Here is a 285,239-nt window from a genome sequence, read left to right on the forward strand (position 1 = left end):
TCACATCACCTGTCATTTTTCTTTCCTACTCCTTCCAGCTAATCTTTCTTTCTCCTGTGAGTAGGAGAGCCTTCTTGCTCTGGCTTTCTGCCAGACTTTTTCTGCCCTATCGAAGCTTCACAAGGATTTAAATCACATCCCAAAAAAGTAGTTCTTTAAATATTCCTTTTCCTTCTCCAGCTTTTTTTCCCCAATTTAACATTGTGACCAGGGTATTTATTTTCCAAGCCTGCAGGCAGCCAATGAGGGGAAAAAAAAAAGAAGCCCTAAAGCTAGAAAACTAAGAAACAAAATGAAGCTGTAATGAAGCTGGCTGACCTATAGGCCCAGCATAAAGTGCAGGAGGGAAAAGCCAGCCACTGGGTATTGTGTCTGACAGCTAGTCAGGAATGAGAAATCTGTGTGTGAGAGGATGACTGGCAATTGGAAGACCAAAACACTCACATACGTGCTGTTTGGATTTCGAGAGACAACAGGGAAAAGAAGGTTATTTTTAGAGGGTTTGGAAGGATAGGACTAAGTTTTATCCTGTAGCTGGCCTCTTGCCTTAGCTCCTTCTCAAATGCAGCATTGAAAGCTGACGTTCATCCTTTGTCTTAATCATTCCCACCTCTTGTCACGAACTGTCTCTGAAATCTAGCACAGGTTGTAGCTACCAGCGTAACTCTATAAATGACACAGCAAACTACAAAGGGCTTAGCTAACACGCACGTGCTCTGCAGTACAGACTATTTCACCTTTCTAGCCTAGCTCACTGGGGTCTATAGGTGACACTGTACCTTCTCAACTAGCATAATCAAAACCATACAACCTTTAAAAAGTTCATCTGCAAGGCAAAATAACTATGCTGCAGAGTTACATGGGTCTCTACTTTTCACCCAGGTCCCTTGGTGTCAGTGTTCCCTAATGAAGCTATCAGCTGGGAATAGCTCACACAACATTTTAGCACTCTAATTTCCCCTTCTTACAGTATCGGAATAAATAATTTTGCCAATGCAAATTACTTAAGATTTTATATAAGAAATACAAAAGTATTTCTTATGTAGGTGTTCAATCTGAAAAGATAAAGTTTGGGAGGGGCTTTAACCAGTTTTCACTGACATCAGGGTCAATGTTGAGCACTTCTCAAACCCAACATAAATGGTGTATATAAGTTATTCCTGCCTGTACTGTGCAAGGAATGAACACAGCATAATCTTCCTTCAGATGCTGAAGGAGACAGTTCCAGTTGTGCCACTCACAAGGCAACAATGACAACAAAGTATCACTGTAAGAGGTAAGAAATAAAAAATACTATTATTAAACATAAATCAAGAAAATCAAACCAGTCTAAACCTTTCCATCTATGAATATACTGTGAGGGGAAAGAGGTCAGAGGCAGGCAACCGGTGTTTTGATTCTGCCATAACATCTTCTTTCTATTCAGTGCATGCAAGCAGCCTGCTACTCCTATAGTCAGCGATTTGCAGACTTGGTAGTAGGAGCTAAGCTATGGATGCATTTGCTCTCTAGGATAGCTTCCTCCTCTTATAGTGTATGAGCAGTAAATGCCACCACAGCATGGCTAATTAAAGTCTAAAGTGTGCTTGATTAATACAGATGCACACATATTACAGCATTAGGGTAACACTGAGTTCAGTGGATATCTTTCATAAGGTCAACCAATGTAGTTTGAGATAACAGAGCAGCTTTGAGCACATAAACCTTTTCTGATGTTTCAAAGGTAATATACAAAATGCTACCATTCCTTAGAAACATTGCCTCACTTACGTCTACTATACCTACAGCAGATTCTTAATCACTTTTGTCTTTATTAAGCCACTTACCATCCTCACTAGTATGAAATGCCAGTTACAGAAACAGAAGTTAAGTTAGATTCTACTGCTTTTACTACACTAAACCTCTGTATGGTTTATCTATGATGGTGAACAAAAGGTTCCACATTATCCTTATTGATTATATTTCCTCAGGCTCACAAACTAGCTCCTGTTGCCAGTCAATGCAATTCTTTAAGTTCTTCTCTTATTAATATGAGACTGGGAATGAAAATGCTGTTCAGATGCTGAGTCTCCTGGGGCTCACCCTGTACCTTTACGGTTTGTCTCAGACCTGCCTGGCTGGATAACAAGGGAGGGATGAGGGAGATAGATGACTGCGTGCAAGGGGAAACCATCACAAGCCAACGCACAGTCATTTTTTAATCAGACTCAGATCTTTCAGAACACTCTTTTCCAACCAAAGTAACGCCTTGTTTGAAGATAAATAACACATTTAATGTACTGTAAATGGAATTACCAATTAAAATGTTGTTTCAGTAAATGAAACATCCTCATTGCCATTTTAATGAGATGTCTTAGACTTTCCTAAATGCTTCTTTTAACTTCCTGTTTCATAGAAGTTATTTAAAGATGAACAGGTATAGAAAGAATAAAGCAGCAATCTTTTTCCTGTCTTAAGAGAAAATGAGCAAGAAAGGTCCATAGAAGCAAGAAACACTCTGAAACTATGTCTAAACTGAGACACCTAGGAGCCGCTCCAGACTCCCGGCCTGGCTGTGTGCTGAGGTTACATTGTACGTCCATTCCAGGGATCGGAGTCTTTCAACACATCCCCTTCCGGCACACCATGCAGTCAGTGGAAAGACCAGAAAGGAATCACAACATATTCCAAACTCATCCTTGATACGAAGAAGCTGAAGCTGTAACTCCAGGGCATGCTGACACTCATGCAAACTGTGTGATTTAGACATGGCCTTAGCTTGTCCTAATGGTGGCTTCTTAATTTATCCCCTGGCAATCTAGATGCCAAAAGCCCATTGAGAAGGAGCCCTCTCTCCATGTCTAGGCAGGCACGCTCATGAGGATAGCTCTCTATGGCAGTGCACAGGGCCTGTCTCTGGTCAGGTCCTCTAAGCCCGTTAAGCAGCAGCTGTATAAGGCAGGAAGAAGGCAGTTGCACCATCTCAGAGCTACAGGAGATACAAATCAATTTAGCTACTGCAGATACATTGCATCCCTCCTGCCTTCCAGGACATCCTCCCCTCCACCCTGGAAGCGACAGAAGCCCACAGAAGGCCCATGACAGAGCAAAGGAAATGAGCAAGATGGAAGGAAAAGCACAGAGAAACCACGACATCCTGACCATAACCCCCTCCCCACTCCACGCTGCTCCACTGGCTTTCTTATTGAAGGGTCTGAGTGTAACCAGTGGTGGTAACAAGTAGAAGAATCTAGAGTGAAGGAGTGAAGCTGATCGTGGGAAAGGCGGGGAGAAAGGTCTTTTCCCTATGTGTCTTAATGTTTGTCTTTTCTCTTCCTAAATTAGTAATTTTATACATATATACACATATATAAATCAGCAATAAATTAAATTCCTTTTCCCCCAGTCAAGTCTGTTTTGCCTCCAGTGGAAATCAGTGATATCCCTGTCTTCAGGTCAACCCACGAGCTTTCTCTTTCCTATTCCTCCCTGCATCCCACTGAGTGAGTTAGCAGCTAAGTGGGAGATTGGCTGCTGGCTGGGGCCAACCCACCACATACAGCAGAGAATCTGGGACAATGCCTGCAAGCAACATTTGGTTTTACAGGAGCAAAGACACTGGGAGGTGGGTGATGAGAGTGAAAATGATGGTATATCTGTCCTACACCGCGTTCTCAGTTACATTCCAGTTTTACACTGGAGTAAATTAAATTACATCATATTAACATGGACTTGGAGAGAAGTAATCTGAGAGAAGCATCTGGCCTCTGGTTCTCATCATAAAGCAGATAAAGAGCGATTACCTAAGCTATGCTATGGGGCCTATGCACTCTGTCCCACTCAGTTTGAGCAACAATAGTCCCAGTAAGCATATATACTTGTTTGGATCACATTCAAATACAGAATTGTGCCACAGAAGGTATAATGATTTCTACATAAACACTAATTATTTCTAAATGACAGATGTAGGCATGATAATAATCTTTGAAATCCCCTCCTCCTTTATTCTGAGTTTCTAATCTAACAGCTCTTTCTCCTGCAATTAAGACAGATGACTTCTTATAATATTCATTCTCTTTGTCATATATATGGTCTACCTTTGAGTCTGACAATGTTGGTGTGTCGGGGCAAAGAAGCGCAGATATGGTGGTGCCCATGTGTCTAACCTAAGCCTATTCTTGGTGGCATTTGATAAGAAAACAAGTACAGGAGTCCTGCAAGACTTGGCCCATATAAAACTCAGCTTGTGCAGTTGACCATTCAGGTTCCAGAGGTTCTGAGAAGGGGAGATCTCTTAGGACCTCACTGGCAAGAGCCGGTCGTTCAGCTTCTAGGGTCCCATTATTATTTGTGGGATAATATGAGTCCAGGTATGTTGGTAGGTCCCTGGCTGACCTGAGGAAAAGTACCTTCATAATGCCGTAAGCTTTTTTCCACTTTCTGTGGCATTTGTCTGATATGTGTCCAGGCTCCCTTCCCAGGGACTCCCATTTATAGTAGGCAGCTTTAACTTGCCAGTCATTGTAGATTTCTTCCTTTACTGCCCAATGTAGCTGGACTAAGTGTTTTAAATTACTTTTGTAACTCAGCAGCAAAGTCCTGGTTGTTGTCTGTGGTTCCCTAGCCTTACAGGTAGGCTTTTATTTCCCAGTGTGTTCTCAACTCACCTTGGACTGCAAAGGACCTGTCTGAAGGTGGCAGAGCTAGGTTAGCACAAATTAGGCTTCTCACGTGTCCCTACAAATCATGGTGTTCAGTTTTGCTCCCAGACTGTAAGAATGTCAGATGTAAGCCTGCATGTTAGCTGCTATCTTGCTGGCATCCTCAATAATATTACACAGCACAGTTTTTTACTATTGAAATAAGGGCCCAGTGATAACTCTCCTCAAGGGCTATGAGGTACACACTTCAAGTGTGGTGACAGCCACTGGTACATCCTGGGCTAAATGCAGCTCCTTTGTGGTGAAAATGTGTCACTTTAACCATAAGCAAACAGAAGAAGAAAACTATTAGAAAAAGAAATAAATGTGGTGTCCAGATCTATCTTAATCCATGAATTGATGCACAAAGACAAGACATTGCTCAAAAGTATGCCTCTTTTAGGCATTGACTCTTTTAGGGACATCAGCTTCTCTTAATTTCAGAATTCACCCAGACATGGGAGCTGAAGCTATGTGCGTGTACAGAAGGCAGGAAGCACAGAGGAAGGTTACTGGAGCTGAGTGTGTAGCAAGAGGAAGGAGATAGCGCCCAGAGATGTGCATCTCTGTGCATTTTTTTTTATGCTTTTCGTTTCTCAAATGTTGGTCAGCTTTTCTAGACAGTCTTTATCCTCTGTTTCCTCTTTACACCCTTACCACAGGACAAACAGGGACAACTCCTGAAGCTGAGATACTTCACAGAAACACATGCACAACCAAATCTAGGATAGCTGCAACCCAGTCAGAGGGCTATAAAAGAAAGAACTGGAGAGAAGGCCTTGGCAGTAAAAGCATGGGAGAAACAGGAGCCCACCCAAATGCATTCAAGGGTCATTTGAGACACCCTTGGAGATTGTCTAGGGGATACCATTCCAGAAGGTCACATGCATCTCATGAATCCTGTGTCATATCCGACAGCCCTGTGTGCAAATGTGTGGACAGCTGAATTCAACTCCAAAGCTTCCTGAAGCAAGAAGACAAGGACTGAGGAAAAGAAAAAGAAAGAGTGAAAAAGCAATTAATGAAATAGGAAGGAAGAAGCAGTCACATCAGGTTTGCAATACTTAGTTGGTTTGTTACCTGAAGCGCAGGAAGGTACCCCCACGTGGTTTCAGTACAGTGGTCTCGGATTTCTACCTACCCTTCATGTGTGTACGCAAATAGATATACCCTTATCTGCCAAATAACTCAAAAACATTTACATTCCTGTTTGAGCAGTCTAACTTTTATGCGTACATGCTAGTGTGCATGAAGGTGCTGGGATTTACTTCTCCAGATTTCATGGGTGGAATGGCTTTCTCCAGTCCCAAATTCCACAAGAGACTTTCATGCACCTCAGCAATGTCATTGGGTTCTGCCCTGCTACTGGCATGACAGTTTTGGGGACTGGCTCCTAATTTCTGGAAAATAATAAAACATATCTATCTAGCTCGATGCTTCTGTATTTTAATCAAACTCTAATTCCCAGCTAAGCCTTGGAGGCTGAGTAGAGCTTCTATTAAGCAATATCACCATCTCAGAAGTACTTCAGACTACATATATAGGGCCTGTAAATGCTTCAAGTTCTCCGAGAGAGATACTAAGTACATTTAGTACCATTAGCTTTTATTTAGAAGTTTGTCTTATTTCCCACCCTACACAAAGCATGAAGGTATGCTACATGCTTTTGAAGTCTTTCTTCTAAAATATGTAATTAGCATGTAAAGAGCAACTAAATTATAAATAGTATATATCCATAACATCAGCTAATTTAAAATGTAATCAGCATACTCCATGCAAGAAATACATCCTAAAGGAGCACATTTAAGAAAGGAGATTCAGTCTGGTAATGTTATGTGAGCCTTTTAGATTAAAAATAGTTCTACTCAAAATGAGGAACAAAATGCATACACTGCATACCAGGAATCAAACCTGGCCATGAACTGGGAGTATCTGACATTTCCATCTTCATCAAGGGGGATTCTGTCAAGTAGCAGCTCAAACTCTTCATCAGTAATCTCCACGCCAAACCTGAAACAAACAGGAGTTAGCAGCACTCGCTTGTGGAGTTCACATTTGGGTCAACAGTACCCACAATACCCTGAGCATATGGCTGCCATTAACTCTTTGTTACTGCTCCAGTCCTGAAGATCAAGAGCACCACGTGAATATCAGAGGTTAATCAGGGTTTTGATCGCTTCAGCTTTCTCAAAGAAAGAAATTCTACCCTAGAATCCCGGCATTGGTGGGGCACAGAAATAGAAATACTAGCATATTGAACTGCATGCAATTGTCCTCTATAAAAAGTTATTCATTACACTAAAACACTGGTATTGCTTAAACTAGTTAACTCTGAAAGGCTTTTCATTTGGACTGTTTAGCATGAAAGAAAATGTAGAGAAAAACTGTCTTTTCGGGAAACAGCTTCTTAGTGCTTTTGGAAAGCATTTCATAATGGCTTTAAAGACATTTTGCATACAAATATTTAAAAGTGGCAGTGTTTATTCATCAGCAAGAAAGTGTTTTCACCTCTTCAGAACAATCAAAACATAATCCTTGAAATACTGGCATAAATAGGAATGACTTAAGCAATAGTAAAGAACAAGGCTTTCATTCACCATTTCGAAAAGCTGACAAACTCAGCTGACTTTTGGGAGGATATATCTTATTTTTGGCAAGGCAGTGAAGGAGTGTACAAAACAAGGTATTTATTTGTTGCTTTGGTTTCATCATCATGCTTTCCCATTTTATGTTACTCAAGAAACCCTTCTGTTAGACTGCCATTTGTCTTTAACTTATTTTAGGGATTTCTGACTCAGAGGTTTGGAGCATGGAGAATTGCTCATTCTGTAGAATCCTTTACCCTGCTTTATGTCTGAGGAAGTCTCCTGAGGAGGGCAAATACAGCTGCTTTTGTACTTGCCCTCAGCTGACAGTATCTTACTTTACTGGCTTTCAGCTTCACTTATCTACATTCACCTTTCATTAAGACACGTGCATTTAGGGAAGCTTGAGTTCCATCAATACACATAAAATCACACAGAGACATGTAAACCTGCAGCATTTTTTGCCTATGAAGAATATAAAACCTAACAAGGCTGGGGACTGTCAGTAAGAACAACATTTCAAGAATCCATCACTGTTCTGGGATTAAACACCATTACACAGGTCATTTGAAGACTACTACCTATCTGCATACATGATCAACAGACAAAATCTATTTGCTTACGTGATCAGTTAAACAAACTCTCTTGTTTGTTACTGTCTCCTAATCCGTCTCTCCATCACTTGCATCAAGAGATGCCATCCCAGAAAGGAGTTTAGGCTGTATATAAGGCACAAGTAGTGGGGAGGCTATGCTGAGAACCAAAAAGTTAGATAACTTGGCCAACTTCTTGTTCTAAAACTAAAATAGACAGAGTGTTTAGTCATTTTATTATTTCTCTGTGTGTAACCATAGTTACAAAGAAAGTTGAACAGGTTCCACATAAATTAACACAGGAGATCCAAGGAAGAAAAAGAACAGCACTTAGTGGAACATTTATAGTTTTGTATGGCAAGCATATATATCTGGGGTAAAGAAAATGGCTTTTCATATTCATCATCACTATCTTCAAATAGGCAGGAGAGCAACAAAGCCACAAACTGTTCAAAAAGCAAAAAGAAGCTTTTTAAACATTGTTCTGGAGTTAAAGACAAAGAATTGCTGTGATCTAAAAACAGGAATAAGGAGAGGAAAATAGGCTCATGGGATTGGAAATAACATCTTAATCTTTACTATGCATTTTGTCCTCTTCTAGAGTAAGACTAAATAATTACTGAAGAGAGGCCCTACTTCTCTGGCAACTTTATTTGCCTCAGGATAAGAATTTTTGTAAAGCCTAGAAGGAGACAGAAATTAACACACAGATCACTCCAGCACCCTTAAAATAAATAATCTTTCAATCACTAATTAGGTAGATTTCTCTGGGAGCTCTGGTTTATATTATTTTTCCCTCTGCATAGCAAAAGATGGGTGCTCTCATTGTGCCAATATAAGTTTTTGTATGAAAAAAACCCCATGAACTATGATTTTTTGTTGTTGACCAAGAAGATTTTTGATGCAAAATGAGGAAGAGAAATCGTCACTTCTTCTGGTGACCAAATGAAGGAAAAAAAAAAAAAAAAAAAGCTAAAACCTCTCAATAGGCAAAGGAGTAAGGATTTTCTTGGTACGGAACCCAATCTGATTGTGACTTGGTTACTGAGAATATTTCTCATTGTATAGGTTCAGTATACCTCTGAATAACTGCCCATTTAATTTCACTTAGGGAGGCTGATAACTCGTTATTGGCTGGTAGCCTGAGCTGGATAGGCAGTTCTCTAACATGGAGTGAACCCCACCACTGTTGCCATCACAATGAGGGCTTCTGATCATACTTCTTTTGTAAAAGAATGTCTCAGACTGCTCTCCATATAAAGATACATGAAGAGACTACAGAAAAAAAAAAAAAAGAGTTGTCTAAGTTTAATGCTCAAGAAACTTACTGAACTGTCAACTGCCAAGATGGATTTATTTATACCCACCTGGAAGAATTAACTATCTCTTTCCTCTGTATAATTTCCCATTCCCAGCATTAGCCTGTAACTGTGATCTGTGATATCTGATCTGGCAGCTGATCTCTGAAACCCCAGATATACACTTGACAGTGTAAAAAAATATTTTGTGAGAAAAATACCACGATAATTTAATGAGCTAAATAAATAATGTCATTTCTACAAGGAGGGTAGGTCAGAATCATGCTCTCTTCAACACTTCTCTGTTCACCTCTGGTAGTACAAAACAACCTTCAGACTATTCTGACTGAAGCATTGCCAGTGGCCCACAACTTGCCCCTGAATGTGGCTGGGGAAAAGCAGTGGTCTGGAAAGCACTCAGTGATCTCTGGGTGCCACAGACCCTCTTAGAAGATGTCGAAAGTCATTTCAGCGTTGAAGGCCCCCAAGCTTCCCACATGCATCCAGGGAGACGGGAGCTGATCCTGAAGGTCTGGTTTAAAAGTACACCTGTATCTATTTACTTTGTAGGGTGGTGAATCCTATTGGAACAGGAGGGGAATCAATGCAAGGTTCTACAGGGTTCCTTGTCCCTGCCTTATATCGTATCTGCAAGGTCAGAAAATACATAGACTGGTCTACAGGAGTAAAACTGGGGGAAGGGAGGAAGAAGGCTGCACCAACTTTGCATACTGACATTTTCTCCATTATTAAAATTCCAAAGACCTATTTTACATTACTGGTCTCAGGATTTCTGGAAACATGCTGTGACTACATTACATCCATCGTGCTCACTGGTGTGGAAACAGAAAAAGCATTGAATAAAGAGAGTGTATGGCCTATACCGTTTGTTATCCCAAACACTGATATTATACCGCTCATTCTGAACCTCCCCTCAAGCTTTACAAACACTTCCATGATATACAAAAGCGGTAAACAGGAGGATCAAGTGCTCCAGCACGCAAATGCAGCCACCTGAAACTAAGCAATGTTTTAATCAAACAGCAACAGCACACAACAGATGAATCACTGGGTTCTCCAGGGCACATTTTCAAAGGCAGGTGCAATGGGCAGGGCTTGAGAAAAAGATATCTATTAACTGGAGGGCTAAGCCTATTTAGAGAGAAGCTGATGTAAAACGCAAGGGACTGGTTAACAGCGAGGCTGACAGAAAATGCTTTGGCAAGAAGCCCAGAACCCTGGCAAAGGAAGCACCTGCAAAAAGTCGCATGTGTTTCATCGTACCAACACCTACATTTGCACACGCAAACTGAGAAATCATTATTTCCACTTGAGCATATGTTTAATATCTGCAATATCCCCAAATAAAGGCAGTTCTCACCTCCCAGATCTTAAATCAAAGAGACAGAGAGGAAGATAAGGTACCTTAGGAAATTCAGCCACTGTTTCAGTCAGTTACTGAAGTGTCTTTTAATCACCTATAAAGATACTACTCCCGGGTACCAAGGTAACAGTGGGTTTTTAAGAGGTCATTAGTGGAAGAGAGAAGATGCAAAAAAAAAAAATCCTTTGCAAGAAAGCAATTGGGAAGAAGCACAGAAGGCAGAGAGGAAGAACTTAATATGGTGTCAAGACTAGCACGCTACAGGAGCAGAGACGGCAAGGCAAATAAAACAGCAGACCAGGTCAGAGGGATAAGCGAGCCTAAAACTCTGATGGACATTTGAAGGAAGAATGAGACGTTTATAGTGATCTGATTGTAAGAAGAAGTAAGTGGGAGGAATTTTCAAACAGGGCACGATATAGCCAGAAAGATAAGCTAAGGGGATTATTCCAGCAGTGTGACCTCAGATCTGTCTAGGGAACAAGGGCAAGGCAGAGGTACTTGCCATTGTTGAGAAATAGCAGGCAGTTGTGAGGTGCACAGCTATATAGCTCCTGTGTGCAAATGTGTGTGGAATCATGGTTTCTGCTAGCAGACAGGGCACAAATTCACTACGTGCTGCATTTGCTTACAAAAACATGGCTTTTCCTCAGCACCTCCTGTGCATTTTATAAGATCACCAGTATCTCACTTGTGAAAGCAACATTAATCAATCAAAGAGTTATAAAGCAATCAGAAGCAATCTCTGTCTTTTGGCATTTTTTTAAGGAATCAGCAACAAGAAGCCGGGCAAGTACTTAAATATTTATGAAAACAGAATTTAACAACGGACTTCAAGGAATCTAAAACGATGTTTTACTGGCATAAATCACAGGTTGCACCTCCCTCCAGAAGTCCTTCCTTTTTCCACCTCTCACAGTACAAACACTAAAAGTATCTGTGTGTTCTCATCTGTGGTGTTGGTGCCTATTTGGCCCTTCAATCCTCTCATCACTCTCAAGGATGACACCAGATGTGTCTCACCAGTCTTTGCCTGGTAGGCAGCTTTCCTGAAAGAGTGACCAAACCTGTAAAACTGGGCTTAGAAAGCAGAACAACTGCAATCTCTGTGTGAAAAACTGCCTGGGAAAACTCACCTGCAAGACTTAAAGGCAGGGAAACGAAAAAAAAAAAAAAAAAGAAAAAAAACAGATAATCTCCTACTCATTCTTTCCTTATATGCTGTTGTCCCTCTAGTTTGTAATGCTTCAAATAACCCAGGTATTGCAATTCAACTCTAAGCCATCATTAGTTCATGCTATCACCATAATATCTTTCTTGCAGGATGTTTTTCCAATTAATCCATTTTTCCCCTTTCACAGTTATTCCCCAACACGTCACATCAACCAGGTCCCTCCATCCTTGGCATTTAGATTTACATACTAGAACGCTGTTTCAGAGCATGCTTAATTCAAACGCCAGATGCTCCAGCCACTTAGACAAACAGCAGTGTAACACAACTGTTTTCCCATTTCATCACAATTTCTCCAGCAAAGCATCAGCCAAAATGATGCACACCTCAGCAGCAAAGCAGGGCTTAACCCAGAGCTCTGGGTGACATGGTGCTCCTATTCTTCCAGCTCTTATTTTTAACCTGCCATTCAGACTCTGCTGGTAGGCAACAAACTGTCAGGGATGTTGGATGACACCACAGGCTCTTCAGAGCCTGATCTCCTCCCAGTGGGCGCAAGACAACTAAATGACTTCTAAAATTTGCCCCAGAAGTCTCTTGCAATTTTTACTATTTAAATACAACAAACCAAGAAATAATCATTCCATGGGAGCAGTTTGAAAATGAAAAGTAGCACCAGGAGTGACTAGCTCCCTTTTGTTTCCCTATCAAAAAAGAGGTCTAACATTTAGGTAAGCACACAACAGCACCAAGGTGGTGAGGGGAGGGGACAGAGTTTGATTCCACTATGTTTTAGACTCTGGATCACTTGCAAGCTGAGAATCCTACAGTCTCACAATCACCACAACTCTCCTACCCAGCCTCTCAGTAAGACCTCAAGGAAAACGCTCTGACATTGCTAATGTAAAATACTAAGAAGCAAAGAGCAAATACTTCCCTATTATTATTCCCCGTATACATTGTGAGAAAGTGCAAGCAAGTCTGTACTGTGTCAAAAATATGTTTGCTATTAAGAGCTAGCAATGCAGCATGTGGTATGTGTACAATATTTTGTTGAACTGACCAGTTTGCTGTGTGTCCTTCCCTTCTGTATCTTGGATTATTCCACTCCTTAGATGCATAAAACAGATTGTTCAGCGCATCTAGATAGTTATATGACTTTTTGTTGTCCCCTAGTACCTGTACCCTTCAAAAACTGATGGACTTTATAGTCATTGACCCTGCCTACCATAGAAGGGAGAAGGGATGCATTGTCCACAGTCACACAATGCTAGGAAATAAAACCAGGTCTCATTAACTCTCATGTCATGCCTCTTAAACCACCTCTTTATTCCAATACCTTTCTACCCTTACCAAAAGAATCTCTGAGGCCCCAGTTCTGTGCATCTTTCCCTGAGGCAAAGGTACTTCAATGCTACCGTATGGTTTTTGTAGTACTGTAAAACTCGTGCTCAGAGGAGGTCTAAGCAAAGTAGTGGTTAAAATGCTGCAAGCTGTCACCATTTGTCTGTACTGAACATGCCACAGCAGCAGTCTGCCTTGCTAACAAATAAGTAGTAGAAACAACAGGAACCGGGAGAAAATAAAAATGGAAAAAAAGTAATTGTACTTGACTATTAAATGCCTTTCCATGGTAAAGCAGACACCTACAGCAGGTAAGGATCTGCTGCTGCGAGCATTTCTCAGCTGCTGGGGTTCTGCCTTGTAGCACTTTCCCCAAGAGGCCAGTCAGTTTACCAAATGACAACAGTTAGACTTACATTGCCAACTGTAGTCACAGGAAGTACAAGGCCTTAGTTCCATCTTCTTACTACTGCTTCAACAGCAGGTAAGAAGTCAAAAACCATCTGAAGAGGCCTCATGGGCATTCTGCCAGAATACAGGAATTCCCTCAAATGATCCAAGAATTATCAGAATTATCTTTCTTTGGGTGCTATGCTCAGATACAGGGACACTGTGCAGGACCATTGCTGTGCCCCCCACTTTTGAGTGCTGTATCGTACACCCTCAGTGATGCTTTACACTGTGCTCTAGCTTTCATACCACTGGGGCTTGAGAACATCTATTATCCAAGAGTTGCCCAGCAGCCTCCCACCACTTGTGTGAGATCTATGAAGGAGGATGATGTAAATCCCAGCTCTTCATCTGGACTGTCGACATTACATGCAATGGAGGGTGTGGACCACTTTGTCTGATTCTAGGAGCATTGCCACACCTATAAACCATGGGCGAAAAATCCAGGCTGGGTAACAAGCTATCAAACAGAATACAGTATTATTTCTTGCTGAAAAGTACTTCTTTCAGAAGCAGCTTCCTGATTCAAGCACTGTAGTGTTTGGTACTCGGTGGGTAAAAGAGGTTCTGTTTCCCAACCCTGAGGAACAGCAGATGTTACAGCAGATTTCTGAAGTTAAATGCAGATACAACAAAAGGAAGCCATTCAGATAGTGCAGGTACCAAAAGAGAGTATTTCTTACAAAACAACAACAACAAAAAAGTTATATAAAAAAGAAGAGCTTTCCATCCACACAGGATGTTTTCTCCAGAAAATAACTTTTAAAATGTCACAACTAACTTGGAGGTATTTTTGTTACAGCAAACCAGAAGTCTTACATTATAAGGACTAAAGCATTTGCTACTCCATTCATTTTCACTGAGGCTGTCTCGGCAATTCCACCAAGTACATCTCAGCAAGAAGCAGTATACCAGCTGCAGCTTTGCCAGCACAACCCAGGGCTGCCTGCCCTTCTCACATCTGGGATCTGCACACTGCAGCTGCTCCCTCATGCCCACAAGGATGCTAAAAATACAGCAGCTCCTGCTGGAGCACAAGAGAGACCTCATGTCTGATACCCTGGAAAAATACATGTTCAACTCCAGTCCAGATGTGACTGGAAATCCACCAGTTAGATCACCCTGCTCTAAAATCTACACTTGAACGCAGATGAGTAATAGATAAGAAGGCAAAAGGCAAAGTGCAAACCAAGTAGCGTATGTGCAATGCAGGCAGCCTCAAGAGAGCAATATCCTTGTGTAACAAACTAGGAAAGCTGGTATCTTTTTCCTCTGAAAGTAGATGTAGATCTTTCCCAAACTGAGTGTGGGCAAAACTTGGCAAAAATTTCATGTACTTCATTAAAGCCAAAGGATTCAAGTCATGATCCAACAGGCTTAAGCCGTATCATTTGTAACAAAGCTTAGCCAGTGGCAAATACTACAAGCAGATAGCTTCTGAAAATGTTATTAAAGAATTGCACAACATGTCACATCATACATCATCTGAAAATATCTTTTGCTCATGTTAACGTGTTGAACAACGCCCTCTCTGAAACAGCTTTTTGCAAAGTATTTGTTCCACTGAACTTACACTTCGCATTTTCCCAACTACATTCCTTTTATAAACAAACTAATTTAAAATATTTTAAAGTTAATTTTAAATTTTTTGAATAAAGTATAAAAAACTATTCCAGAAAAAGAAAAATTAATCCATTTCAAACACCACAACACATAAACTTGAAAATGCTGACATTTCTGTGAAAGTTTATTTTGTTTTGAGCAATTATGTTGAGTATCATATGCCCTGATAAACTCAATGTTAATTTGTCATTATACATTTTAAATGAGTCAACGGATGTAAAGATTACTTTTCTATAGACTAAAAAGATAAAAGTTCAAAATCTTGAGAATTTCCCTACAAGTTTTCTAGATGTGTTAATAGAGAAGTGTAATGCTATAAAAAGCATGACAAAGCACCCAGTTTGGTACACATTTTACCTTTGACTCCCATTAGCTCATAGGCTCAGTGATGTGGACCTGATCTTAGTGTGGTCATTTCCACTTGCCGATGTGTTATGCTCCACGTGAAAACGGAGGGGTGTTACACCCGTTTTGCCCAGATGCCCCTATGTATGTGCACAAATTCCTCATCTTAATATTGTGAAGACTATAACAACTCCAGCCTAACCATAAGCATCCTGTTTCTTAGCGCTATTTCACAAGTTTAATTCAGTTGAATTTATCAGGGTTACACTAAGATCAAATTGGAGTAAGAGTCAAAATTAGAACTCTTAACTCTTCTAAATGCTAACCGGATCTTCCGCCTGCAGCAAACTGCCAGTCCAAACTATTTAAAACCAGATTCCAAGGTCACGATTTGGGCCTGTCTCCTCTTTGCAATCCACTTCAAGGACTGATCGAGTAATTCAGAACTTGGCACAGCAAACGCAGCACGTGTACAAGAGGCAGAAATTTCTTCAACAAATTCACCAACTGACTTGTGGTTTAATTGCGGTTAAAACACAGCTTTTTAAAACTATCTTATTATGTCAAGCTCTGTGGAATTCAATTAAGATAGTTAATGTACTGGAGAAAATTTAGAACTCACGCAGTACTGTCAAAGGGTCATAACATAATTACAGTTCTCTCCAGCACTCCACTCGGTCCTCACTCCAGCCAAACCCTCATTAAGCTCAATGAGAGATTTGCCAAGCTGAGACCAAATTAGTGCTGAACGGAGCTTATTTAGTGCTTCTTTTACCTAAAGGGCGCCCTGCCATCTAGTGGCAAGGACATTCCAAAAATACCACTTCGGTTTTTCAGAAGAGGAAACTTCATATGGAAACCTTCCCACATTGGTGTACATGTTTCAGATTTAACTAAAAAAAAACCCTGCAAAATACTGTGCACCACATTCTAAAGACCTGTATATCATATTCTAAAGATAGCTACTAAAAAAACCACACAAAGTAAAAAATTAATCTCCTTTATCCATATTACATTGAAATACATACAAGCAATTTTTATATCTAGTTCTGTAGCATAAGTTCCTTTTTCTAGCTAACTGTTAATGAGAGATTCATGCATCATACCTCCAGAGAACCAAACCATTGGATACTTTTTCTCTAGCTAATTGCTCTAAAGCTGAAGTAGGAGTTACACACCATGTGGTGACAACAGGCATTCCGAAGGAAATAAGTGGAGGTAGGGGAGATTAATTAAGGGTATATACAACCACAATATAACAACCACTCAGCTCTGTCACAGACTGACACATGTCCATTCCAGAAAGGTCACTTCTGTAATTTTCCCCAGCCCTAGCCAGACATTCCCAGCCCCACACCTACGTAACAGCTTCAACTCACTATTGAGGATGTGCTGAAAACTCAGTTTTTGCAAGGCTGTATGGTTGCTAGTGCTGACACGAGAGGAGATGGGGAACATGTGATGAGAAACAGGAGCTGAGAGCTGTCATTGAGTCATCAGGATCCTTACACCAGCTATGAAACTGTACCCTCAACTTCTGATCTACTATGCATTAGTGTTAAGCAGCTCTGTTGTACTAGGTCCAGCTGGAATTGAGTTAACTTCATAGCAGCCCATATGCTGCTGTGTTTTGGATTTGTGACTAAAACACTGTTGATAACACACCAGTCTCCTGGCTACTGCTGAACAGTGTTTGCTCAGCATCAAGGCTTTCTCTTTTTCCCATGCTGCCCCCCTTCAGTGAGTAGGCTGGGGAGGGTGGGTGCAAGAAGATGGGAGGGGACAGAGCTAGGACAGCTGACCTGAACTGGCCAAAGGGTTATTCCAATAGTATCATGGTCCACAACAAAAATTGGGAGTGGGATTGTCTTCCTAGGTAGCCACTGTAGCTGTTGCTCACAGACGGGCTGGTCATCAGTCTGCTTGTGAGAGGTGGCAAGTGATTGCCTCTGCATCAATTTGTATTTTTCCCCTTCACTTATTAAACATCTTTACCTCAACCCAAGAGTTTTCTCACTTTTGCACTTCCTATTCTCTCCCCTGTCCCACCTGGGGGAGAGTGAGTGACTGGCTGTGTGGGTACCTAGCTGCTGGCCAGGGCCAACCCATCACATCCATCCAATTAGCTTTTCATAGCAGATACCACAGATAGACATTTCACAGCTGACAGTCCAACTCTAGTCTTTTGCTCCATTGATAATGCAACAATATACTGAAATGACACCTCCAAGGCAAGGAGGTCTTAAATATACCCAAAGGAAGAGTGAGATAGAAAGAAGCAGTGAAGAATTATAGCTACTGGTGACAGCCAAGACAGCTATTATTCCTGTGTGGAAAGGAGACTGTAGGAGGCGCAGCAGAGCCTGCTATTCCTAGCAATGCAAAAAAAGGAATCTATTCCCAGAGGTGAACACAGAAGCAAGCTCTCTGTGAACACCAGTTTCTAAGCTATTTGACAGGATAGCTTCACATTCTCCACAATCTTGGAGAGATTGGGTTATACCTGTGGGAGCAGAAGTAGAAGCTCTTCCAGCCATCATCTGTTACTGTCCAGCTCAGAGTGACTCCCCTCTATTCAGGGCAACATCCAGAAATGCCCACTAGTGAAATGGGTGAAATGGCTAAAGAATCCCATACACTCAGTGCAAGCCATCCACAGCTATACCACGGCCAGGAAAATCAAAAGCTGGGTGCAGCTGGGCTTCCATCTGAAAGGATTAGGAGGGCCCTTGTGTAAAGGTATCTGTTGCTGTGAAAACACTGACAGCAGTAAAAACTCTGTATCTTAAATAAATCTGACTTACAGGAAAGTGCTGAAGAGGAAGAAAATTTGTGCTGAAGCAATTTAAGTTGGTGACTAATAACCACCACAAAGCCAATACCTCCACGTAGACAAACTGCAATCAAAGCATTATCAGGAGCTGCCAAATTCATTCCTGAACAGTGTTGAGATCTCCCTGTTACAGATGGATGGCAGGAAATGTGTACCCAGGGAGACCCTATTGAAGCTTGAGAGGTGTCTCTGCCTTGCTTACTTGGTAGCAGGGGTAAAGTGCTCTCTGTAACTATTCAGAATGAAGTGCGAATAAAACCAAGTAATCATGCAATATTCCTCCTAAAGATATAAGATATTTAGTGACCTGTACAATCATTTGAAGCTACAGATAGCACATTGCCCTGGACAAAGGACAAGAATCTCTAACGTGACTGACTGGGACATGCAAGAATAATCATTCCAAGGATAATAAAAAGCTTGTCAGATTTTTAGTCTTCAGAATATCAGTATGTTGGGCACACTGAGGATGGGGAGGTGGCAGAGGATTGTCCAGCTGTGGCTTGAAAATGAAAAATCAACTAGAAAATCCATTATTTCCCTGCCCCTTGAATAATCTGGTTACTCCACATAGTTTCCCTTATACAGAAACACAATGTGTGCCCTGAATGCACTTAGCTGCAGGCACTGTGAAAAACAGTGCTTAAGGAAACACTCCCAGGAAGTTCAAATTCTATCTCCCTACAGCTAGATCGTTCTAGATAAAGAAAATCATTCTTACCTGCACTCAATCACTGCCTGAAACTCCTGCTGACTAATCAGTTTTCTCTTAAATTTGTCAGTTTCTCTGAGAAAAATGTAAAAAAGACAAAATAATACTAAGAAAACACAATTTCACATGCATTGAAAACAAATGAGCCTCAGGTTAGTGAAAGGATTGACTTACTTTAAGTACAGATTCCATCACTTGGAGAAAGGGTCCAATCTGATTTAAAATATTGTCGTAGTTCAGCCCCGATCAGGACCAGACTACGCAGTCTCTCTCTCACTCCCCCCACCTTCCGAGAGAACAGGGAGAGAAAATATAAGGAAAAACGGCTCGAGGTTTGAGATAAGGACAGGGAGAAATCCTTAAAGTTACCGTCACGGGCAAAACAGACTCGACTTGGGGAAAACTATTCATTTATTACTACAAATAGCAGGATAATGAGACAGAGAACAAGATAACCTCCCTCCACCCCTCCCTCTTCCCAAGCTTAACATTATCTCTACTACCTTCCCCTCCCTGAGCGGCACAGGGGGGAAGAGGGAATGGGGGTTGCAGTCAGTTCATCATATGTTGTTTTACGCTGCTGCTTCATGGTCGGGGGAAGAACTCCTCACATTCCTCCCCTGCTCCATTGTGGGGTCCCTCCCACGGGCCACAGTCCTTTGTGGAACTGCTCCGGCGTGGGTCATCTCTTCCACCGGTGCAGTCTCTCCAGAACAGCTGTCCCAGCAGGCCCTCCACGGGCCACAGCTGCCTTCAGGCATCCACCTCCCCCGGTATGGGGTCCTTCACGGGCTCCAAGTGGATCTCTGCTCCTCCGTGGACCTCCATGGGCTGCAGGGGGACAACCTGCTCCACCATGGTCGTCACCACAGGCTGCAGGGGAATCTTGGCCAGGAGTCGCATTACTCCTCCCCCTCCTTCTGAACTGACCTTGGCGTCTGCAGCCGTTCCTCACAACAGGCTGGTAGGTGTCTCTCAGGATCTTTTTTACATCTTATTCACTTCTCATCTCCTCTCCACTTCTTGCAGCCGGGCTGGACCGAGTCGGGCCCAGTCGGCTGCCTGGCGAGAGGCCAGAGGGTGAGGCCTGCAAGGCCCATGAGGCCTGTGCCTCCCCCACTGCGCCTCTGCCCCCGCTCAGCTTCTTCACATCTTCTCTCCTCTCTCTTTTTTTTTCTGTTTTCCCCTTCTTAAATACGTTATCGCAGAGGCGTTATCACGGGACATTCTGCTACCAATCGGCTCGGCCTTGGCCAGCAGCAGGTCCGCCCTAGGACCGTCCGAGTCCACTGAACAAAGGGGAGCGACTTCTAGCAGTTTCCTACAGAAGCTACCACCTTAGGCCCCCCCTCACTAACAAAACCACGACAAATATGTTGCCTACCCTATATGGTAAGTGGAAAATTGTCTGCCCTCCTCCTCCAGCCCACACTGTGGAGGAGTTGCTTAAGACTTAACAGAGTTTACAAAAATACTGCCTTATATAAACAACATATCAGAGACTTAAAACAACTAACTAAGCACAGTAGTGAATCATTTAGAATGCTTTACTGTCCTGTTTCAAAACCAAACATTTACTTCTGAAATGGTTCACTGTGACCAGAACTCCTCCAGAATAAAGGCTACTGCACTGAGAAAGTCCCCAGTCTGCAGTTAAGAAGTGTTAGCAATAAACATAGAGCATGAGATCCACACTTAATTTTGCTAACACTGCCAAACCTCAACTGCAGAGCAGTCACAGCATTCTGCAAAGAAGAGAGCAGGTACCATTCTGGGGTCCACCGATTAGCACTTCTGGTGACCCAGGGGCAGAAATAGGCAGTCAATGGAGCATGTGAGACACCCACCACCTGACACTTAGCCAGATGCCAAGGTTTCCAAGCTACCAGGGATTCTGTTCGACAAGGGATACTTCCACCCAGCTCCTTAAGCTGGTTATCTGTCACCTTCATATTGCAGAAAGGCAAAGGTGATCGACAGGGACTGAGGATTTCTCCATTGTTGTTTGTCTGCACCTGTAAGGGACTGAGAGCACACTGATGGATGAGGCTCTGCAGAGCAACTCACAGTAACAAAACAAAACAAAAAAAAAAACAAAAAAAAAAAAAAGAAAAAAGGAAAACCAGGAAGATCCACCCTAGTATCCAAACACCCATCTATAAAAGCCATCTAATGAAAGTAGACTAATCGTCTTTGCAACTGTGTGCAAATCTCCCTTCTTGAAATGAACCTGGTGACGCTGCCACTTCCTCTACAATGGAGCCCATGAATTCTCAACAACTCTCTTCTCACACCGCAGGATCAGTGCAGGCAAGAAAGTGGTGTGCAATTCACCTGTCCCAATGCAGATATCCACAGAGACCTTCTCTACATGTCAGCTAGCTAACTCTAATGGAAAGAAGCAGACATTTCTAATGCATGATTTTTGTGACACATTTCAGAAAGCACCATGTGGTAGCATCAAATTGTGGGATCCTGTCCAAAGACTATTATCTTTGGAAAAGGATTTCTCTCTTCTATCACAGGTGATTTTCCCATGTTTTGAATTTCAGAGACTCCAGCAGTTTACACTCACAAATGGCTCACATATTAAACAAACGTGATTGGATAGATGCTTACTAGAACGTGGCCAAGAGTGAAATGAAATTGGACTGAAACAAGTTTGCCAACTTGGCTTCAACTGCAGTCACACCAGATGCTGGACTGATTCTCCCATCTCCTATTTCTCTGAAATCTATGAAAGAAAAGACACAACCAGATTTTACCTGTTCCTACTTTTTCAACCAATACCCTCAAGTTCTGAGACTACCAGTAAAACTGATCTGTTTTTTTATCTTCCATTAGAATTGTTTTCTGCTGCAAAGGCTGATGTGGTATAATCAAATACTAGCCAATCAAAAAGCTGGGCTATGTAAAGAGCAATGTGATCACTTCTAGTCAACCACATCCTCCTGCCACCCTGGCTGAGGTGCAAATACTGCTTGTTCAAATCAGCATCCCAGCCAGACAATGGTATAGTCTCTGTCCTCTCTCTTCTGCTATCAGGAGCCTGGAAAACGAAGCCAATGACCCCAAAACTGAAGAGCAAACCAAGTGGAAAGGAAGGTTAAACAGATACTTTCGCTGGTTGTCTGTCTTCCCCTAAATGGGCCCAGAGTTATGGCCTGATTATTGTTTACAACACAAGCACAAAAGTTGTCACCTTTAAAGCCCACCTTGAGGTTGCAGGCCTGAACGTTAGAAAAGGGTTTCTCTAACAGAAATAAAAAATACTCGCTCCAGAAGGCGGGGGGGGGGGGGGTGGGGGGAGGGCAATGAGAAGCCTCACAGCTCCACTGTTACAGCTACTTCCCAAAGTGAAACCACACTTCTCAAAATCATTAACTCACACATTTTGATAGAAAGCTTGTTTTATTTTATCATTCATGAACTGCCTGCATAAATGAGTCACCACAAACCTCTGCACACCATACAGAAATTTGTTGAGTTGCTGACAGGATTAATGACTATAGTTGCTTTTATTTATCACTGTACAACATTATTGGAGTCACAGGGCTATTGATCAGTTCTACCTTTATTTAGATTTTTTTTTTTTTGGTACTAGTCAGAAAGTGAGAAGTTTCTTTTATTTGAAAGAGATCCATCACTTCTGTTCTGTAAGGTGTGTTGAGAATAAACTTACTTAGCTAAATCAAAACACCATACAGTTGGGGCTGTTATCTGGGGCAAAGAAAGTGAAAACAAGGATTTTAAAATCAGTATCAAAGAGTGAAATATGAGTATCACATTTAAGGATATGAACATTAAGATGAGAATCAAGGCTTAACATGTTAAGCCTGATCTAGTCGAAGATGCCCCTGCTCGTTGCAGGGTGGGGTTGGACTAGATGACCTTTGAAGGTCCCTTCCAATCCAAGCCACTCTATGTTTTGGGAAGTGAAGCAGTGGTTTTCCTGAATCATATACCACAAGCCCGTTTACTTCAGCAGGGCCATGAAAGCAGCCCAGATGCGGCTGTTACGTTCCAGAAAAGAGACCTAAACACAGCTCTGACAGCTGCCAGGGATATCTGCAGATGCGCAAGGGTTCAGGGATAGCCCTGCTTCAAGTCTAGCAGGGGTGTACTGCATTAGGGCCAGGAAATGCCCCTTCTTTCCAGTTCTGATGGAAATAACAGATTAGTTCGGTTTTGCTTCCACACTGGCTCACAGATTAGCTATGGAAAAAAAAAGTCCTAGACAACTTCTATTCATCCTATACATAAACAAGAGTAATTTTGGATGGCTGTAGCTTTCTATACAACTTTATCTCAAGTGCTTGCAAGTACGGAATTTAATAATTGTATGTAAGAATAAAAATCTGATTTACTGATGGAAATTCCTTCCTCTGCATCTCTGCTGCACAGCGAAACACAAGCATGGCAGAAAGTATGATTTCTGGGTCACAAGATGCTTTACACTTTGCACAGCCAGGACGACACCACCAGGGCTAAAAACCAATAGAACTATCAGCTATATTCTGTTGCTAAGAACTGAACTGCTCATGAACACATGAGGGAACATTTCAGCTGGCTGAAGCACTATATGAAATGAGAGGATTAAATAATTCATGTATTCATACACTGGTGCTTTCCTAGTTATATTTTGTTAACGTTTTGCTGGATTTTATCACTGTTTTTCACATTTCTCCAGCATCTCAACAGCAGAGGGCACTGGTTCAGCCTGACACGAGCCTCTGTAAAAAGACCCCACACGGATTTTTCTGCTGTTTACCAGCAAGGTTATTCCAGGATACTTCTCTTGCACTGGGCATAGGCCCAGCAGTTAGAGGCCCTGTCTACTTAGTAGGTATCTCCGGCTTCCCAAGTCACCCCAGCTATGGAAGGCCATGGATCCTGGCTCTGTCCCAGGGCTGACCTATTCAGGGGAAAATTAATCCTGCTTCAGAAGGCCAATGCTAAAATAAACCCGTGCTTGCTGGAGAGTGGAGTGGTGGCAGGGAAAAGGAGCCTATGTAAATGTGTGCTCTTCATCCCCTGCTATAACCAATCTCCTCCCACCCCCATTACTACCGCTCCCTGCTGAGCAGTGCCCAGTAGGAGAAAGTGCACAGCTTTAGGGTAGTTTTCCCAAAAGCCAGGTCAATAGGATCTCTACTTCTCTGGAAGTGAGGGTGTTTTAGAAGTGGAGGAAAAAGAGGAAGAGAAGAGAAGGGGAGTGCTCTACTGAAGGGATGTTTTTAATCTTGTCTTGCAGAGGTGAAGGGCAGAACAGGAGACAAAAGTGTGTAATAGTAAGCCGCTGGCTACCAGGGATGCTGCTGTCCCACAGTTTTTCATTCTTTTAGCTCTTCCCGCCTGTGGATTATTACCAGCTAACGAGAAAGCCTGCAGCTTCAAAAACACCTCACAAAAATGAAGCATAGCACTGATGGAAATGCATGGAAGCCACAGAGACTATTTTCAATTACATAAAGATGTATCTGTCATATTTGAACTGTTACTTCTGACCTGAGTACGTACAGAAAATGGTTGCCAGCTTACAACACTGTAACATCTAACATTTTTCCCATTGTAGCTGTATGGAAGATAGAGAATAGCTCAGTTTCTTCCATTATTGCATCCTACTATAAATGAGAGCAAATTAAATGAAGCAAAAAGACAATTCTTTCTACAGTGTTAACCTGTAATACCTATAATACAGCTGTACATTCTATTTATATTAATTTCAAGCAATATAGCAACATTTAAGGATGTATATTAATACAGTATCTTCCTTTCTTTCTTATGACTTATAAGGAAGTATTAAAAGGTCTCTTTTCTCATCGAATCAGGGTCATTCTTTCAGGTATGAATGAAATACAGATTGGGTTTGACAAGCTGAGGTAACATACCACATAATCTCATTATTTCCTGACTTCTGCTTCTGTCCCCACCATTTCTTCTCTCTCATATCCTACAGATCAGCTCAGCTGGGCAAATTCAAGTCCAAAGGAATTTCTGGAACTGGAACTCAAACTGGATCTTTTCCAGAGTTCTGAAGCAGTAAAATAGCCCATCAAGGGACACAACATATTTGACACCACTTGCTATTTTAAATCAATCTCTGATGTCTTCTTCAAAGATACCTCCTGCCTATAATATGAAGCTTTGAGTTGGTTTCACAAGCCTTCGGCAGATGCTATATTCTATACAGAACAGGTTAGATTGCACAGAGTAGCACTTTCTAACTGTCAGACCCATGGAGAGAAGCAGAAGGTTACTTACACCTTTGCTGTTTCTTTCAGCTGTCCATCAACTGTCTATGCAGTCATCATGTCTGTCCACAGGTCTGCAGATAACTGGATCAAGTCATACAAGAAGTAGCAGGGTCACAAAGTACAGCATGTAATTCTTCAACTTGACAATGGTTTTGTCTTGCAGTTTCATCCTGTTATCGTGCAGAACTGGAAACATCTTTTCTTACCTGCATTCTCCCCAGTGATGTGGACACTAAGGGCATGAAAATTACTTACCTACTGTCATCTATACAGAATTAATGTTCTAAAATAACAGACATCCTAGTTTATTACACCACATTTTTAATGAAGCTATCAAAAGTTGGAGAAAAAGATCAGGTAACTGCAAACAAAAAGGCTCAGCAACATCACCCACAGACAGAATGAAGACCATGCCTGCTAAATATTAGACAAATTAAGCTGAACATGAGACTAACTATGAGGCTAAATATCACAGACTAACAAATAAGAACTGATCCATCAGAAACTATGCCCAATCAACAAACAAAACAGACAGAGGATGTTCCAGTTATTAACTTTTAAAATCCTTAGCCTAACACAATTTAAGATAGAGGGCAGAACGAGAGAAAGGAACAAATCTCTGTCACACTGGTGTCAAGACAAACAATGCCAAGAATAATAAAATAAAGGTGCCCATCAGGACATACGCATCCTTGTCTTCTTTAGCTCTGTCCCAGGCATCTCTGGGTGTTCCTTTGCCATCCCCACCCTCAAGTAATTTCTTCCCAGCCTCCATCCCTTTAGCCCTCTCTCTGTTTTGTCTAGCTTCTGTTTCTACTGGGGTTTTTTGCCATTTTTCTCCTCTCTGGATTCTGTTCACAAGGCAGAAGGAATAAACCCTTGACATCTACAGACTGCCTCAACCGCTCTTCTCTCCCCTCAGAGGTATGGTTATCATCTTCAGTACTGGCCTCCTAGCTGCTGAGGTTCTGGCTGTTCTGCAGACCTTTCTTCCCTTCAAGCATATATGCTAGACTTGAGGATTATTTTCTGAAATAAATACATTTCCTTGCTTATACTTTAATGATTTGAATAACTTCTGACCAAAAAAAAAAAAAAAAAAAAAGAAATGCTGTTCTTGGCAAAGTCCTGATTAGCTCTGCTCCAGGAAGTTGTAGAGGAAAACAGTTCATGAGGAAAACTCACTAGCAGACCAAAGGATCCCAGCTGGGGAAAAAAAAAAAAAAAAAAGTTGCTACTAGTATGCCTGTAATCTAAGAGGAATATTCGTGTCCTTTATTTCATTTTCCCATTTCACTAACCTCAGCTGATCAGTTAAATCAGAATACCATATTTTCTGGAGCCATGGCCTCAGTCCTTCCTCTCCAACATGACCTGAAATCAGGCTGCAGACACTGTAGACATCTATTCTTAACAACTACCTATTTATTGCTTCAATGTGGGAGTACTTGTATACAGCAATAGGGCAAGTATATGAACAAATATGGAAAACTGCTACATGCTCAGGCATATCCGATAGGGCCAATCTCTCTATTAACAAAGTCCCTCAGCAGAGAGGCAGCTTATCTGGGGAAAAATAAGGGTTTTGCTAGCACAATCAAAGCATCTCAAATTAAATAAGCTCTATAATAAAAAATAACTCCTTTGACAATACAAACTGCATCTCCATAATGGAGAGGTACATGTGTAGCTCTGTAAGCCAAGGGTGTGATTTTTTTCCTACAGCCTTGATCAATATAGCTACACTTTTAATAATGTGTGGTGTGCAGCTGGCCTTAATCTGCCATTTTGTTGCAAAGTATAGAGTAATACTTCAATTTATTATAAAAACATATCTGGCATTATAATCAATGTTATTTAAATTATAATAAAAATTTATTTGCGACCTATTTAACCAGCACTTCGGGTGAGAAGAAATTGATGATTCAGCCACTGAGCAATAAAATTTGTTCATTTCTCACTTACTTGAAAATAAGCTTGAATTTCTATTAAAATTATTGTGGTAATAGCTGCTTCAAGTACATGTTACAGTGACATCTACACTTAATATTTGCAATTGTTTCTGTAATATAAAAATATTATTACCTTGTTTTGCTAATGCAATGTACATTGTCTGAGCACAAAGCTGTGATTCAGTTAAACATATACTGCTGTCAGAAATCGTTTCAGTTTGTCCTACAATATATGAAAATAAAATTACTGTCAGCAAGAAAATGATGAACTAGTCCACAGAAGAAAGACTAAAGTACAATCACAGAATGAGAAACTCTACAAAAATATCTGAAGAGAGGAAGAGATAACAACTTGAGCAGGAGCTCAATATTGACACTGTTATTAAAAAGAAAATTATTATATTATAAATATTATAATTGTATGTATTGTCAGAAATAGCAGATGGAAACCAAATAAACAACTTAAATTATTTCACTTAATTAAAATCTGTCAGCCTGAAACAATGGATTTTTAAAAGATAAAATATCCAGGACAGTAAAATTATACACAGAAGCAACTTAGGAAATAAAACCCAGAAGCAAAGATTACAAACATAAAAAGACAGCGTATATGAGGGAATCTCACAGCTTTTCTTAAGGTTGTTTTTTTTACTGCTTTGCTCAAGCTTACTCTTCAAAACATTATTTTTATATCAGTCTTAATGGGATAATTAAAGTACTCAGTCTTTGCTCTGTTCAGCTATTTTTTTTGTCATCCTGAGGGTTGCAGTAATTTTGGAGTGTCAGACATTCTAGAGTACTGTAAACATTCACGACAGCCTGTAGCATCCATTGGTTATTTACTGTAATGCACACCTGTGACATAAAACACTATTTTTTTCTCAAAGTATGTTGACATCTACAAAGAAAAATTACTCAAGTTCTAAATCTTAGCAATATTGTTACTCTCAAATAACAAGTGTATCAAGTATTTACTATCTGGTCCTATAAAGAAGTGAAATTAATTTCAGAGTAAAGATTGTGATTTCAACTTTTCAGGCAACCAGTGTAGCAGGAATTAGTGCTGACTATTTAACTCAAAGCAGTTCTGTCATACATAATATTGCAACAGAATTAAAAAAGAAAGTAAGGTTCTGAAAACTGAAATAAACCTCTGATGAGGAACCAAATCCTGCAGGGTTAGTGCTTGATTTGTTTCCTTTCTCCCTGGGTTCGCCTGCCATGCTCTTCCCATGGAGCTTTGTCTTCTCTTCCACTACCTCAAAGCAGCCACTAGTGAAGTCAATGAAGCACTGAAAATTGAAAAAAAAATTATTAACCTTGAGTTAGTTGCTTTCACCAGGGTAATCCTTAACACAGCAGAAGTCATTTAGTCAACACATATACTTTCATTACTAGTTCGGTCAAAAGGGAATGTCAAAAGTCAAACACGCCTGGCCACACACCTGCATGAAGAAGAAATGAGCCAACAGAGACTAGAGAGACCTTGTCTAACCTGGTTAACCCTGCCTGTAGGCTATTCCTCCACTTCTCTCACCTTGCCCTCTTGCTGCAGCTTATTTCTATAGTCCTCTAATTTTCTCTCCTCACCTAGCCTGGTTTTCTCTCTCCTTTTTTATTCCACTTCTCAAATGCTCTCTTTCTGAACATCTACTGTGCAAACCCTTCCTAAAGGAAATACTAATACGATACTGCCCACTTCCTGCAAATCTCTGTTCCTTGGGTCACTTTTAAATCTCATGCTTGTCCTGTAAAAACTTAACTTTTTATCTCTTTTGTATCCACTTTCATCCACTTGGTTTTCTTCTGAAATGTTGACCCTCCTCCAACTCTTTGTCCTCACATTACAGACATGCTCCAATAAACATATCCCATGTGGACTCCTACTCCTACTTCCAAAACTAACATTTCCATCCTCAATGTGCTGCTTACTCTTACTGTCCAGTTTTCCTCCTCTCCAGCTCAATGTGGGCTTCTCTCTAAGCCAAATAACAATAATATTCAGCTAAAATTACCCTCACTATTATCTGCCCAAGACAAAACTCAGAATCCACACTCCTTCATTCTTCTTGACCACCTGTCACTACCAATCCTGTTATTTCTCCTCAACTCATCCTCATTTAGCCTCTTTGGGCTCTCTTACTCTCCTCCTACTTGTAAAATTGCTATTTTAAGATAAATAACTGCATCTGCTGCTTCCTCTGTGTCTAGGACATCTGCTATTGTTTCATGCCTCTTTTCCCTGTACATTTTTCACTCTTACGTCCTCTACAGGCACAAACATATAGCTATTATTATAGAAACAATAGTGTTAATCCAGATTCAACTTCTCTGTTTCAAGGCTACCTTCTCTAAACTCTAACTAAAAACCTGAGTAGTCCATGAAGCATCTCCCCAGTACGGATAAAACCAAGAGATCAGGGTCTTTCTCCAGTTCTCCATCCTTCCTGCTGCTTTCTTGTTTCATCACTATAGATCACTCCCTAAGCCTATCATTGGGTGTCCATCTCTGACTTGGATCTCTTCCGAGAGTCTCACGTATCAGTTGCAAATCCTACTGATCCATTCCTGCATAATAAGGCTGAAATGTGTTTCTTTCTATCCATTCACACAGATAATGCTTTGATCCAAGCTCGCACAACTTTAATTACAACACTTCTTTTTTTTCTGGTCTGAAAAAAATGCTGTCTTACAATCCTATTACACTTCTAGACCATGGCGCATAGACCTTACCCACCATCTTTACCATATTATCACTATCTTTTGTGTCTTTCCACTGGCTAATGGTCCACCATCACATCAAGTAGGAGCAACCCTTGTTTATTCTTACAGCCTTGTACAGCCTAGTGTGAAAATGCTGGCTTACCCCTACAGCCAGATCAATCAGACCATGAAATTAGTCTTCATTATTTATTGCTTACATTTTCAAATTGTCACTTTTTTGCCTTCTTCCACGCTTTTGCTCTTACTTAGGAGGAACTGACCACAAACATAAACCAAACCTATACAAGGAGAATTTATTACAACTCTACAAATCTTTCCTGAAAAAAACCAAACAAACCCCAAACATACTCCTTCTTGGCATCTTGCCAATACACTGTCTACACTGGGGGTCAGGATAGTCTGGCTGACTCCTTGTGCCCCTCCCTTGCGTCTGCTGTCAGAGTGCTAAGTGTTGAGAAAAAGTTTGCTTTTTTTTTTTTGTTTTGTGTCTGGCCTAGCCTCAACACCAGGGTTCCCAGTGTCTTGCAAATGCAAATAAACAAGGGTACACAATACTTTGTAAAAGTTGATCTCCTGTAGTGTTTCAAGCTGGCTATTCACACATCAAAGCACAACGCAGTCAGTCACTAATCTCTTCTGAAAATGTAGATCTAGGTTATTATTTTTAGCTCAGAATTTTTAGGAACAAATTCCAGTGTCTTTATGCTATGTCAGCAGTACAGAGCACCCACAAACTCAGCCTAGACAGCCAGCTAATCCTTCCCAAGCTGCAAATATTTAAGGAAGCCAAGGCTTAACAGCTGCCTTTCAATAATTCAGAAAGAAAAGCTTGCATTTTTAAAACTGTTTTAACCATTTCTCCATGAAAGTAACAATAACTATTCTGAATATAGAACAACAAACACCAACTAACTGTATGAAAAGTCAAAGTTCCTTTCTTTTTTTTTTTAATGGCATTTCCAGCTAGTGGAAATGCTTGTTGTCAAATTTCGTGGTTCTGGTAGAGTTAGCAATAAGTTCCTTACAGGATATATTTGAACTCCTACAGTAAGTAGCATAAAAAGCCTCATTGTCATATATAGGAAAGACCCAAACCAGGCATTTGGAGCAAAAATCAAACAAATGAAGAATAACCCTCAGAGTAGCAGACACATGCCTGCTTTTGTTAAAACTGTTCGGAAGCCAAATATCTCCTGGAAATAGACATTGGACTCAGGGAACGGAGTGCAGAAGCTGAAAAAGTGGCTATTCACTTCCTATGCACTGCTTTCTTTAAATACTGGCAGTCATAGGTAAATAGCATTAGTGCTACAGAAATATCTATTAAACCAAAGAGCCTCTGAGGAGTGGGATGATGACGCACAACAATAACTTCAAAAGCTAACTGTGGAATCCTTATAATAAAGACTTTATTAAAACGTCATTTAAAAAAAAAAGTGTAAATGAGCTAAAAAAAGGTCATTTTAAAAAAAGCAATTTAAATGAGTTAAACCAAACATGGGCGGGGGGGTAGGTAAAAGACCGTTTCAGGCTAGACCTCCCCCACCACAGCCTTACTGCAGGCCCCCACTCTCCTCTCCCCCCAGTAGCATCCCACTGCCACTCTCCTACCTCTCACTCAGCGGGGCACTGGCTGACACCTGAGTGCACACACTGAGAAGATCTTATCAGTCTGGACAGTCAGGCAGCAACTGTGAGCACTACCATCCCATGGGTCTTGATGAAACCAGCAGTAGAAGCCCTGAGACATTAAAGGGATATTTACTTTCCTGTAAAAAGAGGAGTCATCAGATTTGGTGAGTGAAGTATGAGGAAGAAAAAGGAAAGGTCAAGGGTCCCAGGCAGCTACATCTGTTAAACAACACTCCCCTCAACTCACAGTCTAACTCTAGGGATCCCCTATGCTTCCTGCTTGCACCTGCTTTCAGTCTTTGCTCAGCGAAAAGCTCTCTTCAGGTGAGCTTTCTTCCCTTTTCTTAGAAGCTGGGGAAAGGCTCCATCTGCTCAGGACAGCAAAGGTGCAAAGGGTGCTCCTGGAAGTTAAAGCTGTCATCCACTTCCCAGACCTGATATTCATAAGAAAAGACCTCTACCTCAACAGACATAAGAACAGCAGAGGGCAAGAGAGACAGGGGATCATATTTACACTCTCAATGACTCGTGCTAACAAATACGTCAGTGAGAAGAGATTTGCTGTCCTGAAGAGAATGTTTCTTCCTGGAACGGCCAATCTTTTAGCACCTACAGTAAGATGAATCCTATTTCCATTATTGATACCGTATTACCAAACCAAAGCAGACCCCATTACTCTATGCATTCCTCAGTATAACATTGTCCTAGGGGCACATGTTTTTAAGACAAACTCCTAGGTATGCATCTACAACTTGCTGCATTGGCTTTCATGTAACTATTCCACACAACAAAGTCACCCAACAGTGAATCATAAGCTCTTGCTTCCTTATGGGGGTCAGCCAGAAAAAATAGATGAGAAACAGAAACTACTGAGGGAACGATGTAATCATTTGAGATTCAGACGTTTCCCTAAGAACCAGACACTGAATGAAGGTAGGGTTTCACTACAGCCTTTACTCCTCTTTTACATCTGGTGTGAGTCAAGCAACCTAAGCCCGCCTGCCCATGTGCTTCCTGGAGTCCCTTCCCCACCCGCCCTCCTTCAGAGGGTCTGACCTTGCAGGGGTGAAATGAGGGCACAATGCAGCAAGGCACGTTGCCTCCTCTTCGGGAAAGCCAGATTCTGGAGCATGCCAGGGTATTTAAAGACCTCAATGCCTGCAAGTTCACACACTGTGTCAAACGTGAAGAAACTCACTTTGTACTTGACTCTGAGCAGTCTAACCCATTTCTGGTTACCAATGCTTACGTTCATTGCGCCGCCTTCCAAGCTGGCTTCACCTCCCCTGTGACCTTTGCTGTACGGCAGTGACATCCACACCAGGGTGCCAGCCCAGGGTCCATGTCCCCTTCACCTTTCCCTGGTGTGAATCCATGAGCACAAAGTCAAGGCTCAGAGCACTCTGGCTTCGACAAGTTGACTGGTCGCTGCACCCAGACCTCTCTGGGCAAGCTGTCAGCCCCCGGCCTGCACGAAACAGTTAACATCGCCTGAGGTACTCCTGCCAGCTTCCTTAGTCCCCTCCTGTGCCTCCTGGGAGCTATTAATACAGCAGGCACATGCTCTGACATAGCGTTCCCCGGCAGCGACCAGATAACTTTAATTTGCCCTTTAAACGTCCCGAGCTCACCGGCCCCCACTGCCCCTCCACAGGAGAACATGGCGGCGCTGCCCCGCGCCCCCCGGCGGGGGCGGGCCTGGGGGGGTCCCAACCAATGTCCGTGCCCCGGGGGGACACCTCCTCCTATCGCGAGAGGCCGCGGGGTATAAGAGGGGCAGGCGCGGGGTAGCGGGCCATTTGGCCGGGGGTGCGGGGGCGGCCGGGTGGGGAGGCGAGCGGCTCGTTGGCTCTCTCCGGGCAGGGGGTGTCGGACCGGCTCCCAACATGGGTGACCAAGCGCTCAGCTTCCTCAAGGACTTTTTGGCCGGTGGGGTCGCTGCCGCCATCTCCAAGACGGCGGTCGCCCCCATCGAGAGAGTGAAGTTGCTGCTGCAGGTGAGGAGGCGGCGGGGGCCGGGGGGCGGTGGGGGCTCCGCTGGTGGTGGTGGTGGCGGGAGCCCCCGGGGCTGCGCCACGGCTGGGTGCGGGAGCGGCGGGCGCCGACCGGCCTGACTAAATATGGGAAGGAGCTCGGCCGGCTCCGGTTACGCGGGAGCTGCCCGGGACTTTCAGGAGCCGGGCCAGGCGGTGGGGCAGGCCCCGTCCCTGCCCTTCAGCGGGTCACCGTGCGGGGTCACCCCTGCAGTGTCCCCCTCTCTATTCTCCCATCCCTCCTCCTTCTCCTCTGTACAGGTCCAGCATGCCAGCAAACAGATCACGGCGGAGAAGCAGTACAAGGGCATCATCGACTGCATAGTCCGCATCCCCAAGGAGCAAGGCATCATCTCCTTCTGGAGAGGCAACCTGGCCAATGTCATCCGGTACTTCCCCACCCAGGCCCTCAACTTCGCCTTCAAGGACAAGTACAAGCAGATCTTCTTGGGGGGAGTGGACAGGCACAAGCAGTTCTGGCGCTACTTTGCGGGGAACCTGGCGTCTGGAGGCGCTGCTGGAGCCACCTCCCTCTGCTTCGTCTACCCGCTGGATTTCGCCAGAACCCGGCTGGCAGCTGATGTGGGCAAAGGAGCCAGTGAGAGGGAGTTCACTGGGCTGGGCAACTGCATTGTCAAGATCTTCAAGTCTGATGGCTTGAAGGGCCTGTACCAAGGCTTCAGTGTGTCTGTCCAGGGCATCATCATCTACAGAGCAGCCTATTTTGGGGTTTATGACACGGCCAAGGGTAAGAAGTGCATGGAGAAGTGACTGTAAGGGAAGGTACATCCAGTAAAGACACTCTAGGGCACTTGACAGTACAAGGACAAGCAGGGCTTTGCTCAGCATCAGTTCAGAGTGCTACTGCTAGAATACACAATGTGTTTCTGAAATGCATTCCTGCCTCCCTCAACTTGCTGCTCTGAGCAGAAGCCTTGGGTTTGCAGTATGTTTTCAGACACTTTCCTGTTTCTTTCTCTGTCTTAAGGCTTGTACAGATGGGTTCATATGGTAGCTTGTTACTTGTTGCAGCTCATGACACAAGCCGGGGGGGGGGGTTTGCAGGAGACACTTTTAGGTCAGGGAACATAAAGATCTCAAAATCCAACAGTCCTATAAACTTGTTTCACTCATAGCACTTGTTAGTAGTCAAATATGGATGAAGAGAGAAGTTGCAGACTTGTTTGAGTTGACTTGATTGAGTGACTCCTGGGGTTGGTGGATGATTGTTCCTTCCAAAGCCATCTTTCCCACAACCCTTTCCTTCTGTACTGACTTTGCTCATTTGTTCTTGATGACAGGTATGTTGCCTGATCCAAAGAATGTGCATATCGTAGTGAGCTGGATGATTGCCCAGACTGTCACTGCAGTAGCAGGGCTGGTTTCTTACCCCTTTGATACTGTGCGACGTAGGATGATGATGCAGTCTGGCCGAAAGGGAGGTAAGAATAACTGCTCCTATGGTGTTCTGGCAGCAGAAAGTATCTCGTCATTGAGATATGATGGGAAATGCTGGGTATTTTTTGTCTTATGGAAAACTACCTTCTTGAAGTCTTTAAAAAAGAAAAACAGCAATTGGAAACACATTTCTGTTATGTCCACTTAAGAGGCTGAGAACTGATTTGTTTTAATTTCCATGTAGAGAATTAAAATTACTCTTAATTGATTGATTACTTAATTTTAAATTCTTGTTTATACTTTATTTCTTGTTGTTTTAAGTATATGAAAGTTGAAACAGACTTGTTGTATAACTTTAAGCCTTCTGACCTTTAATTCTGTTTCCACAGCTGATATTATGTACAAGGGCACAATTGACTGCTGGAAGAAGATAGCTAAAGATGAAGGATCCAAAGCGTTCTTCAAAGGTGCCTGGTCAAATGTGTTGAGAGGCATGGGCGGAGCTTTTGTATTAGTACTTTATGATGAAATCAAGAAATTTGTCTAAAACTTAACATCATAATGTAGTTCAATTGTTCTCAATCAACTTTTTTAAAAAATATGCTATTGTGATATAATGGACAACAAAATATTTCCTAGGGAAACAGAATAAAATTTGAGTAACATATCTGGTTGAGATGAAGATGTATTAATTAAAAGTTGTCCACTACATCACAGTTATATTTTGTATGAAAATTTCTCCAACATTTGTATTGGAACCAGTGTATATATTATACTTCAAATTTCAGGTAATACATTTTTGTCTAGAGACAAGACTTGGGTGGTTTATACCTACTTTAATATTGTGAACTCTTAATAGAATGAGACCTTCAGAAATGTGTTGTACTCAGTGATGTCTCTAGCTACCCAACAGTGTGATGACATTTATAACATGAATTAAAGTCATGTTTTCTTATAAAGCTGTATTTTTTTAATATGATACTAAGTGAAAAGCATGTCTGAAAATATAAGCTATACTAAAGCACCAGGCTGAGTTCCTAACTGCAGCCTCTTCACTGACAAATTATATGATCATATGGTTGAAACCATAATCTGATTTTTTTTCAAACATACCTTGTAGAACATGGAAATATAGTGTTTGAAAAATTCCCTGTATTGTCACAAAGCAAAAAGTTGTCTGCTCTGTTCAATTGAACTAAAATTGAAATAATGAAATAAATTAATATATTAATGAACTTTTTCCTGTTGTTTTCAGTGCACTGCAAATAGAACACACTATTAGTGATTGTCTGGTACTATCTGAGCCTCTTGAAAGTTTTTCAACAGAGCTTTAGATCTGTGGAATGTTTATTGATAGTTCTACAATAGCAAACCCAAATGGATTCAGCTTGGGAGTGCTGGAGCCAGTTGTCTTACAGATAAATGACAATATAGTCTTAGCTGCTGCTGATAATTCATTTTTATTACCCTTAACTAGGGGTTAAGTGAGTCTTCATTTGATAGTGAAGTCATTGCTGTTTATTGAAAGAGTATTCTAGAATGGGATACTTCTGAGTTTAGTTATTAAAATAAGTATACTTCCAACTATATTATTAACAATTATTTGAGCTATTAATTAGCACTGAGATCAGAACATGCTCAATACAGAGTTTTTAAACTTTACCTGCTGCATGGTTGTGAACTCACTGAAGAACCAGCTCTCTAATTAGACAAAAGAGGGAAGGTGAGTTGTGCTCATTTCAGTGGTTCAGTTAACTACATAGAAAATGTTTTGTATCCACATAGGAAAAAGGGTAAGACTAAGCAAGTAATATTCAAGCTTTTATTTCAGCTGCATCTTTTACTTCATATTGTAGAAGTGAGGTGCCCTCATGTGGTTTTTTGATAAAAATTCTGGAATACCTGTTATTTCTAGTGCCCTAGGGTGGAAAAAAAAAAAACCTGTGGAAACATAAATGTTGGAATTGCAGTAGCTGTACTTCAAGGTAAAAGGCTGACCAGTTACTTATGCAGCTGGCAATTCCCACATTGAATATAAGCTGCAGCATAGGTGATGCCTATGCTGTAGCAGAATTGATGAGTGAATGAGTATTGCTCCAGTGAAGGGGTTATCACTCCCTGAGATGGGATATTCTTGCAGCTACCATCACTGCTGTAAGCAGCTTTTCCATGACACCTGGTCTCACAACATTGCTTGTAGGAAAGCTGGAGCCATTCAATATGCAAGCAAAAAAAAAAAAAAAGGCAAAAAGCAAGCTGATGCAAAGAGTATTATCCCTTGCTTTGTGAAAATATAATTCTCTGGACTATAAATGGAACAAGTCTCCCAAAAATAATGTATTTGTGGACACTGTCTTGGTTGACATTGCATGTGACTATCACAGAACTATTCAGTTACTCTCAGGAATGGGAGCACACTTACTCTATGATTTTCATAATTGAGTATGCAGATTAAAACTGGATTAACCAGTTTTGTAAGCAGCAGTAAAAGGAGAGCTAAGAGATTCAGCTTTCAATCAGTTCCAAGTTCTGTGCTTTGGTTTCCAGTTATCCCTTTACTGTATTTGAAATCAATTTATTGTCAGGTGCAGGTAGTCCTAGATCTTTGTCACTGAGTATGATGGGCAGTGTGTGTCTGCCACAGATTTGAACCAGCAGCTCTTGTTTCCCTGAAGGCAGGTACAAGCTACTAGAACAGTATTTGGAAGCAACATTTTGTCTACCTGAACAACTGAAGCATTTGCAGGAGAAAAAGGATGGCCTGTTTTTAAATTTAATTAGTTTTGGTCTCATGAAGTTGATAGTGTCTCTTTCAGCCTGGCCTGATTGTTTTCATCTCTCCTTTCATGGTCACTATTTTAAGTGTTGTGGTTTAATCGCAGCCAGCAACTAAACACCACACAGCTGCTTGTTCACTCCCTCCCAGTGGGATGGGAGAGAGACTCAGAAGAATAAAAGTGAGAAAACTTACTTGTGGGTTGAGATAAAGACAGTTTAATAGGTTGTGATGGTTTAGCATGAATTACCACACAGTTTCTCGCTTGCCCTCCCCCTCTCCAGTGGGATGGGGGAGAGAATTGGGAAGGAAGGAGAACTCGTGGGTTGAGATGAAGACAATTAACTAAAAGAACAAGGGAAAACTACAATAATAACAGAATATAAGGATATTAAAATATACAAAGTGAACAATATATGTTTTCTCACCACCCGATGTCCCAATGACTGATACAGTCCATCTCGGGCAGCAACCATGGAAACAAAACCAAGCGGCGAGCAAAAGGGAGCCAGCAAGGCAGAGGGAACGATGCCAGCAAAAGGAGGGAGAAAGATGGATGCCAGGAAGGCAGATACCCGCCCTGGCCAGCCCCCACTTATATACTGAGCATGACGTTTATGGCATGGAATACTCTCTTTGGCCAGTTTGGGTCAATTATGCTGTCTGTCTTTCTCCCAGCTTCCTGCATCTGCAAATTAGTGAGACTTGGAAAGCAGGACAGTGTCCTTGGTCTCATTCACAACAACTCCTATCATCAGAGTGTTTATGAACATTCTTCACACGCAAAATTCAAAACACACCAGCTACTGAGAGGAAAATTAACTCCATCCCTGCCAAAACCAGGACAGAGGTAAAGCAAAACAAGGATTCATTCACTGCTTCCCATTGGCAAGCGTTCAGCCATCTCCAGGAAAGCAGGACTCCATCATGTGTAACAGTAACTTGGGAAGACAAAAACACCATCACTCCAAACTTCTTCCCCTTCCTTCTTCCCTCAGCTTTATACGCTGAGCATGATGTCATAGGGTATGGGATATCCCTTTGGTCAGCTGTCCCAGTTGTGTCCCCTCCCACCTTCTTGTGCCCCCCAGCCTCCTCACTGGTGGGGTGGTGTGAGAGGCAGAAAAGGCCTTGATTCTGTGTGAGCACTGCTCAGCAGTAACTAAAACATCCTTGTGTTACCAACACTCTTTCCAGCACAAATCCAAAACAGCCCCATACTAGCTACTCTGAAGAAAACAAACTCTATCCCAGCCAAGACCAGCACATTTAAACAGTTGCTTTTCTAGATACTGTCTATTTTCTTCCCAGTAGTAAATAACCAAGGTTGCCACCTGTTGAACCGTAAGTTTGTAAAGAAAATCTTTCTACTCTTTTTCAAAATGCTTATTGCAGTAGTCTTAGTTAAAACCTTTACTTGCCTGCTTCTGCCCTTTCTCTTCCTTTTCTTCTTCTTTCACACATTCCTAACGGTTCCTTATGAGAAGCCTGCTAACACACTGCAACTGTCCATTTCACATTTACTTCACTGACAAGGTTGCATATGGCATTTGGATGTTTTAGAGAAAATCTCAGTTGGCTACAAAGATACCAGAGACAATGACAGACTGTAATACGCAGAGGTACCAAACCTTGGGGGGAAGTGTATGTTGTGAATGAGCAATAAGAGAATTAAGAGGAAGCAAAAGAAACTTCAGATGAGTGTAAATTAAAGAAGTTACTATATTCGGGGGTGGGGGGGGCGGGGAGAAAAAGGCAACAAAACAAAGAGGGAGTAAAGGCTATTAACAAGGAGAGTGAGGAGGATGAATGCAGGAAAATTCCACTGGGGGAAGAGACAATACATGAAAGAATACATACAGAAAACACTTACAGGTGAACACCTCCTTATTTCTGCTTGAATGCTGATGCACATGCACACCCCGTGGCAGATCCCCGGCAGTACTCTCCATAAAGATACTTGAGGTAAGAGTTTGAAACTCTCAATGAAATAACCATTCACCTGAAAGCCGCTCTGCTCTGAGTTCATGGCACTCAGCATAGCACTTGCTGAAAGTGTAACCTAAAATCCAGCTACCAGCTCTGCAAAGCTGGAAAACAGAAGACTTTGCAGATGGTATCTAATTGCTACTTGAACTCCAGTCAAATGAACTCTGGTTGTCACAGACAATTGATAGCGCTGCCCCAGTCCTTTTGTACCTTTGCAATACTTGGTTACAGACAATAACTCAGCAAAAGCCTGCATCAAAACCATTATGCCATTGTATCTCACACTTGAACACTGGGAAGCCTGCCCTGAGTAGCCTGGTAATATATCCTGTTAATACAGGAAGGCAAAGCCCACCTACCATCCAGCGTACTACCTAGGGAGAGAACTGAGACACACTGATCTTTTGGATGAGATGAAGCTGGGAACTTTTAGGTGTGTCTGAAGAATAAACCTGTCTCTAAAGAGCATAGCATACTGCAGAGAGTGGGAGGGGGAGAATCTATGACAGCAGATTGAATCCTCCCTACCTTTCTGAAAAGTGAAAACCTCCACTCTCTGCCTTACGCTTGTCATGAAAGCAGCAGCCATCAATTCTTTAAAAACCATAGGGAAGACCTTAAGACACGGGGAGGGGGAGAGCAGAAGGAAAAAGCCTTGCTAAATTGTTCAAAAACCAGAACACTCCATCTGCGGGGATGCCACAGTTCTGGTTATCGGATAATCTCACTTGGAGATGTGAGATTAGTCCAACTAGCTAACCTAGGATGCCAGGGAAAGAAGCCTCAAAGCAGACTCCTCCCCTACTCATGCCCTCGGTGGCTAACCTCAGCCACCTGTGTTCCCCCTGTGAACACATTCTCACTTGAAACGAGCAAAATCTCTCAACAGCATGTTCTAGTCCTAAAAGTTACTGCATGGAGAGCACTGAGGCCTGTCATTTTTGTTCCAAGCTCTGACCACATAACACAGTGGAGAGAATCACAATTTTTATATGCAATCAGAGCTTGGAATAAAAATCACAGAGAATGGCATTTTAGGACTCTGCAGTGAGTAACACAGGTGCTCATGGAACTAGAAGTGACAGCTACAAGCATCACTGTTGCCAAACCCTGTCTCATTTTGGCCAGGAGGAGAGTTACCAGGAGACATATAGCAGCTTTCTTGACCAAGGTATTAGAACCACGCATCCTGAAGACAAAGATCTGTAACAAGCATCAGCAATCCCTGCTGATACCTGAAACAATACGACCTCAACATAATTTCAGTCCTGGAAGATGGCTCCAGATGCAGCTCTTACTTCTATGTTTCTCATTCATCAGGTGGCAATGGCATGGTTCATCCATGACTTTGCTCAAGACTTTGAGCAGATAAACACCACAAAGATCACACCTGATGCTGCTCAGTGTACCTGGATCGTAAGATATACCACTTCAATGCAGGAGGAGCCTTTCTCCCCAACATGCCATTTTCTTTTTGATAGATCACAGTGGAAATATTCATTGCCTGCATATGACAGTCATGACTACACAGCTAGAGGGTTTGATGTAAGTGACCTTACTGCCCTCATCTCCATCACACTGACGTGCAGACTGTGCTCCAGGGAAAAGTGCAAGCTCTCACCTAGCAGATGACCCAATGAGCTGCCCAGGTTGGAAAGGCAGGAAGTTACTTTTGTCTACTGACCAAAGAAGGAAAAGGACCGGGATAAAGATGCTACTGGTGACCTGTTAGAGAGAAGTGTCTCAGGCTTTTTACATGTGTTTATCCTGAAACTCATTAGATGGCAATCAGGAAAATACAGTCTAATGTGAAGTCAACATACATCACAGAAGACACCCCAATCCAGCCAGCCATTTGATTTAGGACAATCAGACAAACCCTCATCTGAGTGGCAGGACAACAGCAGAGAAGAGATGCCTCAGGATCTTCAGCAAAGACTGCAAGCAATCCGATAGAAGGCAGGCTCTGGCACAGGGGAAGGCCTATACATTCCTCATGAGGAATGGTCTTGTGTGATTCTTCCAAGTTAGCCTGAATGTCTTAGGTTCGCTGGGATTAAAACTGAGTTCTAAAGGATCCAGACGTCTGCTTGGGAAAATGCCCTTCACACATCACTCCCTGTTCATCTCAGAGTCAATGATCTGAACTAGGGCCTTCTTTAAGACCTTCAGTATTGTAAAAAGACTACGCAGCAGAACCCTATCCTGGAAGGAACAGAGCCTGCAATGAGGCAGGGACATTTCCAGAGCAAAAACATGACAGAGGCAACCCAGTTCCTTTCTTATAGTAGTGCAATCAACATACCAGTGTTGTCACCCAAACTGGCAATCCTGTCACTTCAGCAGGGAGATTGGCTCCCACCTGAAACCATGTGTCAAACCAGTGTGGTAGTTTGCTTTAAGGACAAAGCAGAGCAGCTTGCACTTTTTTTTTTTCCAAGAGATCTTCAGAAGGAGGGGAGGGAAGTAGAAGAGAACATGAAGTGGAAGCTTACAAAAAAGACAGAAACCAAGTTTATTAGAAACATTTTTTTTTTTCCTTCTTGATGAGATTATCTAACTTAATGAAGACTTTCCAGTACGGCTTAAACAACCCACACCAAAGCCACTGACAGGTAAAGTGTATCAATTAATAAACTGATTCTTTGCATTTTACTCCACTACAGGTTGTACAAAACACTTCTCCCATGACCTCATTTGTATTTTAATATACCATTATGAAATTCTGAAAGAAGCCAGTGCAATGACAAACAATTCATGTTAAATATTTTATTTCTTATGATTTACAAAAATGACATACAAAATTGACAGTCTTTCATAACGAAGTTAAATAAAATAAGATGAAGCTATTAAAAGCAATCCATTTTGTGAATTCCTTCACAGAAAAAAATTATCACATGAACATTCAAAATTATTTAAACTGTGACCCTGATATTCACATTCAAGGACAAAAATCTTTAAATAGTGAATAATTTTAATTAGCACAATAGTACAAATAAATATAGCAGCACTGTGCAAAAAATTTCTTACAGTCCCTATCAATGAATAATAATTCCAATAAAAATCTGTTTGCCACAATGCTGCTTAAAGTTCAAATATTGTCAAACAGCTAAATTTAATCTGCAGGTCACCAGGTGCAGAAGCTCTGCCAAACTATCTCACAGGACCAAGTAAAAAATCTGTTACAATGCAGAATACCTGAAAGCCTAAGCCCTCATGCAAGCACAAATAAAGAATAACAAGCTTTCCTCTTCATAGGGCTAAGATCCAGCATTACTGAATACAGCTTTTTTTTTTTTTTTTTCTTTCTGCATAATACAAAGATTATCTCTCCTGGGAAGAAGCTGGGGAAGCAAGCAAGGTTCCTGCAATATCCATGGATAGCAGCATCACAATTTATGCTCTTTATAAGACTACAGTCCCACAAAATAAGCTCACTGGAAGTTTGCCTTTATGTATAGAAATAAAGCATACCACCTACTATTTGCGATTACCAATTCCATTAAAATTTGCTCCCCTTGTAAATGGATGTTGCTCCTGAAGCGTATCTGACAACACTACAAATATTTGGTATGAACATGACATTAAAAAAACAGGTTAAGAAGCGTAACAAGATTTTCTGTTTTCTATTGTGTTTGTTTGGTTTTTTGTTAAATCCTAGTTAGTAGCCAGTCTCAAAATCAGATGTTCAAGTTTTCTGCAGCTCAAGTTTCTATCTCCCCACTGAGAAGGGCAAGGTTCTGCAAAAGCAGGGCCATGAAATATTTCCCTTGCTTAGTAATCTCTAGCTTGAGAAGTAACTAAAACTTACTCTTGTTTAGAGTGAATCTGAAGCTGTTGTTCACTTCAGTCTTCACTCTTGTTCAAATAGCATCAGATCCTTCTTTCTTACACAAAGGTCCTAATACAACTTCCAAAATTATATTAAATCTGGAAGAAACACAGCCTTGAGTACAAACCAAACATGCAACACCTGAAGTGCAAGAGTGGCAGAACAACGTCTTCTGTAGCCTCAGTATTCTAGCTAACCACGCAGGAATACACAATCTCCTTTTCAGCCCTTAATGCTGCTGTAAAAAGAAGATTCTTTCAGTCATAAGAACATGACCCACAAAGTTCAGAAGGCTTACCTAAAGCCAGGACAAAAGGCAAGGACAATCTAGGAATTAAGCATATGCTTATGAGTTTAATGCAGTATTTTAAAATATCATTATTTTAAAGATTTTCTTTACATCTTGCGCATATAGTGCAGCAATTGTCCTTCCATATTATAGATACAAATTCCACTTATGATTTAAGAATAAAATAATAAGTAGCAATTTCTATTTAACTTGTCCATTTAAATACCTCCTTCTCTTTCGTAAGTTCTTCCTGTCAGAGAAAACACTGACTGAAGTGAAAGTGTTCACTGAAAACCATTTTATAAGCAATTATATCATATGCAATGCATTTTAATCACTGAACAATACAGAAAATATTTTTGCACATAGAATTTATGAAAGCACTAAAAACAGAAGTCTGAGGATCACCTCAGAATGTGAGGCAAAGAATGCGCTTACAACCAAGCAGCACGAACATTAGTGGGTTTAGGTCTCTGTAATGCCCCACTGGCTGAATCAGACACAGGTTTTTCATTCCTCTGGCTCATTGTACTTGGTACAGCAGATGCTCTTGAAGTGCCTCCTGTTAACACACACACACACACACAAAAAAAACCAGAGTGAGAATGCTTGTGCTTGGTACAACAGAAAACTTCCTACTATATCAGTACTGCAACACTCATTACCATAGTTTCCAGAAGGAAAAAAAAAAAAAAAAGAAAATCACAGTAAGTTGAATACACACCTGAAGTGTTATGAATTGTTTGTAAACAGTCAGGACAAAGAATTCAAGCCTATGCCATAGTGCTGTGGTTCTTTAAACCAGCGTGTATGGATATATGAAGACACATGATCTACTTCCAAGTATTACACACACAATTTCTGAAACAAGGCTTCTACCAGTAGATTTACATTTTCTGAATGAGAATTTGAAATTTCTTTCGGGGTTCCGTGTGTGGTGTTTTTTTTTTTCCTTCTCTTCTTTCAATGAAGGGTACTGGCAAAATGAGAAATATTTCTTTACAACTGTGACTTTTTTACCTTCTTGTAAAAGATGATTAACAAGATAATTTATTACAGTTCTGGCATGGTAAATAAAAAAATTCATATGGTCATCATACTTTTAGTATGATTAAAAAAAAATCACTTTAATGATTTCTGTGTGATAAATGATCAGTCTAAGGACAATAAAGGAACATATTTGCTATTCTTAGTGTAAGTGCTTCACAATTCTGAATTATAAAAAGACAAACATATGCAAAGAAATGCAAGAATCTGCAACTTACTGTTGAAGAATCTGTACTTACTGCAAGGACTAAGCTGGCTGAAGGCAGATTTTCCTCTTCTTACCGATGGTGAAGAATTTAGATAACTCATCTGGCGCTGATAGTCCATCAATTGCTCAGAACACCTCATACCAGGTGTTGGTTTCACTGCTTCTAGTCTTTTCAGGAAAGCCTTAATATCAAAGAAAAATATCATCAAGAAAGGGAAAGGATGAACAAGAAGCTACAAAACAAGCATTCACAAACTGTTTTTTTTTATTTCAACTGCAAAAAGCCCAAAATTTTTAGCATTGTACAACACTAACTCCTCCACTGGTGACCAGCATAGGCTATTATGCTCACATTCAATTCTTTTCTCAGTTACTTTGGTTACTCCTCTCTTCTAAGTTTCTGGAAGGATGATAAGTTGGGTTTTTTTAATCTTTGCTTTGCAAACACACTTGGACCATTTTATACTGCCCTACAGGATCCCCAGATAAAATTACTGACCTCAATTCTGCGAAAGTAATGTCAAAAGAAAAGTACAAACATCCACTGGACACTGTTTTATCCATATCTAATTTTAAGAGATTCTAGTTGAAATTATTGTTGTAGACATAATTTCCTCCTGTTGAAATAACCCTAGCAGTCATGCAGCAAGTATTAAATTAGAACAGCTACTTACATACTATTTGTAAGATACAGACAGTTTTCCCATTCTGCATAACTACTGTTACTTGAAACAGAATTAAGAAATTTCCATAATCTAAAAAAAGAACCTGATGGTAGAACAATTTTGGCAGCTACATACAACTTCCAATTAACAACTTCATATTTTTAACATATTTCACCTCTAGTGCTTGCCTTGCATAGTTCTACACATTCCTTATGCTAACTAATTTAAATTCATTTGATGGCCTACAAACATTTGGCAACGACAAAACCATTGCTGGTTGGGTTTACGACATGCATCCTATCACTGAGAGACAAAGCAAACTATGATTACACAGATCTCCAAAGTAGTAAAAATACCTCTGTTAATAAGGATGTATTGTCTAGATGCATACTTACATGGTAAAAGTCAAGAATCTGTCTGTATATAGCCATCAAACTACACTTCATATGAAACAATCGTTCTCCCCCAGTCCCAATCAGGTACTGATTTTTAAATTTATTTATTTTTAAAGAAGAATAAAATAATTTACTGGGGGAGAACGTGGAAAGTGACTGAGGAAAGAGTATAGTATTCACAGGATGTCAGCTGGCATTGTCTAGCTGTAACAGGAATCTACAAAGTCTTGGTAGTTCGTGCACGGGCACTGGAAATCTGCACAGAGTGCATAAGGGAGAAAGGACAAGTGATTTTTGGCTCAGACATAATATGTCACAAGTGCTTGCATCAAGTGCCAGTCAGTTCATCAAGTGGAAATACCTAAGTAAGCAAAAGTCAAAGGAAGGACTTCAGCTAGAAATAGCTCTTTGCTAAAGCCAGTTGCAGAACATGAAATGGTAGACTGGTCTCTAAATGTTACATCCAACATTTTACTGACAACTTCATCCACATCCTCTAACACAGTTAACGCACATCTAGACTTGCAAAGATCACTTATTTACCTTCAATATCAAAAACGGAAGCTCTCAATTTGTGTTCAATCACAAATGGATTGGGTAAACTGTAGAAAAAAGACTTCCTTATGAGTCGAGCGTATTTCAAGTCTGCACTCAACTGTAATGGCCTCATAGAATTTGCATACCTTAACATTGCAGTAATTTCAGGTTTGATCGTAAACATACAATACTTACATATGCCTGCATTATTCTAGTTTAAATATAATTCTCTCCTTTTGCTTTTATGCCTGTATTTTGACAAGTATCACGTCCCCATTACTAAAGCAAAAGAAAAAACCAACTCTTTCGGAACTAAAACATTACTTTTTGAACAGGTTAACAAAGGGCTTGACACAGCCCTGAGCTACGGACAGAGCAGATTCTGTGGTGCAGAAGTGTTCTAAGAAGAGCTCTTTAGAGAATGAGATAATTGCTCCTGTGGTTCCCTTGCCCTCTGCTGCGAATTGTACCAAGGGCATGTTAACTTGCATGCTACCTGTGGTCGTGAATTTTGCAGTCTGGAGAACAGCCCGCTGCATACAGAAACGAACTCATCAACGCATTGAAATCATAGCCCTGACCTACTACACCTGTAACTCGAAAGTAATCAGATTCTGATGTTTTTACTACCAAGCCTACAATTTTGATGTCCTTAAACAAGGAAATACCTTCTGCACAACAGCACAAGTACCTTGAACAAATGTTCTTTTTTCATTATACATAGACATCATCACTCTTTCATCATGCTCTCCTTTTAAGAAATGGACTGAAGAACACTGCCACTTTCCTTGTTCTTTTGAAGTGCTAAATCTCTGGAGTCTCAATCCTGCACCACTTAAGTAAATAAATTTTTTGTCATTGATCTTAATGACAAAAGAACCAGATCATATAACATAATCCAGGTGTTCAGAACCAAATATATCTTCCTGACCAAATATATCTTCCTAACCAGATTTTAAATTAAAAAAAAACCTGAGTAACAGACACTAATAGCAGGAATGTCATTAGTTGCTCTAAATTCCATTGTAGCTCCTCAGAGCTCTTGATTAAAGCTCAATACATACATAATATCACATCACCGAGGACCTCTCAGCTTGGCAAAAGCCTCCCAATGCTTCTGTTTCCTCCATCTTTTTTTTGCTTTATTACAATATTGAGTTTACAATAGAAGTAGAATAATAATATAAAAAACAAAAGAAAAAAATCACATAAGGTCTTCCTGCATGATTACCTTCTAGGAATAGGATAACCCTTCATAAACCTAGGCATCTGAGCATAGATTAGTATCTATAAAGACACTAAAATACATATTGTCAATGATAGAAGGAAATGTCAGATTATCAACAGTTGGAGAACAAAGAAACCCAACACTGTCTCAAAAGATTGCTGCTATACAACGGGCCCAAATAAATGTCACTAATTCAAGTTTGGGCATATCAGGAAAACATTAAAGCTAATTCCCACACTCTCTGTCAGAAAACAAAAAAAAAAAAAAAAAAAAAAAAAATCAGTACACACTTTCCTGCCGCTACATTGAAAAAGAAAGGAAAAACCCACTGAAAAGGCAGCATTCCTAAATGAGTTCAGAGAGAATGGAGAAGATGGTACTTTTTCTTGTTTTACTTTGCTTTTCAAACGCACAAAGGCTTCAGTTTCACCTCCTTTGAGTCCTAACCAGCTGACTAGTGTGACTTGACAGCTGTTCAAATTTATTTATATTATGCCTCCTCTTATGTCACTGATGCTAGTGACCACACCGTCCCTTGGCAGAGTCCAGGTGGGGGAGGGGGAAGTAGGTAACAATGCATTCAAAGACACGTTTCTGTTCTTTCCATACAAGTATTTGTAATTTTCTTCAATTGCCAGTTGCATTAGTTAGCTGTAACTAATTAGCTCTAATTAACTCTAAATGTCAAAAAACTCTTAAAGTTTTTCAGTCTACAGAAAAGCCTTTTTAACTGAACAGCTATCAAGTTTACACGTGGCTGGCATCACCACAAAGTAGGCTACGAGTATTAAAAAAATATTCCCACAAAATTGAGCAGGGCACAAAACAACCAAAGCTTTCCTTGAACCTGCCAATCAGTCAGTCTTTGTTATAATTACCACAGCAGCGTTCAGGAAGGTCGAGTTTGGGTCAGGAATCAGCAGACTACAAAAAATGCAACCACAAAGAGCCCGTAGCCACAGTGACTAGAGCAAGTGCTGCAGAGAAGCATTCATGACATCTGCAGCACACAACTTGGGGAACCAAGCAGGTGAAAAGAGAAAGACAGCCCTTGCAGAGAAACATAGTAAGTTTTGTTTTGTTTTGTTTTTTAATTTGTGTGGGAGGGTGCCTATACTGGAACTGGGATCAGAGTTGGACTTGTTGGGGCTTAGGGTGTGTTTTGGGAGAGTATGAGGTGGGGGGAATTAACAACATGGAGTGTTATGAGTAGTGAGTCATAATGGCATGGGGTAGGAAGAACACATAGGGACATGTGGGAAGACCACATATCCACAGAAAAGGAGAACACCCTCATCCCTCTTGATCTAAGGTTTGAGAACTGCTGTCCCAGACCTGCTGAGAACTTCCAGTGTGAACTCAAAAGGACATTCGTTTCCTAGGAACTTGGCTGAACACAGCAGCTGAGCTCACTAATGTCATCTAACACCTAAGTCCTACTCAGAATTAATTAAAATTATGAGAAAAAAAAACCCCAAAGCCAACACAGATATATGAGTTACTTCTAAGTTTAGATGAAGTGACTGAAGAATGGTGTGGTGCCTGCAAATCTGTATTTCAAGGTCCCCAAATACTCACCCGTACACATTTTTGAGTCACACAATAAACCACTGAAACTTTAAATGATGTGTAGTGCTGAGTCTATGAAGTTGAGTATCTTAGTTATACTGGCAGAAATAATGATTAATATGTCAATACAGAGAGACACATATATGCAGACATGGGAAAAAAGTAACACATCAGTCACACTTATGTCCCTTTTCACTGGAGAGGTGATAGGGTTGAGAGTATCTTGAAACAGAAGAGTAGAGTGTTTTCTGAATAAGCAGCATCCTCTATCGGCAAGCGACACCAGCTCAGATAAGCAAACAAAAGCAGGTTCTACTTACAAAAGCACAGAGTCAAAAGCAGCAAGTACAAAATTCTGACATTAACAGCAATCTATTTTGCTAATTGTGCTTTCTTCCATAAATTGCTAATCACTACTGTACAACTACTGTTGTTCAGAGCAATGCACCTTTTTATTCCATCGTAGCTCTTTCTAGCAGAGTCTGTGGGAGCAACATATATTCCCTGCACCTCCTTGCACCCTTTCACAAAGCTAGAGAGCACCAAACCACTCAGATTCCTCTCTAATTTCCTAATATTTTAATTACTTTCCCTGCATCACCTCTGATGCCAAATGCCTGCACCAGAAATCAAGCTGTCTTTCTGATAACAGTAAATATAGGCATTGCTCCAAGAATGCTCTAGCAGAGTAAGTGAAAGTTTTCCCTAGACAAGGTGTAACCTCAGGGCAAGAAATTACAAAAGCTGAAATTCAACGGGGGTGGAGGGGGGTGGAGGGAGTGGGATTTGCATCAAAACTCTTTGACCCCCTGTACAGACTGCTGTTGCAGATTTCTATTCTTGAATTGTTTACAAAACCCTGCATCCTTCTGCAACAAACATTGCAAATGTGTATCAAGCAGCATATCCTGTATGCAGTATCTCAGGGCCGGTAAATAATAGAAGAAAGACTGATAAGGAAGCTCCACGGAATTCCAGCTCTTCAATCTACAAAGGTGAAGAAAGCTGCTGACCAGAAGAAAACAAGTTCATAAAGCACATACTTCTAGCTTTATAAACAAAAAAAACCTCATCAGTGGGCAGAGTGGCAGCTCCTTTACACACAGTCTCTGAGAAAAGCATGTCATACTTGTAATCCCAAAAGGCAGTACTAGAAAAATCACTATGTTACAACTGTGATGATCTAGGTGAACATACACTTCAAACAGAATAAAAAAGTAAACAGAATTGCTCAAAAATGATAGCAATGTTAAACAAAACATAAAGCTGTACTGATGAATCACTCTTCCGAACAGAACAGAATATATCATCCTGAGTTCGGGGACAAGAATAAACCAAACGCTTTTAGAGTCCAACATAGCATGATGTCCTAGCATAAATTCTAAGGAATTATTCTGATGTCAAACATGTCCACTCATGTTGCTGACAACAACAACTAAAGCATAAATGAATAAATAAATGAAGGATATTATTTCTTGGACTACAAGCAACCACCATTAATCTCTAACATGTACTAAAACAGCAACATATGAAATGACTGTATGTGTTCAGGTTTTCAGACATCTAGATGTCTCAAAGCTAAAACCTAAAACATTCTCCTGAATAGGTGTGCTGGTTTTTGGCTGGGATAAAGTTTATTTTCTTCAGAGTAGCTAGTATGGGCCTATGTTTTGGATTTGTGCTGGAAACAGTGTTGATAACGCAGGGATGTTTTAGTTACTGCTGAGCAGTGCTCACACTGAGTCAAGGCCTTTTCTGCTCCTCACACCACCACACCAGCGAGCAGGCTAGGGGTGCACAAAAAGTTGGGAAGGGACACAGCTGGGACAGCTGACCCCAGCTGAACAAAGGGATATCCCATACCCTATGACATCATGCTCAGCAATAAAACCAGGGGGAAGGTTGGCAGGAGGCCCACTGCTCGGGGACTGGCTGAGCTCAGGCAGTTGGTGGTGAGCAATTGTTTTGATTTGCATCACTTGTCTTTCTTGGATTTTATTTTTCTCTTTGTTATTTTCCTTTTCCTTACAATATTTTTATTATTATTACTTTGTGTCAATTACTAAACTGTTCTTATCTCAACTCATGAGTTTTCTCACTTTTACCCTTCCAATTCTCTTCCCATCATTCTGGGAGGGGGGAGTGAGTGAGCAGCTGTGTAGTGTTCAGTTGCTGGCCGGATGCTTTCTCAATGTTGAACTTCTCTCTCTCTATATATATAAAATGAAATTGCCACCTATACTTACACAGATGAAAAAAGTGAAATTAGTTCCACTATAAATTTTCCAAATATTTCCTTTTCCAAATATTATAAATTTTCCAAATATTTCCTTTTCAAACATACTAATGAACAACTACGAGATATGGAAATAGCATTATATGTATTAAAATTCAACCACTAAAAAAATCTTATTCAAATAAGTATTATTTTTATCTGTCAACTCTGCCAGCATCCCTATAAATTAGTCTGAATTTCTGTTTTCCAGTAAAGTAAGTTATTGCGATTGCCATTACATTCAAATACTGTGACAAGCATAGCACTATGGATATTGAAAGAGACTAACAGCTATAAAATTACTCAAAAACCAAAACTGACATTCACATTGTTATCTTTTGCATTTCAAATATAATGGGTTTGATGCTATCATACCAATTGCTTTATTTTCTGCAACTATGTTCTTGAGAGACTAGTAATCATGACGCATAAAGCAGGACGAATAGAGTTAGACTGCTGTCCAAACTTAGGAGTGTGTTAACAATAACAATTGATCCTCTTAAATTGAATGATACTACAGTAGAGTAAACTCATATAAAGTAAAAACTGTTTTCATCTGAAAAAGCATCTTTCTTCTCCCCCCAAAAAACAATTATGCAAACAGTAAAGGAAATTCATTGCAGACTTACTGCAGTAAAGCTCCAAGTGCTGCCTTATCAGTTTTGTAAGTATTTAGCAGTAGTTCATCTGACAACAAACAGTCCTACTCAATTTACTGATCCAAATCAGTTCTCAAAACTTACCAGATTCTCTCTTTCAATTCTTTGCTGCTCCTTTTGCCTGTTGATGGCAGTGTGGTACAATTTAGGAGGCGGTACAGCCGACTTCTTCAATGGGATACTTCTTCTTGGCTTTGCAGACTGTCTGGACAGTTCTTTTAGCAACCTTTGGTTTTCCCGATCAATCTGTCTTACTTCTTCATTTGTGAAAGAATAATTTTTCCTTATTCTTCCTTTAGCTGGCTGATCGATGGTTAGTTTTTGTTCTTTTTTCTCCAGCTGCAGGAAAGCTTTAAAATGGCAGAAAGTAAAACACTCAGATTAAAAAAATGAACTAATCCAAATACAGATCTTGCATTCCATTATTAGGATTTATTTACAGACCTGAAAACCCAAGGTACATTTTACCTCCCCCCATCTGAATTCCAGATTTATGCATTTCAGAATTTTTCTGGAATGCTCAGCTGTCCTCAGTACATCAATTTTACGTAAGTCTCACCATAAAAATCAAGTCTAATTTTGGCCTTAGTTAAAACCCATCTGCTTCCTTCTCACCAGGAAACTCTCCTCCTCTTTTATCCTGGGGATCCTTTGCTCCTGAAGTAATCCTACATCATGTTGGTGCAGAGATTGCAAAGGGGAAAATGAAAATTAAATTTAAAGGATGGTGAGAAATGAGTGAGCATATATAACAGAACAAAAATCAATGGGGCCTGACAATTTAAAACAGTAAAAAAAAAAAAATCCAACAAATTAAACCGAGATACAAGGCTCCAAGACAAAAGAACAAAGAACGCACACTTAAAAATACACAGCAAGATAGACTTGCATAATTGCAAGATAAGGTAATAACAAGAAAATATCACTCTCAGCCAGAGTCAGCTATGTTTATTATAGTTCCACTGGACCGTCGCTATTGACCTATGTCTAAGCCTTTGCTTTCTAAAGCTCTGCAGTAGATCTTCTGGCAACTGTTTTAAGAGGTCTGCTGTCATGGTATTACCCCATCAAACCATTGGATTATCTATGGCACAGGAATGGTGGTATCCAGTTAAATCAAATAGATTTTGGAGCTGACACACAGACGAGGACACCTTACTCAAGCCATTCCCCACACTCCTCCAGTACCACAGTGCCTCCAGAAGATAGCCCTCACTCTTACCCCTAAAAGCTCCACACAAGCAAAACAAGCAAACAAAGCAGCAGCTTTGCAAAAAGCAGGAAAAAAAAACAAAACAAACCCAACCAAACAAAAAAAAAGCCAAAACAAAGCCAAAACAAAAACCCCACAACTCAGTCACATGGTAATATTTCCTGAGCAAACACTTCCACGTCAGCAATTTTTTGACAAGGAAGCCTTTAATAACTTAAAAACCTCAAAGAATGATAAGTGTGTTCTTCAAAATGAGATTAAATCTTTCTTGCAGTATCTCAACTGAGTTTATTCCAGAATTGATGCAAGTCAATATTGTTACTGTCTTTGAGAAATCTAGAAACAGTATCTAGAACTCAAAATACAAACAGTTCATGAATTTCAAAATCCCTCTGGAAATTAGTAAGCTTGCCAACACACTAGGCAAGAACTGTCCCTAGGCAGCTATAACTGTGAGGTTGTCCACATCAGCAAACACTGTTTTAATTTGTCAAGAGAAGACACAAACCACCTCAAAACCAAGACACAATGCAAAACAGTGCACATCAAGTGTGTCAACCAACAAGTTAATAAAGAATAAGTGTCTTGAAAAGCATTTTTAAAGTTTAGTAAGTTATTCTCAAGGGAAAACTAGTACAGCCATCAACACTATTTGAGGAGACAAACCTGGGATGAGACTCATCTGGATACACTAAAAGGGACAAAAAGAAATGCAAAGAAAATAACTAGACCCACACAATTCACACAGTAACATCAACCTACTCTGTAATTCTCAGTAAAAGGTAATTAAATATATCCTTTAGGAACACACAAAACCAGCACTGCAGAACACAGCTGGAAGAAAAAAATTTTGACGAAGATATTTATCATATATCCTGTTATATAATTGACAATTGTATTATTACAAAGCTATGGACGATAATTTCATCTTTCACTTTACATCCATAGCATCTCACAGGTTAAACAAGACTGCGCAACACATGCAAGAGTGGAAATCAGGTTGCAGCAAAGAACAGTTGTTCAACTTGACCTAGCTTTGGGGCACCAATGCTACTGGTGAGGCAGTCTCTTATAAGAGACATTTAAGCTGCTGAATCACTGTCAGTGCAAATTCCAAACAGCTCTTTTATTTCTATAAAAGGTGTGAACTAGTAAAGTTCCATTTAAAGCAATGGCATTTGGAATGAGGACATTTTTAATTAGAAATACAGGTTCCATGTCTTCACTGGTACATGATTGTTTTAATTCTCTATAAGGTAGCTGGCTATATTTTGGTGGAGAGCATATACTCTTACAATGCAGCTATGAACTATGCCCAGTAAACACAGATTAAAAATGCTTTGAGATAAATAAGCATTAAGGTGATTACTTATCTTTTGACTTGCTTCTTTTTCTAGAATACCCCTATCAGCTGTGACAAAAAAAAAAAACAAAAAACAAAGCAATGACATAGAACAAATACTGCTCCCTTTCCTCTCAATGCTGGTCAGTAAACGCTTTTAGAAATAATGATTCAAGGAGCCCTGCAGCGGCTGCTACGGATGGGGCTCAGCAAGCACTACGTTACTTGGTCACTCAGATCTCCTAGGTGGCAGTGGTATGCAACTTCTGGAGCATTAAACATCATCAGTATTTTACCAGAAGCTCTCAGACAGTTAATGCGAATACATATCTATTTACATTGCCATGCACTGCTCTATTGGATAGCTCTTCTTATATATGCGAGTAAAGCATTAAAAAAATTTACTGACTAACTTTACTCTTACCTTCCAGCTTCTTCAGTCACAACCCCCCCAATACACAGACTTCTCTTTTTTTCATTTATCTCTTCTTCCTCCTTTCCTCAGCCTCTCATGAGTCTTTTTCCTTTCAATATATTTTCCTTCTACAGTGTCCCACCCACACCTTTTACCACCTCACGACAAAGACAGCCTTTCCCACTTGTGGCAAGCAGAAAAGAGACTCCAGCCCACTTTCTTCAGTATGCTGCCCATTCTAAGCCTCATTATTATTATCTCATAGAATCATAGAATGGTTAGGGTTGGAAGGGACCTTCAAAAGGTCATCTATAGTCCAACCCCCCTGCAAGGAGCAGGGACTTCTCCAACCAGATCAGGTTGCTCAGAGCCTCATCCAGCCTGGCTTTGAGTGTTTCCAGAGACTGGGCATCCACCACCTCTCTGGGCAACCTGTGCCAGTGCTCTACAACCCTCAGTGTAAAAAACTTTTTTCCTAATATCTAATCTAAATCTACCTCCCTCTATTTTAAAACCGTTACCCCTCGTCCTATCACAACAGGCCCTGCTGAACAGCCTCTCCCCATCTTTCTTGTGGGGCCCCTTGAGGTACTGGAAGACCACTATAAGGTCTCCCTGAAGCCTCCTCTTCTCCAGGCTGAACAGTATTTATACTTATAGTGTAGAAACTGACCTTACTTCTGCCAACAGCTGCTTTCTGACAACTCTTGAGGTTAAGGGCTTGCTAATAGTCATAATATCAAATTTATCATGACTAAAACCAAATATTAATAAAGTGAAAGAACTGTTAAGATCACCATGAAGGTTCTGCTCTGAAGTTTTTCAGTGAAACCTGAGCAGAAGACCGCCAAAACCCAGTAACTAAGCTCTTGATGCATTGTTGAATTACCAAAGAAAAGATGTCTAAATCTCCTTAGTTCCTTCTAGTTTTTTTCAGTTCCTCAACTGATCATTTTATACTTAGCCTTCTGTATGACCCAAGAAAGAACCACATGTGAAATTTCACAAGCAGCTCTTTGAAGCAACAGTGCTACAATACACCAAGGCACTGCATCAGATAACACATTAAAAGTAGTTGGTTTGTTGTTCTTCTAGTTGAGAAATTAATAAATCCGAGTTGTATTTTACTTAGTTAAGATCTATGTTAAAGAATAATTTAAGCAGCAGCACCACTTCAAAACAAACGGTAACTGACTAAAGCCTATCTGTGGATACCCTTTTCTAAATCACAGCAAATACACCATTGATCGCCCTAGGAACTATGCAACAGGAGAGTTTAAAGTTCAGCAGAAAAAAGACAAGCAACAGAATGCATACTGTGCCACTTACTGAAAGAGGATCACTAACACTACAGGGTAAGTGCTTCTTCCTAACAAAGCAAGCCGAAGGTAGGGGACATCCATGAAATCACTGGTCCTTAAACGATGCTCAAATAAACTGCAGTAGCAATCTAACGAAGCAGTGAGTCAAAGGTTCTGCAGGTCTTCCTGAAGCAGGGGTTACACTATTCCCACAGTCCAGAACGACGCTTCTGACCCCAGAACTTCAAATCAGCAGTAATAGTTGACACGACATTCAAAGTTAACTGGCTGAAAAAACATCCAACCTGCACTCTGCAGAACACCACTTATACAGCACCATACTCCTATTCTCCGCACACTTACTATGACAGAAAATTACATAATCCACAGCACTGAACGCACTTAAGCGTTTACCGGTAATAATACTGCTGTCATGGCAAAGGCAGTAGGTGTTTAAGCGAGGTCAGCACAAGCCTACAAAACCAGGGACAATTCACCACCAATAAACAAAAAAAGAATCAAGATCCTATTTAAGAGGCAAATGCATTTATTCTAAATGCTATTAAATATTTCAGGTACAGTTAATGTTATATAACTCAAATATTTAAGTTCCAAAGTTAATTCAATATTTTACTCATCAATGCACTCACATTACTCCTTAATCACAAAGTGTAAGTTTTTGAATGGCTTATCTGAATTTTTGCAGTGGTCAATGACAACATGAGGCAACATTACAGTTTAAGGTTATGATTTAAGGTTCTAAAGAGTTTTTAAGTCTTGGAACCATTAAATATGATTTACCTGTAGCTTCATACTCTATCCGGGCACAATAAGTAATTTACCTAAATCTCCACTTACCACTTCATTGTCAGTCAAACCATAAATAAGTAAATTGGGGGAGGGGGATAAACGAGCAGCAGTATTTGCATAAAGACTTGCACAGTGTGCAGCTCCACTTCTCATTTACTGGTAAGCAGTAAAAGAAAATTCTCTGGTATTCACAGGATTTCTATGAAAGCTGGTTTCCATGGAGAGACACCTGACTTTCTTCTAAGCAATAAACAAGCTGTTTATTACTTTCAATTTGTAAGCATCGAAATGACCTTGCAGAGCGGAGAAAGGCTAAACTTTATATAAAATACAAATTATAATTAGCAAGTCAAAAGCATTAAGACAGGATGATACAGCTGTCCTAATGGCATTAAGGCTAAAATTAAAATCATGCATGTTCCAGTGTATCTGTTGCAATCCAAATAGAGGAAAAGGCATTAAATAGCTTCAGTGCTTACACTTTTTTTTTTACTTTGCCTGGTGTTTTGCTTTATACTGCTCCGCTACCACAGCTGTAACACAACTGAAAAATATGAAGAACTGATTTAATCTTTCTCTAAATGTCTAATAGTTTCAATCTAAAACTTGAATCTTAAACTTCCCTGTAGTATCTCTATACAAACATTTCCTAGAATATCCACTATTTCATGTCACAGAACTCTAAAAAATATTTTGGACAATTTATGATTTGACAGTTTTTGAAGAAAAGAAGAAAGTGCTTTTCAAGTTTAAGTTTCCCTCTTGAAAAATTTATCTTAAATAGGGCTGCCAGTTATTTCTTGATGTCATGAGAAAGACAAGAGATACCTTACATGTGTGCAATATTTTTTTTTCCCCAAAACTATGAATTTTCCTATGAATGTTGGGAAAGTCTGGATCTCTTTGAAAATTTTTAAGATTGTAATCTGTTTTCAAACTCTAAATATAAGAGTAAGCTGATAACTGCTCTTTTACCTCAGCATGAGTTACTAGACCTGCAAAAATGATGCATATGTGTACACATATACATACAATTAGTTCAAACTATGAACATACAAACTGAAAGTGAAAAAGCTATACATGTTTAGTTCAACTGTAGAGTTTGGGTGTTTATGAATATATTTAAGAGTCTACTTTGAATTTAGACATGGTTTAACAGTTATTCCACAAATACACCAGTTCAGCATACAGATAACATATCCCTAGAAGAGAAAAATTCAGTTATAAAAAGCTTACTTTATTTCTGGACTGACAAATAATAGCCAAAAAAACGTTAAAGCAATTGCTACATGTTCAGCTGAAGCTGCTTCTTAGTTTTCTAGAATAGCTTTTACTCAGAAATACAGAGCTTTTACTTTCATAATAATGATATTCAGATCACAGCACTTTTCACCAAGCGAGCTCTATTTTACAATTGAAAATCTAAGGCACAGAAGAGGCAAAAAGATTTATCAGAGAGCATATAGGTCAGTGAGAGCTTCAAGGATAGAATTCAGGTCTTCAGCTTGCAGCCCATTGTCCTACTTACCCCATCACACCACCTCCTCAAGTTAATAATAGCTAATACCATGGATTTACAGACTAATTCTCACAGATACTGCTGTAAAATAAGCAGGTATCAACCCCATTTTACAGAGAAGAAAACACAAAGTGCTAAATAAATAAATTCTTCAGCACTCTACATACCTTGTGCAATCTCATTACTACTGTATTGATACCCACATAAATTCAGATAAAGAGATACACAGCACTTTTAGTATGCAACTCTATTCTGAACTACAGAAATCAAAAGATTTGTCTAAAGACAGAGAGCACGTGTGGCATAACGGGATGGAAATGGATGAGTGCTTAGTTCACACTTGTATGCTTAACCTTTCTCTCTATCTGCATAACCTCAACTCCTTAAAACTACACGGGCCATTGGATCAAAGCATAAGGTCAAAAAAAACAGCATCAGAAAATTTTCCAATCTTTTGTTCCCAGCTTTCTAACATGGAACCTTATGAAATCACTTCCAAAACCATTTTTTGACAATCTCTTTCTTTGCATTGGCATATTTAATTCTCTTTCTGTGTTCAGATTACTCAAGAGTACAGCAGAGGATATAACTCTGACATTTATTATTATGGGGTTTAAATATTGCTCTGAGTTAGTTATTATTCTGATTTTCTAAAAGACCTTCAAGGTTTATAGCAAAGCGGAAAGAGCATTGATTCACAAAAGGATTAGATACAGAAATCTATATAACATCACAGAACAACTGAAGAACTGTAGTTTCACCTGGAAAATCATAATCACACCTATATTTTTTCCATGCAGGTGCCAGAAGAAAGATAAGTAAAGAGTGAGGAGAGGTCTGTAAAATTTAAACCCTAAGTAACTGAACCTATGTTCTTGTCCACACTGATAAGATATTTGAATTCCTAAGTAGTGTGGCTAACTCCACAGTGCTACAATAGTTCTTACAGCCATACACCATAAAGACAACAACCAGCTACATGACATCAGCCTTAGCATTGTAAAAAAATGATGTAAGCCTCCTAAACATTAACTTCTATGTCTGTAAAAATAATTTATATACATTTTAAATAAGCATATCACCCAAACAACAAGTGATTTTCGTGAACAGAAGTAAAAAACACGAACAAGAAGAATTAAACAATTCAGCAGTTCACAGCTACCAAAACAGTATCACAGATAAACCCCCAAATTTTTATGCATAATACAGGCATAATTAGTAAGTAATGAGTAAGACCAGTAACTTGAACAATGTGGCCCAGGTGGCCCTAGATTGTAAGAGGACCCAAGCTGCTTTCAGTAGGCCAGGCTCTGCAGCCACAGGGCCTTAGTAGGATTGAGCACAGGCCTTAGTAGGATTGAGGGGCTCTGCCCCTCAGGCAGGGTGCTGCAGAGGTCCTCCCTCCGCCTGAACTCCAAGCCACTATCTGAACTGAGCATCAGACACTGCCATGGGACATTCATCAACGGAGATGACTCCTATAAATTCTGAGTTTATCAGTCCACCCTGCACCACCTCTGCTTTCACTACGGCCTGCAGTTTCTAGCAATACCGCTCCCACTGCAAACCCAGGCACCTTACAAGTGAAACAGTCCGAGTGTGCACCCCATGCCCTCACACGGTGGCTCACAGATACCTGGGCTCCACAATTTCTTCACTGCCCATGTTTACCTGTCCTACTTCCTGCTGCATCTGCTCTTAAGAGTGCTCTAGCATTCAGGTGCCCCTCCTTCATCAGCGTGCACGCAAGCCATGCCAACACAGCCATACAAACTGTGGGTTCTGAAAATTGCACATTTTCTTGTACTTCTTCCTTCCCTTTGAAACAGGGCTCTAATCCTGTCTAATAAATGCCAATATAAGGACTACATTCATATGCTTTATTTGTCTTTGGCAACACGCAGAATCTGCTTCTCTCCAGTTTTCAAGCATAATCTTCACTATGCCCCCACCTACTGTTACCAAGTAGATTTCTGCCATTTTGACAAAAACTAGTTCACTTATTTTCCACAGAGTAAACGGAGGCTGCACAGCAAGTTGCAGTAGCTAGTAAAGCTCACTTCAGTAACAGTATACATAAAATTACAGCTTTCAGATGTAGCAACCGAGTGTTATCACGTACCAATCCTGTTCAGAGTTCCAGTCACCAAAGAATACTTCTAAAAATCAGTGATAACACTGCACAGCAATACTCACCTAAAAAGCATTCAAAGCACAATATACAGCATGGAAATTATGAGATTTTCAGTGAAAATGACGTTACTTGTGAGTTTTTAAATTATTCAGAATAGCCTAAATTAAAATTTGGTGTATACGAAGAACAAGCATAGCTTCAGGAGATGTAAGGGCATGATATTTTTTTTTAACCTAAATGTGATCTTTTTTTTTAAATGCTTACAAAAATGAATAGTTTGTGATATGAGCACAAACATGTATCAATGCCATATAATATAGAGAAAAAACTATTACTATTTCAGCTCCTTCTTAATTTAATTGCAACATTTTTTTCTAAATGCTTTAAATTAATTCTATTTTAAGATACAAAAACTATCTCGCTGCTTAATAACCAGACTCTTGTTTTAATGCAAAACTTCTCTGAACATCATGGGCTTTTAACAGATTTCTTCCCTTTCTTCATTCTTCTGATTCTTTTTTAATACAAGAGTTTCTAGTCTTGCCAAATGTTCACATTACCAACACGTAGAATTGTACAAAATTACTTACTGCATACCCCCTAAAAACAACACAGTAACAGGCCACACTGAAATTCTGCAAGTTTCTGGTACCTTTAGGAAATTAAACTCACATAACTGCTGTAAATGCTTAGGCCCAGCTATATTACAAACATATTTGACAAAAACTTTAAACTAAATGCTTCATCAGTATAGATTACTTGAAGAATATTGTACTTCAAATCTGGGACATACTGATGATCACATAAGTACTCTTCCATGCACTTAGGTCTGGTCTTAGGCTGTTCTCACTTTGAAACAATGTTCATGCCTATGCAGTTCTGATGAACACTCATGCAGACTGGGGAGGCAAGAACAATTAGCTTTTTTTTTTTTTTTTTTTTTTTTTAAAATGAGTACAGGAAAAACCTGGAATCAATAACTCAGAATAAGATTAGCTCCTGTTTTCCCAGGCTACTTACTTTCCACCATTAATAAGCCCGCTCCATTTAAATTTCAAAATACCCAAAGTAATTAAGATATGTTGTGCTTGCCAATTAACAGAGGCACTTGAGAGTAATATGGATGTTAATCAGGAACATTAGCTGCCAGACTATATGAATTCTACTTCTCATCATTCAATTTTTATTTTTGTTACTGAGAACTGTTCTCCTGCTTTGGGTAAAAACTCCCCGCATGCCTCCAAACAGAGATACATCTCTGAGAATACGTATTCTGAGCTGTAATACTCGTGTGTTTTAGGAAGATGAATCCTTCCATAATCACCACTTATTAAATAGCTTCTTGCTATCAGGGAAGAAATAAAGATGTAGGACATAATAATTTCAATTGCCTAGCAACAACTCTTCTAACATCATGTTTTGACAAGTGGTTGGAGCCTCTTCTAGCACAAAAGAGTTGCTGGAGCACAAGGACTATCAGAGACAAGAATCAGCTCTACCTTTCTTGATGACTAGCTCTGCTTTTCTTACCATCAGAAGAATTTCCATACAAGCAAAATCCTCATTTCTACGCATAGGAAAGTTAAAATGATCCATACAATGTATTTTGAATCCTTAACTCACTATAGGCTCAATCGGGGAAGGTGCAAAGCGAAGGAAGACAACATACTCAGTTTTAGTCATGACATACCTACCACAATACAGAAAACTTAGGTTTAAATGTACCAGACTTAGACTGTAAGAGGCTTTCCTCACCCGAGATCAGATTTCTTGAGCCAAGTCTCTTTTATTCTACAGATTTTACTACTGAAAACTCTGGTCCATGAAAATAAGCCCAAAAGCACTGTGTAGCCCTTAAAATATGCACACGAGATCATTCAATACATTCTCACCCCATACAATGAAGATCTGCAACGAATAAAGTGAAAGAGATAAAGTTCTCTCTCTCAGACTTCATTATTAAGATTATTAAATCTATTGGCAAGAAGCAAGCACTCAAGTTTTAGTAGAGATTATCAGTTATTTTTCTCTTTAAAATATCTGTACTCAACTTCATAGTACTTTAGAAGGCAGACACTTAGTTCGGAAAAAGAATTTCTAATAATTTTGTTTCATTATAAAAAAGGTACCAGAAGTTTAAATATATGAATACATGCATATATCATACCATACAATGTAGTTTTAGACTGCCTTTCCATTTTGAAGGTTGATAACCCAGAATTTTACAAGAAAGGTTGGTGGTTTAATTTAGATAATAAACCTTGATTTCTCAAAATGCATGTGCAGTTTTATTATTCAATTTGTCATTATATCAAATCTTACGCAGAGATTCACCTCATCTGTATATCTTACTTCTAGTTTATGCATACCAACACATGCTTATACATATGCCTCTTCTTTCCACTGTAGAATCAGCACTGTTTACATACATAAGGATTCAAAGAATTAGATCAACACAGCTTAACCACAAACCAGTTTTAAAAATACATACGGCATATTAAAACCTCATTCTCTTCTATTATAACTCAACTGTTCTCAATAAGGTACAGATGTCATACTTTGTTAAAAGAAAATTTAAAAGTCACCTTTCAAAAGCTGATTCAGGTCCATGGCATCATGCAAGACTTTTTGACTATATCTGCGATCAAACTCGGAATCTAATGAAAAAGAAAAAAGATATAAGATTGGATTTCCCAGCTCCATAGGTTTTACAAATTTTGTGTTGCACTTTGAAATTACCATATAATTCTTGGTTCACATTTTCCTGTCTTTTTATTTTTAGTTTCTTATCATTTGATGCTGCAAGTTCAAAAGACTGGATAGGACTTATGTCTGGAGTTGACAGAGGTGTTACGTCAGTCACTGTGTCTTCAGATTCCTCCAGGTAGTCACCGAACTTTGGTTTTCCTTCTGCTAATTTTGTTGCTGACTTGAATTTTTGTTTTGGAGATAAAAGAGCATTCCTACAAGCATTCCTCTTTGAGGAAGAATGAGATGAATCTGATAAACAGCTATCAGAATCTGTATCAGAACAATCTGTATCTGAGCTTGAGGATGAGGACGAGGAGGAAGAGGAGGAGGAAGAGGAGGAGGAGCTGATATTAGTGTATTTTTTGCTAGCCTTTTTTATGCTGTTTGACTGCTTAGCTGACTTTGGTCTAACCTTCTGTTTCTTGCCATCGTCACTACTATCTTCTTCATCTGTATAATAATCTTCTTCACCCTCTTTAACTATTTTGGGGATTCCAGCAGGAACATTCTCCTGTGTTCCCCTACTTGCTGCAGACATTGCTCCAGATGTACCTGCATTTTCCACAACTGTAGAAACTGACAAAGATGAAGCATTTCCAGGATGATCTCTGCTATTTTCTAGGGGCTGATCCTTCTGCAAATCTTTCTGCTTTTCTTTACTTTCCTCCTCACAATGCTTTGCATCCTTTGAATTAGAAACCAAATCAGGGTCTGCAAGAGCTGCCTTTGTACTTCCTTGCTCTATACATTCACTGTTTTCTTCAGCTTTCTTTTTATCTTCCTCAAAATCACTGTCAAAGAAAGCATGATCCACTTCACCATCTGATACATCTTCAAAACGATCCATACTGAAATATCAAGTGTCGCCTGCAACCATCAGAAAAGGTTTCCAAAGGTTAGCATAAAACCAGTACATTTTTAGCATAATAGTTTCATTCTTTACTCTTTTAGCTCTAGTAACTTATAATTATGCAATTAATTATGTTACGTTGCTAAGGACAACTTCGTAATGAGTTCTATAAAAAAATTTAGTGCCACCTTATTGTACGCAACTTACACGTTAGACTGAAAAGCTTTACTTTAAGCCAACAAAAACCAAATAATCACAATTTCAAAACTTTCACTACTAAGGAAATTAGTCAAACTTTGCTAGTGGCTGAAGAGTCTTAACTATGACAAACAAGCAATTGAAGTGTCTTATTTTGTCCCTTTAAGCTAGAGCCACTAATGAGCTATCATTAGTTTGGATTTTATATTAAAAACCTTGTTTGCATGTGGTGGTCTTCATTTTCGCTGACACAGCCATTCAAGCTGCAGACTTTCAGCACTTAGAGTAGGAGCAATTTAAATTTAGATCAAAAGATCCATGGCTCTATAGGTTAAATTGTAATAGATGTAGGGTGAGACAGTGTTAATGTTTCAGCTTGGATCAAGAACCTGCTTTTCTTGACAGTCCTCTAATTCACACTGCATAGTACAGTGAGCAAACTTGATTCTTTCAGATGAAACTAACCTTTAAAGATTGCTCCAGGCACAAAACCAGTGCACTTAAACCAGCAGTCATCACTCAGTTCATGTGACCAAATTACGGTCAAACCCAAAAGAAAATCCTCAAATACATACAGTGTAAATATCAGGTCCTCAACGCTAACCATTAATGCTCTACAAATCTGCTCCCATTGCATCATACTTCTTGCAGAAATATATGGTGTTACATCCTATGCACGTGGCAGGGGCGATATGAAAGTTTCCACTCATTAGTAGGATATACACAGAGTTAAAATAAGAAAACCCTAACACCCTACAACCAGTATCAAAGACTGCTCTTCCCATCTAGCCAGTACTTTTCTCATACAACAGATTTTATATAAATTTTGTAAGCTGTAATCAATAAATACATGATGTTCTTCAGAGCCAAGCAAACCAAAACCAAAGACAGTGGAAGCAACTACACAAGGCGGGAGAACAAGAACATTTTACAAGATGGATGGTCTCCCTTAAACCACATATAGTTTGTTGCCATGGCAAACAAAGGTGAAAAAGGAATTCCTAAGCTTGCTTTGAAACTGCAAGACTATTCCCAAGAAAGCTTCCAGCTAAAATTACTTCAAAAGACAGAATGTTTTTAAAGCCTGTATCACTCTGATATCTTACCACTTCTCAAATAATACTCATTTTTAGGAGAATTTGAAATATGCACCCCAAAACCAAAAAGCACTACATAAACCTTAAAAACAGAAGCTGTGGAATCTCCTGTGGCTTTAAGACTCACAAAGCCAAAGAACTGAAAAGAGTCTTAATAAGGTTAGATCTCGTATAAAGCTGAAAATGCTATTAAGCCATAGGAGCAGAGGTACCACAAAAAAAGAAACTCTTTAGAGCACCTAGCTCCTCCAAGAACAGTAGAACAAAGGAGTAAAACATCTGTGAACTCTTATTTTGAAATGCTACATGAAATTTTGAAAGTTTTCATTTTAATGTCACTTCTAGTGATCCCTGGCATGTGGTGTGTTTCACTCATCTCAAACACATAGATTTGACATACACGTTGTACATGTAAGAGCATAAGTGGATAAGGCAAAAATTGGGTTTGCAGGTGGATGCAGACGCACTAGTACAGCTTGAAACACAAAATTTTGTTGAGTGTAATACACACATCCATGTATTTTTAGTTTACGTAATGCTACTCCTGCAAAGGACACTAAACTAACAGTATCTCATTGGCTATAATGTAATACGTAGTCACACCATGACTTCTCAGATGTCTCTTCTGAACACAATCTCTTAAGTGGGGATGGGATATAATTCAAGAGAGTGGCAAAAGGGTTGAGTAGAGGTAGTAAAATGTGACAAAAGACAGCAAGGAGCCTGTACACTCCCCTCCACCATCAGCACCAGCCAAGAAGCACACATCTTGCCACTTTGCATGACTTTGGAATAGTTTACCTGCCAGTGGGCTGGTTTTTATTAAGACTGAGCCATAACTCATTAATGGACAGCAATCACTGGTACAGGGAGAAATGCAGTTTAGCAGTCTGACTCTGCCCAAGAAGCAGTAGTTGTAACATAGAATCACAGAATCATCAATCCAGTTTGGGTTGGAAGGGACCTTCAAAGGTCATCTATAGTCCAACCCCCCTGCAAGGAGCAGGGACATCTCCAACCAGATCAGGTTGCTCAGAGCCCCGTCCAACCTGGCCTTGAACATTTCCAGGGATGGGGCTTCCACCACCTCTCTGGGCAACCTGTTCCAGTGTTCCACCACCCTCATTGTAAAAAAATTCTTCCTAATGTCTACTCTGAATCTACCTCCATTTTAAAACCATTACCCCTCGTCCTGTCGCAACGAGGACGAGCATCAGTCATTTCATTGCCAAATGCTCCTTCCACTTTCCTGGTACAATCCGCTAACAACTTCAGCCTTCATCTTAATGGAAAACAGACATGTAGCATGGGGCAATTTCTCTCACTGACGCTCTTAACTGTTCACAAACTAAACATTAATTAATTTTGTAGCTTCCATTAAAAACAAACAGGAGGAAATAAACAGAGATGGCCATTAATTATTTGTTAAATATTTTTTAACTGTAATATTTCTTCTCCCCATGTAATCCTCTATGTCTCTCTCCCTATTTCTTGTAACTGTAACACCCACTCATTACCCCAGCCAAGCACACTCATTTGTCTTTGTCTCTTCCTCACTGGAGTTCATCCTAGTTTATACCACTTTATAATCCCTTCACCTGTAAACACCATTGACCCATTTAAGAACAGGACACAGTGGCCAAGCAGACAAGGAAAACATGTAGTCTGGCTGCCAGGGCAGTAGGGACTCACTTTCTCGTCAAGATGTGGATGCACTGAGATCTAAGTACCTACTGAGACCGCATCTATGTGTTCTCACCAGCCAGCCAGCACAAGAGCAAAGACCACTCAGCTCCTGTTCAGGCCAACCACTGTCTGCTGCTGCACTGCCCAAAGGACAAGTAGCATTTTGACATCCTCCTCCACGTTAAACAAAGATCAAGACCTTATTCACACTAAACGTATTGGGTGTTTTTCCCCTGCCAACTGCAAACCTGACAACTACAGCACCACCTGAAATATTCCTGTAGATAATGTCTAATAGGAGGCATGGCTGCAATATGAAGTATCTTATACAAAGGTAGAGTAGTACATAAAAAGTGATATAGTGAGGACACACTTAGATATGGTCTGGTGTCTGAACATATACTGCCTTTCAAAAACATTTTTGAGTGTTAGAAACTAACATACTTGCAAAGTACATTAAGTACCTAGTGAAAGAGCCAAAGTGTTTTAACCTTGGTTACACCTTAAAGTTATCCAATCAATCTTCCACTTTTTAAAATGCAGACCATCTGAAATTCATGCAGAGTACTGAAATAAATCACAAAAAAGAAGAAAGAATTCAACATTAAAGTACAAGCAATGATCAACTTCTGTTGCTTTTAAGCACTCTACTTTAATAATAGAGGAAGATGACGGTTTATATAGAGGAAAGCTGCTTTTTTTTTTTCTATGTAGTAACATACAAATTTCTAGCACGCAGAACACCACACTCTGAATTTGTACACTATACATCCTCTGAAGGCCCTAAGTGCTTTCTGGATGTCTTAAGATTCTGATACTTAATAGAAGTGGAAAATAAGCCCCCTATGCATGCTGTGGGCTGAATGAGAAATTTCTGACATTACTGTGTGCATACTGTGCATCACCACAAAAGACATAATACAGCACAGCTGTAGTATACTCAAGATGAGTCAACAATACGATTCCCGCAACAAAAAGGAACAGACATCATCTTAGAATGTATTAACAAACACATATGTAAAGTATCAGAAGCAATAACAACAGTGATTTCAGCTCCAATAAGGCACCTTCTGGTTTAGAGTTATTAATTTTGCTTTGTAAGTATAATTGACACCGAAAGAAGTAACCAAGCAGGCAACCCTCATCCAGCCTGTACAATTAGTTATCCCACAGACGGCACCTCTCCTTTCAGCTGGAAATTTCTACCTCTTCAGAACAGGGACCCACGCTCCCAATCTCAGAAAGCAGAAACAAGTGTTTGAGAGCTAAAGGGTTGGAAGGTTGAAGTGTTTTAATTGCAAGATTTATTCTATCCATGGCAGATGTTCTTTAGGACACTCCAAAAATCCTCTGACTCCATTTACTCATTACGGCCCCTCTGTCAGGGATCCTGCCCCCTTAAACCTGCTGACTGCCAAATCACCTCCTGGGAGAGGGTGAAAATGCTAAACAGATCATCTGACTAACATTTTAAAAAATAACAATAATTAAACAAGTCTCCATGTAAAAACATACTAGTTCAAACCCCACCCTCTCCTTCTTCCTTCCTTCCTCATTTTTGGCTGAGGCTTAAAAAAGAAGAAAAAAAGGCAGATTTGAAAAAGTCTAGAAGAGAGAGCAATACAAATTTAAAGACAATTAGAAAAGTCCATCTTCTGAGGGTTTGTTTAGTTTAAAAGAGAGGAAACACAGGGAAACATAAATCTTAAAAACCTGTAAAACAGACTAAACCAAAACTTAGTTTGCTCTGGGACACAATCAACAGCAGTCAAGATCAACTAGTGCAGCTGCTTCCAGCCATGTGACAAACCACACATACTCAGCCGTACCTACCTCCTCTTCAATTAAACCTTTCATTTTTGCTACTAAGAAACAACAAAGTATGCAAAGGAGATACCAAAATACCTCTCAGGAAACTATTTCCCTTGACGGAAACCTCCCATGAAAGAAACAACCAGCCTGTTTAGTAGATACTCTAATTTTCCAAGCTCAGAACACAATACCTACTACAGCTGTTCTACACACCATATGTTGTCCAAACTTAGGTACCAATTTCCCCAGTCCAAACCATGATTGGCTCATAACCAATCTACAAAGCACAAGGCCTCAACCCCAGCTCAGAACAAACTCCAACACGACAAACCTATCCAAGCTCTACTCCTTCACACAGTTATACATCCTGCACTGGACCTGTTCCTACACCCTGAGATGGAAGGGCTGGCTGAGGCACAGCCAAGTTACTGTGCAAAACACCAGAAAGCAGGCAGGAGCTGGAATTAGAATCATACAAAAATTTAGGTTGAAAGAGATCCTCTGGACATTATCCAGTCCAGTCCACTGCTCAAAGCAGGGTCAGCCTCAAAGTTGGATCTGGTTTTGCTCAGGGCCTTGTCCAACCAAGTTCTCAAAAACAAGGATGAACACTTTATGTCCTATGTGGGCATCTGCTCCAGTGCTTAACAACCCTCAATGTGATTTTTTTTTTTCTTTAATCAGAATTTCCTGTGTCACATCTTACAACTATTAGCTTCTGTCCTTTCATGGTGCACCTCCAGGAAAAATCTAGCTCCATCCAGTTACAGGTGAATCTAGAGGGTCAATATACCCAGCACTGCTGCCGTTTTTCCTCTGTGTTTTGTTGGTTGGTTGTTTTTTTTTTTCTTGTTTTAGTTTGTCTTTTGCCAGGTTCTCTCTACTGGACGCAAACAAAAATATTTTTCCCTGCATGCTGTAACATATAGTTTAGTAACTCCCAAACTTATGATAGGTTAGCCCTTAGAACAGCAGTTCTGTCTCCAGAGGCAGGACCACTGGAGATGCTCCAAAGTACGTTGGAGTCCTTTTAAAAGGATTCCCACAGAAAGCCTTGAGTCTCCTGGCTACTTTAAGCAAGGATTCAGTTCAGCAAACGGGCACTAGAAAGTGCTAGAACAGAGTCAATTGCCATCATCTCTTAGAACAAACGTAAGCACATGACCACCAGAGAGCCTGTACGACTGCAGGGCGAAGGCTTTCATGTGAAGGTATAATGAAAAAGAGGAAAGAAAAAAAAAAAAAAAAAAAAAAAGTAAGCCACTGCCCTACTCTGAAAAGTTGCAACACATTATGCTGAGAGGTGTGGATCTGTAGCTCCAGGACTTCACTCATACACACACATTAAATGTTTGTTCTTCAGTGAAGGTCACCTCATGACCTCCTGAGCAGAAAGGCTGGGTCAGAGATTACTGTGGTTAGATGATGGGAATGATGATGCCCATGAGGCCTGTCTAAACAGGCCACAACTACTCAATCACTGCTGAGAATCCCAAGAAAGTGACCAGTAAACCCTCCAAACCTAGAAGGAACAGAAGCAGTTTACAATCAAAATAATAAATAAAGACAACAAACCACACGTTGTTCAATGAAAGTATCAGCAGCTTCTGGAAGGATTTCCTTCCTAAGGCTCTCCATCTCTACAAGCCTAAGTGATGCCACACACATCAGTGTCTCATGGGCCTACTGTCGTACAGTTTCTCACAACCTGGAAGAGTCCCACCTCCATCTATCTCAGGGACCAAAAGGTAGGAAGATGCTAGGGGGAAACTGGTCACTAGGACTGATCCCTCCCAAAAGTGATCCATAGCCACAGTCTTTCAATAACATAGGCAGACATCGAACAGTTCCTGGCAGCAGTTATTTGGATACAGATAGGAAAAGCCCAGAAAAGGACAAACTCTACTGCCAGGTATTGAAGATCAAGAACAAGGTTAAAAGGAAGCTGAGCCTTCTTGCTCCTGCTGTACTGGTGCATATCTATATTTCCACCAGACACCAGGATTTAAATATTGCATCCAACCAGACTACCCAAAATTGAAGGTCATGAACCTGGCACCAGGAAGTAGTCCATGACAGCATGCATGAAAAAGGAAACCAATTCCCCTTATTAAAGCAAAACTTTAGCCTATCTGCCCCATAAACACTGGAGTTATGCATGCAATCATCCCAGTGCACCAGCCAGGGGACTACCTGTGTGTGCCTGCCTTAAGCACCAAGTACAGCACTCAAACATCAGATCCCCTGAGATCTGCTAAGACTAATCCAAGCAGCTGCTGCACTGTTGGGAGTCAGGTATTACCGTCTTCCAAATGACAACCGATGCACCACTTCCCTCACTTCACGTAAGCAATGCTTCCATCTTGATCAACTATCTCAAGAAATACAGCACAAAGGTGGCCCAAATTTCAGCAAAGGTCTCTGTGTACATCTTCAAGCTCTCAAACCACCATTGATCATTCCCCATTTGAAACTACATGAAGGCATAAAACCTCTCTTTCATCACAGTTCAAGAGTAAATGAGACACAACAATTCTTCCACCAATATTTGTACAGTAACTTTCCCCCTGCTCTCACCTTGTAACAGACCAGTTGGGTTCAGCCTGTGCTCCTGTCTCATCCTTTGTGTGGAGTAGAGGTATGGCCCAGAAATGCTTAGACTCTACAGATGCCCATCTGCTACTGTTGGGAAGCGAGATCTCAAAAATAAAGCTGTAATAGAGTTCAAGAGCATTGACGTTTTCATCCAAGAGCTGACCATCTATACTGTGCCACTTACTTTGGCATTTTCTGGATTTGCCTCTGCGCCAGTCCTGAAATAGATGGCAGGACCACAAAGGAAGCAACTACACCATTTCACAAACTACTGACGGAGCTCAGCAGCAAGTAACTCCCAGCATACTCCAGAATACCAGGCCATCTCTGCCAAGTGGCACAACACACAAATTGTCTCAAACAACAGAAATGCTCATGGAACTAGAAGTCCGTTCACGCTTCTAACGTTACAGATTTAGTATGCTTAGTGATCTGACTGCACAAGTAGGCATGTCATCAACATTTCCCTCAGTGCTTTGCATAGATGTGCTTCCACACAGACCAAATAGATGCGAGTTTTGTGAGTGCAAGACGACACCTATTATCACAGTTTGGAAAATACACATACAGTTTTACAGAGATAGCCATCACACTCTCCACAGCCACTGAAAAGAAGATGCAACTCTCAATTATCAGTGAATATATTTCTAGATAAGAGGAACTGTCTGGTATAGGTGAGCAGAGTGAAGTACAGAAATTCAGTCGCTAAATCAGTATACAAAGAACAGCTTAAACAAACATCACTTAGGAATAGCCCAAGTATTTTTATGTTTCCTCAGAATGTGTGCAGGGGGCAAATGAGGTGAAGGTCTTTTGACATCCTCCCGTGTCATATTTTTATGACTCGTTCATTTCTTCAGATGAGAAAACTCAGTATGGAAAAGCAGATAAAATGCTGAAATATAGGGCTATCTGAAATTCATCGTAACATGGGTTTCCTGGAGTTACAGTGTTTATTATGTTATTAAAATGAAACACTTAAAGAACAGCAAATATCTATCATTGAATTGTGACTTAAACATCAGTTGAGATTGTTGGATGGGAAAAACCTTAGCAAAGGAATGTAGGTTATATTTCAGACCATTTCATCACCACTCTTGGTTGAGCATGAGACCAGGAAGCAAAGAACGAAAAAAATTCTGAAAAGCAGGTCTGACAGAAGCACTAACGTACATCCATCATAATAACAGTCCGCCTATCTCCCATTAATTTAAGGAGATACCTAGGCTCACCTAGGAGCCAGCTCACTTTGAGGCTCTTTCCTCTAAACTGCAGGGATATTATTGTATCACTCGACTCCTGACTGGGCAGACTTTAAAAAAGCTCCTGTCACCTATGCCACAGAAGACCATATGCCACCTATCCCACCGATTTTGAAATACTCCTTAGAGAAACACCCGCATGTGCTGTAGGGTCAAGTCTCTAAACGGATTGGCCAATTGGACTTTCAACGCCTCAACAGGCTCTGTGGTCCTGATGGCCCTCTGAGCCCATGTGTCTTATGCAGAAACACAGGACCCTCCGAAAGCCCTTTTAAACATGGGCAAGCACAGAACCAAAACAAAAATCCCAGTAGGTCACAAAAGCTTTTAAGTCCCAAAAAAAGGGAGAAAATATCCCCAAATTCCTTGTTCTTTCTTTTTCTCTGGTCTCTATTCCACACCATTACAAGGATTATCTAGGCTGAGAAAATACAAGGGAACAACATCATGCGCTACAAAAAACCCCAAGAAAAAGTGACAGGAGAGCCTGAAGCATTCCAAAAGCCGAGTTGGAATTTTTGGAAACTGTATTTTAAAATGCCAATTATCTTACAAACCCACTCTTAAGCTAACATCCGGTGACTAATTTTCTAGTAATGATTACTTCATTTTAGTCTTCAAATAGTTCCTCTGAAGAATTTAACTTTTTATGGAACTTTGTTCTCTCTCCATTGACAACCCCAGAAATCGCTTTCTACCCAAGAAAAAGAGATTAACTACTTTTTCACAGAAGCAAAAATGTGCACAAGACACTTCATGCTCTATACTGAGCACCTCATAAAAGACAAAAGCAGGGATTTGAAAGAAATTTCGCACTGTTATTTATGTTATAGTCATTCCATCCCAGAGTTTTCCTGCTGTTTCTATGAATGTTGCACAGGAACTGTTACTACACAGTTCTTAAATACATACATGTCCAAATGCAAACACTAGATGCTTTTTGTATGTCTTAAAGTAAGAATGAACAAATGTAAATATTTGCATACTTATAATAAAAGCTGTTTCTGAAAAATTGTATTTAACAGAACTGTAAAGTAAAAACTTCAGTAAGGCATAAAAGTTATATGACCTTCAATTATGTTCTGCCACAAACCATGCTGAACTATAATCTAAAATGCCAATTTCTCTAACATGCTGTGAAAACTCCAGAAAAAAAACACAGCTTCACAAGCATAACATACGTTGTATCATCTTGCTGAGACGCTTTGAAATGAATTCAGTACTCTGTTGCAGGGGCTGCACAAATGAAAGGAAAGGCCCAGGATTTCAATTACCTCTTTTGTGATTTCCACACAAATCCACAGGGGCCAAAAGATTCAGCAGTTGGTTATTTTTCCAAACCACAGCTCCATCTTGGGAACCGTTAGTGCAGAACACAGCCCTCTGCAAGGCAGGGGGAGTTACAATACAGTTGTCCTGAGGAAACTGCAGAAACATGACCATTGTTATGATTTTAACACGCTCAAGCTAAGCTGCTTACAACGATCATTTCAGTGGACTTAATTCCCACTAATTACACCCAACCAAAACAGTTCACCAAACTCTATTCAAGCATCATTTCAATGCGTCTCTTCTAGTCCGCTAACTTTAAGGACAGCGCACACGACGCAGTAACTTGTTCCCAAAGCCAATGACTCTGGCGCAAACGAGGGCCGGTGCCTGGGAATAAAATCTCCCACCTCTTTTCCAGTCCCCCCAAGAAGCAGAGAGGGCTGGCACGGCACGGAAGCGGGGTGTAAATTGCATCTCGGGGCGGCGTGACTAAACGCTGGGGGCTTGACGCCAGGCGAAGCCCTCCAAATACAGCGTGTGCCACACACTCGGGAGACACCTACGTACCTGTCGCTCAGGCAGGGACCCAAGTAGAAAGACAACAAATTAAAAAATAATTTAAAAATAAATTATATAATGATTTTAAAATGATATATTTATTTAAAAAAAAAACAAAAACAAAACACCACGAAAAGCGTCTCTCACCTTGCTTCATCTGGCAAAAATTACCTCCGGCGGGGGAGGAAAATGCCCACCGCCCACTCCCGCCGCCCCCAACCGCCACACACCCGCTCTCCAGACACCCTCCGATCGGGGGAAGCACCGGCGACCTCCGAAACGAAGCACCGGAGGCCCCGCCGCCAGGCCAGGCCGGGCCGGGCCGGCAGCACCCGGGAAGCAGCAGCAGCAGCCGCCGCCATCTCCCCCCTCCCCTCCTCGGCTTTGTTGTAGTAACGGCGCATTCAAGTCGGGGCGGATACTCACACACACACACGGGAGGAAAAAGAATGACAGAGGAAAGGAAGGGGGAACCGCGCAGCACCGCAGCCGTCCTGCAGATGCCAGGCTTCAACGTAGCCCGGGCCGGCCCCTTCGCGTCGCCGGGCGGGGAAAGGCGGTGCCTGAGGGGGGCGGGAAGGGAGCCGCAGGCCGGGACCTCCCTTCCCGGCCCCCTCAGGCGCCGATTCTCCGTTTCCCTCCCCTGCGGGAAGCGGGGAGAAAACGGGGACCCACGCTGAGGCTATGGGGTCCCATGCTGAGGTGGTAGTGCCGCCATTTGAGGTGACATTCACCAAACTGAGCAAACAGGACTCAGGTTGAGCTGATGGGGCGCCATGTTGAGGTGACAGAGCCACATGCTGAGGTGATGGTGCCCCCCAGTTGAGGTGACAGTCCCCAAACTGAGCAAACAGGACTCAGGTTGAGGTGATGGGGTGCCGTGTTGAGGTGACAGGGCCCCATGATGAGGTGATGGTGCCTCAGGTTGAGATAACAGTGCCCCAGGCTGAGGTGCTGGTACTCCATTTTGAGGTGACAGCATCCCAGGTTGAGATAACGGTGCCCCACCTTGAGGCAATGGTGGCCTTGATGGTTTTCCATGTAGGCATGATGGCACTCCTGGCTGATGTCCTGGCAGCCCACATGGAGAGGACAGCGACCCAGGTTTTGAGGGCATGGTGCCACAGGCTCAGGTGACAGTGCCCCACCTTGAGGTGACAGTGCCCCATGTAAAGGCAACAGGACCCCTGGTCGAAGCGATGGCCCCCTGTAGGGGCGGGGCTGCAGCACCGAGCAACATACCCTGAGGAAACGGAGGAAGGAAACTCATCTGGAGGCTACCTAGGGATATCTGGCCCAAATCTTTGGGGCTGGAACAGGACCTTTCCCTGAGTGAACTCGATCACAACATCCTTGAATCTCGATATAATTATTGCAGAAATATGGATGAAGCCTTCAGGCAGAGTTCCCTTACTTCTAGTACTGACTAGGTAAGTGGTAATTAATTACCACTGCCACCGGGAAGTGATAGCGTCCTGTGGAAGTATGGGAATGGTTCCAGCTCTTTTGATGGGGTCAGTTGGCATTTCTTTAATAATAACAATGTTACTTTTTAACAAAGTAGGAAAGAATTATGTGGAAAGAAAGACTTCCAGATTACTGCTCCATGCATTCAAAACTAAAAATTCAGCTTTACTTTGGCCTCATTGTTCATAATGGAAAAGATTTAATGACACGCTCACATGTTTTTTGGTGAGCATACTGAATTTTGAGTTGAATTGGGGCTGTGAAGCCAAAACAACTGTTGTGTATATGGCCCTATTTCATTTGGCACATGAACACACACGCACTCAGAAGCATGCATTTTTAAATACATATAGTGAATGTGTCAGAACACTACAAGAAAAGAAAGAAAATCTCTCAATTAAGACAACTGAATGTCCCTATGTTAACTAGAGTTTAGTCCTACTTGTGCTACACTGTGTTTAACAGAGGTTCTGCAAATTATGTAGACTAACTTTTCATACTTCATCATGTTTCATTCTTATTTTTCTGGAACCTTACTCAGTTCACTGTTGAAATGTTGAATAATCACAACTGCAGCTAAAATCAATGGAAGATGTATTTGGAAAATATCAAGTGCTCCAAAATGCTGAGCACTCAAAAATTTTTGTCTTAGGTACCTCACACTGGACACTAAATGGGTGCTTTTGTCCTTTTTTTCCTGTGTGTCATGTTCCTATCTGCAAACAGGCAAAATACAATACCATTGTCTAAAAAAGATGTAGCAAAAAATAAAATCAGTTAATATTAGTGTAACTTACATATTTTGTAGCAATGTGGGCAACAAAATTAAGTCATCTTCTGAGGGCAGTTCAACTACTTTTTAGTAAAAGAAGAATGGGGCCTAATGGAAAGATAGCGTATGGTCGTGTAACGCCTATATCGGAGTATCTTTATGAACAACATTCTTGTAAGGAATAAAAAACTGTGTAAGTGAAAGTTTTGCAGTTGTAATATAGAATGTGAGGTAAAGTTTTATCAAACAAACTATGGCTGTTTTTACTGAGACAGAATGTTTATATGGTTTCCACCAAAATGTGCCTGGCATGTTACATTTTCAATCAAGCCCAAAGCATCTACGATTGCAAGAAAAGTTTTGAAAGGCAAAAAAAAGGTTTTTTTAAGCTCCTTCATTCTACAAGCCTTTGAGAAATAATCACAATAATTTCCTTAAGTTTCTTGAAAGGTGGCAAATAAGATTTAAGATACCGAGAAGTACAACAGATAATCTCCTTTTCTCTTGCTGTCTTAGCTACGGTTCATGAAATCAGCAGCATCCACTACTCAGTCAATTTGTTCTCTGTCCTTCCTATGATTGTTTGTAATAGTTATCACTTTTCCATACCACCAGGTTTAAAAGTTCACAAGCACTTCCGGGTTTTGTGCCTGAGAGGCTTTTAGGAATTTCTTTAAACTCTTAACATAGAATCACAGAATGATAGAATGGTTAGGGTTGAAAAGGACCTTCAAAGGTCACCTAGTCCAACCCTCCTGCAAGGAGCAGGGACATCTCCAACCAGATCAGGTTGCTCAGAGCGCCGTCCAACCTGGCCTTGAATGTTTCCAGGGATGGGGCATCCACCACCTCTCTGGGGAACCTGTTCCAGTGTTCCACAACCCTCAGTGTAAAAAATTATTTTCTAATATCTAATCTAAATCTATCTCCCTCTATTTTAAAACCACTACCCCTAGTCCTGTCACAACAGGCCCTACTGAAGAGTCTCTCCCTGTCTTTCCTGTAGGCCCCCTTTACGTACTGGAAAGCCGCTATAAGGTCTCCCTGGAGCCTCCTCTTCTCAGCCCCAAGTTGGGGCTGAACAGCCCCAACTCACTCAGCCTGTCCTCATAGGAGAGATGCTCCAGCCCTCTGATCATCAACATTACTGTAACAACTACAATGCAGCACGACAGAGGTTATAAAAAAGCATATAATTCATTCAAAGTAAGTATGCTAAAAATATGAACTACGCATGTACTTTACACACTTTTTTTTTGCCCTATTTTAATTGAGAAGTGGTAAATTGCTAACCTTTACGGCAATGTGATATGAGCCAGAAGGGCTCACAAAACAGAAAGTAAATGTGAAAAAACCTTTAGGAAATTATTCATTTTAAGCTTGTCTAAACATTCTAAAGGTGCAAATTTATTGAAGTTTAAAGTTGTCAGTAATGTGAAGGTAAAAGTTGCAAGATTATCACTAAAGACAGATGTAAAAGTGTGTTCAGACCAGTGGAGCTTTGTCTAGGGTATGTTACAAACAAGCAAATTATGCTCCTAACTCAAAAGAAAAAAAGTGAAGATGCTGACTCTTCCCCCAAATCGGACATCATTTCTATTTTAGAACAAGATTGAAAGTCTTAATTTTGTAGGAAAGATATTTGCTGTAATGCTTGAATAATGTAGAGTTTGAATCCTTTATACTAGTTCCTTGACTGAGTAAATAGTTACAGAAAGAGAATAAAATAACCCCCAGTTCGGAAAACTGACCTCTGAAGTCCTTTTGTCTTGTATAGAAAAGTAATTTTTAAAGTACAAAAGGGGAAGTTCAAATAACACTGAAGTAAACTTGAAAATTGCCATTGACTTCAGCAGAGCTAGAATGTCATCTAAAATACGAGGAATTGTACCTCAGGTTGAAAAGTCATAAAATCTTATTAAAAACTTCAAGAAAAACAATAAAATCTCTCTCTAGTTCTATGGATACACACTTGAGATGATTTAGACATATCTAATTCAGGGTATGATGTGTAAATCTGAGCTAAAATTGGTGGGATTACTCATTCAGACAAGAACTGCTTTTGTGCGTAAGCACTGCACGACTAAACCGTTATTGTAGGTAGTTTTTTTTTTTTATCTTCCTCTCCACTTCTGAGAATTAATACTCTAATAAGAAAATAATCTCTGTTTACACAGGACTAACAACATTACGTGCTCTGCTTCAGGTTAATTTAAAAATCCAGTTCCCTTAAGTAGTTTTGACAGAGGCCCAGGCGGTTTCCTGAATGCATTTGCAGTAGAAAGCCTCTACACACTCTGTCTGGTTTCTTGTGTGGATCTTTATTAAGATCCCAGAACAGATCTTGAACTCAGTCCAAAGGCCTGTATTTTCTGAAATCTTTGAAAAATAAAGTGTGTGCTGGGAGATGGATCTTTGCTTTATGTTTTCTACCACATGATAATAAAATAACTTTATAGGAAACCTTCTGGCATGTTGGGCCTTACCCAAAAGCTTTCAGACTGCAAGAATCTCTCCATTGGTCTAAATGATCAGATGGATTGCAAGAACCTTGGTTCCTAAGCCCTTCAACAGAGCACAGGATGCTTTGGCACATGGTAGTTCGCATGGGAATGGACCATCATTGCAATAGTATTTTCACTGTTATGATATGATGATTTTACCTTTAACCACAATAGCGACATTACTTAAAAAATCAATTTTGGACACTCTGAGAATGGTGTGAGCTAGCATTTAAAAGGTCTTTGTGCAATTTAATAGCCACAAAATAGAACAAACTGAGTAATAAAATTATATTTAAGTTTCTGTGAGGACTTTGGATCAGATTAAGGAGCAGTGTCTCTTTTGGTCAGTGATTAATATGGGCGCTAAAATCGCTCCAAGATTGCTTTGGGATTTTGAGAGGAAATACATTGCTAGTCAAGCCTCTAATAGATAAAGGCAAGGCATATATATCCACAGAGACAATTTTGTATATGAGTACCATCAGACACTGTGGGATAGGTTAGAACTAGTTTAGAAAATACTGTAGTGCAGTAAAACATTTGTTGTAACTTAGAATCCTGACTAGCTCCATGCCTGTATTGTGCATGTTCTATTACAGTCCTGCACCATGAGCTATCAGCCGACCCACCGCTACAGCGTAGCCTCAGGGCTGCACCTGAACCTTTTGGACACCTGTGCTATTCATGCCCAGTGCCTTGGCTCACTTAGTGTAGCAGAAGCACGGGGAAGTTTGGGGTCTGGTTTTAAAATGGTGCTCTTGAAGTTATACGGAAATGTAAACACTCACAAGATCAGGGCCTTGGTATTCATACCTTTTCCTGATCAGGCTAGTATCATTCATTGTACAGAAGTAACTTTTTTTTACACAAGTTTTACAGAATATGAATAAATCCAGCCTTTAGAGTCCAACCTCAGCACCAATAGCTGTTGTTTAAAAGATAACATTCAGGCCTAATTTGCACATTACGACCGAAGCAATCTGAAAAGCGCTTCCCAGAAGTCTCAATACCTGTAAACACTTCTACAGTGCTTAACTTCCTTAATGGGATCTCTGCTCTTAAAATGAAGCCCGTGAGTAAATGCTTGTAAATCCACTGTTGCAGAGTCTGGCTTCCTTAAGGAAACCAGTGCCCTGTATTCCTACTGTGAGATCAAGGTCTCCCACTTTGGCTGTGGTTGGTAGCTGCTATGGACCTGCAAATTCAGAGGAGCTGGAATTGCACACCTATGGCAAGGGGAACGTGCACTCCGAGCACGGCTGAAAGCCGGCAAGGCTTTAGCATAGAGGAATCTGTTCTCAGAATCTACCACGAGCAGTTACAAAACATGAGACTTGCAGAGGGTCTAGCGATAGGAGTGGGGGCAGGCTTCCTTTGGGGTAGTGGGGCAGGATTTTGCAAAACCATTGTTGTATCAGTTAAATCGCTGTTCCATCAACTTTTTATTTCTGAAATCCATTTTTTTTTATGGTTTGCTTCGGCTGAGCAGAGGGGCGTAGGCAGCAGGGTGGACCTCTGACATGCCCCGGGTCAAGGCTTTGTCCTGAGCTCAGGCCAGGGCCTCGGTGCTGGGACCAGACCATCCCGGGTCCCGCTGGGCCGAGCCGCGGCCTGCGGCCCCCCAGCTCTGCCAGGCTGTCCGTGGCGGAGGGGCACGCGCTGGCTTTTCGCGGGACCCGGCTCCACACGGCGGCCGGCGGGGATCCATGAGGGGAGGCACCGGCACCTCCTCGTTTCGCCCAGGGGCAGCCTTTCCTAGCCTCTATAGGGGACCCCGGCGCAGGGCTGCCAGGCCCCGCGATGGAGCGGCCCGCCGCGGCGGGGGCACATGTCCCCGGCCCGCCCGCCCGGCAAGCACCGCCCCCGCCTCCTCCCCCTCCCCCGGCCGGACACCGAGCGGCGCGGCGGGGCCTCCCCCGGCTGCCGCCACGGCGCTCGGTTCCCGCCGCCCACCGGCGGGCAGCGCTGCCGCCAGGAAGCGGCCGGGCCGCCGCGCACTCGCCTGCCGCCGGGCATGAGCTCCGGCTCCCCCGGCGGCCGCAGCGGTGCCAGTGGCAGCGGCGGGCGGTGGAGGAGGAGGAGGCGGCGGCGGAGGAGGAGAAGAAGAGAGGGGGGCCCGGGAGCGGCGACCTTCGCAGGGGGCTGCCGCGGCGGCGGGAGATGCTCTTGCTCCCAGCGGCGCCAGGAGCAGCATGTTCCCCGGTGCCGACAGCGCTAGCAGTATGGCCGGGCAGCCCGAGGCGGCGGGCGCCGCCGCCCCCGGCCCACCGAGCTCGCGCGGCCCCGGCGGCGAGGCCGGCCGCAGCAGCGCCCCGGCGGCCGCCGCTGTGGCCGGCGGCGGCGGCGAGGAGGAGGCGGCGGCAGAAGACGAGGAGGACGAGGATCCCAGCTCGTCCCGCTTCGTGCTGGCGGTGGGGCTGGGGCTGCTGGCCGTGTCCGTCGTCCACCTGGGGCAGGAGCGGGCCGAGGCGGGGGGCGGCGGGCCGCCGTGCCTAGCCCTGCTCCTGCTCCGCCTCGCCCTCTACGCCGGCTGCGCCGCCGCCGCCGCTGCGCTGGGCGCCCTCATCGTCCTGATGTGCGGCGGCCGCCGCCGCCTGCCGCCGCCGGACTTCGCCGCTGCAGCTCCGGTCCTGCGGGTCGTGGGGGTGAGTGGCAGGGACCAGAGAGGAGCCGAGCGGGGCGGGCCGGCGCGCCCTCCCCTTCCCGCCGCCGGGAGAGCGGGAAGGAGGGGGACGGAGGCGGCGGGGCCCTGGCTCCGCCGCGGGGTGCCGGGCCGGCAAACCCGCTGTTGTCCGGGACCTTGCCCGCTCTTTGCCGCTCGTCGGGGCTGTGAGTGGGAAAAGTTGTGCCGGAGGGTGGCAGGCGGGCAGGGAAAATCGAGAGTTTGCTCTGAGGGAGACCTTCGGCGTGTGGGAACGCTCGTACGGCAGTTCGTTGTCGGCTGTCTGTCAGATCCTTTACTGTGCCTTCAGTTGAAACGTCATTCGTGAAAGAAGGAGACGTGCTGAAAGAGCCGGCGTGGTGTTGCTTAAATGCAGGCTCCGAAGTTGGGCAGCCGTAGATAGTGTTATCGTAATGCCTTGAGGAAGTCCCGGCGTGTTCTCAAACTGCTGCGGACCTCAGGGCCATAGATAAACAGATGAATTTTCTGTCCACAGTACTAATTCATGTTCATGTGCTCTTTGCAGCTCACTACTTAAGAGTATTTTTTGGTTTCTTCAGAATGGGACTGGTAGTGCAAGGTTTTTGGAGACTGACTGCAGGCGCTGGTCAAAATACCTTTTCTTCCGTCCGTTGTTCTGACCCCATCCAGTACACCAGAGCTGATCCTGGACAGGCCTGGAAAACTCCCGCTCTGCCTGCGCGCCTGCGAAACACTGCTGTTTCACTTTGGTAGCGTCATGCAGGATACCCGAGGCACTCTACAAAGAAAAAGGAGTGTAACTTGTGTCTCCTTGGTGTATAGCCTAGCTTTTTTGGTGACCCAGTTCATTATGTTTAGTGCACGTACTCTTCTTGTTAGCAGCAAGTAAATAATGCTGTCGCTTCTGTCTTTGTGGAGCTGCAGTTGATGCAGCTGAATTTGCAGAAAGCAGTGCCAACAGGGCAGAGAACCTGTTAGAAATCACTTGCTGGTATAGTTGTCTGTCTTTCCATCTTGCCAATCGAATCAGCTAACGACCTGCAATAGTGGTTAATTCCTTAATTCTTTGACCCAAGGAGGGAAAGAGCCTGTGTGTGTGAGCAATACATTTTTCTGGGCCTGCGTTTAATGCAAACTGGCAGAACATTAATGTCAGTAGAAGGGATCGTTTGGCTGGGGGCTGGTGACCTCAGTGAATAATACAAGTTGCAAAGGTGCATTCAGGATCTATTTGTGGCAGTGGGGGTGTGTGATACTCATTTTGTCCTCTGGGTAGACTTTTTTTTTTTTTTTTTCTAATTCTCTTTACTTTGAAGACTCAACATCATACTCAGCTTTTTTAAGGGAGTGAAGAATGGTAGTGTGTATGAGCATTAGAAGAGAGAAATGGGGAAGTGAGACGATGTAACACACAAAGTCAAAAAGTGATAAGCAGAAGGTACCTGTCCTGTATGCGGTGTATTAAGTAGGAACAGCTGGGGGTTGTTCAGCTGGTTTTTGTCATAGGAATGCTGGGGAACAAATTTGTACTGAGTGCATAAGCACTAGAGTAGTAAAGGACTATATACTTTTTTATTTCACTATTCAACTACCTTACACTAAAGGGGGGGGGGGGGGAAGAAAAATGCATCAGTAATAAATTCCTGTTTCTTTCAGATTTGCAAGATTAAATATTTCAGTGATAATGTCATAGCTCCAGTGACATTTATGTGCTAGTATACTCATCTGAACATCTGGATGTGTGTTAATTTACTTTCAGGAGAACATGTTGTATACATAGTACAAAAAGAATCTTTATATAAACTTAATAACTGAAATCTCCCTGCTGCCACAATGAGGAGCAACTTTCAGATTTGTGAAACAGCCAAACAATGAAAATCAATTTTAATTTGGGAAGCCAAGAATTGAAGAAAAAAAATTAAATTTATTTCTCTCTTCCAATTTGTGAAAAACATAATACATAAGCCCACTGAACAGGAGTGAAGGTAGAGCTGTCAACGGAGACAAATACAGTCACTTCGGTTACTGTACCGTAGGCACTTTCTTTCTGTGGTGTGTTACTGTCTCTTTCTCTTCAAGATGCTCTCCTATTACGTCCGTCTGTTGGATTCATACATGTAGGTAGTGCACCCCTGCTCTTGCATTGTGTGGTCTTGTGTGTGGTGTTTGGATTTATTGTAGCTCTATGGTATGTGTGTGTTGTTTCAGAAGGGAATCGAAATCTGGTATTTAAAAGTCGCTACTAAAGCAGCAGCATCTGCTGCAGCCCTTTTTCGGGGGTTATTTCTTTACTCTCTCGTTGATTCAGTGAAAATTTTTATTTCCTTCCTCTTTGCGCTGCAGTTCTGAAAATTTAAGCTGGCTGTATGACAGGGACTGCCCAAAGAGGAGTGAAGTATTTTACCCTTTCTATTTAGAAGCTGTAATTCCAGGCATCTTATTTGGGTTTCTCATGCCCTCAATTTACAGTTTTTTTGATTTCTTTCTGATACAAAATGGCTTCAGGGCCACAAAGCTCTTTGACGTGCTTTTCCTAAACACAATTTTGTGTATGTTTAGCAGATTTCCAAATTGGTGCTTCGGCAACATGTAGGTGAAGAAAATAATAGTGTCTGTATAGGCAGCATATGGAAATGTAGGCCGTTCACTGAAATGTTTATTGCAAAGTTTCATCCATGCATTTATATTTGAAAAATTAGTAGGTTAATCTTTTTATTATACATCCTTTTGTATTTGCAGTGCTTTATTATCATTCAGTTGTTGTTACTCTTCCGTTTCTCGTAAAGCTTTATGATCCTGCTGTCTTGTCTTTCCTCGGAGCCGGTAGTAGGATGACTGTAAAGCTAGTATTTCTTCAGCCTTGTTGTATCTTTTCCTCAAGAGTAGGAAAGAACACTCTAGTTGGCCTAATAATTAAAAAAATTTTTTTTTTTTTTGCTCTGCATGTATTGTGTATATATGAACTCAAGGCAGATAGGTTAATTTTTCATTCTTAGAGTGATTTTCACATTGGGGTTAACAAATGAGGAAACACCAAGTATTCAGTAATAAATGTTTACTCTAGTGGGAGTCAGGCTCAGCTCTTGGAAAGTGAATGGGAGTACTCTTAAATCAACTTCAGAGGGACTTGGATTGAGTTCTTTATGTTGTGCTGAAGAAAGGGAGTTTTTTGCAAGTTCTCAATTCTGTAAGCACTTACAATGTGCATTCAGTGCTGCTGATTTTCCTGGAAACGTTCATGCAAGTGAAGTAACTTGAGTGAGGAAGTGGTGTCTTGTGGGTTCAGACTTCAGAAGAGCAAAGTATTTTCATTTTGCTTGAACTTGCTGCTGGAGAAGCCATCTTTCCAAATGTGAAGCTGTGCTTTGTCCTAAATATTGTTTATGTGAGCCCTTTGAGACTTGAAAGGTGAAGACTTTCTGCTGAAGTCGAGTATATCAACAAGAGTGTTTGAAATCTGCTGAGAACTGCAAAGCAAGGTGGGCAATTTATATCCTCATGATGAGGTATACTCTCAGCGTAATCTTCCTGTATGTGAGAGCTCTGATCACAAGATGTATCTGGGCAGTCTTCTGGCTTCCACGTGAAGTTTTGTGTTTCTTCCAGTGTTCTTTTATATTTTCATTGGAAAGGGAAGTGAAGAGAGGCAGCTCATAATACTGTTTTACTTATCAATGTAAGTACTTGCAGGCATTTATAATATTGGTAAATAGTTTCTACTGATATTGAAATAGTGGGAATTGAACAACACCTTGAGATTGTACATTATGTTATTGTCAGGTATTTTTCAGCACTTCTCAGGAGCTGTTTTAGGACAAGATTGATTGTGGTGGAGGAGGACAGCAAAATCCAAGACAGCAGTAAGGCATGGTGACCCAATTGTACTTCTGTAAAAATGTCTATCTTAAAGAGGATTTTAACTTTTAAAGTGTCGGTAAACTTGCTCATACCAGAGATAGCCCCGGGTAGAACATGTGTCACCTCTTTAAATTCAGGCTTGCTCCATACACTGCTGTTAACTTGTGTGGTGGTAGTGGAGATGGCTTTGACTCATATGAAGAACCACATTAACCAAGTTGGTGGGAAGGGGAAGAAAAACGCCTTTTCCCACATTTCCAGTGTGAGTTGTTTCTCTGCCAAAAAAAAACTGGCAGGGCAGAGTTTTCTGTTCAGCATAGTGTTTTGACTTTGATTCAAACGAAAAGTTCTGAATAATAGAGAGTTGGGTTATCAACTTCATTTAAATAATGCAAGAACCAAGGATTCATTTACTCGATTTAAGGGCTGCATTTTAAATTCAGATTAAATTAATGATACTCTGTGTAGAGAATGTTCTACCTAGTCGGTCTTGCAGCACTAACTGAAAGGTAATACATGTGTTTTTTTTCCCAGCGAAAAGGGTACACTGATTCCAATATCCTGGTTTTAGTCTCCTATGATTAACAGTTACCAGTGATTTTGAGTATTTCTTTAAAACTCAGCTCCTGATGTATTTGGTCACTCTTGTTCACTTCTGTTTAGTGGCTCTCCATTTTCAGAGATAATTTACTCTTACTTTCTGACCCTGAGAGAGACATATGTAACCATGTTTTATGTTCCTGAAGGCTGCTTCTATCCTTGAGCGTGGACCTCTTGTGACTCTGGCATTAATGGGAGGGCATGAATAAATCTTTTCTCATTGTGTTAGGTAATCATTGAAATCTCTGGATCCTGGAAGATAGTAGTGTTTTTTGTTGAAGTAACAGGAGGATGAGTAGTGAGATTGTTGGAAACTGTCTGAGTGATTCAGATGAGATGGCAACTTAACCTAGGCTGAGTATCTGCCATGGTATCCAAGCTGAGTGCTCTGCTCTTTTTGAGGAACATCAGAGAAGCGGAGAGAAAGGACAGGCAGTTTTATTTTCCTTCACTGTTGGGCTTCTACAGTTGGAGGAAGCTTAGGAAGGTAAGCTCACAGGAGCCTCAGCAGCTGTAGGAAGTGAAAAGTTTGCCATCTGTGGGCATCGATTTAAAGCTCAATGCAAAGCATTTTTTGAGGTTTGAAGCAGCTGTGAGGGAGACAGGAAACTGCCTAACTCCTTTCAGTCTTGATCTTTACATTTTATTAAGTCTTCAAAAGTATTTATGGAGTTTTTATCAACCTAAAGCCAAGCATGTTCTGCAGTCTGTCTCATTCTCTGGTCCATTAGGGAATACTGAGAGGATATTGCAGGGGTTTTGCTGTTACTTCTGCCAGTTGTTACCGTCTCTGCTTGCTGCTCTTGTCGTGCTTGTTTCAGATCCTCTTGGGCTCGCAAACAAATATTCCGATCTACTGACGTTCTTTTAATTTATCAGTTGTTTCTGGGTTGAAAGGAGAGGATGTGTTTTAAGTTTGATTTAACAGAACTGAGTCTTGATACTTTTATTCTTAGGGCTATCTCTTATATAGGCAGGTTAACAGCCAGCTATTGATGAGGCGGGTGAATTTATTACTAGGCAAGTCCTGAAATTAAAATAGTGAGAAGATACAGTAGCATTACCTACCAATTTCAGGAATATTTTAGAATTTTAAGAGAGTGTTGCATGAATCTCAAACATTCAGTTACAGTTCAGTGGGGGCCTGTTATGCTTTGAGGCCTGCAGTTTAGACACTTCTGCTACAGTTTATTTTAAGAGATCTGTAGAATATCTGTTATCCTTAGGGATTTATAAGCTTTTTCAGAATTTTACTTTTATCAGGACTGCATGTGTTGATTACCTGCAGGTGTAACTTTGGCGTGACAACTTCATTCTCACAGGAGACTGATCTCGGGAAATGAAATGTTTTTTAGGCTTTGCATCTCACTTATTTGTCCCATAACTCCTTAGTGGTGAGCAGACTTAGTTTTCCACACAGCCTTTTATCCCTCATGTATATTTAGAGATGTCTTGTCTTGTCATGCAACCTTTTCTGTTTCCTTCCATTGTATCTTGTGTTGGCTTCAGATCTCTATTGTACTGTGCTTGACATTTAATTTTCTCAACATTGTGTTAGATTGACATGTCATATTTTGCTGTGAATCAGGCTGCTTTTACATTTGCAGGGACTGCTTCTCACTTGAAAAGTGTTTTATGACTGACAGCATAACTAGGGAGCTAGTTCATTTCTCCTGATAACCGAGCCACGCTGAGTCAGTAAGACAGATGAGTGGTGGGCTCAGTGGGACCTTGCTATCCAAGTCTCTTGCATGGGAGTCCTAAAGATGGAACCAAAACCTCTGTAATAAGGTCGAGAGTGAAAGCATCTTGCCTTCAAGATGTGCATGTACAGAATTTTCCATCCCAAACCATATCAGAAACGTTGTGAAAAGAAAATCTGATCAAGTTCCTTCTTACTGCAAGGTCTTGGTTCCCTCTGCTCTGCAAAGGAGAACAGCAAAATTTACCCAACAAAAAGGCAATTATGTAGAATACTATATCCTTTCCCAAGCTGCCACCTTGTTAAGTGATATTAAAAAGTAATATTGTATAGTCATGAGGGAAACAAATTTGTGTTGTGCCCATGGGAGGTTTATATGATAAGTCATTCTGTACCATTTTTTTCCCTATTAAGCAAGCAGTGAAAGAGCTCAAGTTAATAAAATTAATGATGATTTGTTCTGCATGTTCTGTGATGCCTTGTTAAAAAGACAGAACACCCTACCTTTATAGGGTGAAAAGTCATCTGAGAGGGAGGGTATAGGAAGAGACAATGCAGGAGTTTCTGGTTGTCAGGCTGAGACTCTGCAGCTAAGGCATGGGTCTATGCAGGTTTTTCTGGCTTGCCAGCAATTCAGTTTTCATAGCACATGTCTCTTTTGGCCTTGAAGTATAGACCATAGATTCTTGTTGTCTGTTCTTGACAGAGAAGGAGAGTATGGAGATGTTCAGTAGACGAGGGCTGTCTGTGTATGCAGCCTGAGAATTCATGTAAGCATTTATTTTGATGGTAATATTAAAGATCCCAGCAGAGAATAATGCTGTATTTCTCGCTGAGCAGAAATTTAAATGCTTGCTTACAAATTATTTCTTAGCCGTACTGATGGGAATGACAGTATTACCTGAGAAAAGTTTCATTTTCATATTCTTATCTGTCTAGTATTGTATGAAATCTCAAGTGAAGGAAGTTCTACCCTGATTATAACATTTTTATACCGGTATGGTTTTATCCATTTTGAACATGGTACATCTAAGATAGGTGATCCCCATAAAATAAACACAGTTTACATGTTCCAGAAGCTACTGTGTTAGTGGAAATAAGCTATGCTGATATTATAAAATCGTTATTGAGATAATGATGATTAGCATAATAGGATTAACATGCTTTAAGTATGTTGATTTTTAAATTGGTAGTTATGTTATCACTTAATATATGTAGATGAATGCTTAATGTGACACATACATACTTGCTTTGTAATCTAAAATAGAACTGTAGGTATTAATTAAGAATATTAACTCTTTTGTGAATAGAAAATTTATTTTTGCATCATAAGTTGAAGTAATATTTACTACTATAAGAAAACATTTATCCAGATCAGTTAAAGCTGAATTTATGGAGAGTTCAGTGAAGTATTATTTGAAGCTGTGACGATCGTCGAAGTCCAGTCTGATGTTAGTGTATGTCTTACAAAGAAAAGAAGAAAGTTGCTAGGGCAGCAGTGGGTGGAGTGAGCAGCTATGAGTAGCTGGATGGTTCTTGTATGCAGAATTGGATGCAGTCTTTGCATTTTAGATCACTGATTAAACTGAGCGTCTCATGCACAGTGCCCATTTATATTGTGGGTTCTGTCCCGAGCTCTGTTCTAGTTTTGTTGTAATTGAGTTAATGTAATAGAAATAATTGTTAATTTTTCTCTGCTTCTGGCTTTAATTGCATGTCGGAGTAAGTCTGCATGTGGCGTGCCTGTAGCATGTGCCTGGCTTTCTGCTGCTGTGTTTTAAGAATTGCATCTGATGTCTGAGTGTTGCGGATTGATTTATTTATAGTGGAAGGTACTCCTGTGTTCTCTGTGCTTTGCCATTTATTCAGTGTAGTTGTTGAAACACCTTTTTAATTCTTATTTATTAAACTTTCTTTCCCTTCAAAACTAATTTTAAATTATGTAAATTGTTTAAACCAATAAATGATATTAACGTATTTTTTGCATCTGTAGGAGATTAAGCCTAAGACAAAAATTCAGGCTGAATGCCAGCCGCCTTTTTTTTTTTTTTTTTCTTCTTGAGCCTTTCAGGCTGTTGTTGTGTGTGTCTTAAATAATTTTCAAAAGTATCAAACAATGAGTATTATTCAGAAGCCTCCAGGAAATACACACATCCTTTTTTTTTTTTTTTTTTTTCTTTTTTTTTTTCCCCCCAGCCTGTAAACAAAGTCAACATTGGCGAAAACTTGAACTGTTCCAGGAAACAGGCCTCCCTGTTTGTTAGCAACCTTATTCTTTGCATGTGCTTTCCAAATGTGCTCCACCCCTACCCCTTCAAGTCATTTTGTCAAGCCTTATTTAAGTTTCAATCTGGTTTCTGCCATTCTTAAACAATAAACTCTACAGAGTTGAGCCCAGTTATTTTTTTTGGGCCGTGGTAGTGCAAGTCAGGACTAATGGGAACATACCAGGTTTTAGTCAGTATAAAAGAGCATCTAAGCTAGAGCTTTGACTGTGTTACATCCATTTAGGAACATCTTTGGCTCAGTCAGGATTATACCAACTGTTTCATTAAATGTAGCACTGTTTTCCTTTACATAAGCGACATGATGAAAAATGTGAAAACATTCAAATCTAGGCTTTCTAGCTGAACCTGTTCTCTGCATACGCCCTCCATCTGACTTGAGACAGAGGTGGGAAGAAAATCTTACCGTGAAATCTGCTAGATTTTTCACTTTCTGAGCTGTTAGAGCTGAGTTTGGACTGTGAATCTCCTGAAATCTTTCTGTTACCACAGATGCTGGTAAAGTTGTGTTACTGGGTTGTTACTGTTGGTTTTAAGGTGTTTGTTGCCCTATGTCATTGAACTCAGGGGTGCCTGCTTATTTAGTTAATTCATCATTATTGCTGTCACAGAAACAGTTTTTTTTTAGGAGTGAATATGAGCTAACAAGGCTTAAGATGTGATTCTGCTAAATGTAAGTTTGTAAGACTGGAAGGAAAAATGAGTTTAATCATCTGTTTTAGAGAAAGCAACTTAAGATCTGATCCACTGTCAGTCACTAAATTAAATTCACAGTTCTCTGTAGGATCATCAAGAATCGCAGAACAGTTCAGGTTGGACGAAATGTCTGGAGGGCATCTAGTCCATGCCCCTGCTCAGAGTGGGTCCAACTAGGTAAGGTCAGGGCTTTCTCCTGTTGAGTTTTGAATGTCTCCAAGGATGGAGGCTCCACGGTCTCTCAGCCCTCCCCTGCCATTCTGGTATTTTACCATCCTCATAATTAAAATAGTTTTGCCTTGTAAGTGATGGGAATTTCCTGTGTTGCAACCTTGCCTCTTGTCCTGTGCATCTACAAGAAGAGTCTGTCTCCCTCTTCTCTGTACCCTCTTGTTGGTAGTTGACGACAGCAATAAGGTCTCCTCTGAACTGTTTTTTCTTAAGTCTGAACTAACACAAGTTAGATTCTCATCTGTTCTTGAAAATTTGTTTTTACACAAAGTTGAAACCTCATTTTTAAACAAGACTTATTTCTTGCTCTGTGCTTTTCTTTCAGACTGTTCATGGTGGTGTGTGCAATACCCACAATGTGTATAGAAAATTTCTCAGAAAATGCAATATACCATGCATCTTCCTTTGCCCTTCAGTATTTACATTCGTGCAGCTGTATTCACTTCTTACCTTTTAAATTCTTTTTGATCACTTGTCTTATGTGAAGTTTCCCATGCTAAAAATTGATGTTACTAATTTTTTTTTTTTTTTTAATGGTGGCTGATGCCATTTAGAAGTCAAGCGTACCAACTGTAGAGGATGCTGTCAATGAAATACTTTCTTGCAACCTGAAATGTGAGTTTGTATCTTGGTATTTAAGAGGCAGGGTTTCACTGAGACAATAGTCTGTCTTGCTCTTGAAATGAGTGTTCAAAATGGGAACATAAAAGGATTGGTTCCTGCTTTGTGGAATTGTGTAGGTTGGATTGTAGTGTGGTGATGTGGAGCAAGCTACTTGCAACCATGAAGGTATTTTGTTTTGTGTTCCCACAGATGTAAAGAAGTCCTGGGACAGATAGGCAAAACTAAGTGTTCAGCACTCATAACTTTCTTATCTCAGCTTGTGTTTAAACTAGTTTTGAAAGGAGTGATTTGGCTAGCACTTCATGAGATCACTTACTGATGCTTTAGGCCGTAAAAACACTTCCTGCAAACTATGTACAAATGAGAACTGTTTATGCTGAATTTAGGGCTTGAGGTTACTGAACTCTCTGCAGGTGTGACTTGGTTTAGAAGAAAGATTGGTCTTGTAGGATACCCAAGCTAGCGTGAGTGTTAAGGAGGATGGAGTATGTTGAGCATAGAGCTTCAGTCAGGATTGTGGCCTCGTGTTCAGGAGCTCTTTCTTCACAGAAGGACCTGAGGGACTTTGCTTAATAGGGCTTTCTAAATCCCTTCCCCCTCCCCAAATGTATTTGGGATGTTTAATGTCTCTGTGAGTCTGTCTCTTCTCTTTTTAAATTGGAGTGGTTATGAATCATCCGATTTCCTGCTGCAAATAAAGCATAAAAATCCTGAAGTAATTGTGTGACTAGCATTAACACGGTTTTGCGTGGAGGAAGCACAAAAACATTATCAGTCAGAGGTGATATATTGGAGCCTTACAAATACTGTTGTTAGGTGTTCTTCCAAACAGCAAAAATACTTTCTGCAGCTGTTTAGATGGGTATGGCTTACCACGTTCAGGTAAAAGGGCACCATGAAAATCTGTAGTGGTTCATGAATTGGATAATACTCTGTTCTTACTCCTCCTTAACTATAGTCTTGCTAGTAAGAGGGTCTGCAAATGGAGGCAAACATGCTGAAATCTTGCAGCTCTTGCCATTGATAATGTTGTCAAGGAAGGGAAGAGAATGGCTGGAAGAGCACAGCCACGGTCTCAGAGTAGCGACTGGAAGAAGTCTAGGGAATGCTGCTGCACTCACCCCAGAGCTGGAACAGATCAACTGTGGGTGGAAGAAGGGCACTCAAGGCCTGGAAAATACCTGTGGCAGTGCTGTCTGTTAGGTATGAGAGAGTCTGAACAGCTTTATTTGCTGTTGGGGTAGTGCATAGGTTCCTTCATCTGTGTGCCATTAGACATGCTTTATACTAGACCCTGTGTGCATGAATCTGCAGTAGAAGGAAAATAGGTTACACCAAAATACACTGGGTATTAGCCTGCAAATTGGCTGAAATAATGGCATATTACCTTTAAAAGCATTAGAGTGATTTTAGTTAAACCTCCCTTGCAGTTTATACTGCTTTCTTATTCTCTATTTGGTGTATGTTGGAGAGATTGGGACGTTTCTGAAGTGCTCTCTCCTTACTGGGTAGAATCTGAGCTCCCATTAAGGGGAGTGAAGTAAGCTGAGTGGCAGTGGGGACCATTTCTATTTCTGATTCAAATTACGCTCCTTTCTGTATAAGGACAGCATGAATCACTGCTTTTTGTCTGCACCCTGAAAAATGTTTCTCTGTACACCCACCTGTTGGGACACTAAAAGAGCTAATATTTCGAAACAGACAAATGTTTGTACTGTACAGCAACTTAACATGCAGTGGCCAGAAGTGTCTTGGAAGGAAGAAGCCCAAAAGAATATGAACCAAAATTACTGTAGGAGAGCTAAGGGCTTTGCTTTTATTTTAGAAGTGATTTATGATTCTGAATGAAGTCCATTGTGACAACAGGCTGTAAAGATGTTAATTTGCTGTTGACCTATCTATTGAAGATCTTACAAAGCTGTGAAAATACTGAATAGAAGAGTTCCGGTTGTTTTATTAAATGCATATGTCCTATTCTCAGTGCACCGAATTGCAAATGGATGCAGCTTCCTTCTACAAAAAAACCCCAACCTTAAGATAATTTGGCAAGTTGTACAGTGTATGATACTCAACAATGGATATTAATATGTGCTTAATTAATAATACATAATATCATTGTAGATAATTGACACTCATCTGTTTTAATCATATGGGGTGACAATATTTCTATGAAAACCAAATAATATAGTGCTATCACCCTGAATTCCAGTTTTATTTCTTCTGTCACTTTTGGTTTGTTCCTTCTTCTTATGCTGAATGTTCTCTTTGAATTTCAGAGTAATTGGGCTGATTCAGTCCAGTCAAGGAGAGTGGTCATTTCTCACAACATGGATAAAGCACTGAAAGAAGGTGAGTCTTAACTTGGACAAAGGAGCATTAGACTCTGAATATCTCCTGTTCTCTTAGCAAACCATGACTGCACAATATTCCAGGATTTTAGAATATGACCCTGGTTTATTCCTTGATATAAAATAAAAATGCAAGGTCTTGGTCTTCCCAAAAGGTCCAGTATAGTAAGTTATGTTATGTTATTTTTGCATTTTAACTGATACCTTGTAGTTTTAGTGACTGTCTGTTACAGCAATACTTTAAAATAGAGTGCACAATACTTTAAAATAGTGTGCACAAAACAAAAAGCTAGCATTTCAAATATTCTTGATTGGGTTTTCCTGAACTGATAAATCCTGTAGGCTCTTGCAAACAGTGTACTCATTTATTGCAATTCTTGCCATGAAAACTGCATCTAAGATGAGCATTGGTATTTTTGGCTGATACAGTCTGTGAAATCTGTGGATCACCAGTACAGTCACTGGGATTTAGATTATAAAACGTCAATTATGATCATATGGATTTAAAATATCTTGTTTACGATTCTTTAAAATAAAGAGTAACTGCTATTACTGCACACATTTTTTCAACTGGTAATACAAAATATTGTGGAATTTGGGATAGTGTCAGTGTTTGAAGCAAAAAATTTTTGATTTGTAACTTCAAAAATTATGCTAAGTTCGAACTTAAAGACAATTTGGGGGGAAAAACCTAGCTTGTATATCGAAAGAAGAAAACAAAGAGTTGTGTATTGTAGCTTTTAAAATATATTTATAAGCCATTTCAGTTCTTTTGTAAATATTTTATTGACTTTTGAGTATTTTTTTCCTTTAAGATTTCTTTGGAGCACTATTTTTTTTCCACATCTGGAGAGTGTATTTTAAAATAAACATTGCTTTAAGCAGGATGGTTGTCTTATGAAAACTTATTGGGATGTGTGATATTTTTCAAGTTATTTTTATGAATAGCTGTGTGTTGCTTTTATTTACTGAGGGGGGCCTAAGATGGTAGCTTCTGTAGGAAACTGCTAAAAGTTTTCCGCTTTGTTCAGTGGACTCACCTGGGCCTAGGGCGGACCTGCTGCTGGCCAAGGCCGAGCCAGTTGGTAGCAGAATGTTCCATGATAACGCCTCTGCGATAACGTATTTAAGAAGGGGAAAAACAGAGGGGGGGAAAAAAAAAAAAAGAGGTTATGTGAAGAAGCTGAAGCGAGGGGCAGAGACGGGGAGGTGCGAGCCTTGTGGGCCTTGCAGGCCTCACCCTCTGGCCTCCCCCTGAGCGGCCGGCTGGGCCTGACTTGGCCCAGCTCAGCTGCAAGAAGTGGAGAGGAGATGAGAAGAGAACCTGAGAGGTATCTGCCTGCCTGTTGTGAAGAATTTTTCTTGTGAGAGGAACAGCTGCAGACACCAAGGTCAGTGAAGAAGGAGCGGGAGGAGTAATGCTGCTCCTGGCCAGAATTCCCCTGCAGCCCGTGGTGCAGCCCATGGTGAGGCAGGTTGTCCCCCTGCAGCCCATGGAGGTCCCTGGAGCAGCAGAGATCCACCTGCAGCCCGTGGAGGACCCCACATTGAGGCAGGCAGATGCCCAAAGGAGGCTGTGGCCTGTGGAGGGCCCGCTCTGGGGCAGCTGTTCTGGAGGGACTGCACCCTGTGGAAAATGACCCACGCCAGAGCAGTTCATGAAGGACTGTAGCCCGTGGGAGGGACCTCAAGCTGGAGCAGGGAAGAAGTATGAGGAGTTCTTTCCCCGAGAAGGAAGGAGCAGTGTGAAGTGACGTGTGATGAACTGACCAAAACCCCCATTCCCTCTTCCCCCCACCTTGTGCTGCTCAGGGCAGGTAAGGAGGCAGAGGTAATGTTAAACCTGGGAAAAGGGAGGGGTGAGAGGAAATTATCTTGTTCTTTCTCATTATTCTGTTTTGGTTCTAATAATAAACAAATAGTTTTCCCCAAGTCGAATCTATTTTCCCCGTAACGATCCCCGTAAGGATCTCTCCCTGTCCTTATCTCAAGCCTTGAGCCTTTTTGTTGTATTCTCTCTCCCTATTCCCTTGGAGGGTGAGGGAGTGAGAGAGAGACTGTGTAGATCAGTCCCGAGAGGGGCTGAACTATGACAAGGTGTTAGCAGGATATATAGCTAAAATATAAAATTAGAACACTTTACCTACTATGCAATGTTTCTGTGAAGGGGAACTATTATAATATATCATAATTTGTTTTTAGACAGCATTTTCATCTGGATTCAGTCAGATTATAGGATTCCTGATAACGTGAAAAGGATATTAGCATGTGAACATTACATGTGTGAAAGAAGCACAGAGAAACTATTTGCTGTATTCTCTCACATGTGTATGTTACATTTTGGATATCCTGCCTCAGAATTTGAAATGAAGCCTTGACATAATCAGCACAGAATTGGAGGTAGGGGGGTTATTTGGAGATAGACAACAGATATTGTTAAATACTGCGGGAAATACAGTTGTGTTACATTTCCCTCCTGTTGCTTGCATGTAGGAGTAACTCGTCTTTGTAAAAAAATATGGAAGCTATCTTCATGTAAGGTATTTATGCAGCAGATCATTCAGTTGGATGCATGAGTCCATCTTTAGTAAGGCTCAAAGTAAGTTACCAATATTTAAGTGATTAATTTTTCAGAGTTGAGGATCTTCTGCTGTGGCAGCTTACGTGCCTTTCTGCTGTTTCTTTTCAGACTAGCTTTTACCCTTCATTCTCACTCCGAATTTTGGAGAGCAAACTTGTCAGATTTGGTTGTATTTCTTCCAAGTCTAAGTGACTAATGAAGCCAACTTCTCCTCTGTTGTGCAGTTTGATGAGAGAGACCGAGACTGTGCTTTTCACTCTACCACACATAGACTTAAGCAAGCTTTTTGGTTTTGGAAAGTGTCTGAGTCAACTTAAGTTTGAGATACTGAATGAGTCCCAAAAAGAAACATTCTGCTTTTTTATTAGAGTAAAAAGATGAGTCTGCCTGGCTCAGGCAGGACACATTCCTTACCCTCTAACAGTTCTGAAATTTGTAGTTGTCTTGATGAGTGCTTTTTTTAAAGTTTGTGGTTAAATAAAACTTTATTACTAATGATATAAAAAAGTACCGTCTGTATTTCTGTTTCATTAGTGCCATACTCTAATGCTAGTCAGTCTTACACTGATGAAGATTAAAGTATTTGTAAACCCCAGGAATTTTTGCCAACTTCTTGCTGTCTAGGTCTAACATGCTGTTCGACGCAAAGCTTTAAAAAGTCTCATTCATTTAGTTAGGAGACTTTCAGTTCTCCTGAGATTTTAATCTTGAGGACCAGTTCAGACTCCTACCGCCACTTGAGGTTTTGAGTAGGTGGTGTCAGATTGTCACAGTCGATGGGGTTTTGCAGTGTTTTTTTTAAATCAGATTTTACTTCTCTTTACATTACCTTAGAGATGCAAGGATAATGTTTTTGGAGGAGCCAGCATCATCTAATTTCAGAAATGCTGGCTATGAAGAGACAGCCCTTTGGTTAGTACTGTTAGTTGCTAACTATCTTGCACCCCTCAAGAATTGCCTGCTGACTGTTACTCAGTAATGCCATGCTTTTGCTGGTGTTATAGCCAGTCTGTGTGGAATTTTCTCTCTGAGTTTAGAGTGACTCTCCATTACTGCACCATTTCCTGAGGTTCTGTGGTGTGTCTCGCTTGACAAGCTATCACGTGCTTTACTGCGTTTTTCCTGATGTTCTCATCATAGTCTGTTAATGTAGTTGGAAGGATAGATATCAGGGACCATCCTTAGTTTTAATTGAAGGAGTCATGTATGTTTGCATTTCAACCTTCAGTCTGATTTCAATAAACTTTAAAACATTATGGTACTTAGACAGTTTTCCTGTGATGGTCATTGGCTGATAATCATCACTTGTGTCTTGGATAGCTTCTTGTCTCTTACAATATTTATTGTCAGAGCCATCTCTTCCTTCATAGTGGCTTTTCTTCCTTCAACCCTGTGTTCAGGTGACCTCATTGGAAATATTTTGGGAATTTAATTAGATTCTACCTATGAATCAATCAATTGCCCATCTGTGCTCTTGTTGACTCCTGAGAAGAACTCTGTTAGGCAGGACTTCCCTTTACAGAAGGAGTTTTTTCCCAGTCTGTCTCATATCCCAACTTAAGATCCACATGTTGACATTTAGGGAAAAAAAAAAAAAAAAACGTAGCACTCTGTTTGAAAAGTTGTAATTTTTTTTTTTTTTTCACAGCTCTCAAAAAATGAGTTGTTTGGGTCCAGAATATGAGCAAGATTTAATTTGAATTCATGTTCTTTCTGCTGCTGGGATTCAAACACTTGGAGCTAAGAACTCCTGGCAAAGGGTACATGGGCAAAGCTATTTGAACAGAAGTTTGTCTGATTTTTTTTTTTTTTTAATGCATTCCCTAGATCTTTTAACACTTTTTTTTTTCTCTGTTGTTTATATATTTTAAAAAGTCTGTATTTTTTTCTGCACATTCATAATAATTATTAAAGAAGCAAATGTCAAGAAAATTTTAATAAAAATAAGCCAAACAGTGTGGAATGGAAGACTGTCAGAGTATGATCCTTTTAGCACAGGGGCTGTCCATCTGCGCGATGATAACATCTAGTCTATTAAAGAAACATCTCAGTTTCATGAGAGTTTGAATCGTGTTGTAAAATGCGAGTAAACCAAGAAGAGTATTTTTTTTTTTTCCAAGCACAAACTTTAACAAGAGAACTGAAATCTATAAATCATCATTGCCAGTGACTGGGGCAGATGCTCAGGCACTGGAGTCTGGGCATTTACACAGTGTTTTGCCAGCCTTTAACGCCACGGTCTAAATAAAGATTTGGTGGTAATGAGAAACTTCAATAAATAAAGATCATGTTAAATATAAAACCTCATTATCTTGATTTTTATTGTATAGTTAAAATATAATAAAAACTGAAATGAAATAAGTGAATAATGGCCATTATATCTTTAAATTTAAAATTAATGTCTTGACAATGATAGTTGGATATTCAGATTATTTATTAGTAAATTTTAAGAAGTTAAATGTAGGGGCTTGAATATTTTAGTTTGATTTTTGAGGATGAAGGTTTTTTTTTTTTTTTGTGCTTTTTTTTAACAGGATTGACTTTTGGCAGGGAGAAAATTAGTAGCTGTAGCAAATAACTAAGCATTTAACATTTACTTCTATAGAACAGTTCTTTGCCAGGTACTTAATGATGGTTTAGACTATCACCTTTTTCATAAAATTTTTATTGAAAGTATTTTTCTTTGAGTATAGATTAGGATAACCATATCATGCATGTTAAATCTAGTGTTGTACTAGCACAACATTATAATAACGCTTCTTGGCTGTTTGGTGGTTTCCTGATGCAGGATCTTAACAGAATTCATATTAATGTTGCATTTCCATTTTACAGATTGTGATGCTTGCTGTTGTAGAACAACTCAAGCTGGGGTTTGTAGCTATGCCTGCTCTTCTGCTGTTCATGTAGTCACAGGAGAGTTTTGGATTTGACCATAACTTAATGTAATAGTTCCGGTCTTTCCAGTGGTTTCAGGAGAGGGTATTTACTTTTTGTTTGAAACTTGGAAGTCTATGTATGTATTTGCATAGGGAGAATATTTCAGGTCTGTTTTTTAATGCTGATTTGAGAAAATGGGTAGGCATTTAGTACTTCTTGTTCAGATTTCTGTGTTATTTTACATAAAGTTGGATAATGAATCTTAGCAGTGTAAAAACTGTCTAATGTGAAGCTCTGAAAATTGCTGACCAATCTGACCCACTGGCTCTTGTGAGCACCTCTGAATGAATGTGGAAGAAGAAGGAATAGCAGTTACTGTAGACTTGTGTGGGCTTAGGAATGAAGGGGAGGGTCTAAAGGAGTGTCCTCACTAACCTCCACAGAAGCCTCTGTCTCTCTACTCCCAACACTCCTAGTTTACAGTCTTCAAAAATAGTAATTGAAGAGGCTCAACATCACGTTCACGTTAAATGACTTTAAATCAGATTGTAACAGCTGAGGACTGGATCTTCTGAACTAATGTAGAAAACCCAGTAGAAGTTTCTAGAGTTTTGCACCAGACTCATTGCTCTTGCTGTATCTGATTTAATCACAAGAAACTGGTTTCATGTTTGTAGCAGCTCAGTTAGTAGCAGTAAGGTGTTATCCTGAATGTGTGTTCTGCTCATCTTCTTATTCCTTTCTTGTTCTGACCAGTTGTTTTAAACGTTACAGAGAACATGCATGTAAAAATAATGAGAGTAGCTGCATGAGCAGATTTCTCCTCTGAAGGAAGTAGGCTGCGCACTATAAAATTCTTACATTTGTTTTCTGTATTTCTTTGGGATGCTGAAACAGGCACCAGCTGCGTTGATAGGCTTGAAACTAAACCAGCAACAGCACATAGTGGCCAGAATGACACATATGGATGAGGCAGTTTCTTACCCCAGCACAGAATGCTGTTAATGCCTGTGCCAGGTGTCCCTTTTTTTTTTTTTTTTTTTTTTTTTTTTTAGACAAAGTCCTGAAGTCTCATTGCTCATTTGGGCATACATTCTGGGCTTTGAGGTACTTCAAATCTTATAGAGAATAGCATGGTTAAACTGTTGTGATGCAGGAAGGGCAACAAGGCTCAGAGATGACAAGGAACCTATAGAAAGGATGTAAAGGTAGAGAGTTGTGAAAAGTAGGTGCAGGAAAATATAATATAAAGTGGGGTAATCCATTTAAGCTGTTGAAAGTGTAACTGACAGAAACAGACGTATTTCATACTTGCACAGCTTAATTTTTGGTGATGATTGGTGAGCTTCTGTCTTTAGTTTGATATTGCCATTAAATTTCATCCTTCTTTCATGTTGATATGCATAGATGAAGAACTCTACCGTCGCCTTGCTGTGTCTGAGCAGGGGTCTTCCCACTGTAATAGATCTTGTTTCAAGTATTTCAGCTAGGAGTATAGTAAACTTTGAGTAGTTGTGCTGTCGTAATACTTTACTAATCAGAAATGTCATTTGTTTGAATATTGTGTTTTACCGGAGCAGAGACACTTAGCATTGGATGTGAGGGCGATTATGGTGTGAACGAGGAACTGAGCTCATTTTCGAGAGTTCCCTAAAAATAGTTATAAATTAAGGATTGGTGGGAGTAGATATGTTTTCTGAAAGATAATACAGGCTGAAGGATCGAGATAGAAGTTTTACTTTTGTCTTGTAGAGATATCTGTAGGAGACACCACTCTACATGATGACTTGGCTTCTTAGGCAAAAGGTGCTGAAGAAATGCTACATCGTTGTGTTCATTTTAGGGTGGAGAGGGTGTCTGTAAGATAATCTGAAAAAGTCCTTATCTGCCAGTGCTAATGATAACAAATACCACAATGGTATTTTGTGGTCAAAAGAAGGCAGAAGATGGTGTTGCCATGAGACTTGCAATTTCAGTTATTGCTTGTATGTGTGGTTTGGAATACCTTGTGAAGTTCATGTTGTCTCACTAATCTGCTTGTTCTTTTTTGTCTCTAGCTTTTCTGATCCTGTAATTTACTTTTTGCAGTGTTGTTCAGTATTGTATATGTCTTTTGAAATCCAAAAATCTTACCAGCTTCCCTTATAACTATGACTTTGGAGTGGAGACTGTTGAATTTCTATGTAAAGAAGGCTGGTTTCAGTCTGCAACAGCCTAGACACAATCAGATTATATGATAGTTCATATAACCAGATCCACTGTTGAGAGACAGGTATTAGTTTGAGGTTTATGTGTAGCTAGTAACCTGACTGTCTGAGCAAATCCACTTACAGGCTTTGCTTTGCAAAGTGACCTCCAGTAACCCGTTAGGTGGAGATTTCTGTAACTTCGCCAACCTTAACTTTCTTTGGCAAGAATTTAAAATCCAAAGAAGATATGAAACCTATTGCCCATCTGATTTTTGAGGAGAAGGGTGGATGGAGGATTATGTTTTTCCTATCTTGGTCTGCCTTCCCCTTTTGCATTTTTTGCTATTTATTGTTTTATTTTTCCTTTCAGTGTTTGACTACAGCTATAGAGATTACATCCTGTCCTGGTATGGGCAACTCAGCAGAGATGAAGGGCAGCTGTACCAGCTGCTCTCTGAAGACTTCTGGGAGATTGCCAAGCAGCTGCGACAGAGGCTGAGTCACGTTGATATAGTTAAAGTTGTCTGCAATGATGTAGTGAAAGCTTTACTCTCACACTTCTGTGACCTTAAAGGAGCCAATGCCAGGTAAAAACAAAACTCTTAATTTCATTGGAATTTTCTACTTCTGTCTTTACTTTCAGATGTGCTATATCAAAGCAATGAAGAGTGTAACACTTTTCTAGACAACTGATAAAGAAAACAGTTCAGGCTTGTTATCAGTTTTAGAGATCAAGCAGGCTTCAGGGCATTTATAAGACCTGTGGAAGGAAACACGTGTCGTCCTTTTCTCAGAGTTCGGATTCACTGCTGTTTCCGTTTCATCCTTAAATCCTTTGCTCACGGTAGGAGGTGGCCTGTGTGAGCAGTTCCTGCAAGTAGTGTGAATCTGCAAGAGAAAGGAGAGGTGGTATCGGAACAGTCAACAGACAAGATGATAGTTATTTGCACCTTTCCTCAGATAGTACCCAGGGTTAATTCCATTCAGTTTCTCATTTCTTCTAGCCCTGGGAGGCAAAACCTTGTGGTTTCTGTAAGTGGCCTGTCCTGCAGTAGCAAGATTTTTCTACTGGAAAAATTGTTGGCTAGATTTTCTTTCTCTGTTTAGGTTATGTTGCTAATTCCATTAATTTCTTTTTTGGCAAGGCTCGCTGTCCACTTAAAAAGGTCAGCTGTCCATTAAATGCTAGAGTTGTACCCAAATTGTAATTGCAAGTGGAAACTTGTAGCCCATGCAGTTCCCACATCTGAATGCACAACTTGTGTAATTGCGCATGGAATTTGGGCTTATGTCTGCACTTACCTACATTTCAGTTATCCTAATTGAAATACGCTTTGGTCATTCAAATTTAGACTATGCATTTTATACTATGAAGTTGTTTTGCCTACGGTTAGATCCACATATTTTTAATGCCTCTTCAGAGAAAAAAAATCAGCTGTTTTCTGTCAGCGACCAGTCTGTGTGTTGCTGTTCACACTTCTTTCTGTTGTTCTGAAGCAGAAGATAGGATTAATGTATTTGTGGTAGATGCCAACTTCATGTAAGCTGATGTGTAGGAAATAAAGACAAAAAAGAAACTAAAGGGTGGTTACATCCAGGAAAAAAAGAAATTAAGGTGTATGCACATGAGTAGATTTCGCATTGGATTCCAGATACTACTTTGCTTCAGCTCTGGAATGTGGTAGAAATCTCTTGGTCAGGTAAAGCTCCTAAGTGTGCTCCCTGAACCTAACCATTATACTTGCACTTGACCTTTATCGCAGTAAAGCACTTCCTTTTGGGAAGAGTTTGATTTGAACAGTTAAAGGATGAGGATGGTATTTTTTTATTTTTAAAGTGTAAATGTTTTCCTATTTGAAGCTGGGCACACAGAATCTACAGTTGCAGAATTATTAATTGTTATTAATGCTGATTCTTCATGAGGTTCCTTTATCTACTGAGGATCATGACAGCTTCCTCTTGGTCTTCCTTGGATTGTTATTTCCACTATATAGAGCTCAGATAAATTCTCTTGGGTGTTTTCCACTTAACTTTTCACTTTGCAGCCACCTTAGTCAATGCTGGATAAGGCAGGCTGCATTAACATGGTAATGAAAACACCCCTATCAAGAGTTAATGTGATAGTGGGTTAAAAAAACCAACAAACCCCACAGCTGTAACGACAGATTTTGTATAGGGTGAAACTGGACCCATTGACTGTTTGTTCACATACTGCAAGACTGAATTCACAAGGAGTAACATCTCATTTTAAAGTGCCTAACAGCAGATCAGCAGCATGATGCAAAATGTGAAGCACTAGCATATCCTCATGGTGCTTATCCAGACTTGCTCAAAAAGTCCAGGAAGCTTTATGGAAATTGCACAGGGCTCAACTTTTCTTGGCAGAGGGAGAGAGGCCTTCAATGCTATGTATGTACTACGGCAAATTCAGCAGAAATATGACATTGTGCTCATACACTACAAATTGAATTTGTACTGCCAGGTGGTCTGAGCATGCATGTAAGAAACCTGGAAGCACAGCTGAGGACTCTGATACTGTTTTCTTTTTAAGGGAATTCGTAGTTTTAAGAATAATTTGAGTTTTGTACTAAATTGCCTACTGCTATGGAGTTTACTGTACTAGAACCTGCTGACTAGCTACAGACTGAGAACTACAAAGTATGTCACTTCCGGCTTGGAAGACAATTTCTTGGAAAGCCTTCAATTCGTTTCTATATTGTCACAGTTCAAACAGAAAATTCTTCTTCCTAAAGTAAGGAACACGGAGATCTTCTTGATCTACCTTTGCTTTCTGTCAGTGTTTTGAGGACGCTAGTAAATTTAAATTGCCATTCAAATGTTTCTCTCTGTGTCTCTAGTGATTAATCCAGTTAGTTTTGGATGCTAAATACAGGGGAACAGAGATTGTAATTAAAGCAAGGCATCTTTCCTGTTGTGATGCTTATTGGAGCACTGCATCTCATTTCCCCTATTGAGTTTATACTGCAGTGTGACAGGAAAGGGCGTTTTGTCTGTTACCTGATGACTTACAAAGTTTTAAATAGCTCTCATACCATCTCTAGAGGGGGTACCACCTAGGCCACTTTGTCTCACTTTTCCTATATGACGGCAGATAAATCCCCTAAAGGAACAGGAGGAAACCGTCTGTGCCCAGGAGGACAGAGATGTCTGTTTCTTCAGTGTGAAGTTCATGTGTTTTGTCACTGGGCGCACATCAACCACAGAAATCCATTTGCTTTTTTACTTTCACTAACTGTCTTTGACCTGTGATATCTGATGGATCAGGATGTCTGAGGGGATGAAAATAGGCTGTGACCTTTCAGAATGAGGAAGGGTGCTACAGTCCTTACCTTTGCTCCCGCTTTCCCACTGGTTTATCTTAGTCATCATGAGGCTCCACTTAGTAATAAGTGGCTCAAGGTAAATGGCCAGCAGAGGCCAACAGATGAGGAAAAATGCTTCCTTGAATGAGGAAGAGCATGAGAAAACAAGAGGCTGCTTCCATGCTGGCCAGTGGTAAGCAGGGAATTGGGAGGGAGAAGCCTAGCAGCGTTAGTTCTGTTTCCCCTTTCTTTTATTCTATGCCCTTGGCTTTCTTTAACAACTTCCTGCGCCTGCCAGATACTTCTATAGAGTGAAATAAGGGCAGAGACCCTTCTCTAGCCATGGGCAGAACCATCTGGGGTGACACAGAGCATGCAAGCTGTAGGCAAAACAACCCCCAACTTTTTCATGGTATGTGTGTCACGGGGTGGGGGTACCTTGAGGTCCAGTTGGGGCTCCAGAGGATCCTGTCACTTTTCAGTTACTAAATTTGTGGCAATTCAAAATATTTTGGATAGGAGACCATTTCATTGCTAATAATCAGCGTAGAAATGGAATATGATACTTCCCTATGTCCAATGTTAGCTAGTTCATGATTTTGAGATACGGAAGAAAAATCAGTCCTGAATTTATTGGTAGAAACCACTGCTTTTTTCCCCTATGTTGTACAGAAACGGGTGCATTTATAACAAGATTAGCCAAGTGCATCCTGCAGAGTAGACAGGGTAGTATTTGACCATTCTTGGTTTATAGCAGCTTTTATTCCTTCTCGTTTAAGTATCTTTCCTTGGCTACTTTAAACAGAGTATAAGCAAACTGAATACTGGCAATGCCATTTTATGTGACCAAGGATGGACCGTGAGCTGAGTAAGATAATGTTTCCAGCGTGATACGCTAATGTTGGTATGTGGGTGCAGCGTTGTCTGTGGTGGCAGTATACTTTCTGGGCGCTAGAATTACCTGATCCCAGGAATGTAGTCTTACTCTGGTACTGTCATATGTTGGTTGAGAGCAAGAGGCAGCTGTTCCTCTGGGTGAAATGCACAGTCAGTACTGGAAAGACTTAGCAAAGTGAAAACAGGTAGTAAGCATCTTTCTGTGAAGCTGTCTACATGAAAGGAAGAGGAAGTTCCCTTATGCTTATTGTGGGCTGAGAACAACCACATCAGATATTGCTGCAGAACTATTAACATTTGATAAATGACGTCCTGTGCTGATGGTAAACTGCAGTATAAGCAAAGTGAGATTTGCGTACGTGAGATAAGTAGGCAAATGGGATTTGAAGATAGTTGCCTCTTCTTGAGCCTCCTGACAAACAGTGCTTTTTGAACAAATCTCAGTGAAAAGAGGTCACAGTGACACTGATTTCCCCCTCCCTCTCCTTACATCTTTTGGTTGGGGGTGTTCTCAGTCTTTAACCTACAGCTGGGGCACCTTGATCCCAAATGTAGAGGAAGAACTGGTTTCTGCAAATATGGATATGTGGTGTGGCAGGCTGCTAGTGGCAAGTTGACTGCTACATGACATCTGATGGGATGCTCAGAAGTGTTTGTGTGTGTGTCTGGATTTGCAGTATAAGTCATGACTTGACAAAATAGATGCTTGCAGGCTGCAGACTACGGGTTCTGAATCAGCGCTAGTATTTAAGGGCTCAGAGCTCTTGGAAAGTGTGAGGGGCTGAAATGCTGTGGGAAAATTGCTGTTTTGAGTGATCAGTATTAAAAACAGTTCAAGGATTTAAGTTCGTATTGTGCATGTTTCGATAATATTCCTTTTGTTTTCTATTTATTACTGACAGAGTAAGGAGGGAAGACAACTCAGTTCTTCATTTTCGTGACCCATGTGAATACCTTTGTACATACAGCTTATGTAGCTGTTGTATTTTATGTGATTAGTATATGTAGTGTGATAAGATAGTAAAAATAAAAGTGCTGCCACCACGAACTGATCAAGAGCAGATTGATGCAGAAGGAATTTAAGCACTTAAGATTTAACTTGGTTAATCCTATAGATGCATCCAAATTGTAAGGATAGCTACTAAACATCTGCCACAGTTCTTGTTTTTCTTTTGTAATTCCATTTGCCTCCCACAAACCAAGAATACCAAGAACTACTTATCACAGCCCCTGGAAAGGAGTATCAGGAGGATTAGTGTGACACCGTAGAGGTTTGTTGCAGTGGGAGCAGCTGTGTGAAAGTGCTGAGAACAAAGTAGTCACAAAAAGCTGAGATGTGAGCGTGTTATTAAAGTTAACTCATGGGTAGCACTACGTCTAAAGCTTGCCGTTGCCTTCAAGCTTCTATGTGGGAAGTTTGGTTTTCCTGTTAATGATTGAGTATCACCTAGATACCACAGTTAAGTGTTAGGACCTCCTAGTGCTGATACGATCATACCACAGCTTGTGAGTCATTGATACATTTTTGGGGTCTGTCAGCAACATGACATGTCAAATGCTTTTTCCTGCAAGCTGTGACATGTATAAGTGATACGGTTATTCTCACAGTAAATGCTAGGTAAAGTGATTTATAAAACTTGCTGATGTATCTTGATAAAAATAGCAGCTGTGGAAATTTTGGTGTTGCCTTTGTCATTATTTTTTGTGGTACTTTTTGGGTTTGATGTAGTTTGTTTTCAGAGGCTGGTTATTGATTTTTTTTTTTTTTTTTTTTGGTAGGTACTTTTTTTTTTCCAGATGTGCTTTTGATACTGGCTTGTAAAGGTCTAAACTTGTTTCTTTTCTTTCTTAGAAAGTTCAAGCAGTTTTCATTCTGCTGCAGTGTCTAGAAGCTTAGAGATCTGAGGGCAATACAGGTGAAGAGATGCAGGCTGCATGTGGTTCTGGTAGTTCTCAGAATCATTTTAATGAAAGCGTGTGGTGAGTGTTGAATGTACTGATGAAAGTAATTTAGAGTGAGTTGCATGTGCACTTCGGCTCACAATTGCACTGATTGAGACTTAAATGTGACTCTGCAAGACTCTCTCTTGGAAGACTGATTAAAGAAATAACAAGACTGAGGGGAACATGTTGTTATTTATTTATTTATTTAAAGAGAAAGGACCCTTACATCATTTCCTCTAGAGCTGTTGTTAATGTTTTTATGGACTCCTTAGGTGTTTGTTGTTTGTTTGTTTTAGATATCATTTATTTACTTGCTTGCTTCCTATTTTCAAAGCAGACAGATTTATCTTGTTTGTTATCATTAAGTTCCTGGTCATGCACGTCTTTCAATCTGTGTACTTATTTGGGGGTTTCTTGTCCTTGAACCAGTGGTGCTGCCAAGCTCAAACCTGCAAAGTCCCAAGTTGCGTGGGCATTGTAAATGATAACTTTAGGGTTGGCTTTTAATTTTTTTCATCCTTATTAGCATTCATTTTTAAGCTCTTCCATGCCAACATGAGGGTTGAGACTATATAAATGTAAAGACAATGCTTCATGTCAGGAGCATATACCCAAGCACAAATACTTTTAATACTCCTGACTCTAATGAGTGTTTACAATACAGGGAGTTACCAGATGGTCCTGATTAAAACTTTGGGCATCTAGAATAGGTCCCTGTATTGGAAAACCTGGAAGCTCAGTCAGATGATAGTTCAGTATTGCAGAACTGTGGTGAGTCCTGCATTTAGGAGTTGTTAAAGAGGTGTTGATATTGGCGCACAGTTGCTTAGCTATAGCATGGGAAGGAAATTATGTTATTTCTGTAATGTTTCAGCTGCTTATCTTAAGGAATTCCAAAGTAAACCTGCTGTTCTGCTTTCCTCTGTAAAGTGCTGGATGAACTTTCAGGTTTGCAGCAGTGAGGGGTAAAGTGTCAGTATTGATGGCATTCAGCAGGATGCACATTCAGGAATTGCACAAAGCAGTCCCAGGACAGGGGACAGTTACAGTAGGTGTCAGTTTGGTCCCAAATAAAAGTACTGCTTGGAACAGACCTGGTACAAAGGAATTTGCATTGGCAGGCCTTACCTGTGGATCTATAGTCACAGACCACTGCCTGATCCTCCACTGGTTGGAGAGGCAGCTGTAAGAAATCTGTTTGCTTTTTGACACTATGAAATAGCATTGGATAGTGTTAAAAATTCAGAGCAGGCTTAAAAATTTTATAAAGTGAAAATTACAGAAAATAAACTTACACAAGGAGTGAAGAAGGATATGATTTGTAAGCATGCTGTGTAAGGCTTGAGTTCTCTCTGCTGAATCAGATGGAATCACTGAAGTCACCTGCGTCTTGATACACCAATATATGTCACTATTACTTCAGTCTCCATTGTTCAAGAAGACTTAAATGAATTAAGCTGCCACTTGCCATTATTTTTCTATTGCCTAAAGCAGACAAAATGAGCCTGGTTTGCAAAGCTTGTATCATGCCTGTTTTGGAACTGTTTGCTAGAGTGACACATTTATATTAGTTCATGCAGTGGTGCTCAGAATTTATGGATAATTGGCTGGGCTTTCAAAGCTCTCTCTAAAAATATCTGCACACAGTTTTAGTTAAGAGTTTTCTGTGATTACTAAGTGACCTTTTTCTTGGAAAATCCACCCACTCAGTCCTAATAACACATGTTCAAAATTGGATAGGAAGATAAATAATGCCGATGTTACTATTTAAGTTGTTTAATAGTGCTTAATATCTTCATTGACACTGGAGAGATAACAGCAGCGTTCTACTTTGTGTACATGCATGCGGACTGCAGTTGAGTTTCTGCTTTTCCTGTTGGTCTCTGCAAAATGAACAGTACCTTTCTTTACTCTTGATCACATCCCCACAGAGCTGGAGATCTAAGTTTTATATCAAGCCTTAAGAATATGCCTGGTCAGGACATCTTAGCTCCTGCTCTGGAATAGTAAACAGACATTGTTTGGTAGCTGGGTGGTGGTGTTAACACTTCTGTGGTTGCTCACTGCTCCTTTTTTATGGGTGTCAGTGAATGGGAAGCTGTTTGCTGGGCAGGCCTTTTGTTGACTAACAGTATCTTTTCCCTGTGGATAGATCAATGGTTTTATTGAGGCAGATAGAACTGTAATGCTTAATGTATAAATGTAAAGGAGGATATAAGCCTGGATATCTTGTCTTGTTTGTTTTACCACTGGCATTTTGATTTATTTTGCAGCTGTTAAGCCTTCCCTAAAGCGTCCTCTCCTGCTTTCAGTCTCCCCTTTACTTCTCTTACCCAAACAGCAATGAAAACTACAGAAGTTGTCGACGCAACTGTTTGGCACTGATGCGCCAGGCTTGTGTAGAGTTGAATTTCCTAATGGCTTTATTTTTCTATTCCTTTGCTTTTTAGATCTTGTTTTTGGTACAGTTTAGCTAGGAAAACAGTTGAAAGAATGCCTTTTCTAGAGAGTCGTGTCATCTTAGGTAATGGAGATAACTACAGAAAAAAAATCAAAACTCTTCTTAAATGGCTTATGAACTGGAGAGTATGCAACTCCGCTTCCCTCTTGCATTCCTGTAGGCAGGAACATATTAAACAAATGAGAAGGTTAAGAATCAAATATTTGCCTTTCTTCTTGTTTATTCTGTTCCATTTTCAGTTTGTGTTCTTTTGACTGTGTGTCAGAAAAGTCCTGGCATATGTCCAGCTCAGCCAAGCTGTATGTATTGGCTATTGACTGGAAATAAATTCCTACAATAGGAAGACGAAGATTAATGAGAAATTACTTCTCTTGCATGGATGATAGTATAGGTGCAGTTAATGCTCCAGAGTGTTTGCAGTCCCAAACGGACTGGTGTTCCTCAGGAGACTTGTAGAGAGATGCTGAGGGCAAAAAAGACTAATCTCAGTTTAGTGAAATTTTGTATGCGTTATGGCTGTTTCGTGCTTTGCACATGTGGTGAAAGTATAACTTCCTCTAATCGCTGTGCAGGATGTCCCACAAATACCGTAAGAGTGTCCGAAAGCATGAGGTTTGTGTGTTCACAGACAAAAAGCAATCACCAGTTGCTTTTACTTCTAACTCTGTATCATTGTTAATACACAGGAATCTGTCATCAGGAGAGGTTAGTCTGCTGCTAGCCAACTGATGTTCAGTGTAAGTCATTCTGTTTGCCAGCATCTTGAGTATGCTCCTGGCTGTATTTCTAAGTGACTGACTTTGGGTGGACCAGCCTGTCCAGAAGAGGAAGACTTTACTTCCCCAGTAAGAAGTGGCTGTACATAAATGACCCAGACTTTCTGTCTGCCAGTAGTCTGCCTGGGACGTGTCTGGTTTTGTATGAATAATGAATGCCTTTAGGGAGAGCATGTGATGGAGAATGTTTGATGCAGTGTAGAGAAGGCTGTAGGATACGCCTGGAGTATGCAAGAGGAATGGAAATGCACTGAGGAAAATAGCTAGGTAGAGAGAAAAGATACTACCAGAACAAGATCCACAACTTTCTGAGCTCAGTCAGCTGCACCACCTGCACTGGTTAATAATGAAGACTACACATCATCTTCACAAAACACTGCTCCTCAGCGGAACAGACTGTTTACATCCAAGCTGTTCCAAGGGGCTCGTTTTGAAGTTTGTCTGACTTGTAACAATTGAAACTCCACCCGTGATCCACATTTGAAAACAAAACATTTGATTTGGGATTGCAGAACAACAGGCTTCAGTGAAATTGAAACCAAAGGTCATCTACATTATTTGTGTTCTGAAAATTAGTTAAAGAGTAATTTCGGTCACCTTGAGACAAATTACTTGTATGGGGCTCTAAGCAACCTGATCTAGTTTGAGATGTCCCTGCTCTTTGCAGGGGGTTTGGACTAGATGACCCTTGAGGGTCCCTTCCAACCCTAACCATTCTGTGATTCTATGATTCTATTATTAGAGTATTGTTACTATTCCAACGTATTTGCTCCCTCCTGGAGTGACTAGCAAAAATCAGTTGTTACGCAATGCTGCCTGTCACTAGTGGCCATGTCCAGTGTCTAACTGAAAACCTTTGGTTTGACCATATACAATTCTTGGTCACTTTTCAACACACAGAGGCAGTGGGCTTGGAGCAGCTCTATGAGTGACAGTCGGTTGACTTTAACCAGGACAGCAGGCTCTGGCTCTGTGAGGGAAGCAGACGTTATAGACGATAGAAGGAGACGCTGGTATGAGACATGACAGATCTGATCTTTGTAACACCTTAGGGCCTTCTGCTGAAGACCAGTCCTGACTGCCTTTGAAGGTTACCATGCCACCTCTCAGGTGACACTGCATCTGTCTCGCTGTAACAACTGGCATGGTCACCTTGCTGTTAAACTGTAAATCTGTGACTGGAGCACATCATGCATGTGGCTATGAAAGAACTGCTAGAGCACCTTGTCTCTGCTTCTACAGCCGTTTTTGTGTAAAGAGAAGGTGCTGCTGTGAGCTGCACTATGGAGTTCCCTTGGCGTGTCCAGTCAAACATATTCTAAGAAGTCCAGAAAACCATTAGCATCTGTGAGGAGATGAACTGGTCTGTATCGGGCACAGAATCAAGGGAGGGGAGGTTCCCTCCCTGTTTCTTTCAGAGCTGTGATCAGAAGAGCTGTTTGTAGGGAGTCTGCGACCAACACAGACTGGGCAACCATGGGCTTGCGCATCCAGCAGCACATTGCTGTGCATGTTCAGTGGTGCACAGCGCCCACCCAGTGCTTCATGCTGCAGCAGAGGCACAACCTCTCTGTTAACTCTGAAAGACTCTATCTTACCATCTTCCCAAAATGCACCTACCATGATTGCCAGGAGCAGGAAGGACCTATTTTCCTGTTTGGTGGCAGGAAAAGGAGTATATTAGTATAATATGTTACTGTATAGTATAGCACACTATATCTATCCTAACTCCAGGCCTGATGTTCTTTTGTAAGTTAGGAGCCTAATTCTTTCACCAAGTGCAAAGTGAAACCAGCAAGAAATTTTGTATTTCCTCCACTTGTTTGTGTCCAGCTTGCATAACCCTTCAAGTTAGTGAATGGATGATAGCGTATGCCTTCCACAGTAGGGTTAGAGTGATTCTGGCTGAGAGTATTCTCCTGCTCCTTCTTGAAGCTGAACCAGAATTAGCCAGAGGCGAGGATCTGACTCCACCAAAGGCAGGCAAGATGGACTCTGACTCTGAAGCATTTAGGATGATGGAGGAAAACTCTGGCTTTGTTCCCTAGTTATTTTTTTTTTTTTATCTGTGGTAAGAGTATAAAACATGAGCATATTCCAGATTCAGCCTGCTGATCAGGGGACCTGGCTGGAGGCAAGTTCTCTTGTCTCTGAATGGCTCCGTGATCCCTGCATGCCTGACATGCAAGTATTGTTACTTGATCTGGCCAAGAGGTGACTCACCAAATCTGTGATTCGGCTAAGAGGTGACTTGGAAGATGGAGGTTCAGACGTATCAGACTGAACAGAACCTAAAGTCCAGGGCATCTCATTCCCTCTGGGGTGAGCATGCTACCCACAGGGATTTTGCCCCAAAGGTGGGGTTGCACACACACACTGAGCCCCTGCAGTTTCATGCTTTCAGTTTCACGCTTTATAGACCGCACCGATACTGGTAACAATATGGTCGGTTCTCACTTGCTGAACTACTGAGGGGACTTGCTTGGCCGAGATTCTTTATGCTTTGGGAGTCAATTCACCTTTCTCTGTTTGCTATCGTGGCTCCATCTTCTTTTTAAATCTGTGAGTGAGTTTTTTAAAAAATATTTTTCTAAATTGGTTTTCCACTTACAGTGTAAATGGCTGATAATGCCAAGTCTGTAACTATATTGGTATCTTGCACAGACCAATTTGATGCAGCCTGCAGGTGGCAAGTTGAAGACAGCTGTTCTAGGAAAAGTCAGGTCAAACAGGCCAGTTATTTACTGGGAGATTTATTTGCCAGTAACAAAGGAGAGATGGTAACTTCAGTGTCAAACAGGTAGACATGTTTCTCAAACTAGATGTGATCCCAAATCCGCTGTTTAAAGGCTCAGACCTATAATTAATTTGCTCTATAAGAATGTATTTGCTGCCTGAGTTTGTCTTGTCAATTGTTCTCAAAAACTGTGCAAGATTTCACTGTAAGTTCAATGATGGAACCGTTTTATTTAGAAAAACTTTTTCCTCTCACTTACTGCACTCTCTCTACTTGATGCAGTTTTGAAATATTGTGTTTCTATTTTGGCAGGTGTAAACATTAATAGGACAAAGGAATTTGGAAATGTGTCTTAAGATCATTAAGAAAAATTAGCAGAATTTGAAAAATATACATAGTTTCAAGTGTTTCTTTACTGAAGTTACTTACCTGATAATGGATGTTGGATATTTTTTCAGTGACCAGCTCATCATGATACAAGTAGTATGTAAGTTCTCTCTCTTTTTGTCCTTTCTTTCTTCCCCCGCCTCCCAGGCAGGAAGATCCACCGAGACCTTTTTTGCTGCACCCATGCTTGAGCAGCTCTGACGAAGAAGTAAGATTCCTGCAAAAATGTTCACAGATTCTGGTGTATTGTCTCCTACCCTCAAAGGATGTCCGGTCTGTCAGCTTGCGCATAGTCCTTGCAGAAATACTTGCAACAAAAGGTAGATTAAAGATCAGAGATGATTAACCATTTGCATCTGTACAATACTAGTGATTACAGACTTCATTATGCATAAGCCTTGATGCTCTGTATGTAAATTGTGAAATTTAATTTCTGTGATTACCAGTGAGACCCTTTATATTCTCTAAATCGAGCATATGCTTACTTGACTCTCCTGACTTGATGCTAGGCTGTTGAGCACCTTTCAGGATAGAACACGATTTGTCCATTCAATTCTTCTGGTTTTTTTGTTTTTTTTTTTTGTTTGTTTGTTTCTTAGAGGAATGCTTTTGCAGTCTTCCATGGCATTATTTTCAGTAATTATATAAATAATTCTGGCCTTTTGTATTTTATTCAGTTACATGGAATCCATAGACTGAAGGATGTGATTATAACTGAATAATGATACCAGATTTAATTAATTTTTTTAGACTTTGATTTATCAAGCATAGTTTTTTAATGGAGGGTTTTCTATTTTTGCTTTTTATTTTGTCGGCTACACTTTAATCTGGTTATAAATGCACTAGTAATTTTTTTTACGTCACTGAAGTCAAATTCAGAATTTATGAAGTCTCAAGTATATTATACGATTCAGTTTGCTTTTAATTTTTGTTTATAGCGACTGTAATGTCGTAACCTTCAAGGCACACAGCAGAAAGAACAAAAACACTTGGAATTTTCCACATAGAGCTCAGCTTTGTCAGTGTACATCAATTTGTGTAATAGAATAAACAAACAATTTGTCAAGAAAGTACCTGCAATCTCAAATGTACTATGCAATCCAGAAGACTGGTTTTGAATTTTTATCAGCTTGCATATTTATTTTTGCCTTTTATCTGTAATTTTCTTTAGAAGGACAGCATTTATTCTTCAGCATGAGGATTTAGTTTTAAAATATTTTTCCTCTCCAGTCCTGAAACCAGTGGTGGAAGTGCTGAGTGATCCAGATTATATTAACCGGATGCTACTCAGCCAGCTGGAGTACAGAGAACAGATGAATGAGCATCAGAAGAAAGACTACACATATGCTCCTTCTTATGAGGAGTTCATCAAGCTCATTAACAGCAGCTCCGATGTTGAGTTCCTGAAACAACTGAGGTATTTAATGTTTCACTGTAGCTCATTCAAAACTAAACTTGTTCTTTTGCCAGCCAGTTAATGAAATTTGAATGAAATGTGATTTTTCATTTAAAATTCAATTTTAGATTTATTTTTCTTCTAGTGAAGCAGAGACAGTAAGGATGATAAGCCACAACATTTGTTAAACCTCCACTATGGTCAGCTTTTTAGTTTGGTGGCAGAAAATGTAAAAAAGTTCTTCTTAGTAGTATACTGGAGATGATTGTATTGCTGAAAGGCATACCAGGCCCTTCTTCACAGCCTGCCTCTGTGGAGTTAGATGAAATAATATGTTGAATTTCCACTAGTGTGTGGTTATCTCCTTATCTTTATGAAGTATGGCTGGCCATAGTGGTCTGGTGACTGTGAACTATAGTGACCCTGTGGACACTGGATGTTCAGAGCAGCTTGCTGTGATTCTGTGACATGGAAAGAGGGATTTGAGTTCCAGCACATTTTACCACTGGATCAGAGGTTTTCCTGGACTGTTGCAGGGACGTGTTTCCCAGTTGCATCCTTCTTAAACATGTCAACGAACTCAGACGGATTCCTTAACGATGGAAAGAAAACACTGAGCTCCTACAGGGCATGAGTTTGTTTGATGTTCCGCTTTTCTAGTGCAAATAGCACCTGCTCACTTTCATTTTAATTCCCGCCCCACCCCCCCTGTAATCTAATATCTTTTTTCTTCCATCTTTTTCCGTAACATAAGATACCTCTTGCCTCTCAAGCCTGCTTGCACAAGTACAAGATGTTTATGTTTGCCTTACTTTATAGCTGAGCTTTTTCTCCTCTGATTTCTGGTGTAAGAGAAAGGAGAAGGAACAAGTGACTGGGAAGCAGGGAGCAGAGATACTACTGTTGTAGGATCTCCCTGGATGTCCTTTAGTTGGTTTTATTGAACACACCAAAGCTCTGGAGGGCTGTTGAAGACATCTGCAGAGTGTCCTAATCTGTTTACCACCAACTAGAACTGGTATTTTTTCCTCTTCCCTGACTCCCTTCAGTTGCTGCTGCAGATCAGTTTTCTCTGTTCTTGAATGGCTGCAGCAACATCTGAAAGCCACAAGCACGTTGATCCCATTTGGTGCACTCTGTATCATCTGCTGTGACCCAGACCTTCCATTAGGCTTGACTTGGTCAGGCCGAGTGATGGTTTAACGAGATGGACTGTGTGGGCTGCATAAATAAGTTCTTACTTTCTCTTGTTCTTCTCTTTGATTCTGAAACCACTTGCATTTCTGAGAGAGGAAAATGCATTTAGGTGATGGTGAAATTATTTTGTTGCTTGGCTACTTACTGTTCATGTGCTGTAAAATATGCTCTTTACTCTGGGCCAGTGTGCCTTTTCTGAGAGCAGAAATTAGTCTCTATTAGACTCTATCTAAAACCTAATTGACATCATATTTATTAGCATAATCGCTCTAATGGATCTGCTTGTTTCAAAAGAAACCCAGCTCTTCTGTTGTTGTTGTTTAGGCACATTAATGCTCAATGTGCTCTCTTTTTAGCTGGTGGGTCACTTCAAGTTGTGTTCTTTCATATCAGATAGCGAATTTGCTTTATGACATAATGTGGATTTGGCTGCTCTTAGGTTTTTCCTTTCTAGCCTGTGGAGTCCAGCTGCCATCATCTTGAAATGTGTTCCTCTACACCCTACATAATGTTGATCAATCTGAGCTGATCAGTATTTGAATGGAAAATGTCAGAGGAAATGTATGTATCCTCTTTTCAAAGAGAAACAGTATTTGATTTTGGAGACAGCATTTTTCCTTCCTCTGCTTATATAGAGCCAGTCTCTGGGAAGGTGGTTAAAGAGTGCTCCCCCGTGGGAGGAGGGATTCCTGTTCTGTTTGGCCTCCAGCACTATGGGAGCACCTTGAGAGAGATGGGCCGACCTGTAGTCATCTCAAAGTTATATACCAGTGAAAGTTTACAGATTTATGTGAAGGAGAGCAAACAGTGGTCCCTATATGGATGAAAAAAAGGTGGTATTTTAGATGAACAAACTAAATGGTGTTTCAGGCTGTAATTCACAACAGTGAACCACAGGAAAAATCCATAAAGAAGGAATTAAAGAGGAAGAAACAAATAAGCCATTATGCACTGAGAAACACGGTTAGAGTATGTTGGAGTGACGGGAGTTGGGAGAATGCTTCCAGTTCTCTTCCTGCAACAAATAAATTACTGGAATGTTGTATGTAAACGGATTTCCCAGGTGGATGCTATTCTGGGTAATAATACTCTGTTTATCAAAAATTCCTTTTTTGGTTTTATTTGAAAATAATTCTTCAGTGCCTGTTCTAAGCCAGCGCATGGCATTCCTGAACTGTGAGCTTCCTCCTAGTACTCCTAATGTTGCCATGTAACATCTTGGTAAAGAACAGATATAAGTAGTAACAATTTTCTGCGTAGGCTTAGCTTTGAGGGAGTTTCATCCCAAGGCACTACAGTTGCTGGGAAACTAATTTTATTTTAAACATCCCTGCCATGCTTTATCTTTGCGGATTAATTATTACCAATTTAGTAAAATAAACATAAAATAAGCTACTCAGTGAAAGAGGCCACAAGGCACTGATAAACAGTTCCTCAGACTCTTGATTAACTGTAGACAAGAAAGGTTGGACTCTGGGGTGCTCCTTGGTGTATGCATGTGACATGACGGAAGTCCCAGAAAGCATTCTTTCAGGCTAACTTCGTTAAGAGAGTTTTACTAGGCTTTCTTGTGATTAGAACTAGGTATTTGTTACGGGATACGTAGGGAAAAATCCCCAGCTGGATTAGTGGAAACCTGCAGGTGGAGGGTGGTGGTGTTCTTGGCCAGGAAATCAGAAAAGAATGGGAGGCTGTGTGTGTTGGATCTCTTGTAAGCAACTGTGCCAGCTCTCTGCCTTGCAAATAACTCTCCCTAAAAGGCTAGTAATGGTACTAAGATTTTCTAAATCTTTTTTTTTTCTCTCCTTGCTTAAAAGCATTAATGAAAGAATAAATATTGTGTTGATTTTCTGCTTTGCTTTTATGGATGTTATTTTTAGATGTTATTTAAATGATGCAGGAGCTACTTACTAATTTTGGAGATGTTTTTGAGTGCATGGTTCGTTAGTATCTATACTGGGCCTCTAACATTTGATCACTTTATCTCTTAGAAGAACTTCTCTACTGCTTTGTGAAAACATCCCTTTCATTTTTACAAGAGACATTTGGGGAACTGGTGTTTGTTTTTTTATGAAACATTTGCTGATTTCTGGGGAGCTACTTTGTGGTGGTGTTCTGGTGTTTTGTTTTGGTTTGGTTTTTTTTTTTTTTTTTTTTTTCCTTTCATACCTTTGCTGAGAATTTAGATTTGTTTGGAGGAAAATACCCAAACCAACAAAACTTCCAGACAAGAGAGACCACTGTGTGGTTATTTACAAACATCCTTCAAAGTCACTCTTTGTAATGTTTACCTTTGTTGTTGCTTGTCATGAAGGGAGGAAGAGTTTTATTCCTGTTTTATAAAGTCTCCAGAAAATGTGTTGTCCCTGTTTCTTTCAAGAAGAAAAAGTTATACAGTGAAATTTCACCTTCATTTCCCCTCAGATTTAAGTTAGTGTGGATAAATTGGAGGTCTGCTACACATGAGGAAGAAAAGATGAATCCTTCCACATCAGATGTGAAATAAATTTGCTTGCTCTGTGAGAAGAAGACTAGAGATAAAAGACATGATGAGCTAAAAAAAACAGTGATAAGGAAATAAACTGATGGATAATTTTTCATTTTGCTTTCAAGACCAGCATTATATTTATGCTGTTATTTATTGGTATAGCAGCAAAAGGTCACTGTGCAATTTGTGGCAAGAAAGACCGTTATCGTGGACTCTGTGTTATCTTTTACTTAAGAAATGAGGGAAAGGGATGAATATAACAAAGAATGGGGGAAAGATAAGTGTGGGAAGGTAGAAGTAATGTGGATGTGAGCCCATGATTGGTCCAGTTTATCAAGTACAGTTCACTTCTTGAAAATAGAATTAATATAACACATTTGAAACTTCCTTAGATGTTTACTCACCAGCACCATGGAATATTTAGCAGTTAGAATATTTGGAAGAGACTTTCAGGGAGAAAGGGTCATGGTCTGGCTAATCTAGCCAGACAGGTGTTTCTGTGGTGCAGTGGTGTACAGCATTCTCATGGAGTAGTTAACAGCCAAAGCCCAGTGCTTCAGAGGAACACACTAAATAGTGTCTTTGAGGATGTGACTCAGACCATCTCCCTTACTTAAGGCAGTATAATGAGAAACAGAAAAAAAAGACATGCTGTTTTACAGTATTGATAGTGAAGTGTCTAAAACCATGACTATGAACAAATGGGAGTAAATTTGGAAGGAGAAAATTGCAAGATAAAAGTGGGAACTACCTTCCATGTGCAGTGTTTACTTGATTGTCTGTCCCTTATTTGATAAATTCATAATGCTCACAGTTACCTTGCAACATCTGAGTGAGGTGAATTAATGTTGTTTATAACGCATTTACAGATGACCTAACCAAGGCACCAAAAGTCTAAGTGAGCTGCCCAGAATAATTTGAGAAGTCTGTATCTGAGCAGGGAATAAACTGTGAGACTGCTATGGACCAAAATACCACCCTCGCTTACAGGGCTGTTCTTCCCCTGAAGGGCTAGGCAGGAACTCTGGTGGTGGGAAGAAAGAATCAAAGACACAGTAATGACAAAACGAAATAGGGTTAGAAAAATTAAAGCTTTGCAAACGGATTCTCAGGTTTCAACTCGGTAATTTAAGAAGTTGGGTAGAATGAAGGTTACTGTAGAAAAAAAAATAAACCATGGAAGTGTAGTTTTAAGTGAGTGTATAGTGTATGTGTAAAACTGTATGTCTATACAAAGAGGCAGACACAATCAAAATCGTAAAAGAGTTCTAGGAGGCAAGAGGAATGAGGGGAATTTGAATAATGTTGGTGAAAGAAGTATACATGGAAGAAGGGAAATATATTTTTAAGGATAATAGACTCTTTCTTAAGCAGGGAATAAGTAGTTATGGAAATAGCTGACTTTGCAGGAGACTTCAGCCTTCATCTAGGAGTTAACTTGATAGATGAGGTTAGGGAACTCCTACAAGAATTAGTTAAATTGATTAGAATACTTGCTTTATTACCAGTATTAGTAGCTGCCAAAGTAAATGCACTGAGAGGAGTCTGAGAGTTTGTTGTGACCAGAACTTTGGTGTTTATGAAAGATTTAACTGGCAGTAACTTTCCTTGCTGAGTGCATTGTGTCTGTTAGTTACAAGATTGGTTTTACTTAAAATTCTGTTTACTAACTGCATTAACTGTCTTCCATTATAGGTATTATAGTTTTAGGTGATGAATAGTCTTTAATTATTCGTGGAGTGTTTTACTTATTTTAGTGTAATACTTTTTTGTCTCCTCTCCTGAGTTCTATATGCTCTGTATATGATTCTTCTAGCTGATGCACTCCATACAGACAAACTCTTTGCTTTTGAACTGAACTCCCGTCCTGGTCTCCTACATAAAACTTACATTTCCTTTTAGTGTTAAGAGCATGACTTTACATTGTGTTCACTGAATATTATTAACTGACTGTGCAGTGCCAGCAGTTGAGAGAAGGAGCAGCATTATTGTTAGCTGTATTTTCATTTTGTTTCAAGATACACTTTTTTCCCCTACCCTACTGCATATGCACACTCCTCCTTAGATTGCAGATGTACTGAGAAATGATTCTGTTTCCAGGTGAGGAGGAGGTGGAAGTGGTTTGGTATTTATTAATTCTTAAATGTGCTGTATAAAGAACACATTGTAAAAACAATAATAATACCTTCTTATTTTTCTTTCTTCTCTCCTCCCTCTTCACCCTTATCCCCTACTGGTTTTGATACTAGGTATCAGATTGTAGTGGAAATAGTTCAGGCAACCACAATCAGCAATATTCCCCAAGTGAAGAGACAGAAAGGTAAGATTCCATTTTGTTAAGTTACATCTGTTGTTTTCATTTTGAAAAGCTGTTGAACTCCTGACATACATATGCAATCAGTGTGTGTGGGATTTTTAGACAGATTTTGGAATGCTAAGCTTTTAGTATTTCAGTTCTGTTTACCTTGTCTGATGCTTCCAGAAGCTCCCATGGTGTGATTATCCCACCACCTCATCTTCATCTAAGTGATGGTTTGTGAGAAAGGTCGTGTCTATGATGCATTTATTTTCAGAAGCTGCTGCAACTAGGATTGTTGACATTACAAATGTATATGCTGGGAATCTTGCTTCCTCTTTCTTTTTCATACAATCTGTTCTTCAAAGTCTCAGTCTGTCCTCCTTTCAAAACACAGAAGAAGGAATGGTACAGCATTACTGTCAGTCAGACTTTATTTTGACTCTTCATTGTAATGTTTTTGTGTGGCAATATAGAGTGCTCTTAAATCTTTCTGCAGTGTTTTGGCAATGTCTGTGTTTTAAAATGCACACGGATTTTATATTTGTACTTAGAGTTACTTATATGTACTGCTTTTTATGGTTCTCAAAATGTACCAAAACTGTGATATATCTTCAGGAGATTATATTGATGGCAGGATTATAGACCAAATTTTTGCTTGGACAGGTTATACTTAAGGTATACCAAAACATAATAAAAAGCATTAGACAATATAAATTCATTTGTTTGTAAACAAACAATTCTATCAGATCTTACCTTTAGGTTGTCATGTAATCTCTATCTCTGGTTTAAAAAAAAAAAAAAAGCTTTTCTAGCTCCTTGTATCACAAAGGAAAACTTAAGTGATTCAAGCGTAATGAAAAATGCAGAAACAGAAAATAAACATGCCGTGGGAGTGGGGAGAGATGGAAATCTTAGATCAGTCTGAAGAGTTTGGGGTCCATGCTGAGGTTTCTGAAAGTATAAGGTTAATAGCTTTTGTTTACATTCTAAAATAGAGCTAGATGTGGTTCCTATAAGATTTCTTGTTTCAAACGAAGACAAAAGGAAAAGACTCCATTGGGTTTTGCTGGAGTGTACATTACAGAAAGAGATATTAATATTTCTCAGATGAAAGTTAATTTAATGGAAAGTCTGTTTCATAAAGCAATAAAATGAGAACAGGGAAGTTAGCTCTGAGTACATTACAAAAAAAATCAATCTTACTAAGCCTGTATTTCCATTTGTGCTCCCATTGATCTTTGTTGTGACAAGAATTGATTTGGGGAGTATTGTTATACAGTTTAGATTCCTACAGTTAATTACTGTCTTGCTCTCCTCTATCTCACTTGAGTTTGTCTAGTTAACTATCCATTGTTCTAAACCCTGAACAGAAGATATTTTCCTGAAGCTGCAAGTGCCTGGTACTGCAGAATAGATATAAAAAGATTATTGCCATTTATTCTGCTGGAGTAGATCTGGTTCCATTTATTCTGTGGTGAAGTTGATTCTGCATTTTTATGGGCTTTTGACTCTTTACTTGTATTTAAAAAAAAAACAAACAAAAAACCCAAAACAAACAAAACCAACCAACCAAACAAAAACCCAACAGAAATTCCAGTGCACTAGCTGGTGCACTGAAGCTTTATGTTAAGATATTGACTTTTATTATTAGTTTAGTCCTTTGGCAACCTTGTGTGTCATTTAAGAGTTGATTACTACTCTGGCTGTATTAGGCAGTGGGGCTATTGTGCCTAAACCTTTTACTTATTAAATAGCCAATGGTTATTCACATGGTGCCTGAAGAAAAAGGTGACCTTTTTTGCTTGACGCATGTGAAACAGAATGTCCAACAGAGGCATACAATACAACCTTATTATAGCTCACACAAATTTAAGGCAGATTTCTAACCTATTTGAGTTATTCTCCTCAGACTTTCATCTATCAAAAATTTTCAGGCTCAGTCTATGTACAGTAAACTTGAAGAGGGCTATCAAAATTGTAGGGGTTTAAAATGTAGTTCTGAAGGTTTTTTGTGTCTTGTTTAGGTGGAGACACTTTTCCTAATGTGGTAACAAATCTAGAACATGTTCCTGAACTTTAAGAAGAAAAGTTTAATGAAAAAAGCTGTGCTACCTTCCTTAAAACAAAGCCAACAGAAAACCCAGCACCACTCACTGCTGGTACAAAGATAGTTGAACTCTTGACCAACAAATTACTGATGTCACCTTTTGATTTTTTTCCCTTTCTGGATGGCACAGCATACTGCTACCCCTGCAACAGCTGGATTTCATGGTGAATAACTAAATGTAAGCTTTATGCAAAATGGAGATGTGTTTGCACTATCTCATTCTTTTTAATCTGTTCCTCTAATATCTGCTACATACCTGTCATAACGTGTGTGAGCATGGGTGTTCGATGTGTATGATGGTCTCCCCTTTCCTGCTAGTAAATGAGCTCTTGCCTTTTGCGCTGTGGGCATCTCTTAGCTTTGATTCCAGCCTGGCAAGAGATAGTCTTACTGGTAGGTATTTCCTTTTCCCTGTGGCAAAGTTCAGTCCTGAAAATGTTAGCTGCTTTTTTAGTGCCTAGGTGTTTAGCTAGAGCAACTGAACTTTGGCTGGCCAGCAGTCCATCCAGCCTGATACACGCTCTCAGACAATACGAATAGAGCAAATGTACAATAATGTGTGCATGAATGTAGTCTCAGCCTCCATCAGTGCATGAGAGCTTCCTGAGGCAGTGTTTTCAATACGAAAACATGTAGCAACAAACGTGGAAAGCCCTTAGTGCAACAGCAGTGGCTAGTACTCTGCAGTAGTGAGTGCTTAGCTACTATCTAAGCAAAGTAAGTGTTGTGCGAGTACGTGACTAGCTGTAAGTACGCCTGAGCAGCGTTGTGTACCTTTGCTATTGGGTGACATAGTTAAGTCTCTCAAACTGACCAAAGATATTTAGTTTATAAAAATACTGGGTGTCTGTTATTAAAGGATGAGTAGCCTGAGGACCACGTTTCAAACGGATGACTTCTTTTATGAGCTATAGTTGCCTGACTTCTTTTACTATTTTATTCGGAGATACTGAAGTATATATTTTTAATGTTTGTGCCCAGAGGGGCTGGAGAATAAAGCTTGTCCCTCAGCAAGGACCTGGTTATTTACACTTCGTTTAACTAGTGTTGGTGCCACCTATTGGCAAAATATTTGACTGTTAAGGCCCTGTAATAAAAGCAGAAAGTACTTTAAAGTACTTCTAAACATCATTGTATTAAACCCTCTGTAGTAAAAAATGGCATATTATAGGATCTTTTTTTCAGATTTCTATTATATGTTCTGGCATGTGAACGTAGGAAAGCAAACGAAAACTTACAAAAGTATCTGATTCATGTTAAGAAGTAAGTTTTGCATTTGACTCCCTGAGAGAGTCAAATGTATTAAAAGGTTGAGACACAAAATACTTTGAGAAGTTTTCAGTGTGATACCTGTTGTGGGTGGATGATAAAACTTCCGTGGCCAGGAGAATTGCTTTTGGTCACTGCTGAAGCTAAATAAGAAACCTAATGTAGCATTAGCGTTTTCAGAGGTGTTGGTGGTTTATTTTGGAGTGTTGCAGACCACTGTGTAAATAGAAGCTGTTATCTTGCATGCTACTTTCCTCATTTCACAAAAGTGCTGAATCTGATGTGTACATGTTTCTGCATTACTTCTGCAAACTGTGTCCTCCTATCTATCCTGTTCCAAAATAGTCAGGGTCACTCTAGCAGTGGCTGTAGGAGGAGGCTTGGTTTTAGTTTTGGGTTTTTTTTGGGTGGGTTGTTTGGTTTTTTTTCTTTTCTTTTCTTTTTTTTTTTATATATTTTCAATTTTTTTTTCTGTTGATATTTTTGGACTGTGCTCTTCTCTACAGTCACATGTGCTGTGGTTGGAAGACTCGTATCTTTCTACAGCTAACTGTAAAACTCTCTCCTTATCTTGCCTTGGAAGTAGTTAAGCAAATTTGAGCTAAATTTTAGGTATGTTAGGGGTTTTTTTACAAAATGTATGTTAAAGATTTTGAAAGACTAGAAATGCTTAGCTTAAAATGTTTACTGCATTTTGATCTAGTAAAGCAGTTTTGAAAAAAAACCAACTTTTTTTTTTTTTTTTTTAAAGAGGACAAATATGCCTCTCAGGCACTGTAGCATGAGTGGGAGGGGACCTGAGTTTCTGGAAGCAAGAGTAGATCTTAATTTTCCTAAAGAAAAGGCTTCAAAAAACAATCATGAAATAGCAGCAAAACTAAGTTGCCGTAATGTGAATAAGAAACTGTTTAAATACATTAGTTCTAATTTTAACGGACACAGTTTTGTTTCTTCTCTTACTGATGTTGTATTACAGGATCCTACAAGAATGTAAGCAAGGATCCCTTTTTACTAGATGCTGTTTCAAACAAAAACCCATGAAGGCATTTACCATGTCTTAGGGTAAAACAGAGTGAATGTCTCACAGTTTGTTTGTTTTTTTTTTAATTCCCCTCCTCTTCCACACTAAAAGAATTTGTGTGATTTACCTTCTTATTTTCTGTGCCTTCTACCTTATATATTACTTCACAGCATGACCGGAAACCACCCTTGAATGGCAGGATGGGACCGTTTTTTCAGACACCACGTTGTAATTGACCCCAGGGCATCCCTGTTGAGAAAACTGCTCCTTTTCAAGCAGGGATTGCAAGACAGATTGAATAAGCAGCCGTTTCTGAATGAAAGATATACTGTGTTGCAGTAAAGCATTTCTCCTGCTGAGTATTCCCACTGTGCATCTAGATATTTGCTTTTATAAATGGAGCTGACTGGTACAGAAACAAAACTGTCTGTGGGCAGGCTTTTTAGGTACTCTGTTCCGAAAGAGGTTTGAATGTTCGATTTTAAAAAGGGACTTTTCTTTTAGAAACTGAGGCTCCAAGCTAACTTGGGTGTGTGGGTTGCAATGTGTGGTTTTTGTCAAGATGAGAATTTAGAGTGAAGTAAAATGGATACTTCTGCATTCCAGCACATTACAGATGCCATCTAACTTAATTATGACAAAACTATATTATGATTCCTCCCCCTCCATCCTCCACACAGGGATAAACATGCATACACAATTATTTTTGCCTAGCTTTTTGGCAGTGCTTGAAGAGCTACCGTTGCACTTGCACCTTGTGCTCAAGCGGTACATGTGGACGGAATCCTTGTGGATGAACTTGAAGGTTACTGTCACTCTGGTCATGGTAGGCTCATTTGTTTTGATTTGTGATTTTATTTATTTATTTTTTTTTTTTTTTAAATCGGCTCTACAGAGGAGGATTGCCTTTCTCCTCCTGAGATCCTTTGTGTGCTAGTGATGGTAATCCGTCTTGTCCACAGTTGGTTCGGAAAGATGTCCGTCAGTGAAGGAGGAAGGGAAGAGGCTGAGTGATCAGACAGAAGTGACCAAGGGAAGCGTAGGGACCTACAGACAGAGGCTGTATGTGGTGGATGTTATTTTGTTGTATAGTACATACTTATTCCCATGCTCAAATTTACCTTACTGCCACTTTGCTTTATGTTTTGCTCAGCTGTGTCTGTGACACTGTGGCACGTGGTAATAAAGTTTGTGTGGCGTTTGTTGGCACGACTATGCAAGGCCCAGCATTCGGACTGATAGACGGGTGGTGTGAATATGTACTGCAGTTTAATGTATTTAGTAACCAAGTAGCAAAACTGCCAGAAAAGAAGAGGAAAGAAAACTAAGTCTGAGGAGTCAGTTCTCAGAAAAGTTTTTAGTGGGTTCTAGGATCTGCTCCTGGGCTAATTCAGATTGAGGTGGTTATGAGTGATGCAGAGGAGAATGCAGAAGCTTTGTCAGAAATCACTCCAGATGTGCAAAAATGGATGAAGTAAAAAAAGATTAGCACAGATACCTTAGCTTTTATTGCTTGGTAAGTTTGAGCTCATTTGGACCATTTGTATTTTAGTATTGTCCAGTGCAAGTTGAAGTATCCACAGCTCTGTGGATTGATAAGCAGAGTCTGAAATTCTGCTTCTGATACTAATTGCATTTTGATGCCCTTGGGAGTGGTGCACACTACCCCTCTGGAGGTTTGAAGTTCCTCCATGGCAGTGCATGTCTTGTCAAAGTTTACCCTGATAAGGAGAGTTACTTAGGAGGAAGTTGCTAAAAGATCCTTTGGCTCCTTTGAGTCCGTGCTCAGCTGTTGCTGGAGAAGGTGTATGGAACTCGTGTGAGGAGGAGGTGCCAAAGAAGCATCACTCTTGTTTTGCTTATGATGAGTGGGTTTATTTGTTTCTAATAATACTACAATCCCCAGACTGTAAAGTTGTTACTAATGAAAACAAAAAACGTCCAAAGGATGCATTTTGTTTCCTTGCACAGTGATGAAAGTGTCTGTCTTAGTAGAGTATATCTGTTCCTCTTCTTGCTGAAAGGTATGTGAGTAAAAGCCAGCCTTTTCTTTTGTAACTTTCTGGTTTTAGTTAGTTTATGCAGTGATACCCGAATGTAGTGAACAATATCTTTGGTGATACTCAAAAGTGGCAAAAAAGGCTCTTATTTATATCTCAGTATTTTAGTGGTGGAGGGATCAGAGAAGAACGGATTAAAAAGATAAGTTCTCTTTATAGCTTCAAATGGCTTTTTGATATGACGTAATTAAAAAAAAAAATCCCCAGAGCCATTTAGATCTGAAAATCTGAGAATTCTTTAAAAATCTCAAAAGCAGGTTAGGGTTAGGAAAAAAACAGTGATACTTCTGACCTTCCCCAGATAACATGAAATCCTTGTGAGTTCTGGTGGCTTATCTTTCATACTTTGGAAGAGAGAGGTCATGTTCAGTGTTCGTCTGTGCTTCCACACCGTCTGTCCTGCACTGCAGCACGTTAGCCACGCTCCGTGCTGGGCTGCTCTTCATCAGCCTCTTGTTTGTTTGTGAAGGGACTTGGCTGCTAGGCTTTCATAGTGACTGGTCCTGTTTAACCATGGAGCAGGAACAGGCTGGCAGTGTGATCTTCATCGCTCTGCCCGGAGTGTTTCTTACATAGGCTGGCTCCTTAGGGATATGAAGAGCTGAGTGAGGCAAATGTTTCTGAATGATCTTTGCTAGGAAAGTAATTAATCACCGGAAGCAGGTGCCATGTAGGGCTCGTTAGTCTCTCCTGGAGGCCTGCTGCAATCACAGGATGATAAAACTTCAGGTAGCATAGGTGTGCTTACTTCAGAAACTCTTCAAGAATGCCTTGTTTTTACTAGGAAGAGTACTTTTGTTTTGAGAGGGCCGAATTATCATCATGTAGCTCTGGTCCCGGGCTTTCAAGGTGTGGGTTTTCAGGCATGCATTTTGGGCCCAAAGTATTTAAACTATGGAGGGAATTGAGAAACTTCAGAAATCATCTTAGAGTCAAGTGCAGGAGGGGAAACATTGGGTTTTAGTCTTCACTTTAAACTATTATCCATGTATTTCTATTAGCTGTGACTGTTTTAAATTGAGGGGGAAGCCATTTTGTCCTTAAGGTCTTTTCCTGCCTTTTGTTGTTCTCCTTTCTTTTTCTGTTATTAATACTGGTACTTCTGGTCAGGGAACTGAAACACTGAATTAAATGCTCTATTGACTTCCCTATGGAGATAACATGCCAGGAAAACAGATGGCTTATTTTTTCTTCATGGTAAACTCTTTTTATCTTTGCTTCAGTGAGTATAATTGCTGTAGCTCACTATTATATAGCAGCTCAGATGCAAATGATACTTATTCTTTAAAACAGTAACAGTCTTTGAATCAAGAAGGTTCCCTACCAACATACATAAATGCGTGCAGCAAATGAAGTGCGATTAAAAATATGGGAGAAAATATGGGGAGAGTATTTGTACTTGCATTACGTGTAGAAATTCAAGGAGCTCCATGTACCTTGAGTTGTCCTTCAGTATGCAAGTGACAAAACTTATGGTCACTTATGGTGTAATAGTTAGTGTGGCTTTGAGGGGGAAATAGATGAAAACAGTCCTGAAAGGAGAAGGTACCTTAATGTATTAGAAATGTGTTTAAAATACCTATTTTAAATAATTCGTAAGAAATTTCCTTTTTCTGTGTATGCATTCACAACCCTAGCTGTCTGGTTGTTTCTTCCCGGCAACTCTTTTGAAAATAGAACGCTGTTTTCATCTACGTCATTTTCCTAGCATTTGGTATTTTGACAACGTAGTAGAATAGAATCTCTCTCGTTTATACTTGAGCAATCAATTACTCCAGTAACTGGCACAAGTACAAGCCAGGTACTTTGCTACTAAGCTCTAGTTACAGCCTGCAAAAGCAGGATTATTATCATTGAACACGAGGAATATAAAACCAGCATACAAATACAAATCACTTGCACCTTGCAGATATAAAACAGAAATTATTTCAACGCAGTTGGGTTTTTTAATCTATTTTATCTGCTGCTTCTTTTTTTTAAGACCCTAGTAATTAGCTGAAAAGGCTGGCATGTAGAATACAACGTTAAACCTTTTATTACGAAGTCTTATTCAACTGACTGTCATCTTCATGTTACTTCACTGTTTAACAGTGCAGTCGTGATGGGGCATTATAAGTTTTTTTTTTTTTTTTTTCTTAATCATCTGATCATTTTGAGCAAGCTTTGATCAGTACTGTGTTCTGGAGGAGATACTGTATTATGTGCTGTTCACATCAGTGTCAAGAAATTTGGATGTGCAAATGAGATGCATGGGAACATGTAACGCTGAGCTGGAGGGAATTGAGGCCAGTCCCTCATGACTCTAGGCAGTCAGTGTAATGTTCAGTAAGGTATATAAGGCATCAGCTCCATGTGTTACCATACGTCATGGCTTGTAGGTAACTTCTAGTGCCATCTGGTACGTGTACATTGTGTAGTACAGATTTCAGGCCTGTGTCTTGCAACAAGCTACAGGAAGGGAGCTGGAGGGGTCAGATTTCACTGGACATTTGAATAAGGATTTTTTTCTGAACTGTTTTATATAAACTCTTGAGGTATCGTTGCAGAATGTTTCAAAATTCTGTTGCAAATGCAAACTTTCCAGTATCTGTGCTCATGTGCATAGTTGATTCCTGAATGACAAATGCTTTGATCAGACAGGTCACAGAGGTAATGGTGTGGTGGAGTTTTCATGTTGTAAAAGACACTCTCTGATTTGCTTTATTCTTAGATTCAAAAGGAAAAGAAACTGCGGCAATGAAAGCTGACCTACTGAGGGCTCGCAATGTGAAGAGGTACATTAATCAGCTGACAGTGGCAAAGAAGCAGTGCGAGAAGAGAATAAGGCTGCTGGGAGGGCCTGCTTATGATCAGCAGGAAGATGGCATTTCTGATGAAGGCGATGGCCCTCAGAGTCAGAAGGTATAAATCGAATAGCACATACATTGTCTGAAGGTCATTCTAAATGTGTTTGCACAGGATCATATTAGCTTCACTGTCCTTAATCCCTCCCTTCCCCCAGGAGTCGAATATAAATCAATTGCTGCATAGTTTATTTATCTTGGAAAAAGATCACTGAAGTACCCTAAAAGACTTACTGATCACTCAGCTTGGAATATTGCTAAATGTGAAACTTCATAAAGGATTAAGTAGCTTGTAAGCACATGTGACTTTTCAGACATACTGCGTATAGGGAGTTAATATGGTTGCTCAGAGAAGCTGTGGATGCCGCATCCCTGGAAGTGTTGAAGGCCGGGTTGGATGGGGCTTTGAGCGGCCTGGTCTAGTGGAAGGTGTCCCTGCCCAGGGTAGGGGGGTTGGAACAGATGATCTTTAGCATACCTTCCAACGCAAACCAGTCTATTATTCTATGACATGGTAGTGGCATTTCTGAACATAGCAACTTGCTTTCAAATAAAAGATTGCCAACGTATGTGCAGTGTTTCTTTGGCCGTTGTTATATTTACTGTAGGAAATACCTGTGGCTTTTGCAAATACTGAGTTATGCAAAAGCAAACACTTACTTGTTGAAGGCAATTGACAAAATGGAGGGCAGTCACTGCAGAAAAGCTCCGGTAAAGCTTTCGATGGAATGCTGATTTTAAACATAGCTATAGTCTGGAATTGAAAAAACTACCATTGTATTAGCCAGCGTCCACAAAATAATCCTTGCTAAACCTTGAGTTTAGTAACTTCCTTGTGTAATCTACTCTGACCAGTTTGGGCAAAGCACAGTAGTTGATGTATTCAAATTAGAAAGAAGGTTTTATCTTTTTCATGTAGGTAGAAGTTATCTCTTCCTGGCAGGGATCTTTAATTTTCAGTGTGTCTTCAGAATAGTTAAAACTTAGTGGCATGTAAGAAAAAGTTGCATGACAGAGAAATAGTTCCTGCTATTTCTGTTTTGTCTTTCTTGGCTTAAGGTCTGAAGGAGAGCAGTTCCCTACTTTCCACTCATCCTTAAAGCGTGATTTCAGATGATGTGTCATAGATTGTGCCAAGGCAGTCCTGATCTGTTTCCTGAAGTTGAGTGTAGTGAGAGGTGCCAAGGAGAGAAGGAAAGAGGAGGGCGTGTGGCAGCACTGCATGAGCCACTGATGCCAGTTTTGGTGCTTGCTGTGATGTTATGGACTTTCCAGGACAGATACATGATGATGTAAGATTGTTCAGTACTGAAGCTGCACAGGGTAGGGGCAGGGATTGGTCAGACATACAATAAAATATAATATTATTGTAATTACAATCAAAGGAATTCCTGTTGTTAATGTTGCATGTTTTCTAACTCAATGGATTTTTGGTGGGAGCTGCTGACTTGGACTTGTATCTTGCAAATACACGCATGAGCAGCTCCATATTGACTTAGTGGTGCTATTAATAGGAATAAAAACTCATTGCACAGGCATTTGTTGTAGTGATGGCAGACACAATGGGATTTAGGGCTGCTCTGCTTCTAAGCTTTTGATGTGTTTCTGTGAAGAAGCCCTAGAACCTCTCCACACCTATGTCAGTATAGAAAATAGGAAAACTGCTTCTCTCTTCTGTTTTCCCCAACTTTCTGTTGCCAGGAAAGAGACTGAGGGAGGCTGGATGAGAGACAGAGGCCACACTGTTCTCTTCTGAGAAAAATGCCCAGGTTGAGGAATGGGGCTCTCTTCACTGTTGCTTCTTCCCGTCCTCTTCCTGCACTGTTGTTGCTGCAGTCTGGGTTCTTATTTCAAGGCAGACAGTGCTAGCTTGGATGCCGGCCCCTCTTAACGTGGGCAGTATTGACTGAACACTTGGGCCTTTTTCTAAGCAGAAAGGAAAGGTGATGTTTGGGATTCAGTAGATAAGCTAGTATGTTGCTTCTCGTGGCCCATAACTTCTCTTTAGAGTCTGGCTATGCCATCTTTTCTATTAAGCTAGCACTTAACTAGATTGTGTAGAAGAAACTGGAAGTTTGGCTTCCTTTCTTCAACTTGCATGAAATAGCTCAGCTATTGTTTTGAAATGTGTTTTGAAATGCTATTTTATGTAAGTATAGTACAGAAGCTTGAATACATTATTGACTTAGGAGAATTTTTGGGACTAGTTGAACAAAGAACAAATTGATGAGTGACCTAAACTTGTATTTTGATTTCACTTCTGCATCCTACAGAAAGCGTTCCCTTTCCTGCAGTAGTAGGGGAGTAATAGCATTGCTGGTAGAAGTCTAAGGCATGTTCTGATTATGGGCTTAAATATGGAGATGGATTATTTGGAACTGTCAGTATTGTTTTCTTACATATTTAAGGAACAAAAATTACGTGCTTTGAAATACTTTTTTTTTTTCCCTTTCACAGCAGAAGTAATTACAAAAGTGTCTGTTTTCTGTTTGATAAACGCATAAAAGTCACAGGACTGTATAGACTTTGCACATGTTTCACTCACCTCATTATCCTGAATCTGTGTTCTCTAGGGAAATCCTGAATGTGTGAATTATAATCGAATGTTTATAAGCAAACAAACAAACCCCAGCTACTCGCTGAATCTGAATTCTGTCGTTAGCTCTGATGCTGATTTGTATTCTCCCCTCAGTGTTAGATTTGCTTCCAGAGAAAATGCAGTTTGAATTAGTGTAATATAAAAAGCATCTCTTCTAATCTACTTACGGTCAGTGCAGTTTTAGTCCTTTTTCTTAGAAACCGTACCTGCACAGTACTGCAGTAATTAATTGAGTTCTTGTTGTCTGAGTTTATTCAGCAGACCATTTGTTTGATCTATTCTGTTCAGCCCAGCAGCCACATCACCACATCTGTGAGGTTCGATGTGTGGAGTCACAGCACCTCCTTAGTGGATCTGTTTTGTGAACCGCAGGTGGCAGGAGGAGCTCTGGGGTTCTGATCCTTGATTAGCCTTGAAATAGTAAGGAAATAGTAAGGAAATAGCAAGGAAACCACCTGAGTGTATTTTGAGGCGCAGGCAGTTAGTGTTCATAATCCTACTAACCGTGGATAGATGCTGATTTACCTGGCGACTGATCAGACTTTCACTGTGATTTCCAGGCTTCAGGTTGTGAGATCACGTTATGTCAGGATACCTCATGGAACAGAATTTGGGGATGTAAAGAAAGTGAGCTCCGATTGTTGTTCCTCTGTTGCCTGAAGATGGGGTGTCTTATGACAGAACTATGTTAATGAATATGTGAATCTCTCTGAGGGCAGGGGTTTTTCCATTAGTGTAAGTGCAGTGAAATAGCCAGGTACCTTATGTAGTGCATACTTCCTGATAGGCAACTAATCATTGCATTTGTTTCAGCTACTTCTGTGTATGACAAAGATGATTTGCCTCTTTTTGAAAAATAATAAGAATATATGCTTTGATTTTAGTTCGCGTACAGACAAAGCATTAGTTAATGTGTTTTAAAATACAGCTTGGAAAAAGATATTTTTCCAGTATTTATTTTTACATTCCTCTTAATCCTGTCTTGTACAAAAAGAAGGAAAAAAAAAAAAACACAAATGAAAACAGAATTCCTGCAGTCTGACTATGTGCCATCATACTTTGCAAGAAACCTCCACTACTGACCTGAATTCTCTCATTCTTTAAATCAGAGAAGGAAGAATCCTCCGCAGAATACTTCCCAGATTGCATGCATTTTATGATAACTTATCACCTCAAACATAAAAACCTCTTTTGTCCATCATTGTCATTGAAGTCTTAATAAGGTTTATAGTACAGTGTTTGTAATATGTTTAATAATTGCAGGGTAGACAAGGCTTAAACAAACGAAAACCTAAAAAAAGTTTATGAAGTCTAATTTCTGCAAGAGAGGTTTAAATAAGCTTTTCTGTCCATAAATTTGTTTTGTTAAAGTATTTCAGTTTGCAAGGTAACTCTTGGGAGGTCTGTGTAACAGCAGTTACTAGACACGACCACTCTAATTATCATGGGGCACCTGTGCAATGGACTGTTCGTTAGGCAAAGAGGAATGGTTGCACTTGCCTTGCTCCCTGCAGCAGCACTTAGTCATAATTACTCTTGAGAGGGGATATTTGTTAATTACCCTCCTTGCTGGCAGCCTGGGTGGGGATACCTTGGATAATAGAGGCATAGAGACCAAGGTGACCTCTTGCTCAAGAAGTGACAGCATGTGCTCCTCATTGTGAGTGATTTATTACCTCTGCTGTCATTTACAGAGCTGACACTCCTGGAGATGGTGAAGATCTCTTCAGGAGGCTGGAAGACCTTCTTCCACCTGTGTTTTAAATCATTGTCCTTGATAAAATGATTGAATAGGAACTATGATGATGCATAGCAATGAGGCTAAAACACAGGCATTTGAATTGTCATCTCCGTGTTCTTTGACAATCTGATCATCATTTCTCTGCTGCCCAATGAGGATTATAGAGCGAGCTCTGAAAGGCAGAGGTTTATGTTCATCTACCTGAATAGCTCTTAAGCTAAGAGCAAGCCATGTCCAGATGGTATTGGTATGGTAAGGGGTGAAGAGAGGAATGGCACATTTGAAGATGTGAATGAGCATTTCAGCTGAGACAAACACAACTTACTTAAACATTGTCCAAAATTTGGAAGAGCTGTTTCAGACAAAACGTAGGTGGCTACAGTTTTTAAAGAACCTTCTCTAGCTTACCAAGCACTTCATTAAGAAAATGACTTGTTCTAGGAAATGTGTACCTGCACATGCATGCAGTTTCCTCCCATACAGCTTGAGTCCAGCAAACTGTTTTTCCTAGATTTAACTTGGTGGTAGAATCTCACAGATATTAGGTTTAGGAAAATAGGTGGCCTTCACAGAGAGAGGTGCTGATACATGACCTGAATTGTATTGTTATTAGGTATCGGAAAACCCATACTGGGGAAATTATTGATGCTTCAGTCTTGGTTGAAACTCACATCTTGCTCTGTAACAGGTTATCTTTGCTGTAAAATGCAAAGTCATAGGAAGCTAAGATTCATTAGCCCCAGTGCTTAAGTACCTGCTTTTCTTTTCAAAGAAAAAGATGTGAGTTGGTTGGTGTCTGTGAGGTACAAAGCAAGAGACCAAGACCACTCTGGTGTATTTGGATTCCTGGTGATAGTAGTGGCACTAAATGAGCTACGTAAAAACTGGTTCAGCTGCAAGACTGAAAAATTGGAGAGGAAAGGGTGTTTAGTTTTGATACGGTGTTTCAAAATTGGACGTATTTTTCAAAGCAAGCAAAGTTGTTCAACATGGGAAGATCTGTTCATTTTGTCAGGGAGGTGTTTGTCTCAAAGAAAAGGCCTGGATTCACAAAAATAGTAGAGGATGAGGAAGTGATAATGGTTGTTTTGGTTTTGTTTGTTTGTTTTTTAATCTATCAGCTTAATGGCTGCAGCATCTGCTTGGGTGTGGGAAGTCCGTGTTTAATTTCCTTTTCTGCTTGATGTACACCCTCCTCTCATCTCAGGAAGAATCCTGGGCATTATATCACAGCCTGTACTCTTCCCTGGCTGCATTTCTGATTGATACTTTTCAATAACACTCAGTTAATGGGAACTGGCTACCAAATACCCTAGCTGCCAGGGTAAAGAACTGCACTCCATCTCTTTTGTGTCCCTGGGAATAATAAAGATACATCTCAGCTTTGTGGCCCATGGCATGGAAACTGCTGGTGTTACTCTTTGAATCAAGCGAAGTTAGCTTTCATCTTGGCTCCTCTGCCTTGCAGGAACACTGGAAGTTAAATTTTTGGCAATAGCATTTCATGAATGACTTGAAATGCCGTCTTAGTCCTTTGAAATAAAATCTTACCTCCTCGACAGAAAACAAATGGAAACATTTTCTATCTGGTAGAAGCATAGATGCATTTATCCTTCGAATACTTACAACTCATATTTCTTATTTTTTAATTTTATTTTTTTTTTAATTAAGCAAAACTATTTCTGTAGAACCTCTGTGCAGTTGAATCTAGTTCACATGTTTATGGGATGCATAGTGCTCTGGGGCATATAAAGTGAAAATATTTTCTCTGTAATGGATGGAGAGAAGCTAGAGTTACATGTTTTCCCAGGTTTTACTCTTAGTTTTCCTTTCTTCAGATTCTTCAGTTTGAAGAAATTTTGGCCAGCCCTTCACACCGAGAGCACTTCCGAATCTACATGGAAAGGATGGACAAGGTGGCTTTGATCAGTCTTTGGGAGTCTGTGGAGTATCTGAAGAATGCTAACAAGGTGGAAGAAAGTGCAAGTCCATGCAGCTTGTACATTAACTGACATCCCTGCTTGTTGTGATCTTGATGTTAGGAAGTGCCTTTGTATTTATTTATTTATTTATTAAAATAACAGTAGCATAGGATGGGTGCTAAGCAATTTAGTTATTTTTAACTTCTTCGTGCCAATATTTGGAGATAATACGGCAATGAAAAATTATGGAGTGTTGTGATGATGATTTACTGTTGTTTTGTATAGCAACATGGAAGTTTACAGTAATATATTTGCTTTAGTTTTATCAGCTCATGTGGAACTTAAAAGTACGTTACTGTTTGATAGTCTATACATAAACTTCTCATCTTGCCAATTACATTAAACCAAAAACTGTGAAAATTAGTGTATATATGTCTTTAAAATTCTTTTGAAAGAGAGATTTTGCTTTAAAAGACCCCTTCGTCTCCTTGTGCCATTTCTGTATAAGCAGCTAAGTTTCTCCAGGAATGTTGCACTCTTGCTAAAGGGAAGGAAAAATGCTGTACTGCAATTTGTGCTAAAATAAAGCAGGGATGAGAACGTTGAAATAGGGATCGGAAATATCACTAAAAGTTGCAAGAAGTATCCTGGACCAATGGTGCAGAGCAAGAATGTAGAGGACACATTTGCTTTTTGTGAGCAGTGGAGTGAATTTTGGGAGGAAACTGTTCTAAACCTCCAGGATTCACACTAGTGTGAAATAGAAATGTCATCATTAAGTATCAAGTAACTTTTTATTCACTGTAATTTGATTACTCTCCTATGTAAAAAGATTCTAGTCTATTGGAAAACACAAGTAACATCCTGTAACCAAAGTGGCAAATTGTGGAGAGTGATTAATTAATATAATCTGAAGAAAAGGCTAACAATCAGCACAGGCTGGAGTGTGTTCATAAAAAGGATTTGTCAGGCACTGTGAAGAGATTTGTATAAATCAGTTTTGATTTGCAAACTGCTTGTGATTGGAAAAGGTGCTATAAATAATTTTATGACCCGTTTCTCTCCTTGATTTCAAAACAGTATGTATAGTGTCTTTATTCAAGACTCCATTTTTTAAAAAAGAGATTCTAGCGTACTGTGCTCCTGTTGCTCCATGGAATGTAAGGGTTGTCAGCTGCTACAGAGGCAGCTTTGACTACAAAACACTGGCATCATGCAGCTACGTGGCTGTGATATTGTCACATAAGGCAGGCAAGCACATTGTGCCATACTAACGAAGTGGGTAAAATCTTTTTAATTTGGATCAATTTAGAGAGATGATCATGAGCTGTGTTGCATTACTTCCTCTCTTTCCTGATACTGAAAAGTTCAATCCTGTGCACTGTTCTGTGCTCAGTGGAAATACCTGGCCTCGTGTACTGGTAAATGTCTCTTCAGGTGTGCTGTTTTCTTTTTGTTTTTAATTTTTTTCCCTTTTTTTTTTTTTCCTTAACCCCTTCAAAAATTAATTATAGTCTTGTATAAAGTGAGTTGATCCTATCCAACAAAAGACAGGAGAGTAAATACAGGTGACCTCTACAATCTGAACTTAAAATGGTGTCCACAATGTTGCTCTAGCACTTCTTTTTTTCCTTTTAATACCAGCTTTTGGAGCATACTCTTAGAAGCAGTGGATGTGGAAGCTATGGTAATTTTAGAGCATAGCTGTTTCTTCACTTAACAAATACCAATATTTATTTTGTGAAATTGCTTAGCGCAGGTGTGCAGGCCGAGTGCTTGATCTCAGTAAGAGATTCACAGATGTGTTCTCACACATCTGGGCATGAAATTAACTTGATCATCCTTCAAATTATGCACCTGGATCCTGAGTCATCCTGATATTTTTAACATTTGTTTTTCTCCCTCCCTCTCCTCCCCATTGCTTCCTAGGCTGAAATACCTCAACTGGTGAGTGAAATTTATCAGAAATTTTTTGTGGAAAGCAGAGAAATACCTGTGGAAAAATCCCTTTATAAAGAAATACAGCAAAGTCTTGTGGGAAATAAAGGCATTGAAGTATTCTACAGAATTCAGGCAGATGTTTACGAAACTCTGAAGGACAGATACTACCCCTCGTTCATTGTCAGTGATTTATACGAGAGATCAGTCAAAAAGGAAGAAGAAAGAAGTTCTGCTCAGCTAGCTCCGGAGGACAAAGATGAAGTGGTGAGTCACATGGACAATCTCTTTCACTGTTGTTTAAGGTGATCTGAAGATGATCCTGAGTAAAGCTTATGGTAACATCTTCTGTCCTTGGGCTTTGGATTACTTTTCCTTTTCTGATATGTTTGTAAATATCATCACTCTTGTAGTTTCATCAGGTAAACCTGGTATGTTTACAAGCTCTTTGAAACAAGATGGTACAAAATGACTGATTACTTACACTTTAAATTAGTTAAAGTAGATATTTCATATTTCCAAAACTTTTATGTTCTGTATCTTTCATTATGCTCCTTAGCATCAGAGAATGCAAAACATACCTCATACAAGCTCAGCTACTCAGTCAAGGAAATCTCACAGAAACATCAGTGGATTTCTGTTTACACAGTGTCTATCCCTGTCCTTCATGCATTTCCTGGGTACTAAATGGGTATTAAAAGTTGCACAAAAGAGGAGAAAAAGTAAAGAAAAATATAATCTTAGTGCTTTTATGTTAACTTATTGAATAAATTGATATGCTGTGTTGGAAGATAAAACCGATTAAAATAGCACTTGAACTGGAAATACTGAAATAGAGCATTTAAAATGTCATAAGCAATAAGCCAATGGCAGCTCTCTTGGGGCAGGTGTTTTTCAGTGGGTTCTCTAAATCAGTTATGTTGCGGGAACTTGTGTTATGTTTATCTAAGAATGTTTTAACAAGAACATCTCTCAGACTAGTGAGCATCTTTCACTCAGGCTGCCGCTTCAGATCGGCATGAATATCTTCATTTTGTACGTGAACTTGCTCAGAACACAATGAAGTGTAATAGTTTGTCTAAAACCTGATCTAAAGTTTTAGACAAACTATTACAAATAAGAAGCAGAATCGGGAGTGCTGATCTACGTTCTGCCATCTAGAAAGAATTTTTCCAGAACCTAAGGGTTTTGTATTTACTGCTTAAGTACGGCTTTCATTTTTGTAGGTGAGCTGTTATAATCTCTGTAGTCCACATATCAGCAAATCTGCAGGAATGAGTTATTATAAGTAAATTACTTTCAATATGAACTTTTAGAGCTTGCTGAATTTGTCATTGTTTGTTTCTCCCTGTATCCTTTTCCTTGATAAAAGATTCAAGACACTTTTTCTGCTTTTCTGACTGCTGACTCAGCTATGTGTTGAGGGTGGTAGGTACTCCAAAGACTTTCTGTCCTTGTGTTTGCAGCCATTGGGACTTCGAGAAAATACTGGTTTTGTCCAGAACTTTCGAAATATTAAACACACTTTTTAATCTCTCCATATATTTTATTCAGAGTCTAACAGAGGTAGTTTCTCTAAGAAAACTGACACAACACTTCAGAGCTAGTTGTTTTCTGTCAGATAGCATTTACTATAGCTGCCAAAAAATCAGATTTTTGACATCGACATAATCAGTCCTTCCTCTGAGTCCTTGGATATTTATATGCCAGATTTGAAGGCTGCATCTTCTGTGAAACCTTAAAGACTAATATATTGCTGAGTTTGCTTATGTGGTTAAAGTTGGTTTTTGTTTTTGTTTTTTTTTTTCATTTTTAACAACAGATTAAATATGAAGTTGCATATACTGTTAGAGCATCTCTCGAATACAGCAAAACTAGTGGCTCATGCTGTGCTTTGGGGTCTTTGAGGTGAAAATAAATTATAAGAAATTCTTCTTTCTGAAGCTTCCAGTGGGCTTTCAAATGTTGGTGAAAATGCACTACTGGCTAATAGGTTTGGATTTTTTTCCTCCCCATGTGTAGGAAGTAACAGCTGAAAGAGTTGATGTTTCTGGAGGGTTCTGTATTGTTGGCAAATACCAATTGTTTTCAGTTTAGTTTGGGTTTTGGAGGTCTGTGTCCTCACTTCCTGGGGCACTGTGGGAGTTACTTAACCTAATTTTCTATAAACTTCACTGTTGTAACTAGATAAATGAAAAGCCATCTAGTGTCCTCATGGAGAGGAGGACAAAAGGATGAGCACTGATTAGACCTGAGAAAATAAAATCAGAAGATAGGAATCTGGGCAAGGCCAAACTGCTGGTTCTGCTGTACGTGGAACAAGCTTTTTTCTTTTTACTTCCAATCCATCATCGCTTTTCACTCCTTGTACAAACCTCCTTTAAAAGGTTATGAATAGACTTAAAAATATAGAAGCACTCTGAAGAAAGAGGGTCTGGTGGCTGCAATGGTGCTGTGTGTGTCAGGTCGCTAAAATAAGCCCAAAGTCTGCATTCTGCAACACCCAGAGAAATGGAGGTCACTATCAGTTTAGCAGTCAGGGAAAAATAACACAATCCTTTATGATCTCAGCTTTGAGTGTGTTGGTTGCTTATTTGATAAACTTGATAATTTGAGTACGGATAACTTCTTATTTTGAAATTCTAGCATTTTTGTGTTAAACCTAGTGATTCAGCAGTGTCTTTTGCTGTCAAGTGTCTGAAATGCTAATGACAGAGAAATCATGTAGCCTGCCTGTGGGAGCAGAGCCTTACTGATTTGTAATTAATTAATTAATAGTAATCCTTTGACTACTGGAACCAAACTTTGAATGAAGTGTCTTTTAGTTCTTCAGTGTTGAAAATAGTGTTTTTATTCATTTTGACCTCTGTGCTTCTCAACAAGTATAAGTTTTTGTTTTATGATTCTGTTCAGTGGCATTCTGAATAACGCTGAGTGTTGTTAATTATTATTACTTGTATTATTGTAGTGCCAGGAGATGAGAACAAGCTTCCATGCGCTGAGCTCTGTACACATGCTTGGAGGCAGTCTTTGACCCAGGGAGTGTACAGTCCACGCAGAATAGGCAGAAGAAAGGATGGGCCATAGAGCTAATGGTACTTACTCAGCCACACAGCAGGCGAATGCAGAGCTGGAAAAGGGCATGGATTTCTTAGGCAAAACTCTTGACTTCTGGATTATGCTACCCTCCCTTATGAGGATCACACTAAGGAAATTAATTATTTTTGCTAATGTATCTTTTCTCAGACTTTTTTTTTAACTAAGATCTAAAATACTGCAGAATTTACAGTAGGATTGTCTTCTCTAGAACTCGGAGAATTTAGTAATGAGACTTCCTTCTATTAGCTTTTTGTTAATTATGTAAAGATACAGCTTACTTAGTAGGAATATCATTAAATAACATAGAACTCTTGTTCATGAGATTAGATTCGTAGCTTCCCACAGATAAATTAAGATATATTCAGTCACAAGCAGACCTCAAAGATCTTTGATCATGGCAATGGTAACATCACAGTGCTGTGTTTGCTGGATCTCAAGGTCTTCATGGCTATTTGGGGAAGTACAGTAAGAAAGGGGGAGGCTGAGGCAAATGCCAGAAGATGTTAAAGAGAATGTCACTGAAGAGTGTGAAGTCTTCTATTTTTCACATGCCTGTAGTACACAAGATGGAAAAAGCTATTGGTTTGTCTGAATGAATATAAAAAAATGATTTATGAGTTTAGAGTGATGCATATGTGCTTTTAACACATTTTTATTAACACTTCTAAAAACAGCAGTAAAATCTGTTTATGAAGAGAAAGGACTTGGTTTAGATTGTTCTGCAGGCTGATAAATCTGTTTTGGGAAGATTTCTGGGAGGCAGGACTGTTTGTTAGAACTGTAGGGTTTCTTTTTGGTTTTTTTTGTGTGTGTGTCCCCTGCCTGGTCTCATTATCTTTCAGCTAAGTGTTTGCTAAGTGTTTGCTTTTCTATCTGGCTCTGAATATTGATCATGACTACTAAGCTGTTGTTGCTTTTAAAATAAACTTTGATTCTTCCTCTCATTTACAGTAAAACCTTAGCTTGAAGGTCATTTTACACAGTTGGCAAGAGTTGCGAAAGAGCTGTGGTATAAATGGTAATGAGGCTTTGTCTGGTGTTTTGTTTTGTGGGTTGTTTCTGTTTTTTTTTTTTTTTTTTTTTAAACAGACTTACGTTTCATGTTGGATCTGATGGTTGGAAGATCTGTTTTACCTACCTTTTTGTCTGTATCAAGAATAAGTGTTCTTATACATAAATTGCTTGTGGAGCCAACAATAACTATCTCCTTTTTCATATTAATGATGCAGTTACTCTCATCCTCTATTCCTAGAGTCAAGGTTGTGGAGAAGCTACTGAAGAATGCAGCACAAGAATTAATGAGCAGGCTAGTTATGCTGTAAATAAACTTCGCCAGCTAAATGACAAGCTTGAGTATAAGAAACAGGCTCTAAATTCCATATGTAATTCACCAAAACCCGACAAAAAGGTAAGTACTTTTTAGAGTCTTTAAGGGGTTTTTTTGGGGGGGGTGAGGGGGGGGTTTATTATGTATATTATGTGTGTGTTTGTGTGATATCCAGTTGTCTTACACTCTTTTTGGACAGGTCAGATTGCTATTTCAGTCAGCTTGTTATAGAAAGTTAAATCAGAGCTTAGTTTTAATTGTTTATTTTTTCATTTTTTTAAAAGCTATTGTAACTGAAATTGCAAATATTATTTATATTGCTTTGTTTGTCATAGAATAACTACCCCTTTCCCAGTCGTCTCGCTGGTTTGTTGGTGTATTTCTTCCTTACATCTCTAGCCAGCTATGTCTGTTTAATTCTTGATGGCAGCTGGTTTTGTGTCCCTGCTGCAGCACTGCAGCGGAGGGATTTGCTAGTTAACTTCTGCTCCCTCTGCTGGCTTTGAAATGGCACAGCACAGTTTCATAATCTACAGTTGTGACTGACTTGTTCAAATAAAAGGGAAAAAAATCCACCAAACCTATAAAAGTGACTGGTTCCCTTTATAAGGAGCTAGGAGAAATCTGCAGGGCACACTTTCAGCAGACTTAAAATTCTGAAACTTTGGCTCTCTGGGCATGGATATTAAAAAAATTTTTTAAATCTTTTTTTTTTTCTGTTTGCAAAAAGTCAACAGTTAAGCAATCTAAGAATATATTCAGGCAGAAACACGTGCTGGCATTTGGTTTAGGCCAACTCATTTGCGTTGTTACTGAGGATGATATTAACAGGACTGTTGTTCAGATGCAGCTGGACCAAGCTTTTCAGATGTAATGAGACTGGTTGCAAGTGGTAGGTGAGGGGTGAGATAAACAAGCAGCCAAGGTGTCTCCCTAAAGTGGGCTCCTGCTTGGGATGGCAAAAATGTACCTGGGCATCTGTCATTGCTCAGGACCTGGGTTCTTCGTTCCTTCACTCAGGGTGAGTGCTAAGATGCTGGTCTGAATAGTTGAGACCCTGCTTGTTCTCTGCTACCCTAGCTCTAGGGATAGCCACCTCTAAGAGAAAGATGTGGACAGTAATGTTTGAGGCCACCCTGGCTAGCTTCGCTACCTCTGTCCCTTCTACATCTCCCTTCTACCAGGAGTTACTGCAGACAACTGGGAATGTGTCCACAGCTGTTTTGGGTGTCCTGCTCACAGCTGCTCTGCTGTGTGTGTGGCCTCAGCTGGCAAAAGATAACTCTTATTTGTCATCCAACCACTACTGTTTGGAGTGGTAAGAGCACAGATGTGTCACTTTTTTAAAAATTTTTTTTCTAAAAAAAACAAACAAACAAACAAAAAAAACCAAAACAAAAAAAAACCCCCAAGAAACAAAACCCACATGTATTATTGCAGTAGCATTTACCTGTGGAGCTTTTAAATGGATAGACTTGACAGCGTGTGTTCTGGTTTTGTTTGGTGACAACCATGGTGGAGCAGGTTGTCCCCCTGCAGCCCATGGAGGTCCATGGAGGAGCAGAGATCCACTTGGAGCCAGTGGAGGACCCCACATTGGGGGAGGTGGATGCCTGAAGGCAGCTGTGGCCCATGGAGGGCCTGCTGGGGCAGCCGTTCTAGAGAGACTGCACTCCGTGGAAGAGATGACCCACACCAGAGCAGTTTCATTAAGGACTGTGGCCCGTGGGAGGGACCCCACAATAGAGCAGGGGAGGAATGTGAGGAGTTCTTCCCCCGACTATGAAGCAGCGGCATAAAACAACGTGTGATGAACTAACTGCAGCCCCCATTCCCTCTTCCCCCCTGTGCCGCTCAGGAGGGGAAGGTAGTAGAGATAATGTTAAGCCTGGGAAGAGGGAGGGGTGGGGGGAGGTTATCTCATTCTCTGTCTCATTATCCTCCTGTTTTTACTAATAAATTAATAGTTTTCCCCAAATTGAGTCTGTTTTGCCCGTAACGGTAACTTTAAGGATTTTCTCCCTGTCCTTATCTCAAACCTCGAGCCGTTTTTCTTATATCCTCTCCTCCTATTCTCTCGGAGAGTGGGGGGAGTGAGAGAGAGACTGCATAGTCTGGTCCTGATCGGGGCTGAACTATGACAGCATGAGAGCACCTTGTCTTGGGGATGTTATTTTTTCTCCTTTAGAGGTGGCAGGTAAAAATTTGATTCTTGGTCGTATGAAGTAAAAAATGTTTCTAAAAATTCCACAATTTTGTGCCATATGAAGGGGAATGTCATGCACGGTTTGTATTAAATTTTTTAACCTCAAACTGTTCCTGGGTTGTTTGCTTTCTCTTTTTGAAATACCTTTGCCGTGAGACCTGTACAAAACATGTATGTACATCTTTAAGTGGCTTCTAGCACCATACAACTTGGATGCCAGTCAGTCAAGGAAGAAAACTGCTCATTTGAGTTGCATGTGGAATGCTGGTAGTTTAAAAAGAAAATGCTCTGTGGGGAGAAGTCATTTCAGTTCTTTCTGTAGAATATGAAGAGTAGCAAAGATGACATTAAAAGATGACGAGCAGTCTCAGGCAGCGTCTCTGACGTACAAGGGCCACTGCCTCAGAGGATAGCTTGATCTTTGGAGATGTGTGGCTACGATGCCACCTCCAAGTGTGAGTCTCGTGCCCAAAGCTCGCTGGCCTGTCTCCCTTGGGTCTGTGAGCACAGTTTCATGCCATCCTCTGCAACCACAGTAAATGTGCAGACCACATTCTTTCAAGAGTTGAATCTTCCTTTCCACAATAGCAAAACATTAACATTCCCCACCCAGAGCACTTTCTAGTGCTCGCTAAGCCTTACTTTCAAACAAAACTGTGTGACACAGTTATTGAAATTAGGCGAGACTTTATGGAATGGAAAAATGCCTCCATCTCTATCACGAATTACATGGAAGTTGGAGGGATTTTATGTTAACTTGTTCAGATCTTTTGTATTTCTGATGGACGTGTACCAGGAGTGAACATAAAACTCACTAAGAAATTTGAAGAGATGCTCTTATAACCAGCTAGGTTTTAAGTTAAAATTTGCACCATGGGCAAAAAGAGTTAGAAGTATAAAACAAGGACCAAGCAAACAAAAGTTGAATGTGATTGTGCATGCGTGTGTTTGGCTATTCCATTTGTTTTTGTAGTATTTCAGTTTTAGTTTTTTTTTTCTTTGATACAAAAAGTACTATATAACTATTAAACCTTTATATATTGCTGCATTCACATGGATGCATCACTTCTATGTTCCCTTTGCGTTCCTGAGAAATAATAGCTGTATTCTTTCTATACCTAAGCTCTTGGGGAGATGGAGATTGTACCCCTTTAAAGTAATGGATTTTCCCTGTATTTTTTTTGCTCCTAAAATATTTATCTTTGAAAATATATACATCTTTGAAACAGAGTAATAAAATCGATCCAGTATTGTTATACAGTCTCAGTATTTGTTTTATAAGTGCAGCAGCTATTTACTTGTGATGAAACCTTACCAGTTCTTAGTATTTATTGATTGTTCCTGGGTGCCACTTACAGAAGTCTGCGTAAGGTGACTGCAGAGCAACCTGTATGTCGATAGTAAATAAAATACAAAATTATTCTGAAGGTTAGGTATACGCTGTAAGGTTATTATAGAGCTGTCGTGTAGATAATATTTCACATGTAACATGAGACAAAAATTCTGAAAGACAGGATTACTGTAGCTCTGTGGGATGTGCCACTTGTGATGCCAGCTGTACAACTAAGACTCAGAAATTTGACTGTGTGGTATATCATATTTTTAAAGAAGAGTCAGCTGCTTTTGCTGTGTTTCTAATGTCACATCTCATGTATGCTTCCACCTTTCTTGTCATACTGTCTCCTGGTAGTATGCATAGTTACTTATTTTCTTGCTTATGGGATGAGATACACTATTTTTTCTTTATGAGATTATGATGATGAGCTCTGTCTTGATGAGAACATAATTTTAAATGTGTGCTTTCTGCAGTAATAAATCCTTCCCTTTCCAAAACTAAAATAAATTAAGTGGTAACTTTCTGAGTGATTGTTAGCATAGCCAAGTTCCTAGAAATTAAATGTATTCCCTGCTTCTTCAATCACATCATGTGTATCTGAAAATGGTAAAGAGGATGTCTTCAGTAATTGCACCTTCCAGTTTGTATAAAACATATAATGTGTGATATATGTGTGTAATATATAATCCTCTCTAGAGTGCCTTTTATGCTGATAGTGTAATAGTAGCATGTCATTCTCACTTGTTTTTTATTTTAGTATTGGAGTTGACCTTTAAGGTTACTGTGTATTTTACAAGCATATGAGAGGTATCATAGATTCTCTCACCATTTTTTCCCCCCATATGAATTATTCTTTCTCTCTCTGCTTTTGTACCTTTTCTCCTTTCTGAATAGTGTCCCTAAAGACAGAAGTAGGCATGTTCCACAAGCTTTTTCTTGCCAATTGTAATCAGTAAACTTTCCTCTGCAGATTGTTTCTAAGCTGAAGGATGAAATTACTCTGATGGAGAGAGAGCACAGTGACCTTCAGCTGCACATTGCAAGAACGGACTGGTGGTGTGAGAATCTCGGCATGTGGAAAGCCTTCATTGTCTCAGGCGAGGTATGGGCTTTTTTTACGGCTTTTTATCTTCTGAATCAGTTCAAACTTGCATGAAGAGAAGACTAAAAACCTGTATATACTTACACCTTTGCGTACACTGCGTATACTTTGTATTTGCTTGGTGGGGCGGAAACCCTAGCCTCTTCTGAACTCCTCTGTTTCCGCAGTGACAACTATGGTGCGTGTACAAACACTTCTAGTCCTCAGACGCTGTTGTAATGGAGTTATACCTGCATGTACGTGAACGGGTTTTGGCGTTAGATAAAGTAATTTGCTATCTTCGGGGCATTATTTTTCATGAGAACTGTCTTTTATTATATTACCATGCTATCGCACTTGGGTGCAGTTGTGTCTCTGCTATGTCTGAAAGATGCAGTATTTACACTTTTTGTGTTTCGTATTATTATATTTAATGGCAGTACAGTTTCAGGGGACTAGAATATCCAGAAAGAAAGTGGGTTAAGTCTGTGAGTAAGTTGAAGAAGTGAAATTTCTGTGGTTTTTTGTTTTTTTGTTTTTTTTTTTTTTTTGTCTTGTTCTGCTCTTCTGTTTGGTCGTAGGCAGACAGTTGTGGCATTAACGTAAAAAAAATTGTAATGGAAACAAAAACTATTACCATCTCATGGCTTTCTATTAACACTTGCTATGAAGAGAACCCAACAAATGCTTGTTATGTAGTAACTGTAGGTTCACTCTGTGAATCTTCTTGATAGTATCACTTCAGAGAATTAAAGCTTCATTGGATCTCTACTGGCTTGCCTTCCTGTGCTATTAAGGAAATGTTCCTTAAATAAGTTTAAGCAGTTTCCTTGAGGTAACTTTTCTTGGAGGAAAAAATTATGTGCTATTGAGTTTATTTGGTTCTGTCTTGAGCTCTTGCAAACTATTGATGGGTCTGTCAACAGTTAAACTCATTATCTGTAAAAGAAGAAATAAATCCAACAGATTAAAAACCAGATTCTCAATGCGTAAACATCTGGGTTTGTTTTTAGTTTAGTGCTGTTTGCAGGTGACACAGTTGAGAACACTGAAGCTCTTAAGTTGTCTTAAGAGTTCTCTGTAGCTTTTGAAGTCTGTTTTTAAAAAAACAGCAATGCCATGTGCAGCAAAACTGCAGAACGGCAGCTTTCTGGTAAGGGGCACCATACAGAATTGCCCAGCGTCTCTCTTATTACCAGATGAGAAAGTGATTTGGCTGAATAAGAGGGAGGTTGGGAAAGGCTTCTAATTACTTGCTACCTTAACTGTAAGTTATAAGTAGTACTGGATCAGATAATTAAATGTAGGCTTGCATTAATTCTGCTGTTTGCGGCTCAGTGCTTCAGAGAGTGGGCTGGTGAAAACATTAGTGTTGTGGTTATCCGTATTAATTAATTGCTTGGGAATGTTCTGCCTGCAGTTGATGGTTTTGGGAGGCATGAGTAAGTGACATTGTCTTTCTGTTTGGAAAATACGCTATTGCTAATCCTAGCACGTAGCTCTGATTTTAAAGAGTAAAAAACTTGGTGGCCCCATGTTTTTTGCAAAAAAGCTTAGTAAAAGTAAGTTTTGATAGAGAATTTGAGCTGAAAGTGTAATAGCCTGTCATTGACCTTCTAAACTGATTTACTAAACCAGTTAATAGATAATGCATGAAAAAAAAAACAGAATTACTTGAGACTTGGGAAAAAACTGTGCGTCCAAACTGTTTTTTATACTCTCTTAGTTTGAATCTTTCAGTCTTTATAGTTTTGAATCATATAAATGGAGTAGCTCTGTCTGTGTGTGTGAAAATATGATAAAAAAATCAATGCAAATAGCATTACCTACAAGTGTCTCTTGGTAACTGATATTTCTGATAAAACCATCTTTGGAGACTCAATGTTTTGGCTGGTTGGTAGAGGTTGAGAAACACAGTAGGAACATGCAGAATGAGGGGACCCATGATAAGAACTCATTGTTAGTATGTTCTGCTAGAGCACAACATCTTTTAAAAAATTTACTTTCATAAGGAATGGAGTTTATAGATTTGAATAAGGTGAAAAAATAACTGGTCTTACTCATTTAAATATCGTGGTATTTAGGATGTTTATGCTCAGTGGAAGTTAAGAAAATGAGCTTCCTATGAATTGAGAAAAATAAGAATTTGCCTGATACACCTTCTGCATAGCCTTTCTATGTTTCAAAGGGACTTTTAAGGGACTTTTTTTTTTTAACAGCAATCTGGTTAGCCCCTCTTTTGCTGCTGCACAGCTCGAGTGGGCTGTTTCAGAGAGCTGCTATGACAGAAGGAAGTTTCTGGTGAGTCAAAGAGTTCTCCACTGCCTTTATGACTGGGCTTATTTTTTTGTTAATGTTTAATCATTCCTGATGGATGTCTGGACCAGCCCTTAGTGCTTCTGACAGGTGATTCAATGGCTTTGCTTGGCAGCTTGTTACTTTGCTGAACTATTATTACAGTTTTTGCTAACATTAAGTTTACTTTTTACCTACTGCAGCTAATACCTATAGCTTCTGGAAAATATTTAATAATATTTGTTCCTCATTTGTCTTGGCAATATTTTATTGAATGTTTCTTACTGTTAGCACACCACATACCCTGCTAAGAGGTGCTCACCTCTGACGTGTGCCTTGTAGCTTTTATTAATGGACGTAGGTGTGTCAACATCCTCGTTCATCTCTCTATCCACTTTGTGACTTTGTGCCTTACAGGGAGAAGGTAGAAATCCTGACCATTTGTGAACTAGGTATCTATGGCATGCTAGTGCACAGTAAATTCTGAAATAATTAACCTTTACTTTGTCTTGAGGCTGTGAAGCTGCTGCCAGTGCAAAAAATCCTGATAGCCTGAAGCTGCTTCAGGTACTTGAGGGCTGATTCTATCCTTGCCAAGTAGCAGTGAATAAATCTGAAAGACTCAGCTGTAAGCTGGGGACGGGCTGAGAAAAGGCTGAGGAGGAGACTTGTGGACATGCCATCTTAGGGGCTAATTCTGAGAGCCCTTGCCAGTGTTGTGAAACTTGTCAGGGCTGAGGCTATCACAGGACCTTTGGACTTGGAAAACCAAACCTCAGCACAGATGTTAAATTTATGCTCATGAGGAATCAGAGCTGGAAGAGGGTTAGGATCGTTCTCAGGAAGAACTGAGTGATTTTTAGGATGACAGTATCAGAAGCACAGTGAAGTTTCGCAGCATGGCACGCAAGGTTTGGTGTTCAGCAGGAACTCTGGGCTTCGGCTCGGACCTGTTGCAGCACCTTTTGCCTGGAAGCGGTAGATACACTAGTGGCTTGTCAGATGTGCAGTTCGTTTTAAGTGGGGTGCCGGTGTGAAAAAGGTAAACAGTGGACCTCGAGTACATCAGGAGAGGAGTTTCCATTCGAGATTGAGGAGGTGTTACAGTCTCTCTGCAGGTGCTGCACTGCTGCGTTTGAGAAGGATGGATTTGAATGGATTGAATGAGGAACTTCTATGATTCTATGATTGTGAGAACACTTCGTTTGCTTGGCTTAGCAAAAGGGAGAATCAGAGGAATAGGGCTGTCTATAGAAACGTATTGGTAAGGGTAAACGTAAGGAAGGGAGGAAGAGTTGTTGGAACAAATGGAAAATAAGTTTGGAAATTAAAAGGAAGCTTCCAGTGACCAGGGTGAGGGTCTTGAGCAGACTTTAAGTGTAACAGGGATGGAAAAAAAATTTGTTTCACAAGTTTGAATTGATAGCAATTGTATGAGATGGAGCCTGTTACAGCAAAGGACTAGGTCTCCTGGTTTAGAAAACCTCCAAATATCCCTTTTTTGTGTTTTCCAGTTGACTCATTGATTTGGAAAAACAAATGCACAAGTACTTAAGTTGGTCAAAAGTTTTGCATACTTGACGTCTTGAAGACTTTCAGTTATTTATATGAGGTTATTTGAAGGCAGTTGTAATGTGTCTCCATCTATTAATTAGCATTTAAATGATTTTCCACATGCATCCTAACTTGAAAGCAGGAGGAGTTCCAAGTCCTCCTCCCATTTTGAGAACGTGCTTCCAGAGGGATGACTCTCCTGACGGTTACAGTGCAGATGACCTTACACGCATGCAAATCCCTGCCCGGGGGACGAATGTATAATGGAGGATGATACGCATGATTCAAATCAGTGTTTTCAGCACTGATCTCCCAGTTTTCAGAAGTGGCTGCCAGGAGGTGTTTGTGAGTCACCTACAAACACAAATCCAATCTAGCCCATGGGCAGACAGAGCACGGACTGTCCTAGGAGATCCCAGTCCCTCTGTGCCAGGTCCTTCTGACCTACATTTTGGAGGCTATTCAAGCATCTCTTTCTGCAGTAGTCTGGCAGGAGAAAGGTGGTTCCCCAAATAGCTTTGCTGGGAACCAGGCACGTTTTCAGATGTTCAAACTGGTGCTTTGTATTCTGTCCAGGTGCTGCTGCAGCAGCCTTTTTTTTACTGAGAGATGTGAAACCTAGGCCTGGGATCTGGTTTCCCAGTGGTCTATGTGCAGCTTTAGGAGGAGTGCATCTCAGGAAATATTCTCCACGTACAGCTCTGAATGGCCTAAAAATATGAAGATACACTTTAGCTGTGTCTTCTACAGTGGTGATGTAGCTCGTCAGATTATCTGTCACTAGCATTAAGTGTTGTCAGATCTTTACAAGCTTCTCAGAAACTGTGTCTTAATTATATGAGTTTTAAAATCTATTCTTATCCTAATTGGATTAGTTAAATACTCTTTAAAAAGAAAAATCCAAAACCACAAACTACCAAAAAGCGTGAAAATTATTACTTTCCTTAGAAAGATCGTGTGAGAGTGGTATTTATAAAATACTTTTGTTATTTGTATGTATTTGAAGACAAGCATTTCAGAGTTTGGCTTCACCAAAAAAAAAAAAAAAAAAAGTGTTTTATGCATTTCCCTTGTTTGCCTTTCACAATCTATTTAGCTGTCTCCTTAAAATAAGTAAGCAAAAATCTGTTCACATTAGGACATGAGGATAAAATTCTGGGTGGCTCATCGAATTAAGAAATACTATGATCACACTGCTGCTGTTGTCTCAAGAGTAATCATATAACTTCTTTGCTGTAGTTTTCCTATTTGCACAATGTTGTTAATTGCTCCTCCTTCCTCTGGCTGTTGTACAGTTTGATTCATTAGTATTTTTGTAAAGTTTTCGGCCCCTTGGAAATAGACACCGCATGGATAGCACACGTTCTGTGCATGCAGAATAAATAGCTTGAGTGAGCAGAGAAATCACTCCGAGACAGCACCAGCTCCCACAGGGCTCAGCTGCAGAGTTGCTGTGCCTGGCATGTGGGTGAGCCTTGACACCAGCACTGGGAAAGAAGGCTGGGAATAAGGGGAGAACAATCCGGAAAATGCAGATGGGAGAAAGTGAGTACCAGTAAGCAATCAGAAAGTTACATGGTAGGTAGCTTAAAAATTTAATTAAAATACATGGAGCTGTCTGAAGAAGACATGTCAGGAAGATTTGATTGCTGATGGGCAGCATTGCAAAGCTCTATGTGAAGTGTAATAGCGGTTAGCTGGAGGACTGATTCAGGACTGACATAGCATTTTGGGTAAACTTGAGTCCCATAAGCGTATTGCTCCATGTGTAGCCTTCGAACCGCAAGAGAAGTGTGGGACTGATGACGACTAAATTTGCAAGCCAGTCATCTGGTAGCCCAAATGTTCCACTATTTGTTTTCAAAGTACTATAACTTATATGTTGATTTCTTCCCCACAAGGTTTTAGAAGAGAATGGAGAACAAGTGCCCTGTTACTCTGTCATGGTGAGTTTACAAGAAGTTGGTGGAGCTGAAACTAAGAACTGGACTGTTCCCAGGAAGCTCAGTGAGTTTCAGAACCTACACCGAAAACTCAGTGAGGTATGAATGTTGGTTAGGGGAAGGAAAAGATGCAAATTGCTAAAATTTATCAGAATGATACTTGGAGAGGGGAAAAGCAGATAAAAATTTAATACTGGTAGTTTTTATGCAAACCTTTTGGCTTTGTCTTTTAGAGCCAGGTTTCTATCTGCGTATTTCTGGCCTCTGCCAAATGCTTATAAAACTTATTTATATTTTTTTTCTTTTTTTTTTTTGCTTAATAATCAATGTTGTACTGAACTAACCCAATGACAAAGTGGTATGTGCTCTGCACTGTCGTGCAAGAGCCTGCTTTCAAAACTAGATTTTGTCCCTGGCTTCCAGGAAGATATTAGAAATGACAGCTTTTGGGGACAGAGAAGGTTTCCTTTTACAGTGCTTTAACCTTTCTGTCTGATGAGGGATAGAATGATGGTGGTGATGTGAAGGGAAAGGCTTTAGATGTGTCAGCCCACAGTGGGTAAGGGAAGGTGTTTTTCAAGGTGCTGAGAGGGATGTGGAAGCGAGATGAGAGTATAAAGGAGTCTTTTCATTTCCATTCTGAATCACCTCTGTTTTTCTGCACATGTATGTTAAGTGAGCTCTCCTTTCTCCTACACAGTGTTTTCCATCATTAAAGAAAGTTCAGTTGCCTTCCCTCAGCAAGCTGCCCTTCAAATCCATAGACCAGAAATTCATGGAGAAGTCCAAGAACCAGCTTAATAACTTTCTGCAGGTAAGACAACAAAGACAAAAACAACAGATGACTAAACAGGAGAATTGAGTGGATGTTGTCTCTCTATTGACTAAAGAAAGGGCCTAAAACAAATAAGTTAGAGGTAAGATTTGTTGCTATAAATGTCAAAATTGTCTATAGTGCCTGAATTTGAGATGAGTTTGATAGTGACAATTCCTCTAGTGGTTAGTTAATTTAAACTTTGATTAATTAAGAAACAGTAAATAATGAATCCTGTAATTGCCACTTTTAACTACAACTCTTTACAACAGATTCTTAGAAATGAGAACATTTTGTTTAAAAAGAAAGTTGTAAGATTAAAAACTTCAATCTTACTAGTTGTAGTACTTCAGAACTGGCTTCCTGAAGTATCTTTGTGAAACATAGATTCCCCCCCACCCCGCCCCACTCTACCTCTGAGCCATGTCTTAATCAGTTTTATTGGATGACCTGACATATCTTGTTCTATAACAAGAAATATGTAATTGATATGTTGTTTCCATCATTATTATTCTTCCTAGAAATTGCTCTCTGATGAAAGACTCTGCCAGAGTGAAGCACTTTACGCCTTCTTGAGCCCTTCCCCAGAGCACCTCAAAGTTATTGAAGTGCAAGGAAAGAAGTCGTCTTTTTCACTGTCCTCATTTCTAGAACGACTTCCTGGTGATTTGTTTTCTCATCAGGAGGTAAGTGGTAGAAAAGTAATCTTCCCAAATTTAATTACTTATCCAAAGTAAGCAGGGAGAGCCATTAATAGAATGCATTTGAATGGCAGGAAATATTGGGAGGCATTTCCAAAGGTCATTTTTAATTTACTTTAAGTGAACAAAGGGTCAGAAATAAGAGCTCTCTATGAATTTAAAAGCTGTTAATAAAGTAAGTTTCCTACCTTTTGATAAATATATATATAGGCAAATGTGTAACCTATCACAAATAAACAAATTACAGTCCATGTTGGATTGGGTTTTTTTTATAGCACAATACTCCACTTTTTATGCTCTTGACGTGCATGTTTCAGAGGGGTGTTGGTGGGTAAAGTGAATTCTGTCTTAGGAAGCTTCTCTTGGCAGGGAAGAGCTGTGTGTCTTTAACAATGTCTGACCAACTTCTGAAGCAAAGGTAGTTTTGGTAAAGAATGTTGGCAAATGGTATAGGCTCACTGAGGGAATTTGCAAATCCAAGTAGGAGCCCATGTGGGCAAACCAGTTGGAGAATTTGATACTAAGCTGTGAAAAACCATTGTCTTTCAAAACGCAGCGAGGAATAGATTAGTGACTAAAATAGCTCATTATCTAAAATTGGCCGTAACTCCATGACTTTCCAAACTGCATGTTTCATATTGCAGATATGCAACCTCCAAGGAGCTGTTTCTATTCCCTTTTTTAGTTTTGTGTTGTATGAAGTAATTCTTTTCTTATATGCTGTAGTTTTCTGCAGTGGATGGACCTTCTGTGGGATAAATGGAATTTGGGGAACTTGTACACTTCTAGTCTGTTCATGGGCACAAAGGTGGTATTGCATTTCTCAGGAATAAGAAAATCCTGTGTATTTTCATTTTTTCAAAATTGCACTATATTTACACCTAGATGCTGAATGGATATGTCTCATTTCAGAGTAATAAATATAAAGAAAGTCTGAGAAACTAATTTTACACTTTGATAGAAGTAGTGCAGCTCTAAAAGCAAAAGTGCGTACACTAAAATGACTGTTAGCTAGAAGTAGCGTAAAAGCATAGACGCATTAAGCTATTTGTATTTTGCTATTTAATTGAAAAACATCCGCAAGAAAAAAGGCAGACTGCAGGTATATTGTATTACATGAGTGCGTAGGTGGAGGTAGTTAGGAAATATGGAAGAAGGAAAGGGAGTTTGTAATAAGAGTGCGTGAGAGAGGAGAGAGAACAAAGAAATGAAGCAGAAATTAAATGACTGGTACTGAAAAACTGAAGGAAGTAGAGCAAAAAATGCACAGAGGATGTGGCAAGAGAGGAGTTGGAACATAACTTCTTACTCAGTTTAAATTTAATACCACTTGTTACTTGTGGGTCTAGGAGCTTAATTTTGCCTAGACTGTATTATGCCAGGCACTGTGCAAATGCAGACAAAGACCATCCTGCTTCACATCCATCTTCCCTCTCCTCTCCCCTCCATCCATAAGCTTAAACATAAGATGGGACCATCTTATGGATGGAGGGAGTATAGGAAGCTGTATAGGACCCTCTGAATCAGTATGGCAAACATTGTCCTAGTTTAAAAATATTGATAAAATTAAATTGAGAGAGGGGAGTTGTGAGATGGTCTGGGATCATCTCTAGTTTTTCTTGGACACTCTTGTCTTTGAGTGTGAGCTTTAGATCAGCTCAGTCTTGCCCAGTGGTAGCATTTTGGGTAGTTACTAAGCAGTTAAACTAGGGTTAAATCATTTGGTACAAGGTCATTAATTAAAGTTAGCTGTGTTAAACCACACATTACAAAGCTGCTACAGTTGTGTTCTCTCTGTAACTAAGAATTCCTGGTTTAGTTAGTATTTTGGACTTTGTGGAAGAGAATGCTGTCATATAGCATGCTCTCTCCCCCTTTTACATCTCATCTCACATTTTTCAAATATGTGTTAGAGCAACAATATTACCTGGAGTGCTGTTTTCTGGATTAGATATTGCAGCCATTTCAGATCTGTTATATAATACAGCTCCTTGGACAGGGCTACCTTTAGAACATTTTTCTTAGCTCTCAAGACCAAAACCAAATCAGAGGAAAAAATGCAGTTGTTATCATCCAAAGGGCCGGCTTTTAGGTTTATGAAGTGTTAATGGATAGAAAATGCACTGTGGTGTAAGAATTTACACTTCTCATTGCATTTTCTAAATGATAGGGGATTCACTGAACAGCAAAAAAAAAAAATAGAGCAGAGACCTCAGAGATGTCATGGGGTTTACCCTCCTGCTCCAAGCAGGCTCAACTGTACCAGTAAAATTCTTGGCACCTGTTTGTCTAACATGTTTTTAAACCTCTCACTGATGTTTTGTAGCTCAGCAAGACAGCATATCCCAGTTCTTAGATGTCTTTGTGGGCAGAAACCTTTTCATACCGTCTAACCTTTCTTTAGCCAGCTAGCTCTTGTCCTGTCTGCAGCAAACACAGAACAGTTTGGGTTAGGATCATCTCAGTTATCAGGAGCTACTGCTTTCCCTTTGTGTCTTATTCTTTTATTTCTTAGGCTGAGCAGCCCAAATTTCTCCTAATTTTTGTTAGGTTATGTTTTATTTAGTTCTTATGGTTTTGCTTTGGGCTTACCTGATTATCAATCTTTGTCTTGGAAATGTGGTAACTAAAATTTTAAACACGGTAGTCCCACTAGGTTTTCCTAGTGAAAATAATTTTTATATTGTGTGTGTATATATGTCGTACAAACAGTGTTTGTGCTTAAACATCATGATACTACACTTGCCTTTTCCACAGCAGTACAGCCACGTGATCTTTTTCTGTAGTAACAGCAGTATCAATTATTTCGTTTTCTGCATTTAAACAATGAATTATTGCTGCTTTGCTTTGTCTTTACCAAACTGCACTCTGTGGGCTCAGTGACAAATTCAGTAAGCTCACCTGCATGTTCAGTAGGCTTATTTTCTGTTCTGTTGCCAGAGTGCTTAATGAAAATATGGAATGATTATGAGAAATATGGAATGACTATGAGAAACTAAATAAAACGTAATTTCTTGACTAATTAAAATAACAAAGGGCCAAGAAGCCTGTTGACCAGAGGAAGATAGTAAGCAGGACTGGAGTTTGGTGGAGGCTGTGTCCCTGGGGAAAACTGTTCATTGTCAGTGAACTTGTGTGGTAAAATGGGTAATGATTTGTGGCTTCCTTGTGTGGCATTTCTTGTCAGTATGGTGTGGCTTTTTATTTCCTGTCCTTGGTCACAGCTTAGCCTAATATTAGCAGAAAGCTTTAAAAGCTGGGGATTCATCAAGCTGTGGAAGCTGGTAAACAGGGGAGTCTACGTGGACATTTACAGTGCACTTCAGTGCTGTGGGGTTTGTTTTGTTTTGTTTTTCTGGTTATGAGGAGAGAAGCAGCATCTGGAGCAGTGCTGAAGAAAATACCAAATGTGACACAGGAAGTGAGGGGTACAGAATTTGTAAGTGTTGGAATATCCAGACCTGTGGCATTATTTATTTACAGACTACTATTCAGTGTCATGCCTGGAGAAGATTCAGGGACTGGAAATTTACCCGAAGTCAGTGATGGGCTTTAGATGGGATTTGGAGGGAGTGAGGAAGGAGTCAGATGAACTGATGTAGAGCTGAGGCACCATAGGATGCTCTCTGTATAGCAGGGTTCAAATCACAGGCAAGGAATGACTGAGAGATTGTGACCATAAGGCGGCCAAGAAAGACAAGAAAATAATGGAAGAGAAAAAGAGCCACGAAACAGGTTTTGCAGGCTAGATGATGGGGGGGGGGGAATGGGGTAAAACCCAACCAATATTAGATGATGATAAGGAAGAAAGGAAAGCAAAGGAAGAGATGGCGGATTCCTTTGAAAACCAGGGCTGAAGACAGAAAATTTGTCCGCATGCCTTTATGACCATTCCTGAACCAGAGACTGGGGCGTTGCACCAGCTTCAGCGGGGTCAGGTCTGCCTCCCTGCAGCTTTGCTCTAAGCATAGGTGGAGAGGGGAAGATCCAGGAAAGCAAAGGGATGTACTGGCTGCCACAAGTAATGGTGTACAAGTAGGTGTAGTCAAGATGCTGAAGCAGATCTTCATGACACTGAGAAGCAACCTGCTGTCTGCTCTTCATTCTTGAATAAATGTTACTGCCAAAACTGAGGTGGTTCAATGCATAATTCTTCTGTGAGTCTGTTCTGAGTAACTGTAATCCCTTCAGTACCCTGAGCTTGGGTATCCTCAGGCTCAGGTCACTAAGAATCACCATACTGTGTTTCTGCCTGGGACTGGTACTCGCTAATGGTGCTTGCCTTTGCAGTGGCCAGTTCTTCTTCCGCTGCTGGGTTTGGTTTCTGGCTTAGTGCAAGGACAACTTGCCTGATCCCACTGCGTGGCTTCAGCTGTGCAAGGCACTGTCTGCTCTCCAAGGGAGCTAGCTGCCTCCTTACCCCTGTGCAATAACCAGATTCTCCTCTTTCTTCCTAGCTGCTTGTGTTGCAAACAGCTCCAGCTGGCTAGCTCCCCACTCTGTGTGTCCTTCTTGGGTGTTGTGTCAGAGGAGGCTTTGCAATCACAAACACCTCAGAGTGCCATCTCTTCCCTACAGCTCTCACCTGCTTCCCAGCGGTACATGGCTCCCACACCACCTGCTTTCCCTTGTCCAGCTAGAGCTGGCAGGGCAGTGAACCCTGCAAATCTGGGCAGATCCACCCAGCGTTGAGGTGCTTACTCTGGGGCAAGGCTGCAGGCAGAAGATCTGGCACTGGTGATGACTCCTGCAGAGCAGGGTGTCCTCGTCACTCTTGTCCAGTGGGAAGTGCAATTCCTTTTCAGACTCCCTGGTGAGGTTCCTGTTTGCCAGATCCTGCCAGCAGCCTGGGCTGGCTGTCCTTCCCCAGGGCACAGCAGTAACTGAATCCAGTCTGGAAGGAGGATCGGGAGCTGCAGCGCATGCCCACGTTGTGTCTCTCTTCCTAGGAAGAAACAGAAGAGGATAGTGACCTGTCGGACTACGGAGAGGAGGTGGATGGGAAAAGGGACTCTCTTGCTGAACCATGTTTCATGCTGATTGGAGAGATTTTTGAGCTGCGAGGAAGTAAGCTGTAAACCTGCTTATTTGCTAATGGAATCTGTTGGCCAAGAAGCGTGGGGCACTTTGTAATCTGGAATTTTCTTACTGTTTCAATAAGTGGAAATGTTCTTGCAATCTGTATAGCCGGTTTGTTTGTAACAGCTATTCTTCAGTAGTTCATAACTTTGGAGCTTTTATTCAAAACTTAAATTCCAATATAACATGGCAGTAAAAATGTAATTTGCATTTGCATTCAATATTCTTCAGTTTTTCATTAAAAAAAAAATCTGGAACAAACAAAAGTACAAAAGCATATTTTCTGTAAATAGGCTGCATGTTAGAATGTATGAATGATGAGGAAGGAAAGATGGCTTTATCACAGAACATGTCACTGACAAAGCAACATGATTTTAATGTTCATTTTAAGTGTAGTGTATACATTTTAATTCTACAATTTGTATAACGGAAGAAATGCTACAATTACGGCATCTCTCAGTACCAGATTTTTTCCCTCCTTTATGTAACTGAATGATGGTAATAAAACAAAACCAGTTCTTATTTGAATATGCAGCCACACTTGACGCTCTATAAAATTATTTACAGGGTAGCTATTGCAAAATGCAGCACCTTCCAAAAATGGCAGATGTATCTTCCAAATATAGACTTTCTTGTGCTGACAGTGAACAGCATGAAAGGAAGATTAACCAGTAATTGCTCGGAAGCACTCAACATGTGTTTCTTTTTATTTGTAAAGAAAAGCTAACTGCGTGGTTATGTGAGTGAAAATGGTTTCAGAATGTTAATGATACTGCTGTGGGTACAGCGTACTAGTAGGTACGAAAAGGATGTGAATTTTGAGGGCGTCAAGGGATGTTCTTTTTTTTTTCTAGTAGAAAAAGGGGTTTGGGTAGCTGTATGGCTCAATAAACTTGAAATATTCTTAAACATAGAAGTTTACAGTATAACCACAAATGCATGTTACAGATACCTTTATGTAATCTGCAAGGCTTAAAAGCCATATAGCAAACCATACAGGGAAAGCAGTCAAGAAAAATCAGACCTGTGTACAATTTGTGAAATCTTAAAAAGGGTTCTAACAGATATGTTTGCTGTAGGGGTGGCTTGTTTTTTTGAGGGGCGGAGTAGAAGGATTTTGGACATGGTAATGTGTTTGCTAATGTTATTAACCTCTTGGTCTTTATTTTCTGTCGTTTTTCATTGTTCTAGTGTTCAAGTGGGTCAGGAAAACATTAATTGCACTAGTACAAGTCACTTTTGGAAGAACTATCAACAAGTAAGTATTTGTTAAGTTTTAACTGAACCTGCATCATTTTTCTATGAAAAAAAAAAGACTGAGAGCAGAATTGTTAAAAAAATAATCTGGACATTCTGTTGTATGTGACAATCTGCATTTGTTTTCCACAGCTAAATTTACAAATATGTTATGTTGATTAGAAAAGACACAGATATGTGAATTATCTTTTTCCTTACTTACTCTGTAGCACAGTTACACACCTAATATTTTTTACCCCTCATACATGTTATGTAGCAATAAATTGGACAAGAAGTGATGGAAAGTCACGCAGGTGACTCCAGGTGAACTCATGGTCTCTAACAGCATCCATTTGCGGAGTTCTAAACTGATCGGTTCGCCCACACACTGCTGATAACCAGCATGAAGGACACCTGAGAGAGAATGTGTGAGCACAGCATGCATGCAGAGTTGCTGTATAGCTTTTAACATGGTTGAATTTTTAGGTTTATTGATTTTAAGGTTTCAGCTGTACCGTGGCACAGTTAGGCAGTACTTCTCCGAGTCTCCTGGTCTACCTCAGACCCTTTGTGCTGAAGGCTACAGTGAGTGCCTGCGGCTGCAGGAGGCGGCTGCTGTCTCCACCTGTAATCTCCTCACTAATGTGCTGTTGATATCTGAGGGAACTTGCTGTGCTTCTAGCACATCTGCTTTTATCCCACCAGGCACATCTATGCATGCAACTAGTTTGAAGTTTGCTACAATTAGTTGGCTGATTTTTGTCTTTTCCCAGTGGAGCCTTTGTACTGCTCCTTGAAGTATGTACACATTTCAATGTAGTACTTGTAATTTGTAATATGTATTTGTGGATTACACTGAAATGTAGCCTTCTCCACACCTCAGTCAGGTATCTGGAGTGGCCTGGATTAAATCTGCATAAAATACTAAAAACCAGCTCTGATATGCTCCCTTCTACACTTCTTTACAGGCAAATCCGTGACACTGTACACTGGATGTTCAGTGAACCGATGCTTGTTTACTACATTGGTGTGTTTCGAGATGCTTTTTGGCCAAATGGAAAGTTAGCCCCACCACCGAGGGCAAAGAGCGACGAACAAAAGCACGAGACAAAACAGAGAGCACAGCAAAAACTACTTGAAAACATTCCAGGTGAGATCGCATTCATTCTGCTTAATCACGGATTTAATAACTAAGAAGGAAATGGGTTAATCAAATATTGTTCTGCTGCATTTTAGACTTTTCCTGTAGAGTTGTAAATTATAGTTATTTGCGTAAATAAGGGTGATTCTGGCCTTACCATTTTGCCTGTCCTGTGTGTCTGGTAAAGGGCATGGATTTGGGTGTTATTGGTGGATGCAAAATCCAGTATCGCCGTACTTCTGTATGTAATATTCATCGAGGAACCTAAGTTAAGTCAAGACTCTTTTTCTGCTGGTTCTTTGTGAGCAAATATCAGATGGGTCTGATGCCTGGAACTACTTGACAAACAGGGAGAGTGACACTGCCCCAGTTACTTCTTCCTCTTGTATTTCAAAATTGAAGAGGGAGGTCTACCCACGCTGTCAGTGTTCTGTGTTGCTGACTATTTCTGAGAAGAGATTTCAGGGACAGAAGCATCCTAGATGATTGATTGGAGTTTCCAGGACTTTCCTTTGCCTGCCCTTACCTCCCAAGCCCAGGCAGCATCCTCTTCAGCACGCATTTCAGCACAGTTTCTGTTCTGAGATGCTCCATCCCGTTCACAGGACAGGGCGTCCAGTTACATAGTTTTGTCTCTTCAGAGATCGCATAAACCCAAAGGCACCTAACTGAGAAGAACTGAAAACCATTCCATTTAGCCCTCGGAAATGCACTTAAATATAGCTTGAGTCTTTTTTATCTCCCCTCCATCTGAATAGAATGTACTTTAATGAACTGTTTTATGGCTTCATTGACGTATCTCATATGCCCCCGTGCATTAGGCTTTTTAATCAACTTTTAGTGCAGAATAGCAGCATGCATGTAAAATATTCGTCATTTTAGTGTAAACAACCCTCCATTTACTCTCTCTGTTAGTACTCATCTATTTACCTAGCATAGCCTTCCACAGTTGGTTTGTGGGTTGGTTTGTTTTTGAGTTAGGAGAGATGTGTCAGGACATAGCTGAATGCACCTTAAGTTAATAATGAAATACTGGATCACTGTTTATTCTCTAATTTAATCCAAAATGAAAGTGAGTGACTTGGAATTCTCTTATCTGATTACTTGTGAGAAATATTTTCTGTGAAGACTGAGAAGCAATTAAAGTGCTAAATCTGTTTTAGCTGTTGTAGGAATTCTTCGTGGCTGAAGGTGCATTTAAGTAAATGATTTAATAATGTGTGAGATTAGACTTGACTCTGAGGTGAACTACCTAAAAGACACACTGTATGTCATGTTAAGACTTTAAATGTTGGCAGAGAGATGGATACACTATTAATTAACTTGCTAACTTGAGAATAAGGGTGTCTTTTCAACCTGTGACCTAAGTTGCCTGTGTGTTTTTACAAGGTTGGTGAATGGGGCTGTGTATCTTGTAACCAAGGGCTGTGGAGTGCAGTGGTTTTGTTTCCCCTCCTCATGTGTTTGTCAGCAGTAGCATTAGCTGGAGGCTTTGGCTAGCATGACTGAAACGGTATCAGCTGAAGTAACGTTTGTTGCAGATACTCTGCAGAGTCTTGTTGGACAACAAAATGCCCGTCACGGTGTAGTGAAAGTGTTCAATGCGTTGCAAGAAAGAAAGGCTAACAAGCATCTACTCTATGTGAGTAACCAGAAAAGTAGCCTTTTAACTTTATTGTCCTGTTAATCGCTGAGCTCTCTTCACTTCATATTAAAGCCTGGGGTGTGCGTTTTTGCAGAGATTTATGTTGGGCTATTGTTCGGTGTGCAGGTAACTTTTTTGTTATTAAAATAAGTCAGAAAAAAAATGTGCTTGGTTCATCAGTTGACTAATTTTGCGTAACAAAAAGCTCTTTAAAAACAATATTGCTGTTGTCTAAAAGAGATCCTCTACGACATCCAACTTGTCTGACTTCATAAGGTGCAATCTAATTTCTTCATATAGCTGAGAAAAATATACCTTGGGGAATCCAAGGGAAGGAGAGCTGCAGGACTGGCTTGCAGTTAGGACATGACAACCCTCAAAAGTCCCACTCCTCTGTTGGTCAGGGCTGGTCAGAGTATGCAGGTGGATCCACATATAATACCCTCACTCTGGGTCCGTCTCTTCTGGCTTCTTTCCTGCAGCAGCCAGTCACAGAACGCAGCCTCAGCACAGGAACGGACGCAGCCTGCTCAGGAGGTCCGTGCCCTGGTGCTTATGTAGCTGTCGCAGCTTCTACAGAACAGCACTGGTTTATACAGGGTGGGAAATCCCCATCTGAGAACAGCTGCCCGTGGCACTTGCCTTTCAGCCTCAAGACATTTCCCATATTATCTGTCGGGTGCGTGCCAACTTTAGGATGAAAGAAAAAGTAGTTGCATGAATGATGAGTGTAACAGCCTTACATGCTTCTGTTATCTGTGATGCTCTGAACATGTCAGAAAGGAAAAAAAAATTCTGATTTGGCACCTGTGTTCATCTTAACTCTTTTCTGTTTTTCAGGTTTTGCTGGAACTGCTGCTAACTGAACTGTGTCCTGAGCTAAGAGCTCATTTAGAGCAGCTTAATGCTACTTAGGTTGGAATCTGCACAATTGGACCACTAGAGAAATGTCTATGCCCAGTAATAGACATTAAACTTATTTTCCTCTTTTCCATAGAGGGCTGAGGACTGTGGTTATTTTTAGCTTTTTTTTCTTTCCTCTTGAGTTTTTTGTGAAGTAAACAGACTTGAAAAGATCTGATGCTGTAGTAGGGTAGACAAAACAATGCTGTATAGTTGCCAATTTTTATTTAACTTGTTCTATTTGACTACTCTTCTGTTTCAAATATAGATTGAAAAATAAATGTTCATATAAGCTGAAAGAAACCAGAAAATATTTTAAACATTTATGAAAAGAAATTTTGCTTATAGTGGTAAACTAATGAATGTTGTACAGTTCTAATCTCCTCACTGAGGATCTGAGCATTCCTTTTTTCTTGTGTATTGAAAAAGCCTTGTTGTGCAATACTACATGTAAAGCTATTGTGAGAATTTTATCAATTTTGTTTTTACCAAAGATTTCCCATAGTTTGAAGCATTTGTAAGCAATAAATAACAGAAATGGATTGCAGTACTTGATAATGAGGCTGTACTGACAACTAATGATTGAGTTTGACAGCACTAGTTTCGTAAGGATTATTTACGTTACTTTGAAGTCTGTGTCAAAAATATGTGCTGTAAACTGGTATGTCCTAACAGAATGCCTGCGTTAAATGTTAGTTCAGAGATTACTGCTTATGAATTGCTTCTATGAATGATTAAGTAGACATTTAATTAAACCATTCTAATAACGTCCCTGATATTACTCAGGGCTGTCTTATTCAAAAACCCCAATTTCAAACAACCTTCAAATCTTTCCCTTATTTTATACAAGGAAAGAAAACTGTCTTCAGTGTTTTTTTAATTTATGTAAAAATATGTAAATATGGTCTTAATGCACATCTAAATAATTAAACATCATCAGAAATCCCAAGGTGACACTCATTACTTTCTTTTAAATTCAGTACACTTGTGCTCTTAGAAAAACTGCTTGCAGTTAAGGGCATAGTTTAAGGGACACAAAGTCCATATGCTATATTTAAATCAGTGCTTTTAGTAACATCTAGCCTTCTGTTCCAACAGTTTCAAAGAAGTTTTCAAGTCATGGCGCAGTCCTAAAAAGCAAGCCAAAAGCTGCACGTACAAAGTTTTACAAGTAAATAGGTATTTAGAAATGTGCAAGCTTGCCATAGCAATCAGTAAAATTTACTAGTGGTTAATCAAAGTATTGTTGGAGAGAAGAATCAGCATAACATTGGTTCAGGCTTACACACTCAGAATCACAGAATCACAGAATTATTATCAAGATTGGAAAAGACCTAAAAGATCATCCAGTCCAACCATCACCAATACTTCTCAGCTAAATCATATCCCTCAACACAACATCCAAACGTTCCTTGAACACCCCCATGGTCGGTGACTCCACCACCTCCCTGGGCAGTGCATTCCAGTGCCCGACTACCCTTTCCGAGAAGTAATATTTCCTAATGTCCAGCCTGAATCTCCCCTGGCGCAGCTTGAAACCATTGCCTCTAGTTCTATCACTGTCTACACGAGAGAAAAGGCCGACCCCTAGCTCACTACAACCTCCCTTCAGGAAGTTATAGAGAGCTATAAGGTCTCCCCTGAGCCTCCTCTTCTCCAGACTGAACAATCCCAGGTCCCTCAGCCGCTCCTCATAAGGCCTGTGCTCCAGACCCCTCACCAGCTTCGTAGCCCTCCTCTGAACGCGTTCCAGGGCCTCAATGTCTTTCTTGCAGTGAGGGGCCCAAAACTGAACACAGTACTCGAGGTGCGGCCTCACCAGTGCCGAGTACAGGGGGACAATTACCTCCCTGTTCCTGCTAGTAACACTGTTTTTGATGCAAGCCAGGATGCCGTTGGCCTTCTTGGCCACCCGGGCACACTGTCGGCTCCTGCTCAGCCGAGCATCAATCAGTACCCCCAGGTCCGTTTCCTCCACACAGTCCTCCAGCCACTCCGCCCCAAGCCTATAACGCTGCCTGGGGTTGTTGTGGCCGAAGTGCAGGACTCGGCATTTGGTCTTGTTGAAGCCAAAAGGTTTTTTTCTTCCCAGCCAAAAGGTTTTCAACTATTTCTAATACAGAGGCAATGTAAATGCAATATGAATGACTGCGGAGAAAAGGCCTCACGCAGAGGACGTGTCTATTGAACGTTCCTGTACTAATGTTTTTCTCATAGTTCTGTAAGTAGCATTTTCTGGTTTTAGAAGTTGACATGATTTGGACTGTAAGGCTTTGTGTCATACAGACCAGTTTCCAGCTTTTGAATCTCTGCTGTCTAAGGATAAAATGTGCTGAGACACATAAGTAGATCTAGACGCGTTAGAAAAGAATGTGAAAGAAAGTATCAACACCACTAGCAAAGGTAAGAAGTAAAAATGGTTGTGACTTGTGAAGGGCTGGTATGTGAAAACTAGACAAGTTTGGGTTCAAACTTCTCAGAATATTAAAATGTAATGTTTAAATACTAAAAATGCAGAAAAGGAAACAACCATTTTTATTTGGGTTTGGTTTGATTCATGTGCTATATATCATTATGACATTAAGAAAACACAGGACATCTGTCCCAGTAAAATGTCCTTAATAAACCTTAGGCCTTCAATACCATTTTTAAAAGTCTGGCTTTGCCTCAGCTCAGTTGAAGGAAGTGTGTGATCTTTTTGCTTTCTCTCTTTTTTTAGATAAAAGAGAACCAGTAAATTGCGTTAAGTAATATTTTATAGAAAGTTGAAAAGCAAGTAGGAAGTGATGAACAGTCTATAATTGCTGGAGATTAAAGATGGTTTATTGTAGGAAATACATTTAAATACCAGTCCCAGCTGAAGGAAACACTAAATTATTCCGAGATCAGCTGCCAGTTTAAGGTCAGAAGCAACACCTGGATCCAGAAGGCATGCCTTTGAAAACAAAGAATAGGAAGTTCTCATTTATGGCTAAAATTAAACTGTATGTTGTCAATATAACATCAAAAAGGTCTTTAAGTTTTGCTGACATTATCTGAGATAATCAACTTGTTAAAATATAAGAGAATTAATAAATTCAGCTTTAAATCACTATTTCTGATGCTATGTAAGAAAAATTCAACATTTAAAATGAACATACTTGACTATAGTGTTAGACTTCGATTTATTTTTTTTATTCTGTTTGATGGTATGGCATGTGCTGGCACTACAGTCAGAAACATAAATTTGCTTACAGATTGGATCGGTTTAATTTGCTTCCATCACCTATTTCAGTACCTTCTGGGATGCCCATCTTCTCTTCCTTGTCTCTTTCAAAGCTGGCTGGGTCTAAGTATGGTTGGCCAAAACCGCAACTGAGCAGTTAATTAAAAAGGAAACATGATTTTGATTTTAAGTGGATATAATTGTACAGTTAACGTAAGAATTACTTTCCAGGTACAAAAGAAACTGAACATACCCACAACTCTTGTTTTTTACTTGTTGTAAAGCTACTGCTTCGGGTAGTTTATTCCCTTGTTTATTTTCTGCCCCTTCTCTTTTGTGGTCGATACAGAGATGCATGGCACCAGTCAATAGAAGTAATCTCTTCACACTTAGAAGCTAGTGACATTCCTGCATCAATCTCAGATGTACAGCAGGAGAACAAAATGTTTAAAATGTGTGTATTCAGATGATCACCTGCTCTGCTAGGCCTCTTGTATCAGTGGCTTCCCTGAGTAAGGAGCCACAAAAATTGTTATTTGATAATTTATCATTTACATAACTCTTGGATTGCACCAAGCTGGACATCAACATATTCTACTTGCAGAAACAAGTAGTCTCTACATGCACGGAGATCACAGAATCTCTCTGAAGCACGGATCCAGTCTGGCTCCACTCCCTTTGGTTGGCATAATCCTCTTGTCTTGACTGTACCTTCAGGCGTCACTGATACTATTTAGCAGATTCATCTTTTGGAAGCCATTATTGACCTTTTTCCTTGAGCAACAAATTTACTTCAAGTTTAGAACTTTCAAAAAAATATGACCTATTTTTCTCCCTGTGTATCAGTAACAGTAGATCCTCAGCTATCACTAAAAATGTAAACATAAAAGTAAGCAGTTATGACTGATTTAAGTATCGTTAATGAAGGCTGTAAGTACTGGAGAATTAAAAGTAGAGGAAAATTAGGATTTTTCAGTTTGAGAGAATGACAGCGAATTGGTTGGGAATAGAATTATTCAAATTGTTTAGCTAATTTATCTTGCAAGTGGTGATTATCATAGATTTGTTAGTTTGTTTGGCAGAATGTGTTGTTTGCTTAAGCAAGTGGGCAGAGAGTATCCTTTCCTTTCAAGACTATTTTTAGTAGTTTTCAATATACTTTTGTCACTCTTCATTTTCTTGCACAGATAATTTTTTCTTTTTAACATAAATAATGTTGGAGTCTTTAACCAAACAACAAGTTTAAAGACTCAAGTCCAAGGTATCACTCAGTTTTATGAGGTATAAATTAGTCTGTAAGACTTTCCCAGCTTACCTTAGAATAGTATTTTTTAGCAGCAGCGTGATCGTGCTGTGCACCTGGGCTGAGCTGGAGGCACCAGCAGCCATAGCAACCCCTTTGGCTACATATGTAGGAAGACAATCGGTTATCTCCGCTAGCTTATCAATGTAATCGTTTTCTGTAATCCTGTTGTGGCATTTACAGCATTAGGTTAGAGGATGCTACTTCAAGCCGTAATTTAAGTTGACCATATATGACTTGCCAATGCCTCTTTTCCATTTTCATAATGATGATTATCCCAAAGAAGCTGAAATTTACATGTATTCAGCAGCCTGATGAGGCTTCTTCTATTTGCATTTTATTTGAAGTTAGTTTTATTGAATATTGTGATATTAAATAGCAAACAAATGCATATTTTGCAGTCACTTTCATTATAGTTATACTAGTTATAAAAGGCAACATATTTTATGGTAACTGTTCCTGCTAAAATATTTAATGGAAATTCATACATATTGTAGAAGAAAGGCAAAGCTCAAATTTCATCTAATTGAGCAACCTCATCAAGTGGAGGATGTCCCTCCCCACAGCAGGGGATTGGAACTAGATGATCTTTAAAGGGCCGTCCAGCTCAACTCATTCCATGATTCTAAAATTCCAAGTTCTTACTAGGATATTGGCAGATCATACTCCTCTGAATATCATGGACATACTTCAGAGCCTCCTGTTGTAAGACCTACTTACGACTGTTTCAGCTCAATTATTTTCTTTCCTCTGCATGCATCTATCTGCTTGCTGTCACCTTATTTTCAGCATGTTTTTACTAAGAACATTGGTAAGAATCAGAGGGACAAAGTAAACATTGTTTCAATTATCAGGTTATAGTTACCCAGCATGGTTACTATAATATTAAGTACAACATTATTTTGTAACTGTTGTCTTAAAACAGAAATCCCCAAGACCCACGTCCTTTCCAGATACCAAATAGTAATTACATGCTTCTTCACACATCATTTCAGTTTTTTGTTGTGTTGAATAGTGTCAGACTTGACAGAAAAAAAGTGCAAGTCATTTCAGTTTATAACTGCTCCCTATAAATCAGTGTTTATGAAAGATTGTTCTGAAGTAACCCTCTGCAAGTCAGTAGTGCCTGCTAAATCACTTGCATGTGTTGAGAGCAATGTTCTTCCACCCAGTTTGGTCCCAGTAAAAATACAGTAACATCAGGAAAAAAAATCCTAAAGACTTATGAACAAGAACACTCAAATATCGTAACAGTAATCTATTACCTCTTTTATCTTTCCTGATATATAGCATTTTTGCCTTCCTTTCCAAAAGATACACAACAGGATGCCGATGCAAATAACCATACCCAGTCAAATTAAATACCAAGTCAAATCAATACCAAGTCAAAAATTCTTGCTCAGCTGACTTCAGGAACACACCGTAGCAATGGGTAAGTAGAATTGTCTGGGATAACAAAATTGTTATTTGAAGTGAAGTATTGGTAGCTAATCTAGACTCCAAATATTAGGCCAGGTTATACGGTATATAATCACATAATGATTGTATGTTTGTATACGATGTAACAAACTGCGTAGGTGGTATGCACATAGAAAGCCAGACAAACTTCAGCAGCAAAGGTACTGATACTTGACACAACCAGCTGAACTGCTGTGAGATTTTCTGCCTCACAGCCAACTGCAATCACAATTAAGTGGAACTGTTTCAAGTATGGTGGCAGTATCTTTCAGTTCAGAAATCGTCATTTCTGGCTGCAGTATGGGATTTCATTGCTATTTTCTGCAATCACAGTTGCAACTGAAGTGCACCGTTTACTTGTCTGAACAGTTGACCATGCAGCATTGACTGGAGGCGATGCATTCCAAACAAGACGAGCTAGACCACACTGCATAGCTGTCAGTCTGCTCACAGTGCAAGAGAAAGAAAAGCAGCGGTTCGGGGAGAAAACGATCCTTTTCAGTAATGAGAATAGCAAGCAGCAGTCATTGCTGAAAGACTGAATTAGCAGAGCTGCTGCTACGCAGTGGCATGTACAGGGTGCAGCTTCTGTAAGATGATACGTGCTGGGCAGCAGCAGCTTGATAAACATGCCGCAAAAAGCACGAATGCGGTTCTGTGCAGCTTGTATAAGTAGTCTATCTGCATCTTACTTCCAGCAAATCAATAGTCTAGTTGACAGATTGAACTTTTAACGTAGACTGGCCAGCTCTGGAGGTTTGTCACAGAGCTGTGCTGTTTATCAGCTGTAGAAGTGGCACCAACATTGCTGTTCTCCTCCATGACGAGTTCAAGATAGAGAAACGTGATACAGACTGGCTGTGTTTAATATTACAGCCTATACCAGAAGTTGCTATTTCTGCAATGCACAAACCACTCCAGAGTCTGTAGGCAGAGGCAGCGCGTCCCACAGTGGCTGCCTGCCGAAAGGCCGGTCAGTGCTGCCTGGCTGTGGCTCCGACCAGAACCTCTATGCAAGCAGATAATCACCTGAAACCACTTGCATGCAGCTGTGTTTTGTGGTCCGGGCTTAAAAATGCCTATGCAGTATGCATCTCGATGAGCAGCAACTGGTGAAAGCTGAAGGGCGATAACTGGACTCTGTGTTGTGCAGCTACTTCTAGGTCCCAGGCCGTGCTGCTCAGAGTGCTTACTGCAAGATCCCACCCAGTATCAAAGCTTGTGTAAAGGACACAGGAACTGGACCAAAGCACGCTGAGCCACAGAGCAAGGAAACAATGGGGTGGAAGACAGTGGGTAGAAATGACATTAAGATGAGGCATGTGGAGAGCCAAAGAATGCTTGTGGGGGTTTAAAAGGGAATGGTGAATGCAGGAGCAGATTGTGGACTGAGGAGACAGAAAGGCAAGTTGAGTGTGGGCTTCTAGTTGAGATTCTAGTTCAAGGCAGTTTTGCTTCACAGGATTAGAAAGAAAAGTTCAACTATACAGAATAATTAAGAACCTTCTAGTATTAATTTTGTCTGTAGTTTGCTGGTCCCTCTTTAAAAATTAGGTTCTGTAATTCATTATCTCAAAACATCTCTTGAGTTTGAGAGACAAGAGCATGACTTTAATAATTTTAATCTCAGTTCCATGGTCTTATATGAAGAACTGCAATAATAAAATAAAATTATCTTTTGGGTCCTGCAGCAGCTGTTGAATAAAATTTTCTATTGTAATAATATTCCAGAAGATGGCCTTGAGCATAGACGTTTCCCCGTTCTGTTGCTTCTCTCAAACGCTCCAAAGCAGCCTTAGTGTTTGACCTTGTCAAACTGTCTCTATGGACCTTGTCCACTGTCTCTATGGACCACTGTCGCTATGGACCTTGTCCATAGAGATACATGGCACCGAGTGCACCATGTGTGTCCAGATTTCCATTGCCACATGCTTCTGAGTGCCAGAAAAAGGCTTAAACAAGAGGCACAGAGTTGGAGTGTATATTCACTTTAGCCCTTTTTCTTGCATACTGTTTCCATAAAAGCTTTTACATTAACCAGCCTGTAAGAAGTACTGATATATAAAAGAAAGAAGAATCCTTGTAGGGCTTTTAAACCTGCTTCGTTTACTGTCAGAGCTGTCACAGTGACACCTGCTTGATTTCTGAAGGGTACTAAGGTTCACAAAACTTTCAATCTATTCCATCCTTCTCCCTGATGCTCCCAATTAAAAAAAAAAAAAAAAAAAAAAAAGTTATCTCGGCTAGCAATGTCAAGTGAGTCAAAAGGAGGGATTCTGGCCATCTCTTCATACAGGCTTAAATGGATGATAATGCCTAGCAGTACTTAAAATACAGTTTTCAGAGTCAAATATATCACTGTACTCTTTCTGTGAAATTAAAAATTAATGGGGATTTGTGAAACTCAAAAGGTACAAGTGGGCTTTACCTTCAGGTCTTTTAGAACTGACACAGAATAAAGCATTCCTAAAGTACTCTGGGCCTTCACACTTGCTTTTGGGTTTCCACAGTCTGCAGCAATAAGCCACAACCTAAGAAAAGGAGGACAAAGAAAGTTTCAGTAACACAGCATCTTAGCATCATCTGCTCATCAGGAAAATTGCTGACTGCTGTTACCTTTCAGCCTCTTCATTTGACTGCTTGACACCACATCATCCTTCACAATACACACTGACAATGTTGTATGCAGCTGCAAAGTTCAAGTGTCTTGCTTTTTGGGGAATCAGCTTTGGGTATTTTCTTCATGTATTCCACTCTCTTTTCCTAAATTTGAGATATTTAAATTAATACATTCAGACTACAAAAAAAGATGAAATAAAGAACCTGAGAATCCACTAACTTCTGCCAAAGAGGTAATTTTTCCACTTTGCAGACAGACTAAGGCACACTGGTAGGTCAGTCTGGAGAACACTGTCATGCCAAAAAACTAATCTTTGGTTACTAGGTAGCCCCTAGATTTTTTTAATCCAGAATATTTTTCATGCGGAACATCTGCTTGTAAATGGTCATCTGATATTAGATTACTCTTCATTGATAAAAATTTTCTCAAAAATGTTCTTGTGCTTACATAAATGAATGTCACATCCCAACTTGCTACATTTACAATTTTAGACTTATGTAAACTTTTTCATACTGTATAATGTGTCTGAAATAATAAAACAGCCTTGATAGAAGGCAAAGTGATACAATAGCATGCTCTGAAGTCCCGCCATTAAAAATGCCGTAGTTTCATATTGGACAAAAAATGATAACGTTAAATAAGCAAATGGGAAGCATTGCCTATGAGCAGCTGTATGGTGTATTATCCAAGGAGCTCGTAAGTATTTGGGAAACTAGATTTACACTGTTAGGATTTAGCATCAACACCCTGTTTAAATTAACTAGAAACAGTCCTTTATAAAAGGTTCCTCTCTTATTCACCTCTTCTATTTGTAATACACACACACAAAAAGAAAGAAACAAACTTTACTAAAATGTTTATTTACAAGTAAACTAATGCAGTAATTATACAGGCATGCAGCATAAAGAACAAATGAACCACCTCTAAAGACCAGCAGAATACTTTCTCCTCTGCTGACAATCCTCTAAGCACCAGACAAGAATCCGATTTGTTAATACACTGCTTGGTTCATTTTCTTGCCTTTCTGTCTTGTTATCTACCCTTTCTTTTATCCTCTTTGTGTTCTTCCCTTGGACCACTCTTTAAGATCATGTTCTCCAATAAATTAACTCTTCTTATTGTTGCAATTCATTCCTTTGTCTTCCTTTTTTTTTTTTTTGTAATGTAATTATTCAATTTGAATTCTTGAAATTCTTGCAAATGTAAATCTTCATTTGTCTAAGTTAAAAATATTATTGCCAACTACTGGCAGAAGCACAATCTTCTTTAACATCTGTGTTAAGAGAATAGAAAGTACCTTAAAAAACATATTTTTGCAACAGATGTTTTACACTTTGAAATATAGTTGTTTGTTTTCCATTTTATACATTTTATTTCTGTTTAGATACACTACTTATTAAAAAGTAACAAATTAATAGCAATTTAAAAATAGCTTCCATGCAAAGTACAAACAAACCCTTAGAGGTTACATTTTAAAATACACATTATCGTAAGTGTTTTTCAGATAAACCTGTTTTATTATAGCTATTTTTGAGGACTTCTTCAGCCCAGAGCCCTCTCTCTTTAACGATCTTTTGTAAATATCTGTCCTTTATGAAACTAATTCTAAATCAAAGACCTGTTTATTTTAAACTAGATAATCAAGCTTGTGGAGAAACTGTTAGTAATTATCAGCTAATATTAAAAGAAAAGTAAAAAGTTTACAGCTGGATTACTCACAAAGTCTTCTTTAGTGCCTTGTCCATCATAATGCATTACACCAAGCTGATAAATTGCTTGAAAATCTGCATCCTTGATTTTGTCAAATTGTATCAATGCTTCTTCATACAATCTCTGGGAAAGACAGAATAAACAAAGTACACAGAACGAAGAGTGTGTATGGTTGCTGAACTCTCCAGTATATACTCTTACGTTTTTTCAACCTGGAATATTTCCCTCATGAACAAAGAACAAAAACTTGCAACCATAGAAGCGGCAGAACACAGAAACAGAGTAAGTCAACAACCACAAGAAAGCTGGATGGGATGGAAGCACTTAGAACTTTCAAACAACTTTTCATTGTTTTTATGTTTATTAAAAATCACTAAACATCTGAAATTGCAGTACAATGAGAACATGCATTTTTAGGCAATATGTTTGGCCAAAAATCTGGAAGTTAATACCTGCTCAAAGAATAAATTTAAGAGATGGACAGCAATGTAGAACATGGATACTGAAGCCAACTCATTAAGAAACAGACAGGTTTTCTGTTCCGTTAGTTTAGTCTTGACCATGCCGAATTCATGCAATTCATTAACAAAAACATTAAGGACGGGGCCCAGAAGGCAGAAACCCTGACTGAGTGAATGAATTCTGTTCCTGCTGCAAACCCTGAGACTGATTTACACCGTGCCACTAGCTGCACCGTAAACAGTACTGAGTCCATGCACTTCACATTTGAAAATACACGAATCGGTACTTGTACTACGTTCTTTTCCATCTTCCTGAACTCAGTTATTCTAATTTTCACAAGAAATTAAGATTTGAGTTCACCTGCCAGCCAGTCTTGTGCTGTTCCCTGAGCATTTACTTTCAAATACAATTTGCAATCAATTTTAGCTGATGTGGGTAGGGACAGAAATGTCAAAGATAACATGTTTCAACAAGTTTCATCAAAACTGGCAGCCAGGTAGGCAACAAAGGTCGAAAGCTGTGTCTTGGGTCAGGGACCAGTACCATGTAACTGAAAATGCAGTGTGTTGTGTTTGGCCAATCAGCTGGCCAAAAAACAACTCAGCTTGGAAGTTAGCTGTAGGGATGGGCTGCTGCTGGCTGATCTGAGGAGAACTGGCAGGGAACTAGAAGATACCACTAGATTCTGTGGGTCAGTGTAGGAAAAACAGTTAAGAAGAACACCTGGTGATTTTCATGGGAAAAAGCAGGCATAAGCATCTCTTGTAGTTTTTTTTAAGGTGTCTCTTTTTCCACTGAAATAGTATTGAAAATTATCAGTTTTATCATATTTACTTAAAAGAAAGAAACCACAGTCTCTTTGTAGTACAGTTGTCCGTTCAGAAAACGTGCCAGAGGATCTCCACCTGCTGTTCACTTTGCCAACAACTCCTCTGCTTTTGCAAATAAAGCAGCACGGCTGCAGTTCTCTGCTTAAAAATAGACATACATTTGGGGTTTTTCCCAAAACAGATAGAACAGCACACTAGAAATCTGAGGCTGATGGTGTCCCCTTTTTATTACATTTTTTTAAAAGATCAAGATGAAAGAGAGGGCTATTTGATAAAAAGGAAAAGTTCAGTGAAGACAACCAAGCCCTTGTGAATGGTAACTCGCCATGGAAGAGCTTAGAAGCCAACCTGAACAAAAGAGGGGTCTTCACACAGTGAAAGCCAGCTGGGAAGCAGCTAGGAGACCCTCGTGGCCCAGCAGTAGTTGGCAGTTGGTGGCTATCAGTTGTCCCGCTTGCTGTCCCAGAGCCACCCTGCAGCCCAGCCCTCGACTGTGGTGGCATCAAGCACTGCTCCATAGCCAGGCCTTGGTGTCCCATGGCCTTCGACAAAGCAGAAAAAGGGAGATGGGGAAAGTCATCTTGGCATTTTTCCTTTGGGTTTTGGTCCATTTTTCAGGGGAAAGGAGAGCGACAGTGCCATGTAGGTCAGGGGGCTGTGGAAATAACATTTCTAGCTGTGAAACAATGTGCAAACACATTATAGGACAGGACAGGCAGCAGTTTGGGCATCCATCAGATTTTTTCAATTACCTGCCGGTCCTGTTGCGAATTAAAGGCAGAAGCCCAAAATGCGCTGCAGAAAGTGATTCTAGGCAAAAATAACAGAAACTCTGAAGGCAATTCAGTTAAAAGGGCGCTAGGCCATGAAACTTCAGCCTAGCAAATGGGACTTCATCTGCTTCCAGTGATGAGAAACTGTTCATTGTAATGAGGTTTGTTTTCCCTGTATAGATACGACAAATCTTAGAAGGATAATTGAAGGAAAATGCTGTTTGAAGCTGGTTTCTCCTGAAATGTAAAGGATTGTTTCCACTACTGTTGATACCTTCTGGCTATCTCTCTTACAAACAGGGATATAATACCAAAACACTGTGAGAGTGCTTTTAAAATAATCTTTAGCTGCATTCACAGTTTTTTTTTTTTCTTTTTTTTTCCTGATCATTATCATCCTTCCATTTTGGGCAGTGCAATCTGTTTCTGTAGCAACAGCGACAGAGGCAACAGTCAAAACAGGAGAGCAATGCTTGCAGATTTGTGTGGTTAAACCTGTGGGCTCTGCAGGATGTTTTCCAACAGTCCCAACTGACTTTAAGGGCCATAAAACTCCTAAAACTCCTCCTGATTCATTTACTGGAGATGATGCAGCTAAGAAGTCTACAGGAAAATAAACTTTTTTTTTTTAAAGCATCGGTGAGTTACTTGATTTAACAGGCAGAGTGAAGAACAGCCTGTGGAACCAACAATACCCTTCAGCAAAGGCAATGAACGCTGGGGCTGCGTTGCTGCTTTTGATGCTGAAGGGTGTGAGATTCAGCAACACCCCGTGCTCTGTCTGGCTGCTTGCACACATTTATTAGGACCAGTTTTTCCAATTTCATTGTGTGGATATCTGCGCAAGATGTATGGTCTGAGACAGGAAGCGCACAGGAATTTTTAGCGAGCTGTGTTTGTATCCCTAAGTGGCACTGGGGCTAGGCCACACAAAACGCATCAGAATTGTTGCATCTGTGTTTATAACCAATACAAGTATCAGTTATTCAGAGGCAGAAGAGTTTTGCAGGCAATAGTGAGGTGAGCAAAACGTAACATGAAGCTCAAGAACTAATAAATAACAGCAAGAATTTGAAGAGAGTTGCAGCTGGCAGGATGTGAGAGCTTGTGCAGGTGGTTAGGCTGGAAAGATGGGATTCTTCGGGTGCAGCTTGGAACCTACGAATTGCTGAGGTAATACAGGTGAGGGAAGGTCTTTAAAAAAAAACACCTTTTGGGTGACCCAAGAGTATTTAGTCTTAAGCTACTTCTGGATAAGTGTGTTTTCGGAAGAGCCTTTGTAGTTGCATAAACAATGACTGTAGATTTCTGGCACCTGTGTATTTCGTCTCTAACAATGCACAGTTAGAAGTGTAGGGATTTTATTTGTTTCTTAACTAATTTGCTTGGCTAGCAGTTTAGGAAAAAAACATCTGGTAATTACACAGGTGTATTTCTTTCCATACGAAAGGAGAAGTGAAAACTGCCACTTACCGAAATAATCTTGCTGAATAGATATGTTGCCTGTTTGCCTGGATTTCTGCACCTTTGAAAATTATCCTGTATATTTTCATATTCCTCTACTGCAGTAATTTATTTTGTTTTCCCAAAGGAGAAGCAGGAGGTAATTGTCAAAATGTCTGTGTATTTACTTCAGAACTATACATACCCTAAAGGAACACTGTCAGGCTTCTTTTCCCTTAACTCTGTTTATCAAAACCAATATTTTTTTTAAAACATATGACTTTTTATTTCTTTTTTTTTTTTTTAATGATGGCAGTGATTATGAGTAACTTCCGTAACAAACATGTAGGGATCTGACACAGAAGGAAATACTGTAGTGGCAAGGAAACAGATTTATGTACCTCGGACACTGGGTTAAGATGCTCTTCAGGCTTTCTTTAAACTGTGAAGCATGATTAGTGGTAACTGAATCCCCTGTAAAATTGGATTTCGTAGCATGGAAAGGACAGGCAGTTGCTTTTAAACACAATCTGAGCAAAGATTGTGTCCATGGAAAACAAAGTTACGCAGTGGTTTTTGAGAACTTGGAGCAGTCAGTGATGGGGAATGTGGTTTCCCTGTGCGTAGGTGTTCACCTCTTCCAGCACTGCCCTTCCCGGCAAGCACAGACACCACATCCTAAAGCTCTGCAGGGGGAAAGCAGGTTTCACCATGAAACGTCACTGTCACCATGTTCAGAATAGATTCACAGCAATTCTTCTTGATGGTAGCTGTCTTTGGGTATGCCTGTGGCTGGTGCTGGTTTCCAACACAGACCCGTCTATAGACGGACAGCGTGTTTGTGACCTTGGCCTGGATGGTCTGACCCTTTCTGTGAGATTTAGTGCTCGGTGTAGTGAAAATGAAAAGATAGACTGTTTTCGCAAATGTGTTTTGAACAAAGATGTAACAGGCACCTATCCCGACCTCAAGCTCACCACCATGGCCAGTCCCACTCGTACTGGTGATGTGCTTGCTGAACGGAGCCTTGGGTTTCCCAGGTGGCTGCATTCGTCAGGCCTGGGCCTCTCCTTCAGCCTAGCGGCACAGCTCGGGCAGGAGGACAGCAGGGGTGCATTTATGCTGACTGAAGCTTATTTTTGAGGAACAATCTCCTGGATCCAGGTCTGCCTCGATGGAGTCCTTCTGAACCAGCTTTGGCCTACAGCGGCAGAACCGCCCGGGCAGCGGCGCTTAGGGAGCCAAGCAAACACGCACCCAGCGGGGCTGCCGCCCGGCCCGCCCCCGCCCGTCCCTCGCTGCCAACGGCCGCCGCACTTCCCAGCCGCCTCCGCCCCCGGCCGCGCCCCGCGCCCCGCTCCCCGGGGGGGGGGAAACCGCGCGCCCCTCCCGCCCTTCGCTGCCCCGCCGAGCGCGAGGGTGTGAGGGACGTGCCGCCTCGCCCCGCGCGCCATGGCCGCCACCGCCCCCCCCGCCCGCCGGTCTGCGCGCGAGCGCGGCTGTCGGTGCGCGGGCGGCTCCCGCCCAACGGCTGCGGGCGGGGGCGGGGTGGGGGCTCCGTCTCTGCCAGGGCTGGCGGGGCCTGGCGGGCAGGGGCGGCTTCTGGCCCGCCACCCCCGGAGCCGTGAGAGGCAGGCCGGCGCTGCAGAAGGGAGGCAATGCTGATGCGGGATGGCTGCTCGGAGGTGAGAGCTGGGGAAGGTCGGTCTGCGCATTCTGCCTCACCGGGAGCCCAGCTACCTAACTGCATGAACTGCAGCCTGCCTGGAGTTGCTGCTGGGTATCTTGGGGCGCTGCCGATCTCGATCGGCGTTTCTGGTTCTGGGATTAAAAGCCGCTAAAGTGCTTGGACTGGTTTGTTTTTTTTTAAAAAAAAGGGCAGTCTCAGCGAATAGAAAGGTCCGACGATTTGCGAGGCAGTGTTTTCCGCTATGATGCAGCGTTCTTACACTCGTCCTGGCTCGGCTGGCTCAGACTGGCAATAACATTGTGCCCTTTTTTTTTTTTTTTCCTTAATCTTCTTTATTTCAGTCTGGTAGTTTCAGCGATCTGTTTGAGGCAGGAAGCGGAGTGAACGCACCTGCGGATGCCTTTGGTCAGTCTCCAGCTCACCTGGCCGCCGGCGGCGGTGAAGCTTTTTTCCTGCTTTGGCAACTGCAGACGGGAGCCGATTTGAACCAACAGGTAAAAATGTAGACGTTTTGTTTCTCCTACTTCCAGTCTGGCATGTCAGGAAATCAAATTTATATTAATTATGTATTTTTATTTATCTTAAGAGAGGTTTTATGTACACAGTTTTATTGCATGAAGTATCTGGGGTTGCTTATTTCAGAGTAGCTTTATGCAAGCATGAACCAGAAATCCTATCTTTCTTGCATTAGTGATTTCATTTGCCACATATAATGCAATTTTCATACTTACAGTGCTGCATGCAGATGTCAAAAAAACCCATCTTTTACACAAATGAGTATTCCTTTTTCCTCTGAATTTTTGCCCCTACTTCCAGTAAACATAGATTCTTCCTCTAGCTGCAAAGTTTAATGAGCTTATACCTCTGAGCTGGTTAGCAGCAAGCAATCCCTGAACAGTGCTGAAAAGTGGTGTTAATCAGTGTACAGAGTGTATTCTGGGTAAACAATCAAAGATAAAGGTTAAACTATGAGTATTACATGGGACGGTATTTCTGCTTTGCTGTGATGAATATACTAAACATCTAATGGCAGTTACTGAGTACACATTACTAGCTATTGTCCCTTAATCTCTCTCTCAGCTCACAACAAACTGTTATAGAGAGTAACGCTCCATAAACAGTCATGTTGGAGAACAAGATAGCTTCATCCTGTTCCCCTTCCTTCAGATGACTGCTATATGCAAATTGTGCTTTTAGGATTGCCTTGGGGAAGCCCCGATTCACAAAGCAGCAAAAGTTGGGAGTTTGGAATGTCTTGCGCTCCTTGTTGCTGGCGATGCCAAAATTGAGTAAGTTGAGGTTCATTCAGTTATTTCAGTAAGTGTCAAATGATACGTGTATTTTACTTTTTCTTGTTCAGAGTGTGCATGCTAAGACTAAATGTTGCGTGACTATTGTCGTAAGAGCAGTATTTGAAACTGCCATAAACACTAAAGTAGCACAGAGTATATGTGCTCTTTAGTTCCATGTCAAAGACCTCAATAGCAACTGCTAAGAGAATATTCCCGATTTTAAGTTCTGCGTGCTGGTTTTCCATTCTGACTAATGTTGTGCTCACCTTCCTCTTCCCAGATACACTAAGCCAGTCACAGTCCAGTGACAAATTTATTTCACAATAATTACCCCATGTTGCATTTAATACCAGCCCTGCGTATGAGTAGAGCCCCATGCCATCCCTGACGAGCCTTCTTGGTATTGATTCTCTGTACTTATTTTTATCCTTCTGTCTAAAGTTACCACTTAATTAACCTTAATCAGGGCTTGCTTATAATATACATATTCCCATTTAACAGAATGGTTATTGTCAATTCTGTGTTTCAGCTTGTGCAACAACAGTGGACAAACAGCGGCAGACCTCGCACTGGCTTATGGTTTTCTGGAATGTGCCAAGTTCCTCACAACAATTCAGCACACTCAGACAATGAAACTGAGCGGACAGTCCTGCTACTCACCAAGTGACAACTGCGGCTTGCTGGGAGAGGATCCAGCTGCACAGAAACAAGAAAGTGAAACTGGCAGATCCATAAGCAGGAAGAGGAGAAGATCAGATGGTGTGTACTACCATTGGCTTTCTACAGTTTAGATTTTTGGTTTTTGATGCTTTTGGTATTTAAGTAAGCAAATTTGGCGTTAGATAGCAGTTGTATTTAGAAGCCTCCTCGTAAGGATCAACTTGCATAGGTATTTATGGTCTTGTCAAAAATGGACAGTGTATGGGGAATGCCACTAAAAAGGCCACTTTAACGGGGCAGGAAGAAAGCATAGGTACTTTTACTGATGTACTGACGGAGTAGCTCACAAAGATCAGCATCTTTACCAACACCATAGGTGCATCCGACTCTTTTGATGGCATTACATAAACTTGTTTTTTTTTGTTCATGTGACAGATCCTGTCTTCTAGCTGACAAAAGACAGCTTATAATCCCCAAATGAAATCAAGAAGAATCCTGCGTCTGAAGAAACGTGACTGGACTATGCACTGAGCAGCCAGATGGATGCTAGGACATTGTCTCCTTCCGAGAAGGAGGAAAGCTGGTTTATTTTTACTTCTTACAGAAGGCTGTTGGTTGTTGATTTGTTCCCCCCCTGCCCTAAACAGCTGTATTGATACAGCTATAAATAAAAGAGCATAGAACAATTATTGCTCTCACATTTTTTTCTGTGTACATATGAGAACAAAGTTTATACAATTCAGTAAATATAGCCATTTTTCTCCCACTCCTCTTCCTAAAATGTTGTTATCACCAGTAGCAGCAGCAAATGATGCCTTTGAATAGATTCATAGTGCACAACACAGCTGGGTATATGGATTCTGAAAGGTAGAGGACAGTTAATTTTTCAGCAAGGAAGAATTTTATAAAGTAAAAGGATTGGGCATTTAATCTGTAAAGATTTTAGCAAAACAAATAATACTATATAAAAAATAAAGTTGTCCTAGCCAAAAGTATTAGTTACCTAATAAATGTATTTGTAAGAAATACAGTTCACAGCAGATAATTCTTTTTAGATGTTTCATTTAAAAAAAAATAATTTAAATTACTCGAGTGACATTTCTATTTCAACTAGGTTTTCATTGACTTTAAGTATTATTTTGATAAATAACAAGACCGTTACATCTAGATCAGCTAGTATTCCGGCTTAGCGTGTTCCAGCATAAGAGTGGAATCTAAATAGCTTTTGGTCGTTGAGGTAGGCACAGGTTGTAATAGGCATCCTTGTTCCAAAACTCCGGGCCCTTCCATCCACACCAGCCCTTTCAAAAAAAAAAAAAAAAAAAAACAAACAAACAAAAAAACCCACAAACAAACAAACAAAAAAAAAACCAAAAAAACCCACACATTAATGGAAGACACTTCCCAGAGTCTCTCTCCCCACCTTTCCTCCCTATCCCAGCTCAGTTCCTATAGAGTATCATCTTTTTTTTTTTTTCTTCCTCCCCCTCCACTTCCCACTACACCTTCTGCTACAGGGAGACCAATATTCTTCTGAAACTATCATTCTCACAGTTTCCATTCCTCTTGTCTTGAAGAATCCTTGCCTTCTTTGGTAATAGTTGATATCTCAGAGCCAAACAGAGCTCTTTGTACCGGGAAGGTGTGCTGTTTATCATGATTTAGCAGAAAAAGTCTAACAAAGCTCCGACGTTTGCAGAGTACCACATAATTTTATGAGGTGTTCTGGAAGAAGACAGCCACAAAGAGTCTGCCTCAGTTCCTCCCCTCACCTCCACTTTTGATGAGGAAAGTGAGTTCTGCATGGATTTTATCCTCCTGGACCATATATACAGGTTAACTGGGATGAGCGCTTCCTCCATACGGAATGGAGAAGCTATACAACAGCCAATTTGTATTTGGCTGTACATTATTTGTTTAATGTCAAAATATATATGTATATACACATATATGTGTGTGTATATATATATATATATATATATATATGTGTGTGTGTGTGTGTGTATCAAGCCTCACCTTTTCCAACACAACGTGCAGATCTTCTCCTCCGGTGTAATGTGGGTCTAGAATCAAGTATTTGATGTGCCCTGTAATCTCATTCCAAACCACTCCTAATATTGTGTGAGCCAAAACACCTCCACCTAAAATAGGAGGAACACAAATTGCTAAAAATTTTTCACTGAGATTGGCTCAATGCACAAGCCTAAAACAAAAGTACATCAACACTATTAACAGATTAGCTTGGTTATTAAAATTATTCTGAAGCTGTCCTACATAAGATTTTTCATGTTATTAAACAACGTATCTTTACTACAACTAGGGAAGATCACTTATTTTACTTTACTTACTACAACTAATGAATCTACTTTCCAAATTTCTTCCATGTCAGCAAGGTGGGTTGAATCTTCAGCACATCCATCAGATGAAGTCAAGACTATTTCAAACATCTGTTTTGCTCACTTTGTCTTTAAAGAAACTTAACTGTAGAAAAGGAATCTGTAAAACTTCCTGGTTGTAAAAGGACTAAAATTAGAACAGAAATCAGAATTTCTGGATAAGGGTTATCTGCTATTTTCTCCTAAGTTCTATCAATGGATGTTAGGGGCAGAGTAGTAATTTCTGATCCCCCTTTCTTTAGCCTACAAACAGGGAAAGGGTATATTTTGATGAGCTGGCCATGGGTTGACTCTTGCATGTTTATTTCAGATAGCATGAGGAGTTCACGTCCTCAGGATACTGTTAATGACTCCACAGAACAGACAGGAATTGCAAAAAACCCAAAAGAACACAAGCAAAAAAAAACCTCCCCAAAAGCCAACCTGCATCTCTCCAACAACAACAAAAATTAAACCAATCTAGAAGAAAGCATTACAGGGAAAGACAAGGTACAGACTAAAAGATTTTTCAATATAGGATTCTAAATTCTTGAAATTCAGACAACAAGGCTACTGAAAGGCCAAGACATTTCATACCAAGATCTGGACTTCTAGCATCTCTAATTTGAGAGAAAAACACTATCTTTACGGAGGGCAAATACAGACTGCAAAAATTGCTAAAATTAAAATTTTATTAAAGCTGAAAATGACATTTTCAATGGTCTTAATTTTTTAAACCACAGCTGTCTTGGAAATAGTTTAATTAAAGTTATACAGTGTTCTTATAAATGGCATTTCTTATGTTACCAACATTTCAGATTATTAAAACTAGCCTTTAAAAGAATTTCAATAATACTATTATCTTCAAAGCAAGATAAACACTACTCCCCTGTGATGGGAAATTTTGGGGAACTGTATGAACTTCTGCTCCAGGTTTAATACTGAGCTTGGGAGAAATACTGAGTAAAAAGATACCAGCCAGACTAAATTGTATTGCTTTCCTGGCTCCCTTGGGAAAAAAAATGTAATTTTTAATTCATCTAGAGTTTTGATTAACTCTTGTACAGTAAACTGAATGAGTTCTAACTGAAATGAAATTCTGCACTGGGAGGCCGCACACTTTCATTGGCATTCTTCAATACTTGAGCACTTACCAATCATAACTGGAGTTCCCTCTGTCTTGAAGTGATTAGCAAGCTCTCTTCCCTGCAACGCTAGTTCAGAACCCTGGCTAGGTAAGAAAAACAATAGATTTGTCATCCTCACTGGTCTTGGTTCTCTAATCATCCATTATACTCGTGAACTGCATAGCTAACTGATTAAAAAGCGGCTTAGAGTTTTTCTCAAAGAGAAGTTTTTTAATGCAACTTACAGATTCTGGTTGGACCAATGAATCTGCTACTGTAAGCCTAGTTGCCACTGGAGCACCTGGAGTCACCCAGCTTCTGTAACGCGTCTGCAACTTGTCCCCCACTGTGGGGACAGCTGGTAAGCCCCACTGGCTTCCTCCAAGTGGCTGAAAAGCAGACTGGCTACATCTGTCAGCAAGGGGAGTCTGAAGTAAGAGACTTCATCAGAAACATAACAAAAATAAGGTGGTGATAAAGGTGTTTATAATGACATCCCTTAAGATAGGGTTCCACTGTCATTGCACAAGCAATTGCAATACTCATACCTAAGTTAGCTTTAAAAATAAAATCTCAAATAACATTATTAACCTGTTCAAAGCCACACTGAACTTAGCTTTGTTATAATCTTCCTGCTTTCCTTTTCAACTGTGGGGACCAGGCACAGACAAAAGAAGTCTACATTGGAACAGAAAGGCACACACGCAACATATGCATGTAATCCAGGATTCAGAGCTGAAGACACGTCTGACTGAGACTCATATTCCCCTTAGAATACTGGCAGTATGCTCCCAAAAGCGGTGACAGAAGCTAGGCAGGGAAATTAGTACAGATATTTTTAATATCTTGTCTTTGTATTTCTTCATACAGTAGCTAACCTTTTGAAAAGCCAAAAAAAGCTTGTGTGCCTGCTTCTCAAGTTCCTGGAGCGATAGATTAAATGCAGATGGAATACAAAACTGGAACTCTGGGAAACTACGCATTTACAATAATGGATTCAGTGCTAGTGTTGCTGGTGCAGCTGTGAAGTCTTATTTCCATAGAGACTCAGAGGTGCTAGCTGGAAATAAGCCCAAGACAAAAATGCTATCCACTGCTAGTGACCAGCTGAAAAAGCTGCATGACATTTCTTCTTCTCAGCATGGTTGTAATATTGGCTTTTCATAATCCTGAAGAACACTGGTGCTCGCTTGTAGCAGTACTATGAGCAATTCTACCCACTTCACAAAGGAATCTGTTCTGTATTCTTATGTGCAGGAATAAAAACCTTCACACTGGCAGGGCTTGTCACAGCTGCTCTAAAATAACAGGTTGATCACATGCAAATATAAGCTCTGGAACAAAAAAAGATTAAAATTGGCTGTATAAAGCTTTATAAATATTGAAGAACTGAACTATTTTCCTACCATTAAGAATCACCATGGTTACACACTCTTCTAGCATATCTACAGTAGAATTTACTCTAAATAAATGCTAACTCATGAGTAGTATTTTTTTTTAATTAGAATTTTCATACACACTAAGCTAGTATATATTCTTTATTTCACTATTGTATTTATCACAAGATGTTCAGGGATTTGTTAGTCTGCTTAGTGCTGCCTAAATGACAGCAATCCAGTAATTTTGCTTCTGATAAATGCTGAACATTACTCTTTTCCTCCCAAATACATTTAATGCAATTACAGAATGGTTAGAGTTGTAAGGGATCTTTAAAGATCATCTACTCCCAATCCCCCTGCCCTGGGCAAGGACACCTTCCACCAGTCCAGGTTACTCAAAGCTCCATCCAGCCTGCCCTTGAACACTTCCAGGGATGGGGCATCCAGAACTTCTTTATTGTGTATAAAAGCATCAGATTGTCAGAATGGAAACAAATCCCTCGTTTTATCTGTCACACAAACCCAGAAGAGAGAATACTATTTCCAGGTTGCTCAGCAATTTGCCTCAATCCTGAACTGATAGGCTAGCTCTGTGGATGAAGTAATAATTTACTGTCAGTGCACATCCAGTTCATTATGACTGCCAGACTGTGCGCCTGCTTCAAAAATTATGCTTGTGGTGCATATGAATTCCACATGGTGGCTGAATTCCATATCTGTTTGCATATCATTAAGCAATTAATAGCAACTGCAAACAAACCCCAAGCCCACAAGAAATTTAGCAAGACCTTCATTTGTAAGCACCAAAGGCAGGAATGCAGGGTTTAAGAACAAGGAACCCTTAAAAGATTTATCTCTTTTATCCCTATTATCCCATGTGGTGCAATGATAATTAGCATTTTAAGGCATTCAGTCTCTTTAACAATTATTGAGCTATTAAACAGATATTGATTCTTACCTGACAAATAATATTTTTGATGTTATTCCAAAAAGCTGATTCAACACAAGCTGTACCTCAATCGAACCAATCCATTGCCGTGACCCAACGAATGCTGCAGGCTTGTCTCCAGCATCAACCAGTGCCTTTGCAGCATCATAATGAAGAAAAACATGTGTCAACAACATGTTTTGGAAACATGATTTGAACAGTAATATGGAACAGTGCCTATAAGGACAGAATATAACCCCAGGTCCACAGGCAGACTTCAAGCTGCGATGGTGAGCACTGAGCTGTCTAATATTGGAATGCATAATTTATGTACTGCAGAATCCACTTCAGAGATCGAAGTACCTGGATTCCCGTTCAAATAATCTCAGAAAAGGATCCATAAAACAGTGCTCTGAGGAAGAGGCCACTGAAACATACCAAAGGCTGTTGTTTGTTCTAAACTCTTCTCCATTTTGAGGCTTCCATGTGACATGCAGCATTTGAGAGCTGCCAGTTCTGCTAAAGGTACCAAGCCCAGAAAGTCTCCTGAAGGCTACTGCCCTCTTCTAGATGTCTAAAAATACTTCAGGAGCGTATGGACTTTGGTTACTTTTAGGTTTAGGTGTGGACCGAGAAGTTTCAGGAAATGCAGTTTTAACTTTAGTGCTTGCATCCCTGTAAAGTATGATTCAGTCCATCAAGCAACTTTCATCAAACTTTGCTAAAAATGTTCAGTAAAAGAAAACACACAGAACTATTTTTAGAAGACTGAAGATAATTGCAGTATTTTTTGCTAGGCATACAATATTAGCTACCCAAGTCTACAGTTTTTCTTCAGTGCATTAACAAACATATTCAGGTATGCACTCAAATTCACAATATAAAAAGAAGCAAAGGACAGTTCAAAAAAAGAGGAAAAGCCCAATACTCTCAAAGGCAAACTTGCAAAAGAAAGCAGTAAATCAGTGCATAGCATCTGGGGACTAATCCAGCTGAAGACAAAAGTCAGTTTTAAAACTGATTTTAGTATGACACACTGGGTTCTTTGTTTTCCTTCACTTGCCAAGTCAGTGATAATGTCATAACCTGAGCTTTTAATAGAACATTAATCCAAGGAAATATTCAGAAGACTATTTTAATGAGTTTTATTTGTACAGATAGTGTCACCCAACACTGAAAAACATTTGGAGACAGATCTCCTGTAAGAAAACTCGTTAAAAATAGTAATTCAGAAGTACTATAGTTCAATTTAAGAGATTTATTAAAAATACCACACAAATCAGAAGTCTAAAATACAAGAGTTTGATATTTTAAAAATAATCTATATGAACTTTTCTAGACAAACATGCATAGAATAATTAATCTGCTTAAATGTTCTGTACCTGTTGAATTTGCTTGTGTGTTGGTATAGGTGTATCAATGTAACCTTGGTGCTTGAACCAAGAACAGATTGTCTGCAAAGACCTATAGGCACAGCCCCAACCACTGTCATCGAACCGATCCTGCATATAGTGGTGATAACTGTACACACCATGTACCAAATAAACCTGCACAGAAAGAGATAATACAAGTGAATCTGATCATACTTGCTTCAGTTTTCAGAAAAGTCATATGACTTGTCACTTGCACTGCGAAGTCTTTCAGTTAGGAACTGCAGATCTTTGGAAGAGTTGAAGGGTTGCTATTCACATGATTACTCCTCTTTTTTGTCTTCTAAACGTCTCCATTCATAGTTTTAGTTTCTTGTCCTTGTTCTGAGGAACTTTCAAAATACATGCTAAAATCTGTACATACTTTTCCAAGAAAATGAAACTTCTTTGGGACAAATACAGCTAAAGCAATGCCATTTTGTGCAGAGAAGCCCTTTTGCTTAAAAAGCCAAGTCTGTTACTTCACTCTCTCTCATCTATACAATATTAACTGTCATTTCTTTTAACAACAAATCTCAAGAAAAATAAAAAAGACGTTCTTATAAATGTTTCTACTTGAACTTACCATACCAGATTCTGTACCAGGTGCATTAAGATGTAAATGTGGATTTCTGAGATATCCATCTTTATATGGTTCATCTGGAAAATGGTAAGCATTTGCTCTCTTGAAATACGGTCTGTCACAAGGCAGATTGAATAACTCATGTAATTCCTACATGCAAGTGAGAATAAAAATAAAGAGCACCATTCAAATTTTGGATGACGAGAAACACCACATTGTAAGTAACTAGAGACGCAAACAATGTTAAAAGCATAGTTTAGTAAATTTAGTTAAGCAGATTTTAATATATTACTATTCAGTGTGTACATTTACTATTAGATCTCACCTCTCAAAAGGAAGCTCATGCTGGCTTACCTCCTATCCAGAGGGGCCACTATTTTGTGTAGTCCTGTTACATAGCGCCTGCCACTGAAGCGCCATTCAAGATATCATGAGTGATTGGTGTCTTATGAAAGTATGGTAAAATACACCATAACAGAAAAGGTTTACAGTTTTTTCCATGTAGTAGTGTAGATATACACACTCTGAATTATAATATTAACTAATATTGAAGACGTACTAGAACCACATACTGAGACAAAGTTAAGTTATGAGCTTATGGTTTAAGCAGATTCAGTCTATTTTTAAATCTCTTAAGCGCTGTTTGCAACACAGCAGCCACATTTAAAGAGATGTATTGTCTTACTTCAGAGAGCTTAAGAGTGAAAGGAATTATGAGATCATCTAGGATAATAGGTGTAACACAGGTAATACATTTTACGCAGATGACCCAACACTGAACTCAACTACATTAGCTAAAGTAACACTTAGCAATCAGTGGATAAAAGTGAACAGAAGACAGAGAGCAGGAAATCCTTAATGTGTCACGAGTGCCTGAGACCTCTGCAAACGCAAGGAACAGATCAGGTTTTATATACCCAGTAATGCTTCAAATGGAAGAAAACAGAAAATCCCCATGGCTTTTACACCTCAAAGGTAGCAAAAGATTCTTTCCCTATGCTCAGTGTAACAACTTATAATAAATCAAGCATCCACATTCAGTATACTGCTTCTGTTATAATAAAAGTGAATCGAAGAAGAGCAGTATCTATTAGTATTTATTCTATCCTGGCTAAATGAAAAGCTTTCCCACTGCTTCAGTTACAATAATAACAAAAAAAAAGAAAATCGTTAAAATCAAGTTTTGTTACTATTTGCTGCTTTACCTTTCTATAACTTTCCAGCTGATCATCTGAAATACCTGTAGGATAGGAGATTGTTACAAGGTCTTTTTTTCCTGGTAACACGAAATGAAATTGTTCTGGTACCACAATTGATGTTCCCTTCATATATTTCATGATACATCTTTCCATGTCAGTTAATTGCTTATAAATTGCTTTCACCAGGAGATTTTGTACCCTGCAAAGCGTAAGGGAGAATATTTAAGAAGTAGAACAGTGATGGTGGACCATTTCCTCTCATAGTTCTGATAGTTATACAATACTGACATACGTATTTGCACCCGTTCTGATTAACTTACTACTTCTATGATTCCATTCCCACAGAGAAAGACAGAACCTCACCATGCTTTACTCAAAGCATATCTGCACACAGAAACTACTCCCTAGCGATTCAGCTCTCCAATGTGCAGGTACCCTGATCTTGTATCAGAAGCATTTATGATCATTTGCAGAAATAAAAGTTACATATATGACTACATGGGTTGTTTTTTTTTTTTTTTTTTCCACATTTTATCCACTCCATTTAGCATTCTTCAGAGTCAAAGCCTATGGAAAAAATGCAAGAAACACACACAGAGGAAGATTCTAACGTTTTCCACCTTCACTTACCCAGCTACAGCCCCTAATGTAGTACTGAGATTACAAAGACTCCCCAAAATATAGTCCAACTCTCACTCACAGACTTCAGGAAAGTGTTCTAAAAATTCTTTGACTTTCTCAATTTGTTGCTAAGCAATGGTCATGAGTTATCAAATCTATCAGACATTGACAAACTGAAATTTTTTTGCAGCTAGCGAACTGAATGTATCTCAAGATTATTAAAGCTAACGGCTGTCTACTGGAGCTTTTATTATTCACACAATTAAATTTAATTACAAAAATAGTATATGCTACTTCATTAAACTGATTAACAACACAGCTTTACTTAATTATTTCAAGAAAAAGCAGAAATAAAGCTGAAAAATCACAAGTTCAGGATAACACTTACTTTCCCCATGTTTCTTCTGGAGAAACAGATACAACAACATCGACAGGTAATGTCATATTTACATAGTGGTGTTCCTTATTTTCCCTTTCAATGACTGGAGCCAAAGCAGGTAATGAAGACGTCATTTCCAACATGAGGTCTATATTGACTACCTGCTGCTGCAGAGAATAAAGACACCAATAGTACGTCCCCAACAGCACATGCACCACAAAGGCAAAAGTAAGACTGCAGATATTTGGTATCAAACTCAGTAAATACTTAGGTTAAAAAAAAAAAAAACAAAACCCAACTAGTAATACTAAAGACAAACTTCTACGTGCTGATCTACTATAGATGGATCTCTGCATTCACACAGAGTCTCAATGATTTTAAAAGGATTCTATTAAGTAATGTCAATGTCCGTTTGTATACAGAAGAGCCTAGGCAGGGAAGATTTAAAGATGTTTAAATGACAGGCTGTCTGATATAATTTATTAGTGTGGTGACACACATACCGTATCTTGTAACTTTTTATCCTTTTTTTTGCCAAGCTTTCGTTTGGTCTCATCATCTTGATCAAATCTGAAGCATCAACAGAAAGAGAAATTTCTGTAATATGAAATTAATCTATTAAAAAAAGAAAAAATAAAATATACTCACTGTATAAATCTTCTTATCTCCTTACAAGCAGAATCATCAGTCAGCTCTGGAACAGTGTTCATACCATTGTTAGGCCACACATAGACTGAACTGTGGCAAATTCTTAATACGAGAACATCTGAGGACAGTTTGTTGGCAAGATCCCTGAAAACATATCCTAATGCCTTTTTTGTTGATGCCTCTGAAACACAATAAGGATACAATTAGCCTAGAAAACTTTCTCACTTTTGTTATGGGTGCTAGGCATACATTAAAAAAAAAAAAAAGTTTTGACTTGGAATAAATAAGTGCTGTTATGATCAGAAAAACAGCTATGTAAACAAGAAAAGAGATAAGATTTCACTTAGCAGGTCTGCCTCAAACATTTACATTTCTATCTGACTGAACAGAAGTCTACTGTTTCTCTCAGGTGCTGTCAAATACGAAGATCTGAACAAATTACAGAAGAATAACCTACACTGTAGTAGATTCTCACACCAATAACTCTTAACCAAGCCTATAGCTGCAAACGAACTTCTACGTACAGATAAACTTCTACATATTGTTATAGTTAGTCTTTTGAGTAAATCCTGGAAAGATTCAGTCCAAGTCACGTGTTTCTGACTTCGTATCATTTTCCAGAAATACAAACCAAAAGCATACTAAATTTTTGGAAAAGCAAGGCCTACACTCCAGTAACAGACCAAATTTTGGCCAACGTAAACCTGTAACTGTAAGCCATGCTCTGGTTAGCCTGAAACTTTATTATCAGTACAGACAGTTGTCTTTCAGAGCTTGACTTGATTTTTTTTAAGTTTCAGCCACTCCTTACAACCTGAACCAATACTGGATACGACAGAGCAACTTTTGCACATTACCAGCATCATTTTCCTCACTGAGGAGATTAAAACCCATTACTTAGAATGCAACAAGTTATACAAAGTCTAACAAAGCAGAATTGTATGTCTTTAATGTATTAACTGAGATTTGGCCACTGTTAGTTGACTTTTGCACTAGAAGTCTGTAAAAACTACAGTATTGGAAAAATCAAAACTCCAAAAGAAAAACTTCACTGCCTTCAAAAGGAGTGGTCTGCCACTTGTGTACAGAATGTCACACTACTGTAAGAATGCAGCACTAGAGGAGCCTCTTAACGCCCAGTGGTCCGGTCCCTTGTCATCACATGGAACTAAAGTAGCCAATCCCGCCTCCATTCAATAGAGTAACTAGTCAGTTGTTCATCTTCTCTATTCCTCTAGAAAGACTGGACCACAATCTCAAAACTGTATTATTAATATAATCCTGTAATAACCAACTTCATTGTCATTAAGTTATTCCCTGTTTGCTTAGAATGTCTGGGTCAACTTTGGGATCAGTTTTCAGTTTGAATCCAATACCATATCCATAAGTAGGAAAAACAAGAAAAAAAACAAAACAAAACAAACCACCTAGAAGTGGCAATTTAAACTTTACTTCAAATTAAAATAAAAAACATATGATGGAAAAAGACTGTTAAGAAAATTAATAGAGATAAAATTAACATTTTTTGTACTTAATCTTTATGGGTTTAGGAAGAAGCACTTAACATCTGGTGAAATGGCAAGAAAATAAACATCATAACTAGTTAATTAATAAAAGGTTATTTATATAAATGTTAAGAAACCTATTATACTCTTGCAGACACACCATCAGTAGTTGCTAGCTGAAATGCAAGATCCAAGCCCCCTCTTATTCTGAAGAGTATATCCATAGCTTCTAGAATGACCTACAGAGAAAAAGATGCAATGAAAACGAAGAGCTATTTCAATATACTTTCTCTCAAGTTACAAATGACTGGTATTATACCACAGCGTGCAAGCACATCGTTAATTACTGCAGCTGCTCGGGGTACAAAAAGCCAGCAAGTGAAGAGGGAAGTGAGTGGCACAGTAGCATGCAGCTGACGGAGCCAGTACCTCAATTACATGAGTACAGCTACAAACACAGTCCTTAAAACACATTTTCTACCTAAACAAGAAAGTCTTCATTCTATACTTTCAGCATTTAGAAATATTTTTGGTAAAATGTCATTGTTTCAATCCCAATGTCACATTCCCCATCTTATGGGTCTTCTTCTAGTTCAAGTAAGCCAAGGATTGTTCTGAGCACTAGAGCAGAAAGGTAACGAAGCACATCTGTAAGCGTGCATTCATCTTGGTTAGGAAATCACAGCTTCAGGGAAAGAAGGGGGAGTGGGGGGAGGGGAAGAGAGAGAAGGGGGACATGACACACAACAAGCCAGGTCGGTTTTCACATTTGACAGAAGAGCTGCTCACGCCAGCACAGAGACCACCCAGCTGTTTCTCTCCCCTTCCAAAGTCACTGCTCTGCGTCCCCACAACTGCTCATTGCAGACATTTTAACATGAACTTCATCAGAGAACTCATCCAGATGGAAAATTACCCTTTAACTGAGAGAAGACTTCTTCAGCAAGATCAGCTCCCAGTCAAGTTCAATTTACCGCTACAAAACCAGTTGTGCCAGTACAGAGAAGAAAAGCGACAGCCCAGAAGAGCGTGGATATAGCTCAATCTAACAGTTCACAAAAAGAAATGCTTCACAGCCTTAATTGCTCTAAAAACCCACCAAATACCTGTAAAAATAATTACACTAAGGTCCTTTGGTAAGACTTACCCCGCAACTGTTTGCTTACAAAGTATGGGAAACTTCCAGGTGCAACGCTACCATTATTTGTGAAATAAGAGAATCAAAACAGAGGACTAATTTTCTTTCCATTGAAGTATTCTAAGCAGAAATATATAAAAAGATTTCTATGCTCAATGATAAAATAAGCATCTACACTTTCAGCTCCGCACGAAGGATTTCCAGGTTTCCGTGATTCTGAAATGGCAATGTTGACTCTAAGAAACAAAATAGGGAAGATTGCAACGTCTAAATGTTTTGGTTCCTGAAGCGTAATCCTGAACTACTTGAGATAACAGTTGTCTACGTTAAAAAGGTCTTGGGAGCATGAGATTGTGGGATCCCCAAGTGCCAGCACGTGGAAAAAAGCGTGCCTGGGTTGATGCACAACGTGTTTTTTGTTTGAATTATTACACCGCAAGAAGAACGTTGCCGAGTGTGAGAGAAGGGCATAGGGTTTTTCCTTTTTTACTTAAGCCAATATTTTGTAACTTTGTAGATAATGCATAAGGCTTTGTTTAAGTTGTAAAATGTATTTGGTAGGTTTGTTTAAGTTATGAAAACGTATTTGGCAAGATTCACTCTTGTCCTAGTAGTTTAACACGACCAAAGGTTTCACCTGCCCGACAGGGCTGCAAGGTTATAAGGAGGACATTTGCCAGTTGAGCAAGCAAAAGGCGGGAAACTGGGTTGGGGACTGACAACCGTCAACAACTCTAAATATGGGATTGGCCGCCTAGATGCCTTTAGCCAATTAACACCTGCACAACAGCATGTGACATGCTCTTAGCCAATCAGCACCTGTCGCGAACGGTGTAGGTAACCAATAGAATATAGATTGTGAGCTCCAAAAAAGGAGACAGGCAAGGCGGGGAGGCCGGGAGAGGTTATAAATACCGTAACTGTGAACGAAGAAGGGGCGCCACTGCCATGAGAGGCACCGGACGCAGTCGACGCGTTAATAAAACTTTGCTCCGGCGGCTTTGTCCTCTGCAAGTTTTTCAGGGTGAGTCGTTATTTCTCACACGAGTGAAAAGCGGAGTTTTGCAAACGGAGTAAGGGAAGATGTGGCCCTTCGACACCGCCTCGTCACGGTTGGCGAGGTCTCCCGACAAATCGCCGAGAAAAGCCCACGCAGGCCGAGACCCCCGGGGCCCCACAGGCGGCAGGGAAAGGCTGCCGCAAGGGGCGCGTGGCGCCGCTGCCCCCTCACACGCGGAGCTGCCCAGGGGGACCGGACACCTACCCCCGGGAGCCCAAAAGCCGCAGCGGAGTAGCCCTCCAAGCCCGCCCCGCTCACCACCAGACCGGGCAGCGCCGCAGACCGCTCCCCCAAGGCCGTTTAGGGGATGCGGTGGGGGGAACGGCCGGGGAGGCCTCCAGGGCAAGCCCCCGGCCCCGCCGCTCGCCCAGCCCGAGCCCCGCCCCCCCCCGCCCCCGCCAACTCTCCGCTGAGGCCGCACTCGCCCCCCACCCGCGGGGTTCCCGGGGCAGGGCGGGGCCGATCGGACTCACCACGTCTGTCAGCGCCGCGGCGGGGGCGGGGGCCGGGCCAGGCCCGGCCGCACGGAGCACGCGCGCTTTCGCTCGGAGGGGGCGGTGCCGCGCGAGCTGGAAGCAGAAAGGGTCGGCGGGAGCCACGTGGCGGAGGGGGCGTGCTCTTACGGCTTCCATCGCTTTGGGCCGTACCAATGCAGGGAGCCGGGGGGGGGAGATAAATCGGATTTGCCCGCTCCGACTGTTAGACTTTCCCGCCTCCTGGGCAACCGCCACTGAGAGCGAGTCGCGGCCCCGGGAGCTCCACGCAGCCGAACCGGCTCCTGCTCCCGTCGGCGGTGGGCTCAGGCGGGTGAGAGACCGGCTTTAGCGAGTGGGTGCTGCTCGGTTCCCTCGAGACTCACCGGGCGGCCGTGCCCTGCGGTGCTGCCACACTTTGTGCTGCGTCGGCAGCACCAGGACACCGAGCAGAGCTTTCTTTAGCTTGGGCAAACATAGCTTTACCTAATCCAGTCTATGTGGTGTCAGCGCTCAGTGGCAAAACTCTGGTGTTTCCTCACCTTTCCTACACGTTCCCTGGGAGAGGCTCCAGAATCGTGCTTTCCCACTGACTGCTACTTCAGGGCTAGGTTCGTCTGCCTCCTTACATCTCAGTCGTATCGAACCGCTGAGGTAAAAAAATCCTTCCCCTTAATCCCTTGAGCAATGATCTTTGCTTTACACTGTAGAATTTAATTCCAGGCCTGTTTGTTTTTGACAAATTACTGTTATCCTCCTTATCTGTAATGCAAACTAGCCTCGGAACAGCGAACCATGCAGCTTATTTCCAAGGGTCAGTTTTCTGTCATCTCTTCTTCAATGCTCTCTTGTCCCCTGCCCTTTGGTTCCTCACCCAACGTCTAGATCTACCAATAATCAAAGAACAGCACTGAGTTTACCAGATGAAGTGATGGTGCATTTTACACTGTGTGAACCTCCACATGTTGCAACAAAAAATTGTTTCAGATCGCTTAAAACTTCTGCATGCTCTCCATCCTGTGTGCTAAATATAAGCAAAGTGGCAGTAGCCCTTCCATCATACACAGTGTTCCAACATACTATTTTTTTTATAATGAAATATATAAGATCTGTATTAGTAGATGTATTTCCAGGGCTGTGCTGCTGCTGCTTTTCTAGTCTGCACCCATACGCCAGATCAAGCTGACGCATGATGTGAATCTCTCAGAGTTTTCTCCAGCCTGAGTTATTTTCATTCCCATCTTCCATCTCCCCTTTGCCCCCAGAGTTAGTAACAAGCTGGGACCTGATCTGCACTGTCTTTCCTCTGCATTCCACCCTAATGTCTTAACTTCCCTGCTCCCTTTCAAGCTGTACGGACACAGATACTTGAGCTATTTCTTTGCACATCCTCCATGTTTTGGGTCATTCCTAGATTTCACGACTTTGAAGAAATAGCTTTCCTAACATATTAACCAATCTCCTCTCCCTCGACTTCCATTCCTGGTGAACTGCCCGTCTGTTGTCATCTTCCTCCTCCTCAAGTGTTCCTCCAGCTGATTCCGATTCCCATCTCTACTGGTTTTCACTCTGGGAATCGGATCCCTGGTCATCCTAGTGCTGAGCCTGCTCTCTGTTGAAGCCCTTGGGTTCCTTACACCGGTTGACTAGGCGTTTTCCTTAGTTCTGTCAGGCTCCAATGAGGGTGATGCTGAGGAAAAAGTAACATTTCCTGTCAACTATTTGCATGAAGACCAAGAAGCAATTGGAGATGTTTACCATGACCAGGTCTTGGATTGGGTAGATGGCTTCCAAAATTCCAGTTTTATCCCAGATTTGTCCATACACTCACCTTCTGTACCCTTATTAGGAAGTGAGTGAAAACCCTTGCTAGAGATAAGCCACAGGATGAAGGAGGAGGCTGCGCGGCACGGTTTCTTACTAGCTGTTAATGCCACCTGTCTTGATTTTGGCAGGTATGGAGTTACGAGTTACGAGTTGTTGCTGATGAGACCAAGGACGCTGTCCATCTTTCCAGATCTTGCTAATGTGCTGGTGCAGGAAGCTGGGAAGGATATAGACAGAATATTTGACCCAAACTGGCCAAAGAGAGTATTCCATGCCATAAACGTAGTGCTCAGTATATAAGTAGAGGTTGCTTGGGATGGGAGCATCGTTCACTGGCATCACTCTCTCTGGCATCCCTTGCTGGTTCCCTTTCGCTCCTTTGCTTACTTCTTGGTTTCTGACTGCTGCTTGGGACAGCCTGTATGGGTCATTGGAACACTAGGTGATGAGAAATTGTGCATTGTTCATTTTGTGTATTTTAGTATGTTTTTATTCTGTTATTATTGTCATTTTCCTTTGCTATCCTAGAAAACTGTATTTATTTCAACCTATGAGTTTTCCTTTCTTCCCAGTTCTCTTCCCCCATTTTGCTGGGGAGAGGGACAGTGCATGAGAAACTGTGTGGTGATTCAGGCTAAACCACAACACCACCACAACCTCTTGTCTCAGCACTCTGAATATACCTGTTATAAATTTTGACCCAAACGATGTACACTCAGGAAGAGTTGCTGCACCAGCTGTATTCCAAATGCATTTGATTTTCTCTCTCTGCTTGTGTTTTGAATATGTTTAAGGGAGGAGATATAACGGTATCTCAATCCCACATAGAGCCTCTGTCCTCCAAGCACCAAAGCTGTCAGTCATATTGTAGATGGCTTTCTTCAGGTTACATTTATTGGTAATATTTTTAATCCAAACATCTTGCATTTTACTTAAGTAAACTTTTTGTTTACAGGTGTGGAGTGCCTCTCGACTTTTTCAGTGGAAAAAGAAGCAAGGATACTTGAAGCCTTTTAGGGCAGTGCCTGGTCACACAGATCCAGCCATGCCTGTGGAAGGGAAAAGTGATATGGAGAGGATTGGCCTCTTCAGGGAAATGGATTATGTTTCCATTGGAGATAAATATGTGTCCCACTATATGCGTACGTACATGGAATTGTCATCAGTATTTGGTGATGGGGACCACCTCTAGTTTCCATCTACTGCAGAAGTCCTGTTTTCTAATGTAGTGTTCTTTTTGTTAGAGGGAACTGCTGTTTCCTGCGTATTCTTTGCAGGCAAATTCTTTTTAAATTAGTGTTGCAGATGTGTTTCTGATCCGATCTGACTGACACGCGTGAGATTCCTCATCCTGTCTTTTTCAAGAATGTTCGCCTTTACTTGTGGTTTAATGGCAATACTCTTTGAGAAAGGCAGTTTTTGGAATTAATGAGGTTCCAGAGGTCTACCCTCAGTAGCTGCTTTGAAGCGATAATGCAAAATAATCGTGGCTTCTCAATGGAGACACTTGTGCTGTGGTGTTGTGTCAGTGGTGAACGTGTCCACCAGAGCCCGGGGGATACGCTTGTACCCCATCAAGCTGCTGGGGATTCAAAACGCAACTGGAGGCACTTAAGCTATTCTGCCTGGTCTGGAGTGAGTGAGAGAGGGGATGCTCCTGCAAAGTGCTGCTGGTGGTACAGAAACAGGCATCGTCTCTAGCTCTGCATTGTGGTCTGGAGTAAGCCATCTCTCTCCCTTTCCTGGAAAGCAAGGGCAGGGGTTAGAAAACTGGAACTCGGTGCTGTGAATACTTTCTCATGGCGCTGTCTTTCAGACAGACCCATTTACAAGCAGGATTTACAAGTTAAGTGCTGTGTAGCACATTCTTTGAGCCACCCAGATCCAGCCCTTAGTTTTTTGATGCAGACTAAGAGAAGCACTAAGAGTGACCAGTTCTTGACAGCACTTTCTTTTTTAAAGGTCCTTTTAACGAAGCTGCAGGCAAGAACAGGCAGATGTTACCTGGGGGGACCAAAACACTGTCGGCTCTGCAGGCTGGTTATTTTGAGTCTCATTTTGTGAGGATTTTTGATGGGGAAGCCTACGCAGACCCTGTTCAGCTAAGGAGACGCTATAGGTTGGCAGAGTCAAAGAAAAATTTGGGCCCAGCATTCCGTCCCAGTAACGGAGAGAACTTGCTGTAAGTGCTGTTAAATCGTTCTAAATTGACCTTTTTTTTTCTTTTCTGTGCGCTAAAGATGGTTTCCACAGATTCTTATAAACGCCATAATGAGAGTACAGTACTGTTGTTCTGTCAAATGTAGTGTTGGTCCGTTGAGCGAAGCATGTTGAGCAGCGACACAGAGTAGGCTGAACAGAGGTAGAAATCAGGTCCTGATGCTTGCTCTTAACTCCGTTTTTTTTTTCTTTTTTTTTCTGTAAACAGCTCTCTTAAACCCTTCAGCTTTTAGCTTACAGTCTCATAGTTATATTTAGTCCTAGCTTTCTCCAAGCTTTGCTTTTGGAAAGTTAGGAGAGTCACCTCTTGTTTATTTTATAGACCTATCTTTTGGGATGCAAGGATTAGCTATGTTCAGCTGTATGTTACAGGAACACCTCAGCTTGTAATAGGCATGTAAGATATGGTGCGGAGGCTTTCTGTTGGATACACGTGTGCTCACGGCGTGAGCTCCATGTTCACACCTTTCTTTCAGCTCCAACTTGACTTCATAGCCCAAAGTATTTCTAAGGCTTTAGCTGTTAGAAACACCTAGGCACTTATTTCGAGTCCCTGTCGGTCAGTGAGAGTCCTGTTCCCTCACATTCTGGGTTCTGAGTCCAGCAGTGGGTGTCTTGCTTGCCACAAAGAGCTGCTAGCGTGCTCTCCTCCATGTACAGCCTCCACAAATGCACTCGCTGGCTGTGGGTGCACCAGCTCGTGCCCTTATTCTTGTGGTAGGACTTCTGAATTCCTGTTATTTTGTTCGGGGCATACAAAAAGCCTACACACAGCAGTGACCTGGAAGGAGTATGAAATAAAGCACTTAAGGGCTAGGAGAGAGCAAGATAAACGTTTATCCATTTGCCCTTTTTTTTCCCTAGATATGGGTTGATGAAGTCCCTGACTCAAGGGAGGGCAATGAACAGGCAGGTTAGCGTTCTGTGCAAAGATGACCAATGCTATCTGGGCATCCTCTTCCTGTCCGTCTTCATTCACGGCCCTTTTAAGGAGGAACGCATTGAGAGGCTTTACTCTCTCCCCACCAGAACTGCAGACAGTACAGGCAAGGCAGGTTACCTCAGCAGGTTGTCTCAGCCGCTCTCTTGCTGTTTCTTCTGTGCGCGGAATGGCTGCAGCAGTAGATCCACGCAGAGTGGTTGCGATCTGGTTTGGTATGTGACTCTTGAGATGTACATGTTGTACCCTAGATGATAAGCACACTAGATCTGGAAAGCCTGCAGTATTTGCAAAGCATTAATGAATGTGTTGGTGTGCTCTGTTTAGATGTGGACTTGGCAGCTATTACGGAACCATAGGAGGGTCGTATGCGTACTTCAGTCCACAAATGAAAGACAGAGAAAGAGTCGTTCCTCCTGGAAAGAATTTTTATACTAATCCCGGAAAGAAAGGAAGTGCATATGGGTAACTTGACGATATTGCTTCTGGCAGAGTATTTTATTAAATGTTTCTGGAGTTTTGGGCACCTAAGTAATTTGTTTTGTTCTTCCAGTTACGCAAACCTTACCATAGGTGAACGATACCCGCATGAACCTGATGGGTATGAACTCGAAAGAATAAATGCAAAGGTAAAACTGTTTGTCCTTATTCTGTGGGAGGGTTATGCCCACTTATTACAATTTACGTGAACTTTTTGTTCCCAGTGGTGTTTCCTTTAGCTGGAAATCACTACTGTTTCTTTACGCAGTGCAGGGATGGAAACCAATACACGACCGTCCTGTGTAAGAAAGATTTAGGAATTGTTCATTGATGACGTTTTCTTTGAGACATTTTCCTACCATGCGTTCACGTTGATTGTGGGGCTTCCTGGTCAGTGAATCTAATGTTCCTTCATAGGTCTTGGAGGTCTTTTCCAACCTTAATGATTCTATGATACAGGGCGGGTATGCAAACTACCTTGATCATCAAACAAGAGTAAAGAAAGTTTGGATGAACATTCTCCAAGACTGAATTTAAGTGCTTTCCATTTTTCTCTTAGGGTGACCTACAGTACAAATGCTGAAGCTTGATTCTTTCAACTGATTTGTTTTGCAGAAAGCGCAAGAGGAACATAAACGGTTGGTCAAAGGAGGGCCTTTCAAGTTAAATCTGTATCCCCAGCAGTACTTTGACAGGAATCCCTACTTTAGTGACAAAGTTTTGCCACCTCTGAAGAAAACACCTCCAGTGAAGCCAGTGGTGGTACCACCTTTCAAACCAAGTTCTCCTGCTAAAAAGGTCAGTTTGTCCTACAGGTACTGGAGACCACAGATACATAGCATATTGTTAACTGACTGCCCAGACCACAAAAAGATACCAAGCAGAGGGTTATGCAATAGAAGTCAGTAAGACTAGATTACTGTAGCAAGTGAAATGCTCTGCTAGTTGGCACTCCGTCAGTCACTCCTCTCATTTCTGAAGCTGCAAATTCCTCTGGGCCTAGCGAGACAAAGATCTAACAGGGCATTTTAGCGAGTTATGTTTTTACTTTTTCTGTCACATTGGTAGGATCCTTTCCTTAAATTCCAGACTTAGGAAAGAACATTTGAAACTAAGAATTGATCCAAATAACGGCTAAAGATTTCCCTAAAGGTTCCATTGCAAATTTAAGGAACACACTTTTTCTTTGGGTTCTTTTTTGCATACTATGACGCAGTCTACTATTCAGTATTCTTCCTTGCTTTTGCATGAAAACTCTTGTAATTAACTCAGTTATATTGTAGATTGGCACTTGGAAAAGCTCTTTTTCTTCCAGCCAGGGGGCATGAAAGGAGGCACATTTGATCCTTACCCAAGCCACTCCGCTGACCCCTATGTAATTAAAAAATCTAAGGCTGAGGCCAGCACTAAAGAACAACAGATTTTTCGTCCTCCTCCTGGGCCAAAAAGCAGACCTGTTACAAGCATAATAACTTTAAATGCCACAAGGTAAGCTCCTTTCATTTGAGTTCATGTGTCAGGTATGCTGTCTCCCAGAAGTCACTAGCACAGCTGTTTATTCCTGTCTACAATACCGGAAGAAAGGAAGGAACAAACTTTTAACAGAAGGAGAAGAAACGTATGAGGAACTGGGCTTTCAGAATTTATTCCTACTCTCTTCTGTCAATTCAGGTTACCTTATAAGGCTCTGCGTATCATGGAGACCTTCAAAATCATGCTATACAGATGTCGCTGAAAAAATACCATTTTAAATTCTTTTCTGACTGGATAAATGTCCAAAGACTAGGAATGTTCCTGTTGAAACCAAAGTCTGGTTTTGTTTTCTGTTATGTTTAAGGACCAAACTTGGCTCCCTCTGCCGGCACACATAATATTAGGTAACCATGAAGCTTTTGGAACAATGGCACTCAGACTGGATTCCTGACTACCAACACGTCACTGTGCAATGTTAGAGGAGATTAATAGTATGCAATGTATGCCTCTAGGTAGCCAAGCACATAACTCTTTAATTTTTATCTTGCTAGGCTAAAAGCCTTCTGTTGAAACAAATCTATGTTCTGGTTTTGGCTCTGTTGTAATTCAAGCAGAAAATGAAGACTGCGGTCGTTAGAGTTCTTTAGAGAAATACTTTCAAATGCAGGTGTCTAAGATTGCATGTAGAACAGTTAAGTGTATTATTTTACGAACTCCGTCAGTAACATGAATATTTTTCTCTCACTCAACTCTGTTGAAATAAATATGACTTAATGTGCTTCAAGGCATGAAATGTGATTACGGGACTGGGTGTAGCACAGATTTTCATCTTTAGAAAAAGTCTTGTAATTTGTACAGTGATATTTGACAATGCTCTAAGAAGTTTCTCTTCATTAACGTTTCAGATCATTAAATGTAAAGAACTACAAGACTGCACAGCTGACATTCTGCTAGGTGCAGGAGCTACACTTTTTAGACCGTAAGCTGCCAAGAAAGCAAATAAAAATGTGAAAAGTGGAATTCAAGTATACAGGGCAATTGGATCTTTCTATGTACTGGCAATGCAATATTTGGTTTCAACATATAAAGCTATAGTAAGTAATTTAAGGTCATTCATTCCTTAAGTCCAAGGCTGTTTTTGTATGTAAGTTGTCATCTTATTGCTGAAGTGGACTTTTGAAATGTACTTTTAGAGAAGGTACTTCCTCATGAGCAATTTGGGTTGCCAATTGACTCTGTACTGCAGTGGCAGAAAGTGCCTCTGTGTTAAAGTGAGGATCAGTGTATGTATCAAGCAAGCGAGTGACATGTGTCCCCCAGTGAAACCAAGGCCATTGGTTGCCTTTAGTAGAATTACGACTTGTGCTTTACTTCAACTAGTATTTTGTGTAAGAACTGTGGTAAAAATACGTCATTTTTAGTTTGGATGACCTTCTCAAAATGACCAGTAGCAAGCATTGTTCAGAACCAGACTGCAAGCAGGCTGTGAGGAAGGGAGGAGCCATCTCTATTTACCAGCCTCTATTTACCACTCTTGCTCGATTTGCTGACGTGTGTATTCCCCAAGAGCAGCTTAATTTCACTTTGTGTACATGGAAGGTTCCTAACAAATCTGATCTGTCTTTCAAATCAGCTTCTTCTCAGATGGAACTGTGATCCTAAAAGTACACCTTACCTCCATGTTAATAATGTCTGTCAGGTTTTTCAAGGTGATCCAAAAAAATTTGTTCATGTAAATCATAGGTAATTTATGATAAAAATTAAAAAAAAAATACACCAGCATTTATTTACCCGAATGATTATGTAAGGGCAAAATACCTTTATTCATTTTTATGAAAGATTTATTCTATGACTGTAAAATATTCATGAAATGATATTCTTGCTGCTGTTCAAAGGATAATTGTTTGTTAAAGAAATTCCAGACTGGATTTCTTGGCACGAATGAAGATGAAAATAAAGCCAAGAGCTGTTGGTCAGGTCTTCCAGCCTGTGTTGAAGCATAAAACCCCTTCCCTTGGAATCAACAGGACCCAACTATATTTTGAAATATTTCTACAAGACTTTGGATGCTTTCTTTATCCAAAGACCTCCAAGAGAATTTCTTCTTTCTTTGTTTATACCTTGTCTTAGGTGATGATAGAATCATAGACTTCTGGAATCTTTAAGGTTGGAAAAGACCTCCAAGATCATCAAGTCCAACCGTCAACCCAACACCACCATGCCTACTAAAGCATGTCCCCAAGTGCCACCTGTACACGTTTTTTGAACACCTCCCTGGATGGTGACTCCACTGCTTCCCTGGGCAGCCTGTTCCAATGTGTGACCGCTCTTTCAGAAAAGAAATTTTTCCTAATATCCAATCTAAACCTGCCCTGAGGCAACATGAGGCCATTTCTTAACAGCCTGTTGTTGGTTACTTGGGAGAAGAGGCCAACACCCACCTCACTGCAACCTCCTTTCAGGTAGCTATAGAGAGCAAGAAGGTCTCCCCTCAGCCTCTTCCTCTGCAGACTAAACAATCCCAGTTCCTTCAGCTGCTCCTCATAAGTCTTGTCCTCGAGACCCTTCACCAGCTTGGTTGCCCTTCTCTGGACGCGCTCCAGCAACTCAATGTCCTTCTTGTACTGAGGGGCCCAAAACTGAACACGGTGTTTGAGGTGCAGCCTCACCAGTGCCGAGAACAGGGGACGACCATTTCCCTACTCCTGCTGGCCATGCTGTTCCTGATACACGCCAGGATGCTGTTGGCCTTCTTGGCCAGCTGGGCACACTGCTGGCTCCTGTTCAGGCGGCTGTCAGCCAGTACTTCCAGGTCCTTTTCTGCCAGACAGATTACCAGTGACTCTTCCCCAAGCCCGTGGCATTGCATGGGATTGCTGTGAGTGAAGTGCAGGACCCAGCACTTGGCCTTGTTAAACTTCATACACTTGACCTTGGCCTATCAATCCAGCCTGTCCAGATGCCTCTGCAGAGCCCTCCTACCCTCGAGCAGATTGACACCCCTGCCCAGTTTAGAGTCATCTGCAAACCTACTGAAGGAGCAATGAATCCCCATATCCAGATCATTGATAAAGATATTAAACAAGAGTGGCTCCAAAAGAGAGCCCTGGGCCTGGGCCTGTGACCAGCCGCCAACTGGATTTAACTCCATTCACCACAACTCTCTGGACTCGGCCATCCAACCAGTACCAGCACCCAGGGAGGAGTACACCTGTCTAAGCCATGAGCCACCAGCTGTGGGAGACACTGTCAAGGGCTTTACTAAAGTCCAGGTAGATAAAATCCTCAGCGTTTCCTTCATCCAGTAGGCAGGTCAGCTGATCATGGAAAGAAATAAGGTTGGTGGAGCAGGGCCTGCCCTTCATGAACCCCTGCTGGCTGGACCTGATGTCCTGGTTGTCCTGCCATGCCTGGTGAGCGCACTCAAGATGAACCGCTCCATAATGTTCCCCAGTACCAAGTTCAGGCTGACAGGCCTGTAGTGCCCCAGACCCTCCTTCAGGCCTTCTTGTAGATGGGTGTCACGTTGGCAAGCCTCCAGTTGTCTGGGACCTCCCCTGTCAACCAGGTCTGCTGATAAATGACAGAGAGTGTCTTGGCAATCTCCTGCACCAGCTCCCTCAGTACTCTTGGGTGGATCCCATGTGGCCCCATAGATCTGTGTTTGTTCCAGGTTGTTAACTGCTTCCTCCTGGATTATGGTGGCTTTATTCTGCTCTCTGTCCCTGTCTTCCAGCTCAGGGGGCTGAACAGCCTGGGGAGGACTGGTCTGGGTAATGGTAGGGGTGCTGACCTGAGGTACCTTAGCGTCATCTTCGTAGAGATTATCGAGAGCGTTTGCCATGTTGTTCACTTGTGCTCTGAAGTTTTTCTTCATGTCCTTCTGTCTGTTCTCTTTTTGTAGTTCTTCCTCTTCTATTTTCCTCTGTCTTTCAGGAAATTTTTCATTCACTTAGAGGGTGGAAATACTGAAAGTTGTAATACAAATGATAATGGTGTCCCTTGGCTTCTTGGCAGTACCTTTGACTGATGGCGGAATTTAGAACTTCTTTACATATTGACCATCTAGTCAGTAGCCGAAGTATTTGCCAATTTAATATCTTTATTGACTTTGTGTGGGAATGGGGGTTATGGTCCATTCATTACTTGTCGCTTTACGCCGCTCCTTCCTACTTGGGGGAAGAACTGCTCACCTTCCCCCACTGCTCCAGCAGAGAGTCCCTCCCATGGTCTACAGTCCTTCACGAACTGCTGCAGCATGGGTCTTTTCCACAAGGTACAGTCCCTCAGGAACAGGCTACGCCAGCACGGGCTCTCCAGAGACCACGGCCTCCTTTGGGCATCTGCCTGCCCTGATGTGGGGTCCTCCAGTGGCTGTAGGGGAATCTCGGGCAGGAGGAACTTTACTCCTTCCCCTCCTTCTTCACAGACCTTGGCATCTGCAGCCATTCCTCTCACAAGGAATTCTTCACCATCAGGCTCAGGCAGATGCCTCTCAGGTTCTCTCACATCTCCTCTCTTCTCTCGGCCGGGTCAGGCCGGGCTGAGTGGTGCCCAGAGAGCCGCCCGGCGGGAGGCTGGAGGGTGAGGCTCTCAGGGCCTGCAAGGCTTGTGCCTCCCCGTCTCTGCCCACGCTTCTGAACCCAGGCAGTTCTTTGTGGAGCATAACAAAACCATGGAGATGAGGGGACATCAGAATTGTAAATGTTTTACAAAACAAAACGGTTTATTAGGATTTATTTGAAGCAATAAACTGTTGTAGATTATGGGGAATTGCCTGCAAAAAAAATCAGCTCATGAGATGTTTCCAAATGAAGCTCAGACCGTGTGCATCATATTCCAAGGCTTTAGGCTTAGGACAGACATTTCAGTACAAATTCAGGTGGAATATTCAAAGTAACCAGGATTCGTTTGCTCACAGACTCAGAGCTGTATCTTGGCATTGCAGAGAAATGTCCTCCTGCAAACGGTGCAATTCCGGCTGTACTTCATCTCTCTCAAATCCAGGAGTCTGCAGTTGATTTTTTAATAGTAAATGTTCTTCGGTCAGTTTTCCTATGTCACTTTCATATTGGGAAATGTCTTGTCCATATTCCTGCAGTTTTTTCTGGATTACCTGAATTTCCTCCATGATGTTTGTTATTTCTATTGATAGCCTGTTGTATTCTCCACTTATTCTGGTGAAGTTTGATCCTAAAAGGTCAGTATCTGCTTTGACGTTTCTGAGTTCAGTCATGAGTGGATCTTCTGTATAAGCTTTGTCTGACTGGAGTTGCTCAAAGTCCTTCTGCAGCACCTGTGCGGTACCAGAACATTCCTGCAGGGTCCCTTCAAGGTTAAGTTTTTTGTCTTCCAGTGTTGGCATGAAGTGAAGAGGAGTTTCCAGGTCAGATTTTGCTGCCGTTTCTTTTTCTTGGATTTGTTGCCTCCTACTGCAATTTCTGTCAAGCTCTTGCTCTAGGGAACTGTCTTCTCTTGTAAGATGCAATATTTCCATCTTAAGGTTTTGATTTGTTTCCTGTAGCTTGAACTGTTCCCTGGGCAAGAACTCTAGCAGTGCGTTGAGCCCTTCTCGTCTACAGGTAACAGCTTTCTTCAGTTCGTCTACTTTCTGGTTCCTCATTTGAAAACCATGTTGTGTCTGTTTTGAACGTTGGTTTCCATTGTGGAGTTGATTCCTCTCTTCCTCCAGGGTGTTGTTCTGGTTTTGGAGTTCTTTACATTTTCTTAAGAAGTTATTTGCTTCCTGAATACATTTGTTGTCATCTTCTTGTGATTTACCCAACAGCATTTGCACACTTTTCGTTTCTTCCGCTGAGTCCCTAGGTTGCCTACTACATGTTGGTAGTTTCTCTTTCAAAGACTGTATGGTAAGAGTAAGAGGTTCCACGTTGCTCTTGAGAGCTAGATTTTCATTTGGAAGATCATGTACTGTTTTTTGGAAATGCTCAGAGTTTTTCAGGTACTTTTGCAAGGCTTTGATTTTGCCGTCGTATTCAGAGGCTACATTGATTTTGCAGAACTTCTGATTTCCTTGCCTCAGTAACGTTTGATTTAAAACAGTCGGTGGTGGTTCTTCTTCTTTTTGCAGTTGCTCTTTGCTATCAAGGGTCATTAGCTTAGCTTTCACCATCATGGAAAAAGGATTAACTGGGAATGTGGCACCTTCACTATAATGGATTCTCAAGTCCTTACGTACGGTTTTGCTTTGAGATTCTGCTTTTTCACTGTATGCTGTTGTAGGCCACCCACTCCATACATTGGCATAGCTGGAGTCTTCATAAAATTCTTGATCAAAATGTCGCCCACTTTTTTTAACTGGAACTAAACCAGTATGCGATTCATCTAAAGAGGTCACCACTTTTGCACCTTCTTTTAGGTGATTTAGTTTATCTCTGGATAAAAAGCCAGATTTTTCTGCATTACCCGCTAACAAATCCCAATCATTGCGGACTGACTTCTGGAATTCTTCTTTCAGCAACTTGGTCGGATAGTTAGTATTGTCTCTTTTAGGAAGTTGTTCCCCAAATTTGGGAAAAGGTATACGATGTGTAGATTCACCAAAAATGACCTTCTGATGGGCAGCATTCCACCCTTGTGTCTCCAAACCAGTGCCAGATAGCCAATGTCCACACTGATGTCCATTTGTTCTTGCAAGCCCGCTGTTGTTTTCAAACAGATCTTCTGAATTGTCAGCCATTTCAGCTGCTATAGTTTTAAGTGAAAACCTGCGTGGAATATTAATGTCACGGACGACATTTGCAGCGTTGGCATTTGCTTCCACGTGCTCATCTGAACGGAGCTGTTGATCATGATGAACTTTTCTCTTAGAAGGCAGCGATTCAGGATTTTGCAGAAGCTACCCCACAAAAGTAAACAGAAATGTACAAAGAACTGTCATGCTCTGAAAACTGTGAAACATGGCAGTGCTGGAAGCATGAGACAAATAAGTAATTAGCAAAGCAACTTATCCATCAAGACGTGTACAATTTACCTGTGCCAATGCCCTTTAGCCCTTAAGAGAACGTCCACGGTTATCATTGGCCCCATTTCATTCAGTACTGGGCTTTGGAGCCGGCACAGAATCCCGAGGAAGTGGATTAAATGGCTCGAGTGTATTTGCAGCAGAGGAGAGATGACTGAAGGAGACTATAGGTTGCCTTTGGTTGTTTTTGCCATCCCAGTCCCTATGAAACAAGGGCAAACTGGAGTTCACACTGAAGAGAGCCAGAAGAAGTAGGGTTTATGCAGCATGTCGTAGGAGAGGGACTAAATGTATTCCCTGTCCTCATGCCTCTCTCTTCTGTCCTTGACTCTCTGCCCTGTCTCCCAACCTGCTTTGCATTGCATTCTGTGCCCACTGAAGAGAATCCAAATTGATTTGGGGAAGATCAGGGTACAGTCTGACCTGTGCAGAAGAGAAACTGAGTTCTCATGATAATGGGTGGGAGGGAATAGTGTATGTCATTATGGCTGAAGTTCTGCTACCCAGAAAAATCTCAGCGTGCAGCTAAAGAATCACTTGTTTGTAGGGAAAAAAATTGTTAAACATACCAGAGATGCATCACTTGGTGTGCAAGTCACCCGAGTCTTGTCTGAACTCCACAGTGGAGTTTGCGTTTCAAATATGTTTGTAGTTAGTATCCTACGGATTTTCGACTGTACCTGAAAAAGATTGAGGTTGAGTACAGGAAACTTGCACGTGGAAATATTTCATTTTCCAAAACTGTCCTATTACTGAAGAAGTTCTCTCTTAGGAAGGACAGAGGAGGTGGAGGTGGCACGTAGGAATGTGGATTTGTTTCTCATTAACAGAGTGTAAAGCTAAATGTCCTTCCAGCATCAGGTATTTCGCTTTTCCACAAAGCAGCAGAAAAAAAAGATGGCCAAGAAGAGCTGCTGAAAAGCTGGCTTAGCATTTTGTGAAACCTGTCAGTTTGTAACCATGGAACAGGTTCTGCTGACAACGACAGAATGTGGAATTAACTTCTTTGAAAACAACAGAGCTTCCTAGAGTTCACCGTGACAAAAAGGGGAGAAGGATCTAGGCCTTCGGGGTTTTTTTTACCCTAACTCAGTTTTGGTTTTCCTCTGTTTTTCTGGGGTTTTTAAACAGTTTTTAGAAGCCTGCAAATAATACTGTGACTAAGAAAGAGCAAGAACCTCGATGGGAGATTACCTTATATCAGCCATTTTAAGACGGACAGGTGATTAAACGTATACTTAATATACACAACTCTTGAAGAATAGACCTTACTTAAGACACCTATGGCAGGAAGCTTTTGTGTTTGAAGAGCGTTTGTGTTCTACTTTTACCATGTTAATGTTCTCCAGAGTCTGTTGCCGAAACGTCTGGAAGGATTCCAGCTGTTGCTGAAGGATCTAAAATGTATTAAAAAAAAGAGAGAAAATCAGTTGGCAGGGCTTCTTTTGTTGGTTTTTGTTTTACTTGTTGAGATGAAATGATCTGTCTGGTTTAGACTGTGGTGTACTGGTTGGCCAACGTAGGAAAGCTGGACTGTCTCTGGGATCAGTAAAGGGAAATGCTAGTATTCGCCATTAACAGAAGTAATATTGGCTAAGCTGTAACGACACAGAAGTGCTTTAGAATCTAGATGGCGCAGACTCTTCACATAGATCAAAGGATGCTTCTCTGCATGAATCGTCCTGCAGAAGCTCAGTGAAAATCTCAGCTAAAGGAATGAGCAAAACTTGTCTGGCTTTCCATGTGTTCTGCTTTGGCAGAAAATTCCCCAAAACAGCAGCAGTGACCAGCAGCTAGCCGGAGCTGCTCTTGCTGCTCTGGGGAAGTGTGGCGCAGGCCAGTTTGTCGGCGGTGTTTTGGCACTCGGCACACCCGTGGACTGCAATAAATACAGCCTGTGTCAATTCTGCTAGGGAGGACTTTCTGCCCAGTCCTCCTGCTCCCATCTGCAGTCAGGATCCAACCAGCTTACTTGCAGTGTTGTTTGCGGGTCAGCTGGGTCCTCTGCTCCTCCTGGGTGATGATCTCCAAAGAAGAATGGCACCGAGGAAGCAGCCGAGGCTCCCGCCAAGAGCGAGTCCCTTTTTGCCTGGCCGATCAGGTCTGGGGGCTGGCCCCTGACGAAGAAAGGAGAGCCGTTCATTCCAGCACGGGCTCTCCTCTGTACTGGATTTCCTGCCAGCGATGCCAGTTCCTCCGCTGCTTTGGCCACAGCCTCCCAGGCCCACCTGAAGAGCACGAGAGGGGACAGCCCAGCGCGCAGGTGCCCTCAGTGCACTGACACAGCGAGGTGAGGCGAGGCGAGGCGTGCTGCCCCCTCTTGTGACAATGACATCACAGTTGGCTGTTCCACCGCCTCTCCCGGTCCAATGGTCTTGAGTCCGGCCACCCCCACTGAGAGCCTGTCCCCAGCTGCCTGCTCAGAACCAGCCCTGGCAACCCTGAGGGGAGCCTGCTTGTGTGGTAGGTGCCTCCTTTTTCCTGCTGGTGTTGTGTTCTTTGGGTGTTTTGGTGGCATTGGGGTTGGTGGCTTGCTTGGTTGGTTGGGTGGGTTTTTAACTTTTTATTGCACACAGCTCCACACCTTGTCGCTGTGAGTGGGCTTGCTCAGTAGCACAGTCACATCGGTGGCCCAGGTTTTTGTAATTTACATTGGAAAAGTAATATTCTGCCATACGTTGTTTAAATGTAAAGCGATTTTGTGAGTGCAGTTTCACCTTGCCAGGAAGAAAAAGAGAGAAAAAAGTCTCCCTGCCAAAGTATATGGAGCGCTGAAAATGTATATGAACAATATTCATTGTTAGTGTTTTCTGTGCTTGAAGTACAAAAGCAGAGGTTCACTGTCTGCAATGTTAGACACAGGTTTTTAAGCTAGATTGCGCGAGCAGACAAAGAACGGTAGAGAATCAAAGAAGAGTAATGAAATATATAAGATCTGTATTAGTAGATGTATTTCCAGGGCTGTGCTGCTGCTGCTTTTCTAGTCTGCACCCATACGCCAGATCGAGCTGACGCATGATGTGAATCTCTCAGAGTTTTCTCCAGCCTGAGTTATTTTCATTCCCATCTTCCATCTCCCCTTTGCCCCCAGAGTTAGTGACAAGCTGGGACCTGATCTGCACTGTCTTTCCTCTGCATTCCACCCTAATGTCTTAACTTCCCTGCTCCCTTTCAAGCTGTACGGACACAGATACTTGAGCTATTTCTTTGCACATCCTCCATGTTTTGGGTCATTCCTAGATTTCACGACTTTGAAGAAATAGCTTTCCTAACATATTAACCAATCTCCTCTCCCTCGACTTCCATTCCTGGTGAACTGCCCGTCTGTTGTCATCTTCCTCCTCCTCAAGTGTTCCTCCAGCTGATTCCGATTCCCATCTCTACTGGTTTTCACTCTGGGAATCGGATCCCTGGTCATCCTAGTGCTGAGCCTGCTCTCTGTTGAAGCCCTTGGGTTCCTTACACTGGTTGACTAGGCGTTTTCCTTAGTTCTGTCAGGCTCCAATGAGGGTGATGCTGAGGAAAAAGTAACATTTCCTGTCAACTATTTGCATGAAGACCAAGAAGCAATTGGAGATGTTTACCATGACCAGGTCTTGGATTGGGTAGATGGCTTCCAAAATTCCAGTTTTATCTCTTATCCCAGATTTGTCCATACACTCACCTTCTGTACCCTTATTAGGAAGTGAGTGAAAACCCTTGCTAGAGATAAGCCACAGGATGAAGGAGGAGGCTGCGCGGCACGGTTTCTTACTAGCTGTTAATGCCACCAGAAAGTCTTGTTTTAGTACTCCAAAGAATACCCATTATAAATTTTGACCCCAATGATGTACACTCAGGAAGAGTTGCTGCACCAGCTGTATTCCAAATGCATTTGATTTTCTTTCTCTGCTCGTGTTTTGAATTTGTTTAAGGGAGGAGATATAACGGTATCTCAATCCCACATAGTGCCTTTGTCGTCCAAGCACCAAAGCTGGCAGTCATATTGTAGACGGTTTTCTTCAGGTTACATTTATTGGTAATATTTTTAATCCAAACATCTTGCATTTCACTTAAGTAAACTTTTTGTTTACAGGTGTGGAGTGCCTCTCGACTTTTTCAGTGGAAAAAGAAGCAAGGATACTTGAAGCCTTTTAGGGCAGTGCCTGGTCACACAGATCCAGCCATGCCTGTGGAAGGGAAAAGTGATATGGAGAGGATTGGCCTCTTCAGGGAAATGGATTATGTTTCCATTGGAGATAAATATGTGTCCCACTATATGCGTACGTACATGGAATTGTCATCAGTATTTGGTGATGGGGACCACCTCTAGTTTCCATCTACTGCAGAAGTCCTGTTTTCTAATGTAGTATTCTTTTTGTTAGAGGGAACTGCTGTTTCCTGCGTATTCTTTGCAGGCAAATTCTTTTTAAATTAGTGTTGCAAATGTGTTTCTGATCTGATCTGACTGACACGCGTGAGATTCCTCATCCTGTCTTTTTCAAGAATGTTCGCCTTTACTTGTGGTTTAACGGCAATACTCATTGAGAAAGGCAGTTTTTGGAATTAATGAGGTTCCAGAGGTCTACCCTCAGTAGCTGCTTTGAAGCGATAATGCAAAATAATCGTGGCTTCTCAATGGAGACACTTGTGCTGTGGTGTTGTGTCAGTGGTGAACGTGTCCACCAGAAGCCCGGGGGATACGCTTGTACCCCACCAAGCTGCTGGGGATTCAAAACGCAACTGGAGGCACTTAAGCTATTCTGCCTGGTCTGGAGTGAGTGAGAGAGGGGATGCTCCTGCAAAGTGCTGCTGGTGGTACAGAAACAGGCATCGTCTCTAGCTCTGCATTGTGGTCTGGAGTAAGCCATCTCTCTCCCTTTCCTGGAAAGCAAGGGCAGGGGTTAGAAAACTGGAACTCGGTGCTGTGAATACTTTCTCATGGCGCTGTCTTTCAGACAGACCCATTTACAAGCAGGATTTACAAGTTAAATGCTGTGTAGCACATTCTTTGAGCCACCCAGATCCAGCCCTTAGTTTTCTGATGCAGACTAAGAGAAGCACTAAGAGTGACCAGTTCTTGACAGCGCTTTCTTTTTTAAAGGTCCTTTTAACGAAGCTGCAGGCAAGAACAGGCAGATGTTACCTGGGGGGACCAAAACACTGTCGGCTCTGCAGGCTGGTTATTTTGAGTCTCATTTTGCGAGGATTTTTGATGGGGAAGCCTACGCAGACCCTGTTCAGCTAAGGAGACGCTATAGGTTGGCAGAGTCAAAGAAAAATTTGGGCCCAGCGTTCCGTCCCAGTAACGGAGAGAACTTGCTGTAAGTGCTGTTAAATCGTTCTAAATTGACCTTTTTTTCTTTTCTGTGCGCTAAAGATGGTTTCCACAGATTCTTTCTTATAAACCCTGTAATGAGAGTACAGTACTGTTGTTCTGTCAAATGTAGTGTTGGTCTGTTCTGAGCGAAGCATGTTGAGCAGCGACACAGAGTAGGCTGAACAGAGGTAGAAATCAGGTCCTGATGCTTGCTCTTAACTCCGTTTTTTTTTTTTTTTTTTTCTGTACACAGCTCTCTTAAACCCTTCAGCTTTAAGCTTACAGTCTCATAGTTATATTTAGTCCTATCTTTCTCCAAACTTTGCTTTTGGAAAGTTACGAGAGTCACCTCTTTTTTATTTTATAGACCTATCTTTTGGGATGCAAGGATTAGCTATGTTCAGCTGTATGTTACAGGAACACCTCAGCTTGTAATAGGCATGTAAGATATGGTGCGGAGGCTTTCTGTTGGATACACGTGTGCTCACGGCGTGAGCTCCGTGTTCAAAGCTTTCTTTCAGCTCCAACTTGACTTCATAGCCCAAAGTATTTCTAAGGCTTTAGCTGTTAGAAACACCTAGGAACTGATTTCGAGTCCCTGTCGGTCAGTGAGAGTCCTGTTCCCTCACATTCTGGGTTCTGAGTCCAGCAGTGGGTGTCTTGCTTGCCACAAAGAGCTGCTAGCGTGCTCTCCTCCATGTACAGCCTCCACAAATGCACTCGCTGGCTGTGGGTGCACCAGCTCGTGCCCTTGTTCTTGTGGTAGGACTTCTGAATTCCTGTTATTTTGTTCGGGGCATACAAAAAGCCTACACACAGCAGTGACCTGGAAGGAGTATGAAATAAAGCACTTAAGGGCTAGGAGAGAGCAAGATAAACGTTTATCCATTTGCCCTTTTTTTTCCCTAGATATGGGTTGATGAAGTCCCTGACTCAAGGGAGGGCAATGAACAGGCAGGTTAGCGTTCTGTGCAAAGATGACCAATGCTATCTGGGCATCCTCTTCCTGTCCGTCTTCATTCACGGCCCTTTTAAGGAGGAACGCATTGAGAGGCTTTACTCTCTCCCCACCAGAACTGCAGACAGTACAGGCAAGGCAGGTTACCTCAGCAGGTTGTCTCAGCCGCTCTCTTGCCGTTTCTTCTGTGCGCGGAATGGCTGCAGCAGTAGATCCACGCAGAGTGGTTGCGATCTGGTTTGGTATGTGACTCTTGAGATGTACATGTTGTACCCTAGATGATAAGCACACTAGATCTGGAAAGCCTGCAGTATTTGCAAAGCATTAATGAATGTGTTGGTGTGCTCTGTTTAGATGTGGACTTGGCAGCTATTATGGAACCATAGGAGGGTCGTATGCGTACTTCAGTCCACAAATGAAAGACAGAGAAAGAGTCGTTCCTCCTGGAAAGAATTTTTATACTAATCCCGGAAAGAAAGGAAGTGCATCTGGGTAACTTGACAATATTGCTTCTGGCAGAGTATTTTATTAAATGCTTCTGGAGTTTTGGGCACCTAAGTAATTTGTTTTGTTCTTCCAGTTACGCAAACCTTACCATAGGTGAACGATACCCGCATGAACCTGATGGGTATGAACTCGAAAGAATAAATGCAAAGGTAAAACTGTTTGTCCTTATTCTGTGGGAGGGTTATGCCCACTTATTACAATTTACGTGAACTTTTTATTCCCAGTGGTGTTTCCTTTAGCTGGAAATCACTACTGTTTCTTTACGCAGTGCAGGGATGGAAACCAATACACGACCGTCCTGTATAAGAAAGATTTAGGAATTGTTCATTGATGACGTTTTCTTTGAGACATTTTCCTACCATGCGTTCACGCTGATTGTGCGGCTTCCTGGTCAGTGAATCTAATGTTCCTTCATAGGTCTTGGAGGTCTTTTCCAACCTTAATGATTCTATGATACAGGGCGGGTATGCAAACTACCTTGATCATCAAACAAGAGTAAAGAAAGTTTGGATGAACATTCTCCAAGACTGAATTTAAATGCTTTCCATTTTTCTCTTAGGGTGACCTACAGTACAAATGCTGAAGCTTGATTCTTTCAACTGATTTGTTTTGCAGAAAGCGCAAGAGGAACATAAACGGTTGGTCAAAGGAGGGCCTTTCAAGTTAAATCTGTATCCCCAGCAGTACTTTGACAGGAATCCCTACTTTAGTGACAAAGTTTTGCCACCTCTGAAGAAAACACCTCCAGTGAAGCCAGTGGTGGTACCACCTTTCAAACCAAGTTCTCCTGCTAAAAAGGTCAGTTTGCCCTACAGGTACTGGAGACCACAGATACATAGCATATTGTTAACTGACTGCCCAGACCACAAAAAGATACCAAGCAGAGGGTTATGCAATAGAAGTCAGTAAGACTAGATTACTGTAGCAAGTGAAATGCTCTGCTAGTTGGCACTCCGTCAGTCACTCCTCTCATTTCTGAAGCTGCAAATTCCTCTGGGCCTAGCGAGACAAAGATCTAACAGGGCATTTTAGCGAGTTATGTTTTTACTTTTTCTGTCACATTGGTAGGATCCTTTCCTTAAATTCCAGACTTAGGAAAGAACATTTGAAACTAAGAATTGATCCAAATAACGGCTAAAGATTTCCCTAAAGGTTCCATTGCAAATTTAAGGAACACACTTTTTCTTTGGGTTCTTTTTTGCATACTATGACACAGTCTACTATTCAGTATTCTTCCTTGCTTTTGCATGAAAACTCTTGTAATTAACTCAGTTATATTGTAGATTGGCACTTGGAAAAGCTCTTTTTCTTCCAGCCAGGGGGCATGAAAGGAGGCACATTTGATCCTTACCCAAGCCACTCCGCTGACCCCTATGTAATTAAAAAATCTAAGGCTGAGGCCAGCACTAAAGAACAACAGATTTTTCGTCCTCCTCCTGGGCCAAAAAGCAGACCTGTTACAAGCATAATAACTTTAAATGCCACAAGGTAAGCTCCTTTCATTTGAGTTCATGTGTCAGGTATGCTGTCTCCCAGAAGTCACTAGCACAGCTGTTTATTCCTGTCTACAATACCGGAAGAAAGGAAGGAACAAACTTTTAACAGAAGGAGAAGAAACGTATGAGGAACTGGGCTTTCAGAATTTATTCCTACTCTCTTCTGTCAATTCAGGTTACCTTATAAGGCTCTGCGTATCATGGAGACCTTCAAAATCATGCTATACAGATGTCGCTGAAAAAATACCATTTTAAATTCTTTTCTGACTGGATAAATGTCCAAAGACTAGGAATGTTCCTGTTGAAACCAAAGTCTGGTTTTGTTTTCTGTTATGTTTAAGGACCAAACTTGGCTCCCTCTGCCGGCACACATAATATTAGGTAACCTAAGCTCCTGAAGCTTTTGGAACAATGGCACTCAGACTGGATTCCTGACTACCAACACGTCACTGTGCAATGTTAGAGATTAATAGTATGCAATGTATGCCTCTAGGTAGCCAAGCACATAACTCTTTAATTTTTATCTTGCTAGGCTAAAAGCCTTCTGTTGAAACAAATCTATGTTCTGGTTTTGGCTCTTTTGTAAATGAAGACTGCGGTCGTTAGAGTTCTTTAGAGAAATACTTTCAAATGCAGGTGTCTAAGATTGCATGTAGAAGAGTTAAGCGTATTATTTTATGGAGTCTGTGAGTAACACTCAGGAGCTCTCACTCAGAGCTCTGTTGAAATAAATATGACTTAATGTGCTTCAAGGCATGAAATGTGATTACGGGACTGGGTGTAGCACAGATTTTCATCTTTAGAAAAAGTCTTGTGATTTGTACAGTGATATTTGACAATGCTCTAAGAAGTTTCTCTTCATTAACGTTTCAGATCATTAAATGTAAAGAACTACAAGACTGCACAGCTGACATTCTGCTAGGTACAGGAGCTACACTTTTTAGACCGTAAGCTGCCAAGAAAGCAAATAAAAATGTGAAAAGTGGAATTCAAGTATACAGGGCAATCGGATCTTTCTATGTACTGGGAATGCAATATTTGGTTTCAACATATAAAGCTATAGTAAGTAATTTAAGGTCATTCATTCCTTAAGTCCAAGGCTGTTTTTGTATGTAAGTTGTCATCTTATTGCTGAAGTGGACTTTTGAAATGTACTTTTAGAGAAGGTACTTCCTCATGAGCAATTTGGGTTGCCAATTGACTCTGTACTGCAGTGGCAGAAAGTGCCTCTGTGTTAGAGTGAGGATCAGTGTATGTATCAAGCAAGCGAGTGACCTGTGTCCCCCAGTGAAAGCAAGGGCATTGATTGTCTTTTTAACAGAATTACTTCCTAATTGTAATTTGGCTTGCAAATGGACTCTATATTGCAGTGGCAGAAAGTGCACCTACTTCAAAAGTGAATATATGTACGAAGGTGAAGAAGATCTCTTCCCCCAAGTTACAACTAAGGAGGTCTCCCACTCTGCCACCGAATTGGCAAAATTCAAGGAGGGTTTTGGTCGAAGCTCTAAGGAATCCGAGGCCGAATACATCTGGAGAGTACCACTGTTGGGGGCAGATGAAATCTTGTTAAGTGAAAAAGAGGCAGAAGGGTATTGGGGACCGGGAGTGTTTTTGACGACTGGGGATTATCGTGCCCCCTGGTCTCTAACCCAACGGGCAGCCTGTTGGGCAGGCGGTTTGAACCCCCTGGAACGGGGGGAACCCCTTGCAGTCATGGGGACCGTTGATCAAACAGTGGGAAGTGTACAGAAAGCGGCTTGTTTGCAGATGCTGTACGATCGTAAACTGGAACCTAGGCAGGAGTCCCCGATTCTTTAAAACCAATTACAAGGGAAAATACGAGCAATGGCACGGGGCAAAAGTTGCAGCTGGCTTAGAGGGGCTCCCGCCCGACCGGCACTGCCGACCCCCGGATAGGAAACGTGGACCTGGGGGCAGGTAGCTCAGGAGCTGATTAATTACGGGCCCAATCATGGCGCCGTTAACCTCCCAGCTACCAAAATGGCGCCCCGAGGCTTAAGGCAGGCCGAAGTTAAAAACAACCCCCGAAGCTAAAATGGCTCCGCGCCCCGGGAGTGAAAAGCGGACACCCCTTGCAAAACCGCCGGGAAGGAGGCGCATCCCGAACAGGCCGCGGCCCCGTGGGCAAGCTGGGGGCCGAAACGGACCCCGCGTGACTTGAGGGACGGGTTGCCGACAGGCGGGTTGCAAAAACTGATGTCCGGATCAACCGGCAGATGAGGAATTGGATCTTAAAAGCCCCCGAGCCCCTGGTGCATCTCCCTGCACGCACCCATTAGAGACAAAGGCCTCCCGAGACCGGCGGGAAAGGGGCCCCTTCGCCCTCCGATGGCGAGCGGGGCGGGGGGGTGGTGGGGGGCAGGGCTGCATACGTATCCGATAGCTCACCGAAAATGCCGGGGTGCGTGATTAATTACGGGGCCAAAACAAGTCCCGATTACATTTTTAATAGATCCTGGGGCCTAGCTGTCAGGTATTAAAGCAGAAGAGGCCGAAAAGAGACACACGGGCTGGGAAAAGGGTTGTTGTCAGCTTAACCCTGAGGGAAGCCCAAGGAACAATTGGGCAACAATCCGTGGTGCTTAGCGGGCCATTTACGGTAATCAAGGCGATTTTAGCAGGGACCCCAGCCCCTGACGGGGTGGCCCAAAGAGCCTCCGTGCGGAGATGGTACGCGCAGACACAACAGTATGGCGACGTTCTTCCCGTGTCCGAGGGAGCCGCAAAAATACCGGGGTCCTCCCGCCCGCCAGGAGCCGTCGAGCCCGCAGCTGGGGCGCGAATCGGCTTTGCTGCCGTACCCGGCGCGGGCGCCTCGGCGGGTGCCGCTGTGGCCGGTGAAACCGTCCGTCCCCCCGGGGGCGGGCGGCGCTGCGGCGAGCCCGGGCCCTGCGGGAGGAGCGGCGCTGGGGCGGGCAGCAGCCGCGGCCAGCGAGCGCCCGCCTGGGCTCGACGCCTGCCTCACCCCCGCGGCCCGGCCCTGCCTGGGCTGGCGGCGAGCGCGGGCCAGGTTCCCCCTGTGTGAATGTGCGTTTTCTAAAAGCTGACCCAGATCACGGTGTTGAAAATAGTAAAAAAAAAAAAAAAAAAAAATTAAAAAAAATATATATGTAACCTTAGGGCGTTTATTTTCTCTTTGTACAAACCGACATGTTTTTTTAAAGGAAAAGCAGGTCACTGCAAAGGGCTGGGTATCATTTCTTTCTGGTTTTCTTTCATTTCAAAGCAATAGCTGCTTCTTCAGTGAGACAGTCTTTGTGCAGAATCATGCCGTTCAAACCCACACTACTGGGTTTGCGGGCACCATGTGAAGCCAAAAAAAAGCTGTGATAAAAGAAACTTAATAGTCCAGGTAATATTAAGCAGGTATTCTTTATTACAGCGCCAGGCACACGGCGGATTGCTCCTCCAAACGTGTGCAACGTGTTAAGCAACAGGTACAGTATTTCTGCATCACAGACATACATATTCATAGAATTCCTGAGGACTTGGTTATATATTCATTAGTCTTCCGAGAAATCATCATCATAAGTTTCCTCCCACGACAGGTTATTCCCCGGTCTCTGCGTCCATCTCATGTCTGTTCTCAGGAGTCACAGTCTCTCCGTCCTCTTCATCACTGTGTTGTCTGTGTGAACTCAAACTTTTATCCTGCTTTGTTCTTGCTGCCAGGGCGGTTTCTTGCTGACTTGTCTTTGTTGGTTCCCAGTTTCCTTGGTTATTGCACCCTGTCAGTTGCTCCTAACCTCCTCAAGCGCCCTTATCTTGGTTTCAGCTAGAGTGTCTGTACTCCCTCAGGATGTTCCTGTCTAACTTATCTTAGTCCCTGCCAGAGCATCCTGAAAGTACCTCGTTGTGTTATGAGTCTGCTGTTCTTTCTCTCAAGGTTAGTAGTTTCTATTTTCACAGGAGAATTAAATTGTTAGGCAGGGTTCCTGCTAGGCTATATAAGAATTACTGCTTTATTATGAAGCTACTTGTTTTGTTATTTAATAATGTTATTATTCTGATTAGTCCTTTATTCTTCTAAGTCTCCTCTTCACATGTGTGTAAAGCCTTGCCAGCAAATTGGTCTGGAGTGTGCTACGTTGGGGTGATCTGTCCCCTATTTTTCCTACTTCCCAAAATGGATGGTAAGCATTTGGGTGTTAAAGTAGATGATAATTTAAAAAGAGAAAAGAGGTCAAAACTCACTGATACCTCGCTTACTGATGGAAGTAGTAGCCAAACTTGGATAGATGACCGTTTGACCCCTCAAAGGATCATACAGCATTATGGCCCCGCAACATGGAACCCTACTGAATTAATCAGTGGTGCTCAAGAACCAGTTTACAGCCTAAATCGTATCATCCGGCTGCAAGCCGTGTTAGAAATCATTACCAACCAAACAGCTGATGCCCTGGATTTATTAGCAGATCAGGCTACCCAAATGCGAAGAGCTATTTTTCAACACCGCATGGTTCTTGACTACCTATTGGCTGAGGAAGGAGGAGTTTGTGGCAAGTTAAATGATTCTAATGGTTGCTTAAAAATGGATAACAATGGCAAGGTTGTGAAACAAATTACCGCAGGGATACGGAAATTAGCCCATGTTCCAGTCCAGGCCTGGAAAGGCTGGGATGTGGACATGTTTTCCTGGCTTGCGGGCGGCGTATGGGTTAAACTCATTTTATTTTACCTGTTATGTGGTTTGGTCATGTTATTGTTCTTACCCTGTATTATTCTGTGTTTTATACAATTAATCCAGTGCGCTGTAACTAACATGCAATTTGTATCTACTGTTTCACCTGATGGAGTTAAGCAGCTTCATGCCATACGTTGATCTGTGGCACCTACAGTGGAAGTTATAGGAGCTGCTCTTTTCTGGCCTCTCCTACACCACTATCCCTCACTAGCCAACCATGGATCCTGAAGAAGCAATCTTTGAGCCACTGGGTGGTGTGAGAGACTTGAATTATGGGACTTTTGTCTCAAAGGTTGCTTGCACGGCTACAAGGACGCCTGGCAAGGACAACTGCAAGGCCAGGAAGGCACTCTGCACAGCATCAACGACTAACCACAGATATACACATTCACCTGCAGACAGCATGCGAGCGCCTCATGGACAACAGGCAGAGGCCAAAGAATGGCACAGGACAGTTCTGCACGGGCGTGGGTCGTTGCTTTGGGCGAGCAAGCTACAAAAGGCCACCGAGACAGACCCTGGTTTCTTGGAGGGGGGGCGGAACAGGGAATCACCCACTGCTGACTTCAGGAACACGGACCCCAGGGACGCCAAGGATCCACGGTAGTGGCTTTTTGCGCTTCTCTATCCCAAACTCTTGCTTAATTCCTCATCCTATTTTCTGATCTTTCCTATTGCTACTTCCCCTTTTCGGCATTGTTGAATAAACGAGTGAGCATATGACATCTGACCTCATTTGTGTATTAATCTTGCTCGAGGTGGTACTGGTGTCAGCCAATACCTCGAGGTCCTTTTCTGCCGGGCAGCTTTCTAGCCACTCTTCCCCGCACCGTTAGCGTTGCATGGGATTGTTGTGAGTGAAGTGCAGGGCCCACTTGGCCTTCTTAAACATCATACAGTTGACCTCGGCCCACCAATCCAGCCTGTCCAGATGCCTCTCCAGAGCCTTCTTACCCTCGAGCAGATTGACACTCCTGCCCAGTTGGTGTCATCTGCAAACCTACTGAGGGAGCACTCAATCCCCTCACCCACATCTTTGCTGAAAACATTAAACAAGAGTGGCTCCAAAACCAAGCCCTGGTGAACGCTGCCTGTGACTGTGGCCGCCAACTGGATTTAAATCCATTCACCACAACTCTCTGGACTTGGCCATCCAGCCAGCATTTTACCCAGGGAAGAGTACACCTGTCTAAGCCATGAGGCACCAGCTGTGGGAGACACTGTCAAAGGCTTTACTAAAGTCCAGGTAGATAAAATCCTCAGCGTTTCGCTCATCCAGTAGGCAGGTCAGCAGATCATGTGTTGTGGTTTTGTTTAGTGAGGGGGGCCTAAGGTGGTAGCTTCTGTAGGAAACTGCTAGAAGTCGCTCCCCTTTGGTCAGTGGACTTGGCCAGGCCTAGGGCAGACCTGCTGCTGGCCGAGGCTGAGCCGATTGGTAGCAGAATGTCTCGTGATGACGCCTCTGCGATAACGTATTTAAGAAGGGGAAAACAGAAAAAAAAAAGAGAGGAGAGGAGAGAAGATGTGAAGAAGCTGAGCGGGGGCAGAGGCGCAGAGGGGGAGGCGCAGGCCTCATGGGCCTTGCAGGCCTCACCCTCTGGCCTCTTGCCAGGCAGCCGACTGGGCCCGACTCAGTCCAGCCCGGCTGCAAGAAGTGGAAAGGAGATGAGAAGTGAATAAGATGTAAAAAAAGATCCTGAGAGACATCTACCAGCCTGTTGTGAGGAACGGCTGCAGACGCCAAGGTCAGTTCAGAAGGAGGGGGAGGAGTAATGCGGCTCCTGGCCAAGATTCCCCTGCAGCCTGTGGTGACGACCATGGTGGAGCAGGTTGTCCCCCTGCAGCCCATGGAGGCCCACGGAGGAGCAGAGATCCACTTGGAGCCCGTGAAGGACCCCACACTGGGGGAGGTGGATGCCTGAAGGCGGCTGTGGCCCGTGGAGACAGCTGGGACAGCTGGGACAGCTGTTCTAGAGGGACTGAACTCCGTGGAAGAGATGAGCCACGCGGGAGCAGTTCCACAAAGGACTGTGGTGTAGGGGTGGGACCCCACGCTGGAGCAGGGGAGGAATGTGAGGAGTTCTTCCCCCAACCATGAAGCAGCGGCGTGAAACAACATGTGATGAACTGACCGCAACCCCCATTCCCTCTTCCCCCCCTGTGCCGCTCAGGGAGGGGAAGGTAGTAGAGATAATGTTAAGCTTGGGAAGAGGGAGGGGTGGAGGGAGGTTATCTTGTTCTCTGTCTCATTATCCTGCTGTTTGTAGTAATAAATGAATAGTTTTCCCCAATTTGAGTCTGTTTTGCCCGTGATGGTAACTTTACGGATTTCTCCCTGTCCTTATCTCAAACCTCGAGCCGTTTTTCCTTATATTTTCTCTCCCTGTTCTCTCGGAAGGTGGGGGGAGTGAGAGAGAGACTGCATAGTCTGGTCCTGATCGGGGCTGAACTACGACATCATGGAAAGAAATCAGGTTGGTGGAGCAGGGCCTGCCCTTCATGAACCCTTGCTGGCTGGACCTGATGTCCTGGTTGTCCTGCCATGCCTGGTGAGCGCACTCAAGATGAACCGCTCCATAATGTTCCCCAGTACCAAGGTCAGGCCTGTAGTGCCCCAGACCCTCCTTCAGGCCTTCTTGTAGATGGGTGTCACGTTGGCAAGCCTCCAGTTGTCTGGGACCTCCCCTGTCAACCAGGTCTGCTGATAAATGACAGAGAGTGTCTTGGCAATCTCCTGCACCAGCTCCCTCAGTACTCTTGGGTGGATCCCATGTGGCCCCGTAGATCTGTGTTTGTTCCAGGTTGTTAACTGCTTCCTCCTGGATTATGGTGGCTTTATTCTGCTCTCTGTCCCTGTCTTCCAGCTCAGGGGGCTGAACAGCCTGGGGAGGACTGGTCTGGGTAATGGTAGGGGTGCTGACCTGAGGTACCTTAGCGTCATCTTCGTAGAGATTATCGAGAGCGTTTGCCATGTTGTTCACTTGTGCTCTGAAGTTTTTCTTCATGTCCTTCTGTCTGTTCTCTTTTTGTAGTTCTTCCTCTTCTATTTTCCTCTGTCTTTCAGGAATTTTTTCATTCACTTAGAGGGTGGAAATACTGAAAGTTGTAATACAAATGATAATGGTGTCCCTTGGCTTCTTGGCAGTACCTTTGACTGATGGCGGAATTTAGAACTTCTTTACATATTGACCATCTAGTCAGTAGCCGAAGTATTTGCCAATTTAATATCTTTATTGACTTTGTGTGGGAATGGGGGTTATGGTCCATTCATTACTTGTCGCTTTACGCCGCTCCTTCCTACTTGGGGGAAGAACTGCTCACCTTCCCCCACTGCTCCAGCAGAGAGTCCCTCCCATGGTCTACAGTCCTTCACGAACTGCTGCAGCATGGGTCTTTTCCACAAGGTACAGTCCCTCAGGAACAGGCTACGCCAGCACGGGCTCTCCAGAGACCACGGCCTCCTTTGGGCATCTGCCTGCCCTGATGTGGGGTCCTCCAGTGGCTGTAGGGGAATCTCGGGCAGGAGGAACTTTACTCCTTCCCCTCCTTCTTCACAGACCTTGGCATCTGCAGCCGTTCCTCTCACAAGGAATTCTTCACCATCAGGCTCAGGCAGATGCCTCTCAGGTTCTCTCACATCTCCTCTCTTCTCTCGGCCGGGTCAGGCCGGGCTGAGTGGTGCCCAGAGAGCCGCCCGGGGGGAGGCTGGAGGGTGAGGCTCTCAGGGCCCGCAAGGCTTGTGCCTCCCCCTCTCTGCCCACGCTTCTGAACCCAGGCAGTTCTTTGTGGAGCATAACAAAACCATGGAGATGAGGGGACATCAGAATTGTAAATGTTTTACAAAACAAAACGGTTTATTAGGATTTATTTGAAGCAATAAACTGTTGTAGATTATGGGGAATTGCCTGCAAAAAAAATCAGCTCATAAGATGTTTCCAAATGAAGCTCAGACCGTGTGCATCATATTCCAAGGCTTTAGGCTTAGGACAGACATTTCAGTACAAATTCAGGTGGAATATTCAAAGTAACCAGGATTCGTTTGCTCACAGACTCAGAGCTGTATCTTGGCATTGCAGAGAAATGTCCTCCTGCAAACGGTGCAATTCCGGCTGTACTTCATCTCTCTCAAATCCAGGAGTCTGCAGTTGATTTTTTAATAGTAAATGTTCTTCGGTCAGTTTTCCTATGTCACTTTCATATTGGGAAATGTCTTGTCCATATTCCTGCAGTTTTTTCTGGATTACCTGAATTTCCTCCATGATGTTTGTTATTTCTATTGATAGCCTGTTGTATTCTCCACTTATTCTGGTGAAGTTTGATCCTAAAAGGTCAGTATCTGCTTTGACGTTTCTGAGTTCAGTCATGAGTGGATCTTCTGTATAAGCTTTGTCTGACTGGAGTTGCTCAAAGTCCTTCTGCAGCACCTGTGCGGTACCAGAACATTCCTGCAGGGTCCCTTCAAGGTTAAGTTTTTTGTCTTCCAGTGTTGGCATGAAGTGAAGAGGAGTTTCCAGGTCAGATTTTGCTGCTGTTTCTTTTTCTTGGATTTGTTGCCTCCTACTGCAATTTCTGTCAAGCTCTTGCTCTAGGGAACTGTCTTCTCTTGTAAGATGCAATATTTCCATCTTAAGGTTTTGATTTGTTTCCTGTAGCTTGAACTGTTCCCTGGGCAAGAACTCTAGCAGTGCGTTGAGCCCTTCTCGTCTACAGGTAACAGCTTTCTTCAGTTCGTCTACTTTCTGGTTCCTCATTTGAAAACCATGTTGTGTCTGTTTTGAACGTTGGTTTCCATTGTGGAGTTGATTCCTCTCTTCCTCCAGGGTGTTGTTCTGGTTTTGGAGTTCTTTACATTTTCTTAAGAAGTTATTTGCTTCCTGAATACATTTGTTGTCATCTTCTTGTGATTTACCCAACAGCATTTGCACACTTTTCGTTTCTTCCGCTGAGTCCCTAGGTTGCCTACTACATGTTGGTAGTTTCTCTTTCAAAGACTGTATGGTAAGAGTAAGAGGTTCCACGTTGCTCTTGAGAGCTAGATTTTCATTTGGAAGATCATGTACTGTTTTTTGGAAATGCTCAGAGTTTTTCAGGTACTTTTGCAAGGCTTTGATTTTGCCGTCGTATTCAGAGGCTACATTGATTTTGCAGAACTTCTGATTTCCTTGCCTCAGTAACGTTTGATTTAAAACAGTCGGTGGTGGTTCTTCTTCTTTTTGCAGTTGCTCTTTGCTATCAAGGGTCATTAGCTTAGCTTTCACCATCTCGGAAAAAGGATTAACTGGGAATGTGGCACCTTCACTATAATGGATTCTCAAGTCCTTACGTACGGTTTTGCTTTGAGATTCTGCTTTTTCACTGTATGCTGTTGTAGGCCACCCACTCCATACATTGGCATAGCTGGAGTCTTCATAAAATTCTTGATCAAAATGTCGCCCACTTTTTTTAACTGGAACTAAACCAGTATGCGATTCATCTAAAGAGGTCACCACTTTTGCACCTTCTTTTAGGTGATTTAGTTTATCTCTGGATAAAAAGCCAGATTTTTCTGCATTACCCGCTAACAAATCCCAATCATTGCGGACTGACTTCTGGAATTCTTCTTTCAGCAACTTGGTCGGATAGTTAGTATTGTCTCTTTTAGGAAGTTGTTCCCCAAATTTGGGAAAAGGTATACGATGTGTAGATTCACCAAAAATGACCTTCTGATGGGCAGCATTCCACCCTTGTGTCTCCAAACCAGTGCCAGATAGCCAATGTCCACACTGATGTCCATTTGTTCTTGCAAGCCCGCTGTTGTTTTCAAACAGATCTTCTGAATTGTCAGCCATTTCAGCTGCTATAGTTTTAAGTGAAAACCTGCGTGGAATATTAATGTCACGGACGACATTTGCAGCGTTGGCATTTGCTTCCACGTGCTCATCTGAACGGAGCTGTTGATCATGATGAACTTTTCTCTTAGAAGGCAGCGATTCAGGATTTTGCAGAAGCTACCCCACAAAAGTAAACAGAAATGTACAAAGAACTGTCATGCTCTGAAAACTGTGAAACATGGCAGTGCTGGAAGCATGAGACAAATAAGTAATTAGCAAAGCAACTTATCCATCAAGACGTGTACAATTTACCTGTGCCAATGCCCTTTAGCCCTTAAAAGAACGTCCACGGTTATCATTGGCCCCATTTCATTCAGTACTGGGCTTTGGAGCCGGCACAGAATCCCGAGGAAGTGGATTAAATGGCTCGAGTGTATTTGCAGCAGAGGAGAGATGACTGAAGGAGACTATAGGTTGCCTTTGGTTGTTTTTGCCATCCCAGTCCCTATGAAACAAGGGCAAACTGGAGTTCACACTGAAGAGAGCCAGAAGAAGTAGGGTTTATGCAGCATGTCGTAGGAGAGGGACTAAATGTATTCCCTGTCCTCATGCCTCTCTCTTCTGTCCTTGACTCTCTGCCCTGTCTCCCAACCTGCTTTGCATTGCATTCTGTGCCCACTGAAGAGAATCCAAATTGATTTGGGGAAGATCAGGGTACAGTCTGACCTGTGCAGAAGAGAAACTGAGTTCTCATGATAATGGGTGGGAGGGAATAGTGTATGTCATTATGGCTGAAGTTCTGCTACCCAGAAAAATCTCAGCGTGCAGCTAAAGAATCACTTGTTTGTAGGGAAAAAAATTGTTAAACATACCAGAGATGCATCACTTGGTGTGCAAGTCACCCGAGTCTTGTCTGAACTCCACAGTGGAGTTTGCGTTTCAAATATGTTTGTAGTTAGTATCCTACGGATTTTCGACTGTACCTGAAAAAGATTGAGGTTGAGTACAGGAAACTTGCACGTGGAAATATTTCATTTTCCAAAACTGTCCTATTACTGAAGAAGTTCTCTCTTAGGAAGGACAGAGGAGGTGGAGGTGGCACGTAGGAATGTGGATTTGTTTCTCATTAACAGAGTGTAAAGCTAAATGTCCTTCCAGCATCAGGTATTTAGCTTTTCCACAAAGCAGCAGAAAAAAAAGATGGCCAAGAAGAGCTGCTGAAAAGCTGGCTTAGCATTTTGTGAAACCTGTCAGTTTGTAACCATGGAACAGGTTCTGCTGACAACGACAGAATGTGGAATTAACTTCTTTGAAAACAACAGAGCTTCCTAGAGTTCACCGTGACAAAAAGGGGAGAAGGATCTAGGCCTTCGGGGTTTTTTTTACCCTAACTCAGTTTTGGTTTTCCTCTGTTTTTCTGGGGTTTTTAAACAGTTTTTAGAAGCCTGCAAATAATACTGTGACTAAGAAAGAGCAAGAACCTCGATGGGAGATTACCTTATATCAGCCATTTTAAGACGGACAGGTGATTAAATGTATACTTAATATACACAACTCTTGAAGAATAGACCTTACTTAAGACACCTATGGCAGGAAGCTTTTGTGTTTGAAGAGCGTTTGTGTTCTACTTTTACCATGTTAATGTTCTCCAGAGTCTGTTGCCGAAACGTCTGGAAGGATTCCAGCTGTTGCTGAAGGATCTAAAATGTATTAAAAAAAAGAGAGAAAATCAGTTGGCAGGGCTTCTTTTGTTGGTTTTTGTTTTACTTGTTGAGATGAAATGATCTGTCTGGTTTAGACTGTGGTGTACTGGTTGGCCAACGTAGGAAAGCTGGACTGTCTCTGGGATCAGTAAAGGGAAACGCTAGTATTCGCCATTAACAGAAGTAATATTGGCTAAGCTGTAACGACACAGAAGTGCTTTAGAATCTAGATGGCGCAGACTCTTCACATAGATCAAAGGATGCTTCTCTGCATGAATCGTCCTGCAGAAGCTCAGTGAAAATCTCGGCTAAAGGAATGAGCAAAACTTGTCTGGCTTTCCATGTGTTCTGCTTTGGCAGAAAATTCCCCAAAACAGCAGCAGTGACCAGCAGCTAGCCGGAGCTGCTCTTGCTGCTCTGGGGAAGTGTGGCGCAGGCCAGTTTGTCGGCGGTGTTTTGGCACTCCCATGGACTGCAATAAATACAGCCTGTGTCAATTCTGCTAGGGAGGACTTTCTGCCCAGTCCTCCTGCTCCCATCTGCAGTCAGGATCCAACCAGCTTACTTGCAGTGTTGTTTGCGGGTCAGCTGGGTCCTCTGCTCCTCCTGGGTGATGATCTCCAAAGAAGAATGGCACCGAGGAAGCAGCCGAGGCTCCCGCCAAGAGCGAGTCCCTTTTTGCCTGGCCGATCAGGTCTGGGGGCTGGCCCCTGACGAAGAAAGGAGAGCCGTTCATTCCAGCACGGGCTCTCCTCTGTACTGGATTTCCTGCCAGCGATGCCAGTTCCTCCGCTGCTTTGGCCACAGCCTCCCAGGCCCACCTGAAGAGCACGAGAGGGGACAGCCCAGCGCGCAGGTGCCCTCAGTGCACTGACACAGCGAGGTGAGGCGAGGCGAGGCGTGCTGCCCCCTCCTGTGACAATGACATCACAGTTGGCTGTTCCACCGCCTCTCCCCGTCCAATGGTCTTGAGTCCGGCCGCCCCCACTGAGAGCCTGTCCCCAGCTGCCTGCTCAGAACCAGACCTGGCAACCCTGAGGGGAGCCTGCTTGTGCGGTAGGTGCCTCCTTCTTCCTGCTGGTGTTGTGTTCTTTGGGTGTTTTGGTGGCATTGGGGTTGGTGGCTTGCTTGGTTGGTTGGGTGGGTTTTTAACTTTTTATTGCACACAGCTCCACACCTTGTCGCTGTGGGTGGGCTTGCTCAGTAGCACAGTCACATCGGTGGCCCAGGTTTTTGTAATTTACATTGGAAAAGTAATATTCTGCCATACGTTGTTTAAATGTAAAGCGATTTTGTGAGTGCAGTTTCACCTTGCCAGGAAGAAAAAGAGAGAAAAAAGTCTCCCTGCCAAAGTATATGGAGCGCTGAAAATGTATATGAACAATATTCATTGTTAGTGTTTTCTGTGCTTGAAGTACAAAAGCAGAGGTTCACTGTCTGCAATGTTAGACACAGGTTTTTAAGCTAGATTGCGCGAGCAGACAAAGAACGGTAGAGAATCAAAGAAGAGTAATGAAATATATAAGATCTGTATTAGTAGATGTATTTCCAGGGCTGTGCTGCTGCTGCTTTTCTAGTCTGCACCCATACGCCAGATCGAGCTGACGCATGATGTGAATCTCTCAGAGTTTTCTCCAGCCTGAGTTATTTTCATTCCCATCTTCCATCTCCCCTTTGCCCCCAGAGTTAGTGACAAGCTGGGACCTGATCTGCACTGTCTTTCCTCTGCATTCCACCCTAATGTCTTAACTTCCCTGCTCCCTTTCAAGCTGTATGGACACAGATACTTGAGCTATTTCTTTGCACATCCTCCATGTTTTGGGTCATTCCTAGATTTCACGACTTTGAAGAAATAGCTTTCCTAACATATTAAACAATCTCCTCTCCCTCGACTTCCATTCCTGGTGAACTGCCCGTCTGTTGTCATCTTCCTCCTCAAGGCAACTGTTCCTCTAGCTGATTCCGATTTCCATCTCTACTGGTTTTCACTCTGGGAATTGGATCCCTGGTCATCCTAGTGCTGAGCCTGCTCTCTGTTGAAGCCCTTGGGTTCCTTACACCGGTTGACTAGGCGTTTTCCTTAGTTCTGTCAGGCTCCAATGAGGGTGATGCTGAGGAAAAAGTAACATTTCCTGTCAACTATTTGCATGAAGACCAAGAAGCAATTGGAGATGTTTACCATGACCAGGTCTTGGATTGGGTAGATGGCTTCCAAAATTCCAGTTTTATCTCTTATCCCAGATTTGTCCATACACTCACCTTCTGTACCCTTATTAGGAAGTGAGTGAAAACCCTTGCTAGAGATAAGCCACAGGATGAAGGAGGAGGCTGCGCGGCACGGTTTCTTACTAGCTTTTAATGCCACCAGAAAGTCTTGTTTTAGTACTCCAAAGAATACCCATTATAAATTTTGACCCCAATGATGTACACTCAGGAAGAGTTGCTGCACCAGCTGTATTCCAAATGCATTTGATTTTCTTTCTCTGCTCGTGTTTTGAATTTGTTTAAGGGAGGAGATATAACGGTATCTCAATCCCACATAGTGCCTTTGTCCTCCAAGCACCAAAGCTGTCAGTCATATTGTAGACGGTTTTCTTCAGGTTACATTTATTGGTAATATTTTTAATCCAAACATCTTGCATTTCACTTAAGTAAACTTTTTGTTTACAGGTGTGGAGTGCCTCTCGACTTTTTCAGTGGAAAAAGAAGCAAGGATACTTGAAGCCTTTTAGGGCAGTGCCTGGTCACACAGATCCAGCCATGCCTGTGGAAGGGAAAAGTGATATGGAGAGGATTGGCCTCTTCAGGGAAATGGATTATGTTTCCATTGGAGATAAATATGTGTCCCACTATATGCGTACGTACATGGAATTGTCATCAGTATTTGGTGATGGGGACCACCTCTAGTTTCCATCTACTGCAGAAGTCCTGTTTTCTAATGTATTATTCTTTTTGTTAGAGGGAACTGCTGTTTCCTGCGTATTCTTTGCAGGCAAATTCTTTTTAAATTAGTGTTGCAAATGTGTTTCTGATCCGATCTGACTGACACGCGTGAGATTCCTCATCCTGTCTTTTTCAAGAATGTTCGCCTTTACTTGTGGTTTAACGGCAATACTCATTGAGAAAGGCAGTTTTTGGAATTAATGAGGTTCCAGAGGTCTACCCTCAGTAGCTGCTTTGAAGCGATAATGCAAAATAATCGTGGCTTCTCAATGGAGACACTTGTGCTGTGGTGTTGTGTCAGTGGTGAACGTGTCCACCAGAAGCCCGGGGGATACGCTTGTACCCCACCAAGCTGCTGGGGATTCAAAACGCAACTGGAGGCACTTAAGCTATTCTGCCTGGTCTGGAGTGAGTGAGAGAGGGGATGCTCCTGCAAAGTGCTGCTGGTGGTACAGAAACAGGCATCGTCTCTAGCTCTGCATTGTGGTCTGGAGTAAGCCATCTCTCTCCCTTTCCTGGAAAGCAAGGGCAGGGGTTAGAAAACTGGAACTCGGTGCTGTGAATACTTTCTCATGGCGCTGTCTTTCAGACAGACCCATTTACAAGCAGGATTTACAAGTTAAATGCTGTGTAGCACATTCTTTGAGCCACCCAGATCCAGCCCTTAGTTTTCTGATGCAGACTAAGAGAAGCACTAAGAGTGACCAGTTCTTGACAGCGCTTTCTTTTTTAAAGGTCCTTTTAACGAAGCTGCAGGCAAGAACAGGCAGATGTTACCTGGGGGGACCAAAACACTGTCGGCTCTGCAGGCTGGTTATTTTGAGTCTCATTTTGCGAGGATTTTTGATGGGGAAGCCTACGCAGACCCTGTTCAGCTAAGGAGACGCTATAGGTTGGCAGAGTCAAAGAAAAATTTGGGCCCAGCGTTCCGTCCCAGTAACGGAGAGAACTTGCTGTAAGTGCTGTTAAATCGTTCTAAATTGACCTTTTTTTTTCTTTTCTGTGCGCTAAAGATGGTTTCCACAGATTCTTTCTTATAAACCCTGTAATGAGAGTACAGTACTGTTGTTCTGTCAAATGTAGTGTTGGTCCGTTCTGAGCGAAGCATGTTGAGCAGCGACACAGAGTAGGCTGAACAGAGGTAGAAATCAGGTCCTGATGCTTGCTCTTAACTCCGTTTTTTTTTTTTTTTTTTTCTGTACACAGCTCTCTTAAACCCTTCAGCTTTTAGCTTAGAGTCTCATAGTTATATTTAGTCCTATCTTTCTCCAAGCTTTGCTTTTGGAAAGTTAGGAGAGTCACCTCTTGTTTATTTTATAGACCTATCTTTTGGGATGCAAGGATTAGCTATGTTCAGCTGTATGTTACAGGAACACCTCAGCTTGTAATAGGCATGTAAGATATGGTGCGGAGGCTTTCTGTTGGATACACGTGTGCTCACGGCGTGAGCTCCGTGTTCAAAGCTTTCTTTCAGCTCCAACTTGACTTCATAGCCCAAAGTATTTCTAAGGCTTTAGCTGTTAGAAACACCTAGGCACTTATTTCGAGTCCCTGTCAGTCAGTGAGAGTCCTGTTCCCTCACATTCTGGGTTCTGAGTCCAGCAGTGGGTGTCTTGCTTGCCACAAAGAGCTGCTAGCGTGCTCTCCTCCATGTACAGCCTCCACAAATGCACTCGCTGGCTGTGGGTGCACCAGCTCGTGCCCTTATTCTTGTGGTAGGACTTCTGAATTCCTGTTATTTTGTTCGGGGCATACAAAAAGCCTACACACAGCAGTGACCTGGAAGGAGTATGAAATAAAGCACTTAAGGGCTAGGAGAGAGCAAGATAAACGTTTATCCATTTGCCCTTTTTTTCCCTAGATATGGGTTGATGAAGTCCCTGACTCAAGGGAGGGCAATGAACAGGCAGGTTGGCGTTCTGTGCAGAGATGACCAATGCTATCTGGGCATCCTCTTCCTGTCCGTCTTCATTCACGGCCCTTTTAAGGAGGAACGCATTGAGAGGCTTTACTCTCTCCCCACCAGAACTGCAGACAGTACAGGCAAGGCAGGTTACCTCGGCAGGTTGTCTCAGCCGCTCTCTTGCTGTTTCTTCTGTGCGTGGAATGGCTGCAGCAGTAGATCCACGCAGAGTGGTTGCGATCTGGTTTGGTATGTGACTCTTGAGATGTACATGTTGTACCCTAGATGATAAGCACACTGGATCTGGAAAGCCTGCAGTATTTGCAAAGCATTAATGAATGTGTTGGTGTGCTCTGTTTAGATGTGGACTTGGCAGCTATTATGGAACCATAGGAGGGTCGTATGCGTACTTCAGTCCACAAATGAAAGACAGAGAAAGAGTCGTTCCTCCTGGAAAGAATTTTTATACTAATCCCGGAAAGAAAGGAAGTGCATATGGGTAACTTGACGATATTGCTTCTGGCAGAGTATTTTATTAAATGTTTCTGGAGTTTTGGGCACCTAAGTAATTTGTTTTGTTCTTCCAGTTACGCAAACCTTACCATAGGTGAACGATACCCGCATGAACCTGATGGGTATGAACTCGAAAGAATAAATGCAAAGGTAAAACTGTTTGTCCTTATTCTGTAGGAGGGTTATGCCCACTTATTACAATTTACGTGAACTTTTTATTCCCAGTGGTGTTTCCTTTAGCTGGAAATCACTACTGTTTCTTTACGCAGTGCAGGGATGGAAACCAATACACGACCGTCCTGTATAAGAAAGATTTAGGAATTGTTCATTGATGACGTTTTCTTTGAGACATTTTCCTACCATGCGTTCACGCTGATTGTGCGGCTTCCTGGTCAGTGAATCTAATGTTCCTTCATAGGTCTTGGAGGTCTTTTCCAACCTTAATGATTCTATGATACAGGGCGGGTATGCAAACTACCTTGATCATCAAACAAGAGTAAAGAAAGTTTGGATGAACATTCTCCAAGACTGAATTTAAATACTTTCCATTTTTCTCTTAGGGTGACCTACAGTACAAATGCTGAAGCTTGATTCTTTCAACTGATTTGTTTTGCAGAAAGCGCAAGAGGAACATAAACAGTTGGTCAAAGGAGGGCCTTTCAAGTTAAATCTGTATCCCCAGCAGTACTTTGACAGGAATCCCTACTTTAGTGACAAAGTTTTGCCACCTCTGAAGAAAACACCTCCAGTGAAGCCAGTGGTGGTACCACCTTTCAAACCAAGTTCTCCTGCTAAAAAGGTCAGTTTGTCCTACAGGTACTGGAGACCACAGATACATAGCATATTGTTAACTGACTGCCCAGACCACAAAAAGATACCAAGCAGAGGGTTATGCAATAGAAGTCAGTAAGACTAGATTACTGTAGCAAGTGAAATGCTCTGCTAGTTGGCACTCCGTCAGTCACTCCTCTCATTTTTGAAGCTGCAAATTCCTCTGGGCCTAGCGAGACAAAGATCTAACAGGGCATTTTAGCGAGTTATGTTTTTACTTTTTCTGTCACATTGGTAGGATCCTTTCCTTAAATTCCAGACTTAGGAAAGAACATTTGAAACTAAGAATTGATCCAAATAACGGCTAAAGATTTCCCTAAAGGTTCCATTGCAAATTTAAGGAACACACTTTTTCTTTGGGTTCTTTTTTGCATACTATGACGCAGTCTACTATTCAGTATTCTTCCTTGCTTTTGCATGAAAACTCTTTTTAATTAACTCAGTTATATTGTAGATTGGCACTTGGAAAAGCTCTTTTTCTTCCAGCCAGGGGGCATGAAAGGAGGCACATTTGATCCTTACCCAAGCCACTCCGCTGACCCCTATGTAATTAAAAAATCTAAGGCTGAGGCCAGCACTAAAGAACAACAGATTTTTCGTCCTCCTCCTGGGCCAAAAAGCAGACCTGTTACAAGCATAATAACTTTAAATGCCACAAGGTAAGCTCCTTTCATTTGAGTTCATGTGTCAGGTATGCTGTCTCCCAGAAGTCACTAGCACAGCTGTTTATTCCTGTCTACAATACCGGAAGAAAGGAAGGAACAAACTTTTAACAGAAGGAGAAGAAACGTATGAGGAACTGGGCTTTCAGAATTTATTCCTACTCTCTTCTGTCAATTCAGGTTACCTTATAAGGCTCTGCGTATCATGGAGACCTTCAAAATCATGCTATACAGATGTCGCTGAAAAAATACCATTTTTAATTCTTTTCTGACTGGATAAATGTCCAAAGACTAGGAATGTTCCTGTTGAAACCAAAGTCTGGTTTTGTTTTCTGTTATGTTTAAGGACCAAACTTGGCTCCCTCTGCCGGCACACATAATATTAGGTAACCTAAGCTCCTGAAGCTTTTGGAACAATGGCACTCAGACTGGATTCCTGACTACCAACACGTCACTGTGCAATGTTAGAGATTAATAGTATGCAATGTATGCCTCTAGGTAGCCAAGCACATAACTCTTTAATTTTTATCTTGCTAGGCTAAAAGCCTTCTGTTGAAACAAATCTATGTTCTGGTTTTGGCTCTTTTGTAAATGAAGACTGCGGTCGTTAGAGTTCTTTAGAGAAATACTTTCAAATGCAGGTGTCTAAGATTGCATGTAGAAGAGTTAAGCGTATTATTTTATGGAGTCTGTGAGTAACACTCAGGAGCTCTCACTCAGAGCTCTGTTGAAATAAATATGACTTAATGTGCTTCAAGGCATGAAATGTGATTACGGGACTGGGTGTAGCACAGATTTTCATCTTTAGAAAAAGTCTTGTGATTTGTACAGTGATATTTGACAATGCTCTAAGAAGTTTCTCTTCATTAACGTTTCAGATCATTAAATGTAAAGAACTACAAGACTGCACAGCTGACATTCTGCTAGGTACAGGAGCTACACTTTTTAGACCGTAAGCTGCCAAGAAAGCAAATAGAAATGTGAAAAGTGGAATTCAAGTATACAGGGCAATCGGATCTTTCTAAGTACTGGGAATGCAATATTTGGTTTCAACATATAAAGCTATAGTAAGTAATTTAAGGTCATTCATTCCTTAAGTCCAAGGCTGTTTTTGTATGTAAGTTGTCATCTTATTGCTGAAGTGGACTTTTGAAATGTACTTTTAGAAAAGGTACTTCCTCATGAGCAATTTGGGTTGCCAATTGACTCTGTACTGCAGTGGCAGAAAGTGCCTCTGTGTTAGAGTGAGGATCAGTGTATGTATCAAGCAAGCGAGTGACCTGTGTCCCCCAGTGAAAGCAAGGGCATTGATTGTCTTTTTAACAGAATTACTTCCTAATTGTAATTTGGCTTGCAAATGGACTCTATATTGCAGTGGCAGAAAGTGCACCTACTTCAAAAGTGAATATATGTACGAAGGTGAAGAAGATCTCTTCCCCCAAGTTACAACTAAGGAGGTCTCCCACTCTGCCACCGAATTGGCAAAATTCAAGGAGGGTTTTGGTCGAAGCTCTAAGGAATCCGAGGCCAAATACACCTGGAGAGTACCACTGTTGGGGGCAGATGAAATCTTGTTAAGTGAAAAAGAGGCAGAAGGGTATTGGGGACCGGGAGTGTTTTTGACGACTGGGGATTATCGTGCCCCCTGGTCTCTAACCCAACGGGCAGCCTGTTGGGCAGGCGGTTTGAACCCCCTGGAACGGGGGGAACCCCTTGCAGTCATGGGGACCGTTGATCAAACAGTGGGAAGTGTACAGAAAGCGGCTTGTTTGCAGATGCTGTACGATCGTAAACTGGAACCTAGGCAGGAGTCCCCGATTCTTTAAAACCAATTACAAGGGAAAATATGAGCAATGGCACGGGGCAAAAGTTGCAGCTGGCTTAGAGGGGCTCCCGCCCGACCGGCACTGCCGACCCCCGGATAGGAAAACGTGGACCTGGGGGCAGGTACCTCAGGAGCTGATTAATTACGGGCCCAATCATGGCGCCGTTAACCTCCCAGCTACCAAAATGGCGCCCCGAGGCTTAAGGCAGGCCGAAGTTAAAAACAACCCCCGAAGCTAAAATGGCTCCGCGCCCCGGGAGTGAAAAGCGGACACCCTTGCAAAACCGCCGGGAAGGAGGCACATCCCGAACAGGCCGCGGCCCCGTGGGCAAGCTGGGGGCCGAAACGGACCCCGCGTGACTTGAGGGACGGGTTGCCGACAGGCGGGTTGCAAAAACTGATGTCCGGATCAACCGGCAGATGAGGAATTGGATCTTAAAAGCCCCCGAGCCCCTGGTGCATCTCCCTGCACGCACCCATTAGAGACAAAGGCCTCCCGAGACCGGCGGGAAAGGGGCCCCTTCGCCCTCCGATGGCGAGCGGGGCGGGGGGGTGGTGGGGGGCAGGGCTGCATACGTATCCGATAGCTCACCGAAAATGCCGGGGTGCGTGATTAATTACGGGGCCAAAACAAGTCCCGATTACATTTTTAGTAGATCCTGGGGCCCAGCTGTCAGGTATTAAAGCAGAAGAGGCCGAAAAGAGACACACGGGCTGGGAAAAGGGTTGTTGTCAGCTTAACCCTGAGGGAAGCCCGAGGAACAATTGGGCAACAATCCGTGGTGCTTAGCGGGCCATTTACGGTAATCAAGGCGATTTTAGCAGGGACCCCAGCCCCTGACGGGGTGGCCCAAAGAGCCTCCGTGCGGAGATGGTACGCGCAGACACAACAGTATGGCGACGTTCTTCCCGTGTCCGAGGGAGCCGCAAAAATACCGGGGTCCTCCCGCCCGCCAGGAGCCGTCGAGCCCGCAGCTGGGGCGCGAATCGGCTTTGCTGCCGTACCCGGCGCGGGCGCCTCGGCGGGTGCCGCTGTGCCCGGTGAAACCGTCCGTCCCCCCGGGGGCGGGCGGCGCTGCGGCGAGCCCGGGCCCTGCGGGAGGAGCGGCGCTGGGGCGGGCAGCAGCCGCGGCCAGCGAGCGCCCGCCTGGGCTCGACGCCTGCCTCACCCCCGCGGCCCGGCCCTGCCTGGGCTGGCGGCGAGCGCGGGCCAGGTTCCCCCTGTGTGAATGTGCGTTTTCTAAAAGCTGACCCAGATCACGGTGTTGAAAATAGTAAAAAAAAAAAAAAAAAAAAAAAAATTAAAAAAAAAAATATATGTAACCTTAGGGCGTTTATTTTCTCTTTGTACAAACCGACATGTTTTTTTAAAGGAAAAGCAGGTCACTGCAAAGGGCTGGGTATAATTTCTTTCTGGTTTTCTTTCATTTCAAAGCAATAGCTGGTTCTTCAGTGAGACGGTCTTTGTGCAGAATCATGCCGTTCAAACCCACACTACTGGGTTTGCGGGCACCATGTGAAGCCAAAAAAAAGCTGTGATAAAAGAAACTTAATAGTCCAGGTAATATTAAGCAGGTATTCTTTATTACAGCGCCAGGCACACGGCGGATTGCTCCTCCAAATGTGTGCAACGTGTTAAGCAACAGGTACAGTATTTCTGCATCACAGACATACATATTCATAGAATTCCTGAGGACTTGGTTATATATTCATTAGTTTTCCGAGAAATCATCATCACCAGTTTCCTCCCACGACAGGTTATTCCCCGGTCTCTGCGTCCATCTCATGTCTGTTCTCAGGAGTCACAGTCTCTCCGTCCTCTTCATCACTGTGTTGTCTGTGTGAACTCAAACTTTTATCCTGCTTTGTTCTTGCTGCCAGGGCGGTTTCTTGCTGACTTGTCTTTGTTGGTTCCCAGTTTCCTTGGTTATTGCACCCTGTCAGTTGCTCCTAACCTCCTCAAGCGCCCTTATCTTGGTTTCAGCTAGAGTGTCTGTACTCCCTCAGGATGTTCCTGTCTAACTTATCTTAGTCCCTGCTAGAGCATCCTGAAAGTACCTCGTTGTATTATGAGTCTGCTGTTCTTTCTCTCAAGGTTAGTAGTTTCTGTTTTCACAGGAGAATTAAATTGTTAGGCAGGGTTCCTGCTAGGCTATATAAGAATTACTGCTTTATTATGAAGCTACTTGTTTTGTTATTTAATAATGTTATTATTCTGATTAGTCCTTTATTCTTCTAAGTCTCCTCTTCACATGTGTGTAAAGCCTTGCCAGCAAATTGGTCTGGAGTGTGCTACGTTGGGGTGATCTGTCCCCTATTTTTCCTACTTCCCAAAATGGATGGTAAGCATTTGGGTGTTAAAGTAGATGATAATTTAAAAAGAGAAAAGAGGTCAAAACTCACTGATACCTCGCTTACTGATGGAAGTAGTAGCCAAACTTGGATAGATGACCGTTTGACCCCTCAAAGGATCATACAGCATTATGGCCCCGCAACATGGAACCCTACTGAATTAATCAGTGGTGCTCAAGAACCAGTTTACAGCCTAAATCGTATCATCCGGCTGCAAGCCGTGTTAGAAATCATTACCAACCAAACAGCTGATGCCCTGGATTTATTAGCAGATCAGGCTACCCAAATGCGAAGAGCTATCTTTCAACACCGCATGGTTCTTGACTACCTATTGGCTGAGGAAGGAGGAGTTTGTGGCAAGTTAAATGATTCTAATGGTTGCTTAAAAATGGATAACAATGGCAAGGTTGTGAAACAAATTACCGCAGGGATACGGAAATTAGCCCATGTTCCAGTCCAGGCCTGGAAAGGCTGGGATGTGGACATGTTTTCCTGGCTTGCGGGCGGCGTATGGGTTAAACTCATTTTATTTTACCTGTTATGTGGTTTGGTCATGTTATTGTTCTTACCCTGTATTATTCTGTGTTTTATACAATTAATCCAGTGCGCTGTAACTAACATGCAATTTGTATCTACTGTTTCACCTGATGGAGTTAAGCAGCTTCATGCCATACGTTGATCTGTGGCACCTACAGTGGAAGTTATAGGAGCTGCTCTTTTCTGGCCTCTCCTACACCACTATCCCTTTCTAGCCAACCATGGGTCCTGAAGAAGCAATCTTTGAGCCACTGGGTGGTGTGAGAGACTTGAATTATGGGACTTTTGTCTCAAAGGTTGCTTGCACGGCTGCAAGGACGCCTGGCAAGGACAACTGCAAGGCCAGGAAGGCACTCTGCACAGCATCAACGACTAACCACAGATATACACATTCACCTGCAGACAGCATGCGAGCGCCTCATGGACAACAGGCAGAGGCCAAAGAATGGCACAGGACAGTTCTGCACGGGCGTGGGTCGTTGCTTTGGGCGAGCAAGCTACAAAAGGCCACCGAGACAGACCCTGGTTTCCTGGAGGGGGGGCGGAACAGGGAATCACCCACTGCTGACTTCAGGAACACGGACCCCAGGGACGCCAAGGATCCACGGTAGTGGCTTTTTGCGCTTCTCTATCCCAAACTCTTGCTTAATTCCTCATCCTATTTTCTGATCTTTCCTATTGCTACTTCCCCTTTTCGGCATTGTTGAATAAACCAGTGAGCATATGACATCTGACCTCATTTGTGTATTAATCTTGCTCGAGGTGGTACTGGTGTCAGCCAATACCTCGAGGTCCTTTTCTGCCGGGCAGCTTTCTAGCCACTCTTCCCCGCACTGTTAGCGTTGCATGGGATTGTTGTGAGTGAAGTGCAGGGCCCACTTGGCCTTCTTAAACATCATACAGTTGACCTCGGCCCATCAATCCAGCCTGTCCAGATGCCTCTGCAGAGCCTTCTTACCCTCGAGCAGATTGACACTCCTGCCCAGTTGGTGTCATCTGCAAACCTACTGAGGGAGCACTCAATCCCCTCACCCACATCTTTGCTAAAAACATTAAACAAGAGTGGCTCCAAAACCAAGCCCTGGTGAACGCTGCCTGTGACTGGCTGCCAACTGGATTTAAATCCATTCACCACAACTCTCTGGACTTGGCCATCCAGCCAGCATTTTACCCAGGGAAGAGTACACCTGTCTAAGCCATGAGGCACCAGCTGTGGGAGACACTGTCAAAGGCTTTACTAAAGTCCAGGTAGATAAAATCCTCAGCGTTTCGCTCATCCAGTAGGCAGGTCAGCAGATCATGTGTTGTGGTTTTGTTTAGTGAGGGGGGCCTAAGGTGGTAGCTTCTGTAGGAAACTGCTAGAAGTCGCTCCCCTTTGGTCAGTGGACTTGGCCAGGCCTAGGGCAGACCTGCTGCTGGCCGAGGCTGAGCCGATTGGTAGCAGAATGTCCCGTGATAACGCCTCTGCAATAACGTATTTAAGAAGGGGAAAACAGAAAAAAAAAAGAGAGGAGAGGAGAGAAGATGTGAAGAAGCTGAGCGGGGGCAGAGGCGCAGAGGGGGAGGCGCAGGCCTCATGGGCCTTGCAGGCCTCACCCTCTGGCCTCTTGCCAGGCAGCCGACTGGGCCCGACTCAGTCCAGCCCGGCTGCAAGAAGTGGAAAGGAGATGAGAAGTGAATAAGATGTAAAAAAAGATCCTGAGAGACATCTACCAGCCTGTTGTGAGGAACGGCTGCAGACGCCAAGGTCAGTTCAGAAGGAGGGGGAGGAGTAATGCGGCTCCTGGCCAAGATTCCCCTGCAGCCTGTGGTGACGACCATGGTGGAGCAGGTTGTCCCCCTGCAGCCCATGGAGGCCCACGGAGGAGCAGAGATCCACTTGGAGCCCGTGAAGGACCCCACACTGGGGGAGGTGGATGCCTGAAGGCGGCTGTGGCCCGTGGAGACAGCTGGGACAGCTGGGACAGCTGTTCTAGAGGGACTGAACTCCGTGGAAGAGATGAGCCACGCGGGAGCAGTTCCACAAAGGACTGTGGTGTAGGGGTGGGACCCCACGCTGGAGCAGGGGAGGAATGTGAGGAGTTCTTCCCCCAACCATGAAGCAGCGGCGTGAAACAACATGTGATGAACTGACCGCAACCCCCATTCCCTCTTCCCCCCTGTGCCGCTCAGGAGGGGAAGGTAGTAGAGATAATGTTAAGCTTGGGAAGAGGGAGGGGTGGAGGGAGGTTATCTTGTTCTCTGTCTCATTATCCTGCTGTTTGTAGTAATAAATGAATAGTTTTCCCCAATTTGAGTCTGTTTTGCCCGTGATGGTAACTTTACGGATTTCTCCCTGTCCTTATCTCAAACCTCGAGCCGTTTTTCCTTATATTTTCTCTCCCTGTTCTCTCGGAAGGTGGGGGGAGTGAGAGAGAGACTGCATAGTCTGGTCCTGATCGGAGCTGAACTACGACATCATGGAAAGAAATCAGGTTGGTGGAGCAGGGCCTGCCCTTCATGAACCCTTGCTGGCTGGACCTGATGTCCTGGTTGTCCTGCCATGCCTGGTGAGCGCACTCAAGATGAACCGCTCCATAATGTTCCCCAGTACCAAGGTCAGGCTGACAGGCCTGTAGTGCCCCAGACCCTCCTTCAGGCCTTCTTGTAGATGGGTGTCACGTTGGCAAGCCTCCAGTTGTCTGGGACCTCCCCTGTCAACCAGGTCTGCTGATAAATGACAGAGAGTGTCTTGGCAATCTCCTGCACCAGCTCCCTCAGTACTCTTGGGTGGATCCCATGTGGCCCCGTAGATCTGTGTTTGTTCCAGGTTGTTAACTGCTTCCTCCTGGATTATGGTGGCTTTATTCTGCTCTCTGTCCCTGTCTTCCAGCTCAGGGGGCTGAACAGCCTGGGGAGGACTGGTCTGGGTAATGGTAGGGGTGCTGACCTGAGGTACCTTAGCGTCATCTTCGTAGAGATTATCGAGAGCGTTTGCCATGTTGTTCACTTGTGCTCTGAAGTTTTTCTTCATGTCCTTCTGTCTGTTCTCTTTTTGTAGTTCTTCCTCTTCTATTTTCCTCTGTCTTTCAGGAATTTTTTCATTCACTTAGAGGGTGGAAATACTGAAAGTTGTAATACAAATGATAATGGTGTCCCTTGGCTTCTTGGCAGTACCTTTGGCTGATGGCGGAATTTAGAACTTCTTTACATATTGATCATCTAGTCAGTAGCCGAAGTATTTGCCAATTTAATATCTTTATTGACTTTGTGTGGGAATGGGGGTTATGGTCCATTCATTACTTGTCGCTTTACGCCGCTCCTTCCTACTTGGGGGAAGAACTGCTCACCTTCCCCCACTGCTCCAGCAGAGAGTCCCTCCCATGGTCTACAGTCCTTCACGAACTGCTCCAGCATGGGTCTTTTCCACAAGGTACAGTCCCTCAGGAACAGGCTACGCCAGCACGGGCTCTCCAGAGACCACGGCCTCCTTTGGGCATCTGCCTGCCCCGATGTGGGGTCCTCCAGTGGCTGTAGGGGAATCTCGGGCAGGAGGAACTTTACTCCTTCCCCTCCTTCTTCACAGACCTTGGCATCTGCAGCCGTTCCTCTCACAAGGAATTCTTCACCATCAGGCTCAGGCAGATGCCTCTCAGGTTCTCTCACATCTCCTCTCTTCTCTCGGCCGGGTCAGGCCGGGCTGAGTGGTGCCCAGAGAGCCGCCCGGCGGGAGGCTGGAGGGTGAGGCTCTCAGGGCCTGCAAGGCTTGTGCCTCCCCGTCTCTGCCCACGCTTCTGAACCCAGGCAGTTCTTTGTGGAGCATAACAAAACCATGGAGATGAGGGGACATCAGAATTGTAAATGTTTTACAAAACAAAACGGTTTATTAGGATTTATTTGAAGCAATAAACTGTTGTAGATTATGGGGAATTGCCTGCAAAAAAAATCAGCTCATGAGATGTTTCCAAATGAAGCTCAGACCGTGTGCATCATATTCCAAGGCTTTAGGCTTAGGACAGACATTTCAGTACAAATTCAGGTGGAATATTCAAAGTAACCAGGATTCGTTTGCTCACAGACTCAGAGCTGTATCTTGGCATTGCAGAGAAATGTCCTCCTGCAAACGGTGCAATTCCGGCTGTACTTCATCTCTCTCAAATCCAGGAGTCTGCAGTTGATTTTTTAATAGTAAATGTTCTTCGGTCAGTTTTCCTATGTCACTTTCATATTGGGAAATGTCTTGTCCATATTCCTGCAGTTTTTTCTGGATTACCTGAATTTCCTCCATGATGTTTGTTATTTCTATTGATAGCCTGTTGTATTCTCCACTTATTCTGGTGAAGTTTGATCCTAAAAGGTCAGTATCTGCTTTGACGTTTCTGAGTTCAGTCATGAGTGGATCTTCTGTATAAGCTTTGTCTGACTGGAGTTGCTCAAAGTCCTTCTGCAGCACCTGTGCGGTACCAGAACATTCCTGCAGGGTCCCCTCAAGGTTAAGTTTTTTGTCTTCCAGTCTTGGCATGAAGTGAAGAGGAGTTTCCAGGTCAGATTTTGCTGCCGTTTCTTTTTCTTGGATTTGTTGCCTCCTACTGCAATTTCTGTCAAGCTCTTGCTCTAGGGAACTGTCTTCTCTTGTAAGATGCAATATTTCCATCTTAAGGTTTTGATTTGTTTCCTGTAGCTTGAACTGTTCCCTGGGCAAGAACTCTAGCAGTGCGTTGAGCCCTTCTCGTCTACAGGTAACAGCTTTCTTCAGTTCGTCTACTTTCTGGTTCCTCATTTGAAAACCATGTTGTGTCTGTTTTGAACGTTGGTTTCCATTGTGGAGTTGATTCCTCTCTTCCTCCAGGGTGTTGTTCTGGTTTTGGAGTTCTTTACATTTTCTTAAGAAGTTATTTGCTTCCTGAATACATTTGTTGTCATCTTCTTGTGATTTACCCAACAGCATTTGCACACTTTTCGTTTCTTCCGCTGAGTCCCTAGGTTGCCTACTACATGTTGGTAGTTTCTCTTTCAAAGACTGTATGGTAAGAGTAAGAGGTTCCACGTTGCTCTTGAGAGCTAGATTTTCATTTGGAAGATCATGTACTGTTTTTTGGAAATGCTCAGAGTTTTTCAGGTACTTTTGCAAGGCTTTGATTTTGCCGTCGTATTCAGAGGCTACATTGATTTTGCAGAACTTCTGATTTCCTTGCCTCAGTAACGTTTGATTTAAAACAGTCGGTGGTGGTTCTTCTTCTTTTTGCAGTTGCTCTTTGCTATCAAGGGTCATTAGCTTAGCTTTCACCATCTCGGAAAAAGGATTAACTGGGAATGTGGCACCTTCACTATAACGGATTCTCAAGTCCTTACGTACGGTTTTGCTTTGAGATTCTGCTTTTTCACTGTATGCTGTTGTAGGCCACCCACTCCATACATTGGCATAGCTGGAGTCTTCATAAAATTCTTGATCAAAATGTCGCCCACTTTTTTTAACTGGAACTAAACCAGTATGCGATTCATCTAAAGAGGTCACCACTTTTGCACCTTCTTTTAGGTGATTTAGTTTATCTCTGGATAAAAAGCCAGATTTTTCTGCATTACCCGCTAACAAATCCCAATCATTGCGGACTGACTTCTGGAATTCTTCTTTCAGCAACTTGGTCGGATAGTTAGTATTGTCTCTTTTAGGAAGTTGTTCCCCAAATTTGGGAAAAGGTATATGATGTGTAGATTCACCAAAAATGACCTTCTGATGGGCAGCATTCCACCCTTCTGTCTCCAAACCAGTGCCAGATAGCCAATGTCCACACTGATGTCCATTTGTTCTTGCAAGCCCGCTGTTGTTTTCAAACAGATCTTCTGAATTGTCAGCCATTTCAGCTGCTATAGTTTTAAGTGAAAACCTGCGTGGAATATTAATGTCACGGACGACATTTGCAGCGTTGGCATTTGCTTCCACGTGCTCATCTGAACGGAGCTGTTGATCATGATGAACTTTTCTCTTAGAAGGCAGCGATTCAGGATTTTGCAGAAGCTACCCCACAAAAGTAAACAGAAATGTACAAAGAACTGTCATGCTCTGAAAACTGTGAAACATGGCCGTGCTGGAAGCATGAGACAAATAAGTAATTAGCAAAGCAACTTATCCATCAAGACGTGTACAATTTACCTGTGCCAATGCCCTTTAGCCCTTAAAAGAACGTCCACGGTTATCATCGGCCCCATTTCATTCAGTACTGGGCTTTGGAGCCGGCACAGAATCCCGAGGAAGTGGATTAAATGGCTTGAGTGTATTTGCAGCAGAGGAGAGATGACTGAAGGAGACTATAGGTTGCCTTTGGTTGTTTTTGCCATCCCAGTCCCTATGAAACAAGGGCAAACTGGAGTTCACACTGAAGAGAGCCAGAAGAAGTAGGGTTTATGCAGCATGTCGTAGGAGAGGGACTAAATGTATTCCCTGTCCTCATGCCTCTCTCTTCTGTCCTTGACTCTCTGCCCTGTCTCCCAACCTGCTTTGCATTGCATTCTGTGCCCACTGAAGAGAATCCAAATTGATTTGGGGAAGATCAGGGTACAGTCTGACCTGTGCAGAAGAGAAACTGAGTTCTCATGATAATGGGTGGGAGGGAATAGTGTATGTCATTATGGCTGAAGTTCTGCTACCCAGAAAAATCTCAGCGTGCAGCTAAAGAATCACTTGTTTGTAGGGAAAAAAATTGTTAAACATACCAGAGATGCATCACTTGGTGTGCAAGTCACCCGAGTCTTGTCTGAACTCCACAGTGGAGTTTGCGTTTCAAATATGTTTGTAGTTAGTATCCTACGGATTTTCGACTGTACCTGAAAAAGATTGAGGTTGAGTACAGGAAACTTGCACGTGGAAATATTTCATTTTCCAAAACTGTCCTATTACTGAAGAAGTTCTCTCTTAGGAAGGACAGAGGAGGTGGAGGTGGCACGTAGGAATGTGGATTTGTTTCTCATTAACAGAGTGTAAAGCTAAATGTCCTTCCAGCATCAGGTATTTAGCTTTTCCACAAAGCAGCAGAAAAAAAAGATGGCCAAGAAAAGCTGCTGAAAAGCTGGCTTAGCATTTTGTGAAACCTGTCAGTTTGTAACCATGGAACAGGTTCTGCTGACAACGACAAAATGTGGAATTAACTTCTTTGAAAACAACAGAGCTTCCTAGAGTTCACCGTGACAAAAAGGGGAGAAGGATCTAGGCCTTCGGGGTTTTTTTTACCCTAACTCAGTTTTGGTTTTCCTCTGTTTTTCTGGGGTTTTTAAACAGTTTTTAGAAGCCTGCAAATAATACTGTGACTAAGAAAGAGCAAGAACCTCGATGGGAGATTACCTTATATCAGCCATTTTAAGACGGACAGGTGATTAAACGTATACTTAATATACACAACTCTTGAAGAATAGACCTTACTTAAGACACCTATGGCAGGAAGCTTTTGTGTTTGAAGAGCGTTTGTGTTCTACTTTTACCATGTTAATGTTCTCCAGAGTCTGTTGCCGAAATTTCTGGAAGGATTCCAGCTGTTGCTGAAGGATCTAAAATGTATTAAAAAAAAGAGAGAAAATCAGTTGGCAGGGGTTCTTTTGTTGGTTTTTGTTTTACTTGTTGAGATGAAATGATCTGTCTGGTTTAGACTGTGGTGTACTGGTTGGCCAACGTAGGAAAGCTGGACTGTCTCTGGGATCAGTAAAGGGAAACGCTAGTATTCGCCATTAACAGAAGTAATATTGGCTAAGCTGTAACGACACAGAAGTGCTTTAGAATCTAGATGGCGCAGACTCTTCACATAGATCAAAGGATGCTTCTCTGCATGAATCGTCCTGCAGAAGCTCAGTGAAAATCTCAGCTAAAGGAATGAGCAAAACTTGTCTGGCTTTCCATGTGTTCTGCTTTGGCAGAAAATTCCCCAAAACATAAAAGAGCAGCAGTGACCAGCAGCTAGCCGGAGCTGCTCTTGCTGCTCTGGGGAAGTGTGGCGCAGGCCAGTTTGTCGGCGGTGTTTTGGCACTCGGCACACCCATGGACTGCAATAAATACAGCCTGTGTCAATTCTGCTAGGGAGGACTTTCTGCCCAGTCCTCCTGCTCCCATCTGCAGTAAGGATCCAACCAGCTTACTTGCAGTGTTGTTTGCGGGTCAGCTGGGTCCTCTGCTCCTCCTGGGTGATGATCTCCAAAGAAGAATGGCACCGAGGAAGCAGCCGAGGCTCCCGCCAAGAGCGAGTCCCTTTTTGCCTGGCCGATCAGGTCTGGGGGCTGGCCCCTGACGAAGAAAGGAGAGCCGTTCATTCCAGCACGGGCTCTCCTCTGTACTGGATTTCCTGCCAGCGATGCCAGTTCCTCCGCTGCTTTGCCCACAGCCTCCCAGGCCCACCTGAAGAGCACGAGAGGGGACAGCCCAGCGCGCAGGTGCCCTCAGTGCACTGACACGGCGAGGCGAGGCGAGGCGTGCTGCCCCCTCTTGTGACAATGACATCACAGTTGGCCATTCCACCGCCTCTCCCGGTCCAATGGTCTTGAGTCCGGCCACCCCCACTGAGAGCCTGTCCCCAGCTGCCTGCTCAGAACCAGCCCTGGCAACCCTGAGGGGAGCCTGCCTGTGCGGTAGGTGCCTCCTTCTTCCTGCTGGTGTTGTGTTCTTTGGGTGTTTTGGTGGCATTGGGGTTGGTGGCTTGCTTGGTTGGTTGGGTGGGTTTTTAACTTTTTATTGCACACAGCTCCACACCTTGTCGCTGTGGGTGGGCTTGCTCAGTAGCACAGTCACATCGGTGGCCCAGGTTTTTGTAATTTACATTGGAAAAGTAATATTCTGCCATACGTTGTTTAAATGTAAAGCGATTTTGTGAGTGCAGTTTCACCTTGCCAGGAAGAAAAAGAGAGAAAAAAGTCTCCCTGCCAAAGTATATGGAGCGCTGAAAATGTATATGAACAATATTCATTGTTAGTGTTTTCTGTGCTTGAAGTACAAAAGCAGAGGTTCACTGTCTGCAATGTTAGACACAGGTTTTTAAGCTAGATTGTGCGAGCAGACAAAGAACGGTAGAGAATCAAAGAAGAGTAATGAAATATATAAGATCTGTATTAGTAGATGTATTTCCAGGGCTGTGCTGCTGCTGCTTTTCTAGTCTGCACCCATACGCCAGATCGAGCTGACGCATGATGTGAATCTCTCAGAGTTTTCTCCAGCCTGAGTTATTTTCATTCCCATCTTCCATCTCCCCTTTGCCCCCAGAGTTAGTGACAAGCTGGGACCTGATCTGCACTGTCTTTCCTCTGCATTCCACCCTAATGTCTTAACTTCCCTGCTCCCTTTCAAGCTGTACGGACACAGATACTTGAGCTATTTCTTTGCACATCCTCCATGTTTTGGGTCATTCCTAGATTTCACGACTTTGAAGAAATAGCTTTCCTAACATATTAACCAATCTCTTCTCCCTCGATTTCCATTCCTGGTGAACTGCCCGTCTGTTGTCATCTTCCTCCTCAAGGCAACTGTTCCTCTAGCTGATTCCGATTTCCATCTCTACTGGTTTTCACTCTGGGAATCGGATCCCTGGTCATCCTAGTGCTGAGCCTGCTCTCTGTTGAAGCCCTTGGGTTTCTTACACCGGTTGACTAGGCGTTTTCCTTAGTTCTGTCAGGCTCCAATGAGGGTGATGCTGAGGAAAAAGTAACATTTCCTGTCAACTATTTGCATGAAGACCAAGAAGCAATTGGAGATGTTTACCATGACCAGGTCTTGGATTGGGTAGATGGCTTCCAAAATTCCAGTTTTATCTCTTATCCCAGATTTGTCCATACACTCACCTTCTGTACCCTTATTAGGAAGCCATTGAAAACCCTTGCTAGAGATAAGCCACAGGATGAAGGAGGAGGCTGCGCGGCACGGTTTCTTACTAGCTGTTAATGCCACCAGAAAGTCTTGTTTTAGTACTCCAAAGAATACCCATTATAAATTTTGACCCCAATGATGTACACTCAGGAAGAGTTGCTGCACCAGCTGTATTCCAAATGCATTTGATTTTCTTTCTCTGCTCGTGTTTTGAATTTGTTTAAGGGAGGAGATATAACGGTATCTCAATCCCACATAGTGCCTTTGTCCTCCAAGCACCAAAGCTGTCAGTCATATTGTAGACGGTTTTCTTCAGGTTACAGTTATTGGTAATATTTTTAATCCAAACATCTTGCATTTCACTTAAGTAAACTTTTTGTTTACAGGTGTGGAGTGCCTCTCGACTTTTTCAGTGGAAAAAGAAGCAAGGATACTTGAAGCCTTTTAGGGCAGTGCCTGGTCACACAGATCCAGCCATGCCTGTGGAAGGGAAAAGTGATATGGAGAGGATTGGCCTCTTCAGGGAAATGGATTATGTTTCCATTGGAGATAAATATGTGTCCCACTATATGCGTACGTACATGGAATTGTCATCAGTATTTGGTGATGGGGACCACCTCTAGTTTCCATCTACTGCAGAAGTCCTGTTTTCTAATGTAGTGTTCTTTTTGTTAGAGGGAACTGCTGTTTCCTGCGTATTCTTTGCAGGCAAATTCTTTTTAAATTAGTGTTGCAGATGTGTTTCTGATCCGATCTGACTGACACGCGTGAGATTCCTCATCCTGTCTTTTTCAAGAATGTTCGCCTTTACTTGTGGTTTAATGGCAATACTCTTTGAGAAAGGCAGTTTTTGGAATTAATGAGGTTCCAGAGGTTTACGCTCAGTAGCTGCTTTGAAGCGATAATGCAAAATAATCGTGGCTTCTCAATGGAGACACTTGTGCTGTGGTGTTGTGTCAGTGGTGAACGTGTCCACCAGAAGCCCGGGGGATACGCTTGTACCCCACCAAGCTGCTGGGGATTCAAAACGCAACTGGAGGCACTTAAGCTATTCTGCCTGGTCTGGAGTGAGTGAGAGAGGGGATGCTCCTGCAAAGTGCTGCTGGTGGTACAGAAACAGGCATCGTCTCTAGCTCTGCATTGTGGTCTGGAGTAAGCCACCTCTCTCCCTTTGCCGGGAAAGCAAGGGCAGGGGTTAGAAAACTGGAACTCGGTGCTGTGAATACTTTCTCATGGCGCTGTCTTTCAAACAGACCCATTTACAAGCAGGATTTACAAGTTAAGTGCTGTGTAGCACATTCTTTGAGCCACCCAGATCCAGCCCTTAGTTTTCTGATGCAGACTAAGAGAAGCACTAAGAGTGACCAGTTCTTGACAGCGCTTTCTTTTTTAAAGGTCCTTTTAACGAAGCTGCAGGCAAGAACAGGCAGATGTTACCTGGGGGGACCAAAACACTGTCGGCTCTGCAGGCTGGTTATTTTGAGTCTCATTTTGCGAGGATTTTTGATGGGGAAGCCTACGCAGACCCTGTTCAGCTAAGGAGACGCTATAGGTTGGCAGAGTCAAAGAAAAATTTGGGCCCAGCGTTCCGTCCCAGTAACGGAGAGAACTTGCTGTAAGTGCTGTTAAATCGTTCTAAATTGACCTTTTTTTTTTCTTTTCTGTGCGCTAAAGATGGTTTCCACAGATTCTTTCTTATAAACCCTGTAATGAGAGTACAGTACTGTTGTTCTGTCAAATGTAGTGTTGGTCCGTTGAGCGAAGCATGTTGAGCAGCGACACAGAGTAGGCTGAACAGAGGTAGAAATCAGGTCCTGATGCTTGCTCTTAACTCTGTTTTTTTTTTTTTTGCTGTACACAGCTCTCTTAAACCCTTCAGCTTTAAGCTTACAGTCTCATAGTTATATTTAGTCCTATCTTTCTCCAAACTTTGCTTTTGGAAAGTTAGGAGAGTCACCTCTTTTTTATTTTATAGACCTATCTTTTGGGATGCAAGGATTAGCTATGTTCAGCTGTATGTTACAGGAACACCTCAGCTTGTAATAGGAATGTAAGACATGGTGCGGAGGCTTTCTGTTGGATACACGTGTGCTCACAGCGTGAGCTCCATGTTCACACCTTTCTTTCAGCTCCAACTTGACTTCATAGCCCAAGGTATTTCTAAGGCTTTAGCTGTTAGAAACACCTAGGAACTGATTTTGAGTCCCTGTCGGTCAGTGAGAGTCCTGTTCCCTCACATTCTGGGTTCTGAGTCCAGCAGTGCATGTCTTGCTTGCCACAAAGAGCTGCTAGCGTGCTCTCCTCCATGTACAGCCTCCACAAATGCACTCGCTAGCTGTGGGTGCACCAGCTCGTGCCCTTGTTCTTGTGGTAGGACTTCTGAATTCCTGTTATTTTGTTCGGGGCATACAAAAAGCCTACACACAGCAGTGACCTGGAAGGAGTATGAAATAAAGCACTTAAGGGCTAGGAGAGAGCAAGATAAACGTTTATCCATTTGCCCTTTTTTTCCCTAGATATGGGTTGATGAAGTCCCTGACTCAAGGGAGGGCAATGAACAGGCAGGTTAGCGTTCTGTGCAAAGATGACCAATGCTATCTGGGCATCCTCTTCCTGTCCGTCTTCATTCACGGCCCTTTTAAGGAGGAACGCATTGAGAGGCTTTACTCTCTCCCCACCAGAACTGCAGACAGTACAGGCAAGGCAGGTTACCTCGGCAGGTTGTCTCAGCCGCTCTCTTGCTGTTTCTTCTGTGCGCGGAATGGCTGCAGCAGTAGATCCACGCAGAGTGGTTGCGATCTGGTTTGGTATGTGACTCTTGAGATGTACATGTTGTACCCTAGATGATAAGCACACTAGATCTGGAAAGCCTGCAGTATTTGCAAAGCATTAATGAATGTGTTGGTGTGCTCTGTTTAGATGTGGACTTGGCAGCTATTATGGAACCATAGGAGGGTCGTATGCGTACTTCAGTCCACAAATGAAAGACAGAGAAAGAGTCGTTCCTCCTGGAAAGAATTTTTATACTAATCCCGGAAAGAAAGGAAGTGCATATGGGTAACTTGACGATATTGCTTCTGGCAGAGTATTTTATTAAATGTTTCTGGAGTTTTGGGCACCTAAGTAATTTGTTTTGTTCTTCCAGTTACGCAAACCTTACCATAGGTGAACGATACCTGCATGAACCTGATGGGTATGAACTCGAAAGAATAAATGCAAAGGTAAAACTGTTTGTCCTTATTCTGTGGGAGGGTTATGCCCACTTATTACAATTTACGTGAACTTTTTGTTCCCAGTGGTGTTTCCTTTAGCTGGAAATCACTACTGTTTCTTTACGCAGTGCAGGGATGGAAACCAATACACGACCGTCCTGTGTAAGAAAGATTTAGGAATTGTTCATTGATGACGTTTTCTTTGAGACATTTTCCTACCATGCGTTCACGCTGATTGTGCGGCTTCCTGGTCAGTGAATCTAATGTTCCTTCATAGGTCTTGGAGGTCTTTTCCAACCTTAATGATTCTATGATACAGGGCGGGTATGCAAACTACCTTGATCATCAAACAAGAGTAAACAAAAGTTTGGATGAACATTCTCCAAGACTGAATTTAAATGCTTTCCATTTTTCTCTTAGGGTGACCTACAGTACAAATGCTGAAGCTTGATTCTTTCAACTGATTTGTTTTGCAGAAAGCGCAAGAGGAACATAAACGGTTGGTCAAAGGAGGGCCTTTCAAGTTAAATCTGTATCCCCAGCAGTACTTTGACAGGAATCCCTACTTTAGTGACAAAGTTTTGCCACCTCTGAAGAAAACACCTCCAGTGAAGCCAGTGGTGGTACCACCTTTCAAACCAAGTTCTCCTGCTAAAAAGGTCAGTTTGTCCTACAGGTACTGGAGACCACAGATACATAGCATATTGTTAACTGACTGCCCAGACCACAAAAAGATACCAAGCAGAGGGTTATGCAATAGAAGTCAGTAAGACTAGATTACTGTAGCAAGTGAAATGCTCTGCTAGTTGGCACTCCGTCAGTCACTCCTCTCATTTTTGAAGCTGCAAATTCCTCTCGGCCTAGAGAGACAAAGATCTAACAGGGCATTTTAGCGAGTTATGTTTTTACTTTTTCTGTCACATTGGTAGGATCCTTTCCTTAAATTCCAGACTTAGGAAAGAACATTTGAAACTAAGAATTGATCCAAATAACGGCTAAAGATTTCCCTAAAGGTTCCATTGCAAATTTAAGGAACACACTTTTTCTTTGGGTTCTTTTTTGCATACTATGACGCAGTCTACTATTCAGTATTCTTCCTTGCTTTTGCATGAAAACTCTTGTAATTAACTCAGTTATATTGTAGATTGGCACTTGGAAAAGCTCTTTTTCTTCCAGCCAGGGGGCATGAAAGGAGGCACATTTGATCCTTACCCAAGCCACTCCGCTGACCCCTATGTAATTAAAAAATCTAAGGCTGAGGCCAGCACTAAAGAACAACAGATTTTTCGTCCTCCTCCTGGGCCAAAAAGCAGACCTGTTACAAGCATAATAACTTTAAATGCCACAAGGTAAGCTCCTTTCATTTGAGTTCATGTGTCAGGTATGCTGTCTCCCAGAAGTCACTAGCACAGCTGTTTATTCCTGTCTACAATACCGGAAGAAAGGAAGGAACAAACTTTTAACAGAAGGAGAAGAAACGTATGAGGAACTGGGCTTTCAGAATTTATTCCTACTCTCTTCTGTCAATTCAGGTTACCTTATAAGGCTCTACGTATCATGGAGACCTTCAAAATCATGCTATACAGATGTCGCTGAAAAAATACCATTTTTAATTCTTTTCTGACTGGATAAATGTCCAAAGACTAGGAATGTTCCTGTTGAAACCAAAGTCTGGTTTTGTTTTCTGTTATGTTTAAGGACCAAACTTGGCTCCCTCTGCCGGCACACATAATATTAGGTAACCATGAAGCTTTTGGAACAATGGCACTCAGACTGGATTCCTGACTACCAACACGTCACTGTACAATGTTAGAGATTGATAGTATGCAATGTATGCCTCTAGGTAGCCAAGCACATAACTCTTTAATTTTTATCTTGCTAGGCTAAAAGCCTTCTGTTGAAACAAATCTATGTTCTGCTTTTGGCTCTTTTGTAAATGAAGACTGCAGTCGTTAGAGTTCTTTAGAGAAATACTTTCAAATGCAGGTGTCTAAGATTGCATGTAGAAGAGTTAAGCGTGTTATTTTATGGAGTCTGTGAGTAACACTCAGGAGCTCTCACTCAGAGCTCTGTTGAAATAAATATGACTTAATGTGCTTCAAGGCATTAAATGTGATTACGGGACTGGGTGTAGCACAGATTTTCATCTTTAGAAAAAGTCTTGTGATTTGTACAGTGATATTTGACAATGCTCTAAGAAGTTTCTCTTCATTAACGTTTCAGATCATTAAATGTAAAGAACTACAAGACTGCACAGCTGACATTCTGCTAGGTACAGGAGGTACACTTTTTAGACCGTAAGCTGCCAAGAAAGCAAATAAAAATGTGAAAAGTGGAATTCAAGTATACAGAGCAATCGGATCTTTCTATGTACTGGGAATGCAATATTTGGTTTCAACATATAAAGCTATAGTAAGTAATTTAAGGTCATTCATTCCTTAAGTCCAAGGCTGTTTTTGTATGTAAGTTGTCATCTTATTGCTGAAGTGGACTTTTGAAATGTACTTTTAGAGAAGGTACTTCCTCATGAGCAATTTGGGTTGCCAATTGACTCTGTACTGCAGTGGCAGAAAGTGCCTCTGTGTTAGAGTGAGGATCAGTGTATGTATCAAGCAAGCGAGTGACCTGTGTCCCCCAGTGAAAGCAAGGGCATTGATTGTCTTTTTAATAGAATTACTTCCTAATTGTAATTTGGCTTGCAAATGGACTCTATATTGCAGTGGCAGAAAGTGCACCTACTTCAAAAGTGAATATATGTACGAAGGTGAAGAAGATCTCTTCCCCCAAGTTACAACTAAGGAGGTCTCCCACTCTGCCACCGAATTGGCAAAATTCAAGAAGGGTTTTGGTCGAAGCTCTAAGGAATCCGAGGCCGAATACACCTGGAGAGTACCACTGTTGGGGGCAGATGAAATCTTGTTAAGTGAAAAAGAGGCAGAAGGGTATTGGGGACCGGGAGTGTTTTTGACGACTGGGGATTATCGTGCCCCCTGGTCTCTAACCCAACGGGCAGCCTGTTGGGCAGGCGGTTTGAACCCCCTGGAACGGGGGGAACCCCTTGCAGTCATGGGGACCATTGATCAAACAGTGGGAAGTGTACAGAAAGCGGCTTGTTTGCAGATGCTGTACGATCGTAAACTGGAACCTAGGCAGGAGTCCCCGATTCTTTAAAACCAATTACAAGGGAAAATACGAGCAATGGCACGGGGCAAAAGTTGCAGCTGGCTTAGAGGGGCTCCCGCCTGACCGGCACTGCCGACCCCCGGATAGGAAAACGTGGACCTGGGGGCAGGTAGCTCAGGAGCTGATTAATTACGGGCCCAATCATGGCGCCGTTAACCTCCCAGCTACCAAAATGGCGCCCCGAGGCTTAAGGCAGGCCGAAGTTAAAAACAACCCCCGAAGCTAAAATGGCTCCGCGCCCCGGGAGTGAAAAGCGGACACCCTTGCAAAACCGCCGGGAAGGAGGCACATCCCGAACAGGCCGCGGCCCCGTGGGCAAGCTGGGGGCCGAAACGGACCCCGCGTGACTTGAGGGACGGGTTGCCGACAGGCGGGTTGCAAAAACTGATGTCCGGATCAACCGGCAGATGAGGAATTGGATCTTAAAAGCCCCCGAGCCCCTGGTGCATCTCCCTGCACGCACCCATTAGAGACAAAGGCCTCCCGAGACCGGCGGGAAAGGGGCCCCTTCGCCCTCCGATGGCGAGCGGGGCGGGGGGGTGGTGGGGGGCAGGGCTGCATACGTATCCGATAGCTCACCGAAAATGCCGGGGTGCGTGATTAATTACGGGGCCAAAACAAGTCCCGATTACATTTTTAGTAGATCCTGGGGCCCAGCTGTCAGGTATTAAAGCAGAAGAGGCCGAAAAGAGACAGACGGGCTGGGAAAAGGGTTGTTGTCAGCTTAACCCTGAGGGAAGCCCGAGGAACAACTGGGCAACAATCCGTGGTGCTTAGCGGGCCATTTACGGTAATCAAGGCGATTTTAGCAGGGACCCCAGCCCCTGACGGGGTGGCCCAAAGAGCCTCCGTGCGGAGATGGTACGCGCAGACACAACAGTATGGCGACGTTCTTCCCGTGTCCGAGGGAGCCGCAAAAATACCGGGGTCCTCCCGCCCGCCAGGAGCCGTCGAGCCCGCAGCTGGGGCGCGAATCGGCTTTGCTGCCGTACCCGGCGCGGGCGCCTCGGCGGGTGCCGCTGTGGCCGGTGAAACCGTCCGTCCCCCCGGGGGCGGGCGGCGCTGCGGCGAGCCCGGGCCCTGCGGGAGGAGCGGCGCTGGGGCGGGCAGCAGCCGCGGCCAGCGAGCGCCCGCCTGGGCTCGACGCCTGCCTCACCCCCGCGGCCCGGCCCTGCCTGGGCTGGCGGCGAGCGCGGGCCAGGTTCCCCCTGTGTGAATGTGCGTTTTCTAAAAGCTGACCCAGATCACGGTGTTGAAAATAGTAAAAAAAAAAAAAAAAAAAAAAAAAAAAAAATTAAAAAAAATATATATGTAACCTTAGGGCGTTTATTTTCTCTTTGTACAAACCGACATGTTTTTTTAAAGGAAAAGCAGGTCACTGCAAAGGGCTGGGTATCATTTCTTTCTGGTTTTCTTTCATTTCAAAGCAATAGCTGCTTCTTCAGTGAGACAGTCTTTGTGCAGAATCATGCCGTTCAAACCCACACTACTGGGTTTGCGGGCACCATGTGAAGCCAAAAAAAAGCTGTGATAAAAGAAACTTAATAGTCCAGGTAATATTAAGCAGGTATTCTTTATTACAGCGCCAGGCACACGGCGGATTGCTCCTCCAAATGTGTGCAACGTGTTAAGCAACAGGTACAGTATTTCTGCATCACAGACATACATATTCATAGAATTCCTGAGGACTTGGTTATATATTCATTAGTCTTCCGAGAAATCATCATCATAAGTTTCCTCCCACGACAGGTTATTCCCCGGTCTCTGCGTCCATCTCATGTCTGTTCTCAGGAGTCACAGTCTCTCCGTCCTCTTCATCACTGTGTTGTCTGTGTGAACTCAAACTTTTATCCTGCTTTGTTCTTGCTGCCAGGGCGGTTTCTTGCTGACTTGTCTTTGTTGGTTCCCAGTTTCCTTGGTTATTCCACCCTGTCAGTTGCTCCTAACCTCCTCAAGCGCCCTTATCTTGGTTTCAGCTAGAGTGTCTGTACTCCCTCAGGATGTTCCTGTCTAACTTATCTTAGTCCCTGCTAGAGCATCCTGAAAGTACCTCGTTGTATTATGAGTCTGCTGTTCTTTCTCTCAAGGTTAGTAGTTTCTGTTTTCACAGGAGAATTAAATTGTTAGGCAGGGTTCCTGCTAGGCTATATAAGAATTACTGCTTTATTATGAAGCTACTTGTTTTGTTATTTAATAATGTTATTATTCTGATTAGTCCTTTATTCTTCTAAGTCTCCTCTTCACATGTGTGTAAAGCCTTGCCAGCAAATTGGTCTGGAGTGTGCTACGTTGGGGTGATCTGTCCCCTATTTTTCCTACTTCCCAAAATGGATGGTAAGCATTTGGGTGTTAAAGTAGATGATAATTTAAAAAGAGAAAAGAGGTCAAAACTCACTGATACCTCGCTTACTGATGGAAGTAGTAGCCAAACTTGGATAGATGACCGTTTGACCCCTCAAAGGATCATACAGCATTATGGCCCCGCAACATGAAACCCTACTGAATTAATCAGTGGTGCTCAAGAACCAGTTTACAGCCTAAATCGTATCATCCGGCTGCAAGCCGTGTTAGAAATCATTACCAACCAAACAGCTGATGCCCTGGATTTATTAGCAGATCAGGCTACCCAAATGCGAAGAGCTATTTTTCAACACCGCATGGTTCTTGACTACCTATTGGCTGAGGAAGGAGGAGTTTGTGGCAAGTTAAATGATTCTAATGGTTGCTTAAAAATGGATAACAATGGCAAGGTTGTGAAACAAATTACCGCAGGGATACGGAAATTAGCCCATGTTCCAGTCCAGGCCTGGAAAGGCTGGGATGTGGACATGTTTTCCTGGCTTGCGGGCGGCGTATGGGTTAAACTCATTTTATTTTACCTGTTATGTGGTTTGGTCATGTTATTGTTCTTACCCTGTATTATTCTGTGTTTTATACAATTAATCCAGTGCGCTGTAACTAACATGCAATTTGTATCTACTGTTTCACCTGATGGAGTTAAGCAGCTTCATGCCATACGTTGATCTGTGGCACCTACAGTGGAAGTTATAGGAGCTGCTCTTTTCTGGCCTCTCCTACACCACTATCCCTTTCTAGCCAACCATGGGTCCTGAAGAAGCAATCTTTGAGCCACTGGGTGGTGTGAGAGACTTGAATTATGGGACTTTTGTCTCAAAGGTTGCTTGCACGGCTGCAAGGACGCCTGGCAAGGACAACTGCAAGGCCAGGAAGGCACTCTGCACAGCATCAACGACTAACCACAGATATACACATTCACCTGCAGACAGCATGCGAGCGCCTCATGGACAACAGGCAGAGGCCAAAGAATGGCACAGGACAGTTCTGCACGGGCGTGGGTCGTTGCTTTGGGCGAGCAAGCTACAAAAGGCCACCGAGACAGACCCTGGTTTCTTGGAGGGGGGGCGGAACAGGGAATCACCCACTGCTGACTTCAGGAACACGGACCCCAGGGACGCCAAGGATCCACGGTAGTGGCTTTTTGCGCTTCTCTATCCCAAACTCTTGCTTAATTCCTCATCCTATTTTCTGATCTTTCCTATTGCTACTTCCCCTTTTCGGCATTGTTGAATAAACCAGTGAGCATATGACATCTGACCTCATTTGTGTATTAATCTTGCTCGAGGTGGTACTGGTGTCAGCCAATACCTTGAGGTCCTTTTCTGCCGGGCAGCTTTCTAGCCACTCTTCCCCGCACCGTTAGCGTTGCATGGGATTGTTGTGAGTGAAGTGCAGGGCCCACTTGGCCTTCTTAAACATCATACAGTTGACCTCGGCCCATCAATCCAGCCTGTCCAGATGCCTCTGCAGAGCCTTCTTACCCTCGAGCAGATTGACACTCCTGCCCAGTTGGTGTCATCTGCAAACCTACTGAGGGAGCACTCAATCCCCTCACCCACATCTTTGCTGAAAACATTAAACAAGAGTGGCTCCAAAACCAAGCCCTGGTGAACGCTGCCTGTGACTGGCTGCCAACTGGATTTAAATCCATTCACCACAACTCTCTGGACTTGGCCATCCAGCCAGCATTTTACCCAGGGAAGAGTACACCTGTCTAAGCCATGAGGCACCAGCTGTGGGAGACACTGTCAAAGGCTTTACTAAAGTCCAGGTAGATAAAATCCTCAGCGTTTCGCTCATCCAGTAGGCAGGTCAGCAGATCATGTGTTGTGGTTTTGTTTAGTGAGGGGGGCCTAAGGTGGTAGCTTCTGTAGGAAACTGCTAGAAGTCGCTCCCCTTTGGTCAGTGGACTTGGCCAGGCCTAGGGCAGACCTGCTGCTGGCCGAGGCTGAGCCGATTGGTAGCAGAATGTCCCGTGATAACGCCTCTGCGATAACGTATTTAAGAAGGGGAAAACAGAAAAAAAAAAGAGAGGAGAGGAGAGAAGATGTGAAGAAGCTGAGCGGGGGCAGAGGCGCAGAGGGGGAGGCGCAGGCCTCATGGGCCTTGCAGGCCTCACCCTCTGGCCTCTTGCCAGGCAGCCGACTGGGCCCGACTCAGTTCAGCCCGGCTGCAAGAAGTGGAAAGGAGATGAGAAGTGAATAAGATGTAAAAAAAGATCCTGAGAGACATCTACCAGCCTGTTGTGAGGAACGGCTGCAGACGCCAAGGTCAGTTCAGAAGGAGGGGGAGGAGTAATGCGGCTCCTGGCCAAGATTCCCCTGCAGCCTGTGGTGACGACCATGGTGGAGCAGGTTGTCCCCCTGCAGCCCATGGAGGCCCACGGAGGAGCAGAGATCACTTGGAGCCCGTGAAGGACCCCACACTGGGGGAGGTGGATGCCTGAAGGCGGCTGTGGCCCGTGGAGACAGCTGGGACAGCTGGGACAGCTGTTCTAGAGGGACTGAACTCCGTGGAAGAGATGAGCCACGCGGGAGCAGTTCCACAAAGGACTGTGGTGTAGGGGTGGGACCCCACGCTGGAGCAGGGGAGGAATGTGAGGAGTTCTTCCCCCAACCATGAAGCAGTGGCGTGAAACAACATGTGATGAACTGACCGCAACCCCCATTCCCTCTTCCCCCCTGTGCCGCTCAGGGAGGGGAAGGTAGTAGAGATAATGTTAAGCTTGGGAAGAGGGAGGGGTGGAGGGAGGTTATCTTGTTCTCTGTCTCATTATCCTGCTGTTTGTAGTAATAAATGAATAGTTTTCCCCAATTTGAGTCTGTTTTGCCCGTGATGGTAACTTTACGGATTTCTCCCTGTCCTTATCTCAAACCTCGAGCCGTTTTTCCTTATATTTTCTCTCCCTGTTCTCTCGGAAGGTGGGGGGAGTGAGAGAGAGACTGCATAGTCTGGTCCTGATCGGGGCTGAACTACGACATCATGGAAAGAAATCAGGTTGGTGGAGCAGGGCCTGCCCTTCATGAACCCTTGCTGGCTGGACCTGATGTCCTGGTTGTCCTGCCATGCCTGGTGAGCGCACTCAAGATGAACCGCTCCATAATGTTCCCCAGTACCAAGGTCAGGCTGACAGGCCTGTAGTGCCCCAGACCCTCCTTCAGGCCTTCTTGTAGATGGGTGTCACGTTGGCAAGCCTCCAGTTGTCTGGGACCTCCCCTGTCAACCAGGTCTGCTGATAAATGACAGAGAGTGTCTTGGCAATCTCCTGCACCAGCTCCCTCAGTACTCTTGGGTGGATCCCATGTGGCCCCGTAGATCTGTGTTTGTTCCAGGTTGTTAACTGCTTCCTCCTGGATTATGGTGGCTTTATTCTGCTCTCTGTCCCTGTCTTCCAGCTCAGGGGGCTGAACAGCCTGGGGAGGACTGGTCTGGGTAATGGTAGGGGTGCTGACCTGAGGTACCTTAGCGTCATCTTCGTAGAGATTATCGAGAGCGTTTGCCATGTTGTTCACTTGTGCTCTGAAGTTTTGCTTCATGTCCTTCTGTCTGTTCTCTTTTTGTAGTTCTTCCTCTTCTATTTTCCTCTGTCTTTCAGGAATTTTTTCATTCACTTAGAGGGTGGAAATACTGAAAGTTGTAATACAAATGATAATGGTGTCCCTTGGCTTCTTGGCAGTACCTTTGGCTGATGGCGGAATTTAGAACTTCTTTACATATTGACCATCTAGTCAGTAGCCGAAGTATTTGCCAATTTAATATCTTTATTGACTTTGTGTGGGAATGGGGGTTATGGTCCATTCATTACTTGTCGCTTTACGCCGCTCCTTCCTACTTGGGGGAAGAACTGCTCACCTTCCCCCACTGCTCCAGCAGAGAGTCCCTCCCATGGTCTACAGTCCTTCACGAACTGCTCCAGCATGGGTCTTTTCCACAAGGTACAGTCCCTCAGGAACAGGCTACGCCAGCACGGGCTCTCCAGAGACCACGGCCTCCTTTGGGCATCTGCCTGCCCCGATGTGGGGTCCTCCAGTGGCTGTAGGGGAATCTCGGGCAGGAGGAACTTTACTCCTTCCCCTCCTTCTTCACAGACCTTGGCATCTGCAGCCGTTCCTCTCACAAGGAATTCTTCACCATCAGGCTCAGGCAGATGCCTCTCAGGTTCTCTCACATCTCCTCTCTTCTCTCGGCCGGGTCAGGCCGGGCTGAGTGGTGCCCAGAGATCCGCCCGGCGGGAGGCTGGAGGGTGAGGCTCTCAGGGCCCGCAAGGCTTGTGCCTCCCCATCTCTGCCCACGCTTCTGAACCCAGGCAGTTCTTTGTGGAGCATAACAAAACCATGGAGATGAGGGGACATCAGAATTGTAAATGTTTTACAAAACAAAACGGTTTATTAGGATTTATTTGAAGCAATAAACTGTTGTAGATTATGGGGAATTGCCTGCAAAAAAAATCAGCTCATAAGATGTTTCCAAATGAAGCTCAGACCGTGTGCATCATATTCCAAGGCTTTAGGCTTAGGACAGACATTTCAGTACAAATTCAGGTGGAATATTCAAAGTAACCAGGATTCGTTTGCTCACAGACTCAGAGCTGTATCTTGGCATTGCAGAGAAATGTCCTCCTGCAAACGGTGCAATTCCGGCTGTACTTCATCTCTCTCAAATCCAGGAGTCTGCAGTTGATTTTTTAATAGTAAATGTTCTTCGGTCAGTTTTCCTATGTCACTTTCATATTGGGAAATGTCTTGTCCATATTCCTGCAGTTTTTTCTGGATTACCTGAATTTCCTCCATGATGTTTGTTATTTCTATTGATAACCTGTTGTATTCTCCACTTATTCTGGTGAAGTTTGATCCTAAAAGGTCAGTATCTGCTTTGACGTTTCTGAGTTCAGTCATGAGTGGATCTTCTGTATAAGCTTTGTCTGACTGGAGTTGCTCAAAGTCCTTCTGCAGCACCTGTGCGGTACCAGAACATTCCTGCAGGGTCCCTTCAAGGTTAAGTTTTTTGTCTTCCAGTGTTGGCATGAAGTGAAGAGGAGTTTCCAGGTCAGATTTTGCTGCCGTTTCTTTTTCTTGGATTTGTTGCCTCCTACTGCAATTTCTGTCAAGCTCTTGCTCTAGGGAACTGTCTTCTCTTGTAAGATGCAATATTTCCATCTTAAGGTTTTGATTTGTTTCCTGTAGCTTGAACTGTTCCCTGGGCAAGAACTCTAGCAGTGCGTTGAGCCCTTCTCGTCTACAGGTAACAGCTTTCTTCAGTTCGTCTACTTTCTGGTTCCTCATTTGAAAACCATGTTGTGTCTGTTTTGAACATTGGTTTCCATTGTGGAGTTGATTCCTCTCTTCCTCCAGGGTGTTGTTCTGGTTTTGGAGTTCTTTACATTTTCTTAAGAAGTTATTTGCTTCCTGAATACATTTGTTGTCATCTTCTTGTGATTTACCCAACAGCATTTGCACACTTTTCGTTTCTTCCGCTGAGTCCCTAGGTTGCCTACTACATGTTGGTAGTTTCTCTTTCAAAGACTGTATGGTAAGAGTAAGAGGTTCCACGTTGCTCTTGAGAGCTAGATTTTCATTTGGAAGATCATGTACTGTTTTTTGGAAATGCTCAGAGTTTTTCAGGTACTTTTGCAAGGCTTTGATTTTGCCGTCGTATTCAGAGGCTACATTGATTTTGCAGAACTTCTGATTTCCTTGCCTCAGTAACGTTTGATTTAAAACAGTCGGTGGTGGTTCTTCTTCTTTTTGCAGTTGCTCTTTGCTATCAAGGGTCATTAGCTTAGCTTTCACCATCTCGGAAAAAGGATTAACTGGGAATGTGGCACCTTCACTATAATGGATTCTCAAGTCCTTACGTACGGTTTTGCTTTGAGATTCTGCTTTTTCACTGTATGCTGTTGTAGGCCACCCACTCCATACATTGGCATAGCTGGAGTCTTCATAAAATTCTTGATCAAAATGTCGCCCACTTTTTTTAACTGGAACTAAACCAGTATGCGATTCATCTAAAGAGGTCACCACTTTTGCACCTTCTTTTAGGTGATTTAGTTTATCTCTGGATAAAAAGCCAGATTTTTCTGCATTACCCGCTAACAAATCCCAATCATTGCGGACTGACTTCTGGAATTCTTCTTTCAGCAACTTGGTCGGATAGTTAGTATTGTCTCTTTTAGGAAGTTGTTCCCCAAATTTGGGAAAAGGTATACGATGTGTAGATTCACCAAAAATGACCTTCTGATGGGCAGCATTCCACCCTTCTGTCTCCAAACCAGTGCCAGATAGCCAATGTCCACACTGATGTCCATTTGTTCTTGCAAGCCCGCTGTTGTTTTCAAACAGATCTTCTGAATTGTCAGCCATTTCAGCTGCTATAGTTTTAAGTGAAAACCTGCGTGGAATATTAATGTCACGGACGACATTTGCAGCGTTGGCATTTGCTTCCACGTGCTCATCTGAACGGAGCTGTTGATCATGATGAACTTTTCTCTTAGAAGGCAGCGATTCAGGATTTTGCAGAAGCTACCCCACAAAAGTAAACAGAAATGTACAAAGAACTGTCATGCTCTGAAAACTGTGAAACATGGCCGTGCTGGAAGCATGAGACAAATAAGTAATTAGCAAAGCAACTTATCCATCAAGACGTGTACAATTTACCTGTGCCAATGCCCTTTAGCCCTTAAAAGAACGTCCACGGTTATCATCGGCCCCATTTCATTCAGTACTGGGCTTTGGAGCCGGCACAGAATCCCGAGGAAGTGGATTAAATGGCTCGAGTGTATTTGCAGCAGAGGAGAGATGACTGAAGGAGACTATAGGTTGCCTTTGGTTGTTTTTGCCATCCCAGTCCCTATGAAACAAGGGCAAACTGGAGTTCACACTGAAGAGAGCCAGAAGAAGTAGGGTTTATGCAGCATGTCGTAGGAGAGGGACTAAATGTATTCCCTGTCCTCATGCCTCTCTCTTCTGTCCTTGACTCTCTGCCCTGTCTCCCAACCTGCTTTGCATTGCATTCTGTGCCCACTGAAGAGAATCCAAATTGATTTGGGGAAGATCAGGGTACAGTCTGACCTGTGCAGAAGAGAAACTGAGTTCTCATGATAATGGGTGGGAGGGAATAGTGTATGTCATTATGGCTGAAGTTCTGCTACCCAGAAAAATCTCAGCGTGCAGCTAAAGAATCACTTGTTTGTAGGGAAAAAAATTGTTAAACATACCAGAGATGCATCACTTGGTGTGCAAGTCACCCGAGTCTTGTCTGAACTCCACAGTGGAGTTTGCGTTTCAAATATGTTTGTAGTTAGTATCCTACGGATTTTCGACTGTACCTGAAAAAGATTGAGGTTGAGTACAGGAAACTTGCACGTGGAAATATTTCATTTTCCAAAACTGTCCTATTACTGAAGAAGTTCTCTCTTAGGAAGGACAGAGGAGGTGGAGGTGGCACGTAGGAATGTGGATTTGTTTCTCATTAACAGAGTGTAAAGCTAAATGTCCTTCCAGCATCAGGTATTTAGCTTTTCCACAAAGCAGCAGAAAAAAAAGATGGCCAAGAAAAGCTGCTGAAAAGCTGGCTTAGCATTTTGTGAAACCTGTCAGTTTGTAACCATGGAACAGGTTCTGCTGACAACGACAAAATGTGGAATTAACTTCTTTGAAAACAACAGAGCTTCCTAGAGTTCACCGTGACAAAAAGGGGAGAAGGATCTAGGCCTTCGGGGTTTTTTTTACCCTAACTCAGTTTTGGTTTTCCTCTGTTTTTCTGGGGTTTTTAAACAGTTTTTAGAAGCCTGCAAATAATACTGTGACTAAGAAAGAGCAAGAACCTCGATGGGAGATTACCTTATATCAGCCATTTTAAGACGGACAGGTGATTAAACGTATACTTAATATACACAACTCTTGAAGAATAGACCTTACTTAAGACACCTATGGCAGGAAGCTTTTGTGTTTGAAGAGCGTTTGTGTTCTACTTTTACCATGTTAATGTTCTCCAGAGTCTGTTGCCGAAATTTCTGGAAGGATTCCAGCTGTTGCTGAAGGATCTAAAATGTATTAAAAAAAAGAGAGAAAATCAGTTGGCAGGGGTTCTTTTGTTGGTTTTTGTTTTACTTGTTGAGATGAAATGATCTGTCTGGTTTAGACTGTGGTGTACTGGTTGGCCAACGTAGGAAAGCTGGACTGTCTCTGGGATCAGTAAAGGGAAACGCTAGTATTCGCCATTAACAGAAGTAATATTGGCTAAGCTGTAACGACACAGAAGTGCTTTAGAATCTAGATGGCGCAGACTCTTCACATAGATCAAAGGATGCTTCTCTGCATGAATCGTCCTGCAGAAGCTCAGTGAAAATCTCGGCTAAAGGAATGAGCAAAACTTGTCTGGCTTTCCATGTGTTCTGCTTTGGCAGAAAATTCCCCAAAACATAAAAGAGCAGCAGTGACCAGCAGCTAGCCGGAGCTGCTCTTGCTGCTCTGGGGAAGTGTGGCGCAGGCCAGTTTGTCGGCGGTGTTTTGGCACTCGGCACACCCATGGACTGCAATAAATACAGCCTGTGTCAATTCTGCTAGGGAGGACTTTCTGCCCAGTCCTCCTGCTCCCATCTGCAGTCAGGATCCAACCAGCTTACTTGCAGTGTTGTTTGCGGGTCAGCTGGGTCCTCTGCTCCTCCTGGGTGATGATCTCCAAAGAAGAATGGCACCGAGGAAGCAGCCGAGGCTCCCGCCAAGAGCGAGTCCCTTTTTGCCTGGCCGATCAGGTCTGGGGGCTGGCCCCTGACGAAGAAAGGAGAGCCGTTCATTCCAGCACGGGCTCTCCTCTGTACTGGATTTCCTGCCAGCGATGCCAGTTCCTCCGCTGCTTTGCCCACAGCCTCCCAGGCCCACCTGAAGAGCACGAGAGGGGACAGCCCAGCACGCAGGTGCCCTCAGTGCACTGACACAGCGAGGCGAGGCGAGGCGTGCTGCCCCCTCCTGTGACAATGACATCACAGTTGGCCGTTCCACCGCCTCTCCCGGTCCAATGGTCTTGAGTCCGGCCACCCCCACTGAGAGCCTGTCCCCAGCTGCCTGCTCAGAACCAGCCCGGGCAACCCTGAGGGGAGCCTGCCTGTGCGGTAGGTGCCTCCTTCTTCCTGCTGGTGTTGTGTTCTTTGGGTGTTTTGGTGGCATTGGGGTTGGTGGCTTGCTTGGTTGGTTGGGTGGGTTTTTAACTTTTTATTGCACACAGCTCCACACCTTGTCGCTGTGGGTGGGCTTGCTCAGTAGCACAGTCACATCGGTGGTCCAGGTTTTTGTAATTTACATTGGAAAAGTAATATTCTGCCATATGTTGTTTAAATGTAAAGCGATTTTGTGAGTGCAGTTTCACCTTGCCAGGAAGAAAAAGAGAGAAAAAAGTCTCCCTGCCAAAGTATATGGAGCGCTGAAAATGTATATGAACAATATTCATTGTTAGTGTTTTCTGTGCTTGAAGTACAAAAGCAGAGGTTCACTGTCTGCAATGTTAGACACAGGTTTTTAAGCTAGATTGCGCGAGCAGACAAAGAACGGTAGAGAATCAAAGAAGAGTAATGAAATATATAAGATCTGTATTAGTAGATGTATTTCCAGGGCTGTGCTGCTGCTGCTTTTCTAGTCTGCACCCATACGCCAGATCGAGCTGACGCATGATGTGAATCTCTCAGAGTTTTCTCCAGCCTGAGTTATTTTCATTCCCATCTTCCATCTCCCCTTTGCCCCCAGAGTTAGTGACAAGCTGGGACCTGATCTGCACTGTCTTTCCTCTGCATTCCACCCTAATGTCTTAACTTCCCTGCTCCCTTTCAAGCTGTACGGACACAGATACTTGAGCTATTTCTTTGCACATCCTCCATGTTTTGGGTCATTCCTAGATTTCACGACTTTGAAGAAATAGCTTTCCTAACATATTAACCAATCTCTTCTCCCTCGATTTCCATTCCTGGTGAACTGCCCGTCTGTTGTCATCTTCCTCCTCAAGGCAACTGTTCCTCTAGCTGATTCCGATTTCCATCTCTACTGGTTTTCACTCTGGGAATCGGATCCCTGGTCATCCTAGTGCTGAGCCTGCTCTCTGTTGAAGCCCTTGGGTTTCTTACACCGGTTGACTAGGCGTTTTCCTTAGTTCTGTCAGGCTCCAATGAGGGTGATGCTGAGGAAAAAGTAACATTTCCTGTCAACTATTTGCATGAAGACCAAGAAGCAATTGGAGATGTTTACCATGACCAGGTCTTGGATTGGGTAGATGGCTTCCAAAATTCCAGTTTTATCTCTTATCCCAGATTTGTCCATACACTCACCTTCTGTACCCTTATTAGGAAGCCATTGAAAACCCTTGCTAGAGATAAGCCACAGGATGAAGGAGGAGGCTGCGCGGCACGGTTTCTTACTAGCTGTTAATGCCACCAGAAAGTCTTGTTTTAGTACTCCAAAGAATACCCATTATAAATTTTGACCCCAATGATGTACACTCAGGAAGAGTTGCTGCACCAGCTGTATTCCAAATGCATTTGATTTTCTTTCTCTGCTCGTGTTTTGAATTTGTTTAAGGGAGGAGATATAACGGTATCTCAATCCCACATAGTGCCTTTGTCCTCCAAGCACCAAAGCTGTCAGTCATATTGTAGACGGTTTTCTTCAGGTTACAGTTATTGGTAATATTTTTAATCCAAACATCTTGCATTTCACTTAAGTAAACTTTTTGTTTACAGGTGTGGAGTGCCTCTCGACTTTTTCAGTGGAAAAAGAAGCAAGGATACTTGAAGCCTTTTAGGGCAGTGCCTGGTCACACAGATCCAGCCATGCCTGTGGAAGGGAAAAGTGATATGGAGAGGATTGGCCTCTTCAGGGAAATGGATTATGTTTCCATTGGAGATAAATATGTGTCCCACTATATGCGTACGTACATGGAATTGTCATCAGTATTTGGTGATGGGGACCACCTCTAGTTTCCATCTACTGCAGAAGTCCTGTTTTCTAATGTAGTGTTCTTTTTGTTAGAGGGAACTGCTGTTTCCTGCGTATTCTTTGCAGGCAAATTCTTTTTAAATTAGTGTTGCAGATGTGTTTCTGATCCGATCTGACTGACACGCGTGAGATTCCTCATCCTGTCTTTTTCAAGAATGTTCGCCTTTACTTGTGGTTTAATGGCAATACTCTTTGAGAAAGGCAGTTTTTGGAATTAATGAGGTTCCAGAGGTCTACCCTCAGTAGCTGATTTGAAGTGATAATGCAAAATAATCGTGGCTTCTCAATGGAGACACTTGTGCTGTGGTGTTGTGTCAGTGGTGAACGTGTCCACCAGAAGCCCGGGGGATATGCTTGTACCCCACCAAGCTGCTGGGGATTCAAAACGCAACTGGAGGCACTTAAGCTATTCTGCCTGGTCTGGAGTGAGTGAGAGAGGGGATGCTCCTGCAAAGTGCTGCTGGTGGTACAGAAACAGGCATCGTCTCTAGCTCTGCATTGTGGTCTGGAGTAAGCCACCTCTCTCCCTTTGCCTGGAAAGCAAGGGCAGGGGTTAGAAAACTGGAACTCGGTGCTGTGAATACTTTCTCATGGCGCTGTCTTTCAGACAGACCCATTTACAAGCAGGATTTACAAGTTAAGTGCTGTGTAGCACATTCTTTGAGCCACCCAGATCCAGCCCTTAGTTTTCTGATGCAGACTAAGAGAAGCACTAAGAGTGACCAGTTCTTGACAGCGCTTTCTTTTTTAAAGGTCCTTTTAACGAAGCTGCAGGCAAGAACAGGCAGATGTTACCTGGGGGGACCAAAACACTGTCGGCTCTGCAGGCTGGTTATTTTGAGTCTCATTTTGCGAGGATTTTTGATGGGGAAGCCTACGCAGACCCTGTTCAGCTAAGGAGACGCTATAGGTTGGCAGAGTCAAAGAAAAATTTGGGCCCAGCGTTCCGTCCCAGTAACGGAGAGAACTTGCTGTAAGTGCTGTTAAATCGTTCTAAATTGACCTTTTTTTTTTCTTTTCTGTGCGCTAAAGATGGTTTCCACAGATTCTTTCTTATAAACCCTGTAATGAGAGTACAGTACTGTTGTTCTGTCAAATGTAGTGTTGGTCCGTTCTGAGCGAAGCATGTTGAGCAGCGACACAGAGTAGGCTGAACAGAGGTAGAAATCAGGTCCTGATGCTTGCTCTTAACTCTGTTTTTTTTTTTTTGCTGTACACAGCTCTCTTAAACCCTTCAGCTTTAAGCTTACAGTCTCATAGTTATATTTAGTCCTATCTTTCTCCAAACTTTGCTTTTGGAAAGTTACGAGAGTCACCTCTTTTTTATTTTATAGACCTATCTTTTGGGATGCAAGGATTAGCTATGTTCAGCTGTATGTTACAGGAACACCTCAGCTTGTAATAGGAATGTAAGACATGGTGCGGAGGCTTTCTGTTGGATACACGTGTGCTGTTTCTGATGGGGTGGACAAGGCATGAGCTCCATGTTCACACCTTTCTTTCAGCTCCAACTTGACTTCATAGCCCAAAGTATTTCTAAGGCTTTAGCTGTTAGAAACACCTAGGAACTGATTTTGAGTCCCTGTCGGTCAGTGAGAGTCCTGTTCCCTCACATTCTGGGTTCTGAGTCCAGCAGTGCATGTCTTGCTTGCCACAAAGAGCTGCTAGCGTGCTCTCCTCCATGTACAGCCTCCACAAATGCACTCGCTGGCTGTGGGTGCACCAGCTCGTGCCCTTGTTCTTGTGGTAGGACTTCTGAATTCCTGTTATTTTGTTCGGGGCATACAAAAAGCCTACACACAGCAGTGACCTGGAAGGAGTATGAAATAAAGCACTTAAGGGCTAGGAGAGAGCAAGATAAACGTTTATCCATTTGCCCTTTTTTTCCCTAGATATGGGTTGATGAAGTCCCTGACTCAAGGGAGGGCAATGAACAGGCAGGTTAGCATTCTGTGCAAAGATGACCAATGCTATCTGGGCATCCTCTTCCTGTCCGTCTTCATTCACGGCCCTTTTAAGGAGGAACGCATTGAGAGGCTTTACTCTCTCCCCACCAGAACTGCAGACAGTACAGGCAAGGCAGGTTACCTCGGCAGGTTGTCTCAGCCGCTCTCTTGCTGTTTCTTCTGTGCGTGGAATGGCTGCAGCAGTAGATCCACGCAGAGTGGTTGCGATCTGGTTTGGTATGTGACTCTTGAGATGTACATGTTGTACCCTAGATGATAAGCACACTAGATCTGGAAAGCCTGCAGTATTTGCAAAGCATTAATGAATGTGTTGGTGTGCTCTGTTTAGATGTGGACTTGGCAGCTATTACGGAACCATAGGAGGGTCGTATGCGTACTTCAGTCCACAAATGAAAGACAGAGAAAGAGTCGTTCCTCCTGGAAAGAATTTTTATACTAATCCCGGAAAGAAAGGAAGTGCATATGGGTAACTTGACGATATTGCTTCTGGCAGAGTATTTTATTAAATGCTTCTGGAGTTTTGGGCACCTAAGTAATTTGTTTTGTTCTTCCAGTTACGCAAACCTTACCATAGGTGAACGATACCTGCATGAACCTGATGGGTATGAACTCGAAAGAATAAATGCAAAGGTAAAACTGTTTGTCCTTATTCTGTGGGAGGGTTATGCCCACTTATTACAATTTACGTGAACTTTTTGTTCCCAGTGGTGTTTCCTTTAGCTGGAAATCACTACTGTTTCTTTACGCAGTGCAGGGATGGAAACCAATACACGACCGTCCTGTGTAAGAAAGATTTAGGAATTGTTCATTGATGACGTTTTCTTTGAGACATTTTCCTACCATGCGTTCACGCTGATTGTGGGGCTTCCTGGTCAGTGAATCTAATGTTCCTTCATAGGTCTTGGAGGTCTTTTCCAACCTTAATGATTCTATGATAAAGGGCGGGTATGCAAACTATCTCGATCATCAAACAAGAGTAAACAAAAGTTTGGATGAACATTCTCCAAGACTGAATTTAAATGCTTTCCATTTTTCTCTTAGGGTGACCTACAGTACAAATGCTGAAGCTTGATTCTTTCAACTGATTTGTTTTGCAGAAAGCGCAAGAGGAACATAAACGGTTGGTCAAAGGAGGGCCTTTCAAGTTAAATCTGTATCCCCAGCAGTACTTTGACAGGAATCCCTACTTTAGTGACAAAGTTTTGCCACCTCTGAAGAAAACACCTCCAGTGAAGCCAGTGGTGGTACCACCTTTCAAACCAAGTTCTCCTGCTAAAAAGGTCAGTTTGTCCTACAGGTACTGGAGACCACAGATACATAGCATATTGTTAACTGACTGCCCAGACCACAAAAAGATACCAAGCAGAGGGTTATGCAATAGAAGTCAGTAAGACTAGATTACTGTAGCAAGTGAAATGCTCTGCTAGTTGGCACTCCGTCAGTCACTCCTCTCATTTCTGAAGCTGCAAATTCCTCTCGGCCTCACGAGACAAAGATCTAACAGAGCATTTTAGCGAGTTATGTTTTTACTTTTTCTGTCACATTGGTAGGATCCTTTCCTTAAATTCCAGACTTAGGAAAGAACATTTGAAACTAAGAATTGATCCAAATAACGGCTAAAGATTTCCCTAAAGGTTCCATTGCAAATTTAAGGAACACACTTTTTCTTTGGGTTCTTTTTTGCATACTATGACGCAGTCTACTATTCAGTATTCTTCCTTGCTTTTGCATGAAAACTCTTTTTAATTAACTCAGTTATATTGTAGATTGGCACTTGGAAAAGCTCTTTTTCTTCCAGCCAGGGGGCATGAAAGGAGGCACATTTGATCCTTACCCAAGCCACTCCGCTGACCCCTATGTAATTAAAAAATCTAAGGCTGAGGCCAGCACTAAAGAACAACAGATTTTTCGTCCTCCTCCTGGGCCAAAAAGCAGACCTGTTACAAGCATAATAACTTTAAATGCCACAAGGTAAGCTCCTTTCATTTGAGTTCATGTGTCAGGTATGCTGTCTCCCAGAAGTCACTAGCACAGCTGTTTATTCCTGTCTACAATACCGGAAGAAAGGAAGGAACAAACTTTTAACAGAAGGAGAAGAAACGTATGAGGAACTGGGCTTTCAGAATTTATTCCTACTCTCTTCTGTCAATTCAGGTTACCTTATAAGGCTCTGCGTATCATGGAGACCTTCAAAATCATGCTATACAGATGTCGCTGAAAAAATACCATTTTTAATTCTTTTCTGACTGGATAAATGTCCAAAGACTAGGAATGTTCCTGTTGAAACCAAAGTCTGGTTTTGTTTTCTGTTATGTTTAAGGACCAAACTTGGCTCCCTCTGCCGGCACACATAATATTAGGTAACCATGAAGCTTTTGGAACAATGGCACTCAGACTGGATTCCTGACTACCAACACGTCACTGTGCAATGTTAGAGATTAATAGTATGCAATGTATGCCTCTAGGTAGCCAAGCACATAACTCTTTAATTTTTATCTTGCTAGGCTAAAAGCCTTCTGTTGAAACAAATCTATGTTCTGGTTTTGGCTCTTTTGTAAATGAAGACTGCGGTCGTTAGAGTTCTTTAGAGAAATACTTTCAAATGCAGGTGTCTAAGATTGCATGTAGAAGAGTTAAGCGTATTATTTTATGGAGTCTGTGAGTAACACTCAGGAGCTCTCACTCAGAGCTCTGTTGAAATAAATATGACTTAATGTGCTTCAAGGCATGAAATGTGATTACGGGACTGGGTGTAGCACAGATTTTCATCTTTAGAAAAAGTCTTGTGATTTGTACAGTGATATTTGACAATGCTCTAAGAAGTTTCTCTTCATTAACGTTTCAGATCATTAAATGTAAAGAACTACAAGACTGCACAGCTGACATTCTGCTAGGTACAGGAGCTACACTTTTTAGACCGTAAGCTGCCAAGTAAGCAAATAAAAATGTGAAAAGTGGAATTCAAGTATACAGGGCAATCGGATCTTTCTATGTACTGGGAATGCAATATTTGGTTTCAACATATAAAGCTATAGTAAGTAATTTAAGGTCATTCATTCCTTAAGTCCAAGGCTGTTTTTGTATGTAAGTTGTCATCTTATTGCTGAAGTGGACTTTTGAAATGTACTTTTAGAGAAGGTACTTCCTCATGAGCAATTTGGGTTGCCAATTGACTCTGTACTGCAGTGGCAGAAAGTGCCTCTGTGTTAGAGTGAGGATCAGTGTATGTATCAAGCAAGCGAGTGACCTGTGTCCCCCAGTGAAAGCAAGGGCATTGATTGTCTTTTTAACAGAATTACTTCCTAATTGTAATTTGGCTTGCAAATGGACTCTATATTGCAGTGGCAGAAAGTGCACCTACTTCAAAAGTGAATATATGTACGAAGGTGAAGAAGATCTCTTCCCCCAAGTTACAACTAAGGAGGTCTCCCACTCTGCCACCGAATTGGCAAAATTCAAGAAGGGTTTTGGTCGAAGCTCTAAGGAATCCGAGGCCGAATACACCTGGAGAGTACCACTGTTGGGGGCAGATGAAATCTTGTTAAGTGAAAAAGAGGCAGAAGGGTATTGGGGACCGGGAGTGTTTTTGACGACTGGGGATTATCGTGCCCCCTGGTCTCTAACCCAACGGGCAGCCTGTTGGGCAGGCGGTTTGAACCCCCTGGAACGGGGGGAACCCCTTGCAGTCATGGGGACCGTTGATCAAACAGTGGGAAGTGTACAGAAAGCGGCTTGTTTGCAGATGCTGTACGATCGTAAACTGGAACCTAGGCAGGAGTCCCCGATTCTTTAAAACCAATTACAAGGGAAAATACGAGCAATGGCACGGGGCAAAAGTTGCAGCTGGCTTAGAGGGGCTCCCGCCCGACCGGCACTGCCGACCCCCGGATAGGAAAACGTGGACCTGGGGGCAGGTAGCTCAGGAGCTGATTAATTACGGGCCCAATCATGGCGCCGTTAACCTCCCAGCTACCAAAATGGCGCCCCGAGGCTTAAGGCAGGCCGAAGTTAAAAACAACCCCCGAAGCTAAAATGGCTCCGCGCCCCGGGAGTGAAAAGCGGACACCCTTGCAAAACCGCCGGGAAGGAGGCACATCCCGAACAGGCCGCGGCCCCGTGGGCAAGCTGGGGGCCGAAACGGACCCCGCGTGACTTGAGGGACGGGTTGCCGACAGGCGGGTTGCAAAAACTGATGTCCGGATCAACCGGCAGATGAGGAATTGGATCTTAAAAGCCCCCGAGCTCCTGGTGCATCTCCCTGCACGCACCCATTAGAGACAAAGGCCTCCCGAGACCGGCGGGAAAGGGGCCCCTTCGCCCTCCGATGGCGAGCGGGGCGGGGGGGTGGTGGGGGGCAGGGCTGCATACGTATCCGATAGCTCACCGAAAATGCCGGGGTGCGTGATTAATTACGGGGCCAAAACAAGTCCCGATTACATTTTTAGTAGATCCTGGGGCCCAGCTGTCAGGTATTAAAGCAGAAGAGGCCGAAAAGAGACAGACGGGCTGGGAAAAGGGTTGTTGTCAGCTTAACCCTGAGGGAAGCCCGAGGAACAACTGGGCAACAATCCGTGGTGCTTAGCGGGCCATTTACGGTAATCAAGGCGATTTTAGCAGGGACCCCAGCCCCTGACGGGGTGGCCCAAAGAGCCTCCGTGCGGAGATGGTACGCGCAGACACAACAGTATGGCGACGTTCTTCCCGTGTCCGAGGGAGCCGCAAAAATACCGGGGTCCTCCCGCCCGCCAGGAGCCGTCGAGCCCGCAGCTGGGGCGCGAATCGGCTTTGCTGCCGTACCCGGCGCGGGCGCCTCGGCGGGTGCCGCTGTGGCCGGTGAAACCGTCCGTCCCCCCGGGGGCGGGCGGCGCTGCGGCGAGCCCGGGCCCTGCGGGAGGAGCGGCGCTGGGGCGGGCAGCAGCCGCGGCCAGCGAGCGCCCGCCTGGGCTCGACGCCTGCCTCACCCCCGCGGCCCGGCCCTGCCTGGGCTGGCGGCGAGCGCGGGCCAGGTTCCCCCTGTGTGAATATGCGTTTTCTAAAAGCTGACCCAGATCACGGTGTTGAAAATAGTAAAAAAAAAAAAAAAAATTAAAAAAAAATATATATGTAACCTTAGGGCGTTTATTTTCTCTTTGTACAAACCGACATGTTTTTTTAAAGGAAAAGCAGGTCACTGCAAAGGGCTGGGTATCATTTCTTTCTGGTTTTCTTTCATTTCAAAGCAATAGCTGGTTCTTCAGTGAGACGGTCTTTGTGCAGAATCATGCCATTCAAACCCACACTACTGGGTTTGCGGGCACCATGTGAAGCCAAAAAAAAAGCTGTGATAAAAGAAACTTAATAGTCCAGGTAATATTAAGCAGGTATTCTTTATTACAGCGCCAGGCACACAGCGGATTGCTCCTCCAAATGTGTGCAATGTGTTAAGCAACAGGTACAGTATTTCTGCATCACAGACATACATATTCATAGAATTCCTGAGGACTTGGTTATATATTCATTAGTTTTCCGAGAAATCATCATCACCAGTTTCCTCCCACGACAGGTTATTCCCCGGTCTCTGCGTCCATCTCATGTCTGTTCTCAGGAGTCACAGTCTCTCCGTCCTCTTCATCACTGTGTTGGCTGTGTGAACTCAAACTTTTATCCTGCTTTGTTCTTGCTGCCAGGGCGGTTTCTTGCTGACTTGTCTTTGTTGGTTCCCAGTTTCCTTGGTTATTGCACCCTGTCAGTTGCTCCTAACCTCCTCAAGCGCCCTTATCTTGGTTTCAGCTAGAGTGTCTGTACTCCCTCAGGATGTTCCTGTCTAACTTATCTTAGTCCCTGCTAGAGCATCCTGAAAGTACCTCGTTGTGTTATGAGTCTGCTGTTCTTTCTCTCAAGGTTAGTAGTTTCTATTTTCACAGGAGAATTAAATTGTTAGGCAGGGTTCCTGCTAGGCTATATAAGAATTACTGCTTTATTATAAAGCTACTTGTTTTATTATTTAATAATGTTATTATTCTGATTAGTCCTTTATTCTTCTAAGTCTCCTCTTCACATTTATTATCAAGCAAGCGAGTGACCTGTGTCCCCCAGTGAAAGCAAGGGCATTGATTGTCTTTTTAATATAATTACTTCCTAATTGTAATTTGGCTTGCAAATGGACTCTATATTGCAGTGGCAGAAAGTGCACCTACTTCAAAAGTGAATATATGTACGAAGGTGAAGAAGATCTCTTCCCCCAAGTTACAACTAAGGAGGTCTCCCACTCTGCCACCGAATTGGCAAAATTCAAGAAGGGTTTTGGTTGAAGCTCTAAGGAATCCAAGGCCGAATACACCTGGAGAGTACCACTGTTGGGGGCAGGTGAAATCTTGTTAAGTGAAAAAGAGGCAGAAGGGTATTGGGGACCGGGAGTGTTTTTGACGACTGGGGATTATCGTGCCCCCTGGTCTCTAACCCAACGGGCAGCCTGTTGGGCAGGCGGTTTGAACCCCCTGGAACGGGGGGATCCCCAAACTATGTGCATTTAGTAAGAGTTCACCGGTTGCATTCCAAAGGCTGTTGTGATAGGATGTGAATTAATGGTTTTGAAATAGAAGGAAAGACTTTTAGACTGGACTTGAGGAAAAAAATTTTTACAATGAGGGTGGTAGAGCACTGGCACAAGTTGCCCAGAGTGGTGGATGCCCCATCCCTGGAACCATTCAAGGCTTGTACATGTTTAACCTGAAACATGATCAATATCTTATTTTGTTTATAAATAAACTATATTGTGCACTTCATTTTATGTAAACAGATGTCCAGAAATTGACCAAGCAAGGAGACGTCCTCTGTATTTCTCCATGTTCTGGTTTTGTTAGTGAGGGGGGCCTAAGGTGGTAGCTTCTGTAGGAAACTGCTAGAAGTCGCTCCCCTTTGTTCAGTGGACTCGGCCAGGCCTAGGGCGGACCCGCTGCTGGCCAATGCCGAGCCAATTGGTAGCAGAATGTTCCGTGATAACACCTCTGCGATAACGTATTTAAGAAGGGGAAAACAGAAAAAAAAAGTAGAGAAGATGTGAAGCAGCTGAGAGTGGGGCAGAGAGGGGGAGGCGCGAGCCTTGTGGGCCTTGCAGGCCTCACCCTCTGGCCTCTTGCCAGGCAGCAGACTGGGCCCAACTTGGCCCGGCCTGGCTGCAAGAAGTGGAGAGGAGATGAGAAGTGAATAAGATGTAAAAAGGATCCTGAGAGGCATCTGCCTGCTTGTTGTGAAGAATTTCTTGTGAGAGGAACGGCTGCAGACGCCAAGGTCAGTTCAGAAGGAGGGGGAGGAGTAACGCGGCTCCTGGCCAAGATTCCCCTGCAGCCTGTGGTGATGACCGTGGTGGAGCAGGTTGTCCCCCTGCAGCCCATGGAGGTCCACGGAGGGGCAGAGAGCCACCTGCAGCCTGTGGAGGACCCCACGCTGGAGCAGGTGGATGCCTGAAGGAGGCTGTGGCCCATGGAGGGCCCGCTGGGGCAGCTGTTCTGGAGGGACTGCACCCCGTGGAAGAGATGACCCACGCTGGAGCAGTTTCACGACAGACTGTGGCCCGTGGGAGGGACCCCACGCTGGAGCAGGGGAGGAATGCGAGGAGTTCTTCCCCCGACGATGATACAGCAGCATAAAACAACACGTGATGAACTGACCGCGACCCCCATTCCCTTTTTCCCCAATGTGCCACTTGGGGGGGGGGAAGGTAGTAGAGATAATGTTAAGCCCGGGAAGAGGGAGGGGTGGGGGGAGGTTATCTTGTTCCGTGTCTCATTCTCCTGCTAATTTTAGAAATAAATGAGTGTTTTTCCCCAAGTCGAGTCTGTTTTGCCCGTGATGGTAACTTTAAGGATTTCTTCCTGTCCTTATCTCGAACCTTGAGCCATTTTTCTTATATCCTCTCCTCCTATTCTCTTGGAGGGTGGGGGGACTGAAAGACTGCGTAGGCTGGTCCCGATCGGGGCTGAACTACGACACTCCAGCAAGAAAACCAGTGAAAAATAACAAAATGTTCTTTTTGGATTTCTTATGCAATGTACAGGAAAATTTTCCAGTGCAGAAAGATGCGCCAGGAGGTTAAACACTGCATGAAATCAGTGCGCCATTAGGTAATTGGCTACAAACTAAGAAGTAGTTCAGGCAGTTTGAGTTAGTTCTGTGTTAACAGTCAGTGGAGATACATGTAGCTGCCCCTCCTTCTCTGATGAGTTCGTTTCCATAATATTTTAGCTGCCTGTTGTTAAGATAAAGAATCGTCTAAGTTGCAGCTCTTATGCAACAGACTTCTTAGTAAAAAACACCCAAAAATCATCACAAGAGATGTGGAGGGAAAAGAAACTGAAACCCAAGGACAAGAGGAGATAAAATAGAGCAGCAGCTAAAAATTCAGTGCGTGTTAAAATTGCCAGAAACATAGCAATGAGCAGACAGAATTCAGGAAGTACTGACAAGTAAAATGAGGAAAGGAATAGTCAGGATTCTGAGAGAGAGGATTTGTTTAGCTGCATGCAGTTACCTGAGTAAGGACAAGACAATTAGTTATGAGATTGTATTACTAAGTTTGAGGAATAACATAATGTTTGAGGAAAAAAACTCACTTCCAATTTTATATGACAGATTTAAAATAGGAAAAAATTATGAAGCACCCTTAACAATTTTCAGGTTGTTGAGATAGCTTGGGAGAGCTGATAGAATCCATAATTCTGCCTCAAATTTTAATGGGGGTCAGAGAGTAAAAATGGGGGAAAACTCTGGTAGAATAAGCCTAAAGTTCTCTTTAAAGATGATATTTTGTAATTTTCTGGGCTTCATAAATTAAGTTTATCAGTAATTTATCAGATTGCAATGTTGGGAAAGAAAACAGAAAAGAAAACCTGCTGAAGTATTCAGGTGCAAAGCAAAGTAAAAATTACAAGGAGGAGATGATATGATGCAAGCAGTTACATTGTAGGGAAGAGCTAGGCATGCCCTTAATGGAAGTAAATAAACAAATGCAGTAACCAGTTGGCATGTACAAGAGCGTGAAACACCTTAAGAAAACCAACAAACAG

General features: G+C 41.9%; 12 protein-coding genes and 1 long non-coding RNA gene across 19 annotated transcripts; 8 read left to right on the forward strand and 5 right to left on the reverse strand.

Annotated features, from left to right (window-relative positions):
- Positions 1–5,258: 5,258 nt before the first annotated feature.
- On the reverse strand, positions 5,259–31,999 carry LOC147600975 (uncharacterized). The gene is made up of 3 exons (XR_015258573.1): positions 31,562–31,999; positions 6,579–6,689; positions 5,259–5,643 (listed from the first exon to the last, which is right to left on the reverse strand). It is a non-coding gene; the product is annotated as an uncharacterized LOC147600975 (long non-coding RNA).
- Positions 32,000–33,390: 1,391 nt separating this feature from the next.
- On the forward strand, positions 33,391–36,248 carry SLC25A4 (solute carrier family 25 member 4). The gene is made up of 4 exons (XM_086747434.1): positions 33,391–33,579; positions 33,877–34,363; positions 34,917–35,057; positions 35,403–36,248. Exons 1-4 carry the CDS (start codon positions 33,469–33,471, stop codon positions 35,558–35,560), a joined length of 897 nt encoding a protein of 298 aa, XP_086603560.1. The 5' UTR covers positions 33,391–33,468; the 3' UTR covers positions 35,561–36,248.
- Positions 36,249–42,532: 6,284 nt separating this feature from the next.
- CFAP97 (cilia and flagella associated protein 97) lies at positions 42,533–75,810 on the reverse strand. Its single transcript, XM_086747631.1, has 6 exons — positions 75,724–75,810; positions 63,956–64,834; positions 63,802–63,873; positions 52,567–52,832; positions 45,186–45,336; positions 42,533–44,461 (listed from the first exon to the last, which is right to left on the reverse strand). The coding sequence occupies exons 2-6, from the start codon at positions 64,812–64,814 to the stop codon at positions 44,334–44,336; spliced, it is 1,476 nt and encodes a 491-aa protein (XP_086603757.1). The 5' UTR covers positions 64,815–64,834; positions 75,724–75,810; the 3' UTR covers positions 42,533–44,333.
- A 6,242-nt stretch (positions 75,811–82,052) lies between these two features.
- Positions 82,053–167,389, forward strand: SNX25 (sorting nexin 25). The gene is made up of 19 exons (XM_086747351.1): positions 82,053–82,685; positions 94,957–95,029; positions 103,046–103,262; positions 115,348–115,520; positions 116,431–116,617; positions 122,531–122,601; positions 131,748–131,938; positions 138,059–138,190; positions 140,072–140,347; positions 144,432–144,587; positions 149,019–149,150; positions 154,880–155,020; positions 155,622–155,735; positions 156,257–156,421; positions 161,386–161,503; positions 162,707–162,773; positions 163,720–163,901; positions 165,434–165,534; positions 166,378–167,389. Exons 1-19 carry the CDS (start codon positions 82,233–82,235, stop codon positions 166,450–166,452), a joined length of 3,024 nt encoding a protein of 1,007 aa, XP_086603477.1. The 5' UTR covers positions 82,053–82,232; the 3' UTR covers positions 166,453–167,389.
- A 2,281-nt stretch (positions 167,390–169,670) lies between these two features.
- LRP2BP (LRP2 binding protein) lies at positions 169,671–181,294 on the reverse strand. The gene is given in 11 exon segments (XM_086747670.1): positions 169,671–169,794; positions 170,961–171,113; positions 172,330–172,394; positions 174,096–174,216; positions 174,271–174,358; positions 174,822–174,937; positions 175,023–175,121; positions 175,123–175,169; positions 176,746–176,859; positions 178,051–178,103; positions 180,955–181,294. Coding segments are annotated over 11 exon segments (1,320 nt in total).
- A 372-nt stretch (positions 181,295–181,666) lies between these two features.
- ANKRD37 (ankyrin repeat domain 37) lies at positions 181,667–184,573 on the forward strand. Of its 2 annotated transcripts, XM_086747040.1 has the most exons (5): positions 181,668–181,929; positions 182,276–182,428; positions 183,132–183,223; positions 183,756–183,985; positions 184,322–184,573. In XM_086747040.1, exons 1-5 carry the CDS (start codon positions 181,903–181,905, stop codon positions 184,333–184,335), a joined length of 516 nt encoding a protein of 171 aa, XP_086603166.1. In that variant the 5' UTR covers positions 181,668–181,902; the 3' UTR covers positions 184,336–184,573. The 2 variants fall into 2 exon arrangements, with proteins under 2 accessions (XP_086603165.1, XP_086603166.1); XM_086747039.1 differs by having other exon boundaries at positions 181,667–181,929; positions 183,756–184,573.
- Positions 184,427–198,775, reverse strand: UFSP2 (UFM1 specific peptidase 2). Of its 6 annotated transcripts, none has more exons than XM_086747034.1 (12): positions 198,711–198,775; positions 196,200–196,278; positions 194,535–194,715; positions 194,390–194,456; positions 193,896–194,053; positions 192,893–193,085; positions 191,691–191,837; positions 191,078–191,242; positions 189,726–189,850; positions 187,416–187,492; positions 185,903–186,027; positions 184,427–185,187 (listed from the first exon to the last, which is right to left on the reverse strand). In XM_086747034.1, exons 2-12 carry the CDS (start codon positions 196,261–196,263, stop codon positions 185,101–185,103), a joined length of 1,389 nt encoding a protein of 462 aa, XP_086603160.1. In that variant the 5' UTR covers positions 196,264–196,278; positions 198,711–198,775; the 3' UTR covers positions 184,427–185,100. The 6 variants fall into 6 exon arrangements, 4 of the variants coding, with proteins under 4 accessions (XP_086603160.1, XP_086603161.1, XP_086603162.1 ...); XM_086747035.1 differs by lacking the exon at positions 184,427–185,187 and adding an exon at positions 185,363–185,611; XR_015258455.1 differs by lacking the exon at positions 184,427–185,187 and adding an exon at positions 188,267–188,722 and having other exon boundaries at positions 185,968–186,027.
- Positions 198,776–201,582: 2,807 nt separating this feature from the next.
- Positions 201,583–206,604, forward strand: CFAP96 (cilia and flagella associated protein 96). The gene is made up of 7 exons (XM_086747671.1): positions 201,583–201,679; positions 202,500–202,719; positions 204,025–204,162; positions 204,251–204,326; positions 204,793–204,975; positions 205,493–205,665; positions 206,556–206,604. Exons 1-7 carry the CDS (start codon positions 201,583–201,585, stop codon positions 206,602–206,604), a joined length of 936 nt encoding a protein of 311 aa, XP_086603797.1.
- A 10,164-nt stretch (positions 206,605–216,768) lies between these two features.
- LOC147600977 (cilia-and flagella-associated protein 96-like) lies at positions 216,769–221,902 on the forward strand. Its single transcript, XM_086747579.1, has 7 exons — positions 216,769–216,897; positions 217,719–217,938; positions 219,247–219,384; positions 219,473–219,548; positions 220,015–220,197; positions 220,715–220,887; positions 221,769–221,902. Exons 1-7 carry the CDS (start codon positions 216,801–216,803, stop codon positions 221,815–221,817), a joined length of 936 nt encoding a protein of 311 aa, XP_086603705.1. The 5' UTR covers positions 216,769–216,800; the 3' UTR covers positions 221,818–221,902.
- A 13,942-nt stretch (positions 221,903–235,844) lies between these two features.
- Positions 235,845–240,895, forward strand: LOC147600978 (cilia-and flagella-associated protein 96-like). The gene is made up of 7 exons (XM_086747672.1): positions 235,845–235,973; positions 236,795–237,014; positions 238,324–238,461; positions 238,550–238,625; positions 239,092–239,274; positions 239,793–239,965; positions 240,847–240,895. The coding sequence occupies exons 1-7, from the start codon at positions 235,877–235,879 to the stop codon at positions 240,893–240,895; spliced, it is 936 nt and encodes a 311-aa protein (XP_086603798.1). The 5' UTR covers positions 235,845–235,876.
- Positions 240,896–248,733: 7,838 nt separating this feature from the next.
- Positions 248,734–252,953, reverse strand: CCDC110 (coiled-coil domain containing 110). The gene is made up of 5 exons (XM_086747673.1): positions 252,783–252,953; positions 252,135–252,200; positions 251,373–251,483; positions 249,562–250,677; positions 248,734–249,459 (listed from the first exon to the last, which is right to left on the reverse strand). The coding sequence occupies exons 1-5, from the start codon at positions 252,951–252,953 to the stop codon at positions 248,734–248,736; spliced, it is 2,190 nt and encodes a 729-aa protein (XP_086603799.1).
- Positions 252,954–253,193: 240 nt separating this feature from the next.
- On the forward strand, positions 253,194–259,980 carry LOC147600980 (cilia-and flagella-associated protein 96-like). The gene is made up of 8 exons (XM_086747674.1): positions 253,194–253,268; positions 254,883–255,069; positions 255,892–256,111; positions 257,416–257,553; positions 257,642–257,717; positions 258,185–258,367; positions 258,885–259,057; positions 259,932–259,980. The coding sequence occupies exons 2-8, from the start codon at positions 254,973–254,975 to the stop codon at positions 259,978–259,980; spliced, it is 936 nt and encodes a 311-aa protein (XP_086603800.1). The 5' UTR covers positions 253,194–253,268; positions 254,883–254,972.
- A 14,050-nt stretch (positions 259,981–274,030) lies between these two features.
- On the forward strand, positions 274,031–279,089 carry LOC147600981 (cilia-and flagella-associated protein 96-like). Its single transcript, XM_086747675.1, has 7 exons — positions 274,031–274,159; positions 274,982–275,201; positions 276,524–276,661; positions 276,750–276,825; positions 277,293–277,475; positions 277,994–278,166; positions 279,041–279,089. The coding sequence occupies exons 1-7, from the start codon at positions 274,063–274,065 to the stop codon at positions 279,087–279,089; spliced, it is 936 nt and encodes a 311-aa protein (XP_086603801.1). The 5' UTR covers positions 274,031–274,062.
- Positions 279,090–285,239: the final 6,150 nt, after the last annotated feature.

The sequence above is a fragment of the Chlamydotis macqueenii genome, chromosome 4 (assembly GCF_036417535.1).
Source record: "Chlamydotis macqueenii isolate bChlMac1 chromosome 4, bChlMac1.mat, whole genome shotgun sequence".
Classification (NCBI taxonomy): domain Eukaryota; kingdom Metazoa; phylum Chordata; class Aves; order Otidiformes; family Otididae; genus Chlamydotis; species Chlamydotis macqueenii.

Bases quoted from the DNA above. Each gene is read 5' to 3' on its own strand.
- SLC25A4 (XM_086747434.1), top strand. From the start codon at position 33,469: ATGGGTGACCAAGCGCTCAGCTTCCTCAAGGACTTTTTGGCCGGTGGG. The intron at 33,580-33,876 runs GTGAGGAGGCGG...TCCTCTGTACAG, and splicing joins GAGTGAAGTTGCTGCTGCAG to GTCCAGCATGCCAGCAAACA. The intron at 35,058-35,402 runs GTAAGAATAACT...CTGTTTCCACAG, and splicing joins GCAGTCTGGCCGAAAGGGAG to CTGATATTATGTACAAGGGC.
- CFAP97 (XM_086747631.1), bottom strand. From the start codon at position 64,814: ATGGATCGTTTTGAAGATGTATCAGATGGTGAAGTGGATCATGCTTTC. The intron at 45,337-52,566 runs GTAAGTTTTGAG...TTTGATATTAAG, and splicing joins GAATTGAAAGAGAGAATCTG to GCTTTCCTGAAAAGACTAGA. The intron at 44,462-45,185 runs GTAAGTACAGAT...GTGTGTTAACAG, and splicing joins CAGCCAGCTTAGTCCTTGCA to GAGGCACTTCAAGAGCATCT.
- SNX25 (XM_086747351.1), top strand. From the start codon at position 82,233: ATGTTCCCCGGTGCCGACAGCGCTAGCAGTATGGCCGGGCAGCCCGAG. The intron at 131,939-138,058 runs GTATAAATCGAA...TCCTTTCTTCAG, and splicing joins ATGGCCCTCAGAGTCAGAAG to ATTCTTCAGTTTGAAGAAAT. The intron at 162,774-163,719 runs GTAAGTATTTGT...ACTTCTTTACAG, and splicing joins TTTGGAAGAACTATCAACAA to GCAAATCCGTGACACTGTAC.
- ANKRD37 (XM_086747039.1), top strand. From the start codon at position 181,903: ATGCTGATGCGGGATGGCTGCTCGGAG. The intron at 182,429-183,131 runs GTAAAAATGTAG...TTGTGCTTTTAG, and splicing joins GAGCCGATTTGAACCAACAG to GATTGCCTTGGGGAAGCCCC. The intron at 183,224-183,755 runs GTAAGTTGAGGT...TCTGTGTTTCAG, and splicing joins GCTGGCGATGCCAAAATTGA to CTTGTGCAACAACAGTGGAC.
- UFSP2 (XM_086747034.1), bottom strand. From the start codon at position 196,263: ATGGATATACTCTTCAGAATAAGAGGGGGCTTGGATCTTGCATTTCAG. The intron at 194,457-194,534 runs GTGAGTATATTT...TTGATGCTTCAG, and splicing joins GAGATAAGAAGATTTATACA to ATTTGATCAAGATGATGAGA. The intron at 187,493-189,725 runs GTAAGAATCAAT...TTTCTTACCTAG, and splicing joins TCAAAAATATTATTTGTCAG to CCAGGGTTCTGAACTAGCGT.
- CFAP96 (XM_086747671.1), top strand. From the start codon at position 201,583: ATGCCTGTGGAAGGGAAAAGTGATATGGAGAGGATTGGCCTCTTCAGG. The intron at 201,680-202,499 runs GTACGTACATGG...TCTTTTTTAAAG, and splicing joins ATATGTGTCCCACTATATGC to GTCCTTTTAACGAAGCTGCA. The intron at 204,976-205,492 runs GTCAGTTTGTCC...TTTTTCTTCCAG, and splicing joins CAAGTTCTCCTGCTAAAAAG to CCAGGGGGCATGAAAGGAGG.
- LOC147600977 (XM_086747579.1), top strand. From the start codon at position 216,801: ATGCCTGTGGAAGGGAAAAGTGATATGGAGAGGATTGGCCTCTTCAGG. The intron at 217,939-219,246 runs GTAAGTGCTGTT...TGCTCTGTTTAG, and splicing joins AGTAACGGAGAGAACTTGCT to ATGTGGACTTGGCAGCTATT. The intron at 219,549-220,014 runs GTAAAACTGTTT...TTTGTTTTGCAG, and splicing joins TCGAAAGAATAAATGCAAAG to AAAGCGCAAGAGGAACATAA.
- LOC147600978 (XM_086747672.1), top strand. From the start codon at position 235,877: ATGCCTGTGGAAGGGAAAAGTGATATGGAGAGGATTGGCCTCTTCAGG. The intron at 237,015-238,323 runs GTAAGTGCTGTT...TGCTCTGTTTAG, and splicing joins AGTAACGGAGAGAACTTGCT to ATGTGGACTTGGCAGCTATT. The intron at 239,966-240,846 runs GTAAGCTCCTTT...TTAACGTTTCAG, and splicing joins ATAACTTTAAATGCCACAAG to ATCATTAAATGTAAAGAACT.
- CCDC110 (XM_086747673.1), bottom strand. From the start codon at position 252,953: ATGAACGGCTCTCCTTTCTTCGTCAGGGGCCAGCCCCCAGACCTGATC. The intron at 252,201-252,782 runs GTAAGCTGGTTG...AATACATTTTAG, and splicing joins ACCCGCAAACAACACTGCAA to ATCCTTCAGCAACAGCTGGA. The intron at 250,678-251,372 runs GTATGTTTAACA...TTTGTGGGGTAG, and splicing joins CACCAAGTGATGCATCTCTG to CTTCTGCAAAATCCTGAATC.
- LOC147600980 (XM_086747674.1), top strand. From the start codon at position 254,973: ATGCCTGTGGAAGGGAAAAGTGATATGGAGAGGATTGGCCTCTTCAGG. The intron at 257,718-258,184 runs GTAAAACTGTTT...TTTGTTTTGCAG, and splicing joins TCGAAAGAATAAATGCAAAG to AAAGCGCAAGAGGAACATAA. The intron at 259,058-259,931 runs GTAAGCTCCTTT...TTAACGTTTCAG, and splicing joins ATAACTTTAAATGCCACAAG to ATCATTAAATGTAAAGAACT.
- LOC147600981 (XM_086747675.1), top strand. From the start codon at position 274,063: ATGCCTGTGGAAGGGAAAAGTGATATGGAGAGGATTGGCCTCTTCAGG. The intron at 275,202-276,523 runs GTAAGTGCTGTT...TGCTCTGTTTAG, and splicing joins AGTAACGGAGAGAACTTGCT to ATGTGGACTTGGCAGCTATT. The intron at 276,662-276,749 runs GTAACTTGACGA...TTGTTCTTCCAG, and splicing joins AAGAAAGGAAGTGCATATGG to TTACGCAAACCTTACCATAG.